A 288,358-nucleotide genomic window follows, 5' to 3' on the forward strand; every position below is an offset into this window, starting at 1 on the left:
TGGACATGTATCAAAGTAATGCCATGTCTTTTAGACATTTACCATGGTAATACCGGTCACTTAGTATTGTCATGATCTCACCTGTCACTTCAGCACTACATTTCCCATCATGCTCTCTGGCTCTCACCTGCAGGCACCTGCCAGCTATCACCTTCATCAGCAGCACCATAAAAATACACACCTCATCTTCCCCCATTGTCCAGTCTCGTTCTTATGTAGTGGACTTTCTTGATCTCCTGCGTATTTCTCCAGTGATTATCTCCTGTGTTGTCTTCCCTTTCCTCGTGTCTCCAGCGTTCCTGTCTGTTTGCCTTCAAGAATACCTTCATACTTACCAGTCACGACGAGGTGTGTGCTTCCATCTGCCATCCTGCATCTGTCGTCCACGATCTCCAGCACCTGCAAAAAGGAAAGTTCTGTTATCAAGCTATTACCACTCAACCATGTATATTTGAACTGTATACTCCATTATACATCCATTTCTGCCCTGTAACTCTGTGCTGTCAATAAATACTTTGGGTAACATCATCTTTTGAGTCTACACATTGTTATAATACCATGTTGTTTTTTTGGATATTCACTGTGGTAATATTGTGGTTTTTGCATATGCACCATAGTAATACAATGTTGTGGATATATGTAGTATTACCATATTTTAGGTGGGACACTTCAAAGTAATACATTTTTTCTGGACACATACCACATTAAAATCTTGGTTTCTGGAAATGGTACCATGGTAATACCTGGTTTAAACATGCATCACAATAATAACATGTTTTTTGGATGTGTAACACCGTAATAATATATACAGGTCCTTCTCAAAAAATTAGCATATTGTGATAAAGTTCATTATTTTCCATAATGTAATGATAAAAATTAAACTTTCATATATTTTAGATTCATTGCACACCAACTGAAATATTTCAGGTGTTTTATTGTTTTAATACTGATGATTTTGGCATACAGCTCATGAAAACCCAAAATTCCTGTCTCAAAAAATTAGCATATTTCATCCGAACAATAAAAGAAGTGTTTTTAATACAAAAAAAAAAGTCAACCTTCAAATAATTATGTTCAGTTATGCACACAATACTTGGTCGGGAATCCTTTTGCAGAAATGACTGCTTCAATGCGGCGTGGCATGGAGCCAATCAGCCTGTGGCACTGCTGAGGTGTTATGGAGGCCCAGGATGCTTCGATAGCGGCCTTAAGCTCATCCAGAGTGTTGGGTCTTGCGTCTCTCAACTTTCTCTTCACAATATCCCACAGATTCTCTATGGGGTTCAGGTCAGGAGAGTTGGCAGGCCAATTGAGCACAGTAATACCATGGTCAGTAAACCATTGACCAGTGGTTTTGGCACTGTGAGCAGGTGCCAGGTCGTGCTGAAAAATGAAATCTTCATCTCCATAAAGCTTTTCAGCAGATGGAAGCATGAAGTACTCCAAAATCTCCTGATAGCTAGCTACATTGACCCTGCCCTTGATAAAACACAGTGGACCAACACCAGCAGCTGACATGGCACCCCAGACCATCACTGACTGTGGGTACTTGACACTGGACTTCAGGCATTTTGGCATTTCCTTCTCCCCAGTCTTCCTCCAGACTCTGGCACCTTGATTTCCGAATGACATGCAAAACTGAGCAACAGTCCAGTGCTGCTTCTCTGTAGCCCAGGTCAGGCGCTTCTGCCGCTGTTTCTGGTTCAAAAGTGGCTTGACCTGGGGAATGTGGCACCTGTAGCCCATTTCCTGCACACGCCTGTGCACGGTGGCTCTGGATGTTTCTACTCCAGACTCAGTCCACTGCTTCCGCAGGTCCCCCAAGGTCTGGAATCGGTCCTTCTCCACAATCTTCCTCAGGGTCCGGTCACCTCTTCTCGTTGTGCAGCGTTTTTTGCCACACTTTTTCCTTCCCACAGACTTCCCACTGAGGTGCCTTGATACAGCACTCTGGGAACAGCCTATTTGTTCAGAAATTTCTTTCTGTCTTACCCTCTTGCTTGAGGGTGTCAATGATGGCCTTCTGGACAGCAGTCAGGTCGGCAGTCTTACCCATGATTGCGGTTTTGAGTAATGAAACAGGCTGGGAGTTTTTAAAAGCCTCAGGAATCTTTTGCAGGTGTTTATAATTAATTAGTTGATTCAGATGATTAGGTTAATAGCTTGTTTAGAGACCCTTTTCATGATATGCAAATTTTTTGAGACAGGAATTTTGGGTTTTCATGAGCTGTATGCCAAAATCATCAGTATTAAAACAATAAAAGACCTGAAATATTTCAGTTGGTGTGCAATGAATCTAAAATATATGAAAGTTTAATTTTTATCATTACATTATGGAAAATAATTAACTTTATCACAATATGCTAATTTTTTGAGAAGGACCTGTATATATATATATATATATATATATATATATATATATATATATATATATATATATATATATATATATATATATATAATTTTTTTTTTTTTATGTACCATGGTAATACAATATAGGCCTATACATAAATGGCTTGAACCATGGTACTGTCATTGTGTTCTGGAAAAGCACTTTGCAATATCATCTAAATACCATGGTACATTAATTTCAGTACAGTATCAGTACAGTATGTCTGATGTACCAAGGTACTGCTCCAGTATTTCATATGAGAATCATTAAATGTAGCAACTATACACACACTTTCACTACAAAAAAATATACACACACACCCCGACAGCAGAGAGAATGTTATTTTGGCAGGGGTTCACTAACATTTTCCCACCGGGAATAATAAAATCTGATTAGAGTTAACAGTCAGTCCAGACTCCCCGCCTAACCAGCTGTCCCCGCGAACATGGGGTGTCTGTCATCCGTCAGTTTGAATGAAAAAGATGGTGGGATGGAGGAAAGGTCACAGAGGAGGAGGGGACAATCAGAGGGATTAGGTTGGTGAGGAAGAGTAGGAGCAAAGGCCAGACTGAGATACAGGCTAGGCACACTTGACCTTTACCTCCCACATGTATAAGTGCCAGAGATGGGGCACTGATGTGGTCATACTCATCTCCCCCTGAGAGAGAGAAGCACTTTCACTCTAACCGCCTCAATTAACTTTGATTTCTCTCTTAATGATGAGATCGCAAGGTCTCGCTTTCAACTGTACATTAAATTGTCTCCCTAGGAGGGATGAACCCCAACCTATAACTGTATGTGAGTGATTAATAAACCCCTTTTTTAGATCATACACACTTTATTTTACCTTACGTATATGGTTATGTGTATATATATATATACATGAAAAAATATTAATACAAATTGTAATGTTTTAATGAAACTTAAAGATATGTAATTTATAAGAAAATAAATAAAAAATAATATAGGCTATAATAAATATAAATAATACTAATATAATTTACAACATGGTATAACTATATTCACTTTATTTTGATGATCCCTTTAACACATTCTGTTGAATATAAGTAACGTTGTGCCTATACTGTATGTCTACTAACTCTCGAGAGTATTTTAGTAGAATATTAGTAGACTTGTAGTTGCAAAGTTACTTATAGTCAACTGAATGTTCTAAATGGAACATCAATATAAAGTGTTCCCTTTCGAGAACGTTCACTTCGTATTGCGTTGCTATAGTATACACAGTGGGAAAACTCCTATTCTCAAGAATATTGAAGCCTTTTATTTTAAAACACAGTGCAGCTGCACAGCCAGCTCAGCACAGAGCTGTCTAGCTCGCTGATTGGTGTTGCTATCAGGGCGCTTCCCGCCAAAGCGCGCCAGAATGGACGTGGCTGCTGACTATATAAGCAGCCCATTTCCCCAAAACACCGCTCTTCTGTTCCGATTACAACATCAAACAGATTCTCCCTACTCAGTGAAACACCCACTGAGAATCCTGTTGAATGTGCCCTAGTTATTGGCGATTCTATTACACGGAACGTGAAAATAGAGACACCAGCCACCATAGTCACATGTTTGCCGGGAGCCAGAGCGCCTGAGATCAAAGCAAATTTAAAAGTGCTGGCTAATGCTAATTGTAAAATCTCTAACATTATTATTCACGTTTGTGTAACGAAGGTTCTTTGTGTGGGATGAAAGAAGACAAGGGTCGGCGTAACGGGGACTCGTACAATTTATTAATAAAAAAACAAAACAAAGAAAAGGTGCGCCACATGCGCGTTCACCGTAGTAAAACTACAGCACAGTATAAAGACACTCTTTCCCACTGAGTTCAGCTCTCAGTTCACTTTTATCAAACTCTTCCCGATGTGTAAACTCAGTCCATTCATAAAAACTCTTTCCGATGTGCAACTCAGTCCTTTTGTCAGCCAGCAGGTCGTGAGTGTTCGTACGAGTCCCCCAGTCCTTCTCTCTCTCGCTCTCTTGCACCAGCCAGCTTATATGCGGTCTCCCCACGCCAATTACTGCAATCAGAGACAGGTGTTCGTCATTTTGCACTTGACCCACTTACTTACCGCTCGGCTCCTCCCTCACTCTCTCGCTGCAGACTCCGCAAAACCACACCCCCCTCATCACAGTTTGCACTAATGATGTTTGACTTCGCTGGTCGGAGGGAGTGATGAGATAGTTAGTAGACTGTCCTCACTCAATGGCTGGCTGTCTAAGTGGTGTCCGCAAAATAATATAGGGTTCATAGACAATTGTAAAAGTTTTTGGGGCAGACCTGACCTGTTAATGATAAAGCTCAGATTGCTGAACATTCAATCCCTTTTTTCAAAAGCACTTATCGTTAATGATATGATCACAGATTATAACCTAGATATGCTGTGTATGACAGAAACCTGGCTAAAACCAAACAATTACATTATTTTAAATGAGTGCACCCCGCAAGATTACTGTTATAAACATGAGCCTCGTCTGAAAGGCAAAGGGGGAGGTGTTGCTGTAATTTATAGTAATATTTTCAGAATTACTAAGAAGTCTAGTTTCAAATATAATTAGTTTGAAGTGTTGGTGCTTAATGTAACAATATATAGTGTAAATGATAAATCACATTTGAGATTCGTGCTGGCTACTGTATACAGGCCACCAGGGGCACCATACAGACTTTATCAAAGAATTTGCTGATTTTCTATCAGAGTTAGTACTGGCTGCAGATAAAGTCCTAATTTTGGGTGATTTTAATATACATGTAGATAACGAAAAAGATGCATTGGGATTGGCATTTAAAGAAAGTCTAAACTCTATTGGAGTTAGACAACATGTGTCAGACCTAAGCATTGTCGTAATCATACTCTAGATTTAAAATTATCACATGGAATCAATGCTGATGCCGTTGAAATACTGCAGCAGAGCGATGACATCTCAGATCATTATCTAGTCTCGTGTAAACTACATTTAGTCAAGGCTGCAAAGCCGACTCCGTCATGGGCGTAGGTTTGGTCTCAGCTTTGGTGGGGACAACCCCTCACCCTTCCCCCCTTCCCCCCCATGAGACTGTGTAATGCTGAACAACCAAACATTTTATTTAACATAAATTATTATGTACATTAGTATTTACACTAACAAAAAATACTGTCACAAGGAAGTACTTTCAGAACTTGTGGAGCAAAACAAATCTAAATAAATAAATATAATAACCTTTTTCTATTATAAACACTTTTTACCCTCCAGTACCTCTAACAAATACTCACACTCACGTTAATACCTGGGAATGCTGAACAACCATACGGTTTAACAAACAAACATAATTTACTATGTACGTTAGTAGCCTATTTATACTTACAGAAAAACACTGTTGCAAGAGGTAGACTTGTAATTAAATAAACTTATTAATAAAATACACACATATCATAGTATGCATTCAACACATCATGTTTATATTTCAAAGCAATTTAAATATGAAGGGGACATGGTTTTGTGGATTAACAAATCCATTATTATTATTATCCATTATACAGTATTCTATTAATACTAAAATTGTATATTCTATTCTATATCAAATTCTATTGGTATATTCTATTCTTAAAAAAAAGTGCATTAGATTAAACTGGGAAGGGTCATAAAACTTGCATATTGTTATCCTAGGTTTACTGCTTTTATTGTTCTCAATTGTAAGTCGCTTTGGATAAAAAGTGTCTGCTAAATGAATAAATGTAAATCTGAATCTGTTGTGGTTTGATGCTGTCTTTCCTGCATACAAAATGGTTAATTAATTTTGTAGTCTATCCTATGGCTAGCAAGTTTAACCCTCCTACCAGATATTGTTATTTGGATATTATCAATCAAATAATGATTCATTATATTTGAATAACCAACAGTGTTAACTTTTGCCTTTTTAACATTGCAAACATGTTTTTCCAGCACATTTGTCTAGCAAGTAGGCTACACTCACAAATACATTACATAAACAGAATGTAGAAACGAAAAATGTCTCAGATGATCCACTGTTTATGACTGCAAGATTCTAAGTTAAGGTAGGCTAATTAACATTCAGTGACTTACTAACGTAGCATTCTATCATGATAGCGCGACTTCTATGAGTCTATCCGTGCTGCACACCCCTAATTAATGCTCCTAACCTTGAAAGATTGCAGAAGCTAGGTTTAACTGTAACAATATCCTGGGTAACCAGGGTAACCCGTTAATACTATTTTCCACAGTAGAATCTGCATTTGAAAGCATGGTCAGTCACTACTACTGCTAGTTATTTGTGTGGCTAGTTATTTTTGCCTACTTACACTCTGCTTTATGAAAAAGCTTTGTATGTCCACTTTCTTCTTCTTGGGTGACATAGCTGATCTACAAAGTACAAAAAGGGGCAAAAAAACGGAATATTAAAATGTTTTACTCTGGCCTTTGTATATATGGCAGGCAGAGAGACAGCCCTGGTAACTTACCGTCGGCGTCACACACACACACACACACACACACACACACACACACACACACACACACACACACACACACACACACACACACACACACACCATCCGCTCGCTGCCAGTGAGTGCAAGCACAAAAAGTAGTCCCGGCCCGCTTGTGTAGCCTGCCTGTCAGATACCCCGCCGCCAATCAAATTACGGCGTATCTTGTAGGCCTACTGTCGTCGTCCTGGCCGTTGGAATCGATCCAAATAGCAGCGGAAAGATCCAAATGCAGCGCAAATATCAAAATAGCAGTTCAAAGGAGCTTGCTAAATATTGGTGGGGACAAATTTGTCATCTCAAAATATTGATTGGGACTAGTACCTAGCGTCCCCCCCTAAACCTACGCCCTTGGACTCCGTGTTACAAATATGTTAGACCTATCACTTCTGCCACCAAAGATTGCTTTATAAATAATCTTCCTGATCAGTTTCATCATTTCAGCATCCCAGATAGCTTAGAAGAATTCGATATTGCGACAGAAACTTTTAACTTTCTCTTTTCCAGCACTTCAGACACAGTTGCTCCTTTGCGCTTAAAGAAGATTGTGGCGAACAGGACGGCCGAGGGACGTGAGAGAACGGCGCGAGGCCGGTGGTGCGATTGCTAATGAGCAGCACCTGTGAAGCACACCGGTCTCGCATCTCTCACGGAGGAGCGGAAGCATAAAGGAGGAGCGACGACGTTGATGATCGAGAGAGGAACAGGCCTGTATTTTAGTTGAGTTTTGTTTTTGTATTTGTGTTTTATTTTAGCCAGCAGTCGTCCGCGAGGGGCTGCTGGCCATTATGTTTAGGGTAAGCCAGCAGTCGTCCGCAAGGGGCTGCTGGCGGTATTTTAGTTTGCTTGGTTCATTTTAATAAAGTATGTTTAAATGTTCACCGGTTCCCGCCTCCTTCTTCCCTGAACATTGCTACAAAGATTAAAGAAAATATTCCAACGCTAATTTCCAACGTGGTACAACAAGCACACTCAGGCCCTTAAGAAAGCAGCCAGAAAAAAGGAGCAAAACTGGAAGAAAACAAAATTAGAGGTATTTTGCATTACATGGAAAGAGAGCACGATTGCTTACAGAGAGGCCTTAAAAACTGCTAGATCTGCTTATTTTTCAACCCTATTAGAAGAAAATAAACAAAGCCCTAGGTATTTATTTTAAACAGTGGCTAAACTGACGAAAAATCAGTGTTGTAATGTAACGGAGTACAAATACTTACGTATCTGTACTTTACTTCGCTATTTAAATTTATGTCAACTTTCACTTTTACTCCACTACATTTCCTACATAAAATGTATACTTTTACTCCGATATATTTCCACTAAGCATCTTCGTTACTCGTTACTAAAAAACAAAATCAGAAGAAATGTGTGCGGCTGCAATAAGGGAGGTTTGGCGGATCACTGCTCCTAGATTGCATTACGCACGCTCCGCACGCTCTATTTCAGCGTAATGCTTGTTTGTTGCCAAAGGTGGAGGAAGCACAACTGAAACCGCCATGGAAGCACCTACTGGAGGACCGGGGGGAAACTCCTTTTTCTCGATTTACTGAAGCCTATGTGTAAAACGCATTTCCAGCTGCACAGCTGGCACATTGAGCGTCTGGCTCGCTCATCGGCTGTGCTGTGGCAACTGCACATCCAATGGTGCGGGCGCCTCTGACGTGCAGCCAATGAGCTAGCCCTACGTCATTACACATCAGAGCCCGCCAAGGGGGCGTGACCTCAGTCTATATTAGTCCCCTGAATTCGCCATTATAGCAAGTTTAACGACTGAAGCGATAACTCGCCAGGTTACTATTGCGGCCGGCTACGCAATACTCGTTCCCTATCTCAGGGAACTGAGGTTACGATAGTAACCGAGGAAGTTCCCTTTCGAATGGCCACAATAAAGTTCACAATCAAAGTAATAACCACTTGCTTTCAAAAAAAAAACTTTTACTTCAAATACTTAAGTACATTAAATATCAGAAAATTACTTTTGATACTTAAGTACAGTATATATCAGATACTTTAAGACTTTTACTTAAAGCTCCAGTAAGTAACTTTTGTAATAAAAATATTTGTTAAAACTGTCATTATGTCCTGAGAGTAGAATATGAGACAGATAATCTGTGAAGAAATCAAGCTCCTCTGGCTCCTCCCTGTGGTCCTATTGCCATTTGCAGAAATACACCACTCCCGGTTCGAAACAACCAATCAGAGCCAGGAGGAATGTCTTAGCAGTGTCAATCACGCTCGTGTACGCGCTGATCACCCCTTTCTTGCACAGCGCGAGTGCGTACCGTCGTTCGTGACTCTCCTGTTCAAACTCGTTCATCCAAATGAACAAATCTTTTTTCGAGTCATTTCGTTCATTCAACGAACAAAATGACTCGAAAAAAGATTTGTTCATTTTGAACGAGTCTTTTTTGGAGTCATTTCGTTCATTCAACGAACGAAATGACTCGAAAAAAGATTTGTTCATTTTGATGAACGAGTTCGAACAGGATCACGAACGTGCATCACAGAACAGAGCAAGGCGAACATTTGTGCTTATAAAACTTAAAGTTTTTTATTTATTTTTTAAATGACTGATCGTTTCGCTAGATAAGACCCTTATTCATCGTCTGGTATCGTTTAAAGCCCTTTGAAGCTGCACTGAAACTGTCATTTGGTCCTTGAAACGTTTGTGTCCTATTGAAGTCCATTATATGGAGAAAAAGCCTGGAATATTTTCATCAAAAACCTTCATCAAAAAACATTTATTTTCGACTGAAGAAAGAAAGACAATGGTCATCTTGGATGACATGGGGGTGAGTAAATTATCAGCAAAAGTTTTTTTAAAAGTGAACTAATCCTTTAACGTTATCTTACTAGCTATTTATAACTTATAGAAAGAGTGCAACCTTATAAAGTTACATGTATTGCAAAATACAAAATGATTTGAGGACCAAGTTTGTAGTCAAAGTATGGGAAGGCCATAGTCAACGTAAAGCATATTGTTGATGTTTCGTCCCTATTAGTGAATGTTCCATAACTGTTTATAATCCGCCGTCATCGGTGGTCCTGCTTAGCCTGTGCGTTCACGGCAGGCTCCGCTGTGGGGGAGGAGCTGTGGAGGGAGGGCTGTAGCGCAGCAGAGAGCAAGGGGGTTGGACCTGTAAGTTGTGCTTGTTCAAATTTTCAGGCTAAGTTAACATTTTCTCAAAACTTCCTACTGCAGCTTTAAGTAATATTCTAAAAGGTAACTTTCACTTCTACGAAAGTCTTTTTCTAGGACGATACTTGTACATTTACTCAAGTATTGCTTTCTAGTACTTTATACAACACTGCGAAAAATAAAGTTTCAAGCCCAGATGTTTCCAGGCAGCACAACAGTAATGACTTTATGACCTTCTTCACTCATAAGATTGATAGTATGAGGGAGAAAATTATAACTATGCAACCCTCTACTACAGTATCGCATCAGACAGTGCAATGTAGTCTCACTGACGAAAAATTCGATTCATTCATTGCTGTTGGAGAGGAAGAATTTTCTAAACTTGTTAAATCATCTAAATCGACAACATGTCTGTAAGACCCTATACCGACTAAACTATTGAAAGAGATGCTTCCAAAGGTCATAGATCCTCTTCTTAATATCATTAATTCATCTTTGTCATTAGGATACGTACCAAAAACTTTTAAGCTGGCTTTGATTAAACCACTTGTTAAAAAACGGCAACTTGATCCTTCAGAATAAGTCAATTAAAGGCCGATCTCGAATCTACCTTTTTTGTCAAAGATACTAGAAAAGGCAGTATCTTCACAACTACAGTATGTTCCTTTTTAGAAAGAAAAATTTATCCGTGAGAATTTTCAATCAGGATTTGGGCTTTGTCCACATGGACACAGATATTTTTATTACCGTGACTTTTTTTGCGCGGTTCGGCCGTTCGTCCACACGGAAACTCAGTATCAGGTCACTGAAACTGAACATTTCTGAAAACCCCTGCCAGGGTGAGGATTTTCAGAAACGCCGGTTGCAGTGTTTTCGTGTAGACATTAAAACCGGGGGTTTTGCCTTGCGACGTCAGAGTGTGCGCCGTTATCCGCTGTGTTTGACGTCAGATTGTGCACCGCTGACTGCTTTGTTGACGATTCTTTGCAATGGCGGACGTAGCCCAAATATTGCTGATAACTGTGCTAACAGGGCTTATAACATGTATACAGATACATGCTCAGTTCTCTTACTATATTGTGGAACAGAGGGCACTGCTAATGACAACACTCCCACAACACAGACCCCGCCGCCACCGTCGCCGGTTTTGGACGAGACCCGATCAGACCTCTAGTTGGTGGGACAGCTTTGAGAACGCAGTGGTTGTTTCTGAAGAATGGAGAGAGAATTTTCGTTTGTCGAGGACATTGCTGTTGACTTTGAGTGAATTGCTTCACCCTCACATTGAAGGGCAGACAACCGTAATTAGATCGTCTGTCAGTGTTGTCAAAAAAGTTGCCTGCACACTGTACTATTTAGCAGACGAGGGGAGATTACGCAAGACGGCAAACGCCTTTGGATTATCAAGACAGGTGTTGTTGAAAATATTAAGGACAGTGTGTCTCTTCGTATGTCTGTTAGTAAGAGTGAGCGCTCGTGAGCGGGCACGTGACTTACACACATAACCTGATTTATATGAGGTTGAAATGGCCGTGTGACAGAGCGGGCATAAGATGGACACGAGCGCGAGTTCGCGGTCGAATTTAATAACGCGGAGCGTTATTAACCAATTGATCCAATTAACCAATTGATCCATATATAAGGCGCTCCGAATTATAAGGCGCACTGTCGTTTTTTGAGAAAATTAAAGGATTTTAAGTGCGCCTTATAGTGCGGAAAATACGGTATGTGAAGCAATTACTGTCCACTTGGGCCCTGTGTATATACAGTTACCTGTCACTGAGTCCAAAGTAAATGAACTTGTAGCGGGTTTCACCGAGCCCATGGCATTCCTCAGTGCATTGGTGCCGTGGATGGGACCCATGTGGAAATAAAGCAGCCATCTACAAATGCTATGGATTACTTGAACAGAAAAGGGGACGTTTTCTCTTAACATACAAGCCTCATGTGACTACAAATATTCATTTATTGATGTCGTAGTCAAATGGCCAGGTAGTGTCCATGACGCCCGTATGCAAATTCAATGCTGAACACACATTTGAAAAATGGCACGATCCCCTCCTCAAAAAAACTAATTCTAGAACATGAGGAGTCCATTCCAGTTTTTCTTCTTGGGGACCCAGCATATCCTTTGCTCCCTACCTGATGAAGGAGTATGCAAATAGGGGAAGCACTGTTTCAGGAACAGTATTTTGGACTCTCCTTATGTCGAGGCAGAATGGTTATTGAATGCACATTTGGCAGACTGAAAGCACGATTTGGAGCATTGAGAAGGGCGGTGGACATTAATCTAAACGACCTTCCCTTTGTCATATATGCCTGTTTTGTGCTCCATAACTATTTTGAGGCCACCAAGGAGTTGATGGACGACAACAGAGTCAATGAGGCAATTCAGCATGACAAGGACAACCAACCAGACTTATTTCAGAGCCGACTGCATCACAGCAGAAGTGAAAAGGGTCCGGAGAGTTCTTACTGAATTTCTTGATCCATAAAAGGGACTTCTATCTGTTGGCCACTGAGGCTACAGTCTTCTCTGCTTAGTACATGAGGGTGTGTTACATGCCAGTCAAAACTGCTTATGGTCTATAAAGTGTAATCCTGAACATGTGAAAAACTGTTAATCCTTAAGTTAAAAGTTGTTGTTTTGTTGCAGGAAATCAATTCAATCAATTTTGTATGAAAATTATGTATGTGGTTGTCATGTCCTTGTGAGTTTACAGCATCTACAGTTCACAGCATTGTCTTGTTATGTTAAATAAACACTCATTCAGACATGTACAATTTTTAAACTCTTTGTATTGAATACATTCTTCACCTTGTTGGGACTGAATCAGCCACTGCACAAAAAGTCACAACCTGTCTGAGTACTGTTTCAGCTCAATTTAACAAATTAACTTCAGGAGCATTACCAGTGTAAACACTGGTAACTTAAAGAATAAGCTACTGGCATGACCTGACCTCATAACTTAAAAGTAGGTGGGCTACCTTTACAGAAAATCTTTCGTACAACAAACTTAAAGGGTTTAATACTTCATTAAAAACGAAACAGACCTTATTTTCCACTAATTGTTTTCAACATACAATATTGAAGCCGCCTAACAACAAATGTAAAACATTTAACACCTCAAAAATAGGTGTATTTCAACAGTCTTTGAACACAAAGTGAAAGTAATATAAAAAATGAAACAAATATAAAATATAAAGATGCAGCCCAAACAACAGCTTTCTAATGTTTTTGTCAAGAACTTCAAATGCTGAAAAAGTGCTTGTGTGAATGAAAACTGTCTGAATCCCAGCACAGGTGAGGTAGAGCCAGGTCTGTGTGTTGACACACTTACGGTAGTGTTGGGTGGAAATCTGGCAGGTGTAGTGTTGGTTGGAAATGTGTTGGGTGGAAATCAGGCAGGAGTAGTGTTGGGTGGTGGTGCAGATGCATACACGTGTCCATAAGGACCCCTGGTTTGGTATGAAAAGGGGTCTTATCTATGTAACAGGACACTGTGAGTGCCCGAGTTCTGCCAGTGCTGTGAGCTTTGGGGGAAGTTACACAGATCATTGTTGGGAGAGTGAGTTTGCCGGAGTATTCAATACAGAAAATGAATAATCTGTGTGTGTGTGTGTGTGTGTGTGTGTGTGTGTGTGTGTGTGTGTGTGTGTGTGTGTGTGTGTGTGTGTGTGTGTGTGTGTGTGTGTGTGTTTGGTCCAGACGCTACACTACCCTTAGGAGATATCATTAGGAAGCAAGGCATTAGTTTTCACTGTTATGCTGATAATACTCAGCTCTATATTTCTTCACGCCCTGATGAAACTTACCAATCCACAAAATTAACAGAATGCATAGCTGATATAAAAACTGGATGACTAGTAATTTTCTACAAGTTAATTCTGAAAAAACAGAGATTCTAATTATTGGACAAAACAACTTCCTCACGTAATAACCTAGAATACCGTCTAACACTTGATGGCTGCTCTGTTAAGTCTTCGTCGTCAGTTAGGAACCTGGGTGTGCTCTTTGATACCAATCTTTCATTTGAAAGTCACGTGTCTAGTGTCTGTAAAACCGCATTTTTCCATTTTAAAAATATATCTAAATTACGTCATATGCTCTCATTGACAAATGCGGAACAACTAGTTCATGCGTTCATGACCTCAAGGCTAGATTATTGTAATGCTCTACTTGGTGGTTGCCCTGCACGCTTAATAAACATACTACAGCTAGTTCAAAACGCAGCCGCTAGAGTTCTTACCAGAACCAGCGTTTATTAGTAAGCGTGAGCGCGCTGGGGCGGGCACGTAACTTACATTCGCAGCCTGACTCAATCGAGTATTCATGTGCGGCGGCTCGCTGACAGCAACAGCTGGCTGTTTTGAATGAGACGACCCGGTTACTGTGAACGGGGAACGCTTTATGAACATTCTGTGACGCGCGAGCAGCGCCGGGGACAGTGGGCCTTTCTCAATCTGTGTTCTTGTCTGTACTTGTGTCCTTGTGTTCTTGTGAAACGTCATCTTTCGTGGCCCAAGTACTGTCCCAATACACAAGTTTGCATTTTGACAAGAACGGTTAAAAATCCCGGAAGTGTTCTTGACACGCCCATTTTACCGAGGATGCATCGGTTGGTAACTTGTGTGAACTTGACGGCAGAAATATCCCAGCATTCATTTCGGCATACGAGGAAGGAGAGGCAAGTCAATACAGTAAGTCGTTTTTCTACAATTTCGTACGCTATTTCATCACTTAATTCACTTCTGAGAACATTTGATGCGAGAAATCAACTGTGTAGATTTCAAATATTGGCATTTTTACGAAAATCCGGCCAGTCTGCTCACAGACTCGTTTTATCCCACAGTCAAGAGACAATTGAAGCGGAGCAATAATGGCAGAAGAAAGCCAGACCCACATCTGTAAGACAGTTTTACTTTTCGTACCGCTGTTATTATGTAATTGCATTCTGAATAATGTGATAATAATTGAAACCAAGGGTTATCTGAGGAAACCGCAGCATTAATTACATGGCGAGCGGCCAACGAGGCTCTATTCACTGGTCGGAGGAATTCCTCCAAAAATGGATGGGAGTGAGTAACGTTATGCATAATCTGTATTTTGTTGTACTACAGACTGTTATATAAAAAGGTTTGTACGCTAAGGGTAGTTGGTCGATTGGTGTGTTTGGTTGTGTCTGCCAGCCAGTCAGAAGAGTTTTATGCATCAAAATGAAAGAAAACAAATACATACTATAAAACTAAGAAATCAAAATACTAGTGACAAGCAAAATAAATAGTAAGTTACATGTGACATTTATGATTTGGTTATGATATGAATGCAGAAAGTTATTTGGAGGCAGTATTGCACTTAAGTGTATGATAGTACATGCATGCAGGGAGTAGAGGAGTGACAATAATAATTATTGTTAGTAGTAATATTAGTAATTGTGTTTAAGTTGTCCTCTTCTTTTTGCTTTTTTCAGAGTATTTGTGAACCAGTCTGACCTGGCTATCACAGCCAAACAAGCTATGAAGAAATGGAACAACCTTAAGGAAAAATACAAGGTAACCTACCATTTAATGTAGTGGGACTTACCAAGTTTTTTAGATTTACCAAGTTAATATGCAATTATTTTTTACAAGTGGAGTACAAGTATTATAGGGCAAGGATATACGTTATCAAACACTTTTAAGAAATTGTAAACTAAACAACATATCCCAACTTTCTTTTTTTTCTGTGTGGAAAATTTATATTAATATTGATATATATATATATATATATATATATATATATATATATATATATATATATATATATATATATATATATATATATATATATATATATATATATATATATATATATATATATATATATAAGTATATTATGTTTGGCATCAGTATTTTAACTTCTATCATTATTGCAAGATATCTTAAAATAACTACGATGACAACTATACATAGAAGTTAAAATACTGATGCCAAACATAATATACTTTTATATATATATATATATATATATATATATATATATATATATATATATATATATATATATATATATATATATATATATATATATATATATAAGTATATTATGTTTGGCATCAGTATTTTAACTTCTATCATTATTGCAAGATATCTTAAAATAACTATTAACTTAAAATATCTTGACATGAAGGGAATATATACAGGATAGCATTGCAGCAAACATTTGTGAATCCATTCATCTGTGGAAACTTTTTGGGACTACAAATATGTTCAATAACAGTTTTCACCATTATACATGATTTTTTAGGAACTTAGGGATCCTCCAACAGGGAAAGGGGTGGAGGCAGGTGGGGTGACTGCTGCTACCTGGCAGTGGTACAGTCAGATGGATGCTGCACTCCAGGGGCAGCACTCAATAAGTCCGCCGCTGGTAGTGTCAGCAAATCTGACTGCCACTACAGGTGGCGTTGTCACCTCTCCGTCCTCTGCCCCTCCCAAAGAACGGGCCAATCCGCCACCAAGGAAGAGGGCCAGGGTCAGTGAGGCACTCCTGGATTTCATGAAGGAGCAGGCAGAGAGGGAAGAGGAGAGAGAGCAGGAGGCAGTGGCGAGGGAAGAGGCGAGGGAAAGAGCAGCCTCTGACAGGGCAGATAGATACTTAACTCTCTTTGAGAGACTTGTAAATAAATTGTAAATAGCCTGTATTATTTGTACTGTTCTTGATTTACGATTGTTGTATTGCAACAATTGTAACGCTCAATCTACTACTTCTATAAATATTTTTGAAATTGCAGGAAAGACATATTTTGACTTAAGGTGATAAAGCAAGTCTTACAACGGCAGTCATAATCATGCCTTCTTTTTGATATTATTTGTAGACAGCCATCAAATTTGGCATGTTTCTTTTCAACTAAAATAGGTAATAGGTATTTTTTCCTGTTGTCATTGCCATTCTGCTAGGTGTGCTTAAAAAAAAACAGTCAATGACCACATACACAGTATTTTTTAATTATTCATCAACTAAACAATTTTACAGTCTAACTAATATAATGATACAAATAAATATATTCATATTTTCAAGGTAACATTTTCATTTACATTTCATTTTCATTTATTCACTATTTATTTGACAGGGACAGTGCACACTTAAAATAATTGCAACTGAGTTAGCTAGCAGCTTATTTGCATCTATTGTCCCTGGGCATTCACTCAGGTTTATCCCCTCAGTCGTAATCATGCTCCCTCAGACATGCAGGCAGCTCTCCAGGGGCAGACACCTGTGCAGCAAGTCTGGCACGGAGAGTATTTCCTGAGAGCTCCCTATCCTCATCATCAGGAACGTTCCCCTGATCTTCATCCTCATCGTGAAGTTCCTCCTCCTCCTCCAGGATATCATCTGTCGAGAGACAGAGGTTGTGTAGGATGCAGCATGCTGCAATAACTTTAGGGGCAAATAGAGGCCGAATCTCCAAAGCCCTCAGGAAGATGGCTCGCCAGCGGGTTTTTAGCATTCCAAAGGTACGCTCAATGATGTTCCTGGCCTTGGCATGGTGCTTGTTGAAGCGTGCTTCAACTTGGCCTGATGATTAAAATACAGGTAATGTAAAAATATATGTAGTGTTTCAAATGCAAAGTAACAAATCCAATAAAAATTGTCTCTGTGTATTCTTACCCGCTACAGGCTGGCGGTATGGCGTCATGAGGGTGAGAGGATGCTGCAGACATGGGTACCCCCCGTCTCCAAGAAGAAAGAAGCCAGCTGGTGGATATAGGGACTCCTTGTACATTGGAGATCTCCGGAGGACAAGGGCATCATGGACTGATCCGGTGTTGCCAATGTAAATATCCAGAAATTTCCCTTTGCTATCACACACACCCTGGAGAACCACAGAAGGGAAGAGCTTGCGATTGAAGTAACACTTCTTTTGTGGTTCAGCAGGTGGAAGTACTCTGACGTGGCACCCATCTATTGCTCCAGCCGCACAGCGGAATGCCTCATGGCCAGCCAAGCGAGCAAACCCTGCCCCGACCTCTTCCATCTCTTCTGGCTTGGGGAAATGAATCACCTTGTGAACAATGGCCATCATGTCATCCACTATACTGTGGACTATTCTGCCAACTGTGGCTCTCGGTATGGCGAAGATGTCTGCTGTCACTCTGTATGAGGTGCCACATGCAAGCCAGTAGAGACAGACAGCCACCTCGATTTCGTGGCTCCATACATGTGGCTTTTGCCGAGGCAACATCTGGACCAGCAGGTTGATGGTTTCTCTGGAGAGCCTAAAGGCTGGTTTTAGGTCAGCTTCAGAGAAAAAGGATGTGAGGATTGGCACATAGTTATTTATTTGTACATACCTCTGAGAAGGCATTTGATCCTGTGTTTAAAAAAGAAAAACACACACATATATATTACTTATCATCGATTAACATTCTAAAATTATTTTTTTATTATTATAATTTTGGTAAAGCAAGGAAAGGCCAACACAATGGAAAGTAAAATGGTAAGTTCCATTCCTTCTAGTCTGGTTATATGTATTTCTTAAAATTATGTAGGCTATAGATGTTCTAATAAACTTTACTTGATTTATTGTACAATGCTTTCCTGAGTTGTTTTATCTGAAAATGTGAGTGTGAACCTTTTTTGATACAGGTCTAAGGTAGTGCAGAGCGTACTGTAATTTAAGCTACTCAAACAAGCTATTGCTATTCCATTTACCTAATCCCAATTTATTGGATAAGGAAACTATAAACTAGTAATTTTTCCTATTCATCCAGGGTTCTCCCCTAGGATTTTGTGAGGAGGTGATGGTACTTGGGGGCACAATCAAAATGATCAAATGTAGTTTGACTGATGTAATCAATTGTAATACTGAGTGATAAAAATTTGCTTTATATTAAATAGGGGTACAGTATCCCTGTTGAGAACCTGGTTTTATACCTTAACATTTGGTATAATGTTTGCCACTATTATTTAAGTTAAGTGCTGATTTAAGTCAACTTTATAAGATAATGTACGTACATACGTAATCAGAGACAAGCGCTAAAATAGCATATTGCCGTTCCATCTTCCTCCTCCTCATCCTAGTTCTCCTCATTTGTATACGCCTTCTCAGCTCAGCAGCTTCCTTTTCTGCTTCTTGGTAAAGTATACCCATGGTGACTGCTAACATTACCCGGTCCATCTTTGAACTAACAGTTATTTAACCTTAATTATTTGATCTTCTCCAAACAATAGACTACCTTAACGACAACCAATAGCTTGCCCTTTACCGGCGTTTTTTTCCCGCCTTTGGCTAGTGATGTACACAAACAAACAACAGAAGCAGAATGAAAGTAGACAGGCGTTGCTTTATTGTTATGAATATAACTTAAATTACATTGTAGTGTACAGTTGTAGATTAATCCATTGAGCCGAGGGTATTGGGCGATAAAGCCTGGCTGTTATCGTCAATAATTCTCGTCATGTTTGGGTACTGCAGACGGCGTCTGTGCAGGGGAATTATTGCGCAATACCAGCAAGAACACATCGTCTCAAACTGTCAGCAGCGTTCTGTGTGCTCGTCACCTTGTGAGTTCATTCTTCCAAGAACAACTAGCAAGAGCGTTCTCCCCAAGAACACAAGTCCGTTCTTTGCATTCTTGGTTTTGAGAAACACCCAGTGTGTCTCTTCGTATGTCTGTTAGTAAGAGTGAGCGCTCGTGAGCGGGCACGTGACTTACACACATAACCTGATTTATATGAGGTTGAACTGGCCGTGTGACAGAGCGGGCATAAGATGGACACGAGCGCGAGTTCGCGGTCGAATTTAATAACGCGGAGCGTTATTAAACAATTGATCCAATTAACCAATTGATCCATATATAAGGCGCTCCAAATTATAAGGCGCACTGTCGTTTTTTGAGAAAATTAAAGGATTTTAAGGGGTGGAAATCTGGCAGGTGTAGTGTTGGGTGGAAATGTGTTGGGTGGAAATCAGGCAGGAGTAGTGTTGGGTGGTGGTGCAGATGCATACACGTGTCCATAAGGACCCCTGGTTTGGTATGAAAAGGGGTCTTATCTATGTAACAGGACACTGTGAGTGCCCGAGTTCTGCCAGTGCTGTGAGCTTTGGGGGAAGTTACACAGATCATTGTTGGGAGAGTGAGTTTGCCGGAGTATTCAATACAGAAAATGAATAATCTGTGTGTGTGTGTGTGTGTGTGTGTCTGTGTGTGTGTGTGTGTGTGTGTGTGTGTGTGTGTGTGTGTGTGTGTGTGTGTGTGTGTGTGTGTGTGTGTGTGTGTGTGTGTGTGTGTGTGTGTGTGTGTGTGTGTGTGTGTGTGTGTGTGTGTGTGTGTGTGTGTGGTCCAGACGCTACACTACCCTTAGGAGATATCATTAGGAAGCAAGGCATTAGTTTTCACTGTTATGCTGATAATACTCAGCTCTATATTTCTTCACGCCCTGATGAAACTTACCAATCCACAAAATTAACAGAATGCATAGCTGATATAAAAACTGGATGACTAGTAATTTTCTACAAGTTAATTCTGAAAAAACAGAGATTCTAATTATTGGACAAAACAACTTCCTCACGTAATAACCTAGAATACCGTCTAACACTTGATGGCTGCTCTGTTAAGTCTTCGTCGTCAGTTAGGAACCTGGGTGTGCTCTTTGATACCAATCTTTCATTTGAAAGTCACGTGTCTAATGTCTGTAAAACCGCATTTTTCCATCTTAAAAATATATCTAAATTACGTCATATGCTCTCATTGACAAATGCGGAACAACTAGTTCATGCGTTTATGACCTCAAGGCTAGATTATTGTAATGCTCTACTTGGTGGTTGCCCTGCACGCTTAATAAACATACTACAGCTAGTTCAAAACGCAGCCGCTAGAGTTCTTACCAGAACCAGGAAGTACGACCATATTAGCCCGGTTCTGTCAACACTGCATTGGCTCCCTTTTAAACATCGTATAAATTTTAAAATATTGCTGATTACTTACAAAGCACTAAATGGTTTAGCTCCCCTGTACTTGAGCGAGCTCTTAACGCATTATAGTCCTTCACGTCTATTGCGATCTCAAAACTCCGGCCAGTTGATAATACCTAGAATATATAAATCAACTGCTGGCGCTAGATCCTTTTCCTATTTAGCACCAAAACTTTGGAACAATCTTCCTAACATTGTCCGGGAAGCAGACACAGTCTGTCAGTTCAAAGCTAGACTAAAAACGCATCTCTTTGACCTAGCATTCACATAACCCTCTATAGACTTCTATAATTCAATATTAGGCTGCTTAGATTAGGTCAGCCGGAACTGGGAACACTTCCCTCAAATCCTGATGTACTCGTTACATCATAAGAAGAATGACATCTACGCTAATTTTAGTGTCTTTATTTATCCCGAGGTTTTCCCGCAGCCTGCTGGATCCAGGCCGTTTCCAGATCTGACGAAGGACTTTCGCCTGGACCTGATGACAATGCAGTGCTGAAGTGCCAACTAGCCTCTCCCTATGGAGGATCCCTATACCACTCTACAGATAAAGCGTTGTGGAATTTTTCGGTTTGCGTACCTACCCAAAGTGATAAGATAAAATAAAAATTCTGCATATAAAAATTTATAAACAAGTAGTTTGTTTAGGCATGGTTTGTAAGGAATTACAAACCTGCGCACATATATTCAAACGCACATAACTATAGAATCAATCCTTAATGCGCATGTGAACGCCATCAGCGTCTATCACAGGTTCACGTTTAAAGTCTGTTTAGAGAGAACGGTGTCGTCTTAGCGGCCCCTAATTTAATAACAAATGATCATTTAGACGGAAGTGAATCAATCAAAACTAACTTTAGCTGGAAAAAACATTTTTCAAGAGCCACTATAAAACCAAACCAATCTCTGTTACCTTAAATTATATGTTTATCTCTGTAACGCTGCTTTGAAACAATCTACATTGTTAAAAGCGCTATATAAATGAGGATGATTTGACTTGACTTGACGAGAGTGTTTCTTATTTATGTGCTGTAGTGGAACACTACGGTGAAGGCGCACGAGCGCACCTTTTGTTTGTTCTTTTTTTTTCTGAATAAAGTACGAGTCCCAAGTTCGCCGACCCTGTCTTCTTCTTCCTTCACCCACACACACGCTAAGATTGACTACACTAGTCCTTCACGTCTATTGCGATCCCAAAATTCTGGCCAGTTGATAATACCTAGAATATCAAAATGGACTGCTGGCGGTAGATCCTTTCCCTATTTAGCACCAAAACTTTGGAACAATCTTCCTAACATTGTCCGGGAAGCAGACACAGTCTGTCATTTAAATCTAGACTAAAACACATCTCTTTAGCATACACAAAACACATTATAGACTTCTATAATTAAATGTTAGGCTGCATAGTTTAGATCAGCCGGAACCGGGAACACTTCCCATAAATCCTGATGTACTCGCTAATATTAGTCTCTCTGTTTATCCCGAGGTTTACCGCAATCCGCCGGATCCAGGCCGTATCCGGATCTGATGAAGGAACGTTGTCGGGATAATTCCGATTCATGTGGCTACGCGGAAGCAATAAAAAATTCGCAGAGCCACCAGGCACTGTTTTATGTAAATGACCGGCCGTTTCGCATTAAAGGTTTTCTGTTAGAACGTTGTCGTGTAAGCGACCCCTAAGTTAATAACTAATGATCGTTGCGACGGAAGTGAATCAATCAACACTAACTTTAGCTGGACAATGACTTTATTCTAGAGCTGCTGTAAAGCCAAAACAATCTCTGTTACTTTAATTTCCTATTATCACTGTAAAGCTGCTTTAAAATAGTCCATATTGTTAAAAGCGCTATATAAATGAAGGTGACTTGACTTGAATTACACAGTCATCCATTGAGTGAGGACAGTCTACTAAGTATCTCATCACTCCGGCAAACAGGAAGGGGGACAGAGCAAATTACAGTGCCTGAAATCGTACTTGCGAGTTCACACACCTTTTAAACGGTAATTTTAGTGATCTCAGACTGGCGAAGTCGAACATCATTAGTGCAGACGTGAATAATAATCTTAGAGAATTTACAATTAGCATTAGCCAGCACTCTTAAATTTGCTTTGATGTCAGGCGCTCTGGCTCCCGGCAAACATGTGATTATGGTGGCTGGTGTCTCTATTTTCACGTTTCGTGTAATAGAATCGCCAATAACTAGGGCACATTCAGCAAGATTATCAGTGGGTGTTTCACTGAGTGGGGAGAACCTGTTTAATGTTGTAATCGGAACGGAAGAGTAAACATAGATGATAGAAGAAAACCAAGATGGCGGCCACGTGCAAATAGAGCTGAGACACGGAGTGTGTATTACCTCTGGATACTGGATGCTTGGCGCATAAATCACCAGAATGCCCCCATCGAGGAAATGCCCGACACCGGAGGAGTTCGAGGAGATAAAGCTCCCAATCCACTCCCCGTGCGGCGATGTGGCTGCGGTTAGAGCGCAGCAGGAGCAGCTCCTGGGGCTGCTGGAGGAGGTGAAACAACTACGCCTCCAGAACGTGGAAAAAGAACAGCGTATTGTGGATCTCGAGCGGAGAGTGGACGAGCTGGAACAATACTCCCGCATGAATGATGTCATCACCGGCATTAAGATCAGGCCGCGCTCCTATGCGCGTGCGGTGGCCATGGACAGCGGGGAGCTCAGCGACCAGGAGACACAGTCGGTGGAACAACAGGTTGCTTCCTACCTCCAGAACAGGGGGATAGAGATGGACCTGGAGCACATCGAGGCGTGTCACCCACTGCCCACGAAGAACGAGAGACCACCAGCGGTCATTATGAGGTTTACCAATCGAAAAAAGAAAATAGCACTTCTGAAGCAAGTACGCACTTTGAAAGGCACAAATGTTTTCACAAATGAACACTTGACAAGGGAAAAATGCTGGCATCGCAAGGATTGCGCGACAACTTAGAAAACAAGGCAAGATTCAACAAACCTGGGTAACTAACTGTAAGATCTTCATCAAACTAAATGGGACACCGGAGGAAGCAAAAGTTTTGGTGGTGAAGAGGATAGAAGATCTTGATAAGTATTGACATTGATGCAGCACCTGAACATCCTACAACATCAACAACTGGAACTGGAAACGTGTGAGTATCAAGAACACACCACAACAGACACTGAGATAGACCCTGACAACAAAAAATTCTCTTCGATTGTTAAAAACTGCAATTATTTTACCCAAGAACAATATGAAAATAGTGTTAAATCAGAAGATAACCTGTCAATAATACATTTTAACAGCCGAAGCATGTACACTAACTTTGAGGCTATCAAAGATTATTTGGAACACTTCGCTCATCCATTTAGCATTATTGCAATTACTGAAACCTGGTTTAACGATGATAAAGGTATTGATTTTTGTCTTGATGGCTATGAATTAAGATATACAAACAGAATAAACAAAATAGGAGGGGGGGTTGCTTTGTACCTTCATAAATCTGTTCAATTTAATGTTTCAACTGATATGACCATAGCTGTGGAGGGCTTATTTGAATGCATAACAGTGGAAATTCATAATGCTACAAAGACAAATATTTTCATGAGTGGTGTGTACCGGGCACCTGGTTCAAGTATAGAAACTTTTAATGAATGGATGTTGTCATGATATGAAGCAAGACACGGGTCGTGGTCTTGATTAAGATCGTTTTATTCGTCTAGTACAGAATAGCATAAGTTATGCGTTCGACTCTCGTGGTTAGCATACCCAGAACTACGGTAGCTTCACCTGGACAAAAGACAATCTCACAACATCTCCCCCTTTTGGAAGTTAGCAATAACAAGATCCTAAACATCTACATTTTGCAATATTAATTAAACCTTAAATTTCCTTAAACAATATAACAAAATAAATGCAACACTATGTTAACTTTGTTATCAAATAACATCTTCCTTTTGTTCCATTGTTAGCGAATAGTCTCAGAACGGTGCAGGACGTCACAGGGGTAGACTACCCTCAGTCCCGTAAGGGGTTATTCTGCCCTTTTTGAACATCATCAGTCTCGCAACCTAAGAGGCACCTTTATCTCACGGCCCCTGGAGGTTCTTCTCACAGGAGTAGATGGTGGAAGGGGAGGCCCTGAGGAAGGTCCTGCTGGTAGCTGGCTCACTGGTGATTCCGGCGGCGCCGTCACATCTGTCGGTGGGGAATCGCTGTCCTGCTGAGACGCCGTAGACTGAGCACATTGCTGTTCAGCAGGAGGTTCGGTCTCAGGAACAGTCTGGAGGTGACGTCTGTTCCGACGGGTCACATTCCCATTGGCCATCTCCACGAGGTAGGATCTCGGTTCCTTGGACTTACTGATGACCCTGGCAGGTGTTGTCCATCCCTTCTCCCCATCGAGCTTCACTCTAACAGTTTGACCAGGGTGAAGTTCAGGGAGCGCGCGTGCCGAATGACTGCGGTCGTAGTAGAATCTGTATGAACTTTTCGCTGCTGCGTCCTTCATGTAGACTTGATCTGGGTTGAATGGACGTGGCAGCAATGTCTTTTCTAGAACCGGAACAGTAGTACGGATTTGTCTACCAGTCATGAGCTGTGCTGGACTTTCACCTGTTGCTGCGATTGGTGTAGAGCGATAACCCATAAGGGCCAAGCAGGGGTCCGGCTGTTTGAGGATGTACTTGGCAGTCTGAACAGCCCTTTCTGCAGCTCCGTTCGACTGTGGGTAATGTGGGCTGGAGGTGATGTGAGTAAAACCATACCTCTGTTTGAAGTCTTGGAACTCTGCTGATGTGAACTGTGGCCCGTTGTCACTGACCAGTTCTAGCGGGATGCCCCATCTCACAAAAATGTGCTTGAGATTATTAACAACCTGCTTGCTGGTAATGGTGGTGAGGGAAGCAATCTCAATGTCTCTAGAGAAGTAATCAACAGCGACAAGAAAAGTCTTACGCTCTAACTCGAACAGGTCCACAGCAATCCTTTGCCATGGGCCACTGGGCAGGGGAGTGGTTAACAGTGGTTCACGTCTTTGTGTAGGTTTGTGCTCTCTGCAAAAGTCACATGATTTCACTTTGTTTGTGATCTGTGCTCCGATGTTTGGCCACCAAACTGTCAACTTGGCTCTCTCCCGACACTTGGTGAGGCCCTGGTGACCTTCGTGCAGTTGGTCCAGGACCCCTGCTCTGAGTACTGCTGGAACTACTATGCGGTCGTGGTATAGGACCAGACTGTCCGACTCTGATAAGTGACTTCTGGCTGCATAGTATCCACACAGTGGTGATCCCTCCGTCATTTTGCGAGGCCACCCCTTTCTGATGAATGTGATTACTTTTTGAAGTTCAGCATCGCTTTGTGTGACTCTGCGAATTTCCTCGAGCTTAGGTGACTTGATTGGTTTGCTAGCCACCATAGTGTTCACATATGCCTTTACTTCCGTTTCTGTTTCAGGCACGTAACTGTCTTTCAGTGGATGTCTGGAGAGTGTATCTGCGACTACTAGCTGCTTACCGGGAACATGTTCAGCAGTGACGTTGAAACGCATGAGGCGCATAAGCAGTCTCTGACATCGTAGTGGCGTTTTGTCCAGATCGTATGAGTTGATCAATGGCACCAGCGGCTTGTGGTCAGTTTGTAAACGGACCCAGCCCATACCTTGGATGTAGCGGGCGAAACGTTCACAGGCCCAAACAGATGCCAGACACTCCTTTTCGATCTGCGAATACCTCTTCTCCGCATCCGTGAGTGTGCGCGAGCAAAAGGCAACTGGCCGCAGCTCTCCATCGTGGTCTTGCAACAGGGCAGCACCAAGGCCATAACTGCTGGCATCGGTACTGACCACTGTTGGTTTGTTGGCGTCGTAATAACAAAGGGCTGGTGCAGCCATGAGCATAGCTTTTGCTTTGTTAAATGCTTGCTCCTGAGGTTCTCCCCAAACCCACGTAGTCTCTTTCTTGAGCAGGTTAGTGAGTGGATGCAAAACTGTAGACAGGCCTGGCAGGAATTTTCCAACATAGTTAACCAGTCCGAGTACCTGCCGCAGCTGCTCCACATTGGAGGGGCTGGACATCTGAGCGATAGCCTCCACTTTGCTCTCATCAGGCTTCACACCATCCGCACTAATGATGTGTCCAAAGAACTGCAGTTCAGTCTTTCCAAAGTGACACTTGGCCCTGTTGAGCTTGAGACCGGACGCCTTAACCGTCCGCAACACCGCGTCGAGATGGCGGTCATGCTCCTCTGTTGTAGATCCGTAAACCAGGATATCATCCATCACAACTACAGTCCCTTCTAGGCCTTTGAGCAGGTCGGTCATCAGCCGCTGGAAAATCTCAGGCGCTGATGTAATCCCAAACGGTAGACGTTTGAAGCAAAACCGGCCCATTGGGGTAATGAAGGTTGTCAACCTTTGGCAGCTGGGGTCCAATGGAATTTGCCAGAACCCGCTAGAGGCATCCAGAGTGGAGAAAACCTTGGCTCCTGCTAGCTTAGGTGTTATATCATCCAGTGTGGGCAAAATGTAACGTTCGCGCTTCACTCCCTTGTTCAAGCGTTTCAAATCCACACACACTCTGACCTCGTCCTTGTTGCGTTTTGGAGCGGGCACCATTGGAGCACACCAGTCCGTCGGCTCTGTAACTTCCTCAATGATCTCGAGGCTCAGCATACGCTTTAGCTCTTTCTCCACCTTTGGAAGGAGCGGAAACGGAATTCTGCGTGGCGTGTTGACGCTGTATGGGACTGCTTCTTCAGTCAGCTTGATCTTAACAGGCTCGCAGTTCAGTAGTCCTATTTCCCCGAACACATCGCTTATTAAGTCACTCGTGATAGCATTGACTCTTGCTACCAGCCCCATACGCTTTGCCACTGCCTTGCCCAACAAGTTACTAACATACTGTCCTTTTATGACTGTAATCCAGTATTGGTATTTCTGGCCTTTGTATGTAGTGGTGGCAAGGAACTTACCCACGCATTGGACTTTCCCGCCAGGACTGTACACTGTTGGCCTGGACTTGTTCAGTTTTGTTTTTTGACGTAGTTTGCTGTAAGTCGCATCAGTCATAACGGTGGTATCAGCACCTGTGTCAATTTTAAAATCCACCGGACTGCCATTCACTAGTAACTCTACATCCCAGTCAGTATCCGGGTTTGACTCCTCAATGATATTTGGCTTTGACTTTGTGGTTGCTCTCAGGAATAGTTCTCCAATAAAAAATGAATCCTCGTCTGAATCCATAGCAGCCTCTGCTCTGACCTCTTTCAGCATTTTGGATTTACACACAGCCTCAAAATGTCCGATTTTATTGCACTTTCTGCACCTTTTGTTACGGGCTGGACAGCTTTCTTTTTTTTCATGCATCCTGTTGCATCTCTGACAGTTCAGTTTATTCTCACTGTATTTCTGTCCTTGTCCCTGCCGCGGTTTATCATAGCTCCTCCTTGTGCTATTGTACTGTTTGTGTCTCACCTCATTCACTGTAGTTTCCACACGCTCTGCACTTTGTTGTTTCACTTGTTCACTTTGCCGTGCAAGCTGGATGGCTCTCTCCAGAGTCAGGTCCGCCTCTAGCTGGAGTTTTTGTGAAACCTCTTTGTCCATTATTCCTATGACGATCCGGTCCCGGATCTGCTCGTCCTTCCCCGCACCGAACTCGCAGTGCTGCGCGAGCTCGTACAGGCTCCGCACGAAAGCTTCAACTGTCTCACCGGCCCTTTGGCCGCGTTTATGAAAACAGGCGCGATCGTGGATGACGTTTCTTTTCGGGACAAAGTGCTCATCAAACTTCTGCATCACTAGATTAAACTCATATTCTGGCTGTGGCATGGCCTCGGTTGCCGCGGGAAACACAAACGAGCCGTAAATAGGTTCAGCATCTCTCCCCATCGAGTACAAGAGCGAGTTCACCTGCACTTCGCTGCTCTCTTTGTCGAGTTTCGATGCGACTCTAAACCGGGAGAATCTCTGCCGCCATGTAAGCCACTCCGCTGGCTGCGAGAAATCAAACGGCTCGGGAGGTCCAAACTTTGCCATCTTGCTCTTAATGTCGGCGTGAAATCCTTAATTCTGACACCATGTCATGATATGAAGCAAGACACGGGTCGTGGTCTTGATTAAGATCGTTTTATTCGTCTAGTACAGAATAGCATAAGTTATGCGTTCGACTCTCGTGGTTAGCATACCCAGAACTACGGTAGCTTCACCTGGACAAAAGACAATCTCACAACAGATGTGTAAACTGTTTTCTACTGTGAACCAAAAAAACATAGTTATCTGTGGTGATTTTAATATTGATTTGTTAAATCTAACCAAACTTAAAAACGTTGATGACTTCACTGACACAATGTATAGCTTGTCTCTGTACCCAGCTATAACAAACCCGAGCAGAATAACGTCACATAGTGCCACAATCATTGACAACATTTTTACTAACATTATGGGAAATCAAATCATCAGTGGCCTATTTATATGTGATATCACTGACCACTTACCTGTTTTTACTTTGTATGACTGTAATCTTAAGAAAACAAAAAATGCTATGGCAAAAATCTCTAAACGAAAAATCACTGAGGACACGCTCAGTGCCCTAAACAATAGTTTATCGCTCCAGGATTGGACTTCAGTTTATAGAGAACGAAATGTGGACAGTGCTTATTGTAATTTTTTTGGGATATTTTTACTTCCCTGCATAATAAACATTGCCCTGTGGAAGAATATTTTATAAAGGAAAAACATTAAAAAAAAACCTGGATTAGGAAAGGAATAATTAATGCATGTAAAAAGAAAAACAATCTCTATAAATTGTTCATTAAAGTAAAAACAAAATAAGTGGAACAAAGATATAAGAAGTACAAAAATAAATTAACTGATATTATAAGAAGAAGCAAACGGTTATATTATTTAAAAAAAACTATATGAACATAAAAATAATGTAAAAGGAACTTGGGATGTTTTGAATAGCCTAATCAAACAAGTATCCTCTAAGTTGATATATCCAGATCACTTTATTGATGAAAATGGTCAAGATTATAATATGAGTAATGTAGTAAATAAGTTCAACAAATTCTTTGAAAATGTTGGCCCTAAATTGGCCGCTGATATTCCAGAAAATGGAGCTGAAAAATCAACTATTGAACGGAATTCTTCGTCATTTTTCCTCTCAGCTACAAATGAGCAGGAAGTGACTAACATTGTGAGGAAATGTAAAAATAAGTTCTCCACTGACTGTCATGATATCAGCATGATATTGATTAAAAAAGTTATATTGAATATTGTAAAACCCTTAACTTATATTTGTAACTTGTCATTCCAGACTGGCTGCTTTCCAAGTAAAATGAAAATCGCTAAAGTAATTCCACTCAACAAAAAGGATAACAAATACGCTTTTACTAATTACAGACCAATCTCTCTTTTGCCTCAGTTTTCAAAAATATTAGAGAAACTCTTCAATTCTCGACTTGAAAAGTTTCTTGAGAAACATCAAGTAATTAATGATGGTCAGTATGGTTTTAGGTCTAAAAGAACTACCTCAATGGCAATAACTGAAGCTATTGAAGAAATTACTAATGCACTGGAGCAAAAAAAGTATGCAGTTGGTATTTTTATTGATCTAAAAAAAGCCTTTGATACAATTAATCACTCAATCCTATTAAATAAGATGGAAAGATATGGAATTAGGGAGCTGGCTGGAGATTGGTTAAAAAGTTATTTAACAGGCTGGTTATAGTTTGTAAAAATTGGTCAGTATTTATCAGATACTCTCGGCATTGTCTGTGGTGTCCCCCAGGGGTCAGTATTGGGTCCAAAACTGTTTAATGTGTATATAAATTAAATTTTAATATATCCAAAGTACTGAAACTGATACTATTTGCAGACGACACAAATATATTCTACAGTAGTGACGATTATAATGAGCTCGTAAATACGGTAAACAGGGAACTAAATATAATAAAAAAGTGGATGGATACAAATAAATTATCCTTGCATATAAATAAAACTAAGATAATGATGTTCGGTAATCGCAACAAAATGTCTAAAAAGAGAACAAGTATTGATGGTACCCAAATTGAAATTGTGAGTGAGAATACATTTTTGGGAGTAAAAATTGACAGTAAATTGTCATGGAAACCCCATGTCAGACACATAAAATCAAAAATCTCCAAAAGCCTCTCAATTATAAATAAAGCAAAACTATACCTTGATGAGAATGCACTCCATACTTTATACTGCACCCTGGTACTACCATACCTTATGTTTTGTGTTGAAGTGTGGGGAAATAATTACCAGAACACAATAAATCCTCTGATCATATTACAGAAAAGAGCTGTGAGGATCATTCATAAGGTTGGTTTTTTAGAACATACTCATAATTTGTTTACGCAGTCAAAGTTGTTAAAATTTGAGGATCTTGTAAAATACATTACATCAATAGTTCTGTATAAAGCATTTAATAATTTATTACCGCCTAACTTACAATGTTTTTTCAAATTCCAGTGCGAGCTCATAACTTGAGAGGTTTTGGATATTTTTCATTACAAAGAGCCCAAACCATTCGTAAACATTATTGTGTGTCTGTATGCGGAGTGAAACTCTGGAACAAACTGGACTTGCAACAAAAGAAATGTCAAACTATTCATCAATTTAAACTGTTATATAAACATCGGGTCTGGTTAAAATACAGATATGAGGATCTTTAATTTACATTGCTGTTGTACTCTGTCTTAACATGTGTTAACATGTGCTCAATGTTTCCTAATCATTGTTGGTATATTGTCCATTAACATCATCGGTATATTGTTCATTACCATTGTTGGCATGTTTTATTATTCTTAAATTGTTGGGACTGTTGTTATAATAAATACTTGTTACTTGTGGTAATGCCACCATGATACAACATTTGTAAACAATCCATGAGCAAAGTAACAATGAAGCTCAATGTATTAATTACTAAATGGGGAACTGGGGTGGGAATTTAATAAGTTGTCTTCTTCCCACTCCCTTTCAGGCATATTTCGATCGTCATAGTTTAATACTGTATGTTTGTTTTGCACTGTATGACTTAACAATATTTTCTCTGCCTTGTACTTCTGTACCATTGCCTGAAATAAATGAATAAATGAAATGAATGAATGAATGAAATGAAAGAGTGCTGTTTTTTCCCCCGACTATAGCGTCACACGGTCACCCAGTTGCCCTGTTGCACGGGCTCTACAGCCGGAACCGCACAATTTACAGAGTTCACTAAGCTATTCGCATCCAAAGCAGTATCTAAAGCCCTTGCATTCTTACTATCCTCGATTAAATTTGGATGTGTGTCTCTAGTTCTGAAATCTTCTCCATCAGCCTGACTATCTCCCTGCATTTATCACATGTGTAGACCTCACTGCTGACAGAGAAGGCTATACTATACATGTGACACGAAGTGCAAGTGACAATAACAGGAGAAGACATTACTTACCAAAGACGGCAAGCATGGACAGCGGGTTAAAAGGCTAACGAGATACTAGCGTGTTGTGCTAGCAATAACGATTTAGATAAAAGCTAGCGATATCAGATGAATGTGAAAGGCAATTTTAGACAATATCTAATATATGTTGATGAGTAAGTTATATTTAGCAAAATGAACAACAAGAAATTATAGTAAATAGAGATTCAAAGCAGAAAGCTATACTATTTCAGTTAGCTTTTGGTTAGGTTTGGTTTGGGAAAGTTTTGATGGACTTTAATACTCTGAAAATGTAAATGACAGGGAAACAATTGTATACGTTATTTAGGTTTTTTTTTTTTAAACCAAAAAAAACAACTTGCAACGTATAAATACAACCCTAAAAAAAGTTTCTGAAAAAGTTATTATTTGGTTCTCAAAAAAACTAAATGTTTAGTAAATGTTGTGTGTTTGCCGGGCTGATAGTACCTCGGCCAATAGAGCCATATAGATTCAATAATGAATCTCTATTGTGTCTCACCGCCCTATTCTATCGGTAATTGTCATCTTCATACAGGGATAGGAGTAGGCTTCAGGGTACGTTTATACGACAATTATATGCTTAAAACTGAGAAGTTTTTCCTTTGAATTTTCCGTGTACAGACGACACCATGTGTTTTTGACTATTTTCAAAACCATCCCCATTTCACACGGATCAGCGAAAACAACTAAAAATGCAGTATTAATTCTCCTGCCAGGCCATTAGATGGCGATGAAACACTATAGACTGCACATGTAATGTGCATGTGCATGATGTCGTCTTCAGAGATTTGTGATTTTGTTGTTTAAATAACTTGCACTTTGAAACTGGTTTTCAAAAGTTTGAGTTTTCAGCCAACCAAAACGGCGTTGTCGTGTAAACGAACGGCCAAAACACATAAAGTTTTACAGTTTTTTAGTTGAAACCGGTGTAATGTAAACAGCCCATCAGTTTATCCCCTCACAGGGCACACAAATTAAGACAAAGGGCAACAATTAAGGTTGATAATCAAACCTCATTTCAATCCAAGGACTAACTAGGCTACTGATTTCATAACAGAGGACGTCTGATAGGGGCTTTCCCTGTGGAGCCATAATTGCAGATGACATGATGTACATACCACGCTGACTTACCATGTGGAGCCTGAGAGTCTTTATTAACGTCTAATTGGGGTTAATTATGCTTTAAAGTAACCTCACTGGATGCTGTAGTTATGAGATTGATGAGCCACAGTGAGCTTTGCATGTTTGAAACAGTAAGAGTAGAGAAGTAAAAGTTTACCTTACTTGAGGGAGAGAAGAGGAAAGTTGAAGCACAAAAGAAAAAGCACAGATGAAGAGAAGGCCGTCGGGACATAGTGCAACATGGAACGACAAGATTTAATGATAAATGTTGTATGTGTAGCGCCTTTGGTCCAACGTAGTTTGGAGATCGAAATGAGACTTGCCGAAAGCTGTGATCTGATTATTTGCTCACTTCAACGAAGTCCATACAACTATTGTGTTGACGTCAGCCGAGAAGTCTCAAAACTCTGTGCAATAAGCGCACTGTGGAACTTCGCCCTGAAGACACATGTGAACTTCATGATGGATTGAGAGTAAACAGTGGGGAAATAAATGAATTTGTTTCTCTTGAGTTAGCAGAGCAACTCTTACCAAAAACAAGTATAAGCCTACTTCAAGTAAATTTTATTAAGTATACTTAAGTAAAGTTCCAGTATATTTTAAGTATAGACTACTATATATAGAAAGTATATTAATATCCATGTATGCCTACTAGTAGTAAACTTGTAAATGTACAGTTTGAGTTTGGGATTAAATTGGCCCACCTTTTAGTGTATAAAAGTATACTTTTAAGAATACTTTAAGTGTAACAGACAACTAAATTTTAAATTTGTACTGCAACTGTACTACAAGTGAACTTACATGTTTACTGATAGTTTACTTGTAGCACATGTTTTAGTTTATGAAAGTACACTTTGAAGTAGGCTATACTCTCAGTAAACTATAGTTTAGCCAGTAGTTTTATACTTCAAGTAGGCTATGCTTGTAAATTTTCTTTTAGCTGACATATCATAGTTTACTATTTATATATTATTTTTGCACTTTAAGTATACTACTATTTTTCTACTTAGGTTTTTTTTTATAGCTACTTAATGTATTCCTTTAACTGTACTTTAACTTTTCATTAAAAAGAAAACATTAAAGGTCTATTTATGCATAATTTTTTCATTAAAAAAGCAAAAAGCTGATAAAATGACCCCGATCGGATTGGAGATGATGCAGTAGATCGAGTCCATCAATACCCCCAAAGCTTCACAGTCGTTTCCTCTTCATGGGTTCGACATTTCATTCTGTAACGTGAGACATTTTTGAACTTGAATATGCTGTTTAATGTTTGATGATTGCGTTAATTTACATTTGCGTAAGCAATCTTCTATCACTTTTTTCTGCTTCTTCTTCACCTGTGTTTTGATCCGGAGAGAAAATGTATAATAGCGCCCCCTACCGTAACAGTGAAAACACGGATAGTCAGAAAATTCCGTCAACAGGAGGAGCTGTTTTCGTATTGGTAAGTCTTAAATGAAGACGAAAACCTGCTGAGCCTTAGCGCCCATCATTTTTTACAAGGACGATATACTTAGTGAGTTAATGTGTCTATCTCAAAGAGATTTAAGGCCTGGTTAGACTCTGTGGGGCCTAAGTTTGATGTTTACCTTTAATTGCTATGCTGGACTAGCCCTGTATCTAGTTCGGCGGGTTCAGAAGCTGGTGTTGTGCGTTTAAATCCACTTAATTCTAATTTGAAATTAATTAAAGAAAATAATAGCGTGTACTATTTTATCTCATATTTAAGTTAGAAGGTTGTCAAGCTAATATATGGTTACAAACGATTATTATGATGGAAGGGGTACTAAATCTGCAGTTCACTCGATGTTTAATCCTAAGAGATTAATACCCTGTATTTAATTTTTACTTTACATTTACCTTTTTATTTTAATTTATTTTTTCTTACATTTTTTATTTACCACTTTGTTACTTCTGAATCCCTTTTAGTATTCAGACTGTCTTGAAATCTATTCACACTATATAAGCGTCATGAAAAATTTGTTTAAGTTTCAAGTTTATTATTTTAGGGGTCCCAACTAGCTCTTTAAAGCTGCAGGAGCTGGGACAAATAAAGGAAAGAGGAAAGCCGACACAGAAAGGGAAGTACGACTACTTGGGTTTAGTTTTGATGAATGGGACAGGGGAGAAGGGATGGGGAAGGATGTATTCACTTGACTTTTATTTTGAGTTTTGTGCTATGTGTGTACTCATTTTACATTGGGCTGTTTCTGTACAGAAGATCCCACTCGCTGTTTGCTACTAGGGATGGCGCGATACCACAATTTTGGCTTAGGTACGATACCAGAACCTAATACCTCGGTATCGATACTAAATCGATACCACAGGTAAAAAAAAAAAAAAAAAAAAACAGTCTCAAAATTTAAGTGACACTTGAAAAACACTGCTTGAAACTCTCCACTACCAAATGTGCTAAGTAAAGGTATCAAATTGTAAAATAAAATAATAATAATTCAGTCAGGGAACATACAGTAGGTTAAATTTTGATTTTGAAAAAAAAAAAACTGAAATTATTCCTCTAGGGGTCGCCACAGCGGCAATAATATGCCATTCATTTTACTATCACTAATACTAAAATTAATATTATTCAAATTTGTATTCTTTATTCATTCAAATTCAATTAATGTATGTTTGTTTGAAAATGCAAAAATGATGAGACCTAAACTTAATTGGTTCTAGCCTGCCATGCAAGCAGACTTGAGCTTTCGTGTTTACCGTATCATATATAATTGATAAGCTCTTGCGTATGTGCGCTGTTCCGTGTTCAATAAAAGTCTAAATTAAATCAGTTGAACGACGGACTAACCTGTCGATCTCTGAACTCTTTGAACAAGTCAGGATGAGCAACTGACAAGTCAAGTGCTTAGGCAGATTTGATGTGTTGCCTCCCCGTTTGCAGAGTGGTGCATTGAGATCTGTTTCTTTACTTGTCTCATTACTTTTGTAGGCAAAGTAAAGCCTTATTTCACTCATACTGCTCTCTCTATTTATTAATTTCAGGCGTGTAGAAATTCGAATGAGCTTCGTTTGATCTATCGTGTTCCTCTGTTGTCGCCGTTTGCCGGTTTCGCATGACCCGCGTCAGTTTAGGTAGCGCACTGCCGCCTAGCGGTGAATACCAGAATTCCAATTCTGGTAATTCTGGTAATTCTGGGCGCTGAGAAGGCCTTCGACAGGGTGGAGTGAGCATATCTCCTCTTTTCCCTGAAACAGTTTGGTTTTAATACTAACTTAATTTCATGGGTCAGATTCCTCTACTCCTCCCCTTATGCCTCAGTGTGCACAAACAACCAACGTTCTACGTTTCCACTCTTTCGGGGAACACGACAGGGCTGCCCGCTATCCCCGTTATTATTTGCGTTAGCGATTGAACCATTATCAGCTGCTCTAAAAATGGAGGAGGGACTTGGGGGGATTGAAAGATTGAAAGGAGTATAAGACATCAAGTTTCATTATATGCAGATGATCTGCTTCTCTATGTAAGTGACCCTTTGGCAAGCATCCCACGTATCCTGACCTTGGTGAACTTCGAAACAGCAGCGCATCAAATACCGAATTGAACAAAATTAGGATATTGTACCGTTTGAAATATAATATATACCGGTATTTTTGCAGTACCGGTATACCGCGCATCCCTATTTGCTACTTACTCCTTGAAACTGACCTGAAAATCTTACCACGAGACGCTGAAACATGGCTAGTGTAACCAAAGGAGGTGCCGTTGGCGGATGGGCTATGAGGATTAGCTCACTAAATACTGGTGGGCTAAACGCTGAAATCAAACGCACAAAAGTTATGACACATATCAAAAACCTGCGGACATAATGTTTCTTCAGGAGACGCACTTATGCAACTCTGACCATAGAAAATTAAATAGACCTTGGATTGACCAAACGTTTCACTCACAATTCAATGTAAAAACAAGGGGCACGGCTATGTTAATCCGGAAAAATGTCCATTTCACCTCAGATAAAGTAATGACAGATTCAAACGGTCGCTATGTTATTGTTACCGGTACGTTAAATGGACAGCAGGTAATTCTGGTATCCGTCTATGCTCCTAATTGGGACGACCATAACTTTGTGAGTTCATTGTTTGCTACCATTCCAAATTTAGATTCTCACCTTCTTATAATGGGAGGAGACATGAACTGTGTGATCGATGCAACATTGGACAGGTCTAGTCTACGATCAACCACGGCCATGAAAATGTCCCAGGCGTTTTTCACGTTTATGAATCAATATGGATTGGTGGACCCATGGCGTCTTTCACATCCTTCTGTAAGACAATACTCTTTTTTTCTCCCATGCACATCGTTCATTCTCGCGCATAGACTATTTCTTGATAGATAAAAAGCTTATTCCAGCGTTCGTCTCCACCCAGTACTTACCCATAACAGTGTCGGATCATGCCACGGTGGTCTTGGACCTTCACTTTAGTATGAAGCCAAAGAGATTGAGACATTGGAGGCTAGACCTTCTCTCGCTGGCAGATGCCAACTTTTGCAAACATATTTCTGAATCGATTACTTTCTTCTGTGAAACTAATAAGAATGTTGAAACCTCCCCGTCCACATTATGGGACACTCTCAAAGCCTACATAAGGGGTCAAATTATCTCTTTCACATCACATACGAATAAATTGCGCAGATCTCGGCAGAAGGAGCTGGAGGAAGCTATTGCAGACCTATATAATTTGCTTTTGTCCGCAAATTCACCGGATTTATATAAAGAAAGAATAAGACTCCAAACGGAACTTGATCTCCTTCTCACTTCTGAGGCTGAACAGCTTCTCCTTCGCTCTCGGGGGTTGGTGTATGAACATGGGGACAAAGCTGGACGCCTTTTGGCTCATCAGCTGAAGGCAAAAGCAGCATCAAATCAAATTACTTAGATAACCGATGAGTCAGACTTAATAACCTCTAACCCGGACCGAATAAATGACACTTTTAGATCATTTTTTTCCCAACTATATGCATCAGAGTCCCTCACAGGTGAAAACCAACTAAATAACTTTTTTGAAAAATTGGACTTACCTAAAGTTTCACCCGAGGACAATCTGAGACTAGATGCCGATTCAGTCAATGAACAGTGGCAAATCCCCAGGCCCCGACGGATACCCGGTCAAGTTCTATAAAAAATTCTCAGATCAGTTAGCCCCACTATTACTTGAAATGTTTGACCACTCATTTAATCGAGGCACCTTGCCGCCCACTCTTATGCAAGCTTCCATCTCCCTAATTTATAAGAGGGGTAAAGACCCACTGAGCTGCGCTTCTTATCGACCAATATCACTCCTCCCGGTAGATGTTAAAATACTCGCAAAAATCTTAGCTCGGCGAATGGAATCTGTCATGCCCCAGATCATTTCAGAGGACCAGACGGGATTTATAGGGGGAAGACACTCATACTCCAACATAAGAAAGCTTCTCGGCGTCATAATCTCTCCATCTTCCTCTAATGTCCCAGAGGTAATAATATCTCTTTACGCTGAGAAGGCCTTCGACAGGGTGGAGTGGGCCTATCTCCTCTTTTCCCTGAAACAGTTTGGTTTTAATACTAACTTAATTTCATGGGTCAGTTTGCTCTACTCCTCTCCTTACGCCTCAGTGTGCACAAACAACCAACGTTCTACTCCGTTTCCACTCTTTCGGGGAACACGACAGGGGTGCCCGCTATCCCCGTTATTATTTGCATTAGCGATTGAACCATTATCAGCTGCTCTAAAAATGGAGGAGGGGCTTGGGGGGATTGAAAGATTGAAAGGAGTATAAGACATCAAGTTTCATTATATGCAGATGATCTGCTTCTCTATGTAAGTGACCCTTTGGCAAGCATCCCACGTATCCTGACCTTGTTGAATTCTTTTGGTCGTCTGTCGGGATATAAGCTAAATATTTCTAAAAGCGAATACTTCCCAATTAACCAATTAGCTGTAGCCATATCGCCATCAACTATACTCTTTAAAATAGCCAACACAGGATTTAAATACCTTGGCATTACAGTTATACGATCCTTGCGGACAATGCAAGAGCAAAATCTGACTTCACTAACAACGACGGTCAAGTCCGATTTACAAAGATGGAATTACCTTCCGTTGTCCTTGGCCGGTAGGATACAAATTATAAAAATGAATGTGTTACCAAGATACTGGTATGTTTTTCAATGTCTGCCCATCTTCCTTCCCAAGACCTTTTTCACAGCTATAAATGACACTATTTCATCATTCATCTGGGCTGGTAAACGGCCAAGGGCAAGTCGTACACTGCTTTGTAGGGACAGATCGGCTGGGGGACTGGGTCTACCCAATCTAATGGGCTACTACTGGGCAGCCAACGTGCAAAAGATAATATCTTGGTTTACTTCCTCTCAATCCAGTTGGTGCCAGAGTGAGTCAGCCTCCTGCTCCTTGTCGCTGCTAGCTTTAACATGTAGCACCTTGCCCTTGTCCCCCGTCAAACTTTACCTCTAATCCGGTTGTTGTTGGAACTCTAAAAATTTGGACGTAAATAAGACGCCACTTCGGATGGCTCACCCCCCCTCTAGCAACTCCAATTTGCAACAATCACCTGTTCATTCCAGCAAAGACTGACTCACGATTCTTAGTTTTAGAAAACAAAGGGCTGCGTAGTTTGGGAGACCTGTACATTGATGGTATATTTGCAAGCTTCAACCAATTAATTTCTACCTTCAATCTACATAAATCAGACTTTTTCCGGTACTTCCAGTTGCGGGACTTTGCGAAAACACACGCCACGTCATTCCCACAAATACCAACACCCAGCGGGATGAACCTGGCTCTCAAGGCTAAAACCCTGTCAAAGGGCCATATCTCCTTTTTTTATAATTTACTGTCCTCAGCCAGTGAATCTATTTTGCATAAGAACAAGATGAATTGGAAGTCAGTATTCCAATTTAATCTCTCTGAGAACTTCTGGGAGGGAGCCATAGGGGCTGTTAACTCGTCATCCAGCTGCGCGAGACTGTCACTAATACAATTTAAAGTTAAAGTCACAGGTTACACTATAGTAAGGACAAACTATCAAAGCTCTATCCAGACAAATTTGATGAGAATTGTAGTAGATGCATGCAGGCTCCATGCAATCTTACCCACATGTTTTGGGCATGCCCCAAGTTGTCTGAATTCTGGCGACTATTCTATAAAACAATTTCGGATATATTAGGCATAACTTTAACCCCAACCCCACATATCGCTATTTTCGGCAAGCCCCCGGACGGCCTCCGTACCACAGCCATTCAAAATAACGTAATTGCCTTCGCCTCTCTTATTGCTCGCAAGAGAATTTTGTTATTGTGGAAGTCTCCTCGACCACCATTGTTCAAAGTCTGGCTACACGACATTTTAGGTCTTCTGAAACTGGAGAAGATCAAATTCACACTTAGGGGGTCATCTGGTAGGTTCTATACTCAGTGGAGACCACTACTTAACTATCTAGATAAGCTGCCAGCTCAGGAAGTCTCTTTGTAAAGTCCCACTGTATGGTTATAAATGTTCTATTCCCTCTGATATGGTCCGCCAGCGGCAGATAATCTGTTCACCCCAAAACATTCCAACATAACAGATTACAACAGATAACTTGCTTTGGTGACTGAGGAGTGAGCAGCAATTGATTGATATTTACTTTGTACAGTTAATGTTTAGCACTAGCAGCTTACATTGGTATTTTGAATTATTACTGTGTAAGTATAGGTGTATATACAGTAATTGTATGTATGTGTACATATATAGTTTATTTTTTTTATTTTTTTTTTAAGTGGATCATTCTTCGGGAGGGGGGGGGGGGGATTGTTGTTCATTTAAGTTTATAAAAAAGAAAAGACATTGTATTCCTGTATGCACTTTATGTCGGTTTCTTGTACTTGATAAATAAAAGCTATAAATTTTTTTTTAAATCATAGCCAGCTTAAAAGTTTTCGATACGTATCCTAATGACAAAGATGAATTAATGATATTAAGAAGAGGATCTATGACCCCTGGAAGCATCTCTTTCAATAGCTTAGTCGGTATAGGGTCTAGCATAGGCCTACATGTTGTTGATTTAGATGATTTAACGAGCTTAGAAAATTCTTCCTCTCCTACAGCAATGAAGGAATCAAATTTTTCGTCAGTGAGACTACAGTGCACTGTATGATGCGATACTAAAGTGCTGGAAAAAAGAGAGTTATAAATGTTTCTGTCGCAATATCGAGTAAGCTATCTGGGATGCTGAGATTATGAAACTGATCAGGAAGATTATTAATAAAGCAATTTTTAGTGGCAGAAGTTACATCGAAATGTCATCGCTCTGCTGCAGAATTTCAACGGCATCAACATTGATTCCATGTGATAATATTAGATCTGGAGTATGATTACGACAATATCTGGTTTCCATATATATCAACATTTCCAAACAATGTAAGTTTATAAGACAGTGTGTAAACCTATGTGAAAAAAGTATTTAATGGGCTACTCAATCAAAAGAGTAAACACAACTATAGGCTACTTAAATACTTACTTTTTTTTATACATTATACTTTTAAGTATATCTCGATCAAAAGTTATTTTTTTCTTACCTATTTAGCAACTACAAAAAAAGGAGAAGATTCTCAGAAATGTTGATATTATTTGATCTCCAACATGGATCAATTATTGCAGTCCTAAATGTCTAAACGGGTTAAACTGAAATTCTAAAGAAAAAAATACTGTAAACGATAATTTATACAGAAAGATCTTGGTTTTGAGTTGATTCCTTTAGGAATGGAAAAATACATTAGCATTCCTTAAGGTTTTTTTTATTATTATGCAACGCCATGTAACTTGTCATGACCTGTCTGTCGCAGGGAAATAACAGCTACAGCTACAGGTAGCACTGCTAGATGAACACGGGGTAATTTTGTAACTAAAATATTATTTAGGCCAAATATTTGACTGACCTTGAAACCTTAAAACTGAAGACTATTTATGAATAAACTATAAAAATCTGGATGATATGGGCTTTATTTACCACAAGATGGTGCACTTTCATTAGATATTAAAAAGATATTAAAAAAATGAGCCTGTTGTCTGTTTTTATAGGTTAACCAGCTAACCTATTTTTGGTAATAGCCTACAAATTTTGTCTAAAACTGATGGTTAATGTTTTAATATATAAGCCAATTGTGTAGGCTATAAGATAATTATAGGCCTATAAAAACATATTTTGTATTCCTGACTGCTATTTTTACAGTAGGCTACTGCTACAACTGTCCACCGACTATCATACTTTTCCTTTGCCTCCTTTTCCTTGGGCCGTTTCTGTTGTTGAACCCTACATGCCAGTTCAGCATGACACAGCACATTCACACACTGACAGGGATGCTGGTCATTCTTCAAGTACAATGTGTACTTATAATAGAGAAATAAAAGTATCCTCTAGCTTATGTATATTTAATGCCTATATGTTCATAAGGTTTGTGGTAACACTTTAGAATACTGTTCCTTCATTAATGAATAACTACACAGGAAGGAAATGAGTAATGCACTATTAACATTCTAGTAACTACTATTAACTAACAAGAAACTCTGATTAACAAATTAGTAAGTAATAGTGCTCAGTTGAATGTGGTAGTTCACTATTAGCTAATCAGTAACTACTGAACTACTATATACAGGTTCATAATTAACATGAATAATGCATAATTTATAATAAAAGGTAACCCACAAGTAAGGACTCAAGTGTCACTAAAGGAACTAAGATATTTGGATCAGTCTATTTTTTCTCCTTTTCCCCCCAACCTCCCCCTCATTCCTGATGAAAAGATTAGTTATTATTGCTACTACTATTATTACTTTTATTATATTTTTATAACACTATATTATCATACCTTCCTCATCCTCCAGTTAAAAGCCTACCAATTTTTTTCTCTCTTCTGTTATTATTTAGTACATTTTTATTACGTCTGTTGTATCTGTAAGATGTTCCTCTGTTAAGTTATTTCCACTCACACACCCAGTAATACATGCACACACGCGCACACACACACACGTTTATGTATGTTCATGTTTACGCGTTGATGTTTATGTTTATGTATGCAGCCTTGATGTTTTAAGTTGCATCAGTCACTTGTAAGTATTGGATTGCATAATTAAAAATAAAATAAAAAATGGATCAGTATTCTAAAGTGAAAACATGATAACTAATATTGACTGAAGTCATTGTAAGCTTTTGAGATTTTTGTAAGGTTTTGAATTGCAATTCCTTACGATGGATTTGGTAACACTTTAGTCATTACTAGTGTGTTCCCATGATCTTCACTTTAGAATACTGATCCAAATGAGTAGTTCCTTTAGAAGGATGTAGTAACACTTGAGTCAATACTAATGGGTTACCGTTACTTTATACAATATATTACATTATACAATATAATATTAATTATGAATCTGTATATTTTAGTTCTTAGTAGTCTTCAGTGAGGTATGAAAAATAGTAGTTACTGATTAGCGAATAGTTAACTACTACTCCACTGAGCTATACTTATTAATTTGTTAATCAGAGTTTTTTGTTAGTTTATTTTTTTTACCTTTATTTAGTTACTAGAACATTAATAGTACTTTACTCATTTTAATATTCAACAATATTATTGACTGCACTGACACTATTGGATGAGAACTGAACATTTTCTGCAGAACTGCTTTATAGATGAAATAAACTAATTTAATAATTGATGATTTTTACAGAGTTATTGAACCGAACAGAATCAATGCTGAACTGAATTCAACTGAATAATGACGGTTTACTATTTTCCCTTATCGAGCTGCTTTATAGCAGAATTGAATTCTGTTTGCATCATTGAATCATTATTTTCCTTTAATCACTGTAAAACTGCTTTGAAACAATCTGTATTGTATAAAGTAAATAAAGGTGACTTGACTTACGATAAAACTGAACGCAATAAAGAGTAAAATTCGATTAAAAAAATACAATTACAATTTAATTATTATATTTTATTATTATTTAGCATTCTATGATAATTTGATAATTCTATGATAATTTCTATCATTCTATGATAATTCTATGATAATTTCTATGATTATGTATTCAAGTGCAATTTTATTTACACCTAAAAAGGAGATTTAGGGCTTTTAGCCAGCAATATACAGTATAATACAATGTGGAAAAACTTGAAGCTATAAGCTACAATCAAAAACATACTAAGGTAAACTAGAAAAGTAATTTTTTGTTTGCTATTCATATTTAGTTAAATGTTTGTATTATCATATTTACAAAACAAGTAATGAAATAACAAGTGCACTTCATGGTTATTTTCCATTCTTCAATATATTTTGTAGGTAGATTTTTGTGACATACGCAGACATGTAGGTTAAGCAACTCGGCGCTTGCACTGCTAAGCCACATCCGCTTCATGACGTTTCCTCACATGGACGTGACTTCAGCCACGGGACGCAAAGCCACGCCCATCTCATTCATATGCAAATGGAGCTACTTTTATAAGCTGCGCGCGCAGCCTCTTCCTCACTCACACTCACAGCAGCACCAGTGCGGAATAAAAGCCCAGTCTACACTGCATTTCACTGTCAAATAACAGCATCTACAGGTAAGACACACATACACTAGTTACTAATATAAAACATTCAATAAAAGAAAGTTATAGTCTTATGCATACAAGGTGTTGGTTGTTATTTTTATTTTTATATAATGTAGCCTATATAGTTAAAATTCTCTTGAATCTATATATGGCATTCTTCTTCTATCATTAGGATGTAAAATGAGTCACATCCTTCTGTTCCATGCTTATAAATGATTGAAATCTGCTGATCTCTCATGTCCTGATGAAAGCACCGTTTGCTCTTGCTGTCAAGCTGCGATGATGTTACATAATCGTTGTTGCACATCATGAATACAACAGTTTACAAATAAACAGCATTTTTCACTTATTGTGAGCTCAAAGACGACTTGTTACTGCTTGTTTCAAAATAATAAGCTTATGATCAGGTATTGATGTTTAATCAAATTCACTTTCATGCAGTGATCATTTTCGAGCATTTTAATGTATACTGGAGAAAATGAGTCAGTTTTGTTAGATGTTAGTCTGTCATTCTGCTTGGTGCGTCACTGGAGTCTACGTGCTTCATGGACAGATCAGATGCACTTCATGTTCATGCACTTTTTGCTTCCTTATATGCAAAGGATTCTGGTACTTGTGTTTTTAGGGTACATTTATTCCGGATGCTTTACATAAAAGTCCCGATTTGCACAATTTGTGCCCGAGATGAGTCAGTATTTCATTCAGCTCGTGTAGGATTGCCATATTTATGTTCTCGATATGATTCGCCCTTGTTGCGTCAATTTAACACCGGCCTCTAACGGGAAAATTAAAGTAATGAGACTACTGAAAATCGTCATTGGGAATAATGAGCAGTAAAACATCCGGACACATTACGGTAATTAGCTACATTTCTTTTTGTATTACGGTAATGAAATTAATTAATAAAAATATATTATAAATATATTATATTAATACATATATTTTCATTGTTCGAAAATAGGCTCAAATGTCTTTTAAGAAAAAAGAAGAAAATGTATAAAATCCAGACGTTTTTATATCCTACATGTGTATATATATATATATATATATATATATATATATATATATATATATATATATATATATATATATATATATATATATATATATATATAGTCTTGTCGAACATGCACTGATGAATGGAGTAAATTAGCATCTATTTATTTATAATAAATGCAGTTGGTATTAATGTCTGGGTTTTTTACTCCATTCATCAGTGCATGTTCTACAAGACCACTCAGTGACAGACATAATTTCTTCAGATGTTTTGGTTTTGTAGTGATGGACCTGCTGGTTTGTGACGATCTGAGGATAAATGACTAACAAACATTAGAAATCTTCTTTGAAGTGCATGTGTTTGGACTGCTGCTTATGTTGAATGACCGGTTTAAATCATGAGAAAGGGGCTCTTCAGGTGATTTATTCCTCCTCTTTGCATTAATTCCTCTACGTGCCTCTGTGCACACAACACTGCAGCGGCTGGACATGGCGTGGGGGTGGGGTTGGGGGGTTTGGGGGGGTGCCACTCCGACAGGTTTGAGAAGCACTGCCTTTGACTCTGTGTCATCATGTAAATGATCAGTCAATGCAGCTGTTTTAAAATGGCTTCTTACTCAAAGCAATTCAGATTCGCATCATCTATAGTTTCTCAAAGAGCATTGATTCTAAAAGCAAATGAATGATGCATTTAAAAGCCCGAGTGACCGATGAGATTCTGTCCCCTGTAGCTGAAGATGGCCTCCACAAAGGAGAAACTCATTGCTCACGTGAGTAAGGAACAGCCTGCAGGGCCCACCAACAAGGTGACGGTGGTCGGAGTGGGAATGGTGGGAATGGCCGCCGCCATCAGCATCCTCCTCAAGGTCAGTGAGGTCACGCCCCGGATACACACTCATCACTAGAGATATTATATCACTGACAACATTCATGCTTTGCCATTTAAAAAGTTTAAAATAAAATTGAAAATAATTAATTTTAAAATAGAAATTAATTATTTATAAATTATTTTTTAAAATAAACTGAGTAAAGACCTTTTTAAATCTAAATGACAAATGTATTTTAAAATAAATTAAGAAATTATTAAATTGGACCTTTTTTAAATTATCTGTAAATGACACATTTATTTTAAAATAAACTGATTAAAAGTGGACCTTTTTAAATAATCTAAATGATAAATTTATTTTACAATAAATTAAGAAATTATTAATTTAAATTTTAACAAATTTGTAATTTTTAATAAATTTGGTAAAATTGGACCTTTTTTAAATGATATAAATGAAAAATTGATTTAGTAAAATTGGACCTTTTTAAATCATCTAATTTACACATTTATTTGAAAATGTAGTGAAATTGGATTTATAAATTTATTTTTAAATAAATGAAGAAATTATTTTATTTTTAAATGAATGTAGTTAAATTGGACCTTTTTAAATTGTTTATTTGACAATGAATTTGTAATTTTTGTAATCATGTATTTGTAATTTGTAATAATTTCCTGTCATGTCTTAACTCTTCCAGTAAAGAACAGTGGTGAGAGTGGGAAAAGACTATTTCACTAATATGACTACTGTATATTAATCACATCGTCACACACGTTTGGATATTAATCTCATATCACTTATATTGAAATCTTGAATAAAAGTTTGTTTTATGAGGTAAACAATAATTATGTGCCAATAATTATAACGAATTTAGATAGTTTGTGCAGGTCCAATGTAAATCAAATGCTACAGTATGTTGTGCCCACTTTTTCTATTTCCTACAACAACAACAAAAAAACTGTCTGAAATGAAAATGTCACATTGATTCCCATATCTTCCTTGAACCATCAGGAATGTGCTCGTGTTTTTTTTCTCCTGAATTCTCAATGGGGGTAAAGCTGCTGTGGCTCAAGTAAATAACACTGGCTTTAAAGCTTTCCTGACCTTTGAACGTAGAGCGATTTCTGAATGAGAAGGAAGGCCTTGAACCTCCTCCAAGAATGAACATGATCATCATATCTGGAGACTTGGCAAACATTAAGAGTCTGCACTCTTCAGCTCTCTTCATTTTTCCATCGGTGTAAAATGCAGTTGCTGAACCTACAGGTGCAACAATCTTTAAATATTAGAAAATATAGAGGAACATAAATCAAACAGGTTCAAACTCATGAATTTAAGTAATAAAATGAATCCCTAACTCAACATTTATCAATGTCTAAGCATCCATGTAAGGTGTGTAGGAGTGTATTATATCTCGTGTGTGTTTGTGCAGGATCTGACTGATGAACTCGCCCTGGTGGACGTGATGGAAGATAAGCTGAAAGGAGAGGTTATGGACCTGCAGCATGGAAGCCTCTTTCTCAAGACACACAAGATAGTGGCGGATAAAGGTCAGATTTCATAATCTACCATTAAAAGAAAATGTGAGGGGGGAAGAATAACAGGGTTTATGATCGATGATAAGGAGCAGACGGTTTGATTGGTGCCGATTTGGTGATAACGAACTAATGAGGTGACCTAGATTCAAAATTATTATACGATCTATTTAAAAATTGAAGTAAAATATTTAATTAAATTAAAAGCATCATTCAGGGGGCTGCATCTTAATCAAAAAGGAAAGATTATTTTTTATCAATTAACAACTTCCCAGTCTGCTTTAACGTAGAAGAAGCGTTGTCCGTCTAAATGCCCAGACACACCAAACTATTAGCAACGTTGTAAGTAAACTGGTGTCGTCTCGCATCGTCTGCGTCTGGGCCAAAAGGTTGTGTTTGAACACACCACACAGACTATAGTATGGAGGCTTGTTTCCGCCAATGAATAGAAAATAAAAAAGCTAATTGTGACTTTTTATGTCACAATTCTGATTTTTTTTTTCTCACAATTGTCAGTTCACATCTTGCAATTCTCAGAAAATAAAGAATTGAGTGAGTTAAGGCTGATTTATACTTCTGCGTCGGACTGCCTCTACGCTGTAGGCTACGGTTTGGTTTTCATTTATATTTCTGCATCGTTGTCCACATTGACGCGCAATTACACATGCTACTACATGTGAAACCCGAGGGAGCAGTTCTAGTAGACCAATCACAGCGTTTGCGTTCGCGTAGAATTTACGCGTTTTTACATTTTTGGAGAGGTGTACGTCAGGGTACGCCGTAGCTACGGCGTGAGTCCAACGCAGATCTCTTTTTTTAATGACAGTGTGAACGGAATATGATCTTTTTAATTGTGATTTGTGCCACTTCCATTTGTGGTCCTGAATCCGATACAGGTCAAATGTTTTGCAATGCGACCTCAGTCTGAACAATCATATCGGAATTCATGCAACTTTTATGTCACTCTAGATCAACATACATCACATTTCTGCACTCATGAGAATCACTTCAAGGATTTTACATTCCCGAAGTTATCAAGACATTGGCGAAAGGTAGTCAGTGAAGGACAGTGATGTGTCAGAACTCATAAGTATAACAGTTACAGCTATATATAAAAGCAAAACGCGTATCATTAAAGCTCTTTTTTCGCATCCTCGTCTTTGTTTTTTTATATGGCCTGTGCATAATTTGCTGGCTTCCACAGCAGATCAGACTATAAATAAACTTGTAATTGCTTACTTTAATGTTCTCAGTGTTTACTTCTCTATGACAGTGTGCTGTATGGCGTCTTTTTATCGTTCCAGCTATACAAAAAAATCAGGTCTAAGCAATAAATGAGAATTGAGCACTAAGGATTTGCAGTGTAACTTTTCCATAAACTCGCAATTGCGAGAAATAAAGTCAGAATTGTGATAAACTTGCCTTTTTTTCACAATTCTGACTCTCTTTTTTTTCCTCGCAATTGGCAGTTTATATCTAGCAATTGTGAGAAAAAAAAAGTCAGCATTGCAAGATTTGTAATATCATATCCAAAGGTCAAATAACTCCTACAGTCTGTGCCTGTCAGAGAACATGAGCTCTCCACACCAGCAGGTGGCAGTAGTCTGTATTTGTCATTCAACAAGGGAAATTAACCGAAGATAAAAACAAAAGTCTTCTTTGTGTGCCCTCTTGACTTCGTAGTTCACTTGCTTTTGTCACTTCCATTTTTCTTTTCATAGTTCGCTAGGCTAAATTGTTTATCGTGGGTGTGTTTTCCAAAAGTATAGTTGGCTAACTATGCTCAGTTGGGCTGTTGGTAATGATGGAACTTGGGACCATAGTTGCTTTTGGGAAACACACCTGGAGTGATCCCTTTCACAGACAGACTCCTCCATGAGTCGACATGCTCAATCATCCGAAAAGACTCCACCCGCAGTCCTACTAGTGCCAACAGTGTGAAACACACAGCTAAAACAAGACTGACGGATTCTCAAGAACTTTTGCTCACTTTGCATTGGCCGATTGTCGGCTTAGTGTGTCACAGCCTTAACAGAAAGAAGTTTATTAACATGAGAAATCAATTTTGAAGCCAATATACTATGAATGCCTATTTGCACCAAGAACATAATGAACAAGGAAAATAATGCAGATGAAAGGGCAAACACAAAAGCACTCTGGATTCCAGAAAGGAGAGCAAGCAAAAAACAGTCCTGTCCTGGCATGCAATGCTGCTTAATTCTTATTGTTCAGTGATGTCCAAAAAAGTGTTAACTTTCATTTACGGATGGACAAATTTTCCCCCTCAGCCGGACTGAGTTCAGTTTAAACTAAAGGTTGGACTCGATATAGTGTTCCTTAACACTTACCAAAGATCCAGTATTTTATGGATATTGACATGTAGCCAGGAATCGTGTTTCCTGACATTTATATGTGCCTGATTTTAACGTTGGGGAAATACATACAGCAAATTTGCCTGTGAACGCTTTATATAATGTAGGTCTAAATCCGGGTGATCACTTATATCAATGTTATATACATATTGTCCAGCCTTAAAACTTGTATAGTTTTTTGTGATTATTTATTTAAAAACGTCCAATTATGCAGAATATACGATGGAAAATTTTAATTGAGTTGTAAATACAATATATAGTGTATGATTTTACACCTAAATTCAGCATAAATTAATATTCAGCATAAACACTAAATTATAACTGCAAATCCATCTTTCGCTGCCTGGATTCCAGTTGTTTCTGTGAATTGCAGCGATCCATTTGTATATAGATCCAAAATGTACCTCAGATTTCTTGTCAAATTTAGTTGTACAGTCAATCGTTAAGCTTTTTCTTGTTTTAGATGTGTTTTGTGTGTTTTTCACGGCACTCACGCTGAAAACCAATGCTGCCGCTCAGTCTTTTTGCCACTCAGGCACTCCGGCTGACGTCATGCGCATAACCTCTATTTAGTGGCAAAAGACCATTGGTGCCAGTTCTTTCTACCATCTACTTAAGCTTGGTCTGACTCTGAACAGGCTGTTTCTCTCAGAGTGGGAGATCCTTCAAAAATGTATCATTTCATGTCTTTTCCAGACTACAGTGTGACGGCAAACTCCAAACTGGTGGTTGTGACTGCTGGAGCCCGTCAGCAGGAGGGCGAGAGCCGCCTCAACCTCGTCCAGAGGAACGTCAACATCTTCAAGTTCATCATCCCCAACATCATGAAGTACAGCCCCAACTGCATCCTTCTGGTGGTCTCAAACCCAGGTGTGACACAACGACTGTCCACTGAGACCAGCACCGGCATTGAATGTCCTTTTGCAATGAATGGTTTTAGTTGACGGCGTGTAGCTTCAGAAACGTAAACAAATGTCCTCTCGTCTGCAGTTGACATCTTGACTTACGTGGCCTGGAAGTTGAGCGGTTTGCCCAGGAACCGTGTGATCGGCAGCGGCACAAACCTGGACTCTGCTCGTTTCCGTTACCTGATGGGAGAGAAGTTGGGCATTCACCCCTCCAGCTGCCACGGTTGGGTTGTCGGAGAACATGGAGACTCCAGCGGTGAGGACAGCAGAGATGATTAGGAGCCCCAATGTGTTTCAAGAGCACACTGAATACAACTAAACATCCCTCTTCTCTTTCAGTTCCCGTGTGGAGCGGAGTCAACGTGGCTGGTGTGTCCCTTCAGAGTCTGAACCCTGACATGGGTACCGATAAAGACAAGGAGGACTGGAAGAGCGTCCACAAGATGGTGGTTGACAGGTAATTTGCAACCAATTAAACATCCATATAGTGGTTTAGTACTTTACACTAATTTTCGTCTCAGAATGACATAGAGAAAGGTTTTAGGGAGAGAGGCCAAGTGTTGAGTCATCTCTATTTGTATATGATCTGTAATAAATGTATACTATGTGTCGCCATTAGAAAGCCTATAAATCAACTGCTTGCGTAAATGTATTTAGTCTGGACTCATGGTTGTTTATCTGTGTTTAACACATAAATCTGGTTTGCTTTGGCAGTGCATATGAGGTTATTAAACTGAAGGGTTATACTTCCTGGGCGATTGGTATGTCTGTAGCTGACCTGTGTGAAAGCATCTTGAAGAACTTGCACAAGTGTCATCCAGTTTCTACTTTGGTCAAGGTGAGATTCTCATGTTTAGTTCTAGTTGACCTGTTGTCTTCATTAACAAAATATTGTGAACCATATTTTTTTCTAGTAGAGACAGAAGATAAGTACGTACATATATAATAATAAACTCTGTCCCAAAACCGCCGTCTTATGAAAAAATAGGCAACTACCTTCTAAGGCAGCATCAAGTGAGTGATTATGGACAGCAATAACAGCAATTTGATGTAAACTTGAAGCACACAGAAGAACTAACATTTACAGTTGGTTCCAGTAGATCTTACGTTAGATCTGAACAACTCTTCATGGACACATGGAAGCTTGTTTCCCCATGGAATAAAATAATTTAAAGATAATTGACTTTATCTCCCAATTTTGACTTTTCTCAGAATTGCAATATATAAACTTACAATTCTTCCTTTTTTTTTCTTGGAATTTGCAATTCTGACTTTATAACCCACAATACTGACTTTTTTTTCTCACAAATCTGACTTTTCTCTGAATTGTAAGATATAAACTTGCAATTTTGTGTTATAAAGTCAGAATTGTGAGATAAGAAGTCACAATTACCTTTTTAATTTTTTATCCTGTGGCGGAAACAAGCTTCCATACAGACAGCAACTATCACCATCACATAGTGCTCATCGCTCAAAGCGCATTCGATTAACGTTCGCAGCTGGTTTATGTTAGCGTTTTACCAAGCTAACAAAGTGCAAACGCACAAAAAAATGGGTGCAGTATTAATTGGTTTGATCTATTTAATGTACCAAATGATCTGAACAACGCTTCATGCACAGCAACTCCTTCGAATGCCACAAATAGGTGTGAAGTGCACAAAAGTCTTTACTAGCGTTCACAGTTGGATCCAATAGATCTTTAGTTAACATGTTGCTAAACTAACAAACTATGAATGCACAACTTGGATTTGCAACCTTTTGGTGGATTTGTAAGTACATAGAACTGTTTTATCTTCCCATGCTTTATTACTGAATATAGGCCTTCTCAAAATGTATTGTTCCTACGTCATTATCTTAGCAACATGCTAACGGCAAACTCTGTTGGAAGGCATTGCTGGTTGAGTTTTCAAACCACTTGAGTTTCATTACTGAAAAGTTCTATTGCACTTTCTGGGCCCTATCATACACCCTGCGCAATGCACCGCCAGGCACAACGCAAGTGTGTTTTGTTAGTTTCAGCCAGACGCAGTTATCATTTTCACGTCCTGCGCCACGTTGTTTAAATAACAAATGCATTTTCGCCCATTTGTGCGCCCATGGGCTGCCAGTCTGAAAACGTGGTGTGTTTGGGCGCATTGTTGATGCGTTGCTATTTTGAGCCAACCAAAATAGACTGTGCCACTGCCCAACCGAAACCGGGTCTAAAGTCAATGGCGCAATATTTTGTTGTTATTTAAAGGGTGCATTAGTAATATGCGCCTATAGGCGGGTCCACAATGCACTACACTCTGCTTATTACACACACAGCAGCAGCACACAAACTATCCAAATATTAAAAATAAAAGGATTACAATATAAAAGATTAATATTGTGTATATAAAGATATGGTGGAATCTGGCTTGTCCCGTCGATGGTCTGCTAGCGCGCTTTAACCTCGCACACGAGCAGATCCGTTTCCTCGCTGGAAAAGCGTTCAGTTTTTCCACTTGCAAATTCCGCCATGTAAATAGCGAATAGCACAATAGCACAACTGGCTTTTAAAGGGAAAACACACCCATTACTCATTAAGAGAATAGGGACAACCCTTTTAGACCATCCGCAGGGCGCGCCGACCATTAAACTAACACAAGTGGATTCGGACACTCCCTAAGTGCACTTGCGCTGTGCGCTTTAGACCATGAGCTTAGATCCTTAAAATAGGGTCCTCGGAGTTCATATTTATCATAATAGACATTTCCCTCGACTGTCCATCATTTTGGACTAAATGCTTCTCAGAGTTTGTCTCAGTGCATTGTGTGATTTAATTATCCTCGAAAGGTGCATGCCATGCTGCTTTATATTTGGCCATAATGAGGCATCTAAAGAGGCAGAATAGTTATCTTTGAAACAGACTGTTTAAAAATGTTGGCTAGATGCTAAGCTTACTTGGATTTGGAACAAAGCTATAAAATGCCTACAGGGCACCAGTGTTTGACATTTGTTGTGCATTTACAGGGAATGCATGGGGTGAATGACGAGGTCTTCCTCAGCATACCTTGCATCCTGGGTAACAGTGGCCTGACAGATGTTGTCCACATGACCCTCAAACCAGACGAGGAGAAGCAGCTGGTGAAGAGCGCTGAGACCCTGTGGGGCGTTCAGAAGGAGCTGACCCTGTGAACCACCGCCTTGTCCAAAATGTAGCCAGTGTCACAAAGTAAAAACCTCAATGAATTCTGCCTATCAGTCTCCTGACTTCATAAACCTTACTGCCTGTAACCATTAGAAATTTACACGCCAGTCTCAGACCTTTAGATTGTAACACTCCTTATTTTAGAGGTTTTAGCTGCAGAGGAGAAATCGTTTATTCCTGTTGTCTTTCAAAGATGATCACCCTTTGTAAAAGTTTGTGTCTATGTGCATACTATTGTTATTAAAGAAAGAAGCACTTGCGAGCAGGATGATGTGCAATTTGAGTCTATTTTATTCTGATCTGAGGTCAGCTAGCATTCCGTACTTGCATCACGCTATTGATAATTTCACCAAGACCAACACGTAAATTCAAAGCTGTTTCAGTTTTTACAAAATATCATTGTTTACACGTACAACAAAACGAACTTTCAAAAATCAGCTCATTATACAAACCTGTCAACGCAAAGTTTTACGTTTTTCGGCAGGCTTGACATCAAATTGTAAAAAGACATGCGCACAATAGTCCTCATTTATGAAAATCAATCTGTAAATCGTTTGTAAAATCTTTCTTGCGTAACTTTTTGCATTGATTTTACATGCCATTTTAAATTTCTGAATTCACTTTACAAATTTCAATAGTTTCATTAAATGTGACTGCTAATGTCAGAATGGTTTTGAGCGATTTGGAATTGTCACATTGAAATTAATGCAAGTTTACATAATTATTTTACAGACAGAATTTATACATTAAAAGCAACAGTTAACTGAAGAATGGTTTAAAGAATGATGTTAAATTGTCAAGTGGAATGTGACGGTTGATAATTATTTAACAAATGATTTAGAAATTGGTGGTTGAACTGAATGCAATTGTTCAATTTGTATTAAAATTGCTTTAATTTCTTTTCATTTAATGAATTAATTTAAAGTAATTTGATCTGTGCATGTTTCATGATTGAGGTCTATTGACTAACAAACAGATTATGAATAACATTGTTTACATGTTAAGACAAATTGGCTTTACGAGCTTAACACGTCGTTAACATAGTTAATGTACACGTCGCAAGACCGTGCATATAAACACTCAATGCAAGTCAATTGCTTTGTGTGACTTTGAACTGAATATATATATATATATATATATATATATATATATATATATATGGGAATAAAACCTTTTACAATGATCTACATTTGTTGTCTAAGCAGAATTCATTGTAAATTATGCTTTAACAAAACCATATTGAGTTGTTAAAAAACTACTGTATCAGCTGGAAACAAAATGCTGTTGTCAATGTATTTTTATTTCTGTTAAAGTTGGTCCATAAGAACAAGGACACACTCCAGCCGAGTGGTAAATGCACAGCGATGGATATAGCTGTTACTTGAAGCGTGTGACTGTACAATTGAGACCCGTTACCGAATAAACAATGTGACTAACTACAAAAGCTGTTTTTCTGTGTTTGTTCTCTAGGCTAAATAGACATAATAGCTGTACCGGAAAAAAAAATGGTTTTGTGAACCATGTTGTTTAAATAATCTGTCAAAAGTGTATTAGAGCATTTCCAAAGGTGCATTAAATAGCATCATTATAAGGCTGGTCTGGAGTTTAATACCTCAAGGTCAAAATACAAGTTAGCACGGTGGGACCTGCCAACCATTTATTACACACACTGATATGAAAACATGAGGCAATGGCTGACCATTCACAAATCTATCAAGATGTTCTTTTATTTGATCTGCTTGACAATCTATAGCCTTGAACAAATAAGAACAAATATTAGGGGGTAAAGTCTAAGAAACAGCAACGCAAGTCTTAAAAATGTCATTCACATCCCAAAAGTGCATTAAAACAATTGCAACTGAAATCCAACAGGTAAGAAAAATACATCTAAAGAATTGTTAATATTTTAAACCCATTTAGAAGAATAAACAGTGAGAAAATTGAAAGTACAGTACAACAGTTTATATCTTTTCAGTTTTCAAAACAAACATTATTAGTAGCAAACCATACTTTGTATACAACTAAATGATTTACAGTTATAACATCATAACAATAAATCTGGAACACCAAATAGTTCCCACTTGCGACGATAAATAATAAATTCAGCAAAATAAATGTAATGAAATTGAAATATTGAACCAGAAGTCATAACTGTTCTCCATAAGGTGAATCTCAAGAAATGTCATATTTTACCCCAAAGTAAAAAAGGAACAATAAATTATATTTTGCAAAAGTAAATGAAGTCGATTTTTAGACAGTTATTATTATTTTTTTGCATTGTGATATTAAAGAAATTTTACAAAAATTCTCGTAGTCAAGAGAAAAAAATTATAAAATAAAAATTAAATGTAATGTTGATTTTAATTATAAAAAGTAATCCAAAATGCTTGGACCGAATAAGATTGTATTAATGTATTACAGTAATAACAATAAGACCCTATGTACCTTATGACCTTTTTCCTCATGTACTTAACTGTCATGATAATGCCACAATGAAAAAATCTAAATAGTCTTAAAAATAGGTTTCATCTTTTTGTGCAAAATTTACATTTTTCTTTTCATTTTTGGGGTGAATTTCACTGTGATTCATGTAGGTATGGAGCATGACAATATTCTGTAAAAGTGCCTGAATGAAAATAGGAGTAGCTATCCATATTTGAGAGCAGTTTTCTCACATGTTACCTGTGGATGTCTCGTTTTAATTGTATCACTCTGTACGCTTAATCTAAGTATCTAAAGCCAAAGACCCAAACACCTGCCAGTTTAACATGAGAAGCTCAAATGAAAGAAGGAACATAATGTCTATGACGTCTCATTTACTTCTAATTCTCAGGACTAGTTTTTCAAATATCGAAATCAAGGAGGTACAGTGGCTAAAATTCTCACAGAAGTTAAATATCCTAAACTGGTGAGTTCCCACTGACCCAGATCAGAGTCCGGGTCATATGATCACCGCTGGAGTGTCAGGAGGAGAATGTATTGGTGACGGCAGGGTCAGTAAAGGTCACTCAGTCCAGCGGTCTTTCGTGCTTTCTGCATGAGCGCTCGCAGCTGGAACTGTTTTCGGGACAGCAGACGCACATGCTGAGGACAAAAACGGGATGATGTCAAACATTACATTACCAAGAAAATCAAATACAGGAGAATAAATGCCAAGTCTGATCCAAAACTTTTGTTTTCTGAAAAAAAGAAAGAAATAGAAAGACCTTGAGAAAGACCTCCAGGTCGATGACTCCTCTCCGCAGGGCTTCTCCCAGGTAAAAGATGGTGTCCTCTATAGCGTTCTCCTCTGCATACAGGTTCAGGATCTGCTTGTAGAGCGGGGCTGTCGGTATGATCACGTCGTCAATGTCATTGTTTTCTGATTGGTTCTCCATCTTCTCCAGAGCTTCACTCAGTTCCTCGTCCTTCTTCTTGAGGAGCTCAATGTTTCGGTCCACCTCAGCCTGAAGGTGCACAAACACACATCTAACGTCATGCTTCCACAAAAACTGTGGGATCTCAATGCAAAATTTGGGAAGAACAAACTTAATGGAATAATTGCAAACATTCTTACCACTTCCTGGTCCAGGCGGGACACCATGTCTTCCAGCTTCTGGTGTCCTTTCTTCAGGTCTTCCTCAGTCCTCTTCAGGGCGTCCAGCTCGGCTTGCGCTCTGTCCATTTCCTCCTTCATTCTCCAGCGCAGTTTATCGCTCACAGCTGAGATTAGTGACGCTCGGATGGTGTCCTCACCGATGGTACCATCACGACTAGGACCTGGAGGGAGAAGACAGAGGCACAAATTTAATGCCACAATTTTTTAGAGATAGCCAAGGTTATGAGTTTGATTCCTAAGAAATGCATGAAGTAATAAAATGAATTCACTGAAGTCAATGTAAGCTGCTTTGGATGAAAGCATCAGAAATGTAATTTTAATGAGATCGACTGAGTCTCATTCACTAACCGTGAGTGAAATCTGCGTACGAAACGTTTTCACAAACAAATCATGATTTATCAGTAACTTTTATTCTAAATTGAATTCTAAATTTACAAAAAAATAAGGAACAACTTAAACCAGACTTAAGCAAAAATCATGTGCTCTGGGTGGTCTAAACATGTTTAGATGAAATTACATTCATATTTAATCTTAATATATATATATATATATATACACTATATTGCCAAAAGTTTTGGGACGTCTGACTTTACATACACATGAACTTTAATGACATCCCATTCTTAATCCATAGGGTTTAATATAGAGTTGGCCCACCCTTTTGCAGCTGTAACAGCTTCAACTCTTCTGGGACGGCTTTTCACAAGGTTGAGGGAGTGTGTTAATGGGAATTTTTGACCATTCTTCTAGAAGTGCATTTGTGAGGTCAGGCACTGATGTTGGACGAGAAGGCTTGGCTCGCAGTCTCCGCTCTTATTTATCCCAAAGGGGTTCTATCGGGTTGACGTCGGGACTCTGTGCAGGCCAGTCAAGTTCCTCCACACCAAACTTGTCATTCATGTCTTTATGGACCTTGCTTTGTGCACTAGTGCGCAGTCATGCTGGAACAGGAACATCCCCAAACTATTCCCACAAAGTTAGGAGCATGAAATTCCAAAATTGTCCAAAGTCCAAAAAGTCCAAAATGTCTTGGTATGCTGAAGCATTAAGAGTTCCTTTCACTGGAACTTAGAGGTCAAGCCCAACCCCTGAAAAACAACCCCACACCATAATCCCCCCTCCAGCAAACTTTACACTTGGCACAATGCATTTAGGCAAGTCCCGTTCTCCTGGCAACCGGCAAACCCAGACTCGTCCATCGGATTGCCAGACAGAGAAGCGTGATTCGTGACTCCAAAGAACATGTCTCCACTGCTCTAGAGTCCAGTGACGGCGTGCTTTACACCACAGCATCCGACGCTTTGCATTGCACTTGTTGATGTAAAGCTTGGATGCAGCAGCTCAGCCATGGAAACCCATTTCTATGAAGCTCTACACATTGTTCATGAGCTAATCTGAAGGCCACATGAAGTTTGGAGGTCTATAGCTATTGAGCTATTGAAAGTTGGCTTCTGAGCACTGTGAACCTCAGCATGTGCTGACCCCGCTCTGTGATTTTACGTGGCCTAATTGCTGTTGTTCCCAATTGCAACCACTTTGTTATAATAAAGCAGTTAACTGTGGAATATTTAGTAGTGAGGAAATTTCACAAATGGACTTATTGTAGAGGTGGCAACCTATAACGGTACCACGCTTCAATTCACTGAGCTCCTGAGAGCGACCCATTCTTTCACAATTGTAAGGCACGTTAGTGCCTAACAAAAATGTCACCCCAAAAATGTTTTTATTATGATCCACACATAGATTCATTCCACTGTGAAAACAACCCTTTTTCTCCATTATTACATAAGTTGTGCCTTTAAGAATGCCTGCTTTCAGAGAGCAGCTAATCTGTGTTTATACTATCTCAGCCATACAGAGACCCTCAGTGTGATTATAGACTCACACATTCTGCATAGCACTGTAGTTAATGTCATGGTTCAGACCTAATGATGAAAATTCCCTGGGGTATGATATCCTCTTCCCACTCCTGCCACTCTAAATATACCCACTAGCCTCTATGTCAAACTGGATGAACTAAGTCCTTTGACCTTTACCAGCTCAGAATCTAGTTACAGGCCCAACCTTTCAGAGCGCTCCAACGCGGTCACTGTAAACCAGTCACGGAGCCGGGCAGAAGACCGAGGTCAGGGTCACGACGAGGCAGAGATAGAGGAGTAGAGCCAATATAAAGGGTGAAGTGTGTTGTACTTTTATGAAACTGACATTAACACGTTGTCTCATATAATTCAGGGAAGCTGTGTCTTGTCCAATATCTTATTTTAAATGAACTCCTAATACTGCAATATACTCTTGACAACTGAGTAAAAGTCTAGTTAAAGAATGATGTATATAGTACAGGCCAATTTATAGTGTTGCCAATTCAGCTCAGATGCAGATTAAATAAAGCCAGTTCAGACTATATGTTGTCAATTCTCACATTCAAACTGATTATTGCTAATCCAGATTAAATCTTATTCATATATATATATTTAAAAAGACAATTCACATTAAGTCCCAGTATTGAGTGGTACTAATCCAAATTCAGAGTAAATGCTAAAAATTCAAATTAATTCAGATTCAAACTGAATACCATTCAGTTTAGCTCTGATTCAGATTCAGTGTTGTCAATTTAGATAAACTTGCATTAATTTTCAGTGATTTAGATAAACTCATATTCATATTGTATGCAACTACTTTAGATTAAGTAATTTAGATTTGGATTGAATGCTGCTCATTTAAAAGCAGAGTAAAGGCTATCAATTCACATTAACACGGATTCAAATTAAATGTGGACAATTCAAATGAATTCAGATTCAAATTGAATGCTACCACTTCAGTTTAGCTCAGATTCAGCTTTGTCAATTCAGTTGATCTCAGATTGAGATCAAATGTTGCTAATTCAGATGAACTCATCTTCATACTGAATGCAGCAAATTTAGATTAACTCATATTCAAAATGAATGTTGCCAGTTCAAATTAATTCAGAATCTAGTTAAGTTTCTCTGATTCAGATTTAGTGTTGCCAATGCAGATTAACTCAATTTAAAATTATAATTATTAAAATTATGTACAGTTAATTCAGATCTACTCTTTTTTTATACTTATACTTGACAATATTTAAGTATACCGAGTATACTTATACAATATTCATTCCGAGGCTGTGGTTTACAAGTAATAATGTTGTAAATAATGTTCAGTTTCTTGCACAGACCGATCTGTGATAAGACCTCAATGTATGGTCGTCAATTGTTTTTTCGACTCGCAAAGTGACGGTAGCCATTGACTTGCATTATATGAATCACCAAGGACCACAGTTTCAGCTAAAAATCTTCTTTACATTTCTACTGAAGAAATAAAGACACATACGTCTTGGATGGCCTGAGGGTGAGTAACAGCCAATTTACATTTTTGAGTGAACTAACCCTTTAACGCCACTTCAAATGAACTCAGACTGAAATTGAACGTTGCCAGTTAAGATGAACTCAGATGCAAATTCACATCAATCCAGTAAATGGATTGTTGGCAATATATTTGGCAATTCATATTGAAAGGATAACATCTGAGGCCTACAACTGAAGTTTAAAAAATAAAATCCATATTGCTTATTCCGAGGATATTGTGATTTGTGGGTTAACATGATAAATGAACTGACGTACTTTATCTCCAGAAATGAGCCAAAGGCAAACATGGGAACTCACCCACAGTGGTGGCAGGAGTCTGGGAAGGGTAATGTGCAGGACCACCCGTGGCAGGGTAAGCATTGCCTCCTGGGTAAGGGTAACCTGGGTACCCACTGAAGAAGACAAACCATTTCATAACCAATTAATCACACTCTTTAATTACAACACTGCCTTTTAAACCATGTGTTTTATATCATGAGGGTTGGAAAAAGTATTAATGACTTTAACAGGTTTATTTAATATTTTTCAGGCCGTTGCATGTGATCTTTGGTCAGACTGAATCAGATTGAATCATTACCATGGGTTTGGGTTGGGCCCGTAGGGAGACACTGCTGGCATTCCTGGCATATAGGACTCTGGAAGGAGAAGAAGGACATAAAACAAACACTTTCAGTATGGAGCAGGGAGACATCTGCTGTTTAAAACAGGCATTACTTTGTAAAATGGGAATGGTTAAGTGATCATGTGAAGCTTATTTCATATATGAACAATCTGAGCAGAAAAAAGTTACTTGAAAGTCTACATTCTCAGTGCCCAAAATATATGATATTGCAATCATAAAAATGTACAGTACGTTTTCCTTATAACAGATTAAAATATCTATGTTTTAACATCCACACATCCTTTAAGGAATATAATCTCCAGGTGAAGAAATATCTGTATCCTATTGGCAAAATCTGCAAAAATTAGAAATTATATTTTGCGCACAAAAAAGTCTATATAAATTATTTTTATATATATTTAAAACTGTACATATCACTTGGAAAGTGTTTCGTTTTCTGTGGAGATGCTCACATGAGGATTTTTGCAGACGATACCGATTACCATTTTTTTTGTCATCCGATTCATTCAATAATAATAATAATAATAATAATAATAATAATAATAATAATAATTCATTACATTTATATAGCGCTTTTCTCGGCACTCAAAGCGCTTTACATAGAAGGGGAATCTCCTCAACCACCACCAATGTGCAGCATCCACCCGGATGATGCGACGGCAGCCATATTGTGCCAGAAGGCCCACCACACACCAGCTTACTGGTGGAGAGGAGACAGAGTGATGAAGCCAAATAGTATATAAATGGGGATGATTAGGAGGCCATGATGGACAGAGGCCTCTGGGCAAATTAGACTAGGATGCCGGGGTTACACCCCTACTATTTCGAAAGACATCCTGGGAATTTTTTGTGACCACAGAGAGTCAGGGCCTTGGTTTAACGTCTCATCCGAAGGACGGGACTTTATATAAGTAATAATTAAGCTCTCATTTGAATTTTTTTTCCAGATAAGTAATAAGAAAGACATTATTTACACTAATGCTATATATGGATGTTTTAATTGAGAATCAAAAAAATAAGCACAACAAATATTAATGTTACTTCATTAATTTTACTTCCATAAGCCTTTTAAAAAGGGCTTACGCAAAAAACTATCTATATTAGGATATTCCGGCTTATTAAAGAGCCGTTAAGACTTTATGTCAAACTGAGCATAATTACAACCAATAAGATGTAACTAAACATAGTCCAATATGTGATTGAGGACAAAAAAAAAATTCTGAAAAACTGGAACTCCTATATATAAACTAAATTTGCTATCTGAAACCAAAATTATCAGGAATATTATTCAACAAGTGCTGAGTATTCCTATTTAAAGGAATAGTTCACCTAAAAATTCTGTCATCATTTATTCACCCACAAGTTGTTTCAAACCTGTATGAGTTTCTCTCTTCTGCTGAACACAAATGAAGATATGTTGAAGAATGTCGGTAACCAGACAGCTGCTGGACCACATTGACTTCCAAAGTCAAAGGGGTCTATCAACTGTCTGGTTACCGACATTCTTCAACATATCTTCTTCGATGTTCAGCAGAAGACTGAAACTCATACAGGTTTGAAACAACTTGAGGGTGAGTAGATGGTGACAGAATTTTTATTTTTAAGTGAACTATTCCTTTAAGTAGGCAGGACTGTCTTTATAAATTCAAACTTTTAACCTCTTTGCATCCAAAACATGCGGCTCTACTGAATAGTCGCTTTTCATCAACACTTGAGCGCTAAACTTCAAGCACTAGAAATAGAAATACAAAATCAATGTATTTTAAATGTATTTGTACAATCAAATGTTCACAAAAGTGATTTAGTTAAGAGCAATGAGAGACTGTTTGATTAACATGAATGACAAGGACGACAGCAGCTTTATTAGCCGTCTTTCACTTTAAATCCGAATGGACTGTTTACGTTTACTTAAAGGAGGTGTTCACTTCAGAATTAACATTTCCTGATCATTTACTCACCCCCACATCATCCAAGATATTCATGTCTTTCTTTCTTCAGTTGAAAAGAAATTAAGGTTTTTATGGAAAACATTCCAGGATTTTTCTGCATATAGTGGACTTCAATAGGGGTCCAACGGTTTAAAGGTCCAAATTTCCGTTTCAGTGCAGCTTCAAACAGCTTTACACGACCCCAGCCGAGAAATCATGTTGAAAGGTCAGGCGTGTTCCAGTTCAAAAAGTTAAGGTAGGGCAAAAAATCTCATTTTCTCCTCCAACTTCAAAATCGTCCGACATCGTTGTTTTACCTTTTCTTTATTTATTTAGTAAATGACATTTGACTTAGTCTTTGCACGTTCACTTTGTAAACACAAGATCTGTACTTCTGCCTACCTCACACTTGACCTTTCAATGTGATTACGTAATGTGTGGCGCATCACAACTAGTGCAAGATGAGCATTTGTGGTTAAAAATGATATAAATTTGTTTTTTAAATGGCCGATGGTTTGATTAGATAAGACTCTTATTCCTCAGCTGGGATCGTGTCGAGACTTTGAAGCTGCACTGAAACTGTAATTTGAACCTTCAACCCGTTGGTTCCCATTGAAGTCCACTGTATCTAGAAAAATCCTGAATGTTTTCCTCAAAAACCTTGGTAAATGGTAAATGGACTGCATTTATATAGCGATTTAACAGACCCAATGGCCACCAAAGCGCCATTACATATTACCTCACATTCACCCATTCACTCACTCATTCATACATTGACGGCGGTGTCAGCCATGCAAGGCGCCATCCAGCTCGTCGGGAGCAGCTGGGGTTAGGTGTCTTGCTCATGGACATCTCGACACTTGGTCAGGTGGAACCGGGGATCGAACCACCAACCTTTCGGTATGAGCCACTGCCGCCCCATACAATCTTAAAAACCATAATTTCTTTTCGACTGAACATGAACATCTTGGATGACATAGGGGTGAGTAAATTATCAGGAAATTTTAATTCTGAAATAAACTAAATCTTTAAGACATAAATGACTGTGTTTACGAAAATATTTGCAAAGACGGGCCTTTTGACAGTTTGTATCGGCCTGTTTTAGATACTCCCGATCGAGTCACAGAATATGATTTTCAGCCGATGCCGATCGATTGGAGCATCCCTAGTTTTCTGAGATTCACTGATGAACACACGATATGATATGCTTACGGTTGGGGGGTCCGGCAGCTTGGAAGGCCTGGTAAGGAGGCTGTGTCGTGGGTCTGGAGAAAACAGGCGGCTCCTCGCCAAACACCACAATCATGACCTGGATAAGCCCGTATAGATCTGACTGAGGCTAAAGGGCCAGGAGATAATAATGTAAAAGTTGAGTGGGAGATTTGACATAGTCTAGTAGGTTGTTAATTTCCATGTCATTTTTATTTCTTTGTGAAACGAAGACATTGGGGGAAAACATTGCTATTTTAATGAAATAGTTTTGTGTGATGATGGAGTCGTACATGCTTCCACTCGTGCAGGTAAGGCAGGTAGATCTTGCCGTTGGCATCTATATGTTTGCCGGTCTTGATCATCATCGCACTGGTGGGCTTCACAAAACATATAGGAGGATTGTAGGGATACGTATCCAACAGCCACAAGCACACGGGAATATTGTACACATTTCCTGTGATGGGAAAACTAGTTTAGTTATAAGTGTTGTAATGTTGCCTTCATCTTTACACTATAAACAATTCTCTAACCCACCTCTATAACTAACTGGAACAGTTCCTGTGAGGCTCATCAAGTCCCTGGATGATCCGTCATTAAACACTGTGAGAGAAACATCGGTTACTCATGAAAAACTAAAAAAAGTACATTTCCAGAGATCTACAAAGTGCAGGATGAGAGAATCTTACCGTACGCATCCATAACGGGTTTGAGGTCTTTGTACTGAGAGATGACGTTTGTTATCTCTCGGACAGTGAGATCTCTGTACTTGTATTGCTGAATATAGAAAAACAATGCACTAATATAAATAACCCAATAATCTTATTAACAAATTATTTTCTCTATTATAAAGCCTTATCAAAATGAATTGTATGAAAGTATATTGAATCAATAATACATTTCAAACTATTTAAATGTGTATTTAATCATATGTTAAGAATTCTATGTTATAATGTTTGCTAATTAAATAAAGTTATTATAAAATATGAATATAACTATTTTGACTTTAAAAAGGTAAAACAACATGAAACCACCCAAATCCAATACATAAATTTAGTACATCTTATATAAATACAGATAAATAACCTGCCTAATGCAGTAGATAAACTGAACTTAAACAAACATTTAAAATTGTGTCTTGGCATCTAAATAAAATAAATATGTTTACGTTCTAAAATTACTCAAACTAAAACTGAAATAGAAATAAAGCTAAACCAATGACAAAAGCCATATACAAAATTCAAAATCACATAAAATCACTATTACTTTAAAACTTAAAATGAAAACTGAAAATAAAAGCTAATGCAAAATATAACTAAACATTATACGTTAATAGTACATTATTATTACCAACATAATACCAATGTCTTCTTAAATTGTATGGTACACATGTACATTAACGAGAATGAGAAAATGTGTTAAGATGCTAAGTTTCATTTTCTTTATCTTTTCTTATTTCAAAACTGTATCCATTATAAAGTCTTATCACAATGAATTGTATTAAACTAATTTAATCAAGATATATCATTCAACAATGAACTGTTAAGTGTAAACATTTTTCTTTACTAAACCTAATGCAGAAACACTCAAATGCAGTATTACAACGATTTCAGTACATTTAATATAAATATAGACAAATAACCTGCCTTATACAGACGATATGAATATTATTTCACATTTTAACACAATAACGTTAAATATCAAATGCCCTTCATACTCTTCCCTATTAAATGTAAGTAACTATTCAAAATTAGAGATTAGACATAAGGCGCAGTACAAACCTTCAGCATCTTTTTAAGAGCTCCTTCGTTGACAACAGCCATGATTTACTATACAAATATAAATAAAATAAAAACACTAAAGTCCTGAGCAAAAAAAAAGAAAAAAGAATAAATGTGTCAAATATGAATGTGTTTCAGCTCAGGCCAAAACACTCAACAAACCCTAAACACTCGTATTAACGCCTGCTGTACGACACTAACACACTCTAAATGTCTTAAAAACTCATTAATATAGTCTGAATTATGGCTATTTAAAGAGACTTCAATAAATATAAGTAAAGTTGACTAACGTTCATCTCGAGAAAGATAAACAATACGAACGATGCGAACGTCAACAGTAAGATAGTTTCACTTCCGGTGGGAGTGTGTTGGGTCTTTCAAAATAAAAGTCAGACAAGTAGTTTCTGTTTATGATAAATGACAAGCATTTATAATTCGTAAGTCATAATTCATAATTTATTTAATTAATTGAAAATAATATAATGCGTATGCTCTATTTAATAGACTTTCATTTTTCATTTTCCTAGTTTAGGTTGGTTAAATTTTTTAAATTGCATTGTATTTTGCAATTTTTTGCTTATTGTACATCTGGCCAAGGACTGTAGATGAAAACTAGCCTTTTGGCTAACTCTGGCATATTTTGACTTGTCATGTTAATATGCATTGCACTTGTAATAAATGAACAGATAAACATAAATGTACATTCTACTGTCGTATGTTAAACATCCACAAGCAAAACCAAACACTTGACAACACTTGATTAATTTAAACTACTTTTAAATTAATTCGATGAATGTAATTTTTGAATCTTGATATTCATTTGAATGTGAGTGAATATATAGTGGTGTCTAATTATAATATATAGTGAGTGTATTATATGCACATTTACATAGGCTATATGAGTAGGTGTTTTGATATAATACAGGTCAAATGAAATCATATGCATCAATGAAAACATTTGAAAGAGCATTAATCACTAGGAAAATATTGCATGATAAACATGTGACTTGTGTATTTACATACAATTTACAAGACATTTTTTCATACTGCTTAAAATTAAAATATACAAATCATTAACATATTAAAATATACAAATCATATTTCAAAGATATTTAGCAAGCTAACAGATGGTTTCATTATGTTCGGAGAAAGGAAGATCATCCTCAATATCCAGCGTCACATGTGAGAATTCCTCAAATGACTGTACTTTGTGAGCAGAACTTGCTGTAAATAAACAAGAATTGTCATTTTACCGAAATATCCACAAAAATACGCAAATGTATTCTTCTATAAGAGTGCAAAATAATAAAGTATATATCACTTGGTCATCAAATTGCCATGTTTTTCTGCTGTTGTCTAACTGTGCATTCACACCGCCGCCGGCGAGAGCGGCAAAATTCGCTCTCGCCGCCCTGCCAGCGACACCGTGGAAAGATTCGTGGACGCTCTGATGCTCTGATGTAGATCGAATGCTTGGTCTTTTTTTAAACTTAATTTAAAGGGGCCACAAAGCAAACAAGCACGTCGATCGTTATTTTTGCAGAAAATTGATCGATGGAAAGCACTTAACAATTACAGTGACAAGTTTGCTAACAAAATAAACCAATTAAAAGCCATGTTTGTGGTGTGACTTTTGTGTTCATGGTTAAGTTATATTCTAATTTACATTCCCGCAGAAATAAAGTGTATTAGCACGAAAATATTGCCTATAAATAGTGTTGCGCGCCTTCTTATTAAATTCAAATGATCAACCTCTCCTCTATTTGCTTGGGATTATGCTTGGGAACTAATGTGGTCGGAACCAAAGTTTACAGACTGCGTTCTCTGGAATCCTCACAAATGGAGCACTTCTACATTCCGATTCGTTGCCGCCGGTTGCCGCTGAACCGCGTCATAGCTCATTACCATAAAGTTGACCAGATTTCAACTTCTCCTCGCCGCTATCGGCCGCTCTCGCCGCCCAAGACGCACCGCGCTGCTCTCGCCGGAGTTCGCCACCGGCTCGAATTGAAAATGAATGACTTTGGGCCACTTTGACGCTCTCGCCGGCGGCGGTGTGAACGCACAGTAAGTGTCATAGCTCAGTGATAACTTCAGTTTAATAAACCATAATATCACATCAATCATTGAACACTTTATCATATTTCAGATAACCTAAACAAGGTCTAAACTGCCTGCTTATCTGTTTCCCTGAAGCAATTAGAAGAGATGAAGAGATTCAGGAGTTAAACTGCTCTATTCACATGTGAAAAGTGAATGGGGTGAAGGGAATAAACAGGGAAACTATACTCACAATCTTCTGGGTCAAGACACATTCGCAGAGGAGGGATCGCGCTAAAGATGGTCATCATAACCTGAATCAAGCCATGCAAGTCACACTGCGGCTGTAAATAAACCCCCAAACAAACAAAAAATGGTAAATCATTTATATAGTGGCAGGCGAAAATCATTGTAGCATCTTCAAGCTGTAGTCTTACATATCTCCACTCGTCCAGGTAAGGCATCAGGATCTTTCCATTGCTGTTGACGTGTTTGCTGGTCACAATAACCATCTCACGGGTGGGTTTCAGATAGCAGATGGGGGCAGTGCGTGGATAACTTTCCTTTAGCCACAAACTCACTGGAATATTGTACAGTTTCCCTAAAGCACAAAGTGTAGAAGTGTTTTGCTTGCTGCATAACATGTTTCTTGACTGTAAACCAACAGGGAAGGAAGTCAACTTATCTTCGTGGTCTAACTTACCATTAAAAAACACCTTAATAGTTCCAGTCAAACTAATCAAGATCTTTGCTGTGCCATCATTAAAGACTGTGAGGAAATTACAAGAAAATGAAAAGCTTAAAAAAGTTAAGGAAATTCATGTAGTTGGAAACAAACATACTTAAACATATCTTAAGTTCACTCTTAGGTTCACACTGTAAACTTGTTTCTGTTTTATATGGTAAATAACTGTAAAATAACTGGCCATTAAAATGATTGTAATATAACCAAACAGTACTAAACTGTGATATAGATGCAATATTTCCAAGTTTCTGTGATGCCCATTATTAATTACGGTAAATTCAAGTTAAGTCAAATAACTATTTGTAGATATTTCAGAGCCTTTTATAACGTCAGCCTGTAAAAACATTTTGCTTCAAAAAAGTAGTACTATTGCATATTAAGTGATGTATAGTGAAGTTAAACATTATGTAAACGTGTAAAGTTTCCAGAACAGTACAGATATTCTGTGAAAATGCTATATAAATAAACTGAATCAAATTGCTCACCAAATCTCTCCAGAACTGGCTCAAGATACTGATGCTGAGACAAAACCGTAGAGATCTCTGACAGCACCTTTCTCCTGTGATCATATGTCTGAAAACACGTCCACATACATGGCTTTATTATACGTATGCACTTACCTGCTACATACACCTAAAACTTTTCTTAATGCCATGTCGTATTTGTAAGTAACACTTAAAGCCATAGAGTAATTCACCCAAAAATGTCAATCCTGTCATCATTTACTCACCCTCAAGAAGAAAGAAATTCTTACCGGTTTAGAACAACTTGAAGGTGAGAAAATTAGGATATGATTTTAATTTTGGGGTGAACTATCCCTTTAATGAAGACAAATTGTGAGACATTTACATAAAAAATTCTTAAAAGTTTTACCTTAGGTAATCTCCACTTTAGATCACGAACTTGTGTAACTGTCATGATTTCAAATTAAACACAAACTCAGAGAAGTGCTGTTTAGCTCCGAAAGATCTAACGGTGTTTTTCACAACAGGAAGTTTATGAAGCATATGAAGTTTTTATTGCTCCCTTCAGCTCAATAAAACAAGTTATTGCCATAAACAGCCAATAGCAGAGCAGTTTTAGGGAGATTTTTGCAAACTGGGATGAACTGTGATCTACCAACTAAAGGTTATTCAGAACAAATAAACTGCACATAAACCTTCATGTATATGTGTGTGACAACCAAACCTTTTTATGTGCTTCTTCAAAAGACATACCAAGGAAGGAAACATTCATTCATGTCAATGTTTGATGTACAGCCACACTAACACACACTGATAAACCAAGCATGTTGTCAATGTTGTATTATATATTTCTATATACAATTATTAATAGCCATGTGTTAAACTAACACAATTTCAAAGTAATTTACAAGTATTTTATTAGGTGGATAATTCATACGACCTCACACCACATTTGTTTAGACCCCAGTTGAGTTTAGGGGTGGTCCTTCCTAGTGAATCTTTTGAAAATTTTACAAATTCATATGAATCACTCAAATCAAATATGAATTACTGTGAGATCAGGTTGGTTAAACCAAGCATTTTTCTGACCCAATAATATGGAAACCTTTTATGATGCAAAATATTATATTATACATTGTTATGTTATGATATATGTTATGCTATATTTTATGTTATATGTTATGTTTTATGTTATTTGTTAGTCTTTCTGCTTATTCCGAGGGTTACTGTAGTCAGCCGGATCCGGGCCGTATGCAGACCAGATGGTGGACCTGCGCTAGACACGACCACAGCTTATCCCTGAGGTGTCAGCAGAGATTGTGTCAAGTAGACTCTCCCCTGTGAAGGCCTCATCGACACGACAGCCATTGGCACTGATCCTCAACAAACTCGTCTCCATACTGGAGTGACTCCGGTCTTCAAACAGATGAACTGCATAATATAATGTTCCGATCCAGTCTGACTTCTGATATTACATGCTGCCTGAATCATAATCATACACTGTGATGGCCAGAGGAGAACTGCAACCCACCCCCCCCCCCCCCCCCACCCCCCCGAGCCTGGGTTTTACCAGTATTGTATAGTAAAAAGCGCTATATAAATAAATAAATGTGACTTGACTTGATGTTATATGCTATGCTATGTTATGCTTAACTTTTATATTTTTCCATTTTTGGTTATTGTTACATGAGTGTTACAATTAAGGTGTTTAAATATATATATATATATATATATATATATATACGTATATATATATATATACGTGTATATATACACACACAGTGAAAAGTTTAGATTAATTAAGGTTTTAATTGAAAAAAGTCTCTTATGTTCACCAAGGCTGCATTTATTTAATCAAAAATACAGTAAAACAGTAACATTGGGATATATTACTACAAATTAAAATGAAAAGTATTCTCTCTTTTAAAATAAATTGTATTATTATTCTTAAAAAATAAATTAATACTTGTTTTAGGCAAGGTTGCATTAAATTGGTCTAAAGTAACAGTAAAGACTGTTTACTTTCTTTTTTTACTAATAAATGCTGTTCTTTTGAACTTTCTATTGTATTACTGTCACACACCTCAATGGCTCTGTGTATTTAAGTTCCTCCTTGTGTTCACTTCTTGGACCGGTATTGTTTGTGTGTAGCACTCTGTCTCGTGTTGTTGGCTCTATAGCACTTGTTTAAATAAACCTTGGATTAATCTTGATCTTTGTCTTCTGTGGATATCAGTGTTACAATTACATTTTCCACAAAAAAGATTAAGCATATAATATTCAATATATAATAATAGTAATAATATACAGCAATAAGATATGTCATAAATACCACAGGAATAAATAACAACTCAAAATATATAGCCTACTGTATAAAAATGTAAAATGGCTATAAATAGTAATAATATTTCACAATCAGTTTTCACAATCGGATTGAGATCTGGGGAATTTGGAGGCCAGGGAAACACCTTGAATCTTCATCATGTTCCTCAAACCATTCCTGAACAATGTGTGCAGTGTGTCAGAGTGCATTATCCTGCAGAAAGAGACACTTCCACCGGGAAACACTGTTGTCATGTCCAGAGCCTCACACTCCCTCCACCGGCTTGACGTTTTCCCACAGTGAATCCTGGTGCATCACTTTCCCAGGGAAACGGCACACATGTACACATCTGCTCATGTGACGTAAAGAAAACGGGACTCATTGGACCGGACGACCTTATTCCACTACTCCAAGGTCTAGTTCTGATGCTTGCGTGTCCGTTGTAGGTGCTTTCGACCGTCGACGGGTCATCACAGGCACTCTGATCACGGGTCATCACAGGCACTCTGATCGCTCTGTGGCTACACAAGCCTCGCCGTTTCAGAGATACTCTGAGCCAGTTGCCTTGCCATAATTTGGCCCTTGTTAAAGTCACTCAGATTTATTCCTGCATCAAACATGAAATGATCGTTTGCTAACCATTTAATCTTCCCAAATACCTTAATATGTGCCTCGTTAGGGGATGATTAACGATATTCACTTACCTGTGACAGGTCATAATGCTTTGGCTCACCAGTGTGGCCCACGAGTTCTGTGGGAGAAAATGCTTTGTTGATTCCCAGAGGTCAGAGGAGAATACCAGACTGGTTCAGCTTATAGAAAGGCAACAGTAACTCAAATAACCAGTTGTTACAACCGAGGTCTGCAGAAGAGCATCTCTGAACAAGACGAACCTTGAAGCAGATGGACACAGCAGTGACACTCCTGTCAGAACTGCAGAAAACTGAGGCTACAATTCATGCGGGCTTCTCAAAATTTAACAATAGAAGATTGGAAAAACGTTGCCTGTTCTGACGAGTCTGGATTTCTGCTGCGACTTTCAGATGCTTGGGTCAAAAGGGGGTCCAACCTGGTAGCAAGGTTTACCTAATAAAGTGGCCAGTGAGTGTGTATATATATATATACACACACACACACAAACACACATTATATATAACGGTCACACTGGGGTGCTGTTTTCTATGGAAGCTTGTTTCTGCCACAGAATAGAACATTTTAAAAGATAATTGTGACATTTTATCTCACAATTGCGATATAAAGTCACGCAATTCTGACTTTATATCTTGCAAATCTGACTTTCTTTAATCTTCAAACTGCATGTTATAAAGTCAGAAGTGCACACAAAAATTTATATCACGTAATTCTGACTTTATAACACGCATTTCTGACTTCATATCTCGCAAATCTGACTTTCTTTAATCTCCCAACTGCATGTTATAAAGTCAGAATTGCGAGATATAAACATGCATGTCTACGAAAAAAAAGTCAGAATTGCAAGTTTATTTCCTGCAAGTTTCCTGCTTGCGAGTTTATATCACGCAATTCTGACTTTATAACACGCAACTCTGACTTTATATCACGTAATTCTGACTTTATATCACGCAATTCTGACTTTATATCACGCAATTCTGACTTTATAACACACAATTCTGACTTTATAACACACAATTTCAGCTTTATATCACGCAATTCTGAGAAAAAAAGTCAGTATTGTGAGATAAAAAGTCACAATTACCCTATTTATTTTTTATTCTGTGGCGGAAACAAGCTTCCATAGTCATCTTCTTTTTTCTTTTTTTTACCAGTACATTGATTAGAATTTAACATTTTGCAACAATAACCTCACAGACAGAATTCAAAAACAAACAAACGCTTCTTCAAACAACTCAACAGTATTTATTTTTTAAAATTCAGTCAGCCTTTTTAATGTTTTAATGGTAACGTTCGTTCGTAACATACACATATACCAGCACACATAACTAATGCTTCCGTTTCGATTTCCACAAAGCCCTATTCACAAACGTTATGTTAAAACAACCTGCACGTTAAGCAAAAACAACTCCATACAGATTATTTTGTACATAGTTTCCGACATCCATTCTCTCCAACCGATATATGCTTTCTATGAGGTGCAACTGAGGGGGGGCGGGGGTCACGGGATGAGGTCACTAGTGTCCAGTCTTTTCCATCGGAGCTGAGGAAGGTTTTTGTGTGACGTTGAGGTCATGAGATGTGCCAAGTCCTTTTAAGACCAGTGTTGAGACTTCAAGAACAATAATTTAGCAGAGATCCACAGAGTCGCCCAGCACGAGTACACTGGGGTTACAAATAAAGAACATAAACGAGTAAGTCATTAGTGGTGTTTATCAAGCAGACGTGGACAGCCAGAGAGGTCACCCGGGTGGTCAAAGCAAGACTCCTTCCGGTTTCAATTGTTCGTTACGCAGGAGGCCTTGCTCGCTTTTCCTTAACAGTCGGGTTCAGATGAGACGGCACGTCTTTCCTCTCGGGTCCAGTCTGCCGCACGAGACCATGGGTAAACTTCTCCCAACACATGCCAGTCAGCTGGGGACCAGAAAACCGGAAGTGTAGATATGGGTGAATCAAATTAAAAACATGTCTTTGTCATATTTCACCCCAAAATCAAAAGAAAAATTATGTTTTTGGTTACGCTTAATTTTAAGGTGTCATTGTTACTGTGTAATATTATATATTTGAGTACTGAGTCATATTAATTAACTACATGTACTTACTATGGGGTTAGGGTAGGATTAGGGGTTGGTTGCATGTAATTATGCATGATTTGCTGTTATTACTATGGTAATTATATGTTACATATTATATAACAAGGACAGTGTAAAATAAAATGTTTTATATTAGGAAACTGAAGCCTTTTTGGACCATTAAAATTTTGTATGACATTTGGTTCTCATGAAATTTCACTGCCAATTTAAATTTAAATTTAAAATGCCAAAAACAACATAATGTATCTTGACTGTTTTCCTTTGTAGTTTTTTTCTAGTACTGCAATACATTTTTACTAAATTATTTATACATATTTTTTTAAATCCATAATTAGGGCTGGGCAATCATTAATTGCGATTAATAGAAAATAAAAGTCCAAAATAAAAGTTTGTGTTTACATAATATATGTGTGTGTAACGTGTATAATTATTTTGTATATATGAATACACACATATGCATGCAAGAAAAACACATATGCATGCAAGAAAAATGTATCATTAATATATTCAATATTTATTTATATTATAAATTATGTATAAATATATATATATACATACAGTGTATTCATAAAAATATTTCCTAAATATACATATGCATATGCGTGTATTTATATATACAAAATATTTGTACACACACATATATTATGTCAACACAAACTTTTATTTTGGATGTGATTAATCGCGATTAATCCATAAAACAACGTTTTTCATTTTCTTTTAAATTAATAAATTAAAAGGGAGACAACAAACACTATAATATATATATATATATATACACACACACACACATATATATATATATATATACTTATATATATAAGAACTGGATTTTTGTTGGTTATATTATACACAAATAAAAAAACACAATTAATATACTAAAAACAATTAATAAATAAGTACATTTTTCAACTTAGTTATTAACAGTAAATGTAATGTTTCTTGAGCAGCAAGTCAGTGATGTTATCATGTGACACTGAAAACTGGAGTTTCATGATGCTGAAAATTCACTTTGATCACAGGTAAAACTGATTAAACTCAGTTGTTTTAACTCAGCGTAATTGACTATAAAACACAAAAACATTTTACTTTGGAACGGTGGGGAAAATCCCATTATGTGCCTAGAGATATTTATAAAACTTTATTGAAAAAAAAATGTTCTTCATACAAAACTCAGTGAGCATGAATGAGATACATATAGTGATAGTGATGCTTGCCTAAACAAACACGACTAATAAATATGTAAATATAATATTTCTCTCTCTCGCCATTGCTGGCATGCATGTCCAAGGTTGCCAACTCTTGATCTATGACATTTCTCAGCAATTCTCTGATTGTCAGTGATGATTTGCAGCTTATTTTGCGTGATCAGAGAGTAGTGAGTAATTTGAAGACCGAAACCAATGTGTTATGCAGTTGCTTCACTATCTTTTACATTGTCTGCTTACTGTGTCTGCTTGTCTGCTTAACATTAGGCATGTCATTATGTGTATATAAGCACCTTAAATCACGACACGACGCAGCGGCAGTTCATGCAGTCCTGTCCACTCTCATCTGGTGGGTTCAGCTTCCTCATTTTGTGTTGACGGATCTCTCGTACCAGCGTGTAAAACGCGTCCTCCACACCCTGCAGAGATGTACACTTATGATGAGAAAAGACAACCCTCAATGCTGATGCTATCAAGAGATTTCAAGAGCAGTGAGTGATTGGTCAGAAACTTACACACATCTCAAAAATGAGTAACAAATGTGACAACCAAAAAAATGACTAGATCTAAATAACTACATGGAAACCCACAACTAGTAATGAAACTGTGACAGCCAAGAGTAAAAGATGATAAAAGTGTGGTCTTGGTCTTTACCTCGCAGTTCTCGTCAGATTGGCGTAACACAAAGCAGCTGTGAGTCATTCCCTGCAGTGTTATACAACACATCCTGTGTGTGTGTGTGTGTGTGTGTGTAGGTGGCCATGAGGAGAATTACAGCATTAAAAACTGCAAATCCAAAGAATCTCGCAGAACCATTAAACCCTTGAGACTAATTCTGGACACAGAAACCAAAATATAGATCCATCGAAAATTGTGTCCTATTAAAATTGTCCTATTTTAAAGCTATAAATTGGAAAAACTTCAAAAAGATACAATCAGCAGTGGGGTGTTTTCTATTTTGAGGCAGGGTTATTATATTTAACTAAAACTAAAATTATATTAAAATTTACTTGAAATAAAATAAACGTTAACTGAAATAAAATAAAATACATCAAAAACCTTAAACTTGTTTTATTTCAGTTAGTTGCCAATTTTAATTACTATCTTTTTATTCTTATTTTAAAATATTTATTAATTTTATTCTACAGACATGTAATGTGATCATCTAAGGACCAAAAATGAAGGTGTGTGTGTGTGTGTGTGTCTGATTTTAGTAATTTTATACAGTGTTGGGTAAGTTACTCTAAAAAAGTCATTAATTACTAGCTACTAATTACATCTTCAACAGTGTAATTACATTACTGTACTATTTACTCTCTCTAAAAACTATCAGATAATTTTACTAATTACGTTCTAAATCCCACATCAACCTTGACCAGTTGAGCAATACAAGGACAGACACAATCTGACTCACCTGTCTGGTTTTGGCAGAGGTCTCGATGAATGGGATCCCGTAGCTGCGGGCGAGCTCCTGCGCTTGCCGCGTGTCCACTGTCCGAGTCGGGAGGTCGCATTTGTTCCCCACCAGCACCATGGGCACGTCATCGGAGTCCTTCACCCGTTTGATTTGTTCCCTGTGCACAAAAAAGCCCAAAATGTCACAGTCAAATATAATCTGCAGACTGTGGGCAGACATTTGATCGTGAACAAAATGTGGAGGAACTTGACTTAATTTCAACAATTAGCTAAGACACCTAGTGCATTCCTAAGATGGCTGATGACTAAATTGACTTACCTTTAACCCTTTAACTTGTCACCCCCTTTTTGGGCATAAATGTGAAAATGCACCATCCAAATTTAAATGGTTGCAATTCATGAATGCTTTGGAATACACTCTGCAGATTATTACTGAAGTGAAAAGCACTTAAAAAAAGTGTAAAATCTTATTTTACACTTATCATCCGGCTCTTATCATCCGATCATGGTTGTATCTCTCTATTGGTGTTACTCAATCTTAGTGCTGCATTTGATACTATTGACCACAACATTCTTTTAAATAGACTCGAAAATGATGTTGGCATTAGTGGAATTGCATTAGCATGTTTTAAATCATACTTATCTGACCGTTATCAGTTTGTAGCAGCAAATGAAGAAATATCTTATCGATCACAAGTTCAGTATGGTGTACCACAAGGCTCAGTACTAGGACCGTTGCTGTTCACTCTTTACATGCTACCCTTAGGAGATATTATTAGGAAGCATGGCATTAGTTTTCACTGTTATGCTGAGGATACTCAGCTGTATATTTCTTCACGCCTTGACGAAACTTACCAAATCACAAAATAAACGGAATGCATAGCTGATATAAAACACTGGATGACTAGTAATTTCCTACTACTTAATTCTGAAAAAAAACAGAGATTCTATTTATTGGACAAAAAATGTCCACACGTAATAACCTAGAATACCGTCTAACACCTGATGGCTGCTCTGTCAAGTCTTCGTCGTCAGTTAGGAACCTGGGTGTGCTCTTTGATACCAATCTTTCATTTGAAAGTCACGATTCTAGTATTTGTAAAACCACATTCTCCCATCTTAAAAATATATCTAAATTACATCAAGGCTAGATTATTGTAATGCTATTATGGATGGTTGCCCTGCATGCATAATAAACAAACTACAGCTGGTCCAAAACGCAGCCGCTAGAGTTCTTACTAGAACCAGGAAGTATGACCATATTAGCCCGGTTCTGTCAACACTGCATTGGCTCCCTATTAAACATTGTATACATTTTAAAATATTGCTGATTACTTACAAAGCACTAAATGGTTTAGCTTTCCAGTACTTGAGCGAGCTGTTAACGCATTATAGTCCTTCACGTCCATTGCGATCTCAAAATTCCGGGCAGTTGATAATACCTAGAATATATAAATCGACTGCTGGCGGTAGATCCTTTTCCTATTTAGCACCAAAACTCTGGAACAGTCTTCCTAATATTGTTTGGGAAGCAAAAACACTCTGTAAGTTTAAATCTAGACTAAAATCAGATCTCTTTGACCTAGCCTACATAATACATCAACTTCTATAATTCAATGTTAGGCAGCATGTATACATTTCTATTATTCAAATCAGTTAAATGATTGTTAGGCTGCATAAATTAGGTCAGCCGGAACCAGAAACACTTCCCATAAATCCTGATGTACTTGTTGCATCATAAGAAGAATGGCGTCTACGCTATTTGTCTCTCTGTTTATCCCGAGGTTTACCGCAGTCCGCCGGATTCAGGCCGTATCCAGACCTGATGAAGCCTGTAGACGACCACAACGCAGTCCTGAAGTGTCAAATAGTCTCTCCCCTGTGAAGGCCCCCTTTCTTTCCTTTTACCTCTGTACAGGTTAAACGTTGTAAAAATTATTCTGGTACACATGGATGCGCGGAAGCGACAAAAAATTGTGTATTATGAATTTTTAAGGCCAGACAAGTAATTTGGTGAGGTCAATTTGTAAAGAAAGACTACACACCGGCGCACGTTTATATTCAAACGCGCATACCTATAGACTAAACACTTAATGCGCATGTGCACGCAGCCAGTGTTTTGCGGGGTTCGCATTTTGAAGTTTACAGAAAGGAAATGATAATGTTTTTCAAAAAAAATTAACCCTTAGAACCTATTTCAAGGTTTGCGTTCTCAAGTCACCAGGCACTGATGTTGTGTAAATGTGCGGGCCGGAGCACTTTAAGGGTTTTCTGTTAGAACGGTGTCGTGTAAATCAAAAAATAACTTTAGCTGGACAATAACTTTATTCTAGAGCTGCTGTTAAGCTAAAACAATCTATTTTCCTTTAATTTCCTATTATCACTGTAAAGCTGCTTTGAAATAATCTATATTGTAAAAAGCGCTAAATATATGAAGGTGACATTACTTGACCCGACCATTTTTCCCATCGTTAAACTAGCAAAAGTGCACTTGGACCGTGCGCTTTAGACCATGAGCTAAGATGATTAAATAGGGCCCGATATGTTTGTTGTCTAAATTAGAAACATTTTGATTATAATATAAATGATGTAATATGACGCTGCCAGGTAGGGGGAGGAGCTCGCTAAAAGGTTTTAAAGTATCGTTTCCATGGTACCGCAATGTCCGATTTCAAAAAGCTTTCGAATGATACCTAATTTATAAAATAATGCTGACAGTTAAGGGCCTTTGGTATTGTGTTGTTAGCATAGCAATATGCTAACATCAAACTCGCTTCAAATCAATTCTGAGTCGAGTCTTCCATGCATAATGTAGTTATATGATGGTTAGTTTGCTGTCTTTCTGTAGAGTTTGGCACTAGCAACGCCAAAGTCATAGGTTCGAATGCCACGAAATTCATAATCTGGTCAAACATAAATCACTTTTTTATAAATCACAACAGACAGAAATAAAATATAATAATACAGATATATTAAGACTAACCTGCATAGAATAACTTACAAGTTTTCAAGCCAAATGTGAATAAAGTATAATGCAAATTGAATATTGTATGTACACAACTGCCATCTGAGGCTGATATTAAACAGTGCATTACTATTACCCATGTTGTACTGTACTTCTTACATTAAAAACCCATTATCTAGACCCCATTATCCACAAACAACAATCTGATTGATATAATCTAGTTATCCTCCTTTTCCCTTCTCCTTTCATGCCCTTGAAAGCTCTCTCTCTCTCTCTCCTTTAGTCTAATTGAGTTGGGATCGATTTCACTGGCACTGCACTATAATACTCCATCTCACTTTCTGCTGTCCTTTCAAGCACAACTACTGAATATTTCGCAACGAATCCTCAGTCAAAGATCCAATTTAAGGATCCGACGGTGTAATCCATGTTGAGTTTCTGTTGTGACGTCAAACAAGCTTTTAAATAACAATAAGAGTTGATACTAGTGTGAATCAGAGGCAATGCCAACGTAATTACGGAGGTCGCAGGGTGGATGGTCTCACATAAGGGAGCAATATGCTACTTTCATCAGCTTTTTTGTACACGCCGGGTCACATTTCACCCCCAACCGGTAACCCACCAAAAAAAGATAATAAATTATAAATTATACAATTGCAAAAATTAAATATATAATTAAATATAATAACATTTTGAACACCCGTATACATAGAAAATATATACATCAATAATTAATCAAACTTACAGGTTGTAAATTTGAGGAGCAAGTTTGTCCAAATAAAATACTATCCCATCTTTAATGGATAAGCATTTTGTAAATCCCATTTAGACCAAACAGAGAATTGAAAAGCAATTGTCAAAAGGTTTACTGGTGTTGTATCACTGTGGTAATTTTAGCCACTTGCCAATACAGATTTGCACCAAACTTTTGCGATATTTTCTAAATGTCAATAAAAAACTAAATGCGAAATGACGACGTTTCCATTAACCGATGTTATGTGACTGAAACGTAATTTTTTCCTCTCACAATAAATCCTTTCAAAATGGATGTTGGTAGGTTTATGTATATCGCAGACACTGCACTAGCCATTATTTTTTACCGAAGGAGACGTAGGCGTGTTATCCAAACATTAATAGCAAGGAAAGCCCCATTTACTTGTGAGCGACACATATGAGGTGTTTCTGGGTGTTTTTCTCTCATATCTGCTTCGAGGTCTTGATTGTGCCATTTCTTAGTGGTTTAGAATCCAGTATTCCCGTGAATCTTTTGTCTTTTACGAGTTTAATAAAGAACTCTGTCTCGTCTTCTGTCCAAACCCTCTGTTTCCATTGCAGTTTTGCCAAATATTCCTTTTTTGAACTGCCTGAAAAACCACCTTATGAGATGCGTAAACACTTTTTGAGATATATGGGAGTGTTTGCGAAATTGAAGTTTCTTCTTGGGCGTATTTTTATTCACAATTTCAATTTGCGCAATTTGAAGGGTAATGGGAACGCGGCTACTGACTCTTCCCATCATCATCCTATAAAACAGTGTCTTCTTGACATGTACACAACGCGAACCAGCTACAGCGTTTAAGGGCGGGTCAAAGTAGATGTTGTTCGTGTGCAGCCAATGAAGATCATAGCATGAGCATTATGCAAATTTGTTACTGCGTGACGTATGCAGGTCACGGAAGTGAGACTGGAATTCTTGATGATTTTCTTTTGGGAGACAATAACGTTATTTATCGCACACTTTCGACAACTTTGCAGACTTGTTTACATTCACAGACAGTTATATTACACACTGCATGATAGGGAATATTCGAAAAACCATAATAGGGGCACTTCAGACAGATTATGATATTCACCCACTTCAGGTGTCATATAATGGATAATGTGAGTCAAATAAATAAATAAACAAAATAATATGAATGTACAATGTAGACAACAGACTATTTGTTAAGGTGCAGTCACATTTACTATTGTTCAGAGAATTTGTGTGGATGAAATGCAGTCATTTCAATAGGAAGAATAATAAGATACACAATATTTATAAAGGCTAATGTTTTATGTATTTGAGGAGAAAACTGTCTCAGTCCAGCATTTGCCGTCGAGTCATAGCAATCCTGTCTTAAACAGCCGGTGCATAGCACACAAGTGGTTATAAAGGTTATAAACCCTGCCCTCTCCATGTAATCAAATGGGACGTGAGCCAAACTAAAAAATCTGATTACACTTCAAATATTTTTTTTCTAAAGATGGTTTTTATCATTTTAGGTAGTTCTTATCATGCAGACATATGTTCAAGTGTTAGTTTTTCCAATAAGTTTGGTTTTAGTTAGTTATTTCATGATATGAAAACGGAGTGTAGCCTCATGATTGACAGCTGTGCTTGCGAATGAGTCTGCGGGAACGGGAGTGTGGGCGGGACCCTGATAAATATAGCAACAGTAAACCTTATAACCTATAAACTTAAGTCATTCACTGGTCAAAAACTTGTAACTCAATTTGAGCTTGCTTTTGTTCAAATGTTAATAATATAATGACACATGCAAGTGCCATTTATAAAGCCACAATATCAACTTTGGCAACACAGTGTTTAATTTATTTCTAAATACAGTGTTTTTTCTATTTCCTGAAAAGTAGCGCTTTTGAAAGTAGCGCTTTGATTTCATTAATGTAACATTCTAAAAAAATGTGCTTGCTTTATTTATACGGTCTGGCATGGGCTTGCCCCACCTGTTAAATTAATTTATAAAACAGAGGACAGATTGTGGTATTGGTACCAGGTCTATCATTAGAGGGGATTGCGAGGTGTCATATAGAAGAACATCTTTTGGTCAGAAAGTGTTATCTATAATAGGAAGCAAAAACTGGAATAGTTTACCACAGTCAATAAGACAATGTACTTCTTATCACACTTATCATCTGAAAAAGTGGCTTATGACGAATTAGTTGTGTAAACATTTTATTTAGAAATTTTTATAAAATGTGTTTGGGCTATCTGTCTCTTTGTAGTGTTGTGTGTATAGTTGAGTATTTGTTCTTGTGTGTACCTGCCTAGGGACTAAATTAGCAATGTTGCTATAATCCGGCTTGTTTACATTTTCTATTTTATACTGAATGTTCACTAACATGCTTTGTCCCTATCAAATAAATAAACAAAACAAACACACACCTGTATTGATGAATGTCCTCAAAGGACTTGGTGTTATTGATGGCAAAGACACAAAGAAAACCCTCTCCTGTCCTCATGTACTGGTCCCTCATGGCGCTGTACTCCTCCTGACCTGCAGTGTCCAAGATGTCCAGAAGACACGTCTCCCCGTCAATCACCACCTGCTTCCTGTAGGAGTCCTGCACAGAGACACCCAGACATCAATACCCAACTCATGCTTGCTTTCATCAATAAAACAGAAAACATAGAGTTTTGTCTTACTCAGTAGCCAAAAATATTTAGTTATTTCACAGCCATGAACTTGATTTGAGGTCTTTTAATTACATTTCTAAAAATGTGCACAATAAAGAACTTTGGGACGAAACTATAAGGATTGAAACACCAAACGCACTGTAGAGATGTGTCCAGTCAGACACATAAGCTTGCGTCTCTGTGCTCAAGTGTGTTAGCAATTTCAGCCATAAAAAGGACATTGTTTGTCCAGAGACGGGTGTGGTGGGAAAACAGAGCAGAGAGAGTTAGAAAGAGGGACATGTAGAAGCAAGTACACACACACACACACACACACACACACACACACACACACACACACACACACACACACACACACACACACACACACACACACACACACACACACACACACACACACACACACACACACACACCCCTCATGCTGGAAGCAAATGCAGGCCTAGGGGAAACTCCTGGGGTTTATTTGACACTGAGTGTGCAGAGGAAGAGAGAGAGTGAGTGAATGGAAGGGCCAGATTGTAGTGGTCGCTCAACGCATCTAGCGAACAAACGGACAGTATAATAAAGCATGACATACAGTATAAGAGATTTATTTTTTATTGTTAACTGAAAGTATTAAAAATCATTTTTGGCATTTTAAATAAACCTAAATTAAGTAAATATGTAAATATTATATAAACAAAAAGTAGAATGTTGCCTTAAAAAATAATAAATAATAAAATTACGAAAACTAAAAAAAAAATACTAAAGCTATAAATATAAAATAATTATTAAAAATGACAAAACAAACAATAAGAACATAACAAAATTACTAAACTTAAACTAAAATTAAAATGAAATTAGTATATGTACTATAATAGGACACTGCCCGGCCAAAAAAAAAGGTCACTGTTTGGATTTAAATAGGCAAATGCTTAAGAGTCTATTATTGGATTATTATTGCAGTGATTATTCTGTTTCTAGCATGTTATATGTTTAGAAACAGTACTTCTAACACTAACTGATGGAGTGTGTAGCTTTTCATTTCATGGTTTCACAAACATGTAGGAAGACACATCATGGCCATATTCCAGGATGACAAAGTCAAGATTCATCAGGATCAGATTGTGAAAGAATGGTTGGGAGGAGCATTAATAATCATTTTCACACATGAATTGGCTCCTCTGAGTCCAGACCTTAATTTCATTGAAAGTCTTTGGTATGAGCCATCTCCGGGGCACTTTTAAATACTTACAAATGTTGGTGTCAAGCCAAGCAAATGTTGATTCAGGTTTTATTGCAGACAGGTTTTTTTATTTGTTTGGTTTTACAACTAGTAATTCCACGGAGGTTTGCTGTTTTGCATGGTCAATATTTCGCTTGTTTTAACAACTAACTTTCATCTTAACACTACATCATACTGTGATGTGAAATGCACAGGCAAATGATTATGTATGCAATTTCCCATGAAATCAAGCCTGACCGCTCTAAAATATAAATCATTACGGTTTTGAGTAAAGTAAAGACACGGGGCCATATTCTGAGGATCTAAGCGCATGGTCTAAAGCAAACGGCACAAGTGCACTTATGCTGTGTCCGAATCCACTTTTGCTAGTTTAACGATGGGAAAAATGGTCGGTGCGCCCGACTAAAAGGGTTGGTCTAAAAGGGTTGGTCTAAAAGGTTTAAAATGGTCTCAAAGGGTTGTCCCTGTTATCTTAATGAGTAATGCGTGTGTTTTAAGCGTAACGTGCAAAAAAACAATCAGAGTCTCATCTCCCATACCCTTTAAAAGCCAGCTGTACTCGCACCATGGTGGATTCGCTATTTACATGGCAGAATTTGCAAACATAAAAATTGAACACTTCTCCAGAGAGGAAACGGATCTGCTCGTGCGCGAGGTTAAAGTGGCCAAGCAGACCATCTACAGGATAAGCCGGATTCCACCATATCTTTATGTACACAATAATAATCTTTTACATTGTAATCCTTTATTTTTTATTTGGCATGTTTGTGTGCTGCTGACCGTCCCTGTGTGTGAGGTAAGCAGAGAGTACGTGCGTTGACAAAAATATTGTGCTATTGACTTTAGACCAAGTTTTTGTTGGTCAATGTCTCAGTCTATTTCAGTTGCCTCAAAATAGCAACGTGTCAACAATGCGCCCGAACACACCTCATTTTCAGACCAGCAGCCCATGGGCGCACAGATGAGCACAAATGCATTTGCTATTTAAACAACGTGGTGCAGGACATGAAAATTATAACTGCGTTGGGCTGAAACTAGCAAAAAACACTTGCGTCACGCTAGGTGCTGCATTTCGCCAGGTGTACGATAGGGTCTATGGTTTGGAAGATGGATTATTTTTGCAATCTCTCATTAATAAAAAAGTTACATAGTGTAGCATTAATGAATTAACGTAATTATCTTAACAGCTTCAGCTGATTAGGTTAAAACAAATTGATATATTATTGATAATGTACTAATATAAGTCACAATGACCTGACGATTTTAGATTATGTGTATCAGCATCCTTAGCATATATATTATTTATATAGATGATATATATCACTAGCTGAGATCACTGAATGTGCACACACACACACACACACACACACACACACACACACACACACACACACACACACACACATTACCTCTATAGTAGGGTCGTATTCATCCACAAAGTGGTTCTGGATGAGTTGGATGGTGAGAGCGCTCTTACCCACGCCTCCAGCCCCCACTACCACCAGTTTATATTCAGTCATTCCTTCACGCCTCTTCAACCACTCACCACACCTGAGGAGAAGCCAGCAAAACGATCAATACAAACAAACCTCCCACTGCTTCCATGTTCAGTGATGTTTCAGATCTTATATAGACACAACAAAGATCCTTTTCAGGCCTAAAGGTATGGTTAGTATAGGATTCATGGATGCAATATTATGGATGCTACCGATATACAACCTGATTTCTGACGCAGCCCGAATCATAATGACACCGTGTTCCTTCATTGCCCAGAGGAGAACAGTCCTGGGTCAGCTGAACAATGACACTATTTTCTTTTCAGAGCTGCTTTAGTGGAAATTAACTTTGTTTGCATCATTGAATCATTTGACTTTTATCACTGTAATGCTGCTTTGAAACAATCTGGATTGTATAAAGTGCTATATAAATAAATGTGACTTGGCTTGACTAAATATTTGTTGGCGAAACTTTTTTGAAATTAGCATATAATAAGTTCAAAGTCTTATTGTCTGACTTTCAGGACTTCTAAGTCTGCAAATTATTACAAGATGTAGCACCTTGCCTATTTCTTTAGCTATTCATCTATGTAAAGGTCCAGGCACACCAAACCGACATCAAAAAACTAGTGACAGTGAAAGCCGACTGTGCTGTTGTCTCATGTTACCTGAGTCTGGTCCTAAAAGTTGCACTTGAACACACCACAAACACTACAGTCAACCGCCAACTAGCATGTACCTTATACACCTGAATGAGAGGAAGTAAATCTACATTCCAGCAGGTGAAAGTAGTCTACATGAGTCATTTAAAAAAGGAAAACCGGAAGAGCTTGCAGATATACAAACCGTAAAAAAAGCAGCATTTCATCATTCACTTGCTTTCGTTCACTTTCATTTTTTATCTTGTACACTGGTTTGCTAAGTTAACCAGCCAATCTGTGGTGCGTTTTCCAAAAGCATCTTTAGCAAACTATGGACACAAGTTCTGTTGTTACCAGAGTATGCAAAGTATGCAAGTTGCATAGTGTCAGGGTTCTGTCAGTTCTGTCTAGTCTATTTGTTGGTTTTGTGACAGAGTCATGACACTCCTTTTTTGTCTTGTACTGTTTAACACTGTTTAACACTAGCTGTGTGCTTTCATGTTGTCATGTTTTGTGTTAACACGTGGCTTATGAGTGTTCTCATTGGCTGCGTGTTCATGTCTCGTTTTGTGTTAGCACATGGCTTGTGATTTGTTTTACTGGCCATGTGCTTGTGTTTTAGTCATGTTTGGTGTGAGCACATGGTTTGTCATGTATGTTTCCTTGAGCCATGTGCTCTCCTTTCGATTGTCTAACCCTGCCCATCTTGTTACCTGATTATTGATTAATTTGCCCCACCTGTCCTCCCTTGTTACCCTCTTTTGTTTGCTTCCCTATTTATTCTCCTTGTTTCGTTTCCCTCCTCGGGGTAGTTTTTGTTTGTATTTTTTTTTAACTTAATAAATACCCATTGTCCTGCACGTGAGTCCTATCTCCTTTCACCTACCCAAACCCTGACAGAATGAACCAGCCATCAGAGGACTCAGCAGACAATGGGAACCTTCCTCTTCTCATCTCCCTCCAATGATCCACCCTCAGTGAAGGATCAGATGGTCCAGCTTGTCCAGTACATCTCGCTTCGTCAAGAGGGTCGTAACATCAAGGACTTTGCCTTAGACTTTCTGGCTGTGGTGGATGACTTGGACTACAGCGATAACGCGGACCTTAAAGAGGTTAACACCTGCCTCACAATTGCCCCTCAGCCCTTGGAAGATGGGAAGGCTGGGGCACCTGCCATTCTGGAAATTCATGTCAGTTACATCAGCGTAAGAGGCCGGAGTCCCTTTGTAGCACGAATTTCCACCACACTGAATTTCCACCACCTTTCCACCTGCAGTCAGTGGAGGCCCCAGTTCTCCAATGACCCATAAACGAAGGAGGAAGAATGGCTCCGTTTCATCCGCAACCTCTGCTGGGGTAAATTCTGCAGAGTCCCCAGTGGTGGCTGAAGAAGCTGCAGCGAATAACCAGATGCAGTTATTCCCATATGCAGGAAGAGGAGGGCTCCTGACGCTTCCCTTCGGTCGGTGGTCCAGGAGGACCAGACTTCGGGGGTCTCAAGTCCAGTGGTCCAGGAGGACCTGACTTCAGGGGTCTCAGGTCTGGTGGTCCAGGAGGACCATAGCCACTCACTCCTGCTATGCCTTCACCCTTCTGTGTGTGTCTGGGCCACACACACATCCCTCCTAGCTTCCTCGGATCCAGCCCTGAAGTCTCGAGTTAGCCACAATCACAGAGGCTGTCCCAGATCCGTCTGCTCTCTCGGCCACAGAGACTGTCCCAGAGTTTGCTCCTGTCCCAGAGTATTGTCTGCCCAATGCCCACTAACCTGGCCGTGCTTCCTTGGGAGCAGTCATCTTTGTGGGTTTCCCGTTCCTCACCCTATGCCCCATCCTGCCAGAGCCTGACAAGTCTGGGAAGATTATCTGTGCTGGGTTGACTGTCTCGCATGTGTCCAGCCTGCCCTGCCATGACGTGTCAGCCTCCCTTTCCCTGGCGGTGATCCTTCTGTCTAGGATCTCCCCCCTGGATCCATCGGAACCTCCTTGGTCTGTCCCGCCCTTGCCCTCAGCTCGGATTCCAGTCATGCCAGAGCCTGCCTGGTCTGTCCCTCTCGCACCGCCCTGGCCCTCTGCCAGGACTCCAGATCCCCTTGAGTCTCCCTGGCCCAACCCTCCTGTCCCTCCCTGGTCACTTCTAAAGACTTCCTGGTCCGTTATGCTGGCACTAACTTGGCTCCCCTCTCTGTGTTTTGATCTTCCCGTCTTGTGTTGTCTGTTGGTGAGTTGTCGTGTCACGTTCCTGTCTTGTTTTGTGGTTTTCCTTGTTAGGGACGCCAGTAGAGGAGGGGTAGTGTCAGGGTTCTGTCACTTCGGTCTAGTCTATTGGTTAGTTTTGTGACAGAGCCATGATATTCCTGTTATGTCTTGTACTGTGTAGCACACAGCTTGTTTAACACTAGCTATGTGCTTTCATGTTGTCATGTTTAGTGTGAACAAGTGGTTTATGAGTGTTCTCATTGGCTGCGTGTTCATGTCTCGTTTTGCGTTAGCACATGGCTCGTGATTTGTTTTACTGGCCATGTGCTTGTGTTTTAGTCATGTTTGGTGTCAGCATATGGCTTGTCATGTATGTTTCCTTGTGCCATGTCCTCTCCTGTCATTGTCTAACCCCACCCATCTTGTTACCTGATTGATTAATTTGCCCCCCACCTGTCCTCCCTCATTGCCCTTTTTTGTTTGCTTCCTTATTTATTCTCCTTGTGTTTTCACTCGTGTGCTGGTTCGTCGTCATATCCACACCGTGTGTTTCCTTGCTGTCAAGTCCAAGTCTGACTTGTTTTCCCCCTTGGGGTAGTTTTTGTTTTTTTTACTTAATAAATACCCATTGTCCACCACTTGAGTCCAGTCTCCTTTCACCTACTCAAACCCTGACAAATAGGGCCCCTGAACCACCAGGGGGCCCCCTTGCTCTCAAAGATGATTTGATGACTAGGGATGCAATCGTTTCAGTTTTGATTTTGTCTTCCAATGATTATTGTGGCAAGCAGGGCGGGCGGTGGAGTGAGTGAGCGTCACATGCGTGCCACATCATCCTTGTATCTCAAATGGAGAAGATAGTGACGACAGTGAAGGAGGAGAGAGGACCAGGCCTGGACATTTGTTTTTGTTTTTTATGTGTGTGGCAGTCATCTGTGAGGGGCTGTCGCTTTTACTTTAATTTTGGGTTTGTTTATTTTATTGGATTAAAGTTGTGAAGCATTTGCCGGTTCCCTCCTCCTTCCTGGAATAACAAACTTGTTACAATTATGAAAACATGATGCCGCATTTTGTTCCTTTCCTTAAAAGCCGTGCATTGTCGCCCTTCCTACAGTATGTAACATCCAAATCAGTCAAGTGTAACATGATCATGTAACATGATTAATATACAGTCTTCCTTTATTGAGCTGTGAAAGAGACGCTGTTCCCCAGACGGCTTTCTGTGCACGCAATCCGAGATGGAGTGAAACACGGACAACAGGCTACTTTGTACTTCGGGTATGCGCTTAAATGGACAAATATACACAAAAAAAGTGTCAAAATGCCAGTCTTGGCAAGTTTTCACTTAAATTTGGTCTGTTATGTCTTAAGTGAACACAAACAGTTGGGAAAGTATCCTTGTTAGTATGTCCATTAGTGGTATATTTTAAACTCCATTGTTGATTCGAATAGTAAACAACTCTAACTGCACGCACCGCAACAGACTTTTAAAAATGGTGGTTGAAATAAAATGCTTTGAGGAGTCAACCAATCAAAATGCTGCGTGAACTCAACCAATCAGCATGTTCAGCGTCCACCCCCGAAAGCTCCTGAACAGTGAAATAGTACAACCTCAAGAGCAGGGACTTTCTGAGGGGGACATTTTTACCCGCAACTTCATTTAGACCCTGGTTCCTGCGGTCGAAACACACAGAGTACCAGCCCAAAGTCCCTAGTTCCTGGGGAAAGTTCCTCCGGTGGAAACATGGCTTTAGTGAGTTTAATTCATACATTGATAATTTGTGCTGTCAATTATATGATGCATGATGTTGATTATTTAGGGACAAGAAAATTGATGATTTGTCAAATTCGAATGAGGTTTTAGTCATTTTGAACAGTATGAGTGTGTTTAATTCATTGATTGATCTGGTTAATGATTTAATGCACTGAGCACTGCTGTAGTTTATATCACAACACTCTCCAACAGCAGAATGCTACTTTTAATTCTTTTAAGTCTAATTCCTAGTCAAATTAGAATGATATCTTTGTTTTTATATAATTTTATATCATTTGTGATTGCATTTTCTTAAGATATGGCCAGATATACAGTCTACCAATAACATTAGAGCGACAGCACTGGGAACGGCCACAAGCGTCTTTACAGTACAGAGACTACCGACTACCGACACCGCGGTGTAAATGGGGTTTAATACAACGTGTCACCAACGCCGTCTCTGATGTTCAGAATGTATTACTCCCATTGTAGATGTGCTCTTCCTGGAACAACACAGCAACTAAACCCAATGAATTGATTATTCACAACGTTTTATTACAATATTGTTCTCTTTATAATGTTACGTAAGACAGTCTCAATCATAGTTATGATTAGTCGTGCATTGCTATTTGAGCAGCATGCACTGAAGCTGAAGATAATCACTAGAGCTTTGTCCCACGTTAATCATTAACCAAATGCATCCTATATGAGATAAATCAAATAAACTCTCCGCCACTGATTAAATATTTTCAATCGACCACCGAAAAAAAGCCGCAGAACATGCTACAAAAACTGGACGACAGACCTGACATTGGCCAACTGTCGGCTTGGTGTATCATGGCCTTTACGATTGCGGTGATCCAAGACCAGGAGACTTGGAGAATTTATCCTGAGGAAATATGGAATAATCTCCCATCTTCCACTGTTTGGCATTCAGTGAACAAACTCTTATAGAGATAAAAAGGAGATAAACTATGAAATATGAAAGGCATTCTGGCACTTGAAATAAGACCCGAGCTTGCAGCACATTGCAGCTTTTATCTGATAACTGATAATTTTGTGGGTTTCATTTCAAGTTTCAGCATGGTCTAAAACAACATTTCTAACTCTGAATGTGATCCAGCTACCATCCATCGCTCAACCTCACTGGTTATTCTGTCATAGGTTGGTTAGTGCTGGTTTTGGGTGGTCAATGTTGTTTTCCAGTGAGGTCATATGGTTTAATTCCCATTGGATTACTATATATCTTCTTTTGTGTTCCACAGAAGAAAGAAAGTCATACAGGTTTGTAATTACACACGGGTGAGTAAATCATGACAGAATTTTTTATTTTGGGGGGAACTATATTTACATGCATGATGCTACACTGACAATGTTTCATAACACCATATACACGTAAACAATTTCAACAATGTTCTTGTAAGAGTTATGTTCTGTTAGTTTCAATTTTTTTGTGGACTTTTAGTTTATTCATTAGTTCCCGTTTCCCATTGTTTGGTTTTCCCGCCTCTTATTAGCGGCTATGGAGATTAATTTATCATCACAAGTGTTTGTTATTAATTTCCTTTGTATAAAGTTGATGTGGTTCAGTTCTCTCGGTTGGTTATGATCCGCTCTGTTCCGCACCGGAATAGCGAGTTAAAATCGAGGTATTACCAGTGTTGTCACATATCGATTAATTGGTGAGAAAATTTCCTTACAGTCACATCTCTAATTACTACATGTACTTACTATAGTAATAATAGTAAATTATGCATAATAACAAGTAACTAAACCTAAACCAAACCATTACCCTAACCGTAACTCTATAGTAAGTACAAGTAGCTAATAAAAATTTGAGTAAGTACAATGTAACTACTTCACCTTAAAATAAAGTGTATAAATAAACCTTAATTTCCAACTAAATAAAAAGTATTAATTTTCAAAAAAGTTTTAAAATATATTTCCAAGATAAAAAAAGTATTTTTGCAAAAACACTACTACTAATTTATAAATAGCATCATGCTTATTATGTGGATTGTGCTACATGCCATTTTACAACCTGAAACAACCTAAATAATTAAATGGTCAACTTATTTTTAAATCCATTTTTCAAGGCAAAAAGTATTTATTCTTTTAATAAGAATTATTACAATTATTATCTTTCAAAAATAATTATTCTTATTACAAATATCTATATTATGTTTTTGGAGAGGTACACCACATTTTACCATTTTACAATGTGAACTAACCTCACCTTGCAAATAAAAGTTGTACCACCCTTACATTTTTGACTTCATGCCCATTTTTAATTCATAGTACATAGAAAAGTTTTTTCGAGTTATATATATGATTTTTTATATATCTGAATTAAAACTTTTCTAGCAAATGGTATGAACATTTTTTAAATCATATAAAACTTAACATGAATAGAAAGAGTATATTTAAGAACTTTGCAAATGTGTTTTGAACAAAAACATTCTTTTAACTTTGCATTTCTTTATTGTGGTCTACTTACTTTTCATTGCCCCTGCTACATATCCCACAACACAGTAAAAGGCTCACTTTAAGACACAACTGTAGTCACAGCCATCCATGACAGCACATCACCAGACAGACTATATTAGTCCCAGGGTGTGGAGTTTTATTATTAGTCGTCATTGGGGCTGTAGGTGCAACTCAAGATCACCAGAAGTGAATCTGCAGCATTAATGATTAATGAAAAGACAAAGGGTCTTGGTGGTACTATGGTGACTGCAACTTATGAGAGTCCAGCACAGTGTATTTGTGAGTAACACTAAAGTGCTGGACGATTAATGAGTAACTGCACACACGCAAGCACTCGCACACTCACAATTGAGCAATTGAAGGGCAGGGAGTTCATACATTATGCCACAATGCATTACTCCCTTAACCCCTTGAAAGCAAACAAAACATTGATTAAATGTAATAGAAGAATAAAAATATAGCAACAACCAAGTATACATTTTTACATAGATAGGAGGTTCCTCAATGGCAAAATTTAAAGAGCACACCCTCAAGGCTTTATGATAATCTATGCTGGCTCTATATATGGATGACAGCAAATCTATGAGAATTTTTTGGCTATTTTATCATCCACCATGAGAAAAAAGTACAGCAAGTCTAATCATTTTGAAAGGTAATAGCAATGTACATAAGCTCGAGAAATGCAAATACAATTCCAAAGAGAAAAGTTAGTTGGGTTTAGGCATGAGGGTGTGTAAATTATGACCGCATTTTTCAGATTTGCCTGAAGTACTATACATTTTTTATGATAAAATAATGTGCACTGATGAAGTGCATGCAGTAAAATGCAGGATATAAGAAGTAAATATATCCAAATTTACATTTTAAAAGCCTGTTGATATAAGCGAGTCATTAGAAATTGTGCTTTATCAACTAGTTAAACATGAATACAGTGAAAGTCAATTTGTCATTCTAAGGGAAATGTGTTACGTATTGCTGATGTTCATTTATATTTAGTTGCGCAAAACCAGAGATGAGTGACACTGCCACTTTCAGATTCAATTTAACACGGTTGAGCAACGTATGCCCAAATTTAGGCCATCTTTTGAATAACCCCTTTAACTAAACTAGGGCACAACGAGGGAAGAACTGAATGAATTATACACACATTCAGAGGGCAATGAAAGTTTGATTAGGGCCTTCTGTCAGAGCAACCTGTTGTTTGGGATGGAGATCAGTAGAGACACATCCCATCGGGTTCTTTCCAGTGCGATCTCTATATCACTCTTTCTAAGATTCATAATTAGTGCCAAAGTGCCAAGGGGCTTCAAATGGGTCCTAATGAGCCCCCTTAGTCCTGTACTGTTGGGGATAAACAAAGCCATATGAAGGCAAGCCTGCAACCTTTGCCGAAAAAAAGTGTAATGTCTGCTAACGCTGCAATACGCAGGGAAGGAGAACAGAGGCCTATTTTTTTAATAAATGTCAATGGGGGAGAGGCTTCATTACTCTAAATACAAAATGCTTTTGTGAGGAAATAGCTTATCATTTAACGAATCGACAGCCTGTCTGCAAATCTGAAACATGTTTGCTCTTAAACATTAGTTTTGGATGGATCTATTTTTCCAGTTTACAGCAAAAAAAGTCAATTGCGCAAAAGTTATGATTTCTATGGTAAGTAACCGCAAACAGTGACTGACTGTCGCACAACTCTGAACGAAATTCAATGACGTCAATGCTGTAATGTGATTGGTTATCAAGGCACACGTGATCCAAGTTAGCCGCTACACTTTCTCCAATGGTAGAGCCACGGACCCTCGTATCTCCCAATAATAAGACTATCTCTGGAATAAACCATCTAAACCTGCCACAACACTTACACAATGGGTGCCCAGTTTTGAAATAACATCTTTAGTTTGTTTCCAATACAATTTTTGCACATTGCTATGAGGTTTCTAGAGTTTTCTGTGTGGTTTGTTTCTATGTGGTTACTTTCCAACCCTATTCAAAAGTTAGTTTTGGGCTTCATATTTTTTTGCACACAACATGTATTAATTACAACAGGTAAACATAGACGCACTTCACCGTGATACATTTTTGTTTGACATATTTGGCATTTAGTAAATTTGAACCTTCCTAATTGAAAGAAAACAAGTTTGCAAAAAGATTGAATCCAATATTTGGTGATACTATAGCATATTTTTTTCAACAGTTTTTTGCTCAGATTTATAAAGATTAAAAAGCACGGCCAAAGGCATTCAAGCATAAGAATATTATAGTTACTTTATGACCTTTGAAGTGTGAACACAACCTTTGATATCGCAAGTCGGATTGTTTAGGAAAACAACAACATGGCTCTCTTAAACAAGGAATGTGATTTATCATTCAAAAACTACAGGAAAGTGTGAAAGCAAGTAGACATTGGCACTAGGATCTGCAGTATACATACAATCTGTCACCATGAGCGGTAAATATGAACAGGTCACTTTGAAACCCTATAGTAAGCTCAGGATAAACTTACTGACATTATCAGGTCTGCATTTTATGGACATGAAACATATCTAATACCAAAGATTTGGAATGAATATTATTTGCCTAATCATTGAGAACATTTATGTCCAGACAATTACAGTGATTTTAAATCTTATTTTGCTAAAGATTATGCTAGAGCACAAGTAAATGGTCCCAATAGAATCTCAAGTATCAATTTTCCCTGAGCCACAACCCCACAAAAAAAGAAGGCCTAAGTGATATCCAGTCAGGATCAGACAGTAAAAGGAATCTCACATGGGAAATGGAATCGAAGGAATCGAATACTGAGGAACCATAACAGATCCAGGCTGAGTGAGCTACTGACATCATCCCCCAAAATAACCATCACTAGCCAGATCATTACATCTGTCTAGCCTAAATCTGCTGCCCTTCACTGCAGACACTTCAAGATATTGGTTGTATGTTGCAGATAAATGCAATAGAAGTATTTGGGATGAGACATCATGTGCACATTGAAAATGAAATAAATAACAACCAAAATATGAATGTTTCTAAATATCTGAAACTCAATTAGAATTAAATGATTTTGGGGGGCTGAAAATGCAAACTTTTGAAAACTTGTTTCAAACTGCAAGATTTTTGAAAACGATACTGTTATTGTCTCCTTGTAAACTACAAAAATGTACAATGACGTGATGCGTATGTGTATAACTACATGTTCATAACTACATAAAGGGACATAGTTTTTCTTTACAAAATGACAACGCTACTTTTTTTGTTATTATTATTTAAGATGATTTTGTCTTGGTTTTTCTTTGTTGTAATATTGCATGAATAATACAGCGTTCTTAGTCGTTTACACAGATTCGTGTGAACGGGGATTGTTTTGAAAACGTTGTCGTCTGTACGCAAAAAACTCAAAGGAAAAACGTTTCTGTTTCTAGTACACCATTGTTTTGTAAAGATACCCTGAGTTTTTATAAGTTTAAGTTTTTTTATATATTTAGATTAGATTTTATTTCAGTTTTATTTCAATTAACTGAATATATTAATAATAGTTGTAGCTTTTCTGGAGCTCAAACAGTAGAGCGTTGACGCTTGCAAAGCCAAGGTCATGGGTTCGATTGCCAGGGAAAGCAAGAACTGATAAGAATGTAAATGTGTACCTTGAAATGCAATGTACGTTGCTTTGGATAAAAGTGTCTGCCAAATGCATAAATGTAGTAAATAAGAACAACACTAGTCTTTACTGGTTTGAGATGGTCATAACTGGATTAACCTGGCTGGTCTTCGGCTAGGCCACCTGAAAGTAGCAGCCTTTGCTATGTTTCACCCTTTTCACTTGGAACGGGCCTCTCAACAGAAGAGGCCTCCACTTGCACTCGCCATCATCAAGGAAATGTATAGAGGCTATGAGCAAAAATGCCCCCAAAATTCAAGCTATGGGTCAAAAATGTCCTTGTATGAGCTCTTGTTTTTAATATTTATAACAGGCCATAGAGTGCTGTTTTCCCGAATATCAGCACGATTGCAAATACGATAGCCTATTGATTTCATACAACAGTTCAATAAACAATAAGTTAATGTTAGGCGACTTTCATTTTAGTCTTAGAACATTGTCTGTTTTTGCACTATTTCGCCAATGAAAATAGTTTCAAACAAATCCATTGGGCATCCCAGAGCAAAACAGTGATGTACCATATACTAAATTAATTTCGTAACATGTTTTTAATGAATCGTTTGACAGAATGTTGGGGGGCCTCAAAATGTTTCTTTGAAAATGCATGAATGCAGACCCGACAAGCCCAAAACCAACCAACAGACCTGTCTGGGACACCAACTGAGAGCAATAAACATCTCAGACTGGCTCGCACCTGTGTTTCAGCAGATTTTCGTTCAAATTTATACAAGTAGGCCTATAATCAGGCTAATATGTCCCTCACAATTAAACACCCTGTAAATAAGGATTAGTTGATCAAATTGAGTCGCATTATATGATATCATCTTCTCAGATTATCTGAAATAACAGTCAACAGTATAGAAGTCTTCAGAAAAACACATTTGGTTACTTTCATTTTGTAACTAAAGAGAAAATCTACGAATCACACTGTGCAGTAACCTATAAAATATTATAGAGGTGCAATACAACTTCTGTAGACCAACTTAAGTACTTAAGCGACCTAAACTTGCTTGTTCTGCGATAAAACATACTATTAAACTTCCGCACTGCTCTTCATAGTCCAGAAATTACGAATCCTACTATGCTGAGGCATCTTAATATTCATGATCAAGTCATTGCCATTGGTGGGCTACTAAGTAACGTCAGCAGAAACTAATTACTATTCAGCAAGCAGTCTTCGCCATTGGAATGCTACGACGCAAACTACTTAATACACATGAGCTAGTCTTCGTCATAGTAGAATTTGCAATTGTTCGTCGGGTGCTATGGGGCGTCACCCGAGTTTACAGAGAGACTCGTAACTGTCACATGGATGCCACCAAAACTTAACAAATCAGATAATTAGACAACATGTTTACATTCCGTGTTAGACTTGAAATCTTTTCCAATAAGTGCAAGTTGTCGGGAAGAGAAGCCATGGTCAGTTTGATCGATTACTAGAGTCTGATTCAATGTAAACTGACCAGATTCAGTTTTTTTAGATGCTTGAACAGGTTTTCTTGTGAAGGGTGAATTATATATAAAGTAATTAAATAAACACTATACGAGTTTTCTATTTAAAAATTCTCAGCAAACAATTTTGAATAAAACACAGATTACAGAAAATACAAAACAGTACTGGAATCTATAGATCTATCGATGACTGATTATTCATATGTAAACATTCTCCATGCAATTACAATAACGCACTAATAATTACAATAAATGTACGGCAATTGTGGCCGATAATAGCAATATGTTTAAGGTAAACAATATTTACCACTTTGAGTCACGTTACAATACATTGCATACAAACGATTTATGGTTTAATAGCAAAAAATTTACACTTCACCTCTGATTCCCCGGATTCAGTCACTCTTCAGGGAACTTCGTTTATTTCGAGATTTTCCTGGATTTTATTAGATGTAGCAGCCAGTAGCTACACTGTGAACAATGTGCTCCACTGTGTGTGTGTGTGTGTGTGTGTGAGAGAGAGCAGTACAGCCTACGCCCAGCCCCACACGACACGTAGGACCGCCCCGGCATCAGATTCACCAATCTTACTATGGCAAAGGCTGAGCTTATGAATATTAAGTAGATCCTGGTGACGTTGATCGGTGGCTCGTTCAGTGCCCGAGAGGCTGATCAACCAAAAACACAGCCAATCACAAGGCTGTGTCCCACCCTCAATAAAACAACAACCAATGGGATTAGTAGGCCTACTATCCACACCCCAGAATACAGCAGCTCGTACTGTATCATTTTCTTTATTGCTTAACTAAATAAAATATATATTTTTATGGTTTCAAAGCTGCTCTCCTAGCGTTCTCTCCTCATGTGTAGCTATATAATGTAATGTAGTTCTAATTTAGAAACTATAAAGTTATTTTTGAAGTGTGATTATGCAAAAGATTTATGGACAAGTGTATTAAAGTAAAATAATGGCAAATGTTTTTGAAACAAAAAAAGCTTGTTAAATTGTACTAATTGAAAAGAAATATGCATTACATTAACCAATTGACCCTTCGCTAAGCCCCGCCCTCCTTAGTTACTGTTGCTACGCCTGTCAAGCTTTCGCGTCTAGCACATCTATTACAGTGTGTATGCACCGGTGTCAGACATTCCCAATGAGATAATTAGTAATTTTTGTCGAACATGTGAAATATCTGAGAGAGTAAGACAAAAGGGACTGCAGTATGCATTCGAGGGATATATCCACGACATAATATGCAACCGATTAGAGAATAATTTAATAAAAAATTAAGCTAAAGACGTTATAGACGCAGCAGCAGCGCCTCATACACTGACCATTCAAATGGGAAACACACAAATCGAGGGACAGCTATGTTCGTGCACAGCAGGGTAGGTGAAATGTGAAAATAATCGAATAATTATAAATCAAACAGTTTATCCATAAATCTTGTGGAATAACACTAACTCCGGGAGAGCCGCGATCGGATTGGGCTAAAGTCAGGGGTAGTAGGCCGTCGATTAACAAAATGCTGGAATATATTTTAAAGTATGTCAGTGTGCCTCCGTCTTGTCTTTAAACGTCTTATTTTACGTTAAAACATGTGCATTATGAACAAAGAACAGTCATTATTTCCAACTTCCAAGCAATATGTGTTTTTTCTAATCCTTTCGACATTTAGTTGTGAATTGGGTTCTCCCACACTGCTTGATCCGCGCACATCATTTCTCCCCTTGGCTTTTAGATTTTCAGGAAGGAAAAAATTACACTCCCCCGTCCAAACTTTTAGGATACTGGATATCAGATTTGCACAATCCATACGCACAACGCTTCGGCATGTTTCCCTCGCTCGAAAGCTTGCCAGACCTCCCGCGCCTAGTTACGGTTGCTAAGACACGATTGGCCAGTGACGGTTTTCGGGCGTGGCTTAGCGAAGGGTCAATTGACACTTATTATTTTTATTCAGGCAAAAGTAATTCAACTATACATTGTTGAAGTTTATAGCTTCAAACCAGGTCACAATCAAAAATGAGTTTTTTTTTTTTTTGTAGTGATATTTTGTAGAAAGAAAGAGATCAAATAAAAGCGAAAGTGGAAAATGTTGACTTATTTACAGGGTACAATTTTTCAAGGATATATTTTTTAATTAATTAATTACTATTATTCCTGTCTGGTAAATTTTATGTTTCTTTTTAAACATATAAACTCGTGTCCAAGTCAAAGTGACCGGAAGCCCTACAATTATACTTTTTTTTTGGTCCAGAAAGCTTATTTTATTTAATTTTGTTAATTTTTTTTCTATTTTATAATGCACATTCTTTGGAGATTGTTTGTTATTTGTTTATTTTATTGACCTTTAAATTACTAGATTTGATCAATAAATAATAAATAGAATAGTAATTTAGTAATTTAAGCACATTCCTCACATTCTTTCAACTTAAATTCAAAATAACTCACAATTTCATGGATAAACCTTTTAATTCAGCTCAAAATAATCTTACATTGTTTGTCTTTGCCGACCTCTTGTGGGAAAAAATAATATAACATGATATTTCATAATTCTTGCCACTAGATGGCATTATAACTCTATTTGGAGAAAATGAGCTGTTCCGCTGGGTCCTAAAGTCTTTTCTCTTTAGTGTGCATTCAGATACACATGTAGAAATTATACAATCATTTTTTGGTAAAGACCGTAATGGAAATTTTTAGGAAATAACATGTTATGGAAATAACATTTTTAGTTTTTCTTTGTGTAAGCTACTTAAGGCAAGGCAAGGCAAGTTTATTTATATAGCACATTTCATACACAATGGTAATTCAAAGTGCTTTACATAGAAGAAATTAAAATAATCAAAAGAAATCAGAATAATTAAAACAGTTTAGAATAACAGATAAAATACAGAAATAATCAAATGAAATCAGAATAATTAAAACATAAAATAAAATACAGTGCAAACAGTCGGACGAACAGTGGCACAGTGCTCATTCAGTAAATGCACAGCTAAACAGATGTGTTTTGAGTCTGGATTTGAATGTGACTACTGTAGGAGCACATCTGATCTCTTCTGGAAGCTGTTCCAGCTGCGGCTGGCATAGTAGCTAAAAGCAGACTCGCCATGCTTAGAGTGAACCCTTGGTATTTCTAGCCGATGTGATCCTAATGATCTGAGTGATCTGTTGGGTTTATATTCACTGAGCATATCTGCAATGTATTGAGGTCCTAGGCCATTGAATGATTTATATACCAGTAATAATACTTTAAAAATCAATCCTAAATGTAACTGGCAGCCAGTGTAAAGACCTGAGGACTGGTGTGATGTGTTCATATTTTCTGGTTCTGCTCAGAATCCTAGCAGCAGCGTTCTGTATGAGCTGCAACTGTCTTATGGTCTTTTTGGGAAGGCCAGTGAGAAGTCCATTACAATAATCCACCCTACTGGTTATGAAAGCATGCACAAGTTTTTCTAAGTCTTGACTGGAAACAAAGCATCTAATTCTTGCAATATTTTTCAGGTGACAATATGCTGATTTAGTTATTGCTTTGACATGACTACTGAAACTAAGGTCTGACTCTAGAGACACACCAAGATTCCTGACTTGATTTTTAGTTGTTTGACCCCTAGACTGAAGGTATGCGTTCACCTTGAGAACTTCATCTTTGTTTCCAAACGCAATGACTTCAGTTTTGTCTTTGTTTAACTGAAGAAAGTTTTGGCACATCCAATTGTTTACTTCATCAATGCATTGGCAAAGGGAGTCAATGGGGCTGTAATCGTTAGGCGATAGGGCTAAGTAGAGCTGTGTATCGTCTGCATAGCTGTGGTAAGCGATTTGGTTCCTTCTCATTATTTGGCTCATTGGGAGCATGTACAGGTTGAATAGGAATGGCGCAAGAATTGAGCCTTGCGGGACTCCGCATGTCATGGATGTCCACTCAGACTTATGGTCTCCTATACTCACATAATAACCTCTGCCTCCTAAGTATGACCTGAACCATTTTAGGACTATCCCAGAAAGCCCGACCCAGTTTTCCAGCCTGTTAAGAAGTATTTTGTGATCGACAGTGTCAAATGCAGCACAGAGGTCGAGTAGTACCAGCACTGATAATTTGCCTGTATCAGTATTTAAGCGAATATCATTCATACTTAAGCGAATATCATACTTAAGCGTTCCTCGGATTCCATTCATTCCCTAAGAGTATCAAATTGACCTGCGAGGGAAGGATTTGTTACTTCTTCTTTTTTTTAAATTAAACCACAAAACTCCTCGAATCAATAAATATTTTTTGTGTTTTCCTGGTTCAATTGCGACTAAAAAAAAACGAAAAAATGACCCGAGGGAAGAATGAATTAGGCTGGCCCCTTGCAATATAAATACAATTATTTTAAATGTATACTTTTTTAAATATATTTCATACATTCTAAAAAAATTATATAATTGTTATATTTTATTTTAGTACAAATATCTTATTTTGGTGTAAAAAAAAAAATGAATAGCCTATTTTTTACATTTTTTTAGAAGAGACTGTTGCATTGTGTTTCCCCAGCGGATGTTCAGGGTACCAGGACAACTGAACACAATGAACACTAAAACCATATAAAGCATCTTAATAGCTAAAACAAACAAACAAACAAACGCATAAATAAATAAATAAATGCATAAATAAATAAATAAATACAATCTGTTACTGAGTCAAGAAATAATAGCTTGTCTAAAGTTAACATTAAAAATAATACAAAACTTTTTGGGTAAAACAGTCGGTGTATAACAATTTGAACCTTCTAGTTATTTACGTCCTAATGTAAGTGTGAATGTAATCGTAGTTGAATGTAATATTCATCATTGTAGAATTCGTTATTTCGTGCGCGTTCATGGAAATTACCACTTATAATATGACTATTAATTATTAAGCTACAGCACAGCCTTACAGTCTTAACCCATTCGGACCCTGCGTCCATTACAATGGACATCACATGTCAGCCCCCTTTTTTTTTTTTTTTTTACTTCTGGAGCATTTCACCTAGTTTAAAGCCTGCAGTCCATGAGATTGGACGTTTGTCATCTAATCAAATGGCAGTAAAGCTCTGCATGTAGTAATTATAAAAAAAAAACACTACATTGAAGAGAAGCATGACAGCACTTCACTCCAAACACAGAAGCAAGCAACATTTTCTATGGGTTTATTTACATTTTTTATATATTTTTGCCAGTATTTCATAGTTTGTATGTAAAATAGAAAGGTTGAATTTATTAATTAAAGTTAAAAATCGATTGTAGAATTGCACGTTTTAAATCAGGATTTTTTCAAATGTGTCCGTCCATAAGAATGGAAAGTGGGTTCATATGTCCAGTAATGCTGCTTCAAATTTCTTATATAAAAAAAATCTATATCACAGTACCAATACATTTTTGAAACTTTTTCATATGCAAATATACAGTTCATGAAGTGCTTGAACATATAGATGATGGAAATATCTCAGATGTTGACTTTATGTGGAGTGATGAGGAAGATGGAGATGTAAGAAAAATATCCATATTTAAAACTTTATAAAGTAAAATAACTAGCTTCAAGCCAAACGAACATACGGATTTGACTTAAATCTAAAGCGCAACTTGAATATTAATATTTTTCATATTTTGTTTTGTATAAAAAAATGTATGGATAGATGCACTTTTATGATGGATAGATGCACTTTATGATGAATAGATGCACTTGTACGATGGATAGATCCACTTTTATGGACTTTCAAAACAGAAACAACCATTCACAGCCATTATAAAGCTTGGAAGAGCCAGGACATTTTTTAATATAACTCTGATTGTATTCGTCTGAAAGAAGAATGTCATATACACCTAGGATGGGTTGAGGGTGAGTAAATAATGGGCTAATTTTAATTTTTGGGTGAACTATCCCTTTAAAGGTATAGTTCACCCAAAAATTATATTTGTCATCACTTACTCACCCTCATGTTGTTACAAACCTGTGTGAGTTTCTGCTGAACTCAAAATAAGATATTTTAAAGAATCTCGGTAACAAGACAGTTGACAGTAGCCATTGACTTCCATAGTATTTTTTTCCTACTATATATTTTCCTAATAACTACATTTTATAATATAATATTATCATTATTAGTAATTATTTTGAAAATTACAATAATATTTAGCAGTAATGTATCAATATAGATATTACAGTACAATGCCGTATAATTAATTACAGCAGAAGCAGACCAAATTACGAAATACAGTAAAAATACAGTAAAGTTCTATTTTGTAGTTTACAGTACTGATCTTGTGTACTGTAAAGTGAATTACACTACAGTTACTGGAAATCGAAATACAGTAACTTGCTGGCAACCGTGCTGTTAGTAATGTACTGTTAAAATACAAGAAAACCGTTTACAGAGAAATTGTTTCAAAGATGCACACAGGAAATGACTCTAACCTGCATGCATTGATTGATTCCTAGGTTTATTTTGTTATGAACACACAAATGTGCGATCTATAAAGCAAAAACCTTACAATTAAAGTTGAAATGTTATAATGTTCAAGTTTTTGATCTAAAAAAAGAAAGAAAGATGCACACAGAAAATGACTCTAATATGACCATAGTGATTGTTTCGAAGATATTTAGTTTGTTACAAACAATGTGCAATCTGTAAAACAAAAACCTCAAAATTAAAGTTGAAATGGTATACTGCTGAAAAGTTTTTGACCTTGAGACAACAATTTTTATGTTTATTAATTTTTTTCATGTTGGTACATTTTGGGGAATCAGGCTACACCTGTTTTGACCTGACGTCCATTTGACAAAAAAACATTTCAATGAAAGACAATATATATATATATATAATTTTGTCTCATTTATAGAAGCCTCATGAGCTGGAAAAATGTACTTTTATATTTTTCAAAAACTTGAAACATAATTCAGGTCTGAAGGGGTTAAATGGACGTTGGCTACAGTCACGAAGATGCATTTGATAACGGACTACAAGTCCTACGTGCCCCGTATCCAGGAAGTAGTTCCCGTTGCTATCCAAACTTGCTGTCGAGTGAGGCTGAAGACGAATGCTCACACACCGAATAATCACGTTGTTTGGGCTCAATAGGTAAGAAAATAATTAATATGTATGAAGATAAAACGCACATAGTTTGAACTGTTTACTTAATTCATTAAGTTTGGCGTTTTCTCTAAAACTGATAACATTTATTTCAGGGCAGGAAAGCAAATGTTGCAGATGTCGACTGAAGCATCACAGAAGAAGAGAGCTGACACTGTGAATGAGTTTATATCAAAACCTAAACCTCCTGCTGACCCCGATCTCTCAGACCTGATGATGGGCCAACTGTGTCTCTCACCAGAAAAGTTGGTAGGCTCTCATTGTTGAGGCTAAGCATTAAACTTCTCCTATGAATTGGGCGATAAATGTAAAAACGTTATACATAATGTATATTTAGCGTAAACCCACCTGATGTTTATAGGTTAAATGTCTTTTTCCCCTTTTAGAAAATCCTGACTGGATCAGAAAATCTACAAGAAGTGAAGTCACTAGAGATGTGTGTTGACACCAGACAGGACACTTTAGACAACTTTGGTGAGATTTTTATTAGTTAAAATTGTATTTATTCATTTAGAAAATATAGTCTATTTATATTTTTTAGATAATATATCAATTTTTTACATTATGCTGGTATTAAGAATTTGGGGGAGCCACAGGCACATGTTACTTGTCATAAGAATCATGTCACATTGTAAAAAAAAAAGAAAAAAAAAGTAATGTCCCAAATGTGATTGATTGGGGTGTAGTTTGGATTGAAATGGCTGAATAGACAATGAAGACATTACCTTGTATGAAATCTGATGAACATTTGTGTTTTTGTCCACTTGTCTCACAGGAATATACTTGCCTAAACTAACACAGCTGAAAATGAACAACAGTTTGATCTCATCTGTGCGGTAAGACCTCCATTTCCCTACATAAGTTACTTTGTTACATCCAGAAAGGAATAATTCACCCAAAAATGTAAAATCTGTCATCAGTTACTTTCCCTGGTTCTAAACCCTGAATGACTTTATTCCGTGGAACACAACAGATGATATTTTGCAGATTATTTAATACTGCTCATTGCTATTAAAGGGATAGTTCACCCAAAAATTTAAAATGTGCCATCACTTACCCTCAAGTTGTTCCAAATCTGTATGAGTTTCTTTCTTCTACTGAGCAAAAAAGAAGATATTTTGAAGAATATTGGTAACCCGAACATTCTTCAAAATATATTTTCTATATTCGATCTATCTTCTTTTTAACAAAAGAAAGAAACTCATACAGGTTTGGAACAACACAAGGGTAAGTCATTTTCAGTTTGGGGTGAATTATCCCTTTTACATGTACTTTTCACATGGGAAGACAATGAAAATTTGGGTACTTGGATGTCAAGCTTCAAAATGATATGTGCCAACAACATGGACAGGATGTGTTACATGTCCTCACCCTCAAAAACCATCTTCAAACATAAGAATAAACTAATATTTTAAAGAATGCACAACAGACTACATTCAATTTCATAGAAGATAAACATGCAAATAATTCTTGAAATATAATACGATAGAGACGGAGTGAATCAGGGAATGCAATGATCTCTTATTATTCTCCGTATTTCCTCAGGGATCTCGGAACCAGCCTGTCCCACCTGCAGGTCTTATGGCTGTCTCGATGCGGCCTGACCGACCTGGAGGGAGTTCTTGCTCTCGCCAGCTTAAAGGTATCAAACAACACTTAGAAGCAAAGGGTTACAGAGACTGAATTGATTAAACTTTTTGGAAGGCACAGTATAAGGTATTTGTTTTTCTAATGTGAAGAACGTTTTTTATGACAAAATTAAGCCATCGTATCATGAAGTATTAAATAAAATAAAATGTTTATTTTTTCAAATCTTTGAATAAAAGTAAAAGAGTCACCTGATAACTCAATCTTGTACTTTATTATGTTTTCCTCAGGAGCTGTATGTGGCGTATAACAGTATCTCAGACCTGACTCCAGTCAGTATGCTGGAATACCTGGAGCTGTTGGACCTGGAGGGGAATGATGTCGATGATCTGGCTCAGTTGATGTATTTAGGCTGTTGCGGGAAGCTCAGAACGCTTTCACTGGAAGGAAACCCTGTGTGCACCTGTCCCAGTCCAGGAATGTCAGAGGTACGTGAGTTCATACAGCAGATTATGGGCGGCATGTCTAATAGAGAATGAGAGAGATGAGGCTCAGTCTCTCTCTGTGGTTGACCAGACTAATGGTCCCGACAGATCATGATGTCTCCATAAAGTCCATTAAATCAGAATTTATTACCTTTTAATGCTTCATGTAATGCTGCCCCTCCCCATCCATATAGAAATGACACAATCATATCTGTCTGATATTAGAGACCCGAAATGGACAAGGGAAATGATTGATGTAAATATTGGTTCTGGAGCATTGCTACTTTTTGGCCGAGCAGAACAAAATAAGTCAGTAAAAATATTTGTTAAAAACTAACTTAACTTAACTTAACTTAGTTAAAGTTAATTTCAACATTTACTTATAGATTAAAATCAAATGTCGTATCTGTTAAGTTAACATTATTTAATGGACCTGAGCTAGCATAAACAACAAATGAACACAATGAATACATTTGTATTAATTAACATTAAAAAAGATTAATAAATATTGTCACAAATGCATTACTCATTGTTAGTTAATGTTAGTTAATACATTAAATAAAGTGAACTAATAGGACCTAATTGTAAAGTGTAACCAATTATTTGCTATTAGTATTGACCTGTTCATTCATTTACTTAAATTTTATATTGGTATTTATTATCTCTTTCTTATTTATTAAATTTATATATTTCTGCAAGCATTTAATAAAAAATGAAATGTATGTAGAGATGTAGACAAATACAGTTTTTTAAAAATATATATTTGACTACAATTATAAATATTTTGAATTTGCTTTTCATTTTATATTTTCACTTTTCATTATAATTTTAGTTTTTTTAAATTCTTCTGTTTAGCTTTAATATTTTAAAATAAAAAATATTTTAGTTTTAGTAATTTTTTTTTTTTCATTTATATTTTATTGTCTTTTCACAATATGAATTTTACAGAACAATAAGGCAAACATTGACAATATTTAAATACAGTCAAAACTTGTTTTTCCTTGAATTCCCTTAATGATAAGACATTCGTTTTTTGAAACATAAACCGAACATAACCATAAAACTAAAACAAAAAATTAAAAATAAAATTGTAGCTTAGAACTGGGGTGTGGTATGTGTTACTCTCCGTGACAATCCTTGCATAGTAAATTTGCTTTCTTCATCCTTCTACGTAGTACATTAAAGAGGTATTCATAAAACATTCAGACCTTACCACAAGTCTCTAAACAAAATCCGTTCTATGTTGCCTAATATATTTAATCCATCCTTTCCAGATATTGTTAAATTTATCGACTTCCAATCTTAATGACGCAGTTAGCTTTTCCATCTTATAAATGCTTAGCATTACATCTACCCATTCTTCCACTTTAGGCACCAAATCACTTCGCCATCTTCTGGTTATTGCTTTCCTACTTGCCAACAGCATAATTCGAAGCAATTTATAATCGTCCTTTCTTTTTAATTTTAGAGTCTCAGCTATCCCAAGATACATAATTTCAAAGCTGATTGGTATTTTCGTTTCTATCACCTCATCAATTACCACTTTTAATTGTGTCCAGTATTGTGTTATATGGGAGCAACCCCAAAAGATATGGAAGTGATTTGCTTTAGTTTCACCACAGGATCTCCAACATTTAGTATCTCCATGTTTTCTCTGTGCTGGGGTCGCAAAAAACCTTAGTGTATTTTTCCATCCATATTCCCTCCAGAATGAGGAATTTGTGGTTTTCCAATGATATTTATTTATTTCCCCCCAATTCTCTCCTGACAACACTATGTTCGCCTCCCTCTCCCATCTTTCTTTTACATATACTGTGTTGTCTGCTTTCAAGTCCTCCAGAATCTTGTACAATTTAGAAATATCTTTCCGTTCTATCTGTGACCTATATGCTTCCATCATTATTTTTATGATCCCTGGCCATGTTGAACCAAGATTAACTTTTTTTAATTCTTCTCCCAAGTAATGACGTAGCTGTAGATATCTATGAAAGTCTTGCTTCTGGAGACCATAGACCTCCTTCATTTTCTGAAAACTCATTACAGTTTGATTTTTGATAACCTCCCAATACATTTTTGGGCCATTATTCCACAATTTAAACCTGCCATCCAATTTATTGGGTGTAAAATCTATATCATATGCGATCCACCTCAAAAACCTACAATGACCTGTTAAATTGTATTTCTTCACAATTTTAGACCACATTTTAACCGATACCCCCAACCATGGATTTATTTTTAGTTTCAGATGAGACCTCAGTGTTTCATCACATAGAAAAGCTTGTATCGGGAGCCCCTCGATTAGTTTTCCCTCAATGTCTTTCCATTTTGCAGAATATTCTGAATCACACAAATGAATCAAAACCCTCAACTGTGCCGCCTGAAAATAACTTTTTAGACAAGGTAAAGCTAGACCCCCGCTCCCCTTAGGTAATTGTAATGTTCTATATTTTATTCTTGGCTTAGCACCCTGCCATATATATCTAGATATAATTTTGTCCAACTCATTAAATTCTTTTCCTGACATCTCAATTGGAAGATTTTGAAATAGGTATAGCAGCCAGGGTAAAACGTTCATCTTAATCACTTCCACTCTTGATACCAAACTCAAGTACGGTATTAAATTCCATCTTCCCAAGTCCATTTTAATCTTTGATATTATTTGATCGTAGTTTGAGGATTTCAATTTTCCCAACTCTTTTGGTAGATTAATACCCAAGTACTTCATAGACGTCATATTCCAATTAACATTGATACTCTGTCTTATAACTTGATTTGGTTCATAGTTAAAGGTTATGACTTGAGTTTTTTGGACATTAACTGTATACCCTGACAGCATACCATAATCCTTAAATGAATCCATCAATATAGGCAAGGATGAATCGGGATTCTCCAGATAAATCAGGACATCATCCGCAAACAAAGCTATTTTCTGTTCTAACCCTGCCATTACAATACCTTTGATGCTATTATTTTGTTTTATCCACTGGCTTAGCGGCTCCAGAAAAACGGCAAATAGCAAGGGGCTTACTGAGCATCCCTGACGGCAGCCCCTTTCTAACTTAATGATGTTAGATAAGCTACCGTTGACCTTGATCCTTGCTATAGGACCTGTGTACATAGCCCGAATGGTCTCAATGCACCTTTCATGAAAGTTAAACCTCCTCATTACCCGGAATAAGAAATCCCACCTTACGGAATCGAATGCTTTTTCTGCATCCATTCCCATTATTAAGGCTTCTAGCTTCTTATCATTAATATGTTGCATAATATGCAATGTTCTGCGGATATTGTCATGGGTTTGTCTATGTTTTATGAATCCAGTTTGATCTAAACTTATAATATCAGGTAAAATCTTTTCAAAGCGCCGTGCTAGAATTGCTGTGAATAATCTATAATCTATATTGAGCACACTTATAGGCCTATAATTTGAACAGTTGGTTTTATCTTTGCCCTCCTTAGCGATTACTGATATGATTGCTTCCCTCCATGAATCAGGAATAGCTCCCCCTTTTAATATCCAATTAAAAGTCTTGTGTAATAGTGGAATTAAAGTTTTTCTAAACATTTTATACCATTCAGAAATATATCCGTCTGCACCAGGGCTTTTATTATTTTTGAGTTTAGAAATTGCTAAGTTTATTTCTTCCGCCGTTATTTCTGACACCAAAGAATTATTTTGCTCTTCTGTTATTTGTGGTAAATTTAATCTGTTTAATAATGCATCAACCTGGGATTCATTATCATTATGTATCTGGGAGTATAACCTGCTGTAGTAAAATTCAAAACTCTTATGAATTTCTTCTGTTTTATAAACCACAGAATCCGTCTGTGGATCTTTAATTTTGTAAACATGTCTTCCCGTCTCCTGTTTTTTAAGCCTATATGCCAGTAATTTTGCAGATCTACTCCCAGCTTCATAATATCTTTGTTTAGTATAAATCATTTTCTTCTGAATTTCTTGTGAGAAAATCTCATTAATCTCTGCCTTTTTCATTTTAATTTCAGCCATAATTTTGCTATCTACTTTGTTTTTATGTTCTTCTTCCAATCTTTTCAAATAACTTTGTAGAGTTTTAAGCCTTTCTTGTTTCTTTCTCTTCCTAAATGCCGATCTTGCTATCAATTTCCCTCTCATAACTGCTTTGCATGCGTCCCACAGTACTGATGGAGAAACCTCCCCATTGTCATTTTGTTCCACATATTCACAGATCTCTTTTTCAATTTCCTCCTTCATTTGACCATTAAGCAGGCTTGAGTTCAGCCTCCATACTGTTTTTTTCTTTTCTGTCCCCAACATTATATTTAAAAATATTGGACAGTGATCAGACAGGTCCATCACTCCAATATCACAGCTTTCTATTTTGTATCTATCTCTTCCATAAATAAAAAAATAGTCAATCCTTGAATATACCGAATGTGGTACAGAAAAATAGGTATAATCTCTCTTAGATGGGTTTAGTTCCCTCCAAATATCCACAATTCCCAGATATGATATTATCTTCTTAATTTTTTTGCCTATAAGGTTTTTCTGCTGTGCTTTTCCTGATGAGTCTAGCTGTGCATTAAGTCTCTGATTAAGATCTCCTCCTACAATTAGCATCCCCACTGCCTCCGTTGTCAACAGATCAAAAAATTGTTTATAAAACTCCCAATCTGATCCTGGAGGGGCATAAATGTTTAATAAGGTTACTAATTCCCCTTCCAATCTGCCTATCACCAAAACATACCTGCCCTCTTTATCTTTAATTATCTTCAGCATTTCGAAACTAATTCTACCTGATATCAGTATTGATACCCCTCTTCTCCGGCCTGATTTATAAGATGATGAAAACTCCTGATTATAACCCATTCTCTTCAACTTTTCATGCTCTTTATCCGTTAAGTGGGTTTCCTGTAAAAAAAAGTATCCCAACTTCTTCTTTCTTCATTTTACTAATTACCTTGTTCCTTTTACCAGGGCTACCCAAACCGTTAATATTATACGAAGCTACTTTTAATGTACTATTTTGTATTGTCATTTACCAAAACACTATTGTTTAAGATCAATGTCTCTACCCCCTGTGCTACAAAAAACAAACTTTGTGAACAAAAAAGTACACTAGAACAAAACAAAACTCTCACTGTTTCCAAACCTGAGGTTTTACAGTCTTCAACCTTTCCTGAGCTCACACCAAGCTCTGAGGGGAATCCCCTGAAAGTTAGGGGGCCCTCATGACCATTTATGGTCCTTCCCATCAGTCACTTCTATACACAGATTCCCCAATTACAACTTCAAGAAGAAAAAATAGAAATAAAATAAATCCTCACTTTTCGCCTGCTGAAAATGAAAAATGAAAAAATTGCTCACCTAGTTTCTTTTTATTCAACGCTGAAAACATAATACGGAGAAAATGTCTTAACCCCCTATGTAGTATAACGTTACTGCCGGTTACTGTAGCTTGATGGGCCTACTCTTGTGCAGTCTCCGTAGATCTTCTAAAGGCTTGTAGTTTCTCCTTGTATCCCAAATTAGAAGTCCCTGCCTGGTCCTGTCTGCCTGTTCCCCGGGTGGAGCTCCACATCCGACGCTGGGACCTCCCCAGTGGATCTATCGCTGGTTTGACCATACGCACTTGAAATCCTCTGTCCACCATGTCTCTAGTCGCCTCTGCTGCGGAGTTATAGAGGCATGTGTCTCCCTCATAGAAAACACGAAACTTCGCGGGAAACGGTGTTTGAAATCTGATTTTGTTTTCTCTCAGCACTCTCTTTGCTTCGGCGTATTCCTTTCTCTTTTTCATCACTTCAGGTGCGTAATCGTGATCTACATACACCCGTCTCCCTTCAAAGAGGAACCCTTTTTTCTCCCATGCCTTCTTAATAATGTCCTCTTTACATTTGTAGCTTGAAAACTTAGCCACTATAGATCTTGGTGGTGCATCTTCGAATGGGGGAGGCCCTAGCGAGCGGTGGGCTCGCTCCAGACTGAGCTGGTACGTTGGTGGCAACTCTAGCTTTTCTCTGAGTAGAGCTTCCACAAAAGCCCCCACTGATTCTGCATCCTTTTCGGCCCCCTCTTTGATCCCATGTAAATGAATGTTTTCTCTTCTGGCCCTTCCTTCTTGATCAATTTGCTTATCCTCAATCTTTCTGTGGAGTTTGATGAGCTCACATGTGATTTCCTCAATGCTCAGAACTCGCTCCTCCGTTTCACCGATTCGTCTTTCAGCTTCATCGATCCTTACATTCGTCGTTCTAATATCTTCTCTGATGCCGTTTAGACCATCTGCTGTCTCACGCCTAAAATCCCTTATCTCCCGCAGGACTGCCTCCAAATCCGACATTTTCCCTTGTATTTGCGTTGTTCCGGATGTTAGCTCCGCCGTTGACTCCGGCTCCATCTCCGCTAGCTCAAATGCTAACTTCACTTGCTCGCCGTCCTCGTTCCCGCGTTGCTTAATGTTTCCAGCATTCCTTTTGGATTTCCTTCTTGACATATCCCGAGCCCCCAATATTGTCTTCTTTAAATCATCTATGTTACCCTCAGGCTTTAGGTTTAGGGGGCAGACTCTGAACTTTTATCGGGGAGCTGCTTCACTACGCTGTCGCCATGTTCAAACCGGAAACCCCCCAGTTTTAGTAATTTTAATACTTCAGTTTAAACATATTTTATTTCATTTAGCTGCCAAGGTAAAAAAAATAATCTAATATTTATATTTTACTTTTTATTTTTATTATATATATATATATATATATATATATATATATATATATATATATATATATATATATATATATATATATATATATATTACACATATCAACACTTTTATTTAGACTGAGTTCCCCTTACTTATTTCTTCTGCAATTTTCTCACTGTTTTCAGTCAGTTTCAGGAATTACAAAACTGGGCCAAGTGTTCAGTGAGTGAACAAACTGCTTTGAATATTCATGAAGTGGTAAATGAAGTTCATTGAATGGTGCCCTCATTTGCTTTCTCTATGTCTTTCACTCACTTCCTTTACTGCGGATAAAAACAGCCCTTTGCATTTCCTTTCACAGAAACAAGTGATTGATAACGATGTGCCCGTACAGTTCAAAAGTTTGTGTTCTTTTGGCGAAAGACATTAATACTTTTACTCAGCAAGTACATATTAAAGTCTTGTACTGTCACTTTTGATCAATTTAATATGTCCTTGCTGAATTAGTGTTAAAAAAAATTTCTATTTAAAATAAATTCTGTTCCCTATCGGTCAGTCACTACAACGTAGGTCATGACTGACCAATAGGAATCTCGCTAGAGAGGCCAATCTACTTCGAGTGAAACTAAAACAAGCCAATACACATTGGCGTGCAATCATTTGCATCAGCTGCGCGCCCTCGTTAGCGCGGGTATAAACGAGCAGCTGGTGCGATTGCACACTAGCTTTTTGCTTCGGAGCCAAGCACTTCGTATGCTGAACAGAGTGAATTTGAAAGCAAGCCTCTTCTGGATCTCTCCACTTTGGTGCGGGCGTGACGGCACAACAGCGCGAGCGGTCTTTTTCTCTTCTCTCTCTCTCTTCTTTGTTTGTTGTTTTAAAACTGAGCAAACAAAAAAGCAGTTTTCACGGCTGGTAAGGTGCGCGGTTAAAGCGCTCAACGGCCGTTTTTACGGCTGGTAAGGTGCGCGATTAAAGCGCTCAACGGCCGTTTTTACGGCTGGTAAGACCAGCGAGAGAGAATCGCGCACAGACAGGTGCACATTCCTGTCTGTGTTCGCTGTGACCGTTCCCCTGCGTGCTTCAGCACCAAGGAGAGCAGTCTCTAAAAGAGCTTACACAGATAGTTTGCGTCTTTTTCAAGATGACATTCTATCTGTGTGTTTCTGGATGCGGTCGTTACCTGGGGTCGCGGGATGGTCACGATCGCTGCCTTGTGTGTCTGGGCCTCGAACACGCACAGGCAGCGTTCGTGGATGAGTCATGTACCCATTGTGGGAAGATGACCATCTCGGAGCTGAGGTCGAGACTAACGTTCCTGCAAAGGGGCGGAGTCCCCGTGCCTGCACCTCGTTCCAACCCCCCTTCGCGGGTTGCTTCGGGCAGTGACACGGGTGACCTGAGGATTACAGTGAGCGCGCTTCCTTCGGGGAACCAACCCCCTAGGAACCCTCACTCCTCTCATGCTCCGCAACCAGTTGAGCTGCCAACGGAACGTTCTGGACCGTCCTCGAGATGTGTACCGGTCGTTTCGTTCGGCGCTCCCTGCGACGACCAGATGTCGATCGCTGCATCGGAGGGTGGGTCAGACCTCTCCGCGGACGACGGCTCGGAGCCGCTGCCTCCTTCAGGTGTGCCAGCGGTGCCCGAGTCGGACCCGGAGATGATGGCCATGCTTTCCCGGGCCGCCAACAGGATCGGGCTCGTGTGGAACCCTCCACCGTGTCCCGAGCCCTCGAGGTTGGACGATTGGTATCTCGGGGTGGCGCGCGCTGGTTCTCAGCAACCCACCCCAGTGCCTTTCTTCCCGGAGGTGCATGAGGAGCTCACAGGGACGTGGACGGCACCTTTTACTGCCAGAAACCGTCTCGGTGGATCCTCCTCCCTCACCACCCTTGATGGCGGGGCAGCTAAGGGATACACGCGTATCCCGCCAGTGGAACGGGCCGTTGCTATGCAACTGTGCCCTAACTCCACTTGGCGTGGAGAACCGTGTCTTCCTTCCCGGGCTTGTAAGTACTCGTCGGACCTGACCGGCAAGGCTTACAAGGCCTGTGGGGAAGCTGCCTCTGCCATGCACGCCATGGCGTTGTTGCAGGTTCATCAGGCCAAGGCACTGAAGGACCTGCACGAGGGTGGTCATGATCCACAAGTTCTCCAAGAACTTCGTGCCGCAACTGACCTCGCGCTCCGTGCAACGAAGGTCACTGCGCGGTCAGTGGGTCGTGCGATGTCCACACTGGTGGTCCAGGAACGCCACCTCTGGCTGTGTCTGGCTGACATGCGGGAGACCGACAAGATCAGGTTCCTTAACTCCCCCGTGTCCCAGACCGGCCTCTTCGGCGACGCGGTCGAGAACTTCACCCAGCAGTTCTCGGCTGTACAGAAGCAGACTGAGGCCATTAGACACATCTTGCCGCGGCGGTCAGCTGCTGCCTCCACCCCACCGCCCGCGGCTCCTCGGTCTGCTCGTCGCCGTGGGCGTCCGCCTGCGTCTGCCCCTGCTCCCGCGCCGCAGCAGCAGCCTCCATCCAAGCGGCACCGTGGAGCCAGTCGCAGGCAGGGCGCCCCGCCCGTCCAGGCCCCCGCCAAGAGGGGCGGCAAAGCCAAAGGTAAGCGGCCCTAGGACGGGCGACCCAGAGGTGGAAGGGACTGCTCTCCAGGAGACGATGACTGCATCGCTCCCTCCCCCGGAAGAGGGCCGGGTGGAAAATCCTTTGTTTCGTTTTGTTTGTGTTCCGCCGCTGGCCTTAAAACCAGCGGTACCCAAATTTTCAATAAAAGAGCAGTTTCTATCATCTCTGGGTCCGAAGAGGGCCCGGAGAGTAGTGGGGGGTCAGAATCCTCACCACTCTCATCCGCCTCTTCTATCGCCAGCCGGCAGCTGCGTACGGTCCGAGAACGCCATCGAGCCGCCTCCCGCACCTCCTGCCCCGTGGAACCAGGTAAGTGCTGCACAGCACACTCAGACCCCGCTACGGGCCGCCTCCCAGAGAGAGCCTCCCGAGCTGCGTCCCTGTGTTCCACCTCGCTGCCCCACTCCGGGTACGCCTACGGTCCCTTTGGTCCCGCTTGTACGGTCTCTGCGAGCCTGGTTAGCGCTCACCAGGCCGTCTCGCTGGCTCATTCGAACCATCAGGCTCGGCTATGCGATTCAGTTCGCCCGGCGTCCCCCCAAGTTTCGGGCCATCCACTCCACTACAGTGAGAGCAGCCGATGCCCATGTCTTGCGTGCGGAGATCGCAGTCCTACTGGCGAAGGATGCGATAGAGCCGGTCCCTCCAGCCGATATGAGGTCAGGGAACTACAGTCCCTACTTCATTGTACCCAAGAAAGGTGGTGGGTTACGACCGATCTTGGATCTGCGAGTTTTGAATCGGAGCCTCCACAAGCTACCGTTCAAAATGCTCACGCAGAGACGCATTTTCGAAGGTATCCGTCCCCAAGATTGGTTTGCAGCGATCGACCTGAAGGACGCGTACTTTCATGTCTCGATTCTTCCTCGACACAGGCCATTTCTGCGCTTTGCGTTCGAGGGTCGAGCATATCAGTACAAAGTCCTACCCTTCGGGCTGTCCCTGTCCCTCCGTGTCTTCACGAAAGTCACGGAGGGGGCCCTTGTTCCCATGAGAGAACAGGGCGTTCGCATCCTCAACTATCTCGACGACTGGCTCATACTAGCACACTCTCGAGATCAGCTATGCGAACACAGGGACCTAGTGCTCAGGCACCTCAGCCAGTTGGGTCTTCAGGTCAACTGGGAAAAGAGCAAACTCTCCCCTGTGCAGAGGATCTCTTTTCTCGGTATGGAGTTGGATTCGGTCGCCCAGACAGCGCGCCTCACAGAGCAGCGTGCTCAGTCGGTGCTGAACTGCTTGAACACGTTCAAGGGCAGGACAGCGGTCCCACTGAAACTCTTTCAGAGGCTCCTGGGGCATATGGCAGCAGCATCAGCGGTAACCCCGCTCGGCCTGCTACATATGAGACCGCTTCAGCACTGGCTTCACGGCCGAGTCCCGAGATGGGCGTGGCGTCATGGCACTCACCGGGTGGCAATCACACCGGCGTGCCGCCAGACCTTCAGCCCGTGGTCAGACCCCTCGTTCCTGCGGGCAGGAGTCCCCTTGGAACAGGTGTCCAGGCATGCTGTGGTATTCACAGATGCCTCTGCCACCGGCTGGGGTGCCACGTACAACGGGCATGCAGTGTCAGGGGTGTGGACGGACCCTCAACTGCGTTGGCACATCAACTGCCTCGAGTTGCTAGCAGTACATCTCGCCCTGACCCGCTTGAAAGGACGGCTACAGGGCAGGGACGTGCTGGTCCGTACGGACAACACTGCGACCGTTGCGTACATCAACCGACAAGGTGGTCTACGCTCCCGTCGCATGTCGCAACTCGCCCGCCATCTCCTCCTCTGGAGTCAGAAGCATCTGAGGTCGCTTCGAGCCATGTATGTCCCCGGCTTGCTCAACCGTGTGGCCGACGAGCTATCACGAGCTGTGCTCCCGGGAGAATGGCGACTCCACCCCCAGGCGGTTCAGCTGATCTGGAGAGAGTTCGGGGAGGCTCAGGTAGACCTGTTTGCCTCCTCAGAGACCTCCCACTGCCAGCTGTTTTACTCCCTGACCGAGGGAACACTCGGCACGGACGCACTGGCATATAGCTGGCCCCGGGGCCTTCGCAAATATGCGTTTCCCCCAGTGAGCCTACTTGCGCAGACACTGTGCAAAGTCAGGGAGGACGAGGAGCAGGTCCTTCTGGTGGCTCCCTATTGGCCCACCCGGACTTGGTTCCCAGAACTCATGCTCCTTGTGACAGTCCCTCCCTGGCCCATTCCTCTGAGGAAGGACCTTCTGACTCAGAGACGGGGCACCCTATGGCACCCGCGTCCAGACCTCTGGAAACTCCATGTCTGGTCCCTGGACGGGACGCGGAGGTTTTAGGTGACTTACCCCCTGAGGTACTTAACACCATCACTTCAGCACGGGCGCCGTCCACGAGACGTGTTTACGCCCTGAAGTGGAACCTGTTCGTCAAGTGGTGTTCTTCTCGCCGAGAAGACCCCCGAAGATGTCCGATAGGGTCTGTGCTTTCCTTCTTGCAGCAGGGGTTGGAGCGTAGACTGTCTCCCTCCACCCTCAAAGTACATGCTGCCGCTATTTCAGCTTATCACGACCACATAGATGGCAAAGCAGTGGGAAAGCACGACCTGGTCGTCAGGTTTCTTAGGGGGGCGAGACGATTAAATCCTCCTCGACCCCCCTCCATACCCTCTTGGGATCTTTCCCTGGTGCTTCGAGCACTTCAGGATGTTCCCTTTGAGCCTCTGCAGTCAGTAGACTTAAAGCTTCTTTCCATGAAGACTTTGCTGCTGGTTGCACTGGCCTCTGTCAAGAGGGTAGGAGACCTGCACGCATTTTCGGTCGACGAATCGTGCCTAGAGTTCGGGCCGGGTGGCAGCCACGTGGTACTAAGACCCTGGCCTGGCTATGTGCCCAAGGTTCCTACCACTCCCTTCAAAGACCAGGTAGTGAACCTGCAAGCGCTGCCTTTGGAGGAGGCAGACCCAGCCCTGGCTTTGCTCTGTCCCGTTCGCGCTCTGCGTATGTACGTGGACAGAACTCAAAGCGTCAGGACCTCAGACCAGCTCTTTGTCTGTTACGGAGGCCAGCAGAAGGGAAAGGCTGTCTCCAAGCAGAGGATGGCCCACTGGATAGTGGATGCCATCGCCTTGGCTTACCAAGCACAAGGCGTGCCCTGCCCGCTCAGGTTGCATGCACACTCCACGAGAGGCGTTGCATCCTCCTGGGCGCTGGCACGTGGCTCCTCGCTAACAGATATCTGTAGAGCTGCGGGCTGGGCGACACCTAACACGTTCGCTAGATACTATAGCCTACGTGTAGAGCCGGTGTCCTCCCGTGTTCTCACCCTAGACGGGTAGAAGCACTGAGAGGTCTGGCTCTGTCGGCTTGCTGCACCCTACTGTGCACTCTTATTGCTCCAGAGTAAAACCTGTTGAGTCCTCCAAAACCCCTCGGCCCGGACTTGGCGGAGCGTCCGGCGCCAGGCCCTTATCCGCTGAATCCTTGAGAACCGGATCTGGGCTGGGTTCCATTTGTGTGACCCTACGGGGATCCCATATGTGTATATTCCACGGCTGCTCCTATCGGAAGCCCGTGTCTTTCCCTTGGGCTAAGTCACCCTTTATTTCATATGCAGTACAGCCTTCGGCTAGTCCATATGCATTTCCACATAACTCTTTGAAGAAGTGGCTTCCGCAGCGTTCCTTCCTAAACAGAAAGGGCACGGTTTCCCAGTGTTATCCAATATCTCACTGTATGGGTTATTACGGAACAACAGTGTCAGACTCACTCTGTGTAAGCCTCCGCCTATCGTCCTTCCAGGCAAGAAGGTGTAGAGGCTTGCACGGGGGCGCTGGATGGGGTGCAGCGGCTGTGGCGCTTTGGTAGGGATTCCTATTGGTCAGTCATGACCTACGTTGTAGTGACTGACCGATAGGGAACGTCTCGGTTACATATGGTAACCCTCGTTCCCTGAGGGAGGGAACGGAGACGTAGGTCCCGTCGCCACATCCGCTGCCGCCCGCCGGGGCGGCCAGCTTCTCAGGCTTGGCTCCTCAGCAAAAAACTAGTGTGCAATCGCACCAGCTGCTCGTTTATACCCGCGCTAACGAGGGCGCGCAGCTGATGCAAATGATTGCACGCCAATGTGTATTGGCTTGTTTTAGTTTCACTCGAAGTAGATTGGCCTCTCTAGCGAGATTCCTATTGGTCAGTCATGACCTACGTCTCCGTTCCCTCCCTCAGGGAACGAGGGTTACCATATGTAACCGAGACGTTCTTTTGAACACTATCTATCAATAAATCCTGAAAAAAACTGGTCAACCGATATTGTTTTTTAATGGCCGATGCCGATATCTCAGATAGTCATAGTCTCTGTTGGGCCGATCGATTGCTCCTGTCTGCCTTGCTGCTGAGTGGTTTGCGTCTGTAAGCTCCTTATTGCTTTCTGTTTTGAATCTTTATTTACTATCATTACGTGTTGTTTATATTGCTAATTATATCTTACTCATCACCACACATTAATCTGACATCGCTAGCTTCTATCTAAATTGTTATTACTAGCACAACACGCTAGTAATTTCGCTAGCCTGCACAACATGCTAGTAACTTGTTAGCCTGTTAACGCGCCATCCGTGTCTGTCGTCTTTATTTAAATTTTTTTCTCACTCACACTCGCGTCATCCGTGCCTGCCGTCTTTATTTATTTTTATTTTTATCGCGCGCGCTCGTGTCATCCGTGCCTGTCGTATGTATTTATTTATTTATTTATTTATTTATTTATTTTTACTCTTGCGCCTTTTACGAATCCATCAAATAACTGTGGTAACTCTGTACATTGTTCGGTTCCGGCTGTAGAGCCCATGCTGCAGGGCAATTGGGTGACCGTGAGACGTTGTAGTCGCGGGACAAAAAACCGCTCTTCTGTTCCGATTACAACATTAAACAGGTTCTCCCCACTCAGTGAAACACCTACTGAGAATCCTGTTGAATGTGCCCTAGTTATTGGTGATTCTATTACACGGAACGTGAAAATAAGAGACACCAGCCACCATAGTCACATGTTTGCCGGGAGCCACAAATTTTAAAAGTGCTGGCTAATGCTAATCGTAAATTCTCTAAGATTATTATTCACGTCGGCACTAATGATGTTGGACTTCGCCAGTCGCGAAAATGAACGTTAAAGAGGTGAACTCGCAAGTACGATGACAGGCACTGTAATTTGCTCTGGCCCCCTGCCTGTTTGCAGCAGTGATGAGATACTTAGTAGACTGTGCTCACTCAATGGCTGGCTGTCTAAGTGGTGTCTGCAAAATAAAATAGAATTCATAGACAATTGAAAAGTTTTTGGGGCAGACCTGACCTGTTGAAAAGAGATGGTATTCATCCCTCCTGGGATGGTACAGACGATTACATTACTTTAAATGAGTACACCCCGCAAGATTACTGTTATAAACATGAGCCTCGTCTGAAAGGCAAAGGGGGAGGTGTTGCTGTAATCTATAGTAATATCTTCAGAATACCTAAGAAGTCTAGTTTTAAATATAATTCTTTTGAAGTGTTGGTGCTTAATGTAACGCTATCTAGTGTAAATGATAAATCACGTTTGAGATCTGGCTACTGTATACAGGCCAACAGGGTACCATACAGACTTTATCAAAAAATTTGGTAATTTTCTATCAGAGATAGTACTGGCTGCAGATAAAGTCCTAACTGTTGGTGATTTTAATATGATAATGAAAAAGATGCATTGGGATTGGCATTTCAAAGACATTCTGAACTCTATTGGCGTTAGAGAATACGTGTCAGGACCTACTCATTGTCATAGTCATACTCTAGATCTAATATTATCACATGGAATCAATGTTGATGCCGTTGAAATTCTACTGATGACATCTCAGATCATTATCTAGTCTCGTGTATACTTCATTTAGCTAAGGCTGCAAAGTCGACTCCGTGTTACAAATATGTTAGACCTATCACTTCTGCTGGCCATGTTCCATCAACACTGAAAACCGCTGTCATCAGGCCATTTCTCAAAAAACCCACCCTAGACCCAGAAGTATTCGCCAACTACAGGCCCATCATCAACCTTCCATTCCTTTCCAAGGTGCTGGAAATAGTAGTTGCCACACAGCTTCAGGACTATCTAAAACAAAACAACCTGTTCAAAAATTTCAGTCTGGTTTCCGCCCTGGCCACAGCACAGAAACAGCCCTGGTCAGGGTCACAAATGACCTGCTGATGACTGCAGATGCTGGCTCCCCATCTCTTCTCATCCTCCTGGACTTGAATGCAGCATTCAACACTGTGGACCACAACATCCTCCTCCACCGTCTAAATTCCACTATCGGTGTTTCTGACTCTGTCCCTGAGTGGTTCTCATCTTACCTCACCGGGAGAACTGAGAATGTCGCCTTGGGAGAGGCCAAATCCCTGACACACAACGTCACATTTACATTTACATTTATGCATTTAGCTGACGCTTTTATCCAAAGCGACTTACAATTGCTATATATTTCAGAGGTTGCACGCCTCTGGAGCAACTAGGGGTTAAGTGTCTTGCTCAGGGACACATTGGTGTCTCACCTGTGGTGTCCCTCAAGGCTCAGTACTCGGCCCCACCCTGTTTATTCTCTACATGCTCCCCCTTGGCCACGTCATCAGCCGCCATGGAATTTCATTCCACTGCTATGCTGATGACACTCAACTCTAGGGATGGGAATTGATAAGAATTTAACGATTCCGATTCCATTATCGATATTGCTTATCGATTCGATTCCTTATCGATTCTCTTATCGATTCTCATTGGGTGAGGGAATAAGTACAAATGTGTTTGTTTGTATTAACTCGCTTTAATATCTGATCAGAAGACACAGCACAGAGTATTAGTGGTTTGAACCTACACTGCATGGTCTCATGGTTCGGTTCGATTACGATTATCATGTCATCGATTCAGTTCAATTCGATATCTCGATGCATTACGATGCACTGCATCCAATTTTCAATTTTACTTCAAAAGTGATTTGTGCGTGCGCACGTGTGTGTGTGTGTTCGCCTGTTCGGGAAGTCGCAGTGACAGAAACAGTGACATTCCAGTTAAAGTTTCATGGGACTTAAGTATGTTTATGCCATTAAGAAAATGAAATTATGTCAAATCAATTTTGTTTTAAAGAAATGTTCATTTAAAAGCAGCGCTCATTCATCAGTGTATAATGTTACCTTGAGACGCGCGCATCCGTCAACGAGTCCGTTGTTGAAGACGATCATCCATTTATAATCACGCGTAACAACACAGAATACTTGTAATTTGACCATCGGGTGCGGATACCTAAATCAGATAACATTAGGGCGGGTGGATGATTTGTTTTTGGCTGCGGATCCGGGTGATATTGGAGCTCATGCTTACTCTAAAGCAGTCAGACTCTGCAGGCGTTATAACAGCTCGAGTGAACACGGCTAACGTGGTATTTCAAGTTAGTGGTATTACCTCCTGCATATTCTATTTGTGCGTGACATGAGCGCACACGCACTGTCTCTTTTCCAGGTCGTGCTTACCAGGTTGTTCATAAAAGCCGAAATGTGCCCAGATGTAGGCTTTTAAAGTAGTTGGAGCATTTTTAATTACTCACACTCGCGTCAAATGAATTGCATGCTGTGTGGCCAAATGTTTCTGCATATTGGAGGTAGTTCCCTTTGACGAAATTGAAATTTTACAAGTGTTGCAAGTGACCGCATTGTCGTCTTTTCGCGTGAAATATAACCAAAACAACGTAGCGCGTGTGTGACGTCATGACACATTTGCAACGAGCGGAACCGATAAGAGGAATCGTTAAGCAAGCATGCTAACGGTTCCAAGGAATCGGTTCACTGGGCACCGGTTCTGAAGAAGAACCGGTTCTCGATTCCCATCCCTACTCAACTCTATCTCAGGACAAATCCAACCCCCTCTGTTGCCCTGCCATCATCCACTCTGACCACCTGCCTGGAGGAGGTAAAGGCGTGGATTAAGCAAAACTTTCTGCAGCTAAACAGCTCCAAGACTGAAGCCATCTTAGTCGGCACTCCACACCAGGTTCGGTCATCTGACATTACCAGCATCACCTTCTCTGACCAAAATATTCCACCTTCAACATCAGCCACCAACCTGGGTGTTAAAATTGACTCTCATCTGACCTTTGAGGCTCACATCAAACATCTCTGCAAGACCTCCTTCTTCCACCTCAGGAACATCGCCAAACTCCGTCCCACGCTCACTCCTGCAGATGCAGAAAAGCTTGTCCACACTTTTGTCTCCTCCAGGCTAAACTACTGCAATGCGCTCCTCACCGGGATCCCTGAGAAAAGCCTTCAGAACCTGCAGTACAAACCAGAACAGTGCTGCTAGGATCCTGTTGAGGGTGCGCAAACATGACCACATCACCCCATCCTCAAATCACTCCACTGGCTTCCTGTCCCACTCAGGATTGAATACAAGGTCTCCCTCCTTACCCACCAGTGTATTCATGGTGAAGCCCCCCCTACCTCAAGGAACTCCTCACCCCACAGACCTCAACACTTGCCCTCCGATCTGCCTCAGCGTATCTCCTGAAACCTCCCAGGACCAAGCTCCGTACAATGGGAGATCGGGCTTTCTGCTCAGCTCCTCCCCGTCTGTGGAATGCTCACCTGAACCTGAGGACACCACAGACTTTCGATGCTTTTAAACGTGGCCTTAAAACCCACCTTCTTAAGAGAGCTTTTGATTGAACTCTTGCCCTTTACCTTATTGTTGTTGTTATTTTTCTTTCTTATTTTCATGCTCTCCATGTGTTTATTTTTAGCATTTACCTGTTTTATCATGTAGCACTTTGGTATTTACTTAAATATAAAGTGCATTACAAATTAAATGTATTATTATTATTATTATTATTATTAAAGATCGCTTTATTAATTATATTCCTGATCAGTTTCATCTCCTCAGTATCCCAGATTGCTTAGAAGAACTTGATATTGCAACATAAACTTTTGACTGTCTCTTTTCCAGCACTTTAGACACAGTTGCTCCTTTGCGCTTAAAGAAGATTAAAGAAAATAGTTCAACGCCGTGGTACAACGAGCACACTCAGACTCTTAAGAGAGCAGCCAGAAAAAAGGAGCGCAACTGGAAGAAATCAAAACTAGAGTTTTTTTGCATTTCATGGAAAGAGAGCACAATTGCATACAGAGAGGCTTTAAAAGCTGCTAGATCTGCTTATTTTTCAACCTTATTAGAAAAAAATAAACAAAACCCTAGGTATTTATTTTAAACAGTGGCTAAATTAACTAAAAATAAAGCTTCAATCCCAGACGTTTTCAAGCAGCACAGGAGTAATGACTTTATGAACTTCTTTACTTACAAGATTGATAATATCAGGGAGAAAATTATAACTATGCAATCATCTATTACAGTATCGCAACAGGCAGTGCATTGTAGTCTCCTTGAGGAAAAATTTGATTCATTCATTTCTATAGGAGAGGAAGAATTTTCCAAATTCGTTAAATCATCTAAATCGACAACATGTATGCTAGACCCTGTACCGACTTACTTATTGAAAGAGATGCTTCCAGAGGTCATAGATCCTCTTCTTAATATCTTTGTCATTAGGATATGTACCAAAAACTTTTAAGCTGGCTATGATTAAACCTCTTGTTAAAAAAACGCAACTTGATCCTGCAGAATTAGTAAATTACAGGCCGAATCTACCTTTCTAATCTCGAATCTACCTTTTCTGTCAAAGATACTACAAAAAGCAGTATCTTCACAACAATGTACCTTTCTAGAAAGAAATGGTATCTGCGTGGATTTTCAGTCAAGATTTAGACCGTACCATAGTACTGAGACAGCTCTCATTAGAGTCACAAATTATTTGCTCTTATCATCCGATCATGGTTGTATCTCTCTATTAGTGCTACTCGATCTTAGTGCTGCATTTGATACTATTGACCACAACATTCTTTTAAATAGACTCGAAAATGATGTTGGCATTAGTGGAATTGCATTAGCATGGTTTAAATCATACTTATCTGACCGTTATCAGTTTGTAGGGCTGGGTATTGTTAGGAATTTCACAATTCGATTCGATTTCGATTCTTGAGGCTTCGATTCGATTTCGATTCGATATTGATTTATTAGCTTCGATATCGATTCAATAATTAGTAAATACACAAGTAATTAAGTACCTGAGTATATTTTTAAATAATGTGTGCAGTATTACCAATGTTTAAGAACAAATTGACCCCAGCATGTTTCCTGTCTTGGTTTATTTAGCAGAACAAACTATACAATATTGTACATGTGTTGAATACAAACCACTACTGTAACAAACAGGCGCTTTATTAACACCTCTAAAGTGCATGTAACTGTAATAGAAAGTATATTTATTTCTTCCTATACATTGAAGTTGTAAACTGAAATGTAAACGAAATGTAAACAGAAACACAAAATGTGCATACTCATAAAAAAAATGCGCTTCGTGAGGCACACGCGCGCACATTTGCACACACACGCAAGGACTCTTCCTCTCTGTCGTGCGCGCACTATGCGTTTTGGAGCTCGCGAGCTTTAGATTTCGGAGGATTTGAACTAATTTGCGGACATCAGGGAGCCGCTATCAATATGAGGGAGACTCCCGGGGACTTATTGTTGTTCTTATTATCATTTAGGGGGGCTTAGGAACATTTTGGGGTAGCTTCAGCCCCCCTAAAATAGGCCTAACGATGTCCCTGGTTGGTGGTGCAGGCTTGAACTGTCCATCATCTTGCTGTTTTGGTAAAGCGCGTCTTGTACAACGCTGAACGCTCTCACTAGAGTGTTGCCCACAGCGCCGCCACTGGCCGGTTGGCTGAATAGATTCATAGGATTTGATGAATCGATATTGAATTGAGAAACAATTAATTGCAATGCATTGATGAATCAAAATTTTTACCCAGCCCTATCAGTTTGTAGCAGTAAATGAAGAGATGTCTTATCGATCACAAGTTCAGTATGGAGTACCACAAGGCTCAGTACTAGGACCGCTGCTGTTCACTCTGTACATGCTACCCTCAGGAGATATCATTAGGAAGCATGGCATTAGTTTTCACTGTTATGCTGACAATACTCAGCTCTATATTTCTTCACGCCTTGACGAAACTTACCAATTCACAAAATTAACGGAATGCCTCGCTGATATAAAAAACTGGATGACTAGTAATTTCCTACGACTTAATTCTGAAAAAACAGAGATTCTAATTATTGAACAAAAAATGTCCTCACATAATAACCTAGAATACTGTCTAACACTTGATGGCTGCTCTGTCAAGTCTTCGTCGTTGGTTATGGACCTGGGTGTGTCACGAAAGCTCTGAGACTAGGTGAGATCCAAGCTCAGCTTTATTGGAAAAATCCAGAATCGTAGTCATGCCAGGCAAAGGGTCAAAAACACTTGCAAACAATCCACAAAAGAACAAAAACACAAGGAAGAGTGCTCAGGAATGCCGTGTGACAATTACAAAACCTCGATGAGAAATGGCAGAGAGAACTTTGTATAAATAGGGTGAGACAAACAATGTAACACAGTTGAATGCAATAATAATGACACACAGATGAATGCCATAATTAGTGATTAGTCCGGGCAAAGGATTATGGGAACTGAAGTTCATGGCTAAGTGGCAACGGTCAGAGAAGGAGTGATCTCTGGTGGTCAACCTGGGTACACCAGCTGGTAACTTTGACATTACCCCCCTCTAAGGAAAAACAGTCTAGGACGGAGGTGAAATGGAGGGGGGAGGGTTGGGGGGCCAGCCCAGTTCCATGAAGGGGAACTGGAGCCAAAGGCAGAGCAGGCAGCCAGGGCAGAGCTAGAGCAACGGACCAGGCAGGCTCCGTCACATCTGCAGTCCCAGCAGAAACCCATGGAGGTGCCGGAGGGACTGACCAAGCAGGCGTCCAGGGCGGAGCAGGCGGAGCAGGCCGTGCAGGCGACCCGGACGGAGCAGGATGTGCTCTTTGATACCAATCTTTCATTTGAAAGTCTCGTGTCTAGTATCTGTAAAAACTTCCATCTTAAAAATATATCTAAATTACATGATATGCTCTCAATGACAAATGCAGAACAATTAGTTAATGCGTTCATGACATCAAGGGTAGATTAGTGTAATGTATATTAGTGTAATATATATATATTCAAACGCACATAACTATAGAATCAATTCTTAATGCGCATGTGAACGCCATCAGCGTCTATCACAGGTTCAGGTTTAAAGTCTGTTTAGAGAGAACGGTGTTGTCTTAGAGGCCCCTAATTTAATAACAAATGATCATTTAGACGGAAGTGAATCAATCAAAACTAACTTTAGCTGGAAAAAACATTTTTCAAGAACCACTATAAAACCAAACCAATCTCTGTTACCTTAAATTATATGTTTATCTCTGTAAAGCTGCTTTGAAACAATCTACATTGTTAAAAGCGCTATATAAATGAGGATGACTTGACTTGACTTAATGCTATTATGGGTGGTTGCACTGCACGCTTAATAAACGCAAATAAATGGAATAAATGTAAATGTAAATATAAATATAAATAAACAAACTACAGCTGGTCCAAAACGCAGCAGATAGAGTTCTTACTAGAACCAGGAAGTATGACCATATTAGCCCAGTTCTGTCAAAACTGCATTGGCTCCCTATTAAACATCTTATAAATTTTAAAATATTGCTGATTACTTACAAAGCACTAAATGGTTTAGCTCCCCAGTACTTGAGCGAGCTCTTAACGCATTATAGTCCTTCACGTCTATTGCAATCTCAAAATTCCGGCCAGTTGATAATATCTAGAATATCAAAATCGACTACGGGGCGGTAAATCCTTTTCCTATTTAGCAGCTAAACTTTGGAACAGTCTTTCTAACATTGTCCGGGAAGCAGACACACTCTGTCAGTTTAAATCTAGATTAAAAACACATCTCTTCAACCTGGCATACAAATAGAACATTATACATTCCTATTATTCAAATCAGTTAAATTATTTTTAGGCTGCATAAATTAGGTCAGCCGGAACTGGGAACACTTCCTATAACACCTGATGTACTCGCTACATCATAAAAAAAATGGCATCTACGGTAATTTTAGTATTTCTGTTTATTCCGAGGTTAACTGTAATCAGCCGGACCCGGGCCATATACAGATCAGATGGTGGAATTGCACCTTTCTTCGCCTTTGGCTTTTGGCTCGCTTAGTTGGGGACATTTAATTTTATATTTAACAATATTATTACAACATTATTTTCCTGTTATCTCTGTAAAGCTGTGTACCAAGGCTGAGCCGAGGTGGAGACGTGGGCTTGGCAGTTTCATCACTGTCCTCAGTTGATGTGACAGCGGTTCAAGGTGGAGCTGAAGGATGGAGGGGTGGAGGGAGGTTGAGTGGGACAATCTGTGACAAAAGACACTTAGAGCTGTGCAGAGCCAATGGCGACAACAGATGACTTGGAACTGGTCTGATGTAATGACCACGAAGATGACTTGGGAATGGGCTCAACCAGCAGAGACAAAGATAACTTGGGACTGGGCTGAACCAGAAGAGACGAAGGTGCTTGGGACTGGTCAGGACCAGTGGAGACTAGACCATGAAAGATTACATCAACCAACTCATCAAATAATACCTCAGAGGGGACTCCGCTCATTATAAACGGGCCTCAGCGACGAGAGTGTGGGCGGAGCTCCAATTCATCCCATTGAACTCCACTAATATTCCCTCAATGACCTTATAAGACTCCGCAATGGGCTCGGGCTCCAGGATGAAATTAGCCTCTTGAAAATGCTGTGGCTCTTGTGTCATAGCAGGGTCAGGCTCAGAGTCTGTGGTGGGCTCTGGCTTGTGAACTGCAGGCATGGCTAAAGGGAAGCTGGTATCTGGTGTGGACTGTGGAAGTCGGGTCTGGCGATGTCCTGATCAATGGGGCAGACGGTGAGGCGCACTGAGCCAGCACCCACTCCACATAGGCAGCAATGCTCTTTTCCATTGGCAGGTGTGCCTTGAACCAGGTGCATGTGTCAAATCCAATAAAGAGAGGCAGAATGATGATGAAAAACAAGATTTAATTAACAAAGAAAGCAAGAACACACTACCATAAACCCAACTCAATGTTTATTTGTATAGCACTTTTTTTAAAAAAACTGACGGTTTACCAATGTGCTGTATAAAGCATAATCAAAATAAAACAATAACATAAAACAAAAAGCAAAAACTTTAAACACAACAAGATCATAGAAACTTAAAAACAACAGTTTTTATACTGAATTAAATGCCAAATTATAAAAAAGAGTTTTAAGACTGGATTTAAAAGCTGAAAGTGATTGGGCCTGCCTAACATATAGGGCCAAGTAATTCCGTAGCTTTGGGGCCGCAACCGCAAAAGCATGGTCTCCCCTACTTTTCAGCCATGCTCATACAGACGTATTAAATCGGAGAGATATTTTGGTGCTAAACCATTTAATGATTTAAAAACTAAAACTAGAATCTTAAAATCTATTATAAAACGTACAGGAAGCCAGTGAAGAGAGGCCAGTATGGGTATAATATATTCTAGCTTTCTCGTCCCTGTTAGCAAGCGAGCAGCAGCATTCTGTACCATATGTAAGCGTGATAGGGCAGTCTGACTAATACCCATATAGATGCCATTACAGTAGTCTAGGTATGTTGAAATAAAACATGTATAACCCTTTCAAAATCATTTAAAAGACAAAAAAGACTTGACTTTGAATTGGCTCAACTGGAAAAAAATGGATTTGATTACTAAATTAATCTGTTTATCCAGTTTAGACTCACTGTCTATTATAACACCCAGGTTTTTTACAGTAGGCTTTACGTATATTTTTAAAGCACCCAAATCCAAATCAGGTAACTCACAGGCACCCCCAGGTTCAAATATTATGACTTCTGCTTTTCCGTCATTACAGTTTAAGTGTAAGGCCATCCAGGCTTTAATATCCTTTAGACCGCGCAACAATTTGAGTTAGCATCTTTCCATTTCAGAGGCAGATAGAGCTGTGTATCATCTGTGTAGCAGTGAAATGAGATGCCATACTTCTTAAAAATAGACCCTAGAGGAAGTATATATGAGGAAAATAGGATAGACCCAAGAATGGAGCCTTGGGCAACACATGAAAAAGATGCCGAGGAGGACACAAAATCCCCAAGGCGAACAGAAAAGCTTCTTTCCCTTAATACCAACAAAATGCTCGAAACGAGCGATCAAAATGTTGTGGTCTACAGTGTCAAATGCAGCCGTAAGATCTAGGAGCATGAGAACAGTCTATCACCTTAGTCAGTGGCAGGTAGCAGGTCATTAAAAACTTTCAATTGGGCCATTTCTGTGCTGTGAAGGGATTTAAATGGCTGGAAGACCATGTTTACTTAAAAAGGACTGCAGTTGTATAAATACAACTTTCTCTAATATTTTGGAAAGAAATAAAACTTTAGAGATAGGTCTAAAATTATCTAACACCGAAGTATCCAAATTTGATAAACTTCAAAGACTAACACAGAACTTAGTAAACTTAGGGCTTAAATACACGGAGGATGGCAATCAAAGAAATATGGAACAGGTATGCAACTAATCCGAAAACATGGTAGCAAACCTATCGGTTACCTAACGTAACCTCGGTTCTCTCTAGAAGAGGGAACGAGTATTGCGTAAGTTAGCTTACGCTACGGGAAAGATTCATCGTTTCGAGATATTGCAGCCAAAAAGAAGCCGGTCTACATAAGCATGTAGCACATACCCATTAGTGCAGCTCAACCAGAAGAGCAAGTATACGTGAGAGTAGCCTGCGCACGAACACATCTGGACAGAACGTACATCTCACTTAGACTGACAGAAGTTTTGCCTGCAGAGCGGGAACTTCTAGGTTATAAAACCTGACAAAGGTGGACGGGGAGGCCCAGTCCGCCGCCACACATATGTTGTGAATAGAAATTCCGCTGGACCATGCCCACGATGAGGCCATCCCCCATCCGTAAGCGGCTGCTGTAGCGTCCACAATCCATCTGGATAGGCTTTGTTTCGAGACCCTTGGTGCGCCCACCAAACGAAACGAAAAGCTGCTCCGAGCACCTGAAAGGGGCGGAGCGCGCAGTGTAAACCCTCAGCGCCCTGACTGGGCAGAGGAAATTAACGTCACTCTCGTTAACGAATGGCAGAGCCGATAGAGAAATGATCTGCGCTCTGAAGGGAGTGCCAATCACTTTAGGAACATAGCCGTGTCTAGGTTTGAGGATGACTTTTGAGTCGTTTGGCCCGAACTCAAGACACGCGGCGCTGACAGACAGCGCTTGTAAGTCCCCCACACGTTTCACTGATGACAGGGCTGTCAGGAAAACGGTTTTGAGTGATAGGTACTTTAACTCCACGGAATCTAGTGGTTCAAAGGGGAAAGCTTTCAGGGCCTCGAGGACCAACAAAAGATCCCACATAGGAACCGACGGGGGGCCTGAAGGGTTCATCCTTCTGGCTCCTCTAAGGAAGCGGATGACAAGCTCGTTTCTCCCTAGTGAATGGCCGCGCGTCGACTCAGCGAACGCTGCAATGGCCGCCACATAGACTTTAAGCGTGGATGGGGACCTTCCCTTATCCAACAGCTCCTGTAGGAAACTGAGCAGCCACGAGACCCCACACGTCCGTGGGTCCAGGTTTTTGTCGGTGCACCATTTGGAGAACACAGACCATTTAGACGTGTAAAGCTTTCTAGTAGAGGGAGCTCTAGACTGCGTGATCGTGTTCATCACTCCTTTTGGCAGGGCAACGGGTACCCGTTGATTAACCATGCATGCAGAGACCAGCGCTCTGGATGGGGATGCCAGATCGAGCCGCGAGCTTGCGCAAGGAGATCCGTTCTCACCGGAATCGGCCACGGGGCTGTTAGTGACAGTCTAGGTTAGTGTTAGCTCCGGGAACCAAATCTGATTCTCCCAACGCGGGGCTATGAGGAGCACCGAGTGGCGCGTTTCACTGATCCTCTTGATTACCTGCGGTAACAGAGAGATCGGAGGGAAGGCATACAGAGGGCGGCTGGGTCAGATTTGGGCCAGCGCGTCATCGTTCTTCAAAAAGAACATCCGGCAGTGAGCGTTGCCTTTTGACGCAAATAGGTCGACTTCCGCTTTGCCGAACAGGCGCCATAATTTCTGGACTGTTTGGGGGTGCAGGGACCATTCCCCTGGGGGAACGTTGTCCCTGGATAATTTGTCTGGGCCGTCGTTCAGGTGGCCTGGACATGTGCAGCTCTCAGCGAGCACAGGTGATGCTGAGACCACGTGAGGAGGCGCTCTGTCAGATCGCAGAGGTTCCTGGATCTGACACCGCCCTGACGGTTCACGTAGGAAACCACTGACATGTTGTCTGAACCTACTAGAACATGGTGGTCCTGTATGAACGGGAGGAAGCGCTTCAGCGCGTTCTCGACCGCTATCATTTCCAGACAGTTTATGTGAAGGAGCTTCTCCTGGTCTGACCACAGGCCAAAGACCGATCTGTCCTCGAAGAGCGCACCCCAACCCGTGTTGGACGCATCTGTCGAGATGACCTTTCGGTACGAGACTGCTCCCATCATCACACCCCGCTGATACCAGTCGGCTGTTAACCAGGGCTGCAGAGCAGTAAAACAGGTCTGAGTCACTCTGATTCGTTCGCAGCCAGCAGCCCAGCTCGGCGAGACGCTCACGCATTGAGCCAGCGTTGAAGAGGGCGCATGCGCAGTAAGCCCAGCTGAAGCACTGCTTCAGCTGAAGCCATACAGCCCAGCAATCCTCTGGAATGTCTTCAGAGGGATGATGCTGCCCTTCTAGAAAGATGCGGCTAGGTGTCGAACACGGCATGCGCGCGCTGTGTCGATAAACAAGCCGTCATGGCCACAGAGTCCAGTTCTATTCCTAGAAAGGATATTGACTGACTGGGCAGTAATGAGCTCTTGGTCCAGTTGACCGTGAGACCCAAGCTTTCCATGTGACTGAGGAGCACAGTTCTGTGAGATAGCAGTTCTGCCTCTGACTGTGCCAAAATCAGCCAGTCGTCCAGATAGTTCATGATTCGCAAACCCTGATTTCTCAAGCGGGCGAGAGCCCATGCACTTCGCACTTCTGACAGCGGTGACAGGCTGTATCATATATGACGTCCCGATTGCCATGAATGGGGAGCATCTTGTGATCACTTTATGATGCGCGAGCAGCGCCTTGGGCGAAGCATTTACTAGTAAGCGTGAGAGCTTGTGAGCAGGCACGAGACTTACATACATATTCGACGCCCCGATCGCTTGGATGGGGAGCGTTTTACGATAGCCCTGTGACGCACGCGCGGCGCTTTGGGCAAAAATGTTTATTAGTAAGCGTGAGCGCTTGTGAGCGGGCACAAGACTTGTATACGTATTTGACTTCCCGATCGCTTTGGATGGGGAGCGTTTTATGATAGCCCTGAGACGCGCGCAAGGCGCTTTGGGCAAAGTGTTTATTATTACATAAATATTTGACGTCCCGATCGCTTGGATGGGGAGCGTTTTATGATAACTTTGTGACGCTTGGGGAGAGATGTGTGTTAGTAAGCTTGAGCGCTCGTGGGCGGGCACGGGACTTACGTTTATAATATGACTGATATGATTCTTAATGGCCGTGTGATAGAGCGGGCAGAAAGTAGGCATTGGCACGGACTCGTGGACACATTTCCTACGTTTAACACTCGAGCGGCTATTTTATGCTTTATGGGAGTGGGCTCTGTGAGTGACACGGGAAGTGTTGTGCATGTGTGTAGGGGTGAACACTGAGATGTGGGCACCTTTTCTACACTAAAAACACCATCGGCGTGAGCCGGATCTGAATACGGCAGCTCGCTGAGGAGAGCCGCATAAATTTTATCTGCTGCGAGAGCCGGGATCAAACATGGGTCTCTGGCACGAAGCCCTGGGTTTGACCACTGGGCCACAGGGGGAAACAACATCAGAGGGAGCTCTAGACTGCGTGACCAACGTGATCCACAACAACACAGTTAGTGCAAGCAGATAAGAGAGCGTCATCACAGTTTTTGTGAGTTGGCGTTTGTTTGCAGGCGTGCATGTTATATAACAGGCGCCTTGCTGCAATATTGACATTTCCAGCCGCTCAAACTAAGAGGAGCTGAGAGATGTTTGAGAAATGGAGGTTGGTCCGGCCTCAGCGGGACTAAAAAACACTCTTTCCTCATTTCTCTGGTGACGTATGCGCACGGGGCGCGCGGGAGGGCGCGTTCGCTTTCTGTACCTAAGAAAGCTGGCCGGGATCTCAGAGAAGAGAGCTGCATAAAATTTTATCCGCTGCGAGAGACACGGGATCCAACACAGGTTTCACCACTGAGCCACAGGGGGAAACGACAAAAGTTTCAGTTAGCGCGAGCAGATAATGGAGCGTCATCACAGTTTTTGTGTGTCGGCGTTTGTTTGCAGGCGTGCGTGTTATATAACAGGCTCATTGCTGCGATATTGACATTACCAGCCGCTCGAATTAAGAGGAGCTGAGAAATGTTTGAGAAATGGGGGATAGTCCGGCCTCGGCCTAATGAGGACTCTTTCCTCATTTCGCCGGTGACGCATGCGCATGGGATGGGTTGTAACGTAAAGAAAGCTAGCCGCTGTTATAACAGCTGTCAGCGGCGCATCCTCATCCATATCAAACGCCTCGTTCTGTGTGGCGGCGGCAGCGCGGGCGGGAGCCCGCGGGAGCCCGCGGCTCCGCGTCCGGGCAAGAGCTGCGTGTTCTTGGCCCAGGCAGAGAGCGCAGATCACATGGCGGTCTCCGTCGCTGAGCGGGGCTCTGCACGAGCCGCAGGACTCTTTTAGATAGTACGTTTTGCAAGAAAGGAAACGTCGCCAGATAGCGTAGCTCGCACGGATGGCTGAAGGTGGCGAAGACGGCCGGCTTCTTCAGGCGCTGTCCTAAGCTGGCTTGTCGCTTCCTTGACGGCGGTGGCGGCTTCTCTCTAGATCCAGCGATGCGGAGAGCTCGCTGAATAGATGAAAATCAGAGAATACAGCCTACGAGCCCTGCTTATATACGCTAAGCCAAGCCCATACTGGCGGGCTTTGATGCTGTGAAGGCGCGAGCGCCCTTCATTGGACGTGACGTCACGTTGGGCTCAGTGGTAGGCTGCTGCAGTTCCCGCAGGGCAGCCTATGAGCATGCTAGACAGCCTGCTCTAGGTCTGCTAGCTGCTGCACTGCATTGACAATGGATACAAAAATTAAGGATTGTTTTTTGGCTTCAATATCTCGAAAAGATTAATCTTTCCCGTAGCGTAAGCTAACTTACGCAATACGAGAGATCCTCTCGTAAGAGAACTATGAACTAGAACTCAGTCAAAACAGTGACGGAAAACCATGACAAAGAAACTAAACAGAAACTATTAAACTAAACAAGACATTATAAAGAAACTGAACATGAAATGACTGTGATAGTCATAGATCCTTTTCAGGTGTTGCAACAATGTAACGTGAAAAATACATATATATTTTTTGGGACATTTATGCATGAAAACCCATTCTAGTAGACCCCAAAAACCAAATCAAGACTTTGTAAAAGGGCATAATATGGCTTCTTTAAGCACCACAACTGTTTTCAACATTTATAATAATAAGAAATAAGTTGCCACCATAATATGGCTGTTAGCATGTTGCTATGCAGTTCCTAGGGTTTTCTGGGTGTGTTGCTACAGTGTTTCGGCTAGAACAACACAAAATATACTTGTATTCCAGATAGATTCATCACATTTGGTTTGTGTGTTTGATGAACAGGTATTAGACTACAGCTACAGGTCTGCGGTCCGTGAGATGATCCCTCAGCTGAGCTTCCTCGATGACGTACCTGCTGAAGAGGAGAAACCTCAATGCTGTAGTACTTCACAGCAGGATTGGACTCTTCTCAAAGAATCGATCAAAGACGGTTCAGTTTATGACGGCCTGGAGAACACAAATACAGATAGAGGTAAAGACAAGCAGTTGCAGCCAAGACTGTCTGAAGACAAGCACTTGATATGATTAAGAATGTTTCACTCCATTAGAAGAGAGATGTGTCAGTGTGTGCGGCGTCAGACCTGCTTCAGCCCAGCCTTTCGATCTGAGAATCTCCTCCAGTGCCAGACCTGTTACTTCCTGCAGCGGGTCAAGACCTGGGTCGCCTAGCTTTGACATCGCCATCTTGAATCACGAGGCCAGTGATCTAACTAAAGGTAAAACTCCTGCATTATTTTGACACACAGATTCATTGAAATTAAATCAAAATAGCGATATGGCTTACTGTGGTTATTAGGGCTGGGTAAAAAATATCGATTTCTCGATTTTAATCGATTCTCATTTTTACGAACCGATATCGATTCTTAAATCCCAAGAATCGATTAGTCATCCTGTTTTCAGTTGATGAATGAATGGAACTTTGTAGCGCGCATCCCATCCAATAAACGTATACAATAATCTTTGTGCTTTGTTACTATTGATATGAAACAAAGTCTCAGATTTCAAATTGCGTCCATTTTCTTACGAAATTCAAAAACATAAATACCGTTTTGGCGCTGTGGCGTGAGATCGCTCTGGCGCAGCTCAAGAGAAGCAGCAGCGCCGAGCACACATAATCTTCTCTTCCGCCTTAATATTACCAGTTACAGCGTGAAATAAACATGAATGAGCATCTGAAAGTGTGTTAAAAGATAGAGTATAACTTAACGAAATCCTTGTTGTCACATGGAATCGCTCAATCATTGTTTCAACCGAGGAAAGACGTCAGTGAAACAGCCTGTAAACAATATCATGTAACGTCACATTTACCTCAGAAAAACCATATCCAGTGACCATGAACTCGTTAGTCAGCTAGAAAAATTAACTCTAGAGAGGAGCATTTTGCTAAATATATGCACCATATTACATATGCATTTTATGTTATTTTATAATTATTTTATGTTTTTCAATATTTAATGCATGTTTGAATAAATCTGGCAAGTTTTTATGACAGCCACCATTTAAATATTTATATTTCATATAACTTTATTATTAGAAAAATAAATAAAAGTGTAATTGTTTGTATACAAATCAGTAAATCTTTACCTTTAATATTAGGCTATAGTAGGCTAATGAAACAATTTTAATGATACAACTGACTCCCATAGTTTACAGCATTGGTTAAGAGATTTGTTTTCCTTGAGAAAATTTGCCATGTATTGTACCTGATATCCAAAATAATCAATATTGAATCGAATCGTAATCGAAATCGAATCGAATTGCAAGCTTGTGAATCGAAATCGAATCGAATTGTGAAATTTGTGTCAATACCCAGCCCTAGTGGTTATCAATCACAAAGTCTATGCATTTATTTATACGTCGCGTGTTTCAGCAATGTGTTCGTTTACACACAAGCAGTTCATGATCCAATGTTTTCAGTGTCTCAGAGCGGCTTGGTTTGCAGTAAATGCTGCTCCACACGGAATCATCTCAGCATGTTCTCTGCATTTGTGTCACATGTGACATGCATTTGGAAACTTGCGGGAGCAATTATTCCAATAAGAATAATATTAATAATAATAAAAACATTTATTATTATTATTATTATTATGGACAAACTGAAAAATTTGCCCAGATTTAGTGAGAAGTGTTTTTTGTGAAGCTTTAAGTTGTCACATTTAACACTGAAAATGATGAAATTAAGAGGCACAAATATTAAAATTGTGATTTAAAAATAAGTAAATAAATAAATTCTTATTATTATATTAATATATTTATTAATTATATTTTTTCATAAATACTTTTTTACAGTGAAATATTAAAACAGTAATATTTCTTATTTGGTTTAATAGAAATAATAATAATTTTAGCAAATTATGGGAAATTTTGAAAAAAGGGAAATAGGAATGATTAATATTAACGTGTTATAATTAATTATAAATATTTGGGTAGTATTAACTTGATGTAGCACAGTGGTTCCCAGCTGACATAGGGGGTCTTTTAATGTTTTTTAAAATAACATTAAAACGATACTCGGTTACTAACGTAACCTCGGTTCTCTCCAGAGAGGGAACGAGTATTGCGTAAGTTTATCTTACGCTACGGGAAAGATTCATCTTCTCGAGATACTGAAGCCAAAAAATTATCCTTAATTTTGTATACCTTGTCAACGCAGTGCAGCAGCTAGCAGACCTAGAGCAGGCCATCTCGCGTGCTCATTGGCTGCCCTGCGGGCAACTGCTGCAGCCTACCAGTGAGCCCGGCGTGACGTCACGCCCAATGAAGGGCGCCCCTGCGCCTTTATAGCGTCACAGCCCGCCAGATATTCGTGGCTTAGTGTATAAAATAGGGGCTGTAGGCTGAATTCTCTGGTTTTTCGACGACTGAAGCGAAGTCGCTCGTGGCGCGAGCACGGCCGGTTACGCAATACTCGTTCCCTCTCTAGAGAGAACCGAGGTTACGTTAGTAACCGAGTATCGTTCTCTTACGAGAGGTTCTCTCGTATTGCGTAAGTTTAGCTTACGCTACGGGAACACTTTGTCAACGCCGTGTGCGCCAAGCATCCACATGAGACCCCGAGCTTGAGAGGAACCCCATAAGTGGAAAAAATAAGGTGGCCAGCCACGCGGGCCATCACTTGTACATAAGCACACATAGGGAATACAGAGCAGCGCGCCGGTCTGTATAGTCATATGGCACATACCCTACTTAGTGCAGCTCAACCAGGAGAGCTGAGTCATGAGAGTGATCTGAGCAGGAGATCTGGGCAGAATACACCTCTTTTTCAGACTGATAACAATTTAGCCTGCAAGGCAGGAACTTCTAGGTTATAAAACCTGACAAAGGTAGACGGGGAGCTCCAGCCCGCCGCTACACATATGTCATGGATAGAAATTCCACTGGACCATGCCCACGACGAGGCCACGCCTCTCGTGGAATGAGCCCTGATGCCCAGAGGGCATTGCAGACCTTTTGACGCGTAAGCTGCCGCTATAGCGTCCACTATCCATCTGGACAGGCTCTGTTTCGAGGAGGCAAGCCCCTTGGCGCGCCCACCAAACGAAACGAAAACCTGTTCCGAACGCCTGAAGGAGGCGGAGCGCGTAATGTAAAATCTCAGCGCTCTTACAGGGCAGAGGAGATTCACATCACTTTCGCTGTCAGATGCTGGGAGAGCTGACAGCGAAATAACTTGCGCTCTGAATGGAGTGCCCATCACTTTAGGGACATAACCATGTCTAGGTCTGAGGATGACTATAGAGTCATTTGGTCCGAACTCAAGACACGACGCGCTGACAGACAGCGCTACAGATCCCCTACACGTTTTACTGACGACAGTGCAGTCAGAAAAACGGTTTTTAGTGATAGATATTTCAACCCCACGGAGTCTAGTGGTTCAAATGGAAAAGCTTTCAGGGCCTCGAGGACCAATGAAAGATCCCACATGGGAACCGACGGCGGGCACGGCGGATTCATCCTTCTAGCTCCTCTAAGGAAGCGGATGACCAACTCATGTCTTCCCAGTGACTGGCCGTGCGTCGATTCCGCGAACGCTGCCACGGCCGCCACGTATACTTTGAGCGTGGATGGGGACCTTCCCTTATCCAACAGCTCTTGTAGGAAGGTGAGCAGCTGCGCCACCCCGCATGTCCGCGGGTCCAGACCTCTGTCGGTGCACCATCCAGAGAACACCGACCATTTAGACGCGTAGAGCCTTCTCGTGGAAGGGGCTCTAGACTGCGTGATCGTGTTCATCACTCCTTCTGGCAGGGCAACGAGTACCCGTTGATCAACCATGCATGCAGAGACCAGCGCTCTGGATGGGGATGCCAGATCGTGCCGCGAGCCTGAGAGAGGAGATCTGCCCTCACCGGAATCGGCCACGGAGCTGTATGTGACAGCCGTGCCAGTTCCGGGAACCAAGTCTGATTCTCCCAACGCGGGGCTATGAGGAGCACCGAGTGGCGCCTTTCCCTGATCCTCTTGATCACCTGTGGCAACAGAGAGACCGGAGGGAAAGCATATAGCGGGAGGCTGGGCCCAACCTGGGCCAGCGCGTCCTCGTCCTTCGAGAAGAACGTCGGGCATTGAGCGTTGTCTTTTGACGCAAACAGGTCGACTTCCGCTCTGCCGAATAGGCGCCACAGTTTCTAGACCGTTTGGGGGTGCAGGGACCATTCCCCTGGGGGAACATTGTCCCTGGACAGTTTGTCTGGGCCGTCGTTCAAATGGCCAGGCACATGCGCCGCCCTCAGCGAGCGCAGGTTCATCTGTGACCAAATAAGGAGGCGTTCCGTCAGATTGCAGAGATTTCTGGATCCGACACCGCCCTGACGGTTTACATAGGATACCACAGATGTGTTGTCCGAGCAGACAAGAACATGCTGGTCCTGTATGAACGGGAGGAAGCACTTCAGCGCGTTCTCGACCGCTATCATTTCCAGACAGTTTATGTGAAAACCCTTCTCCTGGTCTGACCACTGGCCAAAGGCCGGTCTGCCCTCGAACAGCGCGCCCCAACCCGAGTTGGACGCGTCTGTCGAGATGACCTTCCGATAAGAGATGGTTCCCATCATTACTCCCTGCTGGTACCAGTCGGCAACTAACCAGGGCTGCAGAGCTGTTATGCAGGTCTGAGTCACTCTGATTTTCTGGCCGCCAGACACCCAGGCTCGGCGAGGCGCGCGAGCGTTCAACCAGCGTTGGAGCGGGCGCATGCGCAGTATGCCCAGCTGGAGCACCGCTGCAGCGGATGCCATACAGCCCAACATCCTTTGAAATGTTTTCAAAGGGAGAAAGCTGCCCTTCTTGAAAGATGCGGCTAGGTGGCGAACACGGCGCGCACGCTGTGTCGATAAACGAGCCGTCATGGTCACCGAGTCCAGTTCTATTCCTAAAAAGGAAATTGACTGGCTGGGCAGTAATGAGCTCTTGGTCCAGTTGACCGTGAGACCCAAGCTTTCCAGATGACTGAGAAGCACTTTTCTGTGAGATAGTAGTTCTGTCTCTGACTGTGCCAATATCAGCCAATCGTCCAGATAGTTCATTATGCGCAGCCCCTGACTTCTCAGGGGGCGAGCGCCGCGTCCATGCACTTTGTAAATGTACGGGGTGCCAGGGACAGGCCGAACGGCAGGACGGTGTATTGATATGCCTGACCGTCGAAGGCGAATCTCAAAAATTGCCTGTGACGGGGTACTATCTGAATCTGAAAATAGGCATCCTTCAGATCTAGAGAAATAAACCAGTCCCTCGGGCGAACGTGCGCGAGGATTTTCCTGGTCGTAAGCATTTTGAAAGGTCTTTTTGCAAGCACTTTGTTCAAATATCTCAGATCTAGGATAGGTCTGAAGGCTCCGTCCTTCTTGGGTACGAGAAAATATCGGCTGTAAAAGCCTGACTCGCTCAGAGAAGGCGGTACCTTTTCTATAGCCCCTTTGCACAGCAGCTTTGCTATTTCTGCGTGAAGTAGGTGTGCTACTTCCGCATTCACTATCGTCGCGGTCCGGGCTTGAAAGCGCGGGGGACGGCGAATGAATTGAAGTGTATAGCCCTGCTTTATTGTGCTCAACACCCATTCTGAAATCCCTGGGATAGTTTCCCACGCAGGTATGTGAGCCGCTAGGGGGCGAATGGCCTCCGGGTTCAGACCGCCGCCATTTGCGGGCTTGTGAAACTGAACCGGAGCCGAGACCGTGGCGCGCGCGCTCTCGATTCTGGGCAATGGCCGCTCGCCGACAGCCGAAACCGGCTGACTTATGTGAGATGTCCCGATCATAAGGGATGGGGAACATACTTTTACCATACTTTGACGCGCGAGCAGCGCTCTGGGCGGAAGAGCTCTCTGTAAGCGTGAGCGCGCGCACGCGGGCACGAGACTTACAACTGTATCTGACGCCTCGATCAAGCGTTAACCAGAGGTGCCTCTCCGTCACGGTCAACGCGGCCATGGCTCGTCCGATGGCTTGGGCTGCGGCTTTGGTGGCGCGGAGAGAGAGATCCGTCGCGCTTCTCAAATCCGTAACCGCAGCTGGGTCCCGGCCCTTCTCATCCCATTCACGGAGGAGGTCGGCTTGCAGGATCTGAAGCACAGCCATCGAGTGTAGAGCAGATGCGGCCTGGCCGGAGGCGGCATAAGCGCGGCCGACCAAGGCGGAAGTGGCTCTGCAGGCTTTAGACGGGAGGGCTGACCGTGACCGCCATCTCGCGGAGGGCGGGCAAAGGTGCGCTGCGACCGCCTCTTCCACAGGGGGAATCGCTGTGTACCCTTTCATGGCGGCGCCATCCACGCGGGAGAGCGACGCGGAGGCCTGTGACTGAAGTCTAGCAGAAAACGGTGTATTCCATGACTTCGTCAGCTCCGCATGAAGTTCCGGCAGGAATGGAGCGGGCCTAGTTTCTGAAACTGCGCGGCGGCGACTTTGAAGGAAGCAGCCGTCGAGCCTGTTCGGCGCGGGTTCCTTCGGCAGCGACTACTCGACCCCGAGACGGTCAACAGCTTGCGTCAGCAGGCGCATAAGTTCCGCGTCAGCTCCAGCGCGGGTACGGGTGGATTCCTGGATTGACGAGGAGGCGGAGTGAAGCGACCATTCCTCGCTGTCTGATGCCTGGATAGAGCAGCAGTCTCTTGTGACGTGTCCCTCGGACTCATCCTCCGAAGCGACGGCAGTGAGGCTCGCAAGTGGCAGCTGCGCGTCGGTGAGGAGAGGTGGGGAAGGCGAGAGCGAGGCTCGAGGGAGGTTCTCCGGCGAGCGCGTCGCTGTGGCCACAGGTTCCGGCTGTCTCAGGGAACGGCGCTTCTTTCTGCGCGGTCCCACAGGGGGCGGAGTGACTGCTGTGGTGTTGAAAGCTTCGAGTCGAGCCCGCAGGTTCGACAGCGGAAGCTCCTCACAGAGCTCGCAGCCCCCGGACGCGAGGGCGAGCTCTGCGTGTTCCAGGCCCAGGCAGAGAGCGCAGATCAGGTGGCGGTCTGCGGCGCTGAGCGGGGCTTTACACGAGCCACAGGAAGTGCGAGGCATCTTTAAAAAGACGCTCGCTGCTCTTTTAGGATAATAAGCAAAAAAGGATACGTCGCCGGATAGCGTAGCTCGCACGGATGGCTGAAGGTGGCGAAGACGTCCGGCTTCCTCAGCGCTGTCCTAGGCTGGCTGTTCGCTGTTCGACGGCGGCGGTGGCTTCTCTCAAATCCAGCGATGCGAAGAGCTCGCTGAAGAGTCGAAAAATCTGAGAATTCAGCCTACAGCCCCTATTTTATACGCTAAGCCACGCCTATCTGGCGGGCTGTGACGCTATAAAGGCGCGGGCGCCCTTCATTGGGTGTGACGTCACGCCGGGCTCACTGGTAGGCTGCAGCAGTTGCCTGCAGGGCAGCCAATGAGCACGCGAGATGGCCTGCTCTAGGTCTGCTAGCTGCTGCACTGCGTTGACAAGGTATACAAAATTAAGGATAATTTTTTGGCTTCAGTATCTCGAGAATATGAATCTTTCCCGTAGCGTAAGCTAAACTTACGCAATACGAGAGAACCTCTCGTAAGAGAACCGAACATGTATTTCTAACTGGCAAAATGCAGTAAATGCATGATATCCAATCAAATTACCTCAACTTTTGAGGTCAAAACTGACTGCATCCACACAAGTTGCGTGCGTATGATAGGTTACGTGCAGACTGTGCTGCCTTAGCAAATCATGCTACATTACTGCCGTTCTCGAAAATGTACCTTTTGTAAAAGTGGGCATGTAGCACTTACTAACATAAAAAAGAACAAATATAGACAGAGTGTGGAATGAGATTGATTTAAAACTCAAACTCTCTTCGATACAAAAACATACCCTGTGTAAGTTCTTGTTTTTCATGTTGATAATATAATTTGGGAGCAAGAATGCAATTGTTCCCAAAAATCCACACAATTGCAAATGTGACTTTGATTATTATACAACAGGCCAACAAACAAAAGGGTAATATTAAGTAACGTACATTTTAAACACAATATTGTCAGTATTTGCACTATTTTGTAATGAAATAATAGTTCCAATGAAAGCAACAGCAGTACTGCAACACACAGCAGCTTTGTGAGCGATTCTGCGGCTTTGAACAAGTAGTGAGAGTCAATGATTCATTCATAAATACAGCTACTTGCTTCGTTACTGAATGAATGAATCGAAGGGCCCTATCATACATCATGCGCAATGCGGCTCCAGGCGCGACGCAAGTGTTTTTTGCTAGTTTCAGCCTTTCACAGTTATCATTTTCATGTCCTGCACCACGTTGTTTAAATAGCCCATCTGTGCGCCACTGCTGGTCTGAAAACGAGGTGTGTTCAGGCGTATTGTGGGGACGTTGCAATTTTGAGGCAACTGAAATAGACTACCAATTAAGCAATATTTTTTTTTGTTATTTAAAGAGCGCCTATAGGCGGGTTCACAACGCGTGTACACTCTGCTTATTACACACACACAGCAGCAGCAGCACACAAACATGCCAAATATTAAAAAATGAAGGGATTAAATGTAAAAGATTATTATTGTGTACATAAAGATAAAGATATGGTGGGGTCTGACTTGTCCCGTTCGATGGTTTGCTTGGCCGCTTTAACCTCGCGCACGAGCAGATCCGTTTCCTCTCTGGAAAAGCGGTCAGTCTTTCCGCTTGCAAATTCCGCCATGTAAATAGTGAATCCGCCATGGCGCGAGCACAACTGGCTTTTAAAGGGAATGGGAGATGAGACTCTGATTGGTTTATTGCACGTTACGCCCAAAAACACAACCCTATTCTCTGGGTGCGCCAACCATTTTTCCTGTCATTAAACAAGCAAAAGTGGATTCTGACACAGCATAAATGTGCTTGTGCCGTGCGCTTTAGATCATGCGCTTAGAGCGTAAAAATAGGGCCCGAAGACTCACTCATTAAGACAGTGACTAAGTGACTACTGGAAAAAAATTTTTGGATGTATTTTTTTTACCATCATTGCATATTTCTCTATTTAACATTTTTTTTAAACATAATTTTTTATGAAGTTATTTATAAAGGTAAAAAAAAATGCACTGGAAAATGAAATTAGAGGGCACTTATTGTTCCTTAATGAAAAGGTGAAGAAGAGGGGGTATACAAAATGATGGTAAATGCCTCAGGGGTTACTCCACTCTAAAAAGTTTGGAAACCTTTGTAGAAGAATTAATATTACAATTAATTAACCTGTTTGTCTAGCAAACACTCAGTATTAATCGTCTATCAACTCTCAGAACTCTCACTTTCGTGGCCACAGAAAAATAACCTTTCTCAATGGGTACAGTGCTACTCAGAGCATTGTTAAAGAGACTTTGTTTTGCAAGCAGTGACCTCAGAATCAATACTCATGTGATGTGCACAAAAGTTTAAAGGTGTAGTGTGTTATTTTTAGCGACATCTAGTGGTGAGGTTACGAATTGCAACCGACAAAAGTTACGGTGGCCGACAGGAAAAGATGTCATCGTCTGAGACAGCCAGTTCAGCAATGAGGTTTCTTTGCAAGGATAAATTAAGAAATTATGTTTACTTAATTATTCATTAAAACTATTTGTTATTGCGAATATTATTGTTACTTGTTCATCATAGTGTCAGTGTTTTATTCGCTGAACTAAGCTTGCTTCCTTGCACGAAAAGCAACATAACGAAACACGTTTGTCTGTTTAGGGCCACTATATATACTGTATATAGAAGGGGGTGCCCGCGGTTATGGAGATATAAATGTCACATTCTAAGGTAATAAAAACATAACGGTTCATTATGCAAGGTCTTGATACACCACTGAAAACATAGTTATGGATCTTATATTGCATTTCTGTCAATAGATCCTCAGAAATATTACACAATGCACCTTTAACTTAATCACGAGCATATAACTAGTCTAAACATAGACATATACACTCATGCATATATAGCTAAAATGGAAAGTGAATGAATGAAACTGAAACGGAAACAGGGAAATTAAGCTATGGAAATGAAATTGTCAGTTAACCACCTGAACAGAACAATCAGTCCTCTTAATTTTAGAGCACCTTGCTAACAAGGGGTCTACAGCTTATATTAAAACTCGGTTTAGTTAGTTGAATCTACTTGCACAATGCAGTTTCACAAGAAAGTCTTGATGCTTCGGTAGTTCGATGGTGGTGAAGTTATGGAAGTAAAATAATGCCAAATGTGTTTAAAACAAAAAAGCTTGTTGAATTGGACTAATTGAAAAAAAATGCATTGCACTAACTGTGCTTGGATTTAAATGCATTTTATTTTTAGGGCTTGCATTTTTATGGGCTAAAATTCAAACTGGTTGTAGCTTTATTTAAGCTGCAAGTCAAAATTTCAAACGCATTTTAATTATTAAAAATTCAATAATCTATATTCACCTTTCAGATTTCCCTTAATACATATTTATTTAAATGTTTGTTTAAAAGTACAACCTATAATATTCAAACAGGCAATTTTTGCTTAAATAAAACTGAAAGAATATCAATAGAGTGTCGATATATAATCTCCATCTGCTGTTAGTCTGCTCACCAGCAGGGGGTGCAAGTGTGTTGATGAAGACCAGAGCAACAGGCAGAGAGACTCATTCATTCACAACAACTGATCTACAGAAATGGAGCAAGTAGTAAGATTATGTAATGATTATCAGGGCCAGTATATATAAAGTGAAGACATTGAATTGAACATAAACAGCTTTTGTGTCTTAATCAGCTTTTTTCAGCAAATCAATGTCTTCACTGTTACTTTCACTCTCTCTCTACTGATTTTCCTGCAGTTCCTGAATATGAAACGTGTAATTTTCTGTCGAATTTAAACCACTGAATTTGTGGAAGCAAAATAAAATGGACAGAAAATTGCCTGTTGAATATTATAGGTTGTAATGTATTATTAAACAGACTGAATATTTTGGAAGTGAAATTTGGAAGGTGAATATAGATTATTCAGATTTTAATAATTTAAATGTGTTTGAAATATTTTAAATTGAAATAGTCACAGCTTAAATATACAACCAGGTTGAATTTCACTCCATTAAAATGCAAGCCCTAAAAATACAATGCATTAAAATCCAATCACGGATAATACGTAGTGAAGTGAAATTCAACAAGCTTTTTTGTTTCAAACACATTTGGCATTATTTTTCTTCCTTATGAAGTTGCAATCAGGTTCTTCCGGTTTGAATGAAGAATAACGAATTTAAGTGATGTCTGACTCGGTTGCTATCAGGAGTCCTCTCTCTGGAGTGGAAAGTTACATGGCTTGTAACTTTGAGGCTCAATGAAGAGTGTAATTTCAAGCAGTAAAATTTTCTTTCTTTGGAAGAATCTCATTTGCATGATCAGAGTGAGCTGGCGGTTTTGTATCCCTTTATACTCTGATTAATATAACAAGCATACAATTTACATTATGAGGAGGTGATATAAACCAATGGGTAGAGAGTTAAACAAGGATTATTTTGATATGAAGCATGATACCAAGAGGGTTACATTATCCAGTAGTTCTATCATAAGGCATGCATACAACAATATACAATACAAAAAAGACCATATATAAAACATTAATAATACACAAGGTCCTGGGGATTTGCATGTTCATTCATAGAAAGATTTGTCTATGAATTAATGGATAGAAGTCCGTTTTGTGTTTCTTCAATGGCCTGCGTTGCTGCATGTGACCATGATTTGCATGTGTGTTTGAGCTTCTGCTTCTGCTAGGACCTTTGGTCTTACAACTCCCAAGTGGATTATTATTAAATATAACAAAAAATTATGTCTGATCTGTCCAGCCGCTACATAATACATGAATAATATTAAGAATAGTTATATTTATTATATGTGTATAATATCACATATTTCCTGTTTAGACGTGTTAGACAGTGATACGTGAAAGGTGACGTTTCCACAGGTGCTGGCAGTGTTCTCTGTGGGAATCCACTACAGGTTGTTCGAGCACGAAGACAGAAAACAAAGGTGAATCTGTTCATATTGATCCATATACTGTACATGAAGCATGAACGGCAATATAATTAGGTATTAAAGACCCCATGAAAACATTTTTTTCCCCCATCTGCTCAGCTCAGCTCACCACGGCTCACCAGTTACGTTCCTGAACACACATATGACTATGAAGAGTCGAGCATTGAGGACCGTAATGATGTTTTTGCTGAGCTCAAAAGCTGGAGGATCGAGCACAACAAGTACTGAAACTCCTCTAACACACAGACACTCACACACTTTGCTTCCTATTACAATGTGGTACAATGGACACTGCGTTGACTTCCGACAGACATCTGTTGGCTATTGAGGGCCGGCAGCCGCAGGTAATGAGAATCCACCACAGTGATGATGAGTATGATGATGAAGGTAGCCACAGTCATAGTTTCAGCAGTGATGACATCACTAAAGACAGAACGGTCTGCAGAGACACAAGTTCTCCTGATTCGTCCTTTCAATCTCCCTCACCAGGTAAGTAATGTTATTCCTCTCATATATAAATATTATAAATGATCCTCATGTGTTTCTTCACGTTTATTTTATTTATTTATTTTAAATCTTGTGCTTCTGACAGAATCTCCCGAGATGTCGAGACTAACCTCTTCATCAGGCTGTTCCATGTCTCCCTCACCTCCACTCTCTGCAGCAGCTCCCCCTGCTGGCCGGAGGATAACACAGATCCGCACCAGGAGACTCAGACCTCATTATGCTGACATCAGTAAACGCAGACCATCAGAGGAGACTCCTGGGCCTGATCTCAGAAACCTGTGTCCCCAGAGTATTATGACTGTATCATCTCAGACTGTGTCTCCTCAAATATTCCACAAACCTCATAGACCCTCTGCTAGTCCAGCTGTCTCCCCTTTTAGAGCGCAACGGTATATTCCCTTCATTCCTTTTAAACTTCATATTTGTGTGAACTATTACTTTAGAAAAGGCATTTCTGACTTCAATATATTCTCCCAATTTAGGTCAGAGGATACTAGGAATCATCAATACTCTGACATCCAGCACAAACCAAAAACACTCTCCAACACATTTAAGAAACTGACGCCCAGACGTCCACAAACAGCCAACGCTGCACTGCAGAGGCTTCCAGAACGAAACCTGCTGCCTGCTCGAAGAAACACACTCTTGGAATGATGGATTGTGGGTCAGGTTAGGTCATACATCTTTTCACCGCAGGTTTACAGGGTTTCAGAACCACTGTTAAATTAATCTGCTGAAGTTGTCACATACATTGCTGAATCATTAGGGGGCGCCATTTCCATTATGATAAATGCTTGTTTTTCTCTGCTTTTTTTTAGATGAATTCCATGTTAGATTGACAGGAGAGAGTCTTGGTCCATATTCATCCACTGATATTATGTAAACACTAATACAGAGAAATAATACTGTAAGTGTCCCGTTGTTGATGTTAATGTCAGAGGACTCATGCTTCTCATGAAAACTATGTTTTCCTGTCGTGGATCTCCAGCAGCACAGCATCCCCATCTGTCAGATTCTTAACATGTCTGGTCTTGCAGGTACAGTGTGTGTAGAGCAGACGCAGGTGAAGGAATGTTATTCCATATGTCTCTGAAATATTTTTCACTGATGATAAGTCAGATAACAGTGTGTTGTTCTGAGAAGCAACATATAATTAACCTGTCAATAATTTCCACTAAGTTTGTTAAGTTTTTTGGACAGTGTTTAGGTTTTCTATTAATTTTTTAAACAAGGTTTTTCAGTGTACATCCAGATATATATCTTAAGGATAAAATAACTAAATAAAATAAACATAAAATGGCTGAAATACAGTAAGAAATTTGTTGGAGGGTTAGAGCTAAAGATCAAAAGCTAATTGTTAATAAAGGCAAATGGAGAATGAAATTGGTCATTTTTTTCAGTTTCTCTACTCATCTCATTTTGAGTCCAGCATAGTGTGATAAAATGCATATGGATCTATGACAAAACGTGGCAATTTTTCATTTCAGTGAATATACACCTAAAATAAACAACAAATATTACAATACAATTTGTTGCATTTACAACTATTTCGACAAAATAAACAATGGTAGGGTGGGGGGAAACAATTAGTGGCTTTTTCTTTTTTTTCTTTTTAATATTTTTATAAATGCTTAATATGAACATTCAGTTTACAGTGTGGAACAACATAATTAGAACACAACAATAAGTATTAAGAAAAGTAAAAGAAAACACTTCACCAACACCATAGCACAAAACAAAAACCGAACTAGACAGTAAAATAAACGAGAATGGAAAAAAAGAAAGAGCCCATTACTTAAATTTAAAAAAAATTAAACATTAAGTACTTTGTGCATTAAGTGCAAATTGTACATGTTCGGAGTGGTTTTGGGTTAAGAGAAGATTAAATTGTAATCAAGTAATGTTTTATCTTGTGTAATACCAAAAAATAGGTTTACAATTTAAAAACGTACATTTATGAATATAAAATCTACATAGGAAAATAATTAGATTTATTATAAAGCAGGCATTTGAATCTGCTTTAAAAAAAAAAATAATAACAGTTTTGGGATTCATTGAGAAATGTTGCAAGATATTGCTTGAGATAAACAAACAAACATCTTTCCAAAGTTGCAAAGTATAACTGCAACGACCAAAACAAATGAAGAGGAGTTTCAGTGTCATTCTGACAGAAAAAGAAAAAAATATTGTAAGAAATTTTTGACAAGGTAAATATTATGAATTGATTTAAAATATATTTATTTTGCTTTTTTTGTCAGGAAAAACCTTTGTTGTATGGACCAATTTTTTTTCCAATTTAAATGATCAACATGTCCATTCCAGTATGAGATTGCTGGAGGGGCAGAGACAATGTTCTCAAGGAATATAACTCTTTCTTTATAATTTCTTCCTTTTCTTCCCCCAGTGAAACATATCTCACCAATAGGTGTGTTGACAGGTTCAGGAGAAGTTAAAGAACCTAATGAGATAGTTTTATTTTTGAAAAGCACGAGTATGCCAGATGCAATAGCATCCATAACTGTGGCGAACTCTTTGGGAGTTACTGGTATATTATATTCTGAAAGAAATTCTGCATACCTAAAAAGCAGTCCTTCGTTATTAAAGAGCTGTTTAACATGAAATATAGCTGCTTATTTTTGATATGCACCGATATCGACGCGACGCGCGCACAACCCTTTTTGATTGGTCGACTGGCGTCGACGTCTGATTCTATCAAGCGAGCGTTGCGTTCAATCACTCACAGCATAGACTGGTGGGAGTTGTGAGTTTGTTTGGCGTCGTGTTGCTTGATAAGTGTCAACACACAGTGTCCTTCAGCAGTATTGGACGAAAACGTGCGTGAAAATGCATTGCGTCCGTGGTAAGTATATGCACATTCTTAATTTGGTATAATCTATGAATGAAGTTTGTACGTTGGAAGCAAGATGTCTTTAAAAAACAAACCTCCTACAGTTAAACTCTCCAGACGCTTCTGGTTTTCATACGTCACATGTCCATATTGTTAAAATGATGAATTCCACCTGCTAGGAAACTGAACATCCTCTACATCCACTTCATACATCCACTAAATTGTAACCAGTGCTGAGGTAAGCAAGAGAGGAATATTACTATAACTGAATTGAATTCACATGTCTGCTTTATGTGCATGCAGAAAACCCATCACTGTCATGGAGCTTAGTTGTGTTAATGATAGCAGTGCCTTGTTGTAGTTGCGATGTAATGTTTTGTGTTAGTGTCGGCTGCTCGATTATGGAAAAAATCTTAATCACGATTTTTGGTCAGTATTTAAATCACGATTATGTAACACGATTATTTCACATGACTTTGGGAACCTGTTGCATTTATTAAAAGACACCTTTCAACAATTCTTAAAACATTTAAATTTGAACATTTATTTTACTTTTTGAACATTTAAACAGCCCTGCAAACTCACAAGTGGTGAAAAAGGTGACATGTTAAAGTAATTTGTTGTAGGGGGTCACAAGGGCGTTATTTACCTTCATAAAGGACAATTTATTAAATTGCAAGGTAATGGTTCTAAAGGATCTACTTTGAGTTGTCAATTTAGAAAGTAAAATGGGTATTACATTTTTTTTAATACAGTTTTGTGTAAAAAAATTATTAAAGCTTTGGCAGTCTGGTCAAATTATGAGCGAAAGCCAGAGGTGTAAAAAATCATGGTTGTAATTCATGGTTATAATTATAATTCACCGTGAGTTTGATTGACTGGTCTGACCGATCATAATGCTGAATCTGCGTTTTGTCTGACAAACAAACCAGACAGGAGAGTTAGTAGATTAATGTTTGTGGACTTAAAAATAGTGTGTATTGACATATTTTCGCAGTTGAAACGTACTCGGTTACATACGTAACCTCGGTTCTCTCTAGAAGAGGGAACGAGTATTGCGTAAGTTGCTTACGCTACGGGTAAAGTCATCTTTTCTCGAGATATTGATGAAATCAGTGACGCAGCCTCCGAGCCTGACTTTTATACGCTAAGCCACCCCCATTTTGGCGGGCTGTGACGCGTAGAGGGCGCGACATCACGCGCAAGGCTCAGTGGTAGGCTGTAGCAGTTGCCCTAGGGCAGCCAATGAGAACGCAAGATAGCCTGCTCAAGGTCTGCTGGACCCTGCTGCACTGCGTTTACAGTAAATGGAAAATTAAGGATAATTTTTGGCTTCAATATCTCGAGAAAAGATGACTTTACCCGTAGCATAAGCAACCTACGCAATAAAATGACTGCATTTATATAGCGCTTTCACAGACTCAATGGCCACCAAAACGCTTTACACATTTGCCTCACATTCACCCATTCACTCACTCATTCATACACCGACGGCGGTGTCAGCCATGCAAGGCGCCATCAGCTGGGGTTAGGTTTCTTGCTCATGGACACCTCGACACTTGAACCGGGGATAGAACCACCAACCTTCTGGTTTGTAGACAGCCTACATGAACCACTGAGCCACTGCCGCCCCAAATAGGAGAGAACCTCTCGTAAGAGAACAATGTTCATTCATATTTATTATGTGCTATAGACCTTATGTAGCCCCGCCCCTTTTCAGTGCTGCGCTCGTTGTCTTTTGACTTCCGGTCTGTATTTTCACAGCGATCTTGCATAGGTATGAATGAACTGCTCGTAAAAAAATTCCCGGTCGACATTTGTTAAGACATCTGCTTTACAATGCTTATGATAAACATTACAATGCTCATGATAACTTTTGTTAACTCTACAATAAGTAAATCCACTTCACCAGCTAATTACTCCTGGACAGCGATGCCATAGAAATATACAGAGCGACCACAAAAACGAAAGTTCAAAGACAATATTCTAAAGATGACGGCGCCCACGTTTCTCTGGTGCATAAGGTCTATAACTTGTAGGAAGTGATGATCGGTTAATGTGCCGCTTGAACTGAGGCGCTACAAACGATCTGTCACGACTCAAAACAGTAATGTTTGAATTTCTTAAAAAATTACAAAATTTGAAAGCTGAGACTTGTTTCATATCAAAAGTAACCTGCTCTGTTTTGTCTGTCGGCACATTGTTACTGACCTCTTTGCTCTGCGATGTAGCCTATTTTTCACTGTGTGAGAGCAATATGGCGTATCGGACACAGCAACAGTAACTAAGGGGGCAGGTCTTTGCGAAGGGTCTATTACTTGTGGTTTTTGTTGTCAGGCTAAAAATGGCCGCTAAAAAAGGCTATAAATGGCCGCATTTATTCTGGCGGGTTTTAATGAAGACCTTTGAGTTTCTGTGTGTTGTAATAAAATGTAATATTATTATTAATTGAAGAAGTACAATATGGTGCAATAGTAATGCATTTCTTTTTTTTAAGTTAAACCGAACTTTGAATTTCTGTGTGTATATGATATGCAATAGTTTTATCAAGTAAAATGCTGGTGAGTAACTCTCAGATCAGCTCTGCAGATTAAGTTGATAAAAGAAGATTAAACATGCTTCTTTTGTCACATACTGTTTTTCATCTACCATATCATAGTGAAGAGAGGCCTTTTCCCAAATTTCTCAATTCATGTGCACTTGCGTTTTTTTGGACTTAAAATGGCTGCTGTGTGTGTGTGTGTCAGTTAAAGGCCCCTTGAAATCAGAATGTAAGTTTTTTGAGCTTTTATATAAATATGTTAACCTTAAGGTAATGAATAAGCTGGTTTGTTCCAAAACAGACAAAATTTGCATAATTCGCACCGCGGACTTCAGCTTCTCATCACATCTTCTGTCCAATCAAATGCTCTCTAGAATCTAAAGCTCCGCCCCCTACGCTATAAACACCACCTGGCCAAAGCGATCGTTGACACTTCAGGATCAATATTGGTCAAGATGTGTGTTCGTATGCTCGAGTTTTATTACGTTTTCGAACTGCTTGTTGGTTAAGAATGAAATGTCTAGAATTTATTCACCCCTCTACTATTGAATCAAACGTATCATCAGCGCTCGGATTCCATGGTGCTGTTAAGTACGACTTGCAGTTTGTGAGGTAAACTAAACGCTATTGGCTGTCTGGAAAGGCGGAGGAGCCATTCAATATGTCCCACCTTAGTTTCCGGTTTCAGTGGAAATTACATCAACGCATCAAACAAAGCTGCGCGTTCCAAGGCACTTCAGTGGGACTTTAAGTTTACAAGACCGTAGGGTGGCCCATTTGTCATTTTATTTTTCAGAAGGGTGTTCGTGAGTGCCACCTTGGCGCCCGCGATGCACACTTGTGCGAGACCGCACTGAAACAAGCTCAGACTTCTGTCTGACAGTCACAGCAGCATTGCATCACAAAAGTGTAGATTCGGGGGAAGATCCTTGCAGAAGAGCCTTTGGTTCCATTTGGGACAGTGTTGCAAATAAGCGATCTGGTCTGAAAAAACAAGCCCAAATTACACAACCCCTGGTTTTGGGGGGTGGGGTCTGCAGAGGGCACTGTAACTTCAACTGACGGATGCACAGAACAACACATAAATGTGTAGATCTAGCTAAAGCCTACCCGAGTGTACCTCATCAGCTGATCCAAAGGACCTTGAAACACTACCAAGTACCAACAGAGGTGGTTAAGCTGGTGATGTTACACATGGATTCACTGAAAATGAGGTTCACAGTGGGAAACCTCACCTCCAAATGGCAAAGGCTGGAGAAGGGCATCATGGCAGGATGCACTATTTCAGTGGTCCTGTTTGTGGCTGCCATGAATGTTCTTCTGAAAGCAGGAGAGATGTAGTGTAGAGGTCCTAAAGCAGACGACGCAACAAGACATCCTGCTTGCAGGACTTTCATGGACGATGTGACTGTGATGACCTCAGCAAATCAAGGAACGTAGTGGATCCTAAGTGCACTAGAAAATATGGCGACATGGGCACGGATGCAATTTAAACCAGAGAAATCCAGGGGTCTCAGTATCCACAAAGGAAATTTGATGAGGAACACCTTCTGCATCCAAGCCTCAGAGATCCCAATAAACCAAGACCAAGGGATCCGATGTCTTGGAAAAAACTATGACCACTCCCTAAAGGACATTGGCAGACTCAAAGACGCCAAAGTCCAAATGAACATCTGGCTTAAGGTAATTGACACCAGCCAGTTGCTTGGGAGGTTCAAGGTATGGTGCTTTCAGTATTGCATTATACCCAGACTGCAATGGCCCTTCCTGCTGTACAACTTTCCTTTGACACAAGTGGAAGCAATGGAGAAGATGTGCAGTAAGTTTGTGCGGAAATGGCTGGGTGTTCCCTGTACACCTATACATCAAGACCTCCAAGCTCCGCTTGACTTGTTTCATCAGTAGCTGAAGAATGCAAGGCCACCAAGGCAAAAGCAGTCAGCACGCTGCTCCTGTCAAAGGATGGGAAAGTCCAGCATGCTAGCAAATCAGGTGCAGCAGGAAGTGGAAGCCCCAAGAAGCGGTGTCGGAAGCTGAAACACACTGGAAACATCAGGAGATTGTCGGAGTGGTCTGCCAAGGCCGCATGGGACTTGGACATTACAACACCAAGAGGAGGAGCAAGGCCAACACCAAAGGCAAGAGAGAGCTTGTGGTGCAGATGGTTCGAGAGGCAGAAGAAGAACTCCGCCGTGTGAAAGCGGTAGGGCTGGCCTCTCAGGGGCAGTGGATGCAGTGGGAACAGGCACTCGAGCGATCACTGCCCTGGAAGAAAGTCTGGGAAACCGACCAAGACAAGCTGACTTTCTTGCTACATGCTGTGGCTGACCTCTTGCCAACCCCAAGTAATTTAAAGATCTGGGGCAAGGAAGAAGACCCATCATCTAAACACTGTGGAACACTGCGCTATGTACACTGAATCATATCTTGACGGCATGCCCCAAAGCACTGGGAGATGGTCAATACAGGTGGAGACACGACAAGGTACTGACAGAAGTCGCCAAATGGGTGGATCTGCAGAGGGTCAAAGCCAACAACAACCTGGCACCACAGTCTCCAAAATTCATCAACTTCCAGCGTGAAGACAACCATACTTCAAGGGTAAAGGCAACTGTCAAGCACCCGCCATCCATTCTACAGCGAACTTTTGATTGGGAGATGCAAGTGAACCTGGGAAGTAGGCTTGTCTTCCCACAAGACATTGCAGCGACCTCAGTCCGTCCGGATCTGGTCCTGATTTCCAGGAGCATCAAGACCATCTTAGTAGCTAAACTTACGGTGCCATGGGAGGACAGACTAGCTATCTCACATCAAATCAAGGCCAAGTACCAGGACTTGATCGATGAGGTTTTTACCAAAGGATGGCACGCAACCATGTTTCCCATCGAAGTCTGCTGTCGTGGTTTCCCGGCAACATCTTTGTGCTATTTCCTACAGAAGGTTGGCCTGGATCCAAAACATCTGAAGAAAGCCACCAGGGAGATAGCTCTGGCAGCTGAGACTAGCTCAAGATGGTTGTGGCTGAGGAGAGCCCACAGTTGGAACCCCTCTGCAGGCAAAGGCTAAATGCTCTTTGCTTCCCCACTCAGGTGAAGCGTACAGGTTAAGGGGCGAAACGCTAGTGAGCCTGAGACACCTGCTGGCGATGCAGAGGGGTCTTCAACAATGTGGACGCTCCGCCCACATTCTCACCGTGGAATACCATCACAAAGACACCATATCCAAGTAGCTCTTGCAATTCCTGCTTGTAGCAAAGCATCTTTGATGTTTATCTCACCTGTATGTAATGTTTTACAGGGAACAAAAATATATTTTGGCTTCTTTAATATCATAACCAATTGCCATTGTCACAAATTATCAGATTATCAAAATAACGATTTCACTCTGGAACAATTGAAAGGGGTTTTGTATCAGTTTTCTGTTATGTTCTGCCACCAAAAAAAATTCATTTTCGTTCCTTGAACTCTTTCTAGTCCCTGTCAACTTTTGCATGTTATTAAAGTACCAAATGACCGTCCCATCACAGCATAAGTTCACTTAATTAAAAATGGAGATTTAACTGTCCTGAGTTTCCTTTAAAACTCACAAGACACGTAAACTCTAGCCGCTTTAATTGCCCTGAAAATCTTATTTGCAAATATAATGTGTGCATTGATGGCTCTGAATTGTATTATTTAAGTGATTTCTTCCTGTTGTATCAAGCCACTTTTAATGGCATACAAACCTTTATTTATATAGCACTTTATACTATACGGATTGTTTCAAAGCAGCTTTACCGTGATAACAGGAAAATTATTCAATGATACAAACAGAATTCATTTCGGCTTTTTTTTTTTAGTTGTTCATTGTTCAGCTGAAGTCCGTTCAGTATTTATTCAGTTCCACTGTAAAGATCATCAATTATTAAATTAGTTAATTTCATCTATAAAGCAGTTCTGCAGAAAACAGTGATGTCATTGTCCAGTCAAAATATCTTTTTGAAAGACTGATAAAAACAAAAATTGTAACGTATTCATAAAGTCCAAAAAAATTGCATTGTTTTTTCAAGGAAAAAAAGTATAAATGTCATTTTGGGGATCAAAGATGAGTTTTAAGGGATACAATTATTATTGACTATAGGGGACTTTAAGACTTCTTAGACACTATAGTCCATATTGTTATTTGATTCATTGTACAGCCCTACTTTTGATTTATTCATCTAAAAATGGGCAAAATCCATGACCTTTCGCTTTATACAGCAAGTTCCATTTGTGACTGGATTCCGTCCACGTTTTCTGCATTCCAGAAATCATAGGGCTCACATGGTATTTTCTGTATGGCAGTATTTAAAACGAATATTGTACGTGTGAAATTGAAACTGGCATACAGCCCAGCACTACTATGTTGCTAAACTATTGGCAATGGAAATTGGACATTTCTCACCCACAAAATAATTTATTGAATTTTATTGAATGTGCTTTATGTAATTTTTAGTATTTCTGCAGTCATAATATATCTGTTTGCAATAGCATTCCTCGCACGCCCTCCTCCCCAAATGTGATTTACCACGTTCTTTCTGGATGGAGTGGGCCAGTTTTTGGCGGACATGGGAATCAAATAGTGTCTGTCTCTCCTCCTGCAAAACCTCTTCAGTTCACAGTGACTCATCTGTCCAGCTGCTAGATGGATCGAGAACAAAAAGAGCTTATGTACCATCTGGAGATAGCGCATACTTCTTCACATCTCACACACGTAGGCTTTACTATTCCTCATGAGTTATGCCTCCACTTTACGTTCCCATGAGAGAAATATGTCGGGAATTACCACTTAAAGTTCCTGAAACACACATCTTTAATTACTGCATTTATGTTTTTCATTGTTGCATATTCTAATTATCGAAACAGGGCAGTTCAGAAGAAATTAATGAGCATTGCAAAATAATTTGAAGTGATGTCCTGATATATATATATATTTTTGGGGTGTAAAATAAAAAGTCTGAAGGTGATGCTTTCCTGATATCATAATTAAGAAAAAAAAGCCTCATTAAAAGGATGAAATTATTGCGGGAAAAACTATTAAGGCACCATTCACACGCACACATAAATTTGCATTCCACTGCACTGCTTTTATGTTGTTTTTAAATGTTATAACATTGTGTTTGCTTCTTTTGCTGTGCCATGCTCATGACACGAATTTCTAAAAACTTGGTATTTAAGTTAAAAGAAGTTCGAAAAAATACATTTCCACACATTTCTTCATTCCACTGCTAAAAACAGTTGTTTTTAAACATAAAAATGTTTTCTGTGTGAATAGCCTTTAAGTAGTTTGGATTAATATTATTACAGTATGTCAAGGTCAATAAGTCTCTTAAAAGTCTCTTTTATGACGAGTTAAGGTCAGTTGTAAACTGTCATATGGTACAATCCCTTAAAAACCAAATTATATTTATGAATTAATAATTCATATTTGTGGAAATACCTTTTACTTTGAAAATATATTTTTTTTAAACTTGTAATGGCTTTGTGTGATGAAGAGGCCAAAACACAAGTTGTTGACATACGGTTTAAAAAGTATTTTACTTTTTTTTTTTTATGGCCATTGTCTACTTTCATATCATGAAACTGAGCAGTGTGAACATTTTTCATAATATCTCCTTTTGTTTTCAATGTAAGAAAAAAGGTCATACAGGTTTGGAACGATGTGATGAGAGTAAATAATCACTGAATATTTATTTTTTGGTGAACTATCACTTTATGAACAGGTTTGATAGTAATTGAGCTTTGCCCTCTACGTAAATAAATCTTCAAGGTTGCACATTTTGTGTCTGCATTATTTGCATTCTTGTCACAGTAAGATCAATTAAAGAAAAAATGTATCCTTTTTTGCAAACTGACAATTTACCCAAGAGATGTTGTTCACTGGAGTTTTATGGACCGTAATATTGCTCTATGATTAAATCAGAGTCACCGCAATGTTTGTAGGGCACTTAACATGATGAACCTCATGACATAACATCATGAACTCATTCGAAACACAATTGAACATAAATTGTTTTATAGTTTGAGGGAGCGTTCTTCATGATTCTGAAGTGCGTTTTTAACCTCTTTATCAAAGTTTGGTTTAACAGTTATTGCGTAAATGGAAAAAGAATGTGTTTTGACAGATTCTCAGTGATTGTTAAAGGTCATGGTTTTGCTTGGCTGAAGGAATGGCCCCTAAACAAGCATGAAGTTGGTGCCTCACCATGGTGGGCTCGCTCGCCGTTTGATTTCTTTTGTGACTCTTCCAAGCGTCCATTCCTCCCCCAAATGCCAGACAACTCCTGGCCACCCCAACCCCACTCATGTTTTGTGTGCTGCTCAAACACTGATCATGTGACTTTTGTCCCAACACAATCGCAGTGCCTCGCCATTGGCCGGTGGCTTTGAAAGAGCATCAGTCTCCATGGTGACGGAATGGCGGCACCACTTCAGATTGTCTCCGGGCCCCTCCTAACGTTTCACACGGACTCTCACGTACCACATCAGGTGGTTTCAACTGTCTCGCAGTCTCAGACGAGTCTTGCACTTTCTAAAGATAGCATTATAGGTGAGTAACCCGTTTTTATGGGCATGTAGGCATATAGGGCTTCATTTTTCAATGTCTTTAAGTTTCATGCAAACTTGTGGGCTGTAAACATATGTTAGATTTGCAAGAGTTCAAAAAAATTAGCTTGATTTTAGCTGCGCTGTTCCGTTGAAGAGATGTTTTATCACACTAAAGTGCTGGTTTTCTAATTACGCAGATCTTTTGTTCTTGGTCATGGTAATTTTTTGTGTTACCATGGTAATGTAATTTAGTCAAATATTCTTCAGGGAGAGGAGGTGAATTCAGGAAACAGTTGCCAAAAAATGCTTCTTGATGGTGTTTCTCTGTAAAGTTTTCGTGTTGTATAGCCTTGAATGAGATATTACGGTAGTTTAGTATTTTTATGTTTTTTTCTTTCCTTTTTTTTTATTGGAGGTCCTGTTGATGCCTCCAAAATGTATGAATGTCATTGCATTAGATAAAACAAGCAAGTGGCGTCTGAAAACAAATGCGGCAAGAACAGTCTTTTTTACTATTTTGATTTACCCAATTCCATATGATCTGACTTGTACGGTTTGGTATGATCTGCTCTTTTCGGCGTGGATTTAGGAGATTCATACATTTTATGTTCATACAGTTCATGGTCCCAAGGTCATTTGTAAAGGATATGATTTTAAAAATGTATATTAGGCTATGCAGAGGCACTTTTGAATCCATTGGTGTTTGTGTCATCCTGGCTAGATGTGTCCGTCATATTGAACAGTATATCTGTGGTATATTTTAAAATGAACAAAATTCTTATTGTGAAGTGTTTTGTTTAAAAAGTGCTCGTAATATATTTCTTTAAAATACTTGCCACTTGAATTTTTATTTTAAGATATGACTCAAGTGTCAACACTTTTGGGCACACAGTTTATGTGCAATGAATTATAATCATTCTTTTGTATATTGATGATTGTGGATGTAAGTACTTGTTGAATGACATGGCATCATTTCTAATTTCAATTCTGAAATTCCTGTTGACCTGTTGCCCTCAGGAATGATTCCTTGTCTGGAATCCACCCAATATACTGTCATTTACACAAACCGGATTTAATTATCATCTCTCTACCACCTAGAGCGTTCCAGAAGCCTAACAAAGCTTCATTCATACTGAAGATGTGCTGGCTATAATTCAGTAACATTTGGTGGATATGTTTTGAAATTTGAATGACATTTGGGTTTATGGATCTACAAATGCATTAACAAGACTAATTTCTAAGAACTGGAACAAAAACATCTTTATATGTGTCTGTATCTCGTTGGTAGTGATGAAGGATGAAAGTGAAATGTTTTGAAAGCGTCATTGTTCTCTGTGTTTGGATATCTGTCAGACAGAGCTGGGGGGCTTTGAAAGATGAGTGCTTTTGTTTCTTGTGCCCCATGACCCCTCAGGCACATGACAGGTGATTTTGTTCATAGCCCTCTTCCTGAGCTTTTGAAAGCCTTTCTGACAGAAAGAAAAACAACCGGCCCACCCAAAACCGCAACTCCAAATTTTGACGTGGTCTTGAAGTACTTAAAGCTGTTTTACTGTCTTACAGACCCAAAGAACTCCAGATGCTCTGATAGTTAGTTGTCTTTAACAAGACAAGCATTACTGTTGTCATTGCTCATACTTGTGTTCAGGGATTTGGTCTTAGCTGGTTTAGTTGGTCTCCAGCTTGGCCAAGCTGGTGTTTATCTGGTTGGCCAGCTGGTCTCCAAACCTTACAAATACCCAAAACCCCTCTAAAACCAGCAAACAGACTAGCTTGGCCCAGGCTTGGACACCAGCGAACTATTTGCTGCTTGTGTTTTTATGGAAACCTAGATATATTTTTATTTTTTGCATTCTTTGATAAGTAGAATGCTAAAAATGAATAGAGATGAAATAACATTTTAATTTTTTAAATTTTAATTTTAATAGAAATATTTTGTTACATTATAAATGTTTTAATGTCACGTTTGATCAATTTAATGCACCCTTACTTAATAAAATTATTCATTTATTTCTAAAAACAACAAACTAAAAATGTACTGACCCATATGAATTGTAGTGTATATGGACACTAAGTGTAGAAAAATGAGATGAGATCTAACTGATACACTGTAAAAAAAAAATCGAATTTTTACAGGAAAAAACTGGCAGCTGTGGTTGCCAGAATAATTAAGTAAAAATACAGTAATTTACTCATTTAGTATCCAGGTTCTGTGAATATGCAAATGAGCCCCGCCTCCACTCACTCACACCAGCTCAGAGATCCACTCGTTGACGATCACACGTTGACCTGATTGGTTACAAGGTAGTTTGTGACGTCAAAAACACCAGCGATTTCAAACCGTGTTTTTGAGACTGTCTTTGTTTCACTGCAGTTTTAAGGAGAAAATACTCAGCAATGGTGTTAACTTATGAGTTTGCACATGGTTTGTCTTAAAGCATATTAAAAACACCACATAGACATATAAACAATATTTAAAGCTAGATTTTCACCACAGGGGGACTTTGAAACAACTGTAATTTACAAAAAAATCAAAAATAAATAAATGACGTTTTCAACTATTAAGTCCAGTAGCCCTTTTCTGCTGAATTAGCAAGGCCATGTTTTAACATATACTAACATCACCATAATAACTGATGGTAAAGAGAATCCACATGATGAATCAAAGTTCATCACAAGTTGCTTTGAAAGCTGATGGAAATACTATGTAGAAAATGCATGCAGTGTAATGCACACAAACACAAAACAAGTAACGCAATAAACAATAATTTAACAAAAGATGTAACATAAAATCGTAATAAACATAACCGATAACAAAAAACTAAGTAGAAACATATTTATTAAAATTAATAAAACACAAAATGTGAAGTGTCAAACGGATAATTCTGGTTGATAATGTAAATATTCCCTTTATGGCAGATTAACAGTAAATGCCCAATAGTAAAATTCTTTACAACTGTCTATATAAATTTACAAACAAAAAAACCTAAATTAACTAATTTTAAAGTCTACAAGTAAATGTATGCATCACAACATTGTAATGTGCAGAATGAAAATGAATATTCATCTAGAGAAATGCCAAGGGTAGCAGAGTACTTTTTAAATATTATATTTAAGTTGAAGCAAAAGTAATTTAAATGTAAAAATAATAAGCATTCACAATTGTAAGTATCAGCCGTACCAAAAAAAAATCTCCCATTTTGACCGATATTGTACAGACATATTGTTCATCCCTAAAACTATCAAAGAGCAGTTAGAAGTCTGTTTAGATTCTGGTTTACTTTTCAGATACAACTTTGGTCACATGTAAAATATCTGCCAAGATACAGTAAGTCGGGAGAAAAAGTTAAGGCAGAAAAATCATCAGCAATTAAATGAGCAGCAGGTGGACATAATCACGTTTATTCTTTTCGAGAGAAAATGACTCGACATTCTTTCAATCTCACTGTGAATCTGACAAAATAATCAGCAAATCTTAAGGGTTATAAATGTGTAACTATGTTTGTTTTTCAACTTTGGTTTTAGGAAATAAACTAAATAGTGTCATGAAAGTTCAGATTGAATTTGTATTATCTGGGTATGATATAGTTTTGTGGTTCTGAGTGTTTTAGTGCAAGCTTAACTTCTATTGAAAGATGAATATTTCTTCAAACTCTTAGATGTTGTTGAATATAATTTGCTTTGAGTGTGCGTTTAAAATAGACCTGAAACTCAAGTCGTTTTGAATTGTCTTCAGCCTTAGGAGAAAGGGGAACACTTTTATTGTTGACAATGTGATTTGGGGCTTTTCTTTACTGAGTTATTGGAGTTTAACTGAAAAATGAGAAGTGTAAGTTGCAATCCCAGCAAATGACAAAGAACTCTGTCATCATGTGGTGACCGTAATGACAGAGTTGGGCTATATTTAACCGCGCTGCCTATAAACAGCCAAGCAGTGCTACCTTGGTTTGTTTCAGCTTTCACTTCATCCTGCACTTGATCCCAAAGCTAAGCATTGCATCTTGTGGAGAAGCTTTATGCATGTGTATAAATCACTGTTACTAAACAAGATTGCATTTTTAAAGGATCATATGTTCCCTCCTGACTGAAAGCTTGTTCTAAATCATTTTGGATTTTGCTTTTCTGTATATTTTTCTTCGCTTCAAAAGAAAATTGATTCCAGTACTGATGTTAAAGCTAAAGATGAGATGCTATAATATGCACAAAAATAAACTCTGGGTCAAGAGTGTGCGTATTAAAACACATGTGCCAAGATATTATAAATGTATTCTTTGTATTCACCTTGATTTTGTAAAACTTCCATTGCCATTTTAAAGGCACATTTAAATTTAATGACTCTATAAATATCAAGTAAAAAGTTTAATAAAGTTAATTAATACTTTTTTTTTTTTTTTTTTTTTTTACTTTTCCAAAGTATTTTTGTGCATGTGATGGACTTGATGGTGAGATCAGATCTCCGTGTGGAGCACCGGCTGATGTCAGACTCCTTTTTTATTCAAAAATATTACTATAATTACAACTAATGTTAAAAAGAATGTTTGAAAATGTAAACCGATCTTTCCTACTGACACACTACAGCAAAAGATATAAATAACTGGCTGTGTGTGTGTGTGTGTGTGTGTGTGTGTGTGTGTGTGTGTGTGTGTGTGTGTGTGTGTGTGTGTGTGTGTGTGTGTGTGTGTGTGTGTGTGTGTGTGTGTGTGTGTGTGTGTGTGTGTGTGTGTGTGGATATGGGTGAATTCAGGTTGATTGGGACGCATTTTCCAAGTGTTATTTTTCATTTTGTTTTTCCATCTCAATGGCAAATATTTTCCCAATCTTATGTATATATATATGTGTATATGTATATGCATGTACAGTATATCTTTTTCTTCGTTCTTTCTTAATTGTGAAAGAAAAAGACAGAAGACCGTACACCACAAGACCGCACATACCATTTAAACCCACAACCTGTTCACACAATGTTGGCATGCCTGTTCCAATTATGGGGTTTTTTTTCTTTTCTTTTTTTGTAGCCTTCTGTCAAGGTCAGATTGTTTTGTTAAGCAAACATTTTTCACTTCTCTCTTGAAGAAGAGCTTTGTCAGTTATTTGTAATAAGAAAGAAGGTTCATAGCCTTACCAAAAATGGTTATCCAAAGCCATTGTATTTGCAGTTAAGGGAATAGTTCAGGCAAACAAGAAAATCTCACCATCATGTTGTTCCAAACCTGTATGACTTTCTTTATTCCGTGAAACATAAAAACAGTTTGGGTGTACCAAGGCCATGTTCATCCAGATGGTCTTGACAGCAAAAATTCACGTATGGAAGTAGTTTGAAATGCGATTCCAATCAGATTTTTACAGATGTGACTCAATCTGGACACTCTGGCTGTCTTTTGCAGCACTCTTAACGCAACACACAACGATAACGTCAAAACTGGTGATAGAAATGGCAGAAGTATTCATATTGTGTTCAAATGGTATGTCCAAATATTTGGGCATTTCACTGTGGATGGAGGAGTTCTGCACCGCGACTCTGTAGGGCGCTTACTAAAGCAACCTATAGTTTGGTTATGTCTGGATACACAAATCTTTTTTGATCACTTGCAATTAATAGTGTGGACAGTCTGCCTGAAAAGATCTGATTTGAAAAAGAAAAAAAAAGTAGCCTAATTCCCTTAATCATAGTGTTCAGTCACTGTTATGGGTTGTTAATGTAGTATGCAGTGGTCTGTTTTGAGCACAGCACACCTGTCCATGTTTTGTCCACTGATCTAAAGAGACTTTAGAGTGTCTCTGTCATTGGATTCTTCAAAGTGCACCTGTGCTTTGAAAACATCTCCTGGAAGAATGATGAAATCTGTTTGAGGGAAACTACTGGGTCACATCTGTTCACGTTTTATGTTGAAACAAGCTTAACCGCTGAGTGCGCTTTTCTTTATGATGGAATATTTATTCTTTTACAATGCAACAAACGGCTTTGTTTGCGAATTGAAATGCAATGACAAGATGGATTAGGTGAGGAAGTAGTCGCGTTCCTATTCAGGCCAATCCTTTTGCAGTTGAGTTGTTTCCTCATAAAGTAGGTCATGTGGTTATCTCAGGCATGCTTTCTGATGTCCATAATATCAAATGATAAACAAACAAACAAATTGTACTCTCGAGAAATCGGTTTAAAATGATAAACTCACATTAGATGCCAGTTTTATTCTACAGTTGGACCACCTCATGTAGTCCGGCATTTTATGCTCACATGACCAGACAAATACTGCTCGCTGTATCTCTATAACATTCTTGTTATTGGACATTTTTGTTTGCCAAATTATTTAAAAACCATGCAATGGCAATGATATTCAGAGTGACTCTACATCCACACCAATAGGTGGCAATACCGAGTCCAAGACTACTGTTGCATGGCTAGCAAAATATACAACAAATTATTTGGTGCACATTAAATTCACGAAACTGTGGGGATGTTAGTAACCCTGATAGGACGGCTCCAGAAAGCGTGGGGGGTCTGAGACGCCGCGGGGGATGGGCCGAGATTACAGGTTTAAGAAGTTGCCCTCAGGAATGCTTCAAAAGTGTCAGTGGAACATAAAACAGATAAAACCAAGAGTTATAATCACCCTTAATCCCTTAATGTTGGCCACTCTGAGGCCAAACCTGCCTTGATCACACTTCACTAAATTAGAAGAGTAAAAACTAAATCTAATTTAGAAAACTAAATTAGTTTTATTAATCGTATATAGTGCCAATGAACTCCACTTGTTGAGCATAGACTGCTGTTATGTGATAAAGCATTGTATTATTATCACGGTGCAGAAGGTAATTGTATTGCTCTTGATGGCACAGAGTGAGAGGACGCATTAATAATTGACTGCTGGTTTTGTTGTGTGTCGTTGTGTGCACAAATAAGGCCAAAGGCTCAGTTGGTACTCATTACATTGTCATTGTGAAATTACTAGGGCAATAGATACCAGATGTTTACATCTACTGTATTTAACTGCTCAATGTATCCGTGGTTGAGTTTCGTGCAGGTCATGTTTCCCAACTTCAGAAGAATAAAATTAAGCTGATTTGTAGCCATATCGTTTTGCATTTTGACATAATTTCCCTAACAATAAATCACATTAACCAAATTTTCAACACCACAATACATAAACATTTGTATATTATGTGGAAGCTTTTATTCATCATGCTAGTATTTGTTTTGCCTTAAATTTTGGGAATAACCAAATATTAATTAAATATATAAATAAACGAATGTATTGAAATAATAAATAAATATGTCTCTTACAAAATTTATAATGCATAAATAAATGATCCAATATGGCAAATTTCTTTATTGTTCACACATTTTAGCCCTTAATTTCTTTATTTTTATTCATTTATAAATGTATTAATTCCTTTATCATTTGCATATGTATTTATTTATTTAATTTATCCGTTTATTTTATTAATTCATTTAAAGATAGAAAAAAATCTGGATGTGTCTAGGATGATTTTCATTACTGTATTATAATAATGAGAATCCAACAACATTATTATGAATAGTGAGAATCATAAACTCGAAAGTAAAACCGGACACATCACAGTAATGAAAAATTATTAGGAAAATGAGCTGAATTGTCATGAACGTCTTAATGGTCTTATAAATTGGCTTAATTTTCTTGATACAAAACTATTTATTTATTTTATTTGTTTTTGGGTTGTAATATGACACAGATATATTTTCAATAGATTCACCCACATAAGCATTTAATGATTTGTGATTGAGCTGTTCACTTGGGTTTTTGTTGTATGGTTTCAGTGGGAAGCTGATGGTCCGGTTTCAGTTTACCGTGTGTGTTTAAGCTCTCATCTACAACAGTGCGTATTATCTATTGAAAAGAAACATCACAAATGAGATCTCTTGTTGTCTCCACTGATTCTCTAGACAGCAGTGAGATTAAATTCAGTCTTTTTTTTTTTAGAAATAAAAGAGAATGGAGACCTCCATGAAGTCTTCTGAACTGTGAGCAATAAAGCTTTCCTCTGGGTACCAAAATTGACAGAAATCTGTTTGAATAGCTGAACATGTGACTTCCGTCGCAAGCATCTGGTTACGCTCACACACAGATACAAGCTGTGTGAAAAAACACCTCCAAATGCTCACTCATGCAAAACACATCAATAAGAAAAATCTAAACCTAAGTTTTGCTCATTGCACGCTGTTAGTTCATGCTATTTAATGCTTAATGTTAAAAATTAAAACCTAATTAAACCTTATTGTAAAGTGTTACCAACATGTTATACAAATAGTGTATTGTTAATAATGAATAACATTTTTTCTGTTTGGGTTATGTTTGTGTTAGCAAAATTAGCAATTATTATTAGCTCTGGAAAACTGAGGTCTAAGTCAAGTATGTCCTCATTAAGTGAACTAAATGGATGGGCGTGTGTGTGAAAGACGTCAATAGCGAGGGGACAGAAACTCAAGACCAGACACTCCTCCTACCTGGAGACGGGGGCGGAGCTTAGAGAGAGAGAGAGAGAGAGAGAGAGAGAGAGAGAGAGAGAGAGCTGCAGATGTGAGTGGGAAGTGCTGTCAGACTCTTGAGGAGTGTTAAAGACCCGAACACACTCACACACACACACTCCACCTGCACATCTTTCTCAAAGGAGAACATTTCTGCATTCATGTGGAAGTAGCCGGCAAAGCCAGGAGGAATTCTGTATTTATGAGGTAAGAAAACTGTACTCCGCTTGTTTGTTTGCAGTTGTAAATCAACCTGTTGTTCCTGAGCCGCTGCTGTGACGTCTGTGAGATCTCTGGGGCTCAGATTGTTTTACATCAAGCCTTGTTCAGAGGGAAACTTTATTGCTCAGAGGTTTCTCTCTAATAGCTCGGGAGACTAAATGGAGGTCTTTGTTTAATTTCATTTAAGCGTTGCCTCTTTTTCAGATGTTTTTCCTAAAATATACACACAATGAGAACAATAAAATGAATGTGAGTATAGCCAAGCTCATATAATTTGATTTTAGATTAATCGTGGCAAATCTGGGCACTGTTTGAGACATTGTTGAGCTCTTTTCTGAGACACATCTAAGATTATTGAGTCTTTCTTAAAAGAAAAATCTGAGTCTCACATTGTTCTCCATTTAATCTTATTTCTTTATTCTCATTTGATAGAGTTGGGTTTTTAAAAAAATCTCCTTAGTGTTTTTTAAACATATTTTGGAGAAATAAAATATTATACTATTAAGTGTATAAAGGAACTATAAAAGGAATATGGAAAACATAGAACAATATCTTTGAGTTTATAATCCAATTTTTAATGTTTAATAGCAAACTTTGGTATTTTAGAAAGTCTTAGAGAGGGTTGAGATCTCTTCTGACACTCCAGAGGAGACACAAGTGAGACTATTCTTTTTCTGAAGAAAAATATGAGCAGTTCATTTAAGCAAACGCGTGGATAAAAGAAAATTTGATTTGAGAAGGATCAATTGAGATGTTTATAACTAGATGTTTGATGTTAAATTGCAAACTTTGCTATCTTGGAAAATCTGACAATAGTTTGAGATTTCTTCTGAAACTCCAGAATGGAGACCTTTTAAATATTTGTACTATTTTTTTCCAAACATATGACGAATAACTGATGATAGCGTGGGTCCTGGATTTAATTATGTTCCCTGGTGTTCAGAGCTACATTATTCATGCTTCTTAACATGGCGCTTTTCACTAAGTCCTTTATGAACTTGCTGTTTGCTTTTAATCTAACCAGATTTCCCTGTCGATCTCTATTTAACTGCATTCGCTCTGCTAATGACCAGACTGCATGCTTTAAAGTCCAGCACAGACACAAAATCTGGTTATTATCCTTTTAACTCAACAAAACCTTCTCAATCATTTTTCATTATATGCATGACTTGACCACTCAGAACACCCTAGCAACTGCATAGCAACGCATCCCGTAAGATATTGCAGATGCAGCACCTGTGGAATATGTGGTCACGTGAAACATTTCAATGACTAATCAACTTAAATCTTGTGACGTAGAGTCAAAAGCTGCAGGTCGTGTTTTGAAATGCCCAGCTCAGCTCTTTGTTAAAGTGGCAGTTCAGCACTTGGCTTGTTAAGCCGTTTAGGTGATCGTGATGTGATCATGCGCCATGTTACTGATGAGGAACAGCAGGTCCCAGTGCACAGCTGTACATTAGAGATGTGTGAGACATGGGAACCGTTGCACAGGAGAGTGAGTTTCAGTAATGGTTGTAAGTCGAGACACCTTTATAGTGCTTTATACTATTGTTTTAAAGCAGCTTTACAGTGATAAACGGAACGGTGAGGCAAACAGAATTCAATTCTGCTGTAAACAGCTTGAAAAAAACTATTGTAAACAGTCACTATTCATCTGAAGTCAGTTCAGTGTTGATTCAGTTCTGCTCAATAACTGTGTAAAGATCATCAATAATTAAATGACTTCAGTTTAGCTGTAAAGCGTTTCTGGAGAAAACATGAGAGTCCAGCTCAGTTCTCATCCGGTAGTGTCAGTGCAGTCAAATCAGTAATATTGTTGAATATTAAATGTGTTTGTAGTTAATTAAAGTGGTAATATAGAATTTAATGAGATCAAGTCTTTGTGTTTCTACTTTTTTGGGGGACAAATTTGTACCCAGAAGGGACCAAAAACCTCCCTTTAGGGACGTCCTCATTTGTAAATCTGGAAGAATATTGAAGTAGTTAACGGCTTTTTAAAATTGTAAAAATGCAGAAAGTTTGGTTTGTGTGAGTAGTATTGTGTAAGGGGAGAGAATATTCAGTTTGTAGAGTATAAAAACCATTACGTCTATGGATGTCTACATTTAGATAGCCAAGTAAACGTGTGTGTGTTCTGTGATATCACTGTTATTACAGTGATAATTAACACGTCCTTATTATTGCTGCGTAAATAATCGAACGTTTAAGGTTCATGGTCTGTTGTAGTAATTTATTAATGCTTTTACACTTTTAAATTGATGGGTGATTAGAATAATGTCAACTCATTGTTCCCAGTCTTTGAAAATGCTTATTGCGTTCATAGAGTAAACCTTACGCTCATTGTTTACAGTATATGGAAGTTACTCTCATAATTCGGAAAATACTAATGGCTATATTTCAGAAAAACATGTCTAAGTCACATTAAAAAATATGTATATTATGTTTGGCATAATGAATGAAAGCGGGTAAAATTAAGATTTTTTTGCATTGTGACATTTTTTCAAGTCAAGAATTTGATCCTTTGTTATTATTCAAAAAACTTCCTTTGGAGAAATTAGATAAAATATGCATGTAAAGAAAATGAAAAAGAAAATGTGGAGAACATAGAAAAATATATTTTAGAAGAATTTTATGAGAAATATTTAAGTTTATGATGAGATGTTGGACGTATAGTTGCAAACTGGTATTTTGAAAAATCTGAGCAGTTTCAGACACTGATCTCTGAAACTGTAGAGAGAAGGAAGTAGTATAGACTCAAGCAAAGGTCTCATTTTGCTCATCATTTAACCTAATTTCTATCTAGAGAAACATAAAGGAGGTATAAAAGGAAAGAAAATGAGAAGAATTTGATTGGTTCAAAATTAGATGTTTGACATTTATTTTTATATATGTGTGTGTGTGTGTGTGTATATATATATATATATATATATATATATATATATATAGTGCTTTACAGTAATGAGAATTTGAGGGAAATGCGCTTATCTTGATCTTAAATAGGTTTAATTTTCTGTATCATGCAATATTTTCAGATAAAGTGTGACCTGGTCAAGCTCTTTTTCAGTTTTTTACTCATATCCCCATGGTAGTAGGAAACACATCATGGTCTTTTATTGGAACGAGATGACCAGTGTGAGTTTCATTGACCCCTGTGGTGACCACGAAGCATTGCTTTCTCTGGATCAATGTTGAGTAACACATGTGAGCTTTCATTATGGTTTGTGAAAGCTTTTGTATTTTAAGATCGACAGTTTCACCTTAAATGCAAATCATTCACTTAGTTTGTAAGTATTCAGTGAAAACCTTCTCCCAGTTTCTCTCTATTGTTATCTGGATCTTTCTAGTTCTCTGCAACTTACTCTCTCATGACGTGTAAGCTTTCACACTTTATTGACAATCTGAAAGGTGTAAAAATATGTTCAAAAGTGTGAAGATTCCCAGATAACTCCACAAAAAGCCTTTGATCGCTCTCAAGGTCAGGTTAGCTTCTAGCCAAATCAAACCCATGCACTTAAATGCACTTAAAAAGACCCAGATGATAAATGTTATAGAAAAATGTTCCCAATATTCCATTTTTAGAAATGGTATCAGAAACTTTAAAACGGACAGTTTTCTTAATGCAAGTAGAACATTGGCATAACATTTATAAAAATATTCTCCATTTCAATTAACATTTTAGTGTTTAACATTTACATTCAAATGCAATGTTTAATGGTGAATTGTGTTGCTGAATATGTACAAAATAATGCTTTGTCTAGGCAATACCATCCTCAGTTATTTTGGTAAGCGGAAACTAGCAAAAGTTGTTTCAGCATGAAAAGGTTTGCAAAGTTACAAAGCACAAAGTCACAAGTTATTCTCTCAGTCCGACACTGTTTCTGAACTCTCTGAAACACTTTAATTCTAGTCTTGAGTTTTCTTCCGGCAACGAACACGTCACAATATTACTCATTTAAATAAATCCCACCCAAGGCTTACGCAAAAAAAAGGGGCCTGGTTGAGTTGAGTTAGTAGTGTGTTGAACCTCATGGTTATGGTGAGAAGCAGGTAATTTCCCAAACATGCACGAAGCTCTTGACCAATCACAACACACTGGTCCAGTCGACCAATCAGAACACATTGTGCTTTTCATAAGGAGGAGCTTCATCGAGCAGGAACTAAACAGAGCATTACTGACAGACTGGGAAGAGGGGAAATGTAACAATGTCAAATATGCATTTATATTGCAGGGCTCCTATTGTACTTTTTTACTTTTTCAACTTTAGTTAATGTGTAAGATCAAAGTCCACTCCAAAGGGAGATATTTTATTTAATAGAATCCACTTTCCAAGAACAACAACGAAAGGCTCATTTGGACTACAACACGATATTTCCAGGCTTTATGAAGTCATAATGTTCCTCATTTAAATAATCCCTCAGCTCATTTGTTTGACCTTTTGTTAACATTGACAGGGTCTGAATCAGGTTTGAAATTCGCACCATCCTTTATATTTGCACTAGAGCAGACGTCGCCGTTATTGAGGGGCAGGACATTTCCGCTGGTGTAATGTTTCTAAAATCCTTTCACTCAACCTCGATTGAGTTAACATTCTTGGAGTGTTTATTTTTATTGCTTCAAAAATATTCTGAATATGTATAAAATACTACTTCATCTAGGTCATTCACATTATTTGAACATTAGGAACCATTATTGTGGGAACTTTCTTATCTAGTCAGGTAAATAATCTTCTAGTAAAATTTTGTTGCACTGTACATTTCCACAGGCCAGTTTTTTGTTATAGTTTGACATAACATTCCAGAAAATTTAACACCTTAATTGTATTAACATTTTAAGCATTCTAGCTACAGTGCTTTGTAATGTTCCAGATGTGTGTTGTTGAATATATCCTTCCTTACCTACAAGAGCAGGTGCAGTTATTCTCCTGCTCTTCTTGTGGTTATTGAACAATATGAAAGAAAGATGAACCAACTGCAACTCCAATGTAAACAAATTATGGAAGAGACTGTAGATGTCAACCTTCCCTTCACAATTTGGTATAAGCATTCCTAGAAAGAATTAGCATGACATAATCATAATCATCATAAACATAATCATTAAATGCTTTTATGCTCCACCTCCGAGAGTGGACCGCTTTCAAAGTCAAAGACATGGTGCACATTTTCTGGATGGTTATATGAATTTATTTCTTAATATAAAAAAACACACCGTTTTGATTACACATCTTCTATGATGAATACGTTTTTTCATGAAATTTCTGAAGGAAAATGTTTTGTGAGATTTTTGGGCGTTCCATAAAAAATGTCAGGGTGGTACAACTGTTCTGATATCATAATAAAGAAAAAAAGCCCCTTTTGGAGGGGAAGGGTGAGTTAAAAGCGTTTTGTTAAAAATTTTGTAAAAACTTGAAAAACATTTGTCTGCCAAATTTAAGTCATGTGGTGCAACCATTTGTAAGAATATATTTTTATCTTTAAAATATATTTAAATGTTTGCTTTTAATCATGATTAATGTGTACAGTCACATCGTGTATTTAAGGTGAATGGAAAATATGTTCTTACGTTTTGGTTATGGAAATATGTTCTTACGTTTTGGTTATGGATTACATCACATATTTAGACTAAATAAATTTAAACTTCAAAACGAAATGAAAGTCAATATATAACACAAAGATTCAAACTTGGCACATTTAGGCTATTTAATTTGAAAATAATTTTATTCATCTTGGACACTGTTTTTGCAAATGTTTATATTAGATAACCTCAGATTTGGTTGTCTGGAACTTTTTTTGAATCTTCTCTCAAAGTGGTGAGTTTGTGAGACAAATTAAGTTATTTTTAAGGTGCCTTCATTTTTTTGAAGGCAGGTGATGCTTCTATTTTCTTCCTGGCCTTAGCAGCTGCTGTTATTTTTATTCTACAAAATCACAGTTCAGGAAAAGGTTTAGTCTGTCTCTCATTTTCTCATGTCTCATCCTGACACCCTTTTCAGCTTTTCTCACAAAGCTCAGTTGTTTGATAATCTTTGATAATCTGAAAGACCTTAGATCCCAATCCTCTGAGTTGTAACTTTGTTTCATCCTTGGTTCCCATGTCTTGACTGAAAAATCAATCTCCTATGGTACTTGGTTTCACACGCATACTAATTTAAACACTTGTCTGGCCCAGGACACTGGCACAGACACTGTCTTTCTGCCTGATGTATTTAGGAGACTCTGCAGAATGTTGATGTTTTTCATGTCCCAAGGCTGTTTAGGTAATTATTTCACAAAGCTCACATAATGAGAGAGTGAGTACGCTATGCTTAAGCGGGATTCACCCATATAAATATCCTCCCTTGGAAACTACAAGCTGTTGGCCTCTGTTGCTTAGTGCCGATACCCCAAAGTTCCCAAATGCGCCACCGCTTGACTGGAGAAGAAACAGGACAAAATGTTGATTGGCAGTTTAATGTGTTACAAAATACGCCAAACTAGCAACCTGGCCGATTTGTCATGGAATATATATCTACTGAAAGTTTTATACTAAAATTCTTTGATGGCAAACATGAATGAGATTTTAACTTCCAGATAATGACTGTTGTGTTCTTTTGGGTGCTCATCCACTCTCTTGGCGGGAGGTAACTCTTTATTATGTTTTTATCAGCTTAATTGGAATAAAGCAGGCAGGGGGATGTCAAGAATGCATGCACTTCGCAATGCTCCCACACCAGGAATGTGTTGTTTCGCAACACACACATTCCACTTATGGTTTAGTCAGTGAATCAACTGTGAGGTTTCCCGCCACAGGGACTGGATGTGTCACCTAAAACTGCACATTCAAGACCTTTTGCAAACATTCCCTGAAACTTGAAAGGTCCAAATACAGACCCTTGACCTTGGGCAAAGAGGGAATGTGGATAGGTGATGAATGCTTATGCACTATCTTGGGTAGGAGTTGAATTTAACATGGTTTTTGAACAAAACATGCTTTACAGAGTAAAGAAGGCATTGGTCAGCTTTCAAATCACCATGGACAATTCAAATGTTTGGCTGTTTAACAACTGGAACTGTAAGCACGGTAAAGCAAAGCACAATGTCAGTATGCTAGAAACCTCACTGAGAAATTCATCTCACTAATTTCTTCCTCTTTAAAGCAGCACAATTTTTCGGTTAGTGAAGATGGTTTGAGGAATCAAGTATAAACAGTTATACAATATGTGTGAAGTTTTTTTTAAAACGGTTAAGGATAAAATACTGTATATATGTAAAAAATAATTATTGCAAAATATTAAAATTGCAGATCTAAGTTTGAAAATGAGATAATCTTCCCTGTCAACCTCACTAACTGACTATTTGTTTTAAGTGTGAAAAAACTTTATATGAAGATTATTGCAAACTATTGAAATTGCATGTCAACCAAAATTGATTTAATTTAAAACACCACCTCTAAATTGAAGCGCGAAAACAATCTAGATAAACTTGCTAGGTAACCTCACTGACTAGACTACCCCTTGGCCAAATATTAAATAAGTTTATTTTAAAAAATATTGAAATTTCATCTATCAATTCATCTTTAGACCACCACCAATTTTTTTTTAAGATAAATAAAACTACAAAAAAGATCAGCGCTCCAGTCAACCTCTCTAACTGACGAGTTGGTTGTTAAATCACTAGTAACCATCCCCATCTCTAGTAAACGTTTATTATTTAAAGATTACAAAGACAAAGTTTTTTATTAAGAATAAAATACGTTATTGGATGATGCACAATGAATCCATGAATGTATATATTAAAGGAAATTGGATTAACTTTGATTTTATGTTGACTTTAAATAAAGTTTCACTTCAGAAGGAATTTGATGGTAGATGTACAGTTCGTGCACCTGTTCAAAAATGTCCAGGTCTTTACTGTCTGACCACAAGGGAGTTTGGTCTTGTTTTATTATAGCCTCTCATAGTAGGTGCACCTCTTCTCTCTTTCATTGGAAATAGGCCAATGCCCCAGGACTTCCTATGTTGGCAATCTGTCTTTTACACCTCAGGCTTTGATATTCACCTTTTAGATAAATCTGGAATGGAAAGCAAGTTTATATAAAGTGTGGAACACCGTTTTGAATTATTTAGCGGAGCAGGCATGTAAAAGAGTATTAAATAACTTATGAACCAGAAGACTCACGCTGTATGAAGCAAATTTAAGGAATAGAGATGGTAAAGTGGACACATACACTGGCTTTTGGAAAATTGGAAAAGCTGTTTAGTGATGTCGGTAAACAAGTTCTTCTGATTTCATTTCCTCTATGGAAAAACACATTTAATTGGGTATGACAAACTGCAAAGCTCCACACAAGAGAATATAATGTTTCAAAGCTGGTTTCTTATAGGGCTTGTCGTACAAGGCTCATACTATTTTCTCTGCAGATTCCCTTATGCTCTGCTTACACCTGGTTGGTTCCTCTCATGTGAAGTGAAAACCACCCACCTGTCTTTATGACTGGAATTACAACCCATGCATTATGCTTATGTCTAACAGATTATTTTTCTTGTGGTCGCACACATAATTATTTTTCCAGATGGTTTAAAACCCAAGATTGACATTAATTTACGATCTTTTTGCAAAGTTGATTCGAAAGACCAAAATGCAACTTCCCATTGACGGCCTGACAAAAATGCGTGGCCACACACTTGCAGTCTCGTCTCTCTCTCTCTCTCTGTTTTTGAAGCCAAGATAGGGATTTCTGGGCAGTGAGCAGAGACAGCCTTGTTTGTTTTCCCAGGCTGCCTTTGTTTAGGTTAGAGGTGAAGCCTGGTCACTTTTGGTGCCCTCAACATTCCTCTGTCTAGAGGCGCTCATACTATTCATGCGGTCGGAGACATCTAGAAATCTTTATCCTTAATTTATTATACAGTAAATCGTAAATGACTGGAAAAGTCACGGGCCCTCATTATATTGCTGTGGACTTGGAGGGACTTGTCAAAAAGTTTGAGACTATTTTCTAAACTTATTTGCTAAAATGAAACTACATTTGTGAGGGAGAACATACACATTTTTGTTGGTTACAATACAGTATTATGTAAAACTCCGTTTAGTACCACTAGTAGAGCAGTAATTATGCACTTCAGTTCAATTTGTAGTAATGCTGCTTTTAATATAGCTACTCCTCAACACATGGTCCAAGAGCTGTAGGCTACAGGACTGTGGTGGATCATATATTATAAAATAAAGTCTTGTTTTGTGTCTGTGATGTTGTTCTTGTTAGCTTTGTGTGTCCTAATTAGCTGTGTCCTTTCTGGTTTGTATTGTTTGTATTGCAAAAACATATTTGCCAAAGTAATGTACTGTAATGTATAATTCAGCAACGGAACTGAATAGTGGTGTTTTGTCCTGTGACTATGCCGTCTCAGTCACCCAGTGGCCCTGCTGTGGGGCTCTGCAACCGGAACCGAACAATGAACGGGGCTCGCTAGGCTAGTCATCCTCTAGAGCACTTGCATTCTTACTATCCTCAATTAAAGTTTGGATGCATGTCTCAAATGTAGAGAAATAGTCAGGTTGACAGAAGAAATAAGCATGTTTGAAACCCTCATCGTTGACAGAGGAGGCTACACTAAACATGTAGGGAGTGATAGGGATAATAACAGGAGATGACATGACTCACCGTGTTTGTTGACGGATTTCGACTTACCAAAGTAGTTTGAACTCGTAAAAATGAGTGTAAGAGAAAAAAAAGAATGTAAACGCGTTGTGCTAGCGATACCGATTTAGATTAATAGCTAGCGATGTCAGATTAATGTGATGTATTTGGCAATATAAACAACAAAGAATGATAGAGATTCAAAAGAAAGCTATACAGAGCTACAAACTCAAAACACTCAGCAGCGAGGCACACAGAAACGGGTCTTACATGTCTTAAATGTCTGGGTAAATATGAGCAAATCTATGGTTGAATTTATGAAAACAAACTGTTTTTGGACGAACATTTACCAATGAATTGTTAACTATAAGACCAGTAAATAAAAAAGTTAATTTTTTACTTCATGTTCCCTTTAAACATATCTGTCTGGATCAGGAAATTAGACAAATTGCAGAGTTATGGACTACGTTCAGTTTCTGATTTTGTTTGTGCTGGCAACATGGCAATTATGAAAGAATGTCTGTTCAGGTTATGGATGGAGACTCTCAATGCACGCTGATCCGGCTGTAACTCATGTGTGAAAGCAATGACATATTTATAGGTGCATGTTTGTTCAAAGAAGATTAATCAGTTATTCAAAGAAGAAATGAGTACAAAAATTTTAACCACCAACTGACACATCTGTAATGTTGTTGAGGGGGGGGGGGGGGGGGTTGGGGGGGGTTGGGGGGGGGGGGGGGGGTGTGTGTTCAGAACTTGCCTGGAGTTGTTTGATGGTTATTTTGATGCAGAAGTGTGAGTGGGATTTCATGGATGGGACCGAATGGTTGTTACAGAATTATGCAGCCAGACATGCATTTTTTGTGCTAATTAGTCTGTCCCAAAGCTGGCCACACTGGCCCTGTCGCAATTTTCCGTCCATTGCTGACATATTTCCCATTGAAAAAGGAAGATGAAGAATAACCATTAGTCTTTAGTTTACATCACAGCTATGGACAATGATTTAACTTATATAGATAACTTATTGCTAGTCATTTACAGATGGTATTTGGGGGTGGAGCATTGTGATTCTAGAGTGCATTTTATTTGGTCAAATATTTGGACATGCCTACAAATGTAAGGTGATGTCATCAATATTTTTGGACTGAGCAGAACACGGACGAGCAAAGTCAAGTCACCTTCATTTATATAGCACTTTTAACAATATAGATTGTTTCAAAGCAGCTTTACAGTGATAATAGGAAATGAAAGTAACACAGATTGTTTTGGCTTTACATCAGCTCTAGAATAAAGTTATTGTCCAGCTAAATTTAGTTCTGATTGATTCCATCGCAACGATCATTAGTTATTAACTTAGGGGCCACTAACACGACACCGTTCTAAAAGAACACCCTTAATACGATCCAGCCGCTCAATTGCACAAAACAGTGCCTAGTGGCTCTAGAACGCAAACCATGAAATAGGTTCCAAGGTACAAGCCTTTTTTAATTGCCTCCGCGTAGCCACGCAAACCAGAATTATCCTGACAACGTTTTATCAGTACAGAGGTAAAGGGAAGGAGGCCTTCACAGTGGAGAGACTAGTTGACACTTCAGGACTGCGTTGTCGTCGTGTCCATGCAATGGTCCTTCATCAGATCCGGATACGCCTGGATCCGGCGGACTGTGGTAAACCTCGGGATAAACAGAGAGACAAATATTAGCGTAGATGCCATCCTTCTTATGGTGCGTTCACACCGGACGCGAATAGAGCGTCTAGCGCGAGTGATTTCAATGTTAAGTCAATGCAAAGACGCGTTACGCGTGTAAAAAAATCCCGCGGCGCGAATGATGCGTAGAGCGCGGTGCGGTAGACGCGAATTCACCTCGTTCGCACGTCAAGTTCACGTGAATGGCGCGAATAGAGCGTCTGGCACTTTCCGCGCGAATGATTTATTTAGTGCTTTTTGTGCATTCACGCGTTTGACACGAATTCGCGTCTGCCGCCCCAGTTGAAAAATCTGAACTTCTGCGTCAAATTCGCGCTGCGTTAACCAATCAGGAGCCAGCTTGCTGCTGTCAAGTGGTGAAGTAAATATTTTACCACATAAAACTTGATTTTAATATATGAGACATTAATTTTGAATGCTATTTATTCCATATCTAATCTAGATTATATGAAACATTATTATTATTCTAATGTAAAGAGAAACAACATACTTTAGTGCAAGAACATAGTTCGTATCTGTGTTGTGTGAGGGAAAAAAACACAGGACAGTTTAATCACTTTTGTAGTAGCCTAGGCTGGCTCCATTTTATCATCAAAACAAAAATAAATTACATATTAGGTGGGTGAGGGCGAGGGCGGGGATGATCCTCGCTCCGATGAGGGACAGCAGGTCATTGAACTGGGCGCGGGACAGGCGGAAGTACCGCTGAAAGCGGCCGTCATCCAGGCGCAGCTCCTGGAGCAAATGGTGAAACTCGCCGAACTGGGTTCGCCTCCGAAAGGTCTGGTGGACCCAAATACGGTGATGATGATCCCTACGCCGTTGTTCTGCTCTCCAGAGCAAATACAGAGCGGTGACTCTCTCGATAAATGACCCATCAACAACAGACATCTTGTAAAAAGATGGCCACCAACGGGGTTCGAAACTTTTGAAACTTTCGCCTGTGACGCGCGTAAATTTCGCTTCAAACTTTTGTTTTTACGCGCGTTTATGGGAAGTGTTCCCGGTTCTAACATTTGAATTATAGAAGTCTATAATGTGTTATGTGTATGCTAAGCCAAAGAGATGTGTTTTTAGTCTAGATTTGAACTGACAGACTGTGTCTGCTTCCCGGACAATGTTAGGAAGATTGTTCCAAAGTTTTGGTGCTAAATAGGAAAAGGATCTACCGCCAGCAGTCGTTTTTGATTATCAACTGGCCAGAATTTTGAGATCGCAATAGACGTGAAGGACTATAATGCGTTAAGAGCTCGCTCAAGTACTGGGGAGCTAAACCATTTAGTACTTTGTAAGTAATCAGCAATATTTTAAAATGTATACGATGTTCAATGCAGTGTTGACAGAACCGGCTAATATGGTCATACTTCCTGGTTCTGGTAAGAAATCTGGCGGCTGTGTTTTGGACCAGCTGTAGTTTGTTTATTAAGCGTGCAGGGCAACCACCCAGTAGAGCATTACAATAATCTAGCCTTGATGTCATGAACACATGAACACAAATTATACCTGGGGTTTCAGGTGTGCACCTAAATGGACAAATATACACAAAAACATGTCAAAAATATTATTTACATAAAGACAGTCAGTTATGTTTTAAGTGAATAAACAGTATGGAAAGAAATCGGATGCGTGTCATTATATAAGATCCATGCATTCAGTCTGAAAGTCCCCCTGGTGAAAATCAAGCTTTTAATGTTTATGTCTCTGTAGTGTTTTTAATATGCTTTATGAGAAACCATTAGGGGTGTGCCATATCATACCGACCACGATAATACCGGTATACATTTTTACATGATAAAAAAGTGTCATATCGCGATATCAATGATATAGTGCCGCAATGACGTATGGCGCATTTACGTTCCCTAGCACGCACAACAACAACAACACCTGTCTGAGTGAGAGAGCAGCCTGTCAGCCTCCGATGACGATTTAGCAATTTCACAAACAGCTTGAGTGTTCAGCGGGGCTGCCGACGCGCGTCGCGTGCGTTTAGGAGTCGGGACATGACTGAATGGTCTCTTGCACAATCGGGCCATCAGTGCATCGTAACTAAAGTTTATAATTTTCAAGTCTTCTTAATTCTTATCAGTTTAAACATTCAAGCGGTTTTAAACTATCCAGTAAGCTACTCGAGCACTCTTTGAGAGAGTTGCACTGCGTGCATACAAAGAGTAGCCTACAACTCGAGAGACACTAAAGTTATTTTTCGCGTATTATATCGCTTTAATGGGGGGAAAACGCAAAATTGTGTAAAACTTACGGTCTTGGTAAGTATACTCATAAACACAGACGGTTATGTATAAAACGCATGTGACAGTGTGACAGACAGTAATGAAAACAGCAATGGCTCCAGTCCGTGCACTAGCTGTAAAAGTGACAGCAGCCATAGGCTATGCAAGTCTGTCATTAATGTTGTCGTCAAAACAACAAAAGATAGCTTTAATTGTAATGAATGAGAATTATTAGCCTATGTATTTAATTTAATCAGGAAACAGAACTAAAAGACTATATTTTACATTTGATTACTTTATTATGTTTCTGTAGTATTTCTGAATACTGGTGTTAGACCTACACACATTTAACATTTAATTCAAAGATTGAAATCAAGCTTCCTTGTGTTGTGTAAACTCTTAACAACAAAATTGCCACATTTTAAAAACGCAATGAGTGAGCAAACATTTAGGCGAGATAAACATAATAAGAAAACTTTCAACAACAACAAAAAAAGGTCTATATCGTCATAAATATCATTTTCGGCCTTAAAACTGCAGTGAACCAAAGACAGTCTCAAAAACGCGGTTTGAAATTGCTGATGTTTTTGACGTCACAAACTACCTTGTAACCAATCAGGTCAACATGTGATCGTCAACGAGTGGATCTCTGAGCTGGTGTGAATGAGTGGAGGTGGGGCTCATTTGTATATTCATAGAAATACCTGCTACTGTCTGTGTCATTAATGTTAAACAAAAGACAAAGACGAAACCACTCACTACTCTGATTGAATAACTTCAGTAGTTTTAATAAGAATCAATGTATATTTAATGCATACAGTGAAGGCTATGCAGTGTTTAACTCAGGCTTTAATGATTGTTTAATGCAATACTGTGTTTTAAATTGTGCAAATTGATAAGTCCATAGTCTAGATATTTAGTACATAGTACATCTCAAAATTTGGAAGATTGCGATTCAGATCGTGAATTGTGATTGTTTGTTATAAGATTGTGATAGGTAATTTTGGGAACATCTCCCACCCCTAGTCTGTTTATTTATTTTATTTTTTATTTTAAAAATACCATTATCTAGAGATGTTTCCGATGCATCACTACTGCTGATTGGAGATGCCATCCTAATAAATCACTGATTGATCCATAATGAGTCGAGACAGTAATAATTCTCCACACACACCCATGACACAATCCCTGCTTCCACAGCACCTCATTCATTCAGTGATCGACTGCTGAGGAAACATTCAATCAAAGCCACACGACAGCTGACAGTGAGAACCGTACCACCCTGCCCTTGTATTTTACAACTGTTTTGTTTAAAGCTGCAGAAAAATTAGACTTGTTTTTTGTGGTGGGGTAAAAACAGATGTTTTCTCACTCTCAGGTATTTTGTAAGAAAGAGCAGTTGTTGTGCATAAATGGGGGCTAAAGATGAAGTGCATCATGGGATATATGCACATTAACAACTGCAGCAGAAAACACTGGCCTTATTGCATGTGATAAAAATGGGCTTCTGTGTCGGTTCATATGAATAAAGGTATGAAATTAACACCCATGAGCCAAATAGTTGCTTAGCGTGTTGCAAGGGTATAAAATATATATATATATATTCTGTTAGAACTGTGTCGTGTTAGCGGCCCCTAAGTTAATAACTAGTGATCTTTGCGACGGAAGTGAATCGATCAAAACTAACTTTAGCTGGACAATAACTTTATTCTAGAGCTGCTGTAAAGCCAAAACAATCTCCATTACTTTCATTTCCTACTATCACTGTAAAGCTGCTTTGAAACAATCAATGTTGTTAAAAGCGCTATATAAATGAAGGTGACTGGACTTGATTTTACTTGTTTTGGGTTGTTGTTAACACGTTTCTATGTAGTTGATGGGGTGTCTTGGTAATTGCTTGGTGGTTGCTAGGAAGTTTTGGGTTGTTAACACGTTTCTATGTGGTTGATAGTGTGTTCTGGGCAGTTGCTAGGTGGTTGCTATGGTGTTTTGGGTTACTAGAGTATAGCTATGGTGATTGGTTGTTAATACGTTGTTAAGTTGTTCTGGATAATTGCCATTGTGTAGCTATGTGGTTGATAGGATGTTCTGGGTAGTTGCCTATCCTTTCAAGTTATGGCTCTGGTTCCTCGTTTAATGTCTTTTGAAGTTTTTCATCAGCCAGGCCTGAGCTGTTTGGAAAATATCTGCGCATTTGCACAGTTTAAAGGGGTCATATAATGGCATTTTTGTACATTTTGTACAAGTTAATATGAATCTTTAGGGTCTAAATGAAAACTTTGTAATATACTTTTATTAAAAATTCTCATTAGTATTGTAAGAAAACACTAATTTTACCTGGTCAAAAACAGCTGTTTTCAGCACGCCGTTTCAGTGCATATGCCTTTAGCAGTCTGGTGAGAAATGATTAGCGCAAAGATAAAAGCATTTACGTTGATCGTTGGGAATATTCCCTTCAAAAATAAAACTCAGCCACTGCGTCTTCAGCGGTTCGAATTTAGGAACATTAAAATGACTGCTGTGTTTATTATTACAGCCAAGAACAGAACACCACAATCGCTTAGACCCCATTCAGCTCCAGTGTATCAACAATGGCGGACTACGATGACAGCTCGCTCAGGGCGGGTCTGTGTTGAAACCATAGAAACGCTGCTGTCAATTAACAATCGTGGGAGGGGCGTCCGATCTAGTGACGTTACAAGATCGAACAGCTCAATTTGAGGCAGGGGAAAACATATAAGGAGATTAAAACAAAAACACTGGATGGATTTTTATCATTATATGATGGTTGTGTACAGTCAGTGCCAACACACATTTCAGTACAATCAACTTGTAAAAGTGCATATACCATTATATGACCCCTTTAAGGTATCATTCATGTCTGTAGCACAACAAGTTTAATTCTTAAATGAAATAGGTAATATACATAGTCTTCGTGTGTAACTTCAATTTTGCCTCATGAATTATTTGCACTTTTTCGCTTTCACATTTTGTGTAGTAAACAGCTGAATTGCTAAAAGAGAGCACAGGTCTCCTCCCTTGTGGGGCAAGATGGTGTTTACATGCTTCATTCTGCAGATGTGCTTGTGTGAATCTACTCAATCTCCCCCGAGAGCTTCACTCTTCTAACTGTCTAATACATTTACACTGATTTATTAATGGCAACTTCACACAGTAGTGTTTAGTAGGAACAGCTGGCTAAAAAACTCTGCATCAAGAGAAAGCACCACGCCTGCACAATAACAGCGCGCTTGTTCCTCAGGACATATTCCCAACAGCCCGCAAAACATAAAGAGGATGATGAGAGAGAAGAACGGGATCATTCCAGTAATCATAGCTTTTGGAGGCGGTGCTCAGAAGGGAGGAGACGGGATGTTTTAGACGTGTCTGGGGTGGGTCTGCATTTCTGAAGCAGTGGGTCTGGACATGTGCGAGTGATTGTGTTTTAAGATGGAAGTTGTCGACGGAGATCCACCCAAATCTCAAATGCAAGCCTGTTGTGAGTCAAATCACAATGCTAAAATATATCTTTTTCTGTTGTTACACTAATACAGTGAACACAAGACCAACTGTCCGAGTTTGGCACCTGTTGATTCTCCTGCGCTTCATCTTTCACATTCCAGTACTTTATTGGCATGGTCACTTCAGTGGGCTGCGTTTAGGATTTTACCCTGAGGCCACACACCTGATTTAGTATGAGCCTGTTAGAGGTACAGGAGACAAAAGGAGATTTGTTTTCCTCTTCGCTCCGCTCACGTGGCCAAACAAGGTGGCATTCCTCTGCTTCAGTGTGGATGAAAATGCTTCAGTGCATTCAGAAACATTTCAGAGTTTTTGAAGAACACAAAATCAATCGATTAAGAGATTTACAAGAGCATGTGAAAAGAAAACCGATATGAAATTTAGGACTTAAGTTTTGGAGTAACTTTTTTACCTGCACTACTAGTAATCTGGCTCTGTTTACACCTGGTATTAAAGTGCGTTTTGGTCGATTGGATTACAAGTGGACGACACTAAATACAGGTGTAATCAGGGTCTAAAACGTTTTGAGCTTGTCTACTTTCGTTTCGACCACTTCCAGAGGTAGTCGAAAACACATTAGACCAAATTGCTTATAGCGTAAACAGTCGAATGTGTTCGAACAGCCACAAAAGACCGTCTTCTCCCGGCCTACTGAGCTAGTGTAAGCATTATGGGAAGCGCTAGCCAGACGGGATTTAAACTTTGTCGCCTGAAGACCCAAGTTTGGATTAAAGATGTTTGGACGAAAAATGTACCAAGCATGATGTTCTCTCACCATCCCTGATTTCTAACACACACTCACAGCGTTCGGCTGGTCTTGCGGCTGTCAGAGCAGAAACTAAAGCTGCTGCTCTCCGTACGTTTTCTCTGTTTCTCTGGTTTCGCTGTTTTCTCCGGTCGTGTTCATAATTAAATTGCATGAGCTTATTTCATCCATTAGATCGAAAGATCTGAAAAAACCTGTACATTTCCCCGCCCATAGACCCTGCCCTCGAAGAAATCAGGACAGAAGTGGACAAAAGAGACGGATTAAAACACCAGGTGTAAACGGGATTGTGTCTCCCTCGTCTACTTGTGATCCGATCGACCAAAACGCATCTTAATACCAGGTGTAAACAGAGCCTGTGTTGTTGTAAAAACTCAGTCATTACACCGTTTCTGGCCTAAATATCAAATGACTTGTAAAAGTTGATGTGCTTTGGCTGGTTTCTAATTCTTTATTTAGATGGCTCAAATGCCAAGTGGCTGCTTTCAGAAACACTGTCACACTTGATTGTGTTTCTGAATGTAAAAAATAGTTGGGTGAATGTCATTAAAGCATGTCCATCTCAGCCCACAATCAAAATGAGAAAAGTATTAGAAGAGTTGGGGAAGGTTTTGAAGTGTGTGTGTGTGTGTGTGTGTGTGTGTGTGTGTGTGTGTGTGTGTGTGTGTGTGTGTGTGTGTGTGTGTGTGTGTGTGTGTGTGTGTGTGTGTGTGTGTGTGTGTGTGTGTGTGTGTTAATATAGTTTAATATAATATTAATATATATACCACACACAATATGGGTACCACACACAATCCAGAAGAAAAACATATTTATATACATTATATATTTAGATTTGGGAGCCAAAATTTGACCCAGACATGTTCATGTGAGTTGCTCCTCTCACCTTCATTCTCTTTATTCTCGATTAAACCTGACTTACAGGCCTGGAGATAGAGCATCCATCATCTGGTACTTACCAGCTGCTAAATGGTCTGCTTTGTATCTTAGCACTGTTTGTTTTCATTAGTTAATGCAGTAGACTTTACCATAGAATTTACCTCACAAAGGGTGTAATACATAATAGTCAAAGTACACAGAGACAACATTCATTTTGTCTCACTCTTATTAATCTCACAATCTGGGATTCACTCAATAACAGCTAAAACATTCAGATGCTACACCTTACCTTAGCAGTGCCATCTGTTCCTGCTGTGGGCCTTCAAACTGGAGTCAGAAACACATGCAAGCACATGCAGTCTCTGAACAACTACGTTCTGCCTGTCTGTTCCCTTAAGCATTCATCTGCCAAAATGCCTTTGAAGAGAACCAGCAGTGCAGTTAATTGGAGCAGAGCTATGAGTCCATCAACCTCCTGCTAATAATAACTCTGGAAATTTGCTTACCCACTGGACCTGATGTTCAATCATGATTTCATGTCTCATGGCTGGAAATCCTGCCGAGTTTGAGCAACCAGGTAGAAACAACTGAAGTAGAAAATAGCTTGATTTTTCTTTATGGTTGTTTTTGGACCTTATTTGACAAGTTTAGACTAGAGAGTGGCAATTTGGTTGTTTTGTATTCTCAAACTCCACAGATGAGGATGTAGTTTTGGTCTGAACATTGAAGAGTGAACCTTTTTAGCAGGGTCCCAGGGCTTTAGAGGGAGCTTTGTGAGATTTGTTTGTTTATTGATTTATTTTTGCAAAATGGTCTTTTGTGGTTTTTACCTATCCACACATGTAAAGTTGGTTGATAACATAACTCCAATAAAGTAATAGCCTAGTTAACAATTACTTGTTTACATAGGATATATGGTGTAGCTATTTTATATTATTTAAGCATTTGGGACCATTTGGCAGAATGTTCCACTTCAAAGCACCATGGAAAATCAAACTAACTTTACTTTGAAATTGTTTATTTCCTACTCCTTAACAGTTCATCAGACTTTTAATGATTTCTGCCATGTTGGAATATCTGAAGGTCAGGTTTTCTTGTCAGTCATCCTAAGAACAGAACACATTTTTCAGGAAGATCCACACTTTAAAGCTCTTGATTCTAACTTGTACTTGCCCTTATGAAACTGTACTATAGTTATTTTAATTGTTTAGCTGAAGCATTTGTTTTAATAAGGCTATAATTATAGGTGAGACCATTGATGTCTCCTTAGTAGGCCAATGTTGACTTCGGTCTTTTTTTATTGATCTATAGCTTTTGTTATGAAAAATGGCAACCTACACATTTAGAAACTATAACTACAACATGCCACAGTTGTAATATAGTAGAAAAATACACTCACCTAAAGGATTATCAGGAACACCATACTAATACTGTGTTTGACACCCTTTCGCCTTCAGAACTGCCTTAATTCTACGTGGCATTGATTCAACAAGGTGCTGAAAGTATTCTTTAGAAATGTTGGCCCATATTGATAGGATAGCATCTTGCAGTTGATGGAGATTTATGGGATACACATCCAGGGCACAAAGCTCCCGTTCCACCACATCCCAAAGATGTTCTATTGGGTTGAGATCTGGTGACTATGGGGGCCATTTTAGTACAGTGAACTCATTGTCATGTTCAAGAAACCAATTTGAAATGATTCGAGCTTTGTGACATGGTGCATTATCCTGCTGGAAGTAGCCATCAGAGGATGGGTACATGGTGGCGATAAAGAGATGGACATGGTCAGAAACAATGCTCATGTAGGCCGTGGCATTTAAACGATGCCCAATTGGCACTAAGGGGCCTAAAGTGTACCAAGAAAACATCCCCCACACCATTACACCACCACCACCAGCAGCCTGCACAGTGGTAACAAGGCATGATGGATCCATGTTCTCATTCTGTTTACGCCAAATTCTGACTCTACCATCTGAATGTCTCAACAGAAATCGAGACTCATCAGACCAGGCAACATTTTTCCAGTCTTCAGCTGTCCAATTTTGGTGAGCTCTTGCAAATTGTAGCCTCTTTTTCCTATTTGTAGTGGAGATGAGTGGTACCCGGTGGGGTCTTCTGCTGCTGTGGCCCATCCGCCTCAAGGTTGTGCGTGTTGTGGCTTCACAAATGCTTTGCTGCATACCTCGGTTGTAACGAGTGGTTATTTCAGTCAAAGTTGCTCTTCTATTAGCTTGAATCAGTCAGCCCTTCTCCTCTTACCTCTAGCATCAACAAGGCATTTTCTCCCACAGGACTGCCGCATACTGGATGTTTTTCCCTTTTCACACCATTCTTTGTTAACCCTAGAAATGGTTGTGCGTGAAAATCCCAGTAACTGAGCAGATTGTGAAATACTCAGACTGGCCCGTCTGGCACCAACAACCATGCCACGCTCAAAATTGCTAATCACCTTTCTTTCCCATTCTGACATTCAGTTTGGAGTTCAGGAGATTGTCTTGACCAGGACCACACCCCTAAATGCATTGAAGCAACTGCCATGTGATTGATTGATTAGATAATTGTATTAATGAGAAATTGAACAGGTGTTCCTAATAATCCTTTAGGTGAGTGTATATTTCATTAACAGATTATTTATTATAAATTCTACAAGTTAGTCAGAATTTACCACAATAAATACAATTTAAAAAGTGATAAATTCTAGTACAGGTGGTCATGAAAGGATTAAAAAGTTTTCTAATTTATTGGTGCGAGATTAGTTTCTTTCCTCTTATCATCTGTCTTTTTAATTTATGTGGCTGATTTAGATCATATTTTGTTTGCCAGGAATGCACAATTAAATAAACCAGGCTTCAGTCATATTGCGCTGATAATTGGTCCATTCAGTTCGGAGGGAAACTTAGCATGTATAAAAGCTCTGAACGTGTGATGTATATAATTAATTAATACCCTAATTCTTTCCAGTACTTAGTGTTTGGGCCGTGGATTCTTGTGCACTGTTTTGTTAGTTGTTCTATGCATATGGATGTCTTCGGCCATTGTATTGCATCTTGTACCATGGGCAACACTTTTTTTTAGGATGGCGTCAACTTAAAAATAATACTTTTTAAAAACTATTGAATCAGACCTGCAAGGTATCACTGAAAATGACAATGGATTTTTGAAGTTTGTAATGTAATCTTTTTCAGACCATGAAAACAAACCTGTTGCAATAACTTATCACTGTCGCTGTTTTGTTATTTCAGAATCCAGACATTGTCAAGCATTGCTGATGTAAGCTGATCTGTGTCCTGTGTCTCTGATGGAGCTGAAAGTTTGGGTGGATGGAGTTGTACGAGTGGTTTGCGGCCTGTCAGAAGAGACGTCATGCCAGGATGTAGTCATTGCACTCGCCCAAGCCATTGGTAAGTACCTCTGAGAATTAACTTAAGGTGGTGAGTTTAGACGTTCAAATATCTGGGCTGGTAACCCAGCCTGATCTCATGAAATGCATCTCTATAGCAAGCAGTGTATTTATCATGCAATCTATAAGTGAAAATATGTTTTTAAGTGCATATGATACACACTTTATGGTGTGTAAAGCCCACATACCCCACACCACTAATCCTACCCAAGGGGTTTACAGTGCATATTATATGAACGTTAAAACTAATTTTTGCGTATAAATTGCACGATAAACCCAATGCGTGCTATAGAGACGCATTTCATTAGATCCGGGTTGGGTAACCAGTAGATTGTAGGTTAGAAGCCAACAAAGTGGTGGTAGATGAGCCCTTGCCATAGTGCCCTTTAGCAAGACACTTAAAGTAACCCTAGGACAGTTCCCCCAGATCCAAGGGGGTTGTCCACATAAAAAGGGTACAGAAAAGTAAGTAGGTGTGATGCATTTTTTGGACTCTAACTATCCCTGTGCTCTCCACAGGCCAGACGGGTCGTTACGTTCTCATTCAGAGATTGAGGGACACTGAGCGCCAACTTCTGGCCAATGAGCGCCCACTGGAGTCCCTGGCCAAACTGGGCCAACATAGCAGTGAGGTGCAGTTCTTCCTGCGGCGGACTGGTCCCAGCAGCAATGAAGAGCAAAGTCTGCACAGCCGCACCCTCCCTCACTCCAAGCCTTCCACGTCAGAGCCCATACGGGGACTACCGAAGAAATCCTTAACCTTCAACTTGGGCCCATCCTGTTCTCCACGTACAAAAACTAAATACTCTCGTAAAACACCCTCTCCTGAACAGAGGGCATCCCCAGTTCCTAACATGGCGTACCTTTCGGCGCCATCTAAAGAGGAAGTGTTTCGGCATGTTTTTCAGCAGCAGGAGCAGCTCCTTGGCCTTGAGTCCCAGCTGGTGGATGTGGACAGGGAATGCGAGACTCTGGACCAGACGTCTACAGAGGAGTCGTCCCTGCGGGCAGAGTTGGAAGTCTTGGAAAATACCTTGTGGAAGAACCAGCAAGAGTTGGTGGACGAGGAGTTCTGGGAGGAAGAACTAAAGCTAGAGATCGAGAGGGAGCATGGGATGAAGCGGCGGTTGGGAGAGCTGCATGCTAAACTGGATGACTGTGGGCAAAAGTTGCATGAATTCAACACTCGTGCAATGCAACTTGAAAAGGACGTTCAGAGGGAAATGCTACAGGTGGACACCTTGCCCAATCAGCCTGATTCAAAAGACTCTTTGGGGGTAGTCAAGGCAGATGTTCAAATTCGACAAAAGCAGGGGGAGGACTTGGAGGCAGAGCTTGTAGAGCTTGAGAAGGCTTTAGGGAGGGCGGAGACTCTGCTGAAGGTAAGCAGAGAGGGCGTGGCTCAAGAAAGAGGTTTATAGCTGTTGGCTGCAATATGCTGGCAGGTATTACTGTCCCTGTAGGCAAAGGGCGTACGAGCAATGAACTGAAAATCTAAAAGTGAACAAAGGAACTCACCTTTTGAAATTATTCAGATGTTCACACTCAGAATGTATGCATTCAGTCTTTTAACCTACATCTCTGTGCAAAAAAACTAATGTTTTTATTTGGACACAAATACATTTATTTTATTTCCTGTGTATTTTATGCCTTGAAAGGACAAAATAAAGGTATACACCTATTAAATGAGTTTCCTTTCCTGCTAGGCATGTATGAATTTCACACTGTAGGTCATTATGCACCAAACATTTCAATATTTCACTATTTCAGTGACTTAAATCAAAGACTTCCAGGTCTGTGAAGATGATCTGAACTACTTCATATCACAGTGCCACTCTTCCTTTAAAATCTTCCTTTGTCTTCTTCCAAAAAGCAAGAAAATTAACCGGATCTTACATAATCAAAATCTATTCTCATTAGATAAGTCTTGCATGTGAAATAACTGCTCTTTCTCCACGACCACACAGTGAATTATCATAATTTTCGAATAGCAACTCAGGTGATTGCTTGAGTTACATACTTTGTGATTACCTTTGACTTGTCTGTATTTTAATTTGGCTTGTCTTGTTAAACACATGAAACCTACAGCCGTAAAGGTGTCAAACAAACCCATAGAGGACAAATCCTGAGATTACTGTAAACAGAGCCGAAGGGCACAAACTTACTGCCTTGGCTGTTGTTGCTGTTGAAACATGACGTCCCCTTGTGATTGCTGGTGGAATTACAAGAAAGAAGTAAAGGAAAAGAAGCAAAGTTTTGTATTCAGACATTCACAAGATTGAAACTAAATGTTTACATGGATGATTAAAGGTACTACTTAAATAATTAATATTGAAAATGTCAAAACAAAATATTATATTCTAAATATTTAAAAAATAATTTAATAAATACAAAAATCTCAAATGTATCCAAGATTAGGTTGTTGGCCATCTTAGGAATCTTAACAACATACTACAGTGCAGCAACTGACTGAGTTTAATAATTCATCTTCATAATGATTTAAACTGTACTTTATTTTATTTTAGTCAGAAGGCTGTTTGTGATGGTCTGTTCTCTGTGTGTGTAGGCAAAGCAGGAGGAAGTGGATGAGTTGAATAAGGAGCTCAGACAGTGTAATTTACAACAGTTTATCCAGCAGGCTGGAGCCCTGCCCACCCACACTCAGTCCCGCACAGACCTTAATGAACACCCAGAAGAACTGGACCTGACTCAAATACAGCAGAACAAACACAATGGTATGGCCCACACACACACACACAAACACACACACACACAATCTTCTGCACGTACACATATAATTCATCAGAGTAAATAAATTAATACTTTGCATAATGTTTGCTGCATACTACATATACGGCATACTACTAACTAGTTGCATGCTAACATAGTACTATAGTGTGTATTCACACATATTATGCACATTTTCTGTATACTTGGAATACCCAAATGATTTACTGATTTATAATGTTCAGTACAATGAATACTATATCCTACAATGAATCCTGAATCCTGCTAGGAAGAATCCTGCTAGTAATGATTTGGTAACTGGAATCACATGATCTGCAGTTTTCAATGGCTAAATTTGGAATAGCATACTACCATACTAATCTTCGTATTTCTAGTAGTGTGCTATATTATAGCCTGCAACATTTTAAGATTTTTAATACAAAAATTAAATTATTTCCAACAGGATAACTAGATGATGCTGGCTAAATTAAACATGTAACATGATGCATACTACCATTTTAAATGTTTATCCTTGCATAATGCATACTGTTTCACATAGTATATTTTTTAAATAGTAGCCTATATACTGCACAGTAGACTAGTATTTCATTCAGAACTAGGGATGCATGATTTATCGCCCACCATATCGGTATCGGCTGATATATGTTAATTTTTAATACTATCGTTATCGGCCCAGTAAGAAAATGATATTCGATAAGAAGGCCGATATATTAAAGCCGATAAATAATGTATTTCCGTTGGATAGCCGATTAATTATTTCTTTCAGATATTCACCATGATGGTTTTGAATTTCTTGAAATATGATTGGAATCACTTAAAAAAAGGAAAACACAGTTAAGTGCAACACGTGCAGCACAAGTCTGTCATATAAGCTACATAAAATTATCATGAGTACGTTATTATTGTGTGCTTGGGACAAGGCTTTTTATAGTGAGACTTTTGGTTTTGTAATCAGGCTCACAAAAATTATATAAAGATTTAGATTTATCGGCCAATATATCAATTATTGGCTTTCAAATATAAAGAATTATCGGTTATCAATATCAGCCAAAACTTTCATATCGGTGCATCCCTATTCTGAACATGTAAATCAGTATGCAGTATGTAATGGGTAATATGAAAACAAATTGAGACAATTTACCAATTATGATTGTTTATGCATATTTAATTCAAAATATAGCATTCGGTCATCTTCTTGGATTTAAATATTAGAGTAACGTGAAAATTGATCAAGAAAAATATGTCAAGAAGGAGATTCTAAACATCTCAGCTGGAAATGGAAAGTGCGTTGCATTGTGGGATACAGCATTTCTTATAATGATTTTTGGTTGTACGCTGCATTACTTTTTGTTATTCCATGAATACACATAGCATACTGCGCAAATAGTACAGTACTATGGTCATTATATGGCCAGCACAGATATGTGTGTTTATATGAACGTCTGATGTTGCTGTTGTATATTTGACCCCATATTTCATTGCCATAGATTCCCCCCCACGTCCCACTGCTAAGCAGTTCCTTGGTCACCCTCGAAACCTGCAGCACCCGCTGGTGTCCAGCCTGAACCCTGAGGGTGTGTATGTGTGACAGGCGCCCGCTTCTGCTTCCCTGCTCCTCAACCCCAGCGGGACAGTCCTGTCTGGGTGAAGTGCCTGCATGGTGCCCCCCCCCCCCCCCCCTTTAACCGCACTCTTTCCATCAACATGCCTGATTATTGTAGCACTTCAGCTGAAAGGCATTGCCTCGACTAATTTACACAACATTGCCGATATATCTATAGTCTCTGTATATTAGTATTATTAATATACAGTATATGCTGATTTTGTTTAACTACTTGGGTCTATAAATATGGATGTTACATATTACATTGTCAGTATGTAGTGCCTTTCATAAAGAAGTGTTACTATGACCTGTGTTCTTCAACACTTTAGTTTAAGGGGTCGTGGGCTGGTTCCAAATTACATCTTGACAAGCTTTTAACAGCTTTTGTTGAAGTCTAGTTGAGATATTTTTGCTTATGAAGATGTAATTTGACTTAAAATTCGCAAACTAAAGTGTTTCTGCAGTTTTCCTTTGAGCTCTACACACCTCTCCCTTTTTACACTCTTCTGTCCCGGTTTGGTGTCCTTACATTGTGTTGTTTTGAGCCCTGTTTTGCTGATTTATAGTGCCTCTCTCTCTCTCTCTGTGTGTGTGTGTGTGTGTGTGTGTGTGTGTGTGTGTGTGTGTGTGTGTGTGTGTGTGTGTGTGTGTGTGTGTGTGTGTGTGTGTGTGTGTGTGTGTGTGTGTGTGTGTGTTAAAGGGATACTTCACCTTATATATAAAAATTCAGTTTTCATTTACTTTACATGGGGTTCCAAACCTGTATAACTTTCTTTTGTAACTGAATGTTTACCCAGTGATGAGCTGGACTTTTGCCTGAGCTGAGCTTTACCTGAATGTGTTTGGGGTTCCGACCCAAACCTAGAGTGACGTGAGTCGGTTGAGAAGAATTTCATTTTTAAAGGGATAGTTCCCCCTTAACTGAATTTACTTACACTCATGTCGTTCCAAACTCGTAGGCCTTTCGTTCATCTTAAAAATGCAAATCAAGATATTTTAAATGAAATCAGAGAGATTTCTGTCCCTCCATTGAAAGTCTATGCAACTTCCACTTTAACGCTTCAAAAAGTTTGTATTGAGTGGTTTAGTCCAAATTTTCTGGAGACACAATCACTTTATATAATAAAGAGATTTAATTTAGTCTTTTATTCACATATAGACACTCATCAACACACACATCAGTTGTGGTAAACGGAAGCTCAAGCATGTTCGATTGACGAACCAATGAGGTTCATTCTCTTGTTACGCATCACGTTTGAGCTTCTGTTCATGTTTGCTGATCAATGTTTATGTGTAAATAAAAGCCTAAATTCAATCCTTTCATCATAAATGCAATCGTGTCTCTTCAGAAAATTTGGAGTAAACCGCTCAATTCATATGGATTAGTTTTACGATCTCTTTATGAACTTTTTGAAGCGTCAAAATGGTAGTTGTGTAGCTGTCAATGGAGGGAAATTCTCTCAGATTTCATTTAAAATAACTTCATTTGTGTTCCAAAGATGAACGAAAGTCTCACGTGTTTGGGACAAAATGAGGATAAGTAAATTATGACAGAATTTTCATTTCTGGGTGAACTGTCCCTTTAAGAATGTTTTGTGAATCTTGCCCCTGGTTACTATATGGTTTCAAATGGAAAAGTAGCAGCTTGAACATTTCGTGAAATATCTCCTTTTGTTTTCCACGGAATAAAGAAAATCATATAGGTTTGGACATCATGAGTGTGAATAAATCAAGACAAAATCTTCAAATTTGGGTGATCTATCACTTTAACACGAACGCCTAATTATGTGACATGTTAATATCTCGTCTCCTTAAACAACTATTTGTCCACAAGATGTGCCGCGTGGACAATGATCCAAACATTCATTTTATTCATTCTGAATGTTAATACAAAGATTGTGACCAGTGTACATAAAATAATCATTTTGAAAGCATCACGTTTGTGGCATCTGATTGTGAACAAATGGCATTTACAAGTATTCAAAAATATAAACTATTTCCACTCATATACTTTCAAACAATTACAAAGTTGGGACTTAAAAGTGGAACCAGTGGCTAGCTACTTATTCTGAGGAGAAACTTGCCCATGATGACATTTTCTTTGTGCAAAAAAACGTCTAAATGACAAGAATATCATCAGTAGATGTTTTACCAGTGGTCAGTTGTTTTTCTGGTCTGTATCTGCTACTATCGGGACACTTTCTGGATAAAACCTGTTGGACTGTTGGAACGTCTCTGTGTGTATTCGCTATTTCCAAAGAACCGATGATGTCGGATTCATCCTTCCCACACATTATCAATGCCTTGTGCTTTTTTCACATATTCATCAATAAGATGAGTGGGTATGTTTCTGGTTTAGCGACTGCTAACTCAGGGCACATACAGAGTTAAGTGAGACGCTTGGACTTTTCTCCGGGTTTGAAGTTTCCCGCTGTGTTCTCTCGGCTGCTGTGTGCATGGGAATGTGTCTGAAACCTCCACAGATTGAGTATTTTTGTACCTATCATGATTTCTAAACCCAACAGCCTCACTCAGTGTACTTTTCTATGTGTCTTGCAGTCCTGGCTTCCAGGGAATCGTCTTGGCGGTAATAAACCTGAAGCACAGGGCTAAGGATGTAGAATGACTTTCTGCTTAAATTCATCTTAACTGGCATCAGTATAACAGTTCATGTTAGATATATCCTGTATATATGAATAAATATATATATTAATTATATATTTACTACTTTTTGGTACATTTCATGGTACATGTATTTACTGTAAAATATTACCAGATTTTATCGAGATCTTTTACTTTTGTCTATGTATTTAATAAAGACTGTGCATTGTGTCTTAGATGACTTGCGCTCGATGGTTTGTCGACTCACTTTCGATTACTGATTCACAAGGTTCAGATGTTAAGAGAAAGCAAACACAGGGAATGTTTTCGAACACTTACACTGGGTTAATAATATATAGGCTAAAATGAGCATTCGTATCACACAACTGCAGTCTACCATGTTATTAGTTTAGAACTAAAACCATGACAACTGGAGATTGAAATAAAATAAACTTAAACTGAAATAAAATAAAATATAAATAACAGTAACACTTTATAATAAGGTTACATTTGGTTACCATTAGTTAAGATAACATTGGCTAACAATAAACAATACTTCTAAAGCATTTATTAATCTTACGTAATGTTAATTTCAACATTTACTTATACATTATTAAAATCAAAAGTTGTATCTGTTAATATGATCTAATGGACCTGAGCTAACATGAAACAGTTGTGTTTTTATCACTAACATGAACAAATACAAATATATTTCTCATGCACTCTTAGTTAATGGATTAACTCAAGTTAATTAATGGACCTTAGTGTAGAGTGTCACTAAAACATTTTTTATTTATATTATCGAATTTTATTTCAGCTTTTAGTTTTTATTTGGTTTAATTGATGTATTAAAATAACTACTAAAATGGAAAAGAGTAATTATAACTATATAGACATTTAAAAAAAACTATGAAAAATAAAAACTATGAAAAAAAAAACAATAAAACAAACTTAATTTTTCTAAAATGACACAGAATATACAGTGGGGTCCAAAGGTTCTACTTATTTATTATTATTATTACAACTTATATTAAGATAATTTGAGTAAAACAATTAACATAAATTACTAAATTTCTTGGTATTATGTGTTAAGCTGGCCTGACCTCCACAAATAAATATTTTTATTTAGTTATTTTATCTTTTTTATTGTTATATTAAGGCATTATATGCTTGTATACTTATATTTTACTACAATACATTTCACATTTATGCACAATACATTATTTCATTTATTTAAAAATTATAAATATTTTTTTGATGTTGATTTTTTTTTTTATCCTAATAATTTGGAATTGTAATAAACATTTTTTATTTATTACGTTCTTACACCATCACCTATTCATGTTACATATATGGTCTGAATCTGATTTGATCAAATATGGTTCTTGGAATTAAGTTTAGGAGACACCTAATCTAAACCCAGAACTGTCCTATAAAGTATGCAAATCTATAAAGACATATTTTTATAAAGGAAGTCACAATTTCGTTAGTCCACTAACAGGAATAAACTCTGCACATCTTAACTTATGATATCACAGATCTGTTCTTCCACTTCACAAAGGTTTTAAACACCAAGCATGATTCAGTATAAAAAAGTTTTTCTGAGTTGTTCTCTTTTAACTTGGCTGTTTTGATACCACGAATAACTATATGAAAGTGGATTATATATAAGATCAAGGAACCGTCTTCCATAGTAGATAAGCCTCCAATCCTCTCATGTCTGTCAGCAGGAACTATGGGATTGATACGGATACACACACGTAAAGGCGTGGCTATATGCTCATGAATTTACATTAATGAGATTATATTTTTTAATTAATAATTTTCACATTAATACACCAAGGGGGTTTAATCACAACAAAAAGGCAGGTTCAAAAGTGATTCAATCAAATCTCTAATCTGAGATGAATTCCCTTAAGTGGACCAGAGCCATTAACAGAACTAATGCAGTCCAAGACACAATAATGATTTTTCAATTACATATTTCCCAATAATGTATATACATTATAAAGAATTGATTGCATGAAATTTGATATAATGTTAGGGGGCAATAATATATAATAATTAAATATTATATATTTAATTGTATATAATTAAATTGTATATATATATATATATATATATATATATATATATATATACACAATTTAATTATATATAATTAAATACATAGCCAAAAAATTATAGAAAAAATAAAAAATTATAGCCATTGTTTTATATATATATATATATATATATATATATATATATATATATATATATATATATATACATACATACACATAAAACAATGGCACATTGATTACTCTAAAATATATCCAAGTTTCATTTCTATAGTATTGTCCCTTGAGAAGATATACTAAAATGTTTGACGAAATGTGAGGGGTGTAGGAAACATTAAGCTTTAGTTTGTATTTTCTATATTTAATTTGATAGCCTATATTTCCATAGTATTATTTAGTGTCATATCATGAAAACCTCAACATATTGAAAAGGGAAAACGTCTAAACCACATACTGTACAAAACCAAAACTGAAAGGGAAATTTCCAAAATGGAAATTTGATGATAAATGAATGAAAGATATGATTGTCACACTGTTTGTTAAACTTGTGAATATGATTTCAATTGACATATACTGACACTCCCACAGCTACTGTAACTGGACTTGTATTACTGTACCTACAAGTTCAGATGTTCAGAGCTGCTGGTTGCAAGTAAAATATATCGGTAACGTTATTATTGCATAACAGTACTAGAAACAACTTGAGATAAATGTAAAAAAAACTGTACAGGAGCACTGAGTACATGTCTACTGTAGATCTGTGACTGTCTGATGTCATTCGACATTTACATTTACTGTACATTGATCACAGTGCATTTATTCAGGACATGTGCTCAAGGGAATCGAACACGCTTGGTTCACGCACAGAGAATTACCAGTTGAGTTACAGGAACAAAAAGACTCGTCGAGGGCCAGTTGAGCCAAAAGTGTCCCTCCAGTGTCTGTATCCGCCAGGAGTCTCCAGTGGGACAGTCCCAGTCAGTCAGGCACACATCCAAAAGCAGGTTAGCCGCTGTCACACGCACAGTGGAGTGGAGAACAGGCGCAATGTGCGTTAGTCAGTGGCTTACCTGCTTTCAGAAATCACAAGATCTGATGCCACAAGAAACCACGGAGTCCGGAGTATGTCTGAACAAATATAACACATTTTATATAGCTAAACAGTCACTCTACAACTACACATAATGATGGAAGCGCATATACAAAATTATTTCTAATAATTATATGAGTTATAAATAATCTAATCTATTATTCGACCATGTGGCTTATGGATGAAACGCCTGAATATGTTTTGATTCATTATAAGTGTCAATTTTTAATTGATCACTTATGGTAAAATATTGATGATAACGTTAATATAATATGTCAATGTATCGCTATATATGTCTCCTACAAGAACAATAAAGCTGAAATATCAAAGGATACAATTTTGCAAGGTTATCTATTTATCGCATGTTCAAATAAACTGATAAAAAAATATTTTGACAGACAATTAGAGATAAAAGCCACACTTACTCACCTTAACTTCCCAATAAACAAATTAATTACTCGAAGAAGAGCAAAAACAACATTTCTTAATGGTGTCCTATCAATACACAGGCAAAGTAAATAATTTCTCAAATAAAGTATTAAATTGAGGATAGTACACTACACCAGCGGAGAAGTTCAACTATCCCAACCCTGCCCACTCCCCTGCTACTGCAACCTGACCTGCTTATGCAAAACAGCATTTGATTGACGTGATAGTCAGCCAAAAGTCAGCCGATCCCTTCATTGAAACCCCGCCTATTAAATGGAATTATCGAATTACAGCGTCAGAGGGGCGTGTCTATAACCATCAGGGTGTTTGGTGGATTTTCTGAGTGTTATAGCGGGGTGCGGCGCGTTCGGTTTTGCACGTCGTACTTTAGGAATGAACCATTTTCGGCGCACTTACTTTCCGTTTTTCTGTTATATTACGAGTAATTTCCGCATTAAACTTTGTACTTTGATTTTGCAAGTTGACTCTGATGTACTATTTATCAGCTGATGCAATTATATATTGATTTTACGTCTTTTTGAAAAAAAACAGCTCCACCCGCGTCTTGACAGTGGTTGGACTCTGTTCGTCTGTGTATAGTAAAGCCATGAAGCTAGTGTGGATGTGCACGTACGAAGGATTCATAGAGAGAAAGAGAGAGAGAGAGAGCGAGAGAGAGAGAGAGAGAGAGAGAGATGGCGCGAAAAGTCAATATGAAAACTCTATTTTAGAATTGTTTTCAATTTACATTAATTTACAAATAAACTAACGAATATGGATCCTGGGAGCCCCTAAAAAATAAAGGAAAAGATGAGATAGGAAAAAGCGGGCGCTTACATTTTTTTCTGTTGTCTTGCAAATGTATTGCTTTCCTTCGAGAAACTTTGCATTGAAATATAGTTTTTCTTTCCCCCACCTCAAAAGTTTTATGAATAAATATTCTTGGGGTTATGCATTCAATTTTACAAAAGAATGTAAAAGCATTTTTCATGCTCTTACTGCTTGTCTAAATAAAGTAAATAATGCAAATAATTGAATACTGTGACTAAAATGAATGAATAAATGAATAGGGACACCAACCCTATCAGAATTCACCAGTCAATCTGCAGCTAATTAAATAAATATAGTGTAAATTTAAAAATTATGTTTTATGAAATTATAGGGAAGGCTAGAGAAGAAAACAAAATTGTAACAAAAAAAAAAAAACGTAAACAAACTTTATGGTGTATGCACACCTGTCACAATCTTCCACATTTGAAAGTTTAATTCATGAATATAGCTGCAATATCTTCATATCTCAGCTGCTTTTTAAGACCTTCATGCCATCTATGCTGATCAATAGGCTAACACAAAATGTAGGGCTGACAGCCTGACACCATAAAATATCCATGATGGAGAATACACTAAAACACACACAAAAGAATGAAAGGCTTAAACAATAATACTTAATACACACTAAGCATGCTTACACACGCATGCACACACACATTTTGTTGTAGATATAGATATTTGAAATAAATGATATGTAAGAAAAGGCTTACTGCAAATCTCCTCTGTATCACATCATTTTCAGGTTTCACTATAATCATTATGTGACACAATTGTCAAAACAGAGCTCAGTATACAAATGAGGTGATAAACTGAAAAAATGTGATTTTAAGTGTTTTTATAAGGTCTAAATATGAATGCAAAAGCAAAGCCTGTTAAAATAACTTTTAGTGAATGATAAAATTAGGATTATAAACAGCAGATGTCATCAGAGGGCCACACAGAGCCACACATTGTCTCACTTTCATTTTGAAAGTGTTCATTTTTAACAGTAATCTCAAAGCAAAGAAATGTCATGTTAACTCCATTAAGCAATAACACACACACACACACACACACACACACACACAAAGACAAATATTTTTTCAATGTTATCGGGATATATAATTGTGAAAATAACTTTTAATTGTTTATAAGCATTTCACATATTTCAAAATGACCTGTTCTCCAGTTACTCCATGTTACTCACAATGGGCAATTCCAGATATATATTAAAAATTTTATCTGCTAAACGGTTTATTCGATCATTAAACCATGAGGGACCTTAGATGATGCATGTCAAGTTTCGAACAAATTGGACAAATGGCTTACGAGGAGTTTGAAAAAGTAATTTTTTCAAATAATTGCAAATATTTAATAAACTATTTTATTGACAGGTTCTTGAGGCAAAGTTGTTCAGAATGATGAGATTCAACATGATATGAATATTGTGTATGTGTGATACGTTGCTTGATATATAGGGTGTAAAACGCAAGAGCGCCACGCGGTGGCCATTTTCTTTCAAACTTCGCACAGACCTCTAGGACCATGAGTCAAACAGTCCCACTGAGTTTCGTTCAGATCGGCCTTCATTAACCTGGGCTAATTTGTGCTCAAAGGTTATTGGCCAATGGCAGCCATTTTTTTCGTTATACACAAAGTCCTCATAAATCATCATGGCATCTTGGACAAAGACTGCATGCCAATTTTCAAATGATCAGACTAAACTGTAGTTTTCATGTTTTTTTTCGTATTATAGTGCCACCAAGTGGTGAATCGCTGCAGATTTTTTGTATCGCCACAGAATGACCTCGTACATGAGCATAACAAGTTTGTTGAAAATATCTCATTGCGTTTAAGAGCAATAGCCATTTTAGTGAAAGTGGCCCTCGAACGTTTTGTTGTCCCGTCGAAAGCGTGAATCACTGATAGAAATTCTTTTGACTATTTTTTGCGATGGGGGTCTCTAGATGATGCATGCCAAGTTTTGAGTGAATTGGACAAACGGACTATGAGGAGAAATTCAAATTCAAAATGAAGGAAAACTTTTAATGGCAGGATTCCCTAAGGATATAAAGCACTTTAGTCTACAACAAATTGTCTAGAAGCCCTATCATACACCCGGCACAATGCGCCCAAAGTGTTTTTGCTAGTTTCAACCCGACGCAGTTATCATTTTAACGTCCTGTGCCACCTTGTTTAAATACTATAGCAAATTAATGTGCGCCCATCTGTGCGCCCATGGGCTGCTGGTCTGAAAATGAGGTGTGTTCGGGCGCATTGATGGCGCTTTGCTATTTTGAGGCAACTGAAATAGACTGAGACATTGACCAACAAAAACATGGTCTAAAGTCAATGGCGTAATATTTTAATTAAAATATTTTTTGTTATTTAAAGAGCGCGTTAGTAATGTGCGCATGTAGGCGGGTGCACAACGCTCGTACACTTTGTCCCGTCGATGGTTTGCTTGGCCGCTTTAACCTGGCGCACGAGCAGATCCGTTTCCTCTCTGAAGCGTTCAGTCTTTCCACCTGCAAATACCGCCATGTAAATAGCAAATCCGCCAGGGCGTGAGCACAAACTGGCTCTTAAAGGGAATGTGAGATGAGACTCTGATTGGTTTATTGCACATTACGCCCAAAACACACCCATTACTCATTAAGAGAATACGGACAACCCTCTTAGGCCATGCGCCGCGTTCGCCGACCATTTTTCCTGTCGTTAAAATAGCAAAAGTGGATTCGGACACGGCCATAAGTGCACTTGCACCGTATGCTTTAGACCATGAGCTTAGATTGTTAAAATAGGTCCCCTATTAGTTAGGAGTGTTTTTTTTTTGTTGTTTTGGTCGTTTTAGCGCCTCCTGTTGGCCAGCTGAGGTCATAACTTGCCAATTGTCCCCCCCCCCCCCCATCTGGCCAAGTTTTAGGTCTTGTATCTATATCTTGTATCTATATCTCCCAGTAAAGGTATTATGGGATAAACTGGGATGCTGAGCACAAGGATGTCTAACAGCTCATGACCTCTGATCAGAATGACTGAACAAGTGGACAAAGCCAGAATGCATGAAAATAATCATCATGGAGGCTGGACAATGTTGTTATTTTTAATATGCATGCGCTGCAGTTTGTAGGCTATATTGCGATACGTGTTCTCACCTTATATTGAATCATTTGGATTTTGGTATTGCAAGACATAGAATAATTATCCTACAATTTACAATCCATGTGGAAAAATTAAAAGTTGTATTATTCATTAAACACGTTGGGTTAGGCTATACCAATGTGTGTTGGCTGATGTTTCCAAATTGCAAATAATAATAATAATAATAATAATAATACAAATCTTAACAATTACAATAGGGTCTCACCGCTTTTCGCTTGAACCCCTAGTAATAATAATACAAATCCTAACAATTAAAATAGGGTTTTTTAAACCCTTAAATATGAATCTAGTCGTGTTGAATTTTCTTGGTAAACTTGCTAATTAATATACCAAAACCTTAACCCAAGTAGAATAAATTGTTAAATTTGCCAGCAATAAAGCCTATTGGGCGGACCTCACGACACTTGTATAAATATTCATGAGCAACTCCTTGCCATAGTAGGATTCGTAATTTCTCGAACCGGTAGCGTCAAAGACAAACGCAGAGTGGACTTCAAAACACAAATAATGTCTTATACAACCTTACAGGGTAGGTACAAATACTCAATATTATAACCTCCCAGATCAATTCTATAAATGAGACATTTACCGCCTATAAAAGCTGCTCTATACGACCTGGATAGTACATATAACAAAAACAGCTGATGAGTTAAATTTAGACTAAGGACAAGAAACACTGATAGCGTGTTAGCTTTAGCATTAGCTATGGCGCAAGTGCACAAGACTCAATTTCACTAAATAAAATGACTTTTGGTGTTTTGCATTGAATGTTTTTCATGTTTACAACCTAATTATAATTGTCCTGGAATGTGTAGGTAAAATGAAGCAGGTTAGTGTTTTTATTAGCTGGGTTGATGTTAGCCGTTAGCATCGAGTCAATAACATGCCGTACAATAGAAGCATTGAGAGTCAACGTTATGTGCATTGAACCATCTGTATCAAACTACAAAATCAAAAGGACATTTAAGCCTGATTTGAAAAAAAAAAAAATAATAGTTTGTGCAATCTTGTGTTTTAAAATTAGTACAGTGATCTATCTTTCCATTGTTGATAAATGATGTCTATGAAGATAGTCAGTCTGGTTTATTGTATTTTTCTGTTTTATTAATTCTTGTTAATTTTGGTCACATTTGGAGTGGATGTTCACATTAGATATTGTTTATGTGCTCTACAGGTTGCTCAGTGCTGAAAAATATCTAGATTAAATCAGTGCATAACCATGGATGAGGAGGACAGCCAGGATGAGCTGATCAACAGGAACGTCTCCCATGGGAAAGGAAAAAGACCTGTTATGTCCATCATCTCTGATAAAGGTTAGTGGTCTTGTCAGCAAATGGAACAACACAGAGAAGCCTAATGTGTTGTGGGCCTTAAATAATGTAGCCCCTATTTAACCCTGTAAAGTCTGACTTGTGAAAAAATTGTCAACCCGTTTTTTGAACCTTTACCTTTTGTATCATACTTGATATATATGGATAAATCAAGTAAAGTTGCTTCAGTTCAGTTACAGAAAGTGGTGTTCTTGAAATATTGCTAACAATATAAAGAAAATCTGTAAAGATTTCACAAGAAAGAAGACGCACGCGTGCCATGACTTCCAGTGAGACAGTTTTGTTATTATACTAGAAGACCTTTTACTTGCTAAAAATATATGAATTATCAATCAGATGACAGAAAGCATGTATTAGATTCATTGTGTACATCAGGTTTTTCAGCAAAGTCGTCATCTTGATAATGTGGAGGCCTAAGAAATATGTGAAATTTGATATTGTAGGCTTTATTGCATTTTATAAAAAATTGTTCAGTTTCTTTTTTCATTTTACCCGACTACTCTTCCTGCATGTCATTCCAATTCAGAGGACAACTCAGAAGATGAGGGGGAATCAGAGGAAAGAGAAACGGGCAGTGAGGAAGATGATGATGATGATGATGATGACGAAGAGGAGGATGTCCTTGATGGAGAGGAGGAGGAGGAAGATGAGGGTGAAAGTGAAAGTAAGATTTAACTTCAACATGCTTGTATTGACTTTTTTTATGCTTGTCAATTTAACAAGTTAATTATATTGAACGAATTGAAATGTAAAAAACAGAATATTTACTTCTAAAGCCACTTGTAATATTTATTTAATGATTTTATCACCTGCCAGAATAATGTCTTTGATGTAATTACCTCTATGTTACCATAAAACTAAAATTTAAACCAAAAACCAATGCAGTGTTTATTACAAAATTATGCCCATCAGGGTTGGAAATTAAAGGGGGCTGTGCAGGGGCAATTTTGTTCATTTCAAAATCACAGTTGAGCTAGATTACGATTAATTGCAATGTAAAATGAATGAAAAGTATCGATTGTGGCATTACATTTACAGTAGATTTGCTCATGTTGCATCATATTTCATATGTAGTGTTGAACATTATAACCAAGCACACACGTTTCTGTTCAACTTATGAATGTAATATCCAATCAGATTCGGATTTGTTCAGTGTGCGCTTACTGACTGAATTCTGAATCTGAATTCACACAAATTCTCTCATCATAAACAACAAAGTGCAGAAAAGATGAAATAAGAGATTAATTTTACAGTGTAGACCGCTTCAGTTATTGTACTGACAGTTTTTTTGAAAGTGCATAACTTGACTCACTTCGGTATTCTTTTCTTCCATTCTTTGTATAATTTAGTCCCAATTTGAATAACTGTTTTGTTTTTCATGCTATTGAAATAACCAATGTGAAGTCTTTAAAAAGCAATGAACACTTGTATAAATGGTTCTTAGCTTCTTTTGTCTGTAGCCAAAATATGATGTGCTTTTCCCCCACAAAAACTTTCTGTTAATCAACATTAATAATCATTATTCTAATGTCAAGAGAAATAATCATTCACATACAGGTACTTACATTAAACAGGATTATAGGTCCCACTGAAGTGTCTTGGAACATACAGCTTTGTTTGATGTGTTGATGTAATTTCCACTGAAACAGGAAGCTGAGGTGGGACATATTGAATGGCTCCTCCCCCTTTTCAAACAGCCAATAGCGTTTAGTTTACCTCACAGACTGCGAGTCGTACTTGACAGCATCATGAAATGAATCCGAGCGCTGATGATACGTTTGATTCAGTAGTAGAGGTGTGAATAAATTCTAGACATTTCTTTCTTAACCAACGTACGTGGAAAACGTAATAAAACTCGAGCGTTTGAGCAACCGAACACACATCTCCAACCCATATTGCTCTGTGACAATGGTCGCTTTGAGCAGTTGGTGTTTATAGCGTAGGGGGTGGAGCTTTAGATTCTAGAGAGCATTCGATTGGACAGAAGATGTGATGAGAAGCTGAAGGCTGCAGTGATGTCATAAAAATCTGTGATCCATTTTAGCGGAAGTCAGAGAGTGTAAGTTTTGAATGCTTATATCTCCTAAATGTGAATTTTGTCATTGTTTAGGACACACCACCTTTAATCATAACCTTAAGGCTAATATATTCATACTAAAAGCTAAAAAGAAATTAATTTTGATTTCAGGGGGCCTTTAAACGTTCTGTGTAAATAAACACAAATGCATTATCAGATGCAGCTTCTGTTCCACCTTTGCAATATAAAGATGTTGAAAAACATTTGCTTGGTTACAGTCTATAGCATTGTGATTTGATTGTAACTGGTTAAATTTAAATATTTCATATAAAAAAACACCACCACAGATACATTTAATAAGGGAATTATAAAACTTGCCCTTACAAAGGTAAAAAAAATACCCCTTAATTGACCCTTATGCACATCAATATTCTCCCCTTGGCAATGACAACTTGTGATAGCAATTAGCAAACGACAACAATCAATCAATTCCAGATGTACAAAATCGGGTCCTACCCTATATTTATTTTCTCATTCAAGAAGCAGTTTCATTTGGATAAACATTACAATACAGAAGAAAAGATGATTGCATCTTCTGTTTCTTATTGACACAATTTTATTATGAATGTAAGCTAAAATAAAACTAATCTAACCAAAAGCATATCTATCCATGAAATATTATATCGGTCTTATAAAAGTGCTTTCCATCAGATAATGTGGACCTTAAATCGTTGGGAGTGATGTGTTTGCTTTTTGCCTTCAAATTTGCATATCATAAGACCGGCCACGCAATCTTCAAACAAACACGGGAGGAAAAGCACTCACGCTTTGCACTGTCTCCTCAGATGAGGACTCTGGTAATGTCCTGGAAGGAGCGGCAGGGAATGTTCCTGTGTATGCAGCTGACCTGAGCTCAGACGAGGACTCGGAGAAATGCCCCATCTGCCTGAACTCCTTCCACGAGCAGCCTGTGGCCACACCGGAGTCTTGTGGACACTACTTCTGCCTGGACTGCATTCTGGAATGGTCTAAGGTAAGATTGACAAGCTTAAACCCTTTACGTTACTCGTACATTACGATCTTGTCCATATTTGGACCGTAAATCGTAGAGACCCCAAAATTGTCAGGATGGTCCCAATCGTACACCGCTACTCGGGACGCACAGGCACACGCACACATCCGACACTATTTGGCACGTTAAGGTAAAGTAACCTTTATTTATATAGTGCTTTTTACAATACAGATTGTTTCAAAGCAGCTTTACAGAGATAACAGGAAAATAATTTTGTAATAATATTGTTAAATATAAAATTAAATGTCCCCAACTAAGCAAGTCAAAAGCCAATGGCGACAAAGGCGAAGAAAGGCGAAAAAGGCGACAGTGGCAAGGAACCAAAACTCCATCAGTGACAGAATGGATAAAAAAACCTTGGGAGAAACCAGGCTCAGTCGGGGGCCAGTCCTCCTCTGGCCAACGAACGAACAGGGTATGATTATGATTTAGGCAGCATTACAGATCCGAAGTCCGATTGGATCAGAACTTCCACAATATTTATCCAGTTCATCTGGTTGGGGGTCGGAGTCATCACGCCGGTATGGAGACGAGTTTTTTTAGGTGTCCATGAGGCCTTCACAGGGTTGATGAAGCTGGCACTTGAGGGATGTGTTGTCGTTGTGTCCAGACGCAGGTCCTTCATCAGATCCGGATACGGCCTGGATCCGGCGGACTGCGGTAATCCTCAGGATAAACAGAGAGACTAATATTAGCGTAGACGTCATCCTTCTTATGATGTAACAAGTACATCAGGAAGATGTCAGTTTGCATTTTGCAACCCTAAGGGCTAGAAACGTATCCTATAATATGACTCGGATACCAATTATAGCAATTATATATATATATATATATATATATATATATATCGGATACAGGCAATCAAATTTCAGTGGCTAATAGCATCAAATCTGAATGGCCTACCATTACAAAATGTACTGCGGATAATCCAAGGGTCGGGCGGGCCAAGTAATAAAAAATAGCATTCCAGTTAATTTATAATTTACCCACAACACAGTGTGGATGAGAGAGAAATCATTAATGTGTTGATTTAAAAAAAGACATGTTACTCATTTCACGATAAAACGCAACAAACCTGCTTCACTGTTTTACTTGTATCTCTTCAGGGAAAACCAATCAAGGAAAACATATGCCTAGACCACCTCCGGATGGTCATTGTATATAACAAAAGAAAAAACCTACATGAGATATTGCTTAATATATTATCATGAATCATGATAAGAGGGTTTTTGCAACATGATGGAAAATTAACGTGTTTAAAACTTAATTTTTCAGGTACTTATTTGCAGACTCTCATTAAGCTATGCAGTTGTTAAAGCAGCAATGGAGTTAAAGCAGATCTGAGAGAAATTTCAAAAAGGAGAATTAAAAACATATTTTTGGGCTAAATACATTTAATTTCTTGTGTGTGTGTTCGGGAAACTGCAGTGACGAAAACCGTGACGTTCAGCAATGGACATTTATTGTTGTGAATAATAAAATTAATAATAAAACAAACACTGATGTGTTAAACTGCATGCATAATATTATGAGGCAACAGATATAGAAATAAATTATAAAAATGAAAAGGGCCTTAAGATAAATCCTTAAGATAAATGTTTTGAGCTGCAAATGATATCTTCACATTCATTTGAATTTGTCCTGTGACGTATGTCAAGCGATTCATCTAAATTTAAATGTTGAATATATATCCACACATTTTATGATCAAACCTTAACTTTCATTGAAGATTCAAGATGAACTTTGCTATAAAAACAACATCGTAAGAATCCATTTAAATTGAATCACTAATCATCCACATTAACCATTAGTGCTTGGACATTGGAGTGCTTGGACATTGACATAACACTTATCATAGTTGCATAACTGAAATTTTTTTTTTTCATTTTATGAATTAATTAATTTGGATTTGTTTGTATTTTTTTAATAAATATATATATATATATATATATATATATATATATATATATATATATATATATATAAAACCTTTTTTGAATAATTTTATTGTTTGTTTTTGTCATTTTTATTAGTGTTTCTTTTAATACTTGTATAATTTTTATTTCAGTTTTAATACAATTAATTAATTGTATTAGTTAATTTGAGTACATCATTAAATTAAATTACCTTAGAAACTAGCTGAAATAAAATAAGTTGTTTTTAAAGAAGTTTTTTTCTTTAGTTTAGTTAAAGTTTATTTTGTTTCAGGTAACAACAATTTTTTAATTGTTTTAGTTAACTATAATAATCCTAGTTCATAAACAATAATGCCACTTTTTTTTTTCTTTCAGAATGCCAACTCCTGTCCTGTGGACCGAATAGTCTTTGAGAACATTTTCCTGAGAAAGTGCCATGGCGGGAAAGTAAAAAAAACAGTGAGTCACATACCAGATCTGTCCATCAGGATTGTTATTACCACGACATTGTGTTATACAGTAAATTCCAATTTTATGAGAGGATTCTGTGATTCCATTCCATGTTTTCCACATTGAAGAAATATATTGTGAATAATAAACCCAAATAACTACATCTAAATTCAAAATGTTGAAAAATATAGATTTCTATCTATCACTTATTTATACATGATATCACAAAATGGTTTCACAAATGTAAAAGGTGAGTGATTATTAGACCAAAGTGTTTCAAATCGCTTATAATGTAAAACTTGTGTATTATGAGTTTTCCCCATTTCTAAATATAACTTTTCTCTGTCATTAATGTTTTCGGGCATCGTAATTACGATTTCTCTGACTTTACTTGAAGGGCACAATGAAAATACCATAATATCAGCCTCAGTTAAGCTGATGGGAGAGTATGATGCTGCGTCCCAATTCGCATACTATCCGTCCTAAATAGTATTCGAAATTAGAATTAGTGCGTCCCAAATCGTAGTATGTTGAAATGAGTGTTCCAAAGATACCCGGATGGTCTACTTTTTCCGGTCAGAATCCGAAGTGCAGATCGATGCGCACTCTAACGGCTGATATTGCCCACAACCCATCGCGCGTTGGACGAGGATTCGATTAGAACTACAAACAAGAGTGAAAAGTGTTAGAAAACTACAGACATGGAGGACGCACGAGTCCGTTGGTTATGTAGAAAGGTTTAGATAAAGGGGTTTGAGTGGGTAATTATCAGTATCTAACATGACGAAAAATTATTTATTCAATGTTGTCTACATTATATTGCATCTGCAGCAGCATTGTGAACTTTTGTAAAGATACGTTTAGCCATTAACTTTTAAATGCATCATTACATTCAAATTGCAAACACATGAGGATAGGCACCGCATTAATGTCCCACGGCTGCAGACCAAGGTGCCACAACATTTCTCTCCGAAACGGTAGGAAATTAAATTAGATTGAATGGAGGATTTTAACTGTGACAAGATGATTGACAGGGCAGTTTATGGTGACTGGACGCACGCGACAGAGCTGTCCGTTAAAGATGACGAAGTAGTATGTCCCGAAGCTTGCCTACTCTTTTGCTACACACTCAAAAGTATGTACTTTTTCTTCACAAACAGAGTACATACTTTTAGGTCGTAGTATAAGTAGGCGAATTGGGACGCAGCTTTAGTTTGTATGTGCTTAGATTGCAGTTAAGAAGCCTGTAAAAGCTGGGGAGGAACAGGTGGAGCTGGACTTGGATCAGACCAGCTGTGAGGTCTGCGGGGGTCGAGACCGTGAAGATCGCCTCCTGCTGTGTGATGGCTGTGATGCTGGGTAAGAAAAGAATTAACAAACCAGGGTTGTGGACTTGAGTCGTATGACTTGGACGTAAGTCCCTAATTTGATGACTTGCGACTCCATGGTAATGGTAATTACCAACTTTTGAACGGTACTGTACAGTAATTTAAATATTAAAATAAAAGATGAATATAAAATAAATGTATACATTCTCTATAGTAATACATACTGAGACACTAATTTGGGCAAAGAGCACCAATGACTTGTGCACTTTTGGTGTTTTGCCTTGGTTATTTTTCATGTTCATAATCAACTTTATAGCCTTCCTGAAACGGTAATGTAAATGAAGCAGATTGAGTGTTTGTATTTGACTTGATGATAAAAACACTCAATAACATTGGCTTAGGTCAGGGATGTCCAAACTCAGTCCTGGAGGGCCACTGTCCTGCAGAGTTTAGCTCCAACCCCAATTAAACACACCTGGACCACTAGCTAATCAAGGTCTTATAGGCTAGAAACTTCCAGGCAGGTGTGTTGAGTCTGGCTAGAGCTAAACCCTCCAGGACTGAGTTTGGACACCCCTGGCTTAGGTCCAGTACAGCGGTGGCCAAATCTGTCCCTCAAGATCCACTTTCCTGCAGAGTTTAGCTCCAGCCCTAATCACACACACCTGAACGAGCTAGTTAAGGTTTTCAGGAACACTAGCTGTAAGCAGATGAGGCTTTTGCTTTTTGTAAATGAGACGTATAAGAGTTTTTAATCTATTAATTCAAAAGATTGTTTCTGATTTACAAAAGGATCAGTTTGCCCCAGTAATCTCTATAAAATTATTAAATAATCTCCTTATCTATTGATCACAAATGACATTATTTGTATCAATAATGATAATGGTGATGATAATAATAATAATAATAATAACGGTAGTATTAATATTTAATATGCTCAAGAATGACCAATACTGGTGTTTTCCATATTTGAATACATTTAGGTGTTTGACTAGGTGAACTTGTGTTTAGTACTTTAGTACGGTTATGTTTATTAGCCCTGCCTATTTACAGGGATGTCCAATGCGTTTTATTGGTTAATTTCCATTTGACTACCTACTTATTCTATGTTATACTCCCTTTTTTATGGAAGATACCACATGGAATGTCTCACGCCGCCTTTGGACGCTGTACCTGTAGAGGAATGGTTCTGCCCAGAGTGCATCGCCAGCAACCGCACATCAGGTCATCTTTCATTTCTCAAAACCACTTGTTACATTAAAGGTGCTGTATGTAAGTTTTTGACTTTACTAAAGCATAGAAATGCCATAATATGTTTGCAGATATTTAGGAAACTTGCTGAGTTCACACTTGTTTCTCTGAAAAACACTTAGCCAGTTATTTTACTTTGAAATGTGCGTTCTGTGTCACAATGTCTGTTTTTGTTTTTGTCTGTGTAATATCGCACGTTGCCAATTTACCCAATAGTATTTCGACACCCCGGGTTGCTATTCGGCGGAAAACACCGCATATTGCAGTCATGGAGGCCAGCCAAACAAACTAGGTTGGAGATCGCAGATTCTACCCGACCTAAAAAGCCTCTATCCATCTAAAAATCTCTCTGAACGGGAGTATATTAAAACACGGATAAATCAACTCATCAAATTGCGCTCGCTCCTGTTGCTTGTCCTCAATCTGGAAACCCGGCGTGAGCGTCGAGTCTTAGGAGGAGGGGCGGGGGAAACAACCCTCTCCAATATTTGAATTTTGACTGCAGTACCCATTTAATAATAATAATAATAATAATAATAATAATAATAAACTTTATTTTATAGAGCGCCTTTAAAAGCAGCTTCTCAAAGCGCTGTACATAAAATCACAATCCAACGGAAAAGACAACAAATAAAAGTTAATAAAAACAAAAGCAGCAACATTAATAATAAAAAATAGACAGACATGACACGAAGAGACATCAGCAGTCAAATGCATGTTTAAAAAAATTTGTCTTGAGAAGAGCTTTAAAAATGCCAAGAGACTGTGCTTCCCTTAGTTCAGGAGGGAGAGAGTTCCAAAGTCTAGGAGCGTAAACAGAAAAAGCTCTATCACCCATAGATTTTAGATGTGTTTGTGGAACAGTTAATAAATTGCACTGTGAGGAACGCAGTCTGCGATTTGGAGAATAAGTGATTAATAAGCCAGATAAGTATTGCGGAGCTAAGCCGTGTAAAACCTTGTATGTCAGCATCATTATCTTAAAATCAACACGGAACCTGACCGGGAGCCAGTGTAAGGACTTCAAAACTGGAGTAATATGGTCAAATTTGCTGGTTCCTGTCAGGATCCGGGCGGCAGAGTTCTGAACATATTGCAATTTGTTAATTGTGGTTTTAGAAACTCCAGCTAAAACAGCATTACAATAATCCAGCCGTGAGAACACAAATGAATTAATCAACTTTTCAAGTGGAGATAGATAAATATTGAAGAGTAGAGGGCCCAGAACTGATCCCTGAGGAACACCAGTGAGCACTGAGCAAGTGTCAGACCTAAAGCCACACATAGAAATGAAATGGGAATGGTCAGTAAAATAGGATTTAAACCAGTTTAAAGCTGTCCCGGACACACCAAAGACACGTTCAAGACGGGTAAGTAGTAGACCATAATCCACAGTATCAAAAGCAGCTCGAAGATCAAGAAGAATGCGAAGTGAGGTAGCTCCAGAATCAGAGGCCATGAACAAGTCATTGGTAACTTTGACCAACGCCGTTTCAGTGCTGTGTAATTTACATTTACATTTAGTCATTTAGCAGACGCTTTTATCCAAAGCGACTTACATCTGAGGACTAAAGCAAGCGAGTCATCGTGAAGAGGGAAGAACGACGCAAGAAGTGCTCAAAATACAAAGATCAGGCATTGCTCAGAGTAGCAAAAGCCAGACAAGGGAAGATTTAAAAGGGAAGGAAAAAATTTACGAAAACCTGACTGAAAGGGTTCAAAAAGGTTATTGGTTGTAAGATGATTACAGAGTTGAGAGGCAACAACACGCTCAAGTATTTTTGCCAAACATGGAAGATGAGAGATGGGACGAAAATTGTTAAAATCATCCACAGAAACATTATCTTTCTTTGGTACAGGCGTAACAGCAGCAGTCTTTAGTACTGCTGGAATGACCCCAGTTTCCAACGATTAATTTATAATGCCAAGGATAATAGGGTACCACACAGGGAAGCATGATTTAAATAAATTCTTTGGAATTGGATCCAGCAAGCTAGTGGTTGATTTCATACTAGAGACCTCCCTTTAAAACCCTCAGAATCAACAGTGAGAAATTAGTAAAAGAAACACCAGTGAACCCAGATGAACAAAGGAGTGAAGTTGCACAGTCAGGATTAACAGAAATTTCTTTCCGAACACTGACAATCTTCGAATTAAAAAACTGCAGAAAAGAATCACAGAGCTGCTGGGAAACAGGCAAAGTGGTAACAGGATTAACTTGAAGCCATCTGTTTATGGTTTGGAACAAGTGTCTGGGATTATTTTGATTATTTACAATAATCTGCGAGAAGTAAGAGGATCTTTCAGTCTCCATAAGAGCACGATAACCCCCCAGAAGATCCTTCCACTCTTGATAGTAGACACTCTGACCAGTAAGGCGCCATTTGCGCTCCATTTTCCGACAAGCATCCTTTCTAGAGCGCAGATTGTCATTATACCAGGGAGGTGAGCGGGCGAATGTGACCTTACATGACCTTAGAGGAGCAAAAGTGTCAAGATTAGCAGCAAGAGTGGAATTTAGTTGCACAACTTTCTCCTCCAGTGATAAGGGATGAAGATCGCTTAGGATGGAAACCACAGAATTGGAGAAAGCTGTCTGGTCGATAGACTTCCACTTCTGGAAGGTCATTGTTCAAATGGTAGGCTCATTTGAATGATACAGTTCGAGGTTAAAAAAGACAGCTGAGTGATCAGACAGTCCAATGTCAATAGATGAAAACGCAGACACAAATGAGCCGTTGGCGATCACAAGATCCAGCGTATGACCCTTATTGTGGGTTGGGTCAGTTACAAACTGTGTGAAACTAAAACAGTCAATTAACGACAAATATTCCTTAGCCGCTACTGAGTCACTCCGGTCAACATGAATGTTGAAGTCTCCCACGATTAGAATTCTGTCAAACTTCACAGTCAGCATCGACAAGAAGTCCACAAACTCTGACAAAAAAGCTGCATATGTCTTAGCCTTAGGTGGATTGTAGACTGTAGCGATGATGGTGGACACAGGTGCGGAAATTCTCAAAACCAGACATTCAAAAGAAGAAAACTGGGGAACAGTCACAGAGCTTGTGTGCAACTTCAGGTACCAGAATAATACCTCCACAATAATACCACAATAATACCTCCACCTCTGCCAGATAGCCTCGGGTGATCTAATACTCCAAAGCCCGCTGGAGTGATCTGGTTAAACAGGAGCCCATCATTTTCTTTGTGCCAGGTTTCAGTTAAGAACAACAAGTCCAGCTTTTTATCTATAAGTCAATCCGATAAAAGTAGCGCTTTGTTGTTCACAGACTGCACATTAAATAGAGCGGCGTAAGCCTGGCTCTGAGACGAAGAGGACAGAGGTTTAATCTCCATGCGGGGAACCGATATTAAATTACTGTGAACAACACCAGTATGGAGCAGTTTGTTGGTCTTACGTTGACAGCTAGGGATATAGATGTTAGGAGAGGATGAGACGGCAAGGCTGCGCCTCAAACCCCGATGGATATATCGCTTTGGACGTAACAGTCCAGCATCTTGACAGAGATTGTAGTAGTCTTTAGCTAGGCAATAACAGTTCTGTTTTAAATTCATAAGCATGCGTGTAGTGTACCTTAGTGCCATGGTCAGTGAGCGCACACTCGCGAGGCCAGAGTGAATGAAACTCACTGCGAGCTCAGCGTTGTACAATCTACACACACAGCCGAGCAGAGGCGATGATCCGGAGTTACACGCTGCAGGTTATTCCAGGAAGATCTCCGTAGCGCAAAATGCAAGTGCAAAGTCATACAATCCACACACACAGCCGAGCAGAGGCGATGATCTGGAGTTACACGCTGCAGGTTATTCCAGGAAGATCTCCGTAGCGCAAAATACGAGCACAAAGTCATACAATCCACACAGACAGCTGAACCGAAGCGTTCCAGAGACACGCTGCAGATTATTCCAGATGGAGCACAGAGCTTAAAACTACGATCCAAAGTATATAAGATGGCACCGCCACACCGCAATCATTACAGCACAAAAAAAACCAACTAAAAACTTAAAAATAAATATAGTTTAAAATAACAAAACAAAACAAATCAAACAGTAACAGGAGCGGCAGCAAAACGCCAGTGTAACCATATATTTAAAACCTCCAGCTGTCAGTTTTTTATACTGCACCTTTAACATTACATGTAAGATGTGTTACATATTTGTAGTAATAACCATAATTTTCATCTAATTGTTTTAGGTTCTGAACAAATTAGTGAGGAGGAGAGCAGCTCTCTTCCCACCACCAGCCGTTCCCGGGCTAGACCGACCCGAGCGATCGCACGGACCCAGCAGAGCGAGCGAGTTCGGGCCAACGTCAACAGACATCGGATCACACAGGCACGCACAGCAGCGCAGGTTTGCATGATGCTTTTGCTTTGCTCTCTAATCACAAGTGTGTAACCATGGCTGGTGTGTCACTGGGATGATGAAGCAGGTCTAACTGGTTTGTTTAATGCTTAAACAACTGGATACTTTGGTTGTTTATGTTGTTTTGTTCAAATACAAGTGAATGGGATACTTAAATGCTGGAACAAGCATGAACAAAAAAAAAATCACTTACTTTTGCTCATATCGTTGGGTTTAGTGATTGAACAAACTCTATTAAACTTCGGGAATGTTTTGTGCAGTGCTGTTCTATTGTTGTTGTGAGCTAAGTGAGTGCTTGATTTGTGTGATATTGTTTTTTAGCTAACTCCCAGATATATGATGCAGTCCACATGGTTGGATGAGACCATCAATGCTGTAGTGGCTGGACTCAGCACAGCCGTGTATGTGCGAGACTTGACCCCTCACTCCAGAACCCGCCGGAGGAGAAAGACAGGTGAGACAAATAGACCCACCGTTTGTACCTGGTATTAAGATTAGTTAAGGTAAATGTGTCAAATCTGAAAATACTCCAACAATCTGAATTAAAAAAAGATATTCTGTGTATATGTGTGTGTGTGTATATATATATATTATGGCTGTAGCTATTGATTATTTTAGTAATTCCATCGAGAAATCAGATAATTTGTGGTGATAAAAAAGTGAACAGCCTTTAAAATTACTTAAAATACATATATAGGTAACCAATAAGGTTCATTATTTAACATTAGTTAACATATACTAAGAATGAAAAATACTTCTACAGGATTTATTAATCTTAGTTAATATTAATTTCAACATTTACTAATACATTAATAAAATCAAAGGTTGTATTTGTTAACATTAATGTACTGTGTTAACAAACAATGAACAGCTGGATTTTTATTAACTAACACTAACACAGATTATAGAATACAGTTACAAATGTATTGCTCATTGTTAGTTCATATTGGTTAAAACGTATTATATAATTAACTAATGAACCTATTGTAATAATAATAATATGTTTATTTTCTATAGCGCCTTTCAAGAACCCAAGGTCGCTTCACAAAATACAAACAGTTGACAGACAAAGACTCAAGCAATCTGCTTGTTATAATAATTAAACAAACAGAAAATAAAATGATTAAAATAATTAATTATTGTAAAGTGTTACCCAAATATATAACAGCAAGCAATAATTAATTATTGGTTCAAATAAAGTATAAAAGCACTGATATGGGTTTTATTGAACAACGCTGTTAAAATACACCATGTAAAATAAATTATATAGGCCTAAAATAATATAAACAATATATTATTATATATTACATTACAAAAAATGCCTGCAGAGGGTGCCAACGGCCTGGTTACACAACAGCATGATCAAATCCTTGTTTAATGTTGGCCAAACATTTAATTCAAATGTCAACTTAATCTTTAATATTTGGTCACTTCTGTATAATAGAAATGCAACAGCCGCCGTAATTTTTTTAACAAGAACATGTGTACATCAAAACATGCAAACTCAGTGCAAGAGTTTTATTTTGAAATCGCGATGAACAACAATTCGCTTTTAGAAACTAATTCTCCTGTGTTAACGTAGATTTCCAAATTAATAAAATAAAATTTCACAAATATTCACAAGACACGCTCCACGCATATCAATAACAGTGCAACTATGAAACACAAACCGTGTCCGACGTTTTGCGTTTTCAAATGCACGTTATTGGAAACCTAAACAAACAGCACATGCAGAGACTGAGTTTGCGTGGAGCAGCGTTTACTGTTTCGCCTAACCACTTGTCATTGGTTAACCTGAAATGGATCATAATACCATGCCTAATCAGACGTTTTAGTTTTCATTAACCTGGATGTTTAGTTTGGTATGATTCTGTCTGATCTAAATGGGTTTCTCTTACCAGTTAGAAGAAGGAAAACCAAAATCAAATCCTCAGCAATCTCTGGCGGCAAAACAACAAAAAGCATGGGAGTGAAAAGACGGAAACGCAGAGGGAGGAAGTCAAAATTTAGAAGAAAACTGGTAAGTTCTTGGCAGATTTAGAACCACAGTTTTTACAGTTTTTGTTCTTTATTTTTGGGTTGTTGAAAGTTTGCTGTTTTGGGTTTTTGAAAGCTCAAATATAAATGTTTGGCTGATTAAAAGTATTGCTTTACCTCTTTTATGCAAGAACGTGTGAAAGTTTGCAATTATATGTATGGCAAAAAAGTGATAAAACCAAAAATGTTTTGCCGCTTCAGGTCAAAAAGAAGGAAACTAATTCCAGAGGTCGTATTGCACAGAGTTTAGGGATTAAAAAGCCCAAGGCTGGTTCCATCATTCCCTCAGTTTATCGGCCTTCAGAGTACAGTTTAGGAAGTATGCGGGCAGAAATCGGCGCAGCCTCCCTCTCTGTGTACGGAGATCCCTTTGACCTAGACCCCTTTGATAGGTGAAGTTCTATTGGTTTTATATTTGTCAACTATTTTTAAGTAGTGAGTGCTTGAGTGTCTAAGTTAATCTTCCAATTTATCTTGTTAGGGAGGATGAAAATCAAATTCCAACACCATCCTCTGTTCTGGAAGCTAAACGCCGTGGCCTCTCCCGTTCTGCCTTGCGGTCCCATCAGCCTGTGGCCAGACCCATAACTGCCGGCCTCTCCAGGTAACTACTAGAGGGGGGGAATCACTCTTTATGGTCACGATGGAGGAAACAGATGATTTCTACTTCCAAGGTGATGAAAATCACAATGAAAATATGTTTGAGGATTAAATGGGTGTTTAAATCCCGGTTGTGTGGTGGTTTCCAGGCAAGGTGTGAGTGTCCCACAGGAGGAAGATGCTGCCCCTGTATCAGACCTGCTGGGGAGTATCCTCAGTGGTCAGAGCATGCTCCTCATGGACAGTTCTGATGTGGTCATCAACAGAGATGGTTCCCTCAAAGCAACCAAACCTGGTAAGTCATGCTTTGGAGACATTGGGTGCTTTCACACTGGCAGTTTAGATCGAAATGGGATACTGTTTGCGTGTAAAAATTGGTAATGTGAAAGCTGTCATGCGTGCCCGGGAGCGCACCAGGGTACCGAAGCCGAGACAACCTGTAGGAGGTGGTCTGAGTTCAGATGCACTGGAACTGTGGCGCGATTCGCTTGAAATGCGTCAAAAAACAGCTTGAGAACAAAGTCACATAATGTTATATCTACTTCAAAAGCCAATAATTGTCCAAAAACCCATTAGTCAGCTAGAAAAATAAACTTAGAGAGGAGAATTTTGATAAATATATGAACTCTATCATTGTATTTTTACTTAATCTGTTCTTCAATAGTTAAGGTTTGAAAGAATTCTGGTGACAGCAACCAATTGAATGTTTATACTTTAAAAAAAAAAAAAAAACAGAGTAGAAACATAATTGTCATTCAAAATGTTATATTATAATGTTATTATTATAAAAACTTGTAATTTAAATGTAAATAGCCTACACATCAGTTAATTTTAACCTATAATATTATAATAATGTACCAACTGGGTTCCTGTATAGTTTACAGCATTATATTAGCCTTTGGGATAACTTGGGTATATTTACATCTATCTGAATGTTGATTAATGTACACTGTCCCTTTAAAAAAAAAAATCCTTGAGGAAATTAGCCATGTACTCTACCTGATAGGCCCCAATTAATCTATTGATTTGAAAGTTAATCGCAAGCTTGTGAATCGAATTGGGAAATTTGTTAATGTCCAGCCCTAATATATTTATATATATATTTATATATGTATATATATTTTATATATATATACACACACACACAGACACACATCTCATCTTTTTGCAGCCACAAACATAAGCCAGACATTTGTGCAAATTTTTTTTTTTTTTAACACTTCATAAATGCACCCATATGGATGGTTCAGCAATAATTGACTTGATGTTGCATGACTGTCATCCTTTCAAAAGTCAAATGTTTGTTCGTTCCTTTCAGTGTCCCTGTCCTTGCCAATGAACACTCCCCCTGGAGAATCAGGTTCAGGGGAACCAGGAAACACAGAAACAAGTCTCATCCACCCCTCTGAACAGGCTGCTCCTTCCTCCAGCCCATTGAGGAGGCCTCCACCAGCACACAATTCTCATGAGTCCTGTTCCACACCACAGAATCCCACTTCTCCACCCATACACTCTCTGCATCTTCATCACTATCACCCATCTCCCTTGGGTCATCCCAATCTGCATCCATGTGTTCCTCACAGGCCGATCAGCTTAAATCCACCAAGACCTGGAAATGGTCACTTGAGCACTAATGGGATTAGAGGTCAACCCCTCTCAAGGGTGTCAAATAGCTCTTCTGACTCTCCCCATCAAGACCAGGAGGGAACTGCCCGACAACCGCCTGTCAGAAAGCCCCCTCCAAAGCCTGTATGGGTGGATGTTTCTGTATTGCCAAGGATACCAAAAATTAAAAGGGACAGTACCTCCAGTGCAAATAGTAGCAGTGACAGCAGTAGCAGTACTTTACCTGGGTCTTCAGTGACCAGCTTAGCAGGCAATACAGGTAGGGAACGTACCGTTGACCAGCAAGGAATGGGTACAAGTCAGCAAAACAGGACAGTGGATACTCAGAGGCAAAGATCAGACAGAACTGGTGCTTCTTCTTCATTTTCTAGCTCTTTCACCTCCAGTACATCATCTTTCAGTGCCTCTTCAAACTCGTGCCCGTCCTCTTCTTCTGTCAGTTTCCGTATAAACTCTAGCAGAAACCCATGGCAAGCTCGGCGACTTTCTGCATCAGGAGGGACTCTGCCTGGGAATGAGGAGGAATCAACAAAGAAGAGTAATAAAAGTAAACAGATGCTGTTGTCATTAAAAACAAAGGCCAAAGAGGAGAAGAGCAAAGAGGAAAAGTGTGAGGTCTATGACCCCTTTAACCCTACGGGGTCTGATTCATCTGATAATGAACCAGAAGGTGAGGGTCTTGATGTATGCACCCAAAATACTGAGTCTCGGGTGCCAGTTGGAGTCAATGAGGATGCCTGTCATCAAATCAAATCTGAGTCTGTGAATGCGGATTCCAATATGGAGAGAGAAATGTGTGCAGAAGTTAAAATGGAGCCAGATCCTTGCAGAGACAAAACGGAGCCAGATCCTTGCAGAGACAAACCGTGCAAACAATCACCACATCATTCAGACGCGATCCACAGTTGGGTTACCTCAGGATCTTCGGATAATTCTACTATATGCGAAGCTAGCATAGATCCTGGAAGTCGTGAAACTCCAGAAAGTCCATTTCGGAAAGCTAAGGAGCACTCCAGATCAAGCTTGTCATGCAGTGACAAAAACGTTAAGTTGGAGGTGAAGTCTGAGCCTGAACCTCAACCCGTCAGGCCCCAATCAAAGTCTCTTGAAGAGTCTCTAGCAATCCAAGCATCCAAAGGAAATGAAGTGTGTAAAGAGCTACCTTCAGTCAGTGGTACCTTTAATGCTACTAACATAAAAATGGAAAGACCTCACCAGTCACAGTGCATGGATAGGAAGCATTCACCATCAAACTCGCAAAGCCTTTCATCTAAAGACTGCCATAAAAAGAAACACTCAAGGTCAAAAGAAAAGAGGTCACGCTCAAGGTCAAGGGATCGGCGGCGATCCCGTTCGAAATCAAAAGAGAAGCAGCGCTCAAGATCGAAAGAGAGGAGATATGCACGGTCAAGAGACAGGTTTTCCTCGAGTTCCAGCAGTAGAGAGAGGAAGACAAGTGGGAGAAGAGTGAGTCGTGAGAGGAATGAAAACCGAGGGAGAGAAAGACGAAAGAAGAGATCAAAAGAAAGAAGGCGCTCTCGATCTCGTTCGTTTTCTAGATCTAGATCCAGAGAAAGGAGGAAAACATCAAAGGATCAGGGTGAGAATAGGTTAAAGAGACAGAAGTCAAAATCAAGATCAACATCTAGAGAGCGGAAAAGGCAAGAGGTTCGATCAGAGACCTCTCGACGCACAGAAAGGAGCTCCCATAAGTCTGCAGAGTTACATGAGCCCGCTGTTGGTTCAGTCAGGTCTACAACAAAGGTGAAGACAGAGAGGGATGCAAGAGCACATAAACATGAGACTACTTCAGTTAAACCATCAATTAAACTAGAGACTCAGGTGGTTGACATCCCAACTCGTGTTCTTGGGTCATCAAGACATGGTGACCAGACTAGAAGAGTTAAAGAAAGCAAGGAAGAGGTTTCGCTTGAGCTGTTTAAGTGCGAAAAAATTAAACAAGAGGAACCTTGGCCCATTAGTGCTGTCAAGGAGTTGAAAGATTTAAAAAAGGAGGAGGAACTGTGTGGAGAATTAGATGGTGTTAAAGAGATGAAAAATGAAGAGATGTCTTTTAACATCTTCGGCAAGGAATCAGCAAATCTTAATGAAAAGAATTTGAAAAGTGCGGATTTAGAAAAGAGCCATGCTGGCTTTCAGGATGAAATGAAAGTTCAAGAAATGGTTGAGCCAAAAAAGATTAAAATCGAGCAAATATGGCCTGATGAAGATGATTCACCAGTCTGCAGTGACAACCCTCTTGTCATCAGTTTGGGTACACCTGACATAGACGCTGAGAACTGTAAAAAGGAAATGAAATCGCAAGAAATGGTTGAGCCACAAAAAAAGATAATCGAGCAAATATGTCTTGATGAAGATGATTCACCAAGCTGCAGTGACAACCCTCTTGTCATCAGTTTGGATACACCTGGCATAGACCTGACCAACTGTAAAAAGGAGCCCATTGAGTCCTATCAGTCGCCGCTTTTAGAGGAGGACATGGAGGTGTCACCTCTCCAACCACCAGACCCTCCAATAAAACAAGAACCTGTTATGTCATCCGATGAAGATATTAGCATTGATTACTTGATTGATAACTTGGACTTCATTAAGAAAGAAATGAGTGGGAGCTCTGTGTCCGACTCAACAGAAGCTGTCGACCCCAAGTCTGCCGTTCCAGAGGCTCCAGCAGGGAATGAGCAAATTACTGAAACCGTTACAGCCGGTGCGAAGTCTAAGCCACAGGGAAAGCGAGTTACTTGGAATTTGCAGGAACCAGCAGAACCCCAGTCTGAGAAATTAAGCAGTGAGTAAAAATGTTTGATGCACTACTTTACAGATTTAGTCACATCAGGATTGGTCTGAAGCATTCAGGCTACATAAAACTAAAATATTTTGAAAATTAGTAAAATTGTTTTGAATGTTTTCCCTTGGCTTATTTAGAACTTGCACTCTTCAAACTAAAACTCAAGCAAGAAGGGTCGCGAAGGTCTGCTACATCCCAACAAACCTCCAGTCAGGTACAAACTCATCTTATACTTTATTTATTCCAGTGTTTTAAAGGGATAGATTCCACCCAAAATTAAAATGGTCATAATTTACTCAGCCTTGTTGTCACACACTTATGACTTTAGTCTTTGGAAGACAAAACAGACATTTTTAAAATATTCCTTTGTGTTCCACATACTATCATATTTGTTTGGAGTGATGAAATGTTTTACTTATCCTACAGAAAACAATTGTAGATGTAGTCTGAATACTATAAAAAACAGATGTGTTTTGAAGGTCTCATGGCCTACATGACTGAGAAAAGTCAAATGGGAAAGAAATGGGATTTTAGCTAAAGTTGTTTGCGGTTGGCATCTGCACTGTTGAAGGTCGTGTGAACCAAAAGAACAGCTTCAATGTTCTCTTGAAAAAATGAGGCAAAAACACTGAATAATTATTTTGTGGGACAATCAAAATATGTTTTTGACTGGTTGGCAGTCAGCCACCCACCCTTATAAAGAGAAGATAGTCCAGTAATGAAGTAACTGTGGCGAAAGTGTTGGGGAGATTCCAGGAAGAGAAAAGGGAGGAGAGCACCAGCAAATTAGATCATTGGTTAGAGATATAAAAGTGTGATTTGTGAGTGAGAAGGTCAGATGTCCTGCTGGTGTCTCTACTTAGCGCAATACAAAGTCTTATTTTGACTTCTGGAGCTCTACATTTTGAGCATTACATTTTGAGCATTACTTTTGCAATATTGAGAAGACTTTCTCCATGACAGGAGCAACTCTAGTAAACAGAATTTTATTGAAGAAACTTTTTAAGTAATAAGAGCTCTTAGAACAAGTTTTTGTGTATACCAGTGCATGTCATATTTGTTGCACCTCATATGTAGTTGCTCTAAGAAACCAGAGGGTGTCATCTTGTCACAGTTCACTTGCAACTTGAAAACAATGATGATGATGTAATTCCTATTGTACCCATGTGACAGAAACTGAAAGCAGCATTATAAGGCTTCACTTCAGAAGAAATGAAAGCCTTGCACTTGGAAATTGTGCATTCCTTCAAGGAGTGTCCCTGAATACAAGTTTATCAAGAATTATGATGGTCATTTTGTGGATTTACAGCTGTTGACATTAAATCTTTCTGTCAAGTTTTGCATTTCTCAGCTACATAATTCTAATTAAAATATGTATTAAAAAATTATTTAATCAAGCACAAACTTGAACAATATTACTTCACATTACCTTAAGCGAAGGGAAAGCCCAGAAGGTCACAGGAAGTCGAGACCTTATAAATCTTTGAAACAGTTAATAGGTAGTTTTATTATCATGGGCAGTTTTGAGCTGGAGTAATGTTATGGGTTCTTCAGTACTACAATAATCCCATGAATCTATTTAATCCCATGAATCTATTTCATTTTAAAGGATAAAGCTTCATCTAAGGCTGATTCAAAACTCACAGCAACAGTCTCCGGCCTTCTTCCCCAAGAGGAATCCAGCAAACCAAAATCCCACAAAGAAGGGGATCCCGATTCGAAAGAGAAGGTCAATAAAGAGTCACTGCACACTTTAATCCCATCGATGACTCATTTAATTCGATTGCCTTACCTCATGAATTTTTAAACATTGTTTCTCTTTCTGTAGTACATGAAGAAACTTCATATGCAAGAGCGAGCAATAGAGGAGGTCAAGCTTGCAATAAAGCCCTTCTATCAGAAGAGAGACATCACAAAGGAAGAGTACAAGGAGATTTTGCGTAAAGCCGTTCAGAAGGTAACTGCGTGACGTCAGATGTTTTCTTTCGCTGTTTTTCATATTCACTTCCTTTTACCACCCAAGTAAATCCAACCACATTTGTATATGCAGATATATTGTTTCCCTTCTCTTCAATAGGCAATTTCTTGAAAGAATTGTTATTACGTGAAAATTATCCCATTCATGTCTTCTTTTTCCTCATTAACAAGGTGTGTCATAGCAAGAGCGGTGAGATCAACCCGGTTAAAGTAGTTAACTTGGTCAAAGCCTACGTGGATAAATATAAACATGCAAGAAAACACAGAAAAGAGGAAACTGGGGAACACCAACAGGCAGACGTCCCGCAAGACTTCCAAACTTCAGTGTGAAGTCAATGGCAAAACGGCTACGTCCTTCTCAGACAGTATCATTAGCAATCATAATGTAGATTTTTTAAATCTGTGCATTTCTACAATGAAGTAGGAAACTCTTAAGGGCTCAATGTCTTGTTATCAGTAATCAAATGAACCTTTTTGAATGTTTGTTTGTTTTCTTTTCAATGTAAAGATCATTTGAAAGTATCTGGGTGTGTCTGAATACAAGATATGTTAAAAATCTTTACGTTGACATTGTTTGAAACGAGTCTTCAAGAGGGTGTTGTGTTTTTGTGCTATTTTAAGCTTATCCAACAGGAAGTTTAAGTCATTAGTCACTACTCAAGTTTAAGTCACTCTTGCATCATCAGACTAAAATATAAATCATATATATATATATATATATATATATATATATATATATATATATATACATACACACACACACACAATACTTGGTGAACATCAAAGCTCCATCATAAACAATAGGAGAGCACTTTTTTTTATGTCACATATAAGTCATAAACGCATACGATCCTCTGGGACATTCTATAATCTCTCCGAAAACTTACAAAGAGCATTTATTTGAGTTAAAATATTGTTCTGATATCTAGTCTTTATGAGACTCTGAAATCTATTTGGTTGACATATTTCTTTAAAATCTTTTAGTTTACTAATATAAGTAAAACAGGAAAACTGAAGTAGATCTCGCCCTCATCGAATGGTTTTGTTGTAATAGAAAATCGATAAGGTTCATTCATGACATGTGACCGGCTATGATAGATCTTTTCTGTCCTGTTGAAAAGTGACTGTTCAGCAGATTTCCTGATCAATCCTGCCAGACGCATGTTTGCCAATTGTTTTTTTCTAATTGCTGTTGTTTTTTGTTCTGTTAGTGAATGACAGCTTTTATAAATGACTTTCAGCCTAGAAAATAACCATTTATTTATCCATTACTAAAGGTTCATGAAAAGAATTGACAGAAAAGTTGATCGTAAATGATGGCTGAAGAGTGTAATTCAAAAGGTTGGGATTTTCTGAACCCTTTTAATTAATTATGGCATTTTATTTGCTTAAGAAATGTTGAATTGATCTTGTGTAACTTCAGTTGTATCTCACAGCGAAGCGTGCAGAAATGTGTCAAACCGTTGGTCTTTTCCTGACAGAGGGGATTCTGTTCTCATATCACGAGTGAACTTTATCATGTGAATTCAAGCAGTCACAGAACACATGATTAGTGATCCACTGTTTGTGTAAATATTTTTATTAGATCCTTTATTTAATAAATAAAAACTTTGGCATGCTTCCTGTTTTTTTTTTTTGGTCGTAAAATGTGCCGATATTTAAGGATGCATGCACACTCAAGTCTCATATTCCAGAAATAATGTTTAATTAGATATTTTCAAAATTCCTCCTATTTGTGAAATGTGCTGCTGTATAATTTTGTTACAGATTGGTGAATTTTCAATTTTGAGTAGCCTACGTCTTATTCACCGTCTTAAATGTATATAAAAAACATAAAACAAAATCACATTTTATATTTATATACATGTTTATTAAACTTTATATGTATATTTTTACATGTTGTCCCATCAGCCACACAGCTCTTTAGATACTGGTATCAGCATTATCTAATAAACTGACACCTATAACAGTCAACCACTACTTTTTAAAATGACTCTAAACATCACATTCATAAACAAGGCAACAGACAAGAAGCGAATTAAGCCCTTTGGGCAAAGTGTGAAAGATTCTTCACTAGAAGACAAGATATTAAAACGAGGCTGTATTCCTCATTAGAAAATGTTAACAAGGAGAGGTTTCTGACCATTTGAACAATAGTTTCATTGAGATTACAATTAAACACCCTCAGAATACCCCACGGAAATTACCTCTGAAAAATTCTCTCGGTTTGCGTTGTGCTAGAAGTTTAACAGTAGCAAAGAGAATATATGTAAAAATTAATGACGGCTGAGTAATTTCATGGTGAAAACAGAAACTTTAGTCCATTGAAGGCAGACCCAAAGAATTGATAAGGTCATAAAGGCTGTTGTGTGAGATCTGCAAGCTGACGTTATCATTTCGAAGAGAGGACGCTCCTTCCATCTGAGCTCTTTCATGAAGTTCACGGCATATCAGAGGTACAACCTGTGGAGAGGGAAATAAGATGCATTAAAACATTTAAAATGCAAACAAAAAGACTAAATGTGTTTCTGGTTAAAGATATTTACTTTGACTGTAATAAGCTTTTTCTCCAGTGGTTTTCCATCAGGGAGCTTCTCCCCGAAGCACAGGTAGATGGTATAATCCGGAGACCCCCGTCTGTTCTCTTTAAAATCCATCAGATCTGAAAAACAATCGTGATATTCCAATCAGAATGGAAAAACACATCGCTGTAATACAATACAGGTTGTTCTGGTCTACTTTCAGCTGAACATCTAAAGGCAGCATTTGTAACACTGTCAGTTACAATAGAAACTTGTCCATCAGTTTGTAAAAACACTTACAATGGAAGTCAATGGGGCGAGTGTCCAGGGGGGTTTAAAAGCATGAATGTGAGGCTTGTAATTTTGTTAAGTGTTTGGTATATGAATCAGTCACTACTAATGCTAGCATGTGTATTATTAAAATCATAGGTTAAACTTTCTAAATTGTGTTCAATTTCCATATTAGGGTACAAATTAGGACCTGATTTTTTTCTCCAACAATTGGTCAGTGAAAGGTGTTTAAATCTTTATTTTTTTATTTTTTTTAAAATTAATTGTCTGTAAGTATTACATTTAGGCTATTTTTAAAAGAGTCCCAAAATGAGTAAAGGCCCGTTCACACCCAGGATGAAAACTATAGATATAAAGATATAGTTCTAAAACCACAGCTGTACCGATAACGGCACAGAGAGACAATATCGTTGAAATCACTTTCAGAACGATTTTATCCAGTTGATTAATGATAAAAACATTGATAGCCAATGAGAATCTATCCTGCTTTAACGAGCTTACGCCTTTAAAGTGACAGACAAGTACGTACTCTGAATGAACGTAACGATATCGTCCACTGATGTGGACAATAATATAATTATCTTTTTAGTTAACGTTCTTGGTGAACGTTGCACATTTCACATAAGGGTTGCATATTTCACATAAACCTGTCACACAGGAGTTTGGGATCAAAAGCTGGTTTTGTAGTTAATGATCAACATATTTTTGCAGATTAACCACAGTAACATGGTTGAAATAATAATTATTTCAGGGTTGAAATAATAACATAATAAGCAGTCGATTCTGCAATTTGCGAGAAAGTTGAAAAAATGGAACAAGCTTTTTTTTTTCTTGTCTTCCTGCCATGCTGTAAACAGGGCCATATGATGTCAATTCATGGATATCACAGTTTTAAGGAATATTCTGTTATTCTTTGTAATAGGAAAATAATCATGGTAACATGGTTAGAATGTTTTTTTTCCTTTTCAACAATTGTCAGTGCTTCACAGTGCTTAACGTTTCTTTAAAATTATACTTATATAATTTAAGCTTAGTAAAATTTATTTAAAATGAATGTCACATTTAGTAACAGGCTTGCATATTTCACATAATCTGTCACTCAGTAGCTAGTTTGGGACCAAATACTGATTTATAGTTTGTGATAAACTCACATTTACCAAAAATTTAAGAAGAAAATAAATTCTAAAAAATCTTCTGCACTATAAGTATGAGGTACAACAGGTTTGAAGGTTGAGCTTGCAGTCAATTCTGCAATTTGTGGGAAAAAAAAACCTCTTCCTGCATGCTGTAATAATGGCCCTATGATGACGTCACTTCCTGTATGCCTCAATTTTAAGGAATATTTCATTGGAACAGTCATGGTAACCGGGTTGCAAATGGTGGACCCAGCTATAAATTATATTTTTGGTCATTTTAAAGTAGTTTACAACTGAACTGGATATTAATTCAACATATTATAAGAGATTATTCAGTATGCAGTAAATATTCCTTTCTCAACGTTTATACCTTTTATGAACTTATCAAAACTGAGCAGTAGCTCCTTGTTGTTCTGATGCAGTTTTCTGGGCTCTGGGTTGTGGATCTCGGACGGGTCACTGGTGCTGACGAAGACTTTACACTTGTCCTGCCGGAAGCCATAGATGCCGTACTGGTTGACCTCCAGCTGCAGGCCTCTCTGAATGCTGTCCAGGAGGCGTTTCGTGAAGTGAATCTGTATGTGGTCGATCAGACCCTCGGTGGTCGGGAAGCGTATCGGCGCTCCACTCAGCTCAGATGGGTCACACTGGTAATGAAACTGAACGAGTGGCGAAGACAGGCGAGTTTTCAAAACTTCTGTTCTTCTGTAGTTGATCGAGATCTCCAGGTCACAGAGAGAACAGTTCCATTGGTGCGCTAGAAGAAACATTATATAACACAATTTAGAGATACACTACTATGTTCTAGATATGAACAGTCAATGGTTCAAATAAAGCGAACGCAGTCTCATGGCAATTTATAACTATTTTACGTTTTGGCAAGTTTGTAGCAAGTTCAGATGAATTTGTAATCTCATTCATACGTTTTTGCCCCACTTACGGTTAGGTTTGGGGTGGACCTTAATGTTTGCTTTTCTCTTAAAATTGTTTTTGTACTAATAAACCAAATTCATATGAAATAACTTGTGTACAACAGTTATGATTTCTCATGGAATTGGGTTGAATGAAACAGCTTGCTGTGTTACCATTAGTGTCGGATTGCTGGACTGGGGCAGGAGTGTTGTTCTGCATGCATGGATCATCTGAGTAGGGCGTCTCAAAGTTGCTCCTCGAGGGAGTCAGTATGTTTTGTTGGGAACAGGTTTCCCATGGTTGGGGTTCTGTGGATAGAAAGGGTGTATTGTAAATATGCCAAAGTAAGAGCCAAATCTACCTCACTTCCTCCTGCCATGGAGCAAAACTTATATAATGTAATGTTAATTATGAAATCAAGACACCTTTATTTATATAGCGCTTTATATACTGATTGTTTCAAAGCAGCTTTACAGTGATAAACAGGAAAATAATGATTCAGTGATGCAAACAGAATTAAATTCTGCTGCTCTAAAAATAAAACAGTGTCATTGTTCAGCTGAGGTCAGTTTAAAGTTGAGTCAGTTCTGTTCAATAACTTTATAAAGATGATCAATTATGAAATGAGTTCAATTCAACTATTAAGCAGCTCTGATGTCATCATTCAGCTCAGTTCAGTTCACAATTGTGTCAGTGCAGTCAACTCAATAATATTGTTGAATAATAAGTGTCCCCAAATAAGCAAGCCAAAAGAAGACAGTGACAAGGAACCCAAACATGTGGAGGGAAAAAAGTGTGGATTCTTATGGTGTGGTAACATTTGCAAAATTTTGTGGATAAATTTGAATGTCAAAAAGTTAGTCAAAGAGGGTGGGATTATAGACTGATCGTTATAGTTGCACCGCCACCTAGTCTACGGTCCACGATACAGCCATTTCTTTTTTCAAGTTTCGTGCGACGGTCGTTTTAAGCAAGTTGTTTAAAAAATGTTGTGCGAACAAATGATACTGCAGTGGCTGTTGCTTATTTAAATCTAGCGGGTTTGGTGTCGCAAATCCAATGATGCTGGTAGTGACGATTCTCTCTGACCATTCAGTGATCTGAAGTGTAAACAAGTCACATTTTAGTATCGCTACGGCTCACTTGGAACCTTAACCGATGTTGTACTAATAAAAAAGTATCAGGTATCAGTACCAGTAAAAGTACTAGGTACCGACCGTACAGTGAAAACCCCCCCAAAAGTGAGTCATGCAGTGGACGTGCGCCATTAGTTGCACAATCATGGTTTGTTTAAATCACTAAAACTACTAAGTGTAGTAAAGATAGTGCCCAGACACAAAAAAGTATCATCTGGTACATGTGGATTCAAGGCGTACCAGACGTGGGCCGGATCTGGCCAGGCGATGATTAGATAAATGTAGATAGTAAATTTTTTACCTGCATGTTGATTTAGATGCATTGTCTCCACCTGGCTGAGCAATTCCTGCTGTATCAGACATAATATAATATTTATTTATTATATATTTTTAAAATATATTTAAATCATTTTATTTATATACACTACCGGTCAATGTGTAATAATTATGATTTCTTTCCTTTTTTTTACCCTTTATTTACCCTCCAGTCTTCAGTGTCACATGATGCTTCAGAAATCATTCTTATATGCTGCTCAATCATTTACAATTGGGGCTGAATTATTAATAATGTATCTTTGTTGAAAATATTTTTGTGGAAACCGCAATATATTTTTTTCAGGATTCTTTAATTAATAGAAAGTTCAATTATTTGAAAGCGAAATCTTTTGTAACATTATAGCGGGTTTGGTGTTTTTTTTTTCTTTACTGTTGCTTTTGATCAATTTAATTCTGAATAAATCTCAGCAAAAATATTAAGCAGCAAAAACTGTTTTCAACATTGACATTAATAATAAAAGTTTCTTGAGCAGTAAATTAACATATTACAATGATTTCCAAAGGACAATGTGACACTGAAGACTGGCGTAAAGATGCTGAAAATTAGCTTTGATCACAGAAATAAATTACATTTTACAATATTTTAAAATAAGTTTTCTTTTTTAAATTTGTAATAATGTTTCACTGTTTTTCTGTATTTTGATCAAATAAATGCAGCCTTGGTGAAGCCTAAGAGACTTTCAAAACCATGAAGAGAAAAAAAGAAAGAAAAAAAATTACTCCAAACTTTTGTCCAGTAGTGTATAATTTATAATTCATGTAATACTTTAAAAAATTACGAATTCCACTTATTGTGTACATATTATTATGTCTACTTCCAGTGATAAATCTGGGCCTTACCTCCATGTCATCCACATAATTAGATGCGCTGTAGATGTCTGTAATGAATGGTAGCTGAAGTTGAACCGGCTCTGCGCTCTGTATCTCTTGGCGATCTGAAGAACAAGGTTAACCAGAGCTTTAAAATCAACTCATTTTCCCATGACAAGTGCAGATTAAGCAATTAAACTCACTTTTGGGACGGATAATGCGATAGACTTTGTGTTGGTCCTCCGCATCTTTGGAGTGATCCTCTAACATCTCAAAGTTTTTTAGACTATGAAGCGCACAACGGAAATTTGTCTTCCATTTCGCTTTGTCGTAAGGGTTTTCGTTGATCTTACCACTGACCACAGCCCACGCCTGAACAGACCAAACATACAACACGTTACATTTATTTCAAGTTATTGTAAATACAATTCAAATGATGTATCCAATTAATTTAACATATTTTAGGGTGAATTCCACTTAATGATTAGGAAATCCCGCCCCCTTTTTAAAACCCCGCCCCCTTTGAAGATCTTCAGACTGCAGCTATATGCCTCGGTCATGCAGAAGTGAAATGTGAGATGAAAGGAGGAAGTTACCTTAAATATTTTAACATCCTCGTCCCCAAGGTCTTTCCTAGAGTTGTGTTTCCAAGGGATCCGAAATGCATCGTTGCCTATCATGCGCAATCCCTCATACTTCCCACTTTCCACCTGCTCTATAAGCCACGGGCCGAACTGAGGTTTGCCCATGGTGCTGCTTAAAAAAAATCAATGGGAGATCAAAAAGAAATCTGCTTAGTGACGTCATTGTATGTCAGACAGCTGAATGTACTCAATTTTCTTAGCAAAAGTTTACATTGATAAGCAATTTTTACAGGTTGAACCCTTTTTTAAATAATAAATATTCAAATCACTTATAAACTCAAATACAATATGTATGCAACACTGCAGACTATTATATTCTGTAATAAATATATAAGGATTTTGGTTGAAATTTAACAATAATAACTACTATATTTTGATTTTATTGAAACTTCAATTTTATTCAAATAAAAATGAAAAATAAAACATCCAAAATAATAGGCAACAATTTTAGAATGTCATATTACCTTTCTCTTTTTAAACAGCATGCAAAAATTTGCAAATAAAATAGATCTAAATATTCCCTTTTTTCAGGATTCGTTGATGAATAAAAAGTTTGAAAGAACAGCATTTATTATAAAAAAACTTTTCTAACAATAAAAAATATTTACTATCACTTCATGTATCAATTTAACACATTATTGCTGAATAAAAATATTAATTGCTTTTTTTTAAAAATGATTGACCCCAAACTTTTGAACGCTACTTGTATATTGTTACAAAAGATTTATATTGCATCACAGAAATAAATTAAATTTTAAAGTATATTAAAATAGAAAATATTTCACAATATTACTGTTTTTTCTGCATTTGTGATTAAATAAATGCAGGCTTGAGAAGTATAAGATACTTCTAGTTTTATTTATGCAATTTAATTCCATTATCTGTTGTCTAATCAACTGTACCCACTTCATATCTGCAGCTCAAATCGAGGCTAGCATATTTCCTGGAACAACATTCCGTCCGGAAATTTAGTCCTAGCCCAATCCCTAATCCTAACCCGTCCCTACCCATAATTTACCTATAAAATCAGAGGGAAATGACAGATGAATAACACTGATGTAGAAGCACTAAACTTCGCACTAACTGTAAACGAGTCCCTCAAATCTGATTGGTTGATGGAAATGTAACGTTATCTCCAGGATCCAGGAACGTGTTGTATTTGGTGAGATCGCGTTCACTGACGTACACATGCGTCAAACGCGAGTTTCTGGGATGTTTTGTTTGGTAACCGCGACTCTTTTTAACGCTTGTGAAAGCCAAAACCCGTATTGGGTCGTGTTCGTGCTCATGCACTAGGTTTTGAGACACCGCCTATATTTCATAATAATGATAATAATTTCATCATCTTACCTCTGCATCGCTGCTATGATGATAGGTTCTGATGAAGTTTTCTACCACGTAATTTACATCGATTTGGTGTGTGTCTTGTGTTTTATATGTGTCCGTGAACGTCACACAGACACACCCCCTTACAGACAGGAGGAGTTTCAAGAGAAAGCGAGATATAAACTGAAAATAAAACTGGCTAGGCAATAATGCGTCTTCTTGCATCATCATCATCATATCCGTTTAAGGTGAAGGCTGATGATAATTATGACACATATTGGCTTTACAAATAAATGAGCATGTTTGTTATAGGCTACCGGGGTTTCCATCACTTTCAGTTATTTTATTCATAAAGACTCAGGGGTATTCAAACTTTTTTGATGCCAAGGACACCAAAATATGATGACACTAGTAAGTAAGTGTGATATTATAAAGACAAAGTGATGTTTCAAAATAAAATAGGCTTAACTGGCATTTATTAGGGGGAAAAATTTAAATATTGTCTAGTAGATAATACTCATTAAAAATACTTTGTGAAAAATAATAAGCAGCACAACTGTGATAATACGGATAATGAATGACACTGCAGACTGGAAAATGTAAACTTTGCCATCGAATACATTTTATTTGAAAATATATTCAAATAGAAAACAGTTCTTGTAATTATATATGACTATTGTTGAAATTTTCTGAGACCCCTACATGTTATTGCATTTTAGTGTTTTACAGATGTGATAGAAACTGAACACTATTTTTGAATTTGTATGTACTTGAATGCCAATTTAACATTCTAAACAACTTTTCTTGTGATTGCTCAATGCTGCGAATGGCTAAATGATATTTTGATACAAAGGCCTTGTTTATTGTGATTGTAATGTCTTATCAACATGTAGGCCTACTTGTTTACATAGAACTGTAAGAGTACAGAGTTCAAACAGGTGCATCATGTTCAAGTGCTTATGAACTTTAAACAGTATGATGTATAATCAGCACTGCTCAGATTACGATGGAATTTCTTTTGTTACATGCACCCTTCTGTGATGTGAATCAGACAATACAGTGATTTACCTGAAAACATTCAGACAAATATGCTTAAGGCCTTGACTTACCTTAAGTTTACCCTCGTCAGTCCTTTTTAACACCTATTTAGTTGAGATTAACTTTACTGTTACCCCATAATATATGTTAAATAATAATATAGTCACAATTTCAATATAATAAATCTATTATATTTACTCTGTTGTTTAGGCCATTTGGACCACAAAGTCAGTGAGGTCTAAAACACTGCATTTGGACTGCATTAAAGTCTGATTACTTCCATATTGGTCCAATATGCATCTAAATACAATATTCTGTTTTATTTGTTAAATACAGTGATTAACATCTTAACCTTCTTCAGTGCGCCGGCGCACTGACGCGTTTTTTGTTTATTTAGTTCAAATTTACTATCAGATTTAATGTTATACCTTGACAAACTATACATCGTTAAAAAGATATAATACTCAAGATTCAGTATTTGACCACTATTGTATTCTGAGAAACTTATAGTGACAGTTATGTCTTAATTTGTGTGTGTGTGTGTGTGTGTGTGTGTGTGTGTGTGTGTGTGTGTGTGTGTGTGTGTGTGTGTGTGTGTGTGTGTGTGTGTGTGTGTGTGTGTGTGTGTGTGTGTGTGTGTGTGTGTGTGTGTGTGTGTGTGTGTGTGTGTGTGTGTGTGTGACATAAATAATTATGGATTAATGAACCATATTATACAGTTTAAACTAATTGCAACCTTTGGTCCCAAAATTGACTGGTATAAGAGGGACTGATGTCATGAGAGCACAGTTTCAGTGATACAGGTGTTTTTCTGCACACTATCCTCATTTATTTGGCAGGGCAGCTGCAAGAGAGGACCCTGAGAATATGACAGTGCTGTTATTAATATTGCACGTTCACTGCACTTTCCCTTGAAGTTTGGAGTGCATGTGTGTGTTGTTTAGTAGTGGAAAAAGGAAATGAATCTCAGAGTAAGGGTGCACTTCTCTCTACAGACTCCAAGGAAGAGCTTTCCTCCGGTGTTTGGTTGTTTCCCCAACACTAAAGTCTCTTTACCACAGTCAGCTGACAGGGTGCTCCTTGCCTACATCAAGCAATATAGTGGTTTCATTTCCCTTTTTTTGGTGATTTCATGAAAAACAGAGAAAGTGTCAGACACCTGTGACTGCATGGAAATAAAAACCTATTTATTCAGAACACCATTGCTGAAATCTCAGCTGGACAAAACTGTGTGATCTTTCAGCACCAAAGTAGTGTATACCATTTTTTATCCCATTATTCTAAAACTACTTGACTACTTTTGTGGATGTACATTTGAACAGATAAACATATATGATATGTTAACAACAGACAGTCTGACTACTAGTTCTGGCTTTATCAAGTTATGGTATTGTTGCATTAATAGACTGGTAACTGAAGGTCTACTGATCAACGGTTGTTGTCATCTTGTCCAAGCTTGCCCTCTGCTGGTAATAAAACTCCTACACAATAGAAATGGAAGTGATCTATCTATCTATCTATCTATCTATCTATCTATCTATCTATCTATCTATCTATCTATCTATCTATCTATCTATCTATCTATATATCATTAGTTAATGCTTTAGGTATCATGATATAATGATTAACAACACTTTTTACAGCACCTAATACAAAGTTAACTTCTACATATTAATGGAGTTTAATATTTAGAGTTGTATGAATTAACATATTATTAACCAGAGGTGGGAGTAAGTCACAAATGTTCAAGTCACAAGTAAGTCTCAAGTCCCTACCATCAAGTGTCAAGCAAGTCTAAGTCGCATGTACACGCAACCAAGTCAAGTCAAGTCAAGTCAATGGTTCACTTCAAGCAAGTCAAGTCGCACAGAACTGCTGCTACATGGATATGGTTGTGCATGAGATGAAAATCTCAGTAGATCAGCAGTTTCTGAAATACTCAAAATCACCTTTCTTCGCCATTATGATGCTCAGTTTGAACTTCAGCAGATTGTCTTGACCATGTCTAAGTGCCTACATTCATTGAGTGTGTGTGTGTGTGTGTGTGTGTGTGTGTGTGTGTGTGTGTGTGTGTGTGTGTGTGTGTGTGTGTGTGTGTGTGTGTGTGTGTGTGTGTGTGTGTGTGTGTGTGTGAGTGTGTGTGTGTCTGTGTGTGACATGAATAATTATGGATTAATGAACCATATTATGCAGTTTATAAATTAACATTAAAATGAACAAAAACAGTAAACATTGCTATGTCCATTGTTAGTTAAACTAATGCATAAAAAACTGTACTTTATTATATGTGTCAGCGATTCATTTTATAGTTGATGAATTATCAGGATATGGAGCAAAATACAATCCTAGCAAGGCTTTTAAAGAAATGTTTTGGATAGCAATGCCTCTTTTTACCACTAGAGGGAGTCAGATTTATGCAAAGACACCAATATTTAACTAGTAGGCTACTTACTACTACAACTACCGTGAGTAACAGTAATAAATAACAGGAGGCATTAGATGAGCAAATAAAACAATAAACTGTCAAGTCTGCAGCACAGGTTGTCTTAGTTTGTTATGACTTCAGGCTGTCATAAAAATGGATGTGCTTATGCATTCCATTCACTTTCAAAAGTATATGGGTATATTTTTAAAAATAGAATGTAAAATAGCGAGACCTGTCCTAAAGAATCAGATGAACAATAAAAGTCCACAAATGACTTTTCATTCAGAAAGACACGTGCAGGGGCAGATGACATTTCAGTGTGTCAATATCATATCACAAATAAACATTTTATCACATAACATATAGTATATAAATAATATGTACAGTAGGCCTAAGTTCCAAAGGTCTGAGACCACATTGTGAAAAGCATTTTTTTATTCTGTAAAAGATTGGATTTTGAAAAAAGTAAATCAAAGAAAAGTTATTGTAAATAGGATTTACGATTCCTAAGCTTTTGCAAGGTCAATATTTAAATGTCAGCAAATTTGTGACTAACCGTGTGAAGTCAGTGAGACTTTCTTTCTCTTTGGAACTCAAATCATGAAACTAACGCAATCACCGGACTCCAGCTTGAGTGGCTACTGGTGCCATTAAATATAGGGCTGAGTTTTAAAAATTATGCTGTTTTTTCTTTAATATTATGAATCAAAGTAAATAGCATGCATTTTTATTAGTGATCTTAGACTTTTTGATTCCGCTGATAATCGTAAGTGAATTTGTATTGGATGTAACATACCACAAGAGGACAGCTCTATACTGAACGCTTTCAAAGAATTTTAGTTACTTTTCAAAAGCATCTATAAAACCATTCAGATTTTATTTAGCACATTTTGTGGTCTCTGTCATTCAATTTAAAAGCGTTTGAATCCACCAATAGGCTTTGAGGCTGCAGACATTGGGATGTAAATGAGCACACAGCGCGTGCTGGCGCAGTGAAAGCGTCCGATTGTTTATTGAGCTCGCGGAGCCACGCGCCCGGCTCTCAGAGCGTCACCCGGCGGGGGCGGAGTCTCGCGCAAGAAGCGTGCGTCTTCAAAGGGGGTGGGGTGTCGGACGCGTGTTGAAAAAGCAGAGGGCTGCCAAAGTTTGTATCAGATACGAGGGACGGCGAGATTCCGACCACAATTATCCTGAACGACCACGCGAAAGGCACGAGAGTCGTGCGTCGCCACTTTGTTTTGTGTGTGTGACAGTGATAGTGGATTTCTTGTTACACTAGACTTACCAAAAGAGATGAATACTGCAACGCAACTGGCGCAAAGTGCATGCAACGCGTCCATCACCCTGCAAGAGTGCGCGCTCCCGAGTCAAACCAAGTTAAAGGTGCTGAAAAGACAGCGCTCGAGCTCACCGGAACTCCTGCGCTGCAAGCGGAGACTCACGTTCAACGGGCTGGGATACACCATCCCGCAGCAGCAGCCCGTCGCAGTGGCGCGACGCAACGAACGCGAGAGGAACCGCGTCAAACAGGTCAACATGGGATTCCAGACGTTGCGTCAACACGTTCCTAACGGCGCGGCCAATAAGAAGATGAGTAAAGTGGAAACGCTACGCTCGGCGGTGGAGTACATCCGCGCGTTGCAGCAGCTGCTAGACGAGCACGACGCGATCTCTGCCGCTTTCCAGTGCGGCGTTCCGTCGCCGACGCTCTCGAACTCCTACTCCGCAGATCCAGAGTCGCCGCACTCGTCCTATTCGTCCGATGAAGGGAGTTACGAGCACCTCAGCTCTGAGGACCAAGAGCTGCTGGACTTCACTACTTGGTTTGATCGCTACTGATGAGATTTTACTATCCTGCACCCAAACTTTCCGAGGGAACTTCTCGTGACTGCTGGAAAACTCAGTTTAGGCCTATATGTAGGCTATTTTGGAACATGGCTGCTGGTCTGTTGACCACTTTAAGCTATGATGGTGGTTTGTTGCTGGTCCGAGATGATCTTAGACCAGATTTAAACCAACCACTGTGTTTCAAAATAGCCCAAACTTCACAGACTGCTGGCTCAGCAGGCAGTGCTGTGGCTTAGTGTTTAAGCTGGAAAAGGCTGTAGGTTCAAACCCCAGTGGGGTCCATGAACTTCTATAATACAATACAAAAAGACTGCTGAATGAATTTCATAAGTGCAATTGTGGGCATGATATGTCGAGGCATATGTCCTTTATGTCCTGTTATGTTGTTTTGATAAAAACAAACTCCCCTAGTCAACTCCAAGAATGTCAAGTTAAAGGGAATATTGATTATTCCTAGACAGCAACATAGAGTCGGTCCAGATCTGGCCCACATCTGGGCCATGTGGAATCCATGTGTACCGGATCTGGGCCAAATCTATGTTGCTGTCTGGGTTACCTACAACCAACTACCAGGTCTGCTTGAGGACCTACGTTGAAATTTGTACAATAACTTTTTTTGTATTGTTAAAGATGAAGATATATATTTTTTGTAAGCCTCTTTGTGACAATGAACACTGTTAGTTTGTTGTAATAATAACCATTCCGTTATAGGTCAAAGTTGTTTTTAACACTGGAGAAGATTCGATCTGTCGATCTGTATTTATCAAAATTTTATTGTTTAGACGTAGTTCTTCCTGTGAAACCATACATGGCAGATTTGTTTCAATGCACTTGTCCATTTTTTTAGTAGTGTACATAAGTGATTTAACAAATATATTTTGTGGAAATGTTTTTATAAATAAATCTGCTCTATTTATGCATACGTCAGTGTTTCTGGTTGATTTCCAACTTGGGAAGACAGTACGTTTTCCCTACTTCACAGGTGATAAAACATCCCTGCGGATGTGGAAGAATCCGTCTCTGTACAAAGACACTATATGGGCTTTTCCACCCTTTCTAAGGACAAAGATTTCTTGTCTGAGGGCGATCAGTCTAAATAAAGCTATTTTGCTCATTTATGTATTTATATATATATATAATGATATATATAATGACACTGCTTATTGTTAATAATTGAAATAATGACTTGGATTTCATTTCAAATGGGTACAATAAAAGCACAAAGACCCCATTTAATGATCCCTCAGTAAGAGTTTTAATAAGTGCAGCTTGTGCATATAAACTTAGATTAGTTAGTAACTGTTTATTTTACAGTGTCCTTGTTAAATGTTACATGTACTTACCAGTACATGTAGTTGCTTAATATTACTCATACTTAAATATATAATTACATTCCAGCAATGACAGCTTAAAATAGAGTGTAACCGATTAGTTTCAGTGGTCTGTGGTTCTGAAAGGCAAGATAAAAATCTATTTGAGCAATTTAGGTCCTTCAAAAATGGTCAAATACTAATTGCCCCCCGCCCTCCCGCTCCCCCTCCCCCTCAAAGATGGTACCGATGCCCCTGGCCACCATAGAGTTGTTCTAGCAGGTGTGAGGCACGTGCCTGTGTTTGGTGGGACACATCTGCTCCACCCCATTGGCTGGCTGATGAACCCTCTCGGCTGGAGTTTTATAAGTAAGGGTGTGATTTATGACAGCAATTATTCATCTCTTTATGGATTCTTATATATATTTTAGGGCACCAAAAGATAAATATACTCAGCATAAATCACGTACTGGTGGGCTATTGTTTTATTTTGAAATATAGTTAATCTTTGCTGACCTTCATGGGGTTTTGTCTTAATACCGGGTCGACTTTAGTTTATAAGAGAATGAACTCTTGAAGTGAGATCTTCAATGCAAATGACTGCTATATTCAACTGCACCCCCAGCAATTTTGAAAACGTCAATCAACATGAATTGTCAAAATAATTGATCCAGACTAATAATACAATAAAAAAGAATGCAAAAACAATAATTAAACCTCTTGATAAAACAAAAATATAAAATCTATGTTTTTCGACAGATTTAAATCTAAATCTGTAATTTATTCCTGCGATCAATGCTGAACATCATTACTCCAGTCTTCAGTGTCACAAGATCCTTCAGAAATCATTCTAGTGATTTGATACTCAAGAAACATTTCTGATATCAATGTTGAAAACAGTTGTGCTGTTTAATTTTTTTTTTTAGGTTTCTTATGTGAATATACAGTTAAAACACAGTATTTAATTGAAAAATAAATATTTTGTAACATTATAAATGTCTTTGCTGTCACTTTAGATTTTGAATTTAATGTATCCTTTCTAAATAAAACTATTAATTCCCTTTAAAAAATCTAACTTTGAATGGAATTGTATGTTTTAAATATGTATTTTTGTTGTAGTTGCTGTAATTATCAGCCTATTAAAGGGCCCACAGCTGAGTGACGCTTCCAGCAACACCTGAAGCACCCGTGGGTGGAGCCTGACCATAAACTAAACTAACTGTGGATGAGAATCCAGCCACCCTTGCTTGTTAAGTGATGAAAGTGGACTTTGTCTTGGCATGTAGTGGCTTTCTTCAGAAGGTTATCCCACCTGGGTCTATTTTTATGGCCCGTTGAGCAATATTTGATTTCAAAGATTTAAAAAAAAAAAGAAAAAAAAGCTGCCTTTAAAAATCAGACGAAGGTATCTCAGTGGACAGGATGTGACACGACCACTGGAATCAGATGTGCCTCGTTTCCTTCCTACATCTAAATGAACCGTATGCTGCCTGTGGAGGTGCTGAGGCAGCATTTCCAGCTTTCGGACGCAGCCTAAAATTGTAACCCTGTTACTTGCAACTCAGTTGTCCATTCTGCTGTAGCCTTAGCCTCATATGTCATTGTGGTGTCTGTCAGGAGTTAGTAAGCAACAAATCACATGAGACGGGATTAGAAAACTTCATCTACTTACTCATTCACTTCCGTTCTCACACATGTCAGAACACATCACTTCAAAATAGTAGTCACAATGTAGTTGGAGTTTTAGTTCGTAGCCACTGTCGCCTTTGGCTTTTGGCTTGCTCAGTTGGGTACATTTAATATTCAACAATAATATTGATCTGCCTGCATTAATACCAAAATATGAGAATTGAACTGAGCTGGGCGATAGCATCACTGTTTTCTCTAGAAAAGACGTTTCATCTTTTTACAACAAGAATGAAACATCACTGAACTTAAGCTGGACTGTGATGCTATTTTCTTCTAGAAACAAACTTTATTGAATTATTTTCCTGTTATCACTGTAAAGCTGCGCTGAAATAATCTGTATTGTAAAAAGAGCTATATAAATAAAGGTGACTTGAAAATATAATTCACTTACGAACACAACACTCATGCTGAACGTGCTGAAGCATAAGTTACACAAAATGGGAAACACTTAGGGAGTTTTGCAGTCGTCATCTCATTTGCTGGATTCTACTGTAATAGTTCGAAATAGACCCAAATGCGAAAGCAGGTAAGTGATTAATTGAAAAGAAAGAAGATAAATGCAACAAAGGCTGTCTGCCGATCACAGGTCGTCTTGATGAACGCAGAACAGGAAAACGATCTCCAGACAGAAACCAGGCAGGATGATGGATGCAGGTAAGCAGTCAGGGAGAGCTCACAGGAATAAGCCAGCGCAGGGTCCACCAGGCAGTTACCGCAGCACAGAGAATCAGACTTGACACAGGATAGCCGGGGCAGTAACTCATCTGACATATGCGTACACACAGGACAGGAAACAGTAGCAATAATCAACCGTCAGTAACAGACATGAACGAACAATAAACCGACAAGAGGGAAAGAGAACATGAGGTCTAAATAGCCAGAAAATCAGGGCATGGGGAAACAGGTGTGAGAAGAGCAGAAGTGAACGCTGATTGAGAATGGGTTCAGCTGTGCGAGAGCACACGTAAGAGAGAGAGAGAAACAAGCAGAGGAATAAAACTAGACTCCTGACATCTACAGCATTTCCGGGAGACGATTGTCGGGTTCTTTACCGGTCCACCTGGAAACCCCCAAACCTCCTCATGAAAGGAGAAGCCATTGTCGTGTTTACAGCGGTTACAATGCTTCTCAGTGAGTAGTGCTGCGGTGATGCTGAAATTTCTAATGAACCGACGATAGAAGTTGGCAAAGCCCAGGAAACGTTGTAATTCTTTCACATTGGTGGGCTGTGGCCAATTTACAACTGCTCATATCTTGCCGCTGTCCATGGTTACCCCCTCAGCACTGATGTAACCCAAGAAGGTAATCTGTGTTTGGTGAAACTCACATTTTTGTAGTTTGGCATACAGTTGGTTCTCAATGAGGTGTTGCAGCACTGCTCTTACATCTCTCACGTGATCTTCAAAAGTCTCAGAATAGATAAGTATATCATCAATGTAGACGATGAGGTTCTGATTGAGCATGTCTCGGAAGACCTCGTTGACAAAGGACTGGAATACAGAAGGACTGTTGGCCAGCCCGAACGGCATAACGTAATATTCATAGTGCCCAGTAGTGGTTGAAAAAGCTGTTTTCCACTCGTCTCCCTCTCTGATCCGAATGAGATTATAGGCGTTTGGCAAATCCAACTTTGTGAAGTACTTTGCGGTACGTAGCTGTTCGAGGGCAGCTGGAACTAAAGGCAAAGGATAGCGAAACTTAACGGTGATCTCATATAGGCTGCGGTAATCAATACAAGGATTCAATCCTCCATCTTTCTTTTTCACGAAGAAGAATCCGGCTGAAGCAGGAGAGGTGGATGGTTTTATGAATCCTCTAGAAAACTATTCCTCTATGTAAGTTTTCATGGCTTCGGATTCGGGCTTTGAGAGAGGGAAAATTCTTCCTTGTGTGGGAGTGGCTCCTGGGATGAGATCAATAGCACAATCATGGGATCGATGAGGAGGAAGTTGAGTGGCTCGGCTCTCACTGAAGGCTAGAGAAAGATTGTGATACTGAACAGGAATCTTCAGCAGATCGGGACTCTCAGAGTGGATGGAATTTGGAGTGATTTTGGAAAGAGAGTGCAGACATTCTTCTTGACAGGCTTTAGACCATTGGGTTATCTGCTTCTCGGTCCATGAAATTATGGTATTGTGCTTCTCCAGCCAGGGTAAACCAAGAATGATGGGGTGCCGTGGGGATTCAATTGTGAATAGTTGAATGAGTTCAGCATGAAGAGTACTGGTGTGTAAGATGACTTCTTGAGAGATGTATTGGATCTCTCCTGTTCCCAACGGGCGCCCGTCTAACGCTGTCATAGACACCTGGGATTTACATGGAAGAAGAGAAAGATGATGAGTTCTCGCGAAAGACAGATCAATGAAATTACCTGCAGCTCCAGAGTCTATTAAAGCAGTGGTATTAACATTATCAAATGGTACGTCTCATTATCAAAACACATAGTAACATCAAGCTCAAAGGATTTTGAAGAACTGAAATGAGAACTCACCGCAGCAGAATCTCGGGAGATGGTTCGTTTAAGACAGGTTGCCCTCATGTGCCCGGATTGTCCACAGTACAAGCATAAGTGATTGCGTAATCTTCTCTCTCTCTCTCTTCGGGCGTTAGGCGAGTGTAGCCGATCTGCATGGGTTCGGTTTCTTGACTAACGGCTGGATATTCAGTGATTCTGTGCATCTGTGGAGCTCGCCGAGCTCGCATCAAATTGTCAAGACGAATGGACAGATCCATGAGCTGATTGTGTGATTTCCCCTCATCCCGACATGCCATTTCCCCCTGTAGATCGACATTGAGACCCTTGCGATAGAGTAATTTCAGCGGACCATCCTCCCAGCCAGTTTGTGCGGCTAGTGTGCGGAACGAGAGAGTGTAATCTGCAGCCGAAGATCCGCCCTGATGTAGCGAAAGCCCGGTTCCTTTCCACCGGCGCGATGTTCGAACACCTCTCTGAACTGTTGAAGGAAACTGTTATATGATGGAAATGATAGATGACCACCCTCCCAAAGTGCCGTTGCCCACTCCAGAGCTCTTCCGGTCAGCAGTGAGCAAATGAATGATACGGGACCATCGTCAGTGCGGTAAAACTGTGGTTGTTGATTGATAAAGATTGAGCATTGCAACAGAAATCCTTTACATCTGGAGGGACATCCATCATATTTGTCTGGAAGGGATAGACGAGGATTGTTGGATGGGTTACTCACACTTGGAATGGGTTGATCCAAAGCTGCCGCGGCAGTAGCTGGTGCGGCGGTACGTGCGGTGAGTGTCTGCATGGAACACAAGCTGTTCGGTAAGCGCAATCAACTTGACGAGTTGTTGCTGGTGTGAAGCTAGAACAGATGCTTGAGATATAACCTAAGTAGTAAGACGATACATAGCTGCTGGATCCTGTGTTGGCGAAGTCTTCTGTGATGCAGAGTCAGAGACAGTCGGATCCATTTGCCGTGGTTTATTCAGGATAGTCAAACAGGCAGAAATCAGAAAACAGCATAGACAATGTAGCAGGCAGTCCAAGAGCATAAACGATACCAGGCAGAGATCAGGGCAGGCGGCAATATCCAAAATCCAAACGATAACAGGCAAAGGTCAAGGCAGGCAGCAGACAAGGAGACGGGAGTCGATAAACAGTCACAGGTCAATACACGGGGAATCAAAAGACAGTAGATAAACGCTTGGTAATGTTAGCCGGGGCAGAACAAGACTTCACAAAGTGTGTGAGTCAGAAGGCAGTTTATATAGAAGAGAGAAGTGGGAACACCTGTGCAGATAATTAGACCTAGGTACAGGGCTTATGGGAAATGCAGTTCATTACTCTGGTGAAGGTGTTCTAGGATGAGCGGAGAGAGCCACAGAGGTGCGATCTATGACAACTACAGTATGTTATTAGTGTGCACTAACTTGGATGGGGGCAAAGGGGACAGAGGACAAATTCTGAGTATGGGTGGTACTTGGTCGTAACTTTCACTTTCAATGAGAGGTAATTTGCTGAAATATGAGAGGTAATATGCTTCAATGAGAGGTAATATGCTGAAGTGATCATGTGTGTGTACTCAGTTCCTGTCAGTTCAGTCACTAGCTATCACCCTTATGTACATTTTAGAATATCACATAAAAAATGCAGAGATGCACATTAATTCTAAAAATGTCCACAAAAAATTGTATGTGCTCAATTGAGGTGAATAATGTTTCTATCTGATGAGAAGAACTTGGTAATAAATGATGGAAACATATTTACCACATAAATCCCTCAATGCACAACTCATGAAAAAAACTCACATGATTTTGTCTTAACAGGGTATGTGATTTTTAACAGGAATCATCAAAAGGGGTTGGTAGTAACATTTTTAATGAACTGTTACAACTATCCATTGTTACAACACCCCTAACAGCCATCTGCCACTTTTGTAGAAAGGATTATGTTTTGGCAGATGCTTTGTCAAGGTCGTAAGGTCCTTGTGTTTGCTTATATTTTATGTACTTGTTGACTTTGCCATGGGATATTCTATGGAAATGTTTTAAGGGTGGAAGTGTTATGTGTGAGTGTTCTAATCTGTATGTCATTGCAGTTTCCCTGGTAGATATCCTGCAATCAACCGGTTAATTGGTGTCACCTGACGGGAGCTACTTTAAATCTAGGACACATGCTCTTGCTCTCTCTCTGGTCTTGCAGCCGGCAGAGCAGTAGCAGTGTTTTTGCTTCTACAGTCCCCTTTTCCTTTTTATATTAAATAAACTTTGTTTTAATTGGCAGACTTCTGTCTTTGTGTCCTTTATGTTGCATCCCTTGAGCCAGGGTTGTGACATAACTGTTTGGGTTTGAAGTTAGCATGAATGCAAAGCATCAAATTAAACTAGAAAAACAGCTACTTTAGATTATGCAAGTCAAAAAACTGTATCTACAATACAATGAAAAAAAATCATATAAAACGGTTTACTTGTCTTCCTGAAAATCAATTTTTTGGTGATAAAATGTACAATGTTGATCACAGTAACATAGCACTTCTCTTGTGAGCTCAAAAAGGTAATGCGAGTGTATGATATTGATGACATCACCACAGCTCTTTTCTTATGTGTCAAACTGATAGTGTTACAACACTGTCCCCTATCGTAGAGACGATTGCTGCGTCCCAATTCAGAGGCTGCATCCAAGACCAATTGCGTCACCGCGGCGTGAAGAAGGCCGTCCCAGTTCGAAGGCTCCTTCAAATGTGTCCTCCAAAAGCATCCTTGGTTTCCAGTGAAATGAAGGATACAGCAGATGAATCCTTCGCAGCCTTATCGACCCCAGAATTCAGTGCACACCTGTGATGACAGGATTGTTTTAGAGTAATTGCCAAATTACACTTTTAAACATGAGTATTGGGTTTCAACTTACTCAAATATCTAATGAGACAAATGTAAAAACAATTTTTAAATTAAATAAAAATAAGAATATTAATAATGTTAATTGATGACATTACTTAATTTTCATTACTTAGTAATTTAATGACCATTACTAAGATGCAATTGTATATAGTTTATATTATTTACGTTTTCAGATTTATCCACTCTGAGACCCGGTTTAAAAAAATAGCAGTTCAAACGCGTCTCTGTGTGTACATGCTCTGATTCTGTTGAATTGGTAGTTGTTGTTTTTGTGTTATACATTGTGTCTCTTTTTATTATGTTTATTTAATGTTTAAAAAGTCACACAAATCAGTTTTATTAACTTTTTTTTAGATTTGCCCTGAATTTTAGTAATTTTGCTGAAAATAACCTAATAGAAAACGAATGAAAATTATTAAAAATTTCTAAAGGTTTCTAAAGGTATCTTTTTTAAATAAATAAATGAATAAAATTTAATGGACTAAATTATAAGCTTGTCTATATTGTTTGACCAATGAATTTTTAAGTGTTACACTTTCACCTTCACATTTAATAGTATCGTTGTTTAGTATTTGTACTGCAAATTCCAAATGTTTCTGTCTTGTCTTGCATGTTAACATCAGGGGCTCACAAGAGCATCCCACCTTTCCATTTACGGATAAAACTATTCTGGTTTTTCAAAAAACCTCAGGATGTCAATAAATCCAAACAAAACAAAAAATCACAAGACTCATGTCTTTAAGGAGGAGGGAGATAAAACCTGCTTTTCACTCAAAAGTTAGAAAGAAGAAAGTTTGAAAATGCAGAGCCTAACACTTTGACAGCACTAAGCTGTCTAAACTTCAGACGACCTAACGCTTCTCACAGAACTGAGGACAGGGGGTTTGAAGTCATTTGCATGAACCATTGTACCACACAAGTTTGGCTTCTCTTTTTTTTCTGATGAGAGCCTTTTGGCCATTTACTTCCACCCTGGCTGGCTGTTTGGAGCTGTGAATGGCCTTCACTCCAGGCCCACACAAAGAAGCCTTTGTGCCACGGCTGCACCATATTCATCATGTAATGCCTGTTAGACAAATCTGATTGGACGCTCCTGTCACTTTGATGTGTGTTCAGGGGCGAGCGGTTTGGTAGTGGTGAATTTCACTCTCTTGCTCGCTCTCTCTTGACCTTTACGCCTAATATAGATGGGAGGTTTCGGGTGCTGTGCCGGGGATGGAGACCCTCATTATGTGCGAAAGCAATTTCATAACAATTACTTAAGTCGTACAAAAAACGGGTTGAGATGATTGACGTTACTTTACTCTGGCCTGAACAAAACCCAGATTTGAGCAGAATAACTGATGAATGTGCAGAGTGTGGACTCAATTCAAACAATTTTAATCCCCCCCACCCCACCCCACGCACACTTTATTCACCCCTCATAACCCCCCCCCCCCCCCCCCCTTTGTGGCTCTTTCACTCTTTTCACTCTTGCTATCCCTTTTTTTTCCCCCAGCATTCCTGATTTTCAGGTTAATTCCACACACACAGGGCTGCTAATTAAGTTCATTAAAGCAGGGGCTGCTAGACTTCTGATAGTGAGCTCATATCTGTCTAATGACTGTTGGAGCTGGAATTGGACCCATGTTGGGTTTGTTGTTTACTGAATAGGCTAAAAGATGTACCGGGGGTGATTGGTCTGGCTATTTTTGCACTATGTGCTGCTTTCGAGGGGAATCTTTATGCTACTGAATCCAAACTAAGTTTTTAGATGTCCTTCACATAAAAACTATAATATTTAGCTGTATACTTTAGATGTCCACCCTAGCTGTATACCTAGATGTACACCCAGCCCATGCACTAAAAATGCGCAATTAACTTTGTAATATGTACACTAATTCGTGACGGCCTCAGTCCACTTTAAAACTTTGTAATAAAACCGCCGGCAGGCTTCGGCTCATCATCCCAGTATTTTAGTCTGCGTTATTCGTTCTTCAATCTCCAGTCCTCTGCTGTTATCTACTGGTTATAGTGGTATTTTCATGTCAGTTTCATGTTAAAAGTGATTATTTTCCACCAGTTGACAGAAATCCTCCACTAAAGCATGGCACATTTTCCATGTTATCTCCATGAATGAAAAATGAGAAATGTAGATCTTCTTTAAAGTTAATTTTACTGCACAAATATGTGCGGATGGTGTGTGAAGGTGACTAGTACTGTTCATTGTCTGTATGGCAGTGGGGTAAAAACTGTTTTTGAGTCTATTTGTTCGTGATTTGATTGACCTGAAGCGTTTGCCAGAAGGCAACCATGCAAACAAATGGTGTCCGGGATGTGAGGGGTCTCTTAGAATCAATTAATTCATGCAAACGTGTATTAAAAATGCACTTTATTCACCCTATGACTTGAATACACTTCTCTATGATGAACAAGTTTTTAATTTCAGAAATAAAATTTATAATGTCAGGGTGGTACAACTCTCCTGATTTCATAATTAAGAAAAAAGCCTCATTAAAATAATTTAATTATTGAAAAGAACTCATTTGGCATGTTTTTTTGTGATTTTTGTAATTTTTCTTGAAATGTCAGATAATTTGATATGACTCTACAAAACAACATGAACACAAAGAGTAGATTTCTGGAAACTTGGTGCATGTGTTTAACATTATATGGTGAACACTCTAGTATTTTATGGAAGCCCATTTTTGCCACAAAATAAAAATATATGCTTTTGTAAATCATAATTATGGTATAAAAAGATGTTAAGAGATATTATAATTATAGGATAAAAAGTCAAAATTATGAGTATGACTCACAATTTGACTTTTTATGTCATAATTACAAAACTTAGTTTTTTCTAAATTGCTAACACACAAGTTATCAGTATCATATCAGATTATCACATATCAGTTAGATTGGCTTGGCACAGTTTCCAACAACATAGTTCTCAAAACAGACATTTCTCAAAACGTTTAACACATTTCACCTGTTTTCAATTCTACACATAAAAGCCCTCATTTTGCACAGTTTAATTGTTCTCATTCATAAAGCACAAACACATAATATAATTTACTCAAGCAGCAAAATGTGAACTCAAGTAAAACACATGTATCCATGAATAAACATTACAGTAAGTAGCAAAACTAATGACATACCAAATTTAGTATCTCAGGATAATATAGAAAGGAGTTAAGGGAGATTATGTGGTCATTGAAAATGCATCCTAACATCTATGTTTTTTTAAAAGTTTTTCACAATTGCTAAGAAACGAAACCCCATTCTCTGAATCAAATTCTCAAAGGCCTAAACACGTTTGTCGAATAAATCACTTTTTCTGCAAAACCTTTAACAAGTTCAGCCAGTTCTGACACCATTTCCAAATCTCATGCATTCTTTTTAGCAAAACTCTAAACACATTTTTACTCACTAAAACACATTTTGCACACTAAAACACACATGGGCTTGAGTTGCAAAATGGTAAACATGAGTGGCGAAAGGAGGAGGAGGAGGAGGAGGAAGAAGAGGAAGAGGAGGAGGAGGAGGAAGAGGAAGAGGAGGAGGAGGAGGAGGAGGAGGAAGAAGAAGAGGAGGAGGAGGAAGAAGAGGAGGAGGAGGAGGAGAAGGAGGAGGAGGAGGAAGAAGAAGAGGAAGAGGAGGAGGAGGAGGAGGAAGAAGAAGAGGAGGAGGAGGAGGAGGAAGAGGAGGAGGAAGAGGAGGAGGAGGAGGAAGAGGAGGAGGAGGTCAAGGTCAAGGTCGAAGAGGCCATGCACGGACCCCCATTTCTGATGATATAAGAGCAACTTTGGTGGACCATGTCATCAACCATGGCCTGACTATGAAGGAAGCTGGGCAGAGAGTCATCTATCAGACAGGCCAGTGTTCAACAACATAAACCATTTGAGCATCACCACCATAAGACACATCTTGGGAAAACACAACATCCCCATGAAGCTTCTCTACAGGGCCCATTTGAGAGGAACAGTGTCAGGGTCAAAGGACTTTGAGCTGAATATGTACGGGTAAGTGTAACTGTCCTTTACATTTACAATACAGTATTGGTGAAATCCAGTAGCAGCTGAATATGTACCATATCAGTACCACATGTATCCATTCGGAGAGCTCCACAGGTACCTCTGTGATGGGGTTAGGGTTCTGTATGTGTAGCACTGTAGTGCAGTAATATGTTTTTTTTTTTTGAGAATCTTGGTAATGGATGGAGCAGCACAGCCTCATGAATTCATTTTCATTGATGAAGCTGTATTCGACCTGAGCAAAACAAGACGACGGGGTCGTAATGTAATTGGCCAAAGGGCAATTGTGCACGTCCCGGGGCAGCGCGGGGGAAATATCACATTGTGTGCCGCCATACTGTAAGCCTTCAAGGGCTTCTGCATTATCATCCAAATCTAGGTCCATACAATAGCCAACATATACTCACATTTCTACATGCTCTCTATAATATAGTTGTACAGAACAGACCAGATCAGCCCAGGTTTGTGGTGGTATGGGATAATGTCAGTTTCCATCGGACTGCTCTGGTCCAGGCCTGGTTCACCAACCACAATCAATTTGAAGTGGTATACTTGCCCCCTTACTCACCATTTTTAAACCCTATAAAGGAATTATTTTCGGCTTGGAGATGGCGAGTATATGACCGCCAACCACATGCCCGCATGCCTCTTCTGCAGGCAATGGAACAGGCCTGCGAGGCCATTCAGGTGACAGCAATCCATGGATGGTTTCGACATGCAAGGGGATATTTTCCCTGTTGTCTAGTGGGGAAAATACATTGCTTGCGATGTCGATGAGGTCCTGTGGCCAGACCCCAACAGACGGCGGGATCCATGAGCCCACGTATGAACAATTGCCATGATTTTCTGTGTTTACAGTATAGTGTTTTTTCAATTATCATTTTTTTTTTTTTGCTTTATCTGAATTCATGTTACTGCAATGTACAGTGCTGCAATTTACAATATTGAGTAGGCCTATTTGCTTTTTTGGTTGTTTGAAAATGTGCTTCCTGAAAATATGCCTTCTGAATAAACAGTGAAAATCAAAGACTGCAGTGTTTTATATAAAGTAGACTAGTGTGATCCCCCTGATCTGAAAGTGTATGCATATGATGCAAGTATGTGTCATTTTGTCATCAGAGTTACATTTTGACAAAGGAATGTTAGGTTTTGATAGCAGAGTTTAGGTTTTGATAGTAGAGTTTCAATTTGACACAGATGTGTATGGTATATTTCCCAGTGTGGTGTCATGTTTACTTGTGTGTAGAGTTTTGGCACAATGAGCGAAGTTTTGCAAAATGTGTTCAAGCAACGGACAAAAACTGTAAAAAGTGCCATTTTGAATTGCAAAATGTGTGTAAAGCAGAAAATGTGTTTAGACTTTTGGAGACTTGAGAAGAGGTTTTGCTCTCTGTGTGTCAGTTTAAATAATTGAGCTGTGCATGTCAGTTTAGTGTGTTAGCAATTGGAAAAAACTGTAAAGTCATAAATATGAATATTTATGTCCTTATCATGATTTATAGTAGCCTGGATGCCAGCAGAACTTAGCCCCGCCCACAACATTTGAGGTCTGGAAGTTCAGTCTGGAGTTGATCCGTTGAGAAGCAAGTATGCCCGAACCAGAGCTGTTCGTATACCAATCAAATTGTCAGGGCGGGCTTTATACGATGATGGACAGATGATCAACCGTAACGTAATCATCCACGTCACCAAAGAGCGCTTGTGTTGAATTAGTTTACAACAATGAATGGCTTCCGCTGGAGAATTTAGATGTAGGTGTAGATTCAGCCACCGCGTCTGTTATAGAAGATGTAGACATTGCATTCATTTTAAAAGTGGAACAGAGAACCGCGATCAAGGCATTTGTCGATCCAACTGAGTGCAGAGGCATTTTTTTGCCTGGTTTGGTTGAAGCACGCCCCATAATCACAGCCCAATGGAGCAGTTTCAGACTCACATCCTGACTAGAATCTGAGTATGACGACGTCAGGCTAGATTTATCTTTAGCATTTATGATTTTTCCAATTATGTGGCAGAATAAGCTTCCTTGAAGGTTTAGATCACATAAAAAATGAAAGTTCTGTCATTAATTACTCACTCTCATGCCGTTCCAAACCCGTAAGACTCGTTCATTTGCGGAAGAACCAATGATGTTCATTCTCATGTTACGCAGCACTTTTGTGCTTCTGCAAGAACCAATGAGATTCATTCTCGTGTGTTATGCAGCACATTTGAGCTTCCACAATAACCAATGATGTTCATTCTCATGTTACACAGCACGTTTGAGCTTCCGCAAGAACCAATGAGGTTCGTTCTCATGTGTTACTCAGCCCTTTTGAGTTTTGCAAGAACCAATGAGGTTCATTCTCATGTTACGCAGTACGTTTGAGCTTCTGTGAGAAAGAATGAGGTTTATTCTTGTGTTATGCAGCACATTTGAGCTTCTGCAAGAACCAATGACGTTCATTATCATGTGTTACTCAGCCCGTTTGAGTTTTGCAAGAACCAATGAGGTTCATTCTTGTTACGCATTACTTTTGAGCTTCTGCAATAACCAATGAGGTTCATTCGCATGTTACGCAGCAAGTTTGATCTTCTGCAAGAACCAATCAGGTTTATTCTCATGTGTTATGCAGCCTGTTTGAGTTTTGCAAGAACCAGTGAAGTTCATTCTTGTGTTACATATTACTTTTGAGGTTCTGCGTTAATTTGCATGTTACGCAGCACGTTTGAGCTTTTGCAAGAACCAATGAGGTTCATTCGCATGTGTTACGCAGCAAGTTTGATCTTCTGCAAGAACCAATCAGGTTTATTCTCATGTGTTACGCAGCATGTTGAGCTATTGGAAGAACCAATGAGATTTATTCTCATATGTTACGCAGCCCGTTTGAGCTTTTGCAAGAACAATGTGGTTCATTCTCGTGTGTTATGCAGCACGTTTCAACTTCCACATATGAAAGGGAATGCACTGTATAGTATTCTATACTTTTTTTTTTGTTGCTACATGTAATGATATGCTGTGTAAATGTTTTTCACATCTTGTTTCACTGGAAGACATCTTATTGTGCCTATCCCTGCTGAAGAGCAACATAATAAATGTCTAAATAAATTTCCTCACATGTCCGAGCATGGCCAAAATAATTCACATGTGAACCTGCTTATATGGCTAAAACACTATTCATTGTTTCATCAAACATTGCATACATTTGTCAGTAGTGTGCATCCCTGCAGCTACTTAAATAAATATATATATTCTCTATTGTATATATGGGTATTTCTGCAACTACGGCACTTTTGACTATCCCAATTTTAAAAAAAATCAACCTCTATGAATTTCAGTTTTAACCATCACAGTCTGTAATACATATAAAAATGTACACAAAATAGAATGTAGTCGTTAAGATTTTAATGTTTATTTTTTATGTTTTTCGGGTCATCTTCTTAAAAAGTGTCCTTACCGCTTTTCTTTAGTAAGTTCTATTAAAAAAAATTATATATTTAAATAGCTTTTTCAAATTTGATGCAGTTTTGTAAATACTGATATAAAAAAATAATATACAAAATAGGGAATTTCATGTTTTTTTCTATGCCATGTAAAAAATTTACAGTAACCTTAGATGTCAATTGTTTACATACACACAAAAGATAACATATTTAACTTTTTATGACAGATGTTGCAATTCCAATGAGTTAATCATCTCAGCTTAAGTGTAAAAAAAATTTTTTGCAAATGAAAATGTGAAAAAAAAAAAAATAGAGCATTGCTGCGGTAATGACATCATGTGTCGGTAAGGACACAATGTTAAAATCTAGAGTTAAAAAATGGCATGTTTATATATATACTAATATATATATACTAATATATACTTCAGTACTAATAATATACTGAATATTTGTAATTTAATATACAGTAAACCTTGAATTTGTCTCTACCGCAACACAAGGTCTTTACCGCAACACCTAAATATGCTGCGGTAACATGTTGCGGAAATGACATTTTTGCTAATATTTTAGCTAATTGGCAGCTAGCAAGGCCTACCAAATTAGTTTTGACTCTTAGCATCTTAATATACATAAATTCAACAGTAATATACATTTATTTTTAAAATGTAGTTCAAAATACAGAATTATTAAGCTGAATGGTAAGGACGCAAAATAAATACTAGAGCAAAAAAGATGATGTTTACCTCATTTTTTTGGTATCTTGTGAGTGAGGTAGTGTGGTGGCCCAGTCTGTCAGCAATGTGCTCAAGTGATATTTTCTGTTTCCATAGAAACTAGACTTGTTTGTGTTCGATAAAATTTCATAATAAAAGCTTTTTTTCACTGTTGCGGTAAGGACTCAAAAGTGTGGGACAGGCACATTTAGTTAAAAAAATCATAAAAATGATCAGTAAATAATATAAAGAATTTTAAGATGCTTTAAATGAATCTGTACATTAAACAATTCCATTTGAAATAATGTCAAATTGTAATTAAATTAGCTTATTTTATGTATCTCAACGTTGAGACTACAGGTGTGGGACATTAACAAAAATGGTGTTTTGAGCTATAAATGCTTCATAATATTATATTTAATCACATTAATCAGTTATTATATTTTTTGTCAAGGTGTGTAATGGCACTGTGAATATATTTATGAAACATCAAATGACAAATTTTAACATAAATCTAAAATTTCACTGCTGGGACTTAAAAGTGCCCATAGTTGCAGAAACACCCATATACAGAAACACAAACAAACTACATTCAATGTGTATCGTTTATCTGTATTAGATCAAAACAAGCTGGTGAGATGTGAGGTCACACAGTCAGATAAATGTGGTTATATTCTTAAAATACTATTCCTTCTTACTGATAATGCCCCACATTGCTCTTTTCCTTTTTCCATTCTTGGCTTGTTGAATAATGTCCCAGCAAATAGGATTAGTGAGCACCATTTTGTGGGAGCAACTCATTTCATTAGTTTGTGACCTCTCCAGTTAATTATCTTGATCTGGCCAAAGACTGGGCATACTTTAACCGCCCTGAGTGACACACTGCCCAGAAACACACACACGCACAAACAAATACACACAATAGTTAACGCACCCAGGGTGAATGAATGAAAAGGCCAGAGAAGGCAAAGAATGAGAGAGAGAGAGATTGAGTGTGGCATTGATCGCTATAAGAACCAGGTTGAATTGATGTGGAATCTTTTTTGGAAGGAAGTGAAATGCCTTAATAAGCCTTTTGTTGAAATATGCAATTGTTGAAGATTGATGGAGTGCTCTTATTGACAAGGCAAAATGGCATTAAGCTGATTTCAGTGGAAAGAAAGGGAAAGGAATTAATGGTACCTCTTTTGAAAAGGTAGAAAATAGCATTAAGTCACATGTTACCTGAATTCAGGAAGCCTCTTTTGTTCACTTTCACATTTTTTCTGGTTAAACTGAATATTTACAAAGATAGCTTGTCTTTTTATACGGTCTCCTTTAGGTTTAATTTTAGAGTTAGCTATAGTTTAAGCTCAGTTTTGGCTTTTGTTTTAGCTTTAGTCTATGTTTTAAGATTCATTTTACCTTTTTGTTTTAACTCTAGTTTACAGTAAGCTTAGTTTTGACTTTAGTTTAGACATAACTTTATTTAAGCTTTAATCTGCCTTTTAGCGTTTATTTTAGCTTTAGTTTGAGTGTTTGCTTTAGTTTAAGCTTCGTTCTGGCTTCAGTTTTATATATAACTTTAGTTTAGCTTTATCCTCAGTTTTGGTTGTTTTCACTTTTTTTTTTTTTTAGGCTTAATTTAAAAAAAAAAAGATTTTTAGCTTTAGTGTTTAAATTGTAGCTTCCCATCCACAGACAAGCAACAAAAACAAAAAATTAAATGTTCCCAGATATGTTGAGAAACAATCTTTATTTACTGTACATATAGGCAAATGTATAACTTCTAAAACTAAATTACTATTACTAACATCTGATGCTATTATATTTTACTTTAGACTGATGTACAACTTGATGGGTGTTGTAATTTGTCAGTCAAGACTGAGCGCTGGTCCAGAGCGCCTCACCTGATGGGCCTCTCTCGGTCTCTCTCTCTTCTGCACCTGTCTCTTCAATACTTAGCTATACAAATCCTCTCTTATTTGTTCACTCTGTTGATGTTTGCAGAGACGGCTTCAGTTTGCTGTCTGCTTCATATGCAATATTGAAAACAAATGCAATCAAATCCAGCCAGTTTACATAGTGCAACCTCTATTGTTTGACCAATAAACAAAGAGGAGTGAAAATCCTTTAAAATATTTTGGGAGGAAATACTAAAAAGGCCTGTTTTTTTCAACTTTTTCTTTTCTTTTCTGAAAGCCAGAATAGTCTAGTCTGTCTGACTATGCATGTATAAAGAGTCCTCCTTTTTGTTCTAACTGTGGCTGTGAGCCAAGGTCTTCAAACATACCCACTCACCAGCCTCCACAAACCAACAACACCAACCTCCACCCCTCACCCCGTCCAACCCAGACCACCTCGCTGGAAAAGTGCTTCAACACAGGAGATGGTGAATATTTAAAAAGCAGGTGTTTTGAGTTTTAAAGAACTCGAAATGGACATCCGTTCACCCTTGAGTTAAAGTAGCCAGTCGGCCAATCAGCACCACTTAACAATGGCACAGGATCTCTCTCTCAGACACACAGGCAGAATAATTCTGGCCATTCTGATTGATTGGTGCTTCATTTAGATTTGAAGTGTGGATAAGCCTTCTTTTGGACTACGGTCAGGCCTCATAATGGTTAATCTGTGAAAAGTATTCATTAAATATGACAGCAAGAGATGACAAAGACAGAAGTACACTCTAAGCATTGAAGAAATGTAGCACTTTTCACATTCAAACGATTCAAATAAAGAAAAAACATTTTCCTTACACTTTGAATAGACCAACATTTTTTAAAAGTATTTAACAAATGTTAAAAAAATCATTCATTCATAAATGACATTACATTTGTGGAGACACCACACCTGAAATAGTTAACCGTGCCAGATATTTAAGAGACTTATTGACCTTGGTTTATATTATATTTTACAGAATGGAGTCTCAGACACAGAGAAAGGCAGATAACAGTGAGGTTTTATTTACAGCCGAATGATGAATATGGTAAGTATGCAGATCAAATAGACTTAGGTGACAGAATAACTTGGTAATGATGACTGTAAGAAAAAAAATTAAATTTACAAGTAAATGTCTGTATTTTTTTTTACAGAATTTTGACATTTTGTCATTATACAGTGAATGCCTGTAATTTTATTGATATTTGCTTTAATTTAAAGGTTCACCATTAAATTTACAGGTTTTAAATTTTTATCTTTTTTTTTAAAGGAAATTGTATGTATTTTTACAGGGTTACGTGTAATTTTACATAAAATACTAAGTAATATTTTACATAAAATATTAAGTAATATTTTACAGTTTTTTTCTGTGAAATTAGAAAACAAAGAAAAGAAGGTAGGCTATAACTGCAGAAAAAAGCAGTAATTTAACATGTTTTCCTTTAAGATCATTAAGGGGGTTAAAGTGAGTTTTAAGGTTAAATAATAACAAGATTAAAATACTATAATGATTCACTAGACCAGCATTTGTACAGTATACAGTAGGCCTATTGAATCATCATAGTCTTTTAATCTTGCAAGATGCTTATTATTATATATAAGATTATATATTATAAGATGTATTATTCTCCCATAATTTCATGTATATTTTATGTCTTTTATGAATATTTTTTCAAATCTGCGTTGCTGCACATTGCCTGGCTTTGTGCGCGTGACTGTGTGTGTGTGTGTGTGTGTGCTCGCGCGAGCGGGATGACGGATGACGCGGATTCAAATTATCCGCCATTACTTTCCCGTTGCTTAGTCGCCCACAACGGTTAGCTGGTCAAATCTGTCATCAAGTTTGGATCTCTGTATCAAGGACAAGCGGGAGATTTGAATTCAGTCTACGCTGGTGAAGTGGATTGTGATCACGGTGGTTCAAAGCTACAATCGTATTCGTCAGGAGCATCCGTGAACAGGAGTGCTGAACACATGAGTTATGTCTGGGTGCCAGTCAGTCCGTTCGGAAATAACGCGCCCTTTTTCAGTGAGCCTACTTCGTCACAGCGGACACCATGCCAACCGATCACCGGCTGAGGTAAGAGTCTCATACTACATGTGAACGATATTTAGGGCCCAAGCCTTGAAAAGGCGAAGGCCCTATTGTTTTCCTAAGGATTATTATTATTATTATTATTATTATTAGTATTATTATTATTATTATTATTATTCTAACGACTATTCGGGCACTTTTGGGGCTCTTAACGTGCACGAAAACTCTTGAAACTTTGCACAGAGGTCAGAACCCGCGGCCATCAGGGCCGGGCTGAAGGTGGTACCCGGGCGTGGCAGGGGGGCTCGACAGCGCCCCCTGGAACGGGGTCCGAAAACTTGGTCCATAAATCAAACACGCTTGCATGTAATAATATGAAACTCGGTACACATATAGATCTCATCGGTTTATATATCTTTTGTACTTTTACTTTTTACCCCAGCCCAACAGGAAGTCGGCTATTATGGTTTGTTTGGAAGCGTATGCCCCTGAAATTCGATATACTCCTCCTAGAGAATTCAACCAATTGCAACGAAACTCGGTCAGCATGATGTCAAGACATTGAGGATGAAAAATTTCCAGGGGATTTCTGATATCTCGAACGGTTTGGCCGTGACGAGGAAACGAATTTATGGCGAATAATGGAAACAGGAAGTGTGTTATAACTTCAGCATACATTAGCTGATCTTAATGCAACTTCAGCAGTGTGTTCGTTGTAAGAGGCCGATCACATGGATGTGACTATTGTGAGTCAAAGTTATAGCGCCACCAACTGGCAGCAGGAAGTGTGTCACTTTCAAAATGCTTTGAAATCACCCTCTTATTTTAACCCGATTTGCTTCAAACTTCATCTGTATAATGTAAATACACGGCAGATGTAGACCTGTGAAAGGATTATTGATATCTTAGATACTGGTGCCATGGCAACGCATCAAACTTTAATATTCTTTTTGGATGATTTTGAGACTCTTAGCATGCCTGAAATTGCTTAAAATTGCATGAAACTCGACAGACAGATCACATTTATTGGCCTGTAGACATGTGCAAAGTTTCAGAAACGGGCGTGGTGCAGGGACTCAGTAGCGCCACCTTTTGACAAAAGTTGGGGGGTTAGTTTTATAGTTTTACCTACAATCATAAAACTCGGTACGCATATTGTTCAGATCAAGCCGGACAACTTTCTAATTAACTGTCATTAGCTCAGACCAAGAGGAAGTCAGATATTTTGGTTTGAATATGGTCATTTTCTCTCTCTCTCTCTCTGAGCCAATATGGCAAGCCGTTTTAACATCTAATCATTTTAACCTACTAGTCTCTATTTTCATACTTCTAGTACTTATTTTTTAGATACTAGTATCTATTCCATTAAGTACTAGTACTTATTCATTAGCGACTAGTGCTTATTCTTTAGTACTAGTGCCTATTCTTTAGATACTAGTGCTTATACTTTAGATATTCTTTTGAATACGTATTAGTAGCTAATGAATAAGTACTAGTATCTAATGACTTAGTACTAGTATTTATTGAATAAATACTAGTATCTATTAATAGGTACTAGTATCTAAAAGGTCATTTTCTCTCTCTCTCTCTCTGAGCCAATATGGCAAGCCGTTTTAACATTTTATCATTTTAACCTACTAGTCTCTATTTTCATGCTACTAGTACTTATTTTTTAGATACTAGTATCTATTCCATTAAGTACTAGAGCTTATTCATTAGCGACTAGTGCTTATTCTGTTTAGAATATTAAAAGTGCTTATTCAATTTTTATGCTTATTTATATTTTCAGAGCAGAAAATCCGAATTTTCTGCTTATTCAATATTGCATCTAAAATGGAAGTGACTTGACGTGTGTGTGTGTGTGTGTGTGTGTGTGTGTGTGTGTGTGTGTGTGTGTGTGAGAGAGAGAGAGAGAGAGAGAGAGAGAGATTGTGTCTGTTACAGTGACAAGAGTTTAACCCTTTAAGGCCTTGTTTTTTGGATATATATCTTTTTTTATTAAAAAAAAGTGCATACAACCCATATCTTTTAAATGTATTGTTTGCTTTAAATTAAATTAAGATTGTATGTTTGGTAATTGAACCTAAATAAATTTAAAATTAATGTGCTATATTTCAGATCAATATATTTGTTTTCCTTCATTTTAATCAACACTAACTTTATTCTCATCTGAATTATAAATAACTTATTTCTGTATAAAATAAAAAATCCTGAATAATCCAGACCAACCAGAGCGCACTATTTCTACAACATCATCAGTGCTGAAGCGGAACTACCAGAGCCGTTCGGCAGATAGTATTTTTGTGTCACGTCGTGCACAATAACCCTAAAGGCACCAGGGTGGCGGTGCCACCAGCTTTTTATATATATATATATATATATATATATATATATATATATATATATATATATATATATATATAAATATAGCTGCGAGCAGCGATGAAGGGCCAAAGCCGGCGGTACCGCCACCCCGGTCCCTTTAGGTAACTAAAGGCACCGGGGTTGCGGTGCCACCGGCTTGGGCCCGTAATCGCTGCTCGCAGCTATATTTTATATTACATTTGTGTTAAGTTGACAGATTCCAATCTAACGTTAGCATTCTTAAATGTTCAGTCATAACTGGCGTCGAGAGCTGGAGGGCAAAACACTGCAGCATGCGTCTTTCAATTTTCCATCTCCAACTGCAAGTTCAGTTGAATTCACATCTCTAAAGACCTAAAACAAGCTTTAGTAGACTTGTTATGCGTATCAAAGTCTGCCAAATTGTGTATAAAACCTTCGTTATGGTAATTAATCAGTCAATCAATCTCTTTTCAATCAATCACATTTTGAAACACTGTCTGAAAACTCTTCTCTTAAAAAAACATCCTTGATTTTATTATAGTAAAATTGTAACCACGTTTTTGGCTGATTTATTACCATTTTAATAACCACCGTTTTACCAAAAATAGGCCTGCCTTGTTTTTTGTTTTGTTTTTTCTTTGTAGTTAAACCATGGCTAATTTTCGTAATGGTTAATGCGACTAAATCTATGAAGACCGTTAAAAATCGAAATCAGTTCTGTTCAGTTCAGTCCCAATGGAACATATTCTGACATGTGTAAATGTAATACTGAGTTCTCTTACGAGAGTATCTCTCGTACTGCGTAATATCATACGCTATGGGGAAAACCTCTTTTCCACGAGATATTGAAACCAAAAATTATCCTTAAGATATTGAAACCAAAAATTATCCTTAATTTTGAATTAATGTAAAACGCTGTGCGGCAGAATGCAGATATAGGCAAGTTGGCTCGCGCGCCTATTGGCTGCCCTGCGGCAACAGCAGCAGCCTATCGAGAGAGGCCCAATATCCAATAGGGGCACTTCGCGCAAATTTCGTCACGTCCCGCCAGAAAGGGTGTGGCCTCGTCCTATAAATATAGCTCGATCAGGCTGATACAACTGATTTGCATCTCTTCGGCGAAGCTCTCAAATTGCTGGATCCAGATTGAGAAGCCACGCCCTTGACACAAGCCTTCTGCGGGACGAGCCCTTGAACCTGAAGCCGCTGGCCTTCACCTCAGTCGCCATACCTGCTACGCTTTCCGGCGTCAATATCCTTTTACAATATCCTCTCTCTCTCTCTCTCTCTCTCTCTCTCTCTCTCTCTCTCTCTCTCTCTCTCTCTCTCTCTCTCTCTCTCTCTCTCTCTCTCTCATTTAAAAGAGCAGCGTCTTTTTTAAGATGCTTCGTTCCTGTGGCTCGTGCCGAGCCGCACTCAGCGACGGGACCGCCATTTCATCTGCGTTTCCCGCTAGGGTAAGGATCATGCAGCTCTTGCGCTCGCTGAGCGAGCTATTGCCATGGTGACTCTGAGGACTCGCCTGGCATTTTTTCTCTGAGTCTGCGCTCCCGCCCGCTGTAGTGCCGCGCCGTAAAGCGCCGTACTCAGCGGGTCCCCGAGCCTTCTCAAGCCCGTGAAAGCTCACCGGTTCGCCCGCCAGCTTCACCGGCTTCAATCGAGTCGCTCACTGACGGACAACGGCCGCCGCCGCCTCCGCCTTTATGACGACGAGATAGCTGCATCTGTAGAGATGGCCAGCTGCTCTATCCTGGCGTCGGACAGTGAGCATTGGGCGAGCTCTATGGACCTCCCCACTTCTGCCCGCGAGTCGTCAGGGAAACGGGCCAGCATCAAAACCACGGCTAGCTTTCTTTACGTTATAACAAAGCTACCCCGCCCCCGCCCCCCGTGGGCGTGCGTCACCGCGAAATAGGGCTGGATGATTAATCGAAATATAATCGAAACCAAAATTCAGACCCTATAACCGACGTAATTTTACCATGTCGGTTATTTCGGTTTTTTAATCCTATTAATATTTCCGCCCACTGTGTGTTAATGTACTTTCCCCTTAAAACATATTACCGCGTTTGTATTCACGTAACTCCGCCCCGTCCAGTCTGCGACATAGATGCAACATGAGCCCCTTTCACACAGCGCGTTGATCCCGGGAAATTGCCAGAACAAACACCTGTGTGAACCAAGGTTATTTTCGTAAACGAAAACTGAAACTAAGACTAAAACTATTGGTCAAAAAACATTTTCGTAAACTGAAATAAAATTAAAAATTCATAATAAATGAAAAACTAAAACTAAACTAAACTAACAACAGTTACTGAAAAACTAACTGAATTAAAAAAATAATTAGCAAAAATAAATAATAGTTTTCGTTATTAAGCTCTTTACTTTGGCGGAAAATCTGACCTGTGGCTGAGTCAAGTCAAGTCATCCTCATTTATATAGCGCTTTTAACAATGTAGATTGTTTCAAAGCAGCTTTACAGAGATAAACATATAATTTAAGGTAACAGAGATTGGTTTGGTTTTATAGTGGCTATTGAAAAATGTTTTTTCCAGCTAAAGTTAGTTTTGATTGATTCACTTCCGTCTAAATGATCATTTGTTATTAAATTAGGGGCCGCTAAGACGACACCGTTCTCTCTAAACAGACTTTAAACGTGAACCTGTGATAGACGCTGATGGCGTTCACATGCGCATTAAGAATTGATTCTATAGTTATGTGCGTTTGAATATATGTGCGCAGGTTTGTAATTCCTTACAAACCATGCTTAAACAAACTACTTGTCTATAAATTTTGATGCAGAATTTTTATTTTATCTTATCACTTTGGGTAGGTACGCGAACCGAAAAATTCCACAACGCTTTATCTGTAGAGTGGTATAGGGATCCTCCATAGGGAGAGGCTAGTTGGCACTTAAGCACTGCATTGTCATCAGGTCCAGGCGAAAGTCCTTCGTCAGATCTGGAAACGGCCTGGATCCAGCAGGCTGCGGGAAAACCTCGGGATAAACAAAGACACTAAAATTAGTGTAGATGTCATTCTTCTTATGATGTAACGAGTACATCAGGATTTGAGGGAAGTGTTCCCAGTTCCTGCTGACCTAATCTAAGCAGCCTAATATTGAATTATAGAAGTCTATAGAGTGTTATGTGAATGCTAGGTCAAAGAGATGTGTTTTTAGTCTAGCTTTGAACTGACAGACTGTGTCTGCTTCCCGGACAATGTTAGGAAGATTGTTCCAAAGTTTTGGTGCTAAATAGGAAAAGGATCTACCGCCAGCAGTCGATTTATATATTCTAGGTATTATCAACTGGCCGGAGTTTTGAGATCGCAATAGACGTGAAGGACTATAATGCGTTAAGAGCTCGCTCAAGTACTGGGGAGCTAAAACATTTAGTGCTTTGTAAGTAATCAGCAATATTTTAAAATTTATACGATGTTTAATAGGGAGCCAATGCAGTGTTGACAGAACCGGGCTAATATGGTCGTACTTCCTGGTTCTGGTAAGAACTCTGGCGGCTGCGTTTTGAACTAGTTGTAGTTTGTTTATTAAGCGTGCAGGGCAACCACCCAGTAGAGCATTACAATAATCTAGCCTTGATGTCATGAACGCATGAACTAGTTGTTCCGCATTTGTCAATGAGAGCATATGACGTAATTTAGATATATTTTTTTGATGGAAAAATGCGGTTTTACAGACACTAGACACGTGACTTTCAAATGAAAGATTGGTATCAAAGACCACACCCAGGTTCCTAACTGACGACGAAGACTTACGAAACTGATATTGCGCTTCATACGCGAGAAGTTTCTGAGGCGATTAACCGCTGTCCTTCTGTGACGCGCTCAATGAAGGAACGTAACGTAGAACACATGGCTAGTGCTAAGCGCTGTTCATAAAGGATGCATCTGTTGCAGTGGAATGGGAAATAACACAAGGTAATAATAGGCAAGTTGGACTTCTTTTAACTTGAGCGCAGCATTTTTAGAATGCCGTTTCATTTGCGAGACGCGGGTGCGACAGCAAAACAAGTTCGTCAAGCACAAAAAACCTTTAATGTTCTAGGCTACTATGTTTGAGATGTCATGTTTGCATGGATGTCATGTTTGCATTTGAGATGTCATGTTTGCCAGTTGACAGGCTGAAAGGTGCTGATATTATCTTTGTTTTTATAAAACATTTACTGCTAATAATAGGGGTGTAAATCGGACAGTTCATCACGATACGATACGATATCGATTCTCTCAGCCAGCGATACGATTATTGCCGATACCTCAAAAAATTCTGCGATACGATTACGATTCGATTCGATTCAGGGTTATCAATCGATTTATCGATATTTAGATATTATGTGCCAAGTTTACACAACCAGTTACGTTTATTAACTCACAAATGCATCCAAAAATATATGAAAGTTTAATTAAACTCTTTGAAAATGGCACACCCTCTCCCAATTGGGACATTTACAAGTTGTTTGTTACAAGTTACAAGTAAAAAAAAAACATGATAGCCTATATGAAAATGAACAAGAACGGAGTTATCTGTTTTTGCAAATGAACTATAACAGAAGAGGTTGTTTTGATTAAGTAATAATAACAAAAAAATACAGGTAAATGATCAAATAAAAGTGCATTGAAAGTATTTTATATATATATATATATATATATATATATATATATATATTTTTTTTTTTTTTGTGTGTCTGGCAAAAGCAGATAACTCCACATTTCATGTTTCAGAGTTAAACAAAGCCTAGTAATTGCTATGATACTTAATAAAACACTTAATCGTTGTAACGTTAATCTCCTCAGCTGACATCTAACGTTAGACGCCTGTCAAACTTTGTTGTTGTGAATAACGTACACGCGATACAGAGAGCTTTTCCCTCACCACTAACCTGCTGTTTTAGCAAGATTCCGTGAAAAAGTTTCAGATCTTATTTTCCTTTTACGCCATGAAGTTCATCAAGTTCGTTGAAATCCATCCTCGATCACTTTTAATCAGCTTTGACGAAACTCCTCGCAGCTAGCGCGTCTTTTCAAAGTGACTAGCAGGCTTGTCACCCGACCTGAATACTGCGCAGTGCGCACTGATTCGCTAACACAGACTTTTCGGGTTGATTTCACAAACAAGGGTGCTTGTCGTTTCTGCTGTAAAAGATGAACTCGCGATGCCTTGACAGTGGAAAATACCCGCTTTTGTGACAAAGGGTTCTGTCAATCTTGTCAGGTGTCTATTTCAGCTGAGAAAAGTTCCGTGTGAGGATGTGGAGAGTGTCAAAATAAAGGTACCGTATAATCGATATTTTGTGTGTGGCATCGATGCATCGTATCGTTAGACTTTTGATCGATGCATCGATCCATATCGATGTATTGTTACACCCCTAGCTAATAATAGCCACGTGGAGACATTTCCCCGCAATGTATGGAATACCAGGACACACACACACACACACACTCTGGTGCACTATCTTTGTGGGGACTCTTCATAGACATAATGGTTTTTATACTGCACAAACTATTCTGTCTTCTTACACTAACCTGACCCCTAGACCTACCCATCACACAACTTTCTGCATTTTTACATTTACAAAAAAACTAATTTTGTATGATTTATAGCCTTGTGTACCTCAATGTAGGTATCCACAGTTACACAAGTCCTCATTAGTCTGTGTGTATTCAGGTTTAATTCCCCACCAGGATAGAAAAACATATACACACTCAAACTAGGGGTCTGCCATATCATACCGTCCACGATAATACCGGTATATATTTTTACATGATAAAAAAAGTGTCATATCGCGATATCAATGATATAGCGACGCGATAACGTATGGCGCATTTACGTTCCCTAGCACGCACAACAACAACACCTGTCCGAGCGCGAGAGCAGCCTGTCAGCCTCCGATGACGATTTAGCAATTTCGCAAACAGCTTGAGTGTTCAGCGGGGCTGCCGACGCGCGTCTTCTCTCGCGCGCGTTTAGGAGTCGGGACATGACTGAATGGTCTCTTGCACAATCGGGCCATCAGTGCATCGTAACTAAAGTTTATAATTTCATTGTCTTCTTAATTCTTATCAGTTTAAACATTCAAGCGGTTTTAAACTATCCAGTAAGCTACTCGCGCACTCTCTGAGAGAGCTGCACTGCGTGCATACAAAGAGTAGCCTACAACTCGCGAGAAACTAAAGTTATTTTTCGCGGATTATATCGCTTTAATGGGGGGGGAAAACGCAAAATTGTGTAAATCTTCCGGTCTTGGTAAGTATACTCATAAACACAGTCGGTTATGTATAAAACGCATGTGACAGTGTGACAGACAGTATAATGAAAACAGCAATGGATCCGTGCACTAGCTGTAAAAGTGACAGCCGCCATAGGCTATGCGTCTGTCATTAATGTTGTCGTCAAAACAACAAAAGATAGCTTTAATTGTAATGAATGAGAATTATTAGCCTATGTATTTAATTTAATCAGGAAACAGAACTAAAAGACTATGTGTTATTTTACATTTGATTACTTTATTATGTTTCTGTAGTATTTCTGAATTCTGGTGTTAGACCTACACACATTTAACATTTAATTCAAAGATTGAAATCAAGCCTCCTTGTGTTGAGGAAACTCTTAACAACAAAGTTACCACATTGTAAAAACGCAATGAGTGAGCAAACATTTAGGCGAGATAAACATAATAAGAAAATTTTCAACAACAAAAAAAATGTCTATATCGTCATAAATATCATTATCGCAAATATTCTTGAAATATCGTGATAGAATTTTGAGGCTATATCGCCCACCCCTAACTCAAACACTGCATAGATACTTCATTTTTTAATCAAACTGGCTTCACAGCAGGTTGTGTTGGCTGTAGTCAGATGAATTGAGCTGGGGGGTTTTTTTATGTACCAGTGGTCACTCTGCCACATTTACAGCTGAAAAAAAGTAAACTAGGCACGTTTAACAAGATTTTATCCTTAATATGAATTAGTTTGTCTGAATTTTTCATATTTTTTTCTTGTATACTTTTAAGTTCCATTTATTTGGTGCTTTGTTCAATCTCAAACCATTATTTTATTTTTATTATTAAGATGTCTTCTCAAGAGTTAACTGTAATCTGGGCAAACATTAAACTTTGCTGAAATTAAGCGTCCCGCTTTGGTCTACACTGGAAGTGTTCTGTTTGCTCTGCTAAACTATAATTACTAAAACTAAAACTGAAACTAAATAAAATAAAAACTAAATAGAAATGTGTTTGGAAAATAAAAACTAAACTAAAACTAACAAAACCATTAATAAAACTAACTAAAACTAAACTGAAATTTAATGCAAATTTGAAAACGATATTAAAATAAAAACTAATTTAAAAAATCAAACTAAAATAACCTTGGTGTGAACGCAAACACGACCCGGGATTGATGCCAGGTTGGGGACATAGTAACATTGCCGTGTTCAGTCCCGGAATGCGCTTGTGTGAACAAAAGCCATAATCAATGCCGTGTCGTAATGATGGCGCTAAACCGGGATCGTTCGCCAGCGTGAAACGGTTCGTAATGCGCTAGTTTATGATCGAATCAGACAAAAAAAATGCACAATCGTGGTTTCTTCGAGAGAAATCGCAGCTCATAAGCAAACTATAGACGCCGCTGGGACAGGTCACGTGTCTTTGCGGGTTGTGTGTGTCTGTGTGAACGCACTCTCTTGATTCCCGAAAATCACTGGCAGTGTGAATGAACCAAAGTCAAACGAACCCGGGTCAAATCCCGGGCCACTTTATCCATGTATTTTCCGGAATCTCTGTGTGAAAGGGAACTCAAACACTGAGTCAACTCAGCAACAGGAGCCGCTTGTACTAAAGAAACACGCTAAAAAAGAGAGAGACTGACAAATGCCCAGCAACAAGTGCCTCCACTCCACAAAGCAGGTTTCGATAACACAAGCATTTACAAATGCTACACAATATGAAAAGGATTAGTTTTTTTAGTTTTAGACAAGTTATATTTTTCTTTTAAGGTGGCAATATTTACAATAATTTATTTTGTTTACAAAAAGAACTATTTTCTACATTTTTAGGAAACTTTCTTTTTACATTAATTCTTAATTACTTTTTTATAAGACGTTTTTATTTCAAGCATTGTATGCTTTGTTTGATTCAATTGTTTGAAATATTTAATAAGTAAGCATCAAAAGCTATCTGTGTGTTTCCTTATATTAGAATCACAAAGATAGGATTATGCATTCTTTCATTATAAAAAATAACCGTGAACATATTTACGGTATATGCCTTGCCAGTGACACATGAGAAAGAATTTTTTTAAATAATCGTTCAATAATCGTAATCGAGGTAACTTGTTCGATTAATCGTGATTATGATTTTAGCCAAAATCGTCCAGCCCTACCGCGAAATGAGGAAAGAGTGTGTTTTTAGTCCTGCCGAGGCCGGACCAATCTCCATTTCTCAAACATTTCTCAGCTCCTCTTAGTTTGAGCAGCTGAAAATGTCAATATTGCAGCTATGAGCCTGTTGTATAACACGCACACCTGCAAACAAACGCCGACACACACGAAACTGTGATGACGCACACTTATCTGCTCGACGCCCCCTGTGGGCGTGCGTCACCGGCGAAATGAGGAAAGAGTGTGTTTCAGTTCCGCCGAGGCCGGACCAATCTCCGTTTCTCAAACATTTCTCAGCTCCTCTTAGTTTGAGCGGCTGAAAATGTCAATATTGCACCAATGAGCCTGTTGTATAACACGCACGCCTGCAAACAAACGCCAACACACACAAAACTGTGATGACGCTCTTTTATCTGCTCAAGATTTCCATTACACGAGAGTAGATGGTAAAACTTCATGCTGATTTGTACTCGGCTTTCGCCAAGATAATCACCAACTAAGACGTAGCTTTACAGTAACCTATGCTTCTCCATCCATTTACGCTTCTTTCCATCTGGTGACGTGAATCTTCTGTCTGGTGTTAATACAGTGTATTGCGCGTCAGCACACACAACGGCTGCAACCACAGTGCGGTCCCCCATAACAACCCTCTGGATTGAGCGGAGTAGGGAACATCTCTAGGGTCTTCAAGTGGGCACCTTCCGTCCTCAGTGTTTCGTCGACTAGCCCACGACACCTCAAGAGGGCTCAACAGTGACTCTGGCGTCCCAGAGTCACCCCCCTCCGCCCCCCACTCAACTCAGCCCAGCTTACTGACCTCTACTTCCCTCTTGCTGCTGAGACCTAACCACAATCTCACAATCTCTCCGCAACCCAACCATACGCGCCAACCCGTTTGACTAAGGCTGTCGAGCCCCACTGGTGCGTTAATATGCAGTTTCAGTGGCAACGGTTCCGTATGGCATACCACCTACCACAAAACACAATATCTGCCCAACCACCCGACATTCACGCAATATACACAGGAACGTAATGACTGTAAATACTATACAACCTATACAAATAAACAACAGTTGCTGCTGAGACCTAACCACAATCTTACCGCAACCCAACCATACGCGCCAACCCGTTTGACTAAGGCTGTCGAGCCCCACTGGTGCGTTAATATGCAGTTTCAGTGGCAACGGTTCCGTATGGCATACCACCTACCACAAAACACAATATCTGCCCAACCACCCGTCATTCACGCAATATATACAGGAACGAAATGACTGTAAATACTATACAACCTATACAAACAAACCAACAGTTGCTGCTGAGACCTAACCACAATCTCTCCGCAACCCAACCATACGCGCCAACCCGTTTGACTAAGGCTGTCGAGCCCCACTGGTGCGTTAATATGCAGTTTCAGTGGCAACGGTTCCGTATGGCATACCACCTACCGCAAAACACAATATCTGCCCAACCACCCGTCATTCACGCAATATACACAGGAACGTAATGACTGTAAATACTATACAACCTATACAAATAAACCAACAGAACTTTCAAGTTTTCAAGAATTCTACGAAACCGTAGCATGGCGGCCTGTACACAGCCAGCTAGAATCTTTCCGTCTCAACCACAGCCAGTTGCTGCTCCTTTCTGCTGCTTCAGATAAGTTCTTGACTGTACGACGCAACTCTTGGCCACTGAATCCGACGTCTCTGAGGAACCGGATTGTAGAGTGTGCCACAAAACCACGACAACTCACTTCCACTGGATAAACCTGGACTCTCCATCCTCGCTGTTCTGCTTCAGTGGCCAGATGAGCATACCGCAGTTTCTTCCTCTCATATGCCTCATCTACCGCATCCTCCCATGGCACTGTTAACTCTATCAGTTGAACAATGCGTGCTGATCCAGACCACAAAACAATATCTGGTCGTAGGTTAGTGGTGGCAATCTCAGGTGGAAAAATAAGCCGTTGATCAAGATCAACCAGCATCTTCCAGTCCCTAGCAGCTTCCAGTTGTCCTGGGCGAGAATTGGTGTTAGCACCTTTTCTTGGTGGTTGCTCGCCTGGGCGGAGGAATATTGTCTTCTGCGTGTAATGTTTTGCTAGAACAGGCGGCAATTTATTGGTCATACTACGCTTGCCTTCCAATGCTAAAGCCAAACATCGCAATACTTGGTCATGGCGCCAAGTAAACCGACCCTGGCTAAGACCCACCTTACATCCTGTCAAAATGTGCCTTAATGTGGCAGGTGATGAACACAAAGGACAAGATGGATCCTCTCCTACCTAGAGGTTTAGGTTCTGCGGTGATGGGAGAACATCATATGTTGACCTAATAAGGAAACTGATCCTACTCTCTTCCATTGACCAAAGGTCTTGCCAGCCCATTTTGCGTTGTTCCACACTCTCCCATCTCATCCACTCTCCCTGCTTGGCCTGGGAAATGGCCTTTATACATCTCATCCTCTCCTCCTGCTTTCGCACCTCGTTGACTACCAGCTTCCTCCTTTGGGCTGGGCCTGCCTTGTGCCATTTAGGAGGAGCTAAACTGAGCCCAAAACCCCCTCTTCCATGCTGTACCTGTCCCACGATATCCCCAATTTGAAGGTCAGCCTTTGCCTCTACTACAGATTTCTTTGCTGACCACTTTCTACCAGTTTTTACCACAGGGGCTGTCTCCCTTACACATTTGTCACGTGACTCTGCTAAAGTCATTTCCAGTCTGACCTTGGCACACTTAAACTCCTCGGTTAAAGCAGAGACTGGCAGCTGCAATACTCCTTTACTATAAAGTCCCACTCTGCTGAGGCAGCGTGGAACTCCCAACCATTTCCTGATGTATGAACTTATTAACGCTTCCAGCTTATCCACTGTTGTCAAAGAAACCTCATACACAGTCAGTGGCCACAGCAACCTTGGCAGTAGACCAAACTGAAAGCACCAGAGTTTCAGTTTGCCTGGTAGAGCACAGCTGTTTATGCTCTTCAACCCTTCCACTGCTTGTCGTCTAACTTCTCCCACTCGAACTGTGTCCTTTAGATCCCCATCGTACCATCTCCCTAGACTCTTCACTGGCTTCTGAGAAACTGTTGGTATTGCCCCACCATTAATGAAGAATGTTTTATCTACTACCTTGCCTTTAATTATGGAGATGCTCAAGCTAATTTCAGCCTTTGTTGTTTGCCTCTGTGGCTCAGTGACGAAACCCACAGCCTTCGCACGGGAGACCCTTGTTCGATCCCAGCTCCACACAAATGCCGTTTTCATGGCGACCCAGAAAAATCATACAAGCAGTGTATTTTCTGGTATTCCGGCCACAGCCGATGGTGTTATGTGTAATAAAAATGCCCAAATCCGAGTGTTCATTTCTACACACAAAGACAGCCCGCCACAGTGCAGGGCTCGCACAAATGAGATTGGTTCATTTCAATTGTGCATTAAATGTAGTGAATGTGCCCATAACCCAATGCCCACAAACACTACACACTGCATGTGCCACGTTTTCTGTAAAACGAAACCAACACACATACAGTCAGCTATGGCCCACGGTGTTTGTCTCGCCGTGGCCAGACTCCACCGAAAACTTCTCGCTCGTTCAGTTCCAAACAATGTGACTGTTCCAGTGTATTTCGCAGTAAACAAGCCGGTACCACAGCCCGCTTGCCTGCACATTAACGCCATTTTTACTGCGACCCAGATAAATCCCAAAAAGAGTGTATTTTCTGGTATTCCGGCCACGGCCGATGGTGTTATGAGTGTTGTAAGAATGCTCACGTCTCAGTGCCCATTCCCACACACAGACACAGCCCGCCACAGTTAAGGGCTAGCACAAATAAAATCGACTCATGTCGATTGTGCAAAAAAAAAAGTAGTGAATGTGCCCACAAACACTACACGATACGTGTCCCTCGGTTTCTGTAAAAACGAAACCGACACGCATTCAGTCAGCGCAAGCCAATGGTGTTTTCAGTGCAGTGAGTGTGCCCGCTGTTCTGAAATACCGAAACTGCTGAGCAAAGGGGCCATAGAACCTTTACAGCAGATACAGCAGATATTTTCTGGTACCGAAAAAAGACGGGGTCTCAGACCCATTCTAGATCTGCAACAGCTGAACAGAGTGCTTATGAAGCGCCAGTTCAGAATAATGACAACCAGGAAAATTCTCGCGCAAGTGCGCCAGGGAGACTGGCAATAGATCTGAAAGATGCCTTTTTCCGAAAACAAATAGCATCACGTCACAGGCGATTCTTGAAATTCGCCTTCGAGGGCCAGGCATATCAATACACATTTCTACCGTTCGGCCTATCCCTAGCACCCAATAAATTTACGAAGTGCATGGAAGTGCACCCCTGAGACTTCAGGGCATGCGAGTTTTGAACTACTTGGACGATTGACTGATTCTAGCTCGATCACATTCAGAGCTCATAGAACACAGAACCACATTACTCGAGCATCTCGAGAATCTGGGTCTAACAGTCAATTGGGCGAAGAGTTCGCTGTTTCCCAGCCAGAAAATCTCTTTTCTGGGAACAGTGCGGGACTCGCTGTCTATGACAGCACATCTGTCGCCGGAGCGCGAACTGGACATTCAGCGCGCCGCGAAATCCTTTCGCCGCGGCTCTATAGTCCCGCTCAAAAGGTTTCAGAAAATGCTGGGCCTCATGGTTTCGGGACCTGACGCCATCCCGAGATGGATCGGGATCTCGGGATGGGGAGCGCTGCTCAAGGGCAGACCGTTCTTTGGCCAGTGGTCAGAAAGGGAAAAGCTCCTACACATAAACTGTCTAGAAATGCTGGGAGTTGACAACGCGCTACGGCGTGTTTGTCCACAGATAAAAGGCCGCCACGTCTTAGTCCGGCCGGACATGTCAGTGGTGGCATACATAAATCGCCAGGGTGGCGTCAGGTCCCGAAACCTTTACAGGCTGACGGAACGCCTCCTGGTCTTGGCTAGGCACAACCTGCTTTCACTGGAAGCAGCGCATGTGCCTGGTCGCCTGAATCTGGGACCAGACTGTCTGTCCGGAAACAATGTCCCAGCAGGGGAATGGTTGCTGCACCCGCAGACGATCCAACTGCTGTGGGAGACATTCGGCAGGTGGACTTGTTCGCGTCCCAGGAAAACGCTCACTGTCCGATCTTTTTCTCCAAGAGCAGGGATGCGCTGGCCCACGTATGGCCCCGCTGCCCCCTCTATGCTTTTCCCCCCGTCTCGCTCCTGCCTCAAGTGCTGGAACGAATCAGGGAAAACGGATGCCCAGTGCTGCTCGTGGCTTCGCTCTGGACGAACCAGAATTGGTTCCCAGTCCTGATGCGGCTGACCAGCACTGCCCCATGGCCGACACAGGTGAAGAGAGACCTCCTCTCTCAGGCAAAGGGCTCGATTTGGCATCCTCGCCCGGATTTATGATCCCTACATGCATGGGCCATCAACGGGTACCCGCTAACCTCCCAGAGGGTGTCTCAAACACAATCACGGAGGCTAGAGCCCTGTCTACTAGACAGCTCTATTCCTCAAAGTGGTCGGTGTTCTCTGCCTGGTGTCAAGCTCAGGGCTTTTCACCCGCAGACTGCGGGGTTACGGAAGTGCTCTCCTTCCTTCAGAAGCAGAACCCCATCCACGCTCAAAGTACACGTGGCGGCCATAGCGGAGTTTGCAAAACCGACGTCTGGCCAGTCACTGGGGAAGAACGACCTGGTCGTGCGATTCCTCAGGGGAGCTCGGAGGCTCAGTCCCTGTGTGGGACCTTTCTACGGTTTTTGAAGCCATGAAAGGTGCCCCATTCGAGCCAATTCATTTGTCAGACATGAAACATCTGTCTCATAAAACGGTATTCCTTATGGCTCTCGCTTCAGTGAAGCGCGTAGGGGACTTGCAAGTGTTTTCAGTAAACGCGTCATGCATGGAGTTTGGGCCTAATGACGCAGAAGTCAAACTCAAACCAAGGCATGGGTACGTGCCGAAATCCCTCAACACACCGTTCAGGGCCCAGGTTATTTTCCTGTGCGCCCTCCCGGTTCATGATTAGGAGGAGGATGCGAGTCTCCTCTGCCCTGTCAGGGCACTGAGAGCTTATGTGTCCCGCTCGTCTGTCTTCAGACAGACTGAGCAGCTCTTCGTTTTGTTTGGCGGACGCTCCAAGGGACTGGCCGCATCAAAACAGAGCCTATCCAGATGGACAGTCAATGCCATAGCGCTGGCTTACACTTCTAAGGGCCTGCAGTGTCCTTTGGGTGTCAGAGCGCACTCCACGAGGGTATCCTATACGCTGAGTTTTGGTTTATATGTGACGCGCTCCAGTTCTTGTAGTCGAAGGCGGATAAACTTTCTACACTCGAGTGTATTCTGTGCGCTTTTAAGTGTAGATTTACCGTGTTACCGGTCTTGGCAGCAATTATCTTGTCGAAAATATTGCATCGTGTGCTTATGGCATCGAGTCGGGGACATAGGTACACTTTTGATCATTTCCACATATTTTCTATCTATCTGGGTTGGACGCTTACGCTTACACACACACACACACACACACACACACACACACACACACTACAGCCTCACGTGCGACGAGGCACGTCTCTGGGCAGCCGCGTAAACTAGTGTTTTTCCGCCACAGCCAATCATGCTGCATGCTTATTGTTTCACTGACGTTGACGAGATTAACCACTTAGGTACCGAAACTTGGTACCGAAAAACAAGACATGTTTCAATACTCGGTAGTATCGAGGCAATTCGGTCGGTACCTAAAAAGTACCGAACTCGGTACCCAGCCCTACTGTCAGCAGCGCCTGGTCTTAAAGCGTCACTAATGTTAATCAAAGAACAAAGGTAAGAGTAGGGCTGGACAATAATTCAATATCAATATATATCGCGATATTTTTTTTTTTCGATAACGGTGATATGATTTTTAAACACATTTTCGATATTTCAATATACATAGCAGCATTTGTCACTGACTGACGTTAGGCGCGCAGCCGTCAGAAAGAGCAGAACACAATTGGCTACTTTCCTGATGACGTACACCACAGACACGCAGCCACTGCTCAGAGCAGCGGATCTCCAACGCGGCAAGTTTCAGCCACAGAATGAGCGCCCCTGACCGCAATGCAAATGTGACTGAACGAGCTTCCACAAGTGAGGAGAAAGCAGACGAAATAGTTGATAAGAGAGGAAAGACTAATTCAGTGGTATAAATTCAGTAGTGTTTCGGTGTTTCAGCGTGCTGCAAAATATGCCGGAGTGTGACTGCCGAGTCCGACTAGCAGTGGGAACACATCAGACGAGGATCAGGAGATAGACTGTGCCGATGCGCGCGTCCGCGGCCAGGAACGTCGCGTCCACACTCTAAAAATAGCTCACCGAAAGTTCTAATGAGCAGGTATCGCTCCCTGTGAATGTCCTGACTTGTCTAAAGAACGTGTGTAGCTTTAATAAGGATTAATCTATAATTAATTTATAATTTATGCAGTTCAGACTATTTGATAACCTTATTCAATTTCTGTATATTTCATGTTTTATTTACACACAAAACATTAATGGTGAACATTTTTGACTTTATAAAATGATTATCTCAAGTCTTGAAAAAAGTAAGACATATTTTTGTTATTCATAGTTTAGTAGCCTACTTTTATTTTTGGCAGAATTTATCATTATAATCAACTTAATTATTTCCTGGATTTTGTAACACCGTAGTCCCTAAATTTATGTAAATGCAGGAAATGGGATTTAAATTGGAAAAAAATCCCCCATTTTGTGTACCAAATGTTGCACAAATGTTATGGCAAATGTAAATTTAAAAACAGAAATGCATTGCCATTTTACATATTACATTGTCATTTTGCATATTACATTTCAAACTGAATATTGCTACCCATATGCTTTCATAGTCTTGTAGCAGGTATTGAGAAGAGAATATTATTGTTATGATGGGTTATTTCATTGCTTCATGTAGTTTGTTATGGTGCAGTAGCGAAAGACTCCAGCAGATTTCATAGACTTGGCAAATTCATTTTTCAGAAGATTGTAGGAACAGACATCTGTTATGGGCGTTCTTGGCAGTTTTTCTGAGGCTTTTATATTGTTCATATCGATATCGGAATTATATCGTATCGTCCGAAATCAAGAAATATATCGTGATATAAAATTTGGCTATATCGTCCAGCCCTAGGTAAGAGAGTAAATTACTCACTCAGACACGGAGCCAGGATGATTATTATAGCCTACCGGTAGCCTAATAATCATGAATGCACTCCGCTATCTTTTAACACATCTCCGGCGAGCGGCTTCTAAACGCAAAAGAAAAACTCTTCCTGAACAGTGAAATTCAGCGATCTATGGCGTTTCCTGATGATTCATGTTTGTTCGTTAACTTCATTTTATACGTGCAACTCACGTAGCCTATAAGGCCGACAACGCGCTGACAGACAGGACCGAGCAGGTAATATTTAATATGAAACAAAATCTCAACTTTCAAATTTGGTCAGTCAAAGAAAATGAAACAATAAATAGGCCTACCGTTTTGTGGTTCTAATGTGTCGTGACGTGAGAGATTGCCTCAGGTTAAAGACAAGTTCAAATCCACCGACGTTAATCTAACTCTCCTGACTGCTTTGTATGACAAAATATGGTGGATTTTGATTTTTCAGATCGCATCAAACTCCTTGCGAAGGATGAATTGACGCTAATTTAAAAGTGAAGTGCACACTGCTGCACCAGCTTTTTATAAGCGATGTAAAAAAAATGTAGTTTCGTTTTCAAATTAGCGCCAATTCAGCGCACAATAACAAAACAGTGTTGCTCCGCACTACCACCAATTATGCATGCCTGTGCAAATGCGTGCATTTTACGTTTGCCTTCAAATTAGTGATTTAAAAGCCCCCTCCGGTGATACCGGTATTACCGGTGTTGTCACACGTCGATTAACCGGTGGGAAAATATCCTCACCGTCACATCCCTACCCTATATCTGCATGCTGCCGCACAGCGTTTTACATTAATTCAAAATTAAGTATAATTTTTGGCTTCAATATCTCGTGGAAAAGAGGTTTTCCCCATAGCGTAAGATATTACGCAGTCCTCGTTCCCTCTCTATAGAGAACCGAGGTTACGTTAGTAACCGAGTACGTTTTAAAATAACTTATTTTTTTGTGATTTGTTCATGTTTAAAGCAGATGATCATGGCAAACAAGGTATGGGAATAATAACTTTAAAAAAATCGTAATGACCGAGTCTTCTGATTCCATATGATTGCACTAAAAGTGTGCTCAAGGTTTTGTTTTGCTACAGTAAGACCACGATTGTGTTAGATTCCACCTATCTATTGTTTTTGTTTTTTTGTAACAAAGCTCTGTCGTTTAGAAACATGGCTTTTCCTATCACTGCTATCTTAAACGAATAGTTCACCCAAAAATGAAAATTCTGTCAGTATTTACTCCCCCTCATGTTGTTCCAACCCCGTAAGACCTTCGTTCATCTTCGGAACACGAATTAAGATATTTTTGATTAAATCTGAGAGCTGGATCACTCCTCCATACTAGTCCATAGGCTTCTTCAGGGATTGAAACTTGCCAGCCCCGAAAAGTTATTAAAAACATCGTTAAAATAGTCCAAGTGACTAAAGTGGCTCAATCTTAAGTTTATCAAACGACGGGAATACTTTTTGTGCGCAAAAAAACAAAAATAACAACTTTATTTCAACTATTCATTTCCTTCTCTGCTGGCCTAGAGTCAGTTCACTAGTGTAATAGCGTAAGCTTCTGTTGTTGTACGTCACACGCATCACCCACATGACCAGCGTCAGCCATTAGTGAGCCTACGTGTGACGTAGCTCTACGCAATCACACTACGTTAACTGACTCGATGCCCACAGAGAAGGAAATGAATAGTTGAAATAAAGTTGTTATTTTTGTTTGTTTTTGCACACAAAAAGTATTCTTGTCGCTTGATAAACTTAAGATTGAGGTTCGCGCGCTCACAAGGTTTGCGGAAAGTAAAGGCTACAGGCTAAAACACTGGAGGTTAGAGCCAGGGCAGACGACAGGATGAAGCGTGCAAAGAAACGTAATGTGTGGGACCATTTCACCAAAAAGAATGACACAGTAAGTTGCAACTTGTGTGATACAGTGCTTAAATACAGTAGTAATACTGTAGAAATACATTACATCTACATTTCAGTGGCAACAGACGAGGTGATGATGATCATCATCTTACTTTATTATTGTTAGCACTAACGTTACCTCAAACTAAAGCGGAGTCTCTTCGGAGCTGTAATTTTCTTAAATGAGCCGCTGCAATATTTCAAATGAGCTTCTAACGCTAGACTAACGCCTTTATTTTCAACGCGATCACCTTGTACCCAAACCATTTCAAAACTAAGGAGCCATTTGTCCTCCGATTACATACAAGCTCCTCGGCGCCGCGTTTGCGGGACTCATGTTTCGCGCTGTAGGAGATTTTAAAAAAGTGACGTGAGTGGAAGCGCGGCGCCGGGGCTGTGTGTGTGTGTGTGTGTGTGTGTGAGAGAGAGAGAGCGGGAGGCAGAGAGATGCGACAGAGTTGCGAAATTGCAGGCGCGGCTAGAAATGGCTGTTATTTCAAATAGCGTGGCATTTTTTAAACTAATCGGTTAACCGGTTTCAACCGGCTAATGAGGCTCGGTGGTCGGTCAAGAACATTTTTAGTTTTCGCCATCCCTAAATGACACTTATCTCTACCTTTCATTCCAGCCAGATGATCTGACGGTAGCTGCTCGCATCTCAGCCTACCTGAGGGAAAATTCTTGCTGGCTGGTGGTGGTGGTGTAATGGTGTGGGGGATGTTTTCTTGGCACACTTTAGGCCCCTTAGTGCCAATTGGGCATCATTTAAATGCCACGGCCTACCTGAGCATTGTTTCTGACCATGTCCATCCCTTAATGGCCACCATGTACCCATCCTCTGATGGCTACTTCCAGCAGGATAATGCACCATGTCACAAAGCTCGAATCATTTC

The 288,358-nt window shown here is 39.2% G+C and overlaps 8 protein-coding genes and 1 pseudogene across 15 annotated transcripts; 5 read left to right on the forward strand and 4 right to left on the reverse strand.

Moving 5' to 3' along the window:
- The first annotated feature begins 45,044 nt into the window (after nucleotides 1-45,044).
- Nucleotides 45,045-56,396, forward strand: ldha (lactate dehydrogenase A4). The gene is made up of 8 exons (XM_077211397.1): nucleotides 45,045-45,154; nucleotides 46,873-47,007; nucleotides 48,398-48,515; nucleotides 51,569-51,742; nucleotides 51,863-52,036; nucleotides 52,120-52,237; nucleotides 52,495-52,618; nucleotides 54,775-56,396. Exons 2-8 carry the CDS (start codon nucleotides 46,879-46,881, stop codon nucleotides 54,937-54,939), a joined length of 1,002 nt encoding a protein of 333 aa, XP_077067512.1. The 5' UTR covers nucleotides 45,045-45,154; nucleotides 46,873-46,878; the 3' UTR covers nucleotides 54,940-56,396.
- On the reverse strand, nucleotides 56,258-67,861 carry tsg101a (tumor susceptibility 101a). The gene is made up of 10 exons (XM_077211386.1): nucleotides 67,474-67,861; nucleotides 66,382-66,469; nucleotides 66,230-66,295; nucleotides 65,986-66,149; nucleotides 65,696-65,822; nucleotides 62,511-62,568; nucleotides 62,231-62,325; nucleotides 58,509-58,711; nucleotides 58,159-58,398; nucleotides 56,258-58,036 (listed from the first exon to the last, which is right to left on the reverse strand). Exons 1-10 carry the CDS (start codon nucleotides 67,513-67,515, stop codon nucleotides 57,947-57,949), a joined length of 1,173 nt encoding a protein of 390 aa, XP_077067501.1. The 5' UTR covers nucleotides 67,516-67,861; the 3' UTR covers nucleotides 56,258-57,946.
- Nucleotides 67,862-68,586: 725 nt separating this feature from the next.
- Nucleotides 68,587-71,257, reverse strand: LOC143720466 (tumor susceptibility gene 101 protein). The gene is made up of 6 exons (XM_077209936.1): nucleotides 71,132-71,257; nucleotides 70,744-70,831; nucleotides 70,217-70,282; nucleotides 69,951-70,114; nucleotides 69,767-69,857; nucleotides 68,587-68,697 (listed from the first exon to the last, which is right to left on the reverse strand). Exons 1-6 carry the CDS (start codon nucleotides 71,174-71,176, stop codon nucleotides 68,594-68,596), a joined length of 558 nt encoding a protein of 185 aa, XP_077066051.1. The 5' UTR covers nucleotides 71,177-71,257; the 3' UTR covers nucleotides 68,587-68,593.
- Nucleotides 71,258-74,918: 3,661 nt separating this feature from the next.
- On the reverse strand, nucleotides 74,919-100,230 carry hrasa (HRas proto-oncogene, GTPase a). The gene is made up of 6 exons (XM_077211406.1): nucleotides 100,077-100,230; nucleotides 87,428-87,569; nucleotides 84,539-84,717; nucleotides 78,409-78,568; nucleotides 77,288-77,413; nucleotides 74,919-75,610 (listed from the first exon to the last, which is right to left on the reverse strand). The coding sequence occupies exons 2-5, from the start codon at nucleotides 87,536-87,538 to the stop codon at nucleotides 77,294-77,296; spliced, it is 570 nt and encodes a 189-aa protein (XP_077067521.1). The 5' UTR covers nucleotides 87,539-87,569; nucleotides 100,077-100,230; the 3' UTR covers nucleotides 74,919-75,610; nucleotides 77,288-77,293.
- A 6,393-nt stretch (nucleotides 100,231-106,623) lies between these two features.
- Nucleotides 106,624-153,019, forward strand: lrrc56 (leucine rich repeat containing 56). Of its 2 annotated transcripts, XM_077211349.1 has the most exons (14): nucleotides 106,624-106,801; nucleotides 106,909-107,062; nucleotides 107,200-107,287; nucleotides 107,589-107,649; nucleotides 108,359-108,455; nucleotides 108,691-108,888; nucleotides 138,962-139,151; nucleotides 139,228-139,395; nucleotides 151,059-151,123; nucleotides 151,229-151,350; nucleotides 151,440-151,618; nucleotides 151,722-152,025; nucleotides 152,119-152,305; nucleotides 152,455-153,019. In XM_077211349.1, the coding sequence occupies exons 1-13, from the start codon at nucleotides 106,761-106,763 to the stop codon at nucleotides 152,288-152,290; spliced, it is 1,839 nt and encodes a 612-aa protein (XP_077067464.1). In that variant the 5' UTR covers nucleotides 106,624-106,760; the 3' UTR covers nucleotides 152,291-152,305; nucleotides 152,455-153,019. The 2 variants fall into 2 exon arrangements, with proteins under 2 accessions (XP_077067464.1, XP_077067465.1); XM_077211350.1 differs by lacking the exon at nucleotides 106,624-106,801 and having other exon boundaries at nucleotides 106,926-107,058; nucleotides 152,119-153,019.
- A 1,350-nt stretch (nucleotides 153,020-154,369) lies between these two features.
- rassf7a (Ras association domain family member 7a) lies at nucleotides 154,370-201,621 on the forward strand. Of its 5 annotated transcripts, none has more exons than XM_077211379.1 (7): nucleotides 154,376-154,496; nucleotides 154,664-154,722; nucleotides 194,276-194,434; nucleotides 194,953-195,815; nucleotides 197,000-197,168; nucleotides 198,669-198,755; nucleotides 201,344-201,621. In XM_077211379.1, the coding sequence occupies exons 3-7, from the start codon at nucleotides 194,332-194,334 to the stop codon at nucleotides 201,373-201,375; spliced, it is 1,254 nt and encodes a 417-aa protein (XP_077067494.1). In that variant the 5' UTR covers nucleotides 154,376-154,496; nucleotides 154,664-154,722; nucleotides 194,276-194,331; the 3' UTR covers nucleotides 201,376-201,621. The 5 variants fall into 5 exon arrangements, with proteins under 5 accessions (XP_077067492.1, XP_077067494.1, XP_077067491.1 ...); XM_077211376.1 differs by having other exon boundaries at nucleotides 154,377-154,496; nucleotides 154,589-154,722; XM_077211377.1 differs by lacking the exon at nucleotides 154,664-154,722 and having other exon boundaries at nucleotides 154,370-154,496.
- Nucleotides 201,622-209,374: 7,753 nt separating this feature from the next.
- On the forward strand, nucleotides 209,375-232,299 carry phrf1 (PHD and ring finger domains 1). 2 transcript variants are annotated; one of them, XM_077211294.1, is made up of 18 exons: nucleotides 209,375-209,468; nucleotides 210,114-210,252; nucleotides 210,797-210,934; nucleotides 213,133-213,320; nucleotides 215,651-215,734; nucleotides 216,954-217,084; nucleotides 218,186-218,277; nucleotides 222,524-222,681; nucleotides 223,015-223,147; nucleotides 224,595-224,713; nucleotides 224,932-225,122; nucleotides 225,212-225,334; nucleotides 225,480-225,625; nucleotides 226,649-229,762; nucleotides 229,900-229,976; nucleotides 231,372-231,491; nucleotides 231,591-231,719; nucleotides 231,911-232,299. In XM_077211294.1, exons 2-18 carry the CDS (start codon nucleotides 210,159-210,161, stop codon nucleotides 232,067-232,069), a joined length of 5,196 nt encoding a protein of 1,731 aa, XP_077067409.1. In that variant the 5' UTR covers nucleotides 209,375-209,468; nucleotides 210,114-210,158; the 3' UTR covers nucleotides 232,070-232,299. The 2 variants fall into 2 exon arrangements, with proteins under 2 accessions (XP_077067409.1, XP_077067410.1); XM_077211295.1 differs by having other exon boundaries at nucleotides 222,524-222,663.
- Nucleotides 232,300-233,587: 1,288 nt separating this feature from the next.
- irf7 (interferon regulatory factor 7) lies at nucleotides 233,588-241,005 on the reverse strand. Of its 2 annotated transcripts, none has more exons than XM_077211298.1 (9): nucleotides 240,877-241,005; nucleotides 239,479-239,635; nucleotides 239,086-239,254; nucleotides 238,913-239,007; nucleotides 238,038-238,086; nucleotides 236,774-236,908; nucleotides 236,059-236,445; nucleotides 234,286-234,401; nucleotides 233,588-234,202 (listed from the first exon to the last, which is right to left on the reverse strand). In XM_077211298.1, the coding sequence occupies exons 1-9, from the start codon at nucleotides 240,882-240,884 to the stop codon at nucleotides 234,056-234,058; spliced, it is 1,263 nt and encodes a 420-aa protein (XP_077067413.1). In that variant the 5' UTR covers nucleotides 240,885-241,005; the 3' UTR covers nucleotides 233,588-234,055. The 2 variants fall into 2 exon arrangements, with proteins under 2 accessions (XP_077067413.1, XP_077067412.1); XM_077211297.1 differs by having other exon boundaries at nucleotides 239,479-239,638; nucleotides 240,877-240,936.
- A 4,467-nt stretch (nucleotides 241,006-245,472) lies between these two features.
- LOC143721115 (achaete-scute homolog 1b pseudogene) lies at nucleotides 245,473-246,247 on the forward strand (annotated as a pseudogene).
- Nucleotides 246,248-288,358: the final 42,111 nt, after the last annotated feature.

This window comes from Siphateles boraxobius, unplaced genomic scaffold (assembly GCF_051911475.1).
Source record: "Siphateles boraxobius isolate OS27281-9 unplaced genomic scaffold, OSU_SipBor_1 65, whole genome shotgun sequence".
NCBI classification, from domain to species: domain Eukaryota; kingdom Metazoa; phylum Chordata; class Actinopteri; order Cypriniformes; family Leuciscidae; genus Siphateles; species Siphateles boraxobius.

Bases quoted from the DNA above. Each gene is read 5' to 3' on its own strand.
- ldha (XM_077211397.1), top strand. From the start codon at position 46,879: ATGGCCTCCACAAAGGAGAAACTCATTGCTCACGTGAGTAAGGAACAG. The intron at 47,008-48,397 runs GTCAGTGAGGTC...GTGTTTGTGCAG, and splicing joins CCATCAGCATCCTCCTCAAG to GATCTGACTGATGAACTCGC. The intron at 52,037-52,119 runs GTGAGGACAGCA...CTTCTCTTTCAG, and splicing joins AGAACATGGAGACTCCAGCG to TTCCCGTGTGGAGCGGAGTC.
- tsg101a (XM_077211386.1), bottom strand. From the start codon at position 67,515: ATGGCTGTTGTCAACGAAGGAGCTCTTAAAAAGATGCTGAAG. The intron at 66,470-67,473 runs GTTTGTACTGCG...TTCTATATTCAG, and splicing joins CTCTTAAAAAGATGCTGAAG to CAATACAAGTACAGAGATCT. The intron at 62,326-62,510 runs GTAATGATTCAA...TGTCTTCTTCAG, and splicing joins GGGCCCAACCCAAACCCATG to TGGGTACCCAGGTTACCCTT.
- lrrc56 (XM_077211349.1), top strand. From the start codon at position 106,761: ATGCTCACACACCGAATAATCACGTTGTTTGGGCTCAATAG. The intron at 108,456-108,690 runs GTATCAAACAAC...TGTTTTCCTCAG, and splicing joins TTGCTCTCGCCAGCTTAAAG to GAGCTGTATGTGGCGTATAA. The intron at 151,351-151,439 runs GTACTGAAACTC...GACTTCCGACAG, and splicing joins TGGAGGATCGAGCACAACAA to ACATCTGTTGGCTATTGAGG.
- rassf7a (XM_077211377.1), top strand. From the start codon at position 194,332: ATGGAGCTGAAAGTTTGGGTGGATGGAGTTGTACGAGTGGTTTGCGGC. The intron at 194,435-194,952 runs GTAAGTACCTCT...TGCTCTCCACAG, and splicing joins TGCACTCGCCCAAGCCATTG to GCCAGACGGGTCGTTACGTT. The intron at 198,756-201,343 runs GTGTGTATGTGT...TGTGTCTTGCAG, and splicing joins GTCCAGCCTGAACCCTGAGG to TCCTGGCTTCCAGGGAATCG.
- LOC143720466 (XM_077209936.1), bottom strand. From the start codon at position 71,176: ATGACAGTTACACAAGTTCGTGATCTAAAGTGGAGATTACCTAAG. The intron at 70,832-71,131 runs GTAAAACTTTTA...ACGTGTTTTCAG, and splicing joins TAAAGTGGAGATTACCTAAG to ACATATGATCACAGGAGAAA. The intron at 70,283-70,743 runs GTGAGCAATTTG...ATTTCCTCACAG, and splicing joins GCCAGTTCTGGAGAGATTTG to TCTTTAATGATGGCACAGCA.
- phrf1 (XM_077211294.1), top strand. From the start codon at position 210,159: ATGGATGAGGAGGACAGCCAGGATGAGCTGATCAACAGGAACGTCTCC. The intron at 210,253-210,796 runs GTTAGTGGTCTT...ATTCCAATTCAG, and splicing joins GTCCATCATCTCTGATAAAG to AGGACAACTCAGAAGATGAG. The intron at 224,714-224,931 runs GTAAGTTCTTGG...TTGCCGCTTCAG, and splicing joins CAAAATTTAGAAGAAAACTG to GTCAAAAAGAAGGAAACTAA.
- irf7 (XM_077211297.1), bottom strand. The intron at 239,008-239,085 runs GTGAGTTTAATT...CTTGTTCTTCAG, and splicing joins TCGCATTATCCGTCCCAAAA to ATCGCCAAGAGATACAGAGC. The intron at 238,087-238,912 runs GTAAGGCCCAGA...TGTCTGATACAG, and splicing joins ATTATGTGGATGACATGGAG to CAGGAATTGCTCAGCCAGGT.
- hrasa (XM_077211406.1), bottom strand. From the start codon at position 87,538: ATGACTGAATATAAACTGGTGGTAGTGGGGGCTGGAGGCGTGGGTAAG. The intron at 78,569-84,538 runs GTGTGTGTTTGT...TTTTGTGCACAG, and splicing joins GAGGACATTCATCAATACAG to GGAACAAATCAAACGGGTGA. The intron at 77,414-78,408 runs GTGAGTCAGATT...ACATCTCTGCAG, and splicing joins CCTCTGCCAAAACCAGACAG to GGTGTGGAGGACGCGTTTTA.